The sequence below is a fragment of the Synchiropus splendidus genome, chromosome 10 (genome assembly GCF_027744825.2).
Source record: "Synchiropus splendidus isolate RoL2022-P1 chromosome 10, RoL_Sspl_1.0, whole genome shotgun sequence".
Taxonomy (NCBI): domain Eukaryota; kingdom Metazoa; phylum Chordata; class Actinopteri; order Syngnathiformes; family Callionymidae; genus Synchiropus; species Synchiropus splendidus.
In genome coordinates, this window is record NC_071343.1 from 12,570,752 (window position 1) to 12,816,600 (window position 245,849).

The 245,849-nt window shown below is 42.1% G+C and overlaps 21 protein-coding genes across 41 annotated transcripts; 10 read left to right on the forward strand and 11 right to left on the reverse strand.

The window, feature by feature from the left end:
- Positions 1–17,576: 17,576 nt before the first annotated feature.
- On the reverse strand, positions 17,577–87,691 carry plcl1 (phospholipase C like 1). Its single transcript, XM_053876394.1, has 12 exons — positions 86,884–87,691; positions 36,433–36,507; positions 36,064–36,351; positions 35,549–35,830; positions 34,652–35,043; positions 33,358–34,477; positions 33,112–33,288; positions 27,487–27,849; positions 25,104–25,307; positions 24,391–24,466; positions 23,877–23,986; positions 17,577–22,971 (listed from the first exon to the last, which is right to left on the reverse strand). Exons 1-12 carry the CDS (start codon positions 87,070–87,072, stop codon positions 22,765–22,767), a joined length of 3,483 nt encoding a protein of 1,160 aa, XP_053732369.1. The 5' UTR covers positions 87,073–87,691; the 3' UTR covers positions 17,577–22,764.
- Positions 87,692–95,199: 7,508 nt separating this feature from the next.
- Positions 95,200–112,657, forward strand: rftn2 (raftlin family member 2). Its single transcript, XM_053876704.1, has 9 exons — positions 95,200–95,648; positions 106,930–107,110; positions 108,370–108,478; positions 108,571–108,745; positions 108,817–109,035; positions 109,728–109,834; positions 110,536–110,639; positions 110,709–110,790; positions 111,232–112,657. The coding sequence occupies exons 1-9, from the start codon at positions 95,510–95,512 to the stop codon at positions 111,445–111,447; spliced, it is 1,332 nt and encodes a 443-aa protein (XP_053732679.1). The 5' UTR covers positions 95,200–95,509; the 3' UTR covers positions 111,448–112,657.
- A 63-nt stretch (positions 112,658–112,720) lies between these two features.
- On the reverse strand, positions 112,721–119,866 carry LOC128765715 (MOB-like protein phocein). Of its 3 annotated transcripts, XM_053876708.1 has the most exons (9): positions 119,719–119,866; positions 118,188–118,343; positions 116,180–116,242; positions 114,383–114,483; positions 114,264–114,306; positions 113,941–114,027; positions 113,781–113,860; positions 113,589–113,700; positions 112,721–113,516 (listed from the first exon to the last, which is right to left on the reverse strand). In XM_053876708.1, exons 1-9 carry the CDS (start codon positions 119,719–119,721, stop codon positions 113,382–113,384), a joined length of 780 nt encoding a protein of 259 aa, XP_053732683.1. In that variant the 5' UTR covers positions 119,722–119,866; the 3' UTR covers positions 112,721–113,381. The 3 variants fall into 3 exon arrangements, with proteins under 3 accessions (XP_053732683.1, XP_053732680.1, XP_053732681.1); XM_053876705.1 differs by lacking the exons at positions 118,188–118,343; positions 119,719–119,866 and adding an exon at positions 116,715–116,819; XM_053876706.1 differs by lacking the exons at positions 112,721–113,516; positions 113,589–113,700; positions 113,781–113,860; ... (2 more) ...; positions 114,383–114,483; positions 116,180–116,242 and adding exons at positions 117,536–117,777; positions 117,852–117,941 and having other exon boundaries at positions 119,719–119,849.
- Positions 119,867–120,596: 730 nt separating this feature from the next.
- hspd1 (heat shock 60 protein 1) lies at positions 120,597–125,576 on the forward strand. Its single transcript, XM_053876703.1, has 11 exons — positions 120,597–120,720; positions 122,148–122,323; positions 122,610–122,945; positions 123,008–123,103; positions 123,183–123,276; positions 123,366–123,534; positions 123,612–123,711; positions 123,783–124,028; positions 124,095–124,269; positions 124,465–124,643; positions 124,909–125,576. The coding sequence occupies exons 2-11, from the start codon at positions 122,150–122,152 to the stop codon at positions 125,068–125,070; spliced, it is 1,731 nt and encodes a 576-aa protein (XP_053732678.1). The 5' UTR covers positions 120,597–120,720; positions 122,148–122,149; the 3' UTR covers positions 125,071–125,576.
- A 723-nt stretch (positions 125,577–126,299) lies between these two features.
- Positions 126,300–133,365, reverse strand: coq10b (coenzyme Q10B). The gene is made up of 5 exons (XM_053877838.1): positions 133,267–133,365; positions 130,043–130,198; positions 129,417–129,609; positions 127,935–128,036; positions 126,300–127,863 (listed from the first exon to the last, which is right to left on the reverse strand). Exons 1-5 carry the CDS (start codon positions 133,362–133,364, stop codon positions 127,696–127,698), a joined length of 717 nt encoding a protein of 238 aa, XP_053733813.1. The 5' UTR covers position 133,365; the 3' UTR covers positions 126,300–127,695.
- A 1,539-nt stretch (positions 133,366–134,904) lies between these two features.
- sf3b1 (splicing factor 3b, subunit 1) lies at positions 134,905–144,425 on the forward strand. Of its 5 annotated transcripts, XM_053876918.1 has the most exons (23): positions 134,905–134,986; positions 135,842–136,014; positions 136,146–136,247; positions 136,379–136,493; positions 138,292–138,371; positions 138,449–138,634; positions 138,709–139,171; positions 139,248–139,369; positions 139,449–139,646; positions 139,730–139,831; positions 140,128–140,307; positions 140,377–140,463; positions 140,686–140,956; positions 141,213–141,358; positions 141,590–141,736; positions 141,835–141,960; positions 142,161–142,382; positions 142,458–142,752; positions 142,835–142,955; positions 143,064–143,195; positions 143,272–143,544; positions 143,614–143,830; positions 143,949–144,425. In XM_053876918.1, exons 1-23 carry the CDS (start codon positions 134,959–134,961, stop codon positions 144,105–144,107), a joined length of 3,945 nt encoding a protein of 1,314 aa, XP_053732893.1. In that variant the 5' UTR covers positions 134,905–134,958; the 3' UTR covers positions 144,108–144,425. The 5 variants fall into 5 exon arrangements, 4 of the variants coding, with proteins under 4 accessions (XP_053732893.1, XP_053732896.1, XP_053732895.1 ...); XM_053876920.1 differs by lacking the exons at positions 134,905–134,986; positions 135,842–136,014; positions 136,146–136,247; positions 136,379–136,493 and adding exons at positions 137,432–137,448; positions 137,924–137,974; XM_053876919.1 differs by lacking the exons at positions 134,905–134,986; positions 135,842–136,014; positions 136,146–136,247; positions 136,379–136,493 and adding an exon at positions 137,439–137,974.
- Positions 144,426–146,025: 1,600 nt separating this feature from the next.
- On the forward strand, positions 146,026–165,468 carry ankrd44 (ankyrin repeat domain 44). Of its 3 annotated transcripts, none has more exons than XM_053876922.1 (28): positions 146,026–146,444; positions 151,156–151,239; positions 152,033–152,111; positions 153,041–153,111; positions 153,642–153,842; positions 154,152–154,239; positions 154,454–154,596; positions 154,674–154,886; positions 155,217–155,295; positions 155,953–156,067; positions 156,136–156,218; positions 156,996–157,104; positions 157,297–157,365; positions 158,260–158,400; positions 158,532–158,597; positions 158,798–158,909; positions 159,649–159,720; positions 159,881–160,082; positions 160,204–160,291; positions 160,363–160,480; positions 160,583–160,805; positions 160,889–160,976; positions 161,120–161,203; positions 161,271–161,416; positions 161,488–161,570; positions 161,638–161,720; positions 161,787–161,878; positions 162,360–165,468. In XM_053876922.1, the coding sequence occupies exons 1-28, from the start codon at positions 146,418–146,420 to the stop codon at positions 162,617–162,619; spliced, it is 3,219 nt and encodes a 1,072-aa protein (XP_053732897.1). In that variant the 5' UTR covers positions 146,026–146,417; the 3' UTR covers positions 162,620–165,468. The 3 variants fall into 3 exon arrangements, with proteins under 3 accessions (XP_053732897.1, XP_053732898.1, XP_053732899.1); XM_053876923.1 differs by having other exon boundaries at positions 157,041–157,104; positions 162,360–165,467; XM_053876924.1 differs by having other exon boundaries at positions 162,457–162,643.
- pikfyve (phosphoinositide kinase, FYVE finger containing) lies at positions 164,661–183,871 on the reverse strand. 9 transcript variants are annotated; one of them, XM_053876914.1, is made up of 43 exons: positions 183,721–183,871; positions 181,057–181,256; positions 179,804–179,968; positions 178,254–178,363; positions 178,000–178,171; positions 177,603–177,807; positions 176,804–176,830; positions 176,536–176,622; positions 175,516–175,672; positions 175,244–175,401; positions 175,022–175,133; positions 174,774–174,921; positions 174,480–174,644; positions 173,337–173,399; positions 173,142–173,271; positions 172,674–172,854; positions 172,520–172,594; positions 171,992–172,099; positions 170,883–171,023; positions 170,694–170,820; positions 169,834–170,630; positions 169,382–169,774; positions 169,202–169,302; positions 169,016–169,087; positions 168,789–168,960; positions 168,393–168,571; positions 168,185–168,298; positions 168,019–168,127; positions 167,800–167,954; positions 167,648–167,741; positions 167,531–167,588; positions 167,346–167,471; positions 167,152–167,272; positions 166,982–167,077; positions 166,838–166,915; positions 166,690–166,769; positions 166,564–166,623; positions 166,308–166,484; positions 166,049–166,152; positions 165,853–165,981; positions 165,525–165,786; positions 165,374–165,448; positions 164,661–165,060 (listed from the first exon to the last, which is right to left on the reverse strand). In XM_053876914.1, the coding sequence occupies exons 2-43, from the start codon at positions 181,238–181,240 to the stop codon at positions 164,945–164,947; spliced, it is 6,183 nt and encodes a 2,060-aa protein (XP_053732889.1). In that variant the 5' UTR covers positions 181,241–181,256; positions 183,721–183,871; the 3' UTR covers positions 164,661–164,944. The 9 variants fall into 9 exon arrangements, with proteins under 9 accessions (XP_053732889.1, XP_053732890.1, XP_053732891.1 ...); XM_053876915.1 differs by having other exon boundaries at positions 181,057–181,253; positions 183,721–183,858; XM_053876916.1 differs by lacking the exon at positions 183,721–183,871 and adding an exon at positions 183,220–183,671 and having other exon boundaries at positions 181,057–181,253.
- sgo2 (shugoshin 2) lies at positions 182,706–188,725 on the forward strand. 4 transcript variants are annotated; one of them, XM_053876927.1, is made up of 9 exons: positions 182,706–183,113; positions 184,495–184,579; positions 184,676–184,851; positions 184,925–184,996; positions 185,391–185,461; positions 185,577–185,683; positions 185,751–187,445; positions 187,924–187,993; positions 188,073–188,725. In XM_053876927.1, the coding sequence occupies exons 1-9, from the start codon at positions 183,099–183,101 to the stop codon at positions 188,194–188,196; spliced, it is 2,415 nt and encodes an 804-aa protein (XP_053732902.1). In that variant the 5' UTR covers positions 182,706–183,098; the 3' UTR covers positions 188,197–188,725. The 4 variants fall into 4 exon arrangements, with proteins under 4 accessions (XP_053732902.1, XP_053732903.1, XP_053732904.1 ...); XM_053876928.1 differs by lacking the exon at positions 182,706–183,113 and adding an exon at positions 183,933–184,076; XM_053876929.1 differs by lacking the exon at positions 182,706–183,113 and adding an exon at positions 183,933–184,076 and having other exon boundaries at positions 184,676–184,756.
- LOC128765802 (uncharacterized protein C2orf80-like) lies at positions 188,406–191,179 on the forward strand. The gene is made up of 9 exons (XM_053876930.1): positions 188,406–188,546; positions 189,063–189,125; positions 189,193–189,274; positions 189,415–189,488; positions 189,559–189,643; positions 190,223–190,300; positions 190,371–190,458; positions 190,523–190,614; positions 190,899–191,179. The coding sequence occupies exons 2-9, from the start codon at positions 189,082–189,084 to the stop codon at positions 190,965–190,967; spliced, it is 612 nt and encodes a 203-aa protein (XP_053732905.1). The 5' UTR covers positions 188,406–188,546; positions 189,063–189,081; the 3' UTR covers positions 190,968–191,179.
- Positions 191,180–191,295: 116 nt separating this feature from the next.
- LOC128765803 (gamma-crystallin M2-like) lies at positions 191,296–193,343 on the forward strand. The gene is made up of 3 exons (XM_053876931.1): positions 191,296–191,452; positions 191,580–191,822; positions 192,992–193,343. Exons 1-3 carry the CDS (start codon positions 191,441–191,443, stop codon positions 193,265–193,267), a joined length of 531 nt encoding a protein of 176 aa, XP_053732906.1. The 5' UTR covers positions 191,296–191,440; the 3' UTR covers positions 193,268–193,343.
- A 205-nt stretch (positions 193,344–193,548) lies between these two features.
- Positions 193,549–195,276, forward strand: LOC128765804 (gamma-crystallin B-like). The gene is made up of 3 exons (XM_053876932.1): positions 193,549–193,717; positions 193,795–194,037; positions 194,880–195,276. The coding sequence occupies exons 1-3, from the start codon at positions 193,709–193,711 to the stop codon at positions 195,144–195,146; spliced, it is 519 nt and encodes a 172-aa protein (XP_053732907.1). The 5' UTR covers positions 193,549–193,708; the 3' UTR covers positions 195,147–195,276.
- A 1,153-nt stretch (positions 195,277–196,429) lies between these two features.
- Positions 196,430–198,866, forward strand: zgc:153846 (uncharacterized protein LOC767711 homolog). 2 transcript variants are annotated; one of them, XM_053876716.1, is made up of 4 exons: positions 196,430–196,563; positions 197,632–198,168; positions 198,248–198,499; positions 198,567–198,866. In XM_053876716.1, the coding sequence occupies exons 2-4, from the start codon at positions 198,160–198,162 to the stop codon at positions 198,840–198,842; spliced, it is 537 nt and encodes a 178-aa protein (XP_053732691.1). In that variant the 5' UTR covers positions 196,430–196,563; positions 197,632–198,159; the 3' UTR covers positions 198,843–198,866. The 2 variants fall into 2 exon arrangements, with proteins under 2 accessions (XP_053732691.1, XP_053732692.1); XM_053876717.1 differs by having other exon boundaries at positions 196,487–196,563; positions 198,010–198,168.
- Positions 198,867–200,254: 1,388 nt separating this feature from the next.
- On the reverse strand, positions 200,255–200,954 carry LOC128765847 (gamma-crystallin M3-like). Its single transcript, XM_053877025.1, has 3 exons — positions 200,916–200,954; positions 200,604–200,846; positions 200,255–200,530 (listed from the first exon to the last, which is right to left on the reverse strand). The coding sequence occupies exons 1-3, from the start codon at positions 200,943–200,945 to the stop codon at positions 200,255–200,257; spliced, it is 549 nt and encodes a 182-aa protein (XP_053733000.1). The 5' UTR covers positions 200,946–200,954.
- Positions 200,955–203,606: 2,652 nt separating this feature from the next.
- On the reverse strand, positions 203,607–204,306 carry LOC128766395 (gamma-crystallin M3-like). Its single transcript, XM_053877996.1, has 3 exons — positions 204,268–204,306; positions 203,956–204,198; positions 203,607–203,882 (listed from the first exon to the last, which is right to left on the reverse strand). The coding sequence occupies exons 1-3, from the start codon at positions 204,295–204,297 to the stop codon at positions 203,607–203,609; spliced, it is 549 nt and encodes a 182-aa protein (XP_053733971.1). The 5' UTR covers positions 204,298–204,306.
- A 2,581-nt stretch (positions 204,307–206,887) lies between these two features.
- LOC128766266 (gamma-crystallin M3-like) lies at positions 206,888–208,692 on the reverse strand. The gene is made up of 4 exons (XM_053877788.1): positions 208,654–208,692; positions 207,557–207,610; positions 207,243–207,485; positions 206,888–207,160 (listed from the first exon to the last, which is right to left on the reverse strand). The coding sequence occupies exons 1-4, from the start codon at positions 208,690–208,692 to the stop codon at positions 206,888–206,890; spliced, it is 609 nt and encodes a 202-aa protein (XP_053733763.1).
- A 1,074-nt stretch (positions 208,693–209,766) lies between these two features.
- On the reverse strand, positions 209,767–211,460 carry LOC128766393 (gamma-crystallin M3-like). The gene is made up of 3 exons (XM_053877995.1): positions 211,452–211,460; positions 211,134–211,376; positions 209,767–210,039 (listed from the first exon to the last, which is right to left on the reverse strand). The coding sequence occupies exons 1-3, from the start codon at positions 211,458–211,460 to the stop codon at positions 209,767–209,769; spliced, it is 525 nt and encodes a 174-aa protein (XP_053733970.1).
- Positions 211,461–214,246: 2,786 nt separating this feature from the next.
- LOC128766267 (gamma-crystallin M3-like) lies at positions 214,247–214,952 on the reverse strand. The gene is made up of 3 exons (XM_053877789.1): positions 214,926–214,952; positions 214,596–214,838; positions 214,247–214,525 (listed from the first exon to the last, which is right to left on the reverse strand). Exons 1-3 carry the CDS (start codon positions 214,932–214,934, stop codon positions 214,247–214,249), a joined length of 531 nt encoding a protein of 176 aa, XP_053733764.1. The 5' UTR covers positions 214,935–214,952.
- A 1,747-nt stretch (positions 214,953–216,699) lies between these two features.
- Positions 216,700–217,375, reverse strand: LOC128766392 (gamma-crystallin M3-like). Its single transcript, XM_053877994.1, has 3 exons — positions 217,367–217,375; positions 217,055–217,297; positions 216,700–216,981 (listed from the first exon to the last, which is right to left on the reverse strand). Exons 1-3 carry the CDS (start codon positions 217,373–217,375, stop codon positions 216,700–216,702), a joined length of 534 nt encoding a protein of 177 aa, XP_053733969.1.
- A 3,785-nt stretch (positions 217,376–221,160) lies between these two features.
- Positions 221,161–222,312, reverse strand: LOC128765680 (gamma-crystallin M3-like). The gene is made up of 3 exons (XM_053876632.1): positions 222,219–222,312; positions 221,919–222,158; positions 221,161–221,467 (listed from the first exon to the last, which is right to left on the reverse strand). The coding sequence occupies exons 1-3, from the start codon at positions 222,225–222,227 to the stop codon at positions 221,192–221,194; spliced, it is 525 nt and encodes a 174-aa protein (XP_053732607.1). The 5' UTR covers positions 222,228–222,312; the 3' UTR covers positions 221,161–221,191.
- A 2,543-nt stretch (positions 222,313–224,855) lies between these two features.
- LOC128765797 (gamma-crystallin M2-like) lies at positions 224,856–226,405 on the forward strand. Its single transcript, XM_053876906.1, has 3 exons — positions 224,856–224,927; positions 225,017–225,259; positions 225,793–226,405. The coding sequence occupies exons 1-3, from the start codon at positions 224,919–224,921 to the stop codon at positions 226,066–226,068; spliced, it is 528 nt and encodes a 175-aa protein (XP_053732881.1). The 5' UTR covers positions 224,856–224,918; the 3' UTR covers positions 226,069–226,405.
- Positions 226,406–245,849: the final 19,444 nt, after the last annotated feature.

Consider the following 245,849-nt stretch of genomic DNA (forward strand, 5'->3'; position numbering starts at 1 on the left):
GTCTTCCATGCAAAAGATGCTCCGGTTATTGACATAATAAAGTAACTGATTCTCACGCAACACGTTGACCTGATGTGAACTTGAGGAGCCAAAACTGACGTTTCTTTTGCCCCTTGACTCAATGGTCATCCACTTCTACACCTAGTATACTTCATACTGCGCATAAAACATGTCGCTGAAGATGTTTCCTAGAAAGGCAACTAGTAAGCTTGATGCATCCATGGTGCTTCTCTTACAGCACAGTTTATCTTCATGTTTGCTGGTGGTCCATCATCAGCTGCGACTTGACAGCCATGGGAGTGAAGTAAACAAATGAGACATGATGAACGTTTTTAACCAGGTTTTGCACGAATGCGAGGCAAAGTGTGGCCCAGGGGCCATATGCGGCCCGATGACTGTGTTTTCATGGCCCGTTTGACGCCAGACTAAAACTATAACTAATATATCCTCATTTTTCTTCCTTTTTTTTGTTCTTTCTCTTTTAGTCACCACCACCACTTCAGCAGTAAATATCGCATGTTCTTGTTTTAAGACTACAATTTTCTTCTTTCCATTGGCCATTTTGTGTTTTTCTTGTTCCTCAAAATACATTGAAGGAATACTGAAAATATATTTTGAAATAAATTGCCTTTTTATCTTGAACGTCTGGTCCATAGTACATTTATATTCAAATTAAGTGGATATAAAATTAAACATTTCAAGAGGTTTCATGGCATATTTAAACTTCTTAATATCCTTACTTGTATTTCATCTTCTTAGGTTCATTTTGTCCTTGTTAGTTATGTATGTATTTTGGATATTTGACCGTCATGTTTTGTGGTCATCACTTTTTTTTTTTTTTTTTTTTTTTTTTTTTTTTTTTGATGGTGGTCCCTCACAACAGTTACAGTTTCTAATGTGGCCCTTTAGGAAATTTAATTGCCCACCTCTGCTGCTTCGAAGAAATAAAACATTGGATTCTGCTGTTTTAACTTTGGAAGTGAGATTAAAATCTGACATTAACCCACCAACTTTTTCACAACAGTCTAATTTGTTCCTATCCCAGCTGCCTGGCGCTAGTGACCCTCCAGTGAATGAGGACACCTTCTACACCACCAACACACAACCACGTCTAAGACATTGCAAACATGAAATTGCATCTACAACTTGATACAAACAAACATCACCTGCACTTCACAACAACATACACACAGTAATGTAGACGGCCCAGCACTGATGGGCCTTTCCGGTCTGCAGGGGTCAGTCATGACTACACTGACATGTCACAGAACACAAGGTTCAGTAGAGAGAACTAGATCCACTTTAAACATTTACAGCAAAGCCACTAATATGTTCTCGACATGTCAGTGTTAAAGAAAAAAATGGATGACCGTGCATAATTCCGCTTCATGGAGGGGCCTGACAATTCCTCTATTAATGTGTTTAAATATTTTACTGACATTTATTATTTAGCTCCCCAAATAAACAAGTATCTTGAAATCTGCATGAATGAATGGCATTCATCAGTGCATTAAAGCTAGATTCAAAGAGAATGTATTAATTCAGATTCATTTCAAATGTAGCATCTATCAGAAGATTAAATCTATATCGGTCACATCATTAGCAGTTTGTGCGTGATGGACAGTTTGGGCATTTATTAAAAATGAGAGGGAAATTGTTTTTTTATTTAGTCTTATTAAGACACCTATTTTGGTTAAAAGGAGGATGTTTTATGACTCATAGCTATATCTAGCTCCTCAAACATTTGCAAAACCAGATGAACAAATATTTTTTTTTTTTCATTCCTAAGTTAGTACCGATTTAACTTGACATATCACTTTTGACTTTCACTTCAAATAAAAAAAGACTCAACTCAACAGCTCATGTGACGCAAGCCGATGGAGAACATGTCTACAGATGGGTTCTTTGCCTCTGGAGGAAATCAGGAAGTGTCATTAAACTTGTATTAATGTTCAAACAAAAGCAACAATTAGACACAACATGATCTCGCCATGTCGTTTCTACATAGTTGATCAGATTATAGCTAAAGGTTATGAGGAGATTTGTCTTGACTATGCATTAGTGAAATAGCCCTGGGCTTAACTCGGCGCAGCCACAAAACAACCAAGTGAAGAATGCGACACACAACAAAAATAGTCATTAATTTTACAGGGTCTAAACTAACTCAAAACTGTTTTCCTCCCTTAGCTGCTCTGAAGGTTCTTGTCCCTGGAAAACCCTTGTCTCCAATGAAAAGACTGAATCAGAGCCTCAGTAATCGTGAAAGTACAACAATGAATGTCTGTTGTTAGGGTTGTGTACATGTCTTTGTTTTTAAGGCTGACGTGTGGTGGTTTTGGTGACCACCAGGGGGCTTGCTAGACTCTGGCTAGGCATTGTTTCTAGCTACTCTAGCTACGACTCCGAACAAGTGGACTGACAAATGGGGCTGCAGGATCACACATCTGTGAAACTAGCATCGAGTAAACACCGCTACAAGTACAATGCAGTAGAAATAATGAGACAAAGGATTTATATGTGTATTACTGTGTAGTAGCAGAGGGCTTGTTAAGAGAATAAAATAAGTTACCTTATAGTGAATAATCTTAAATATTGTGTTTTGTCGCTACACTAAAACATGATGATGTGCAAGTCAGTGTAAATATAAAGCCTTGCCGCTGAGGTTTCCCAGAATATTCGAGGAATGCATCTAAAAATGGACCAAATTCACATAAAAGCAAAGGTTAGCAGTGAAAACGATCAAGCGTGGAGATATGAGGTTTACGCAGTCCATCAGTGATTCTGGAGCCCGTGCAGAGTGGTGAGAGTTAACAGCCGGCCAGGACACGCCAGACACCGCTGTGGTCAGCAGCTCTCTGGTGTTGTCCAGTCACAGCCCAGCTGAGCCGCGGCAGGCCAGGGAAGGCCTTCATTTGGCCCGGAGTGAAGGCGCCTTTGTGGGTCACTTCTGGTTCCTACAGCCCGTTCATCATCTGACCGCAGCTGCGAGCCCTACCCTGGCCAGCCTGACCTCAGCCGCAGGACACAGTGACCAGAGCCTGTCAGGCTGAAGCCTGGGAACCAGAACCCTGCTGGTCACTTCATCAACCGACCTAATGGTGCAGACAAGTCATGGTGAGGAAGCAGCAGAGAAGAAAGCTAAATAAATGAGACAGCTGTTGAGACTTGAGGAGACAATGTATTATGTCACAGTTAACCTCAGGGAGAGTAAAATCCCAGTGGGCAGTTTCTAGTCTCCATCATTTGTCCCAGATTGGCGGCATTCATTCCTTACTTCAAGTTTTTTTCTATTACATTTGACTCGCTTTGACATAAACTGAGATGGTCAAACTGGTATAGATGTCAGGTTTTATTGGAGTGCATTGTATTGTACTTTTTTATTTTTGGTTTCTTTACTCTCTGGGGACTTCATTCTTAATAGTGATGATAAAGACATTCATCTTAGATTAGAAGCTCACAGAGGCAGTGACTTCATCACTGTCCTTTTTCACAAGAAAATATCAGGTTGTTGTTGGTTATACGTGACACGTCTAATGTATTTGCTATATTATGCTGTATTTATTTAATTTATTTTCAGTCTTGAACTCACATACAGAACCTTAAATGAGAGCCGACAAGCACCGATGGTAAACCAGGGTGGTGGAAAAACACTTTTTGGCAGAATCATTTAATTTCACCATTTCATCTCTGATTGCTTTATTAGTATTTTAAAGCCATAAAAAATAAAAATAATAAAAAAGCTCTAGGTTTCCATTACATGTTTACAGTTGCGGTCAAAGTTCGGCTGTGAATCTGAAGTATTTGGTTCAATGATTAAGAGATTCAGGACAATAACTTCCACTGTAGAGTCTTTTCTTCAATGTTTTTGTTTGTTGCAACCAGAGTCAGATTTCAGAGTCAAACTCATTTCTGTGGCGTTAGGAATCTGCTTCTGAAGTTCAAACTCACAAATCTGGAGAACACGATGCCGAATTGATTTGGTTTACTGTCGTTTTCCAGTTTAAATCGGGACAAATTGAACAAGATGGAGTCAATTCTGACGGGGCCTATTTAACCCAGCATGGTGATCATGATACCGAGCGCCTCCTCTATTCTTAGCCGGGTAATGACTGGTGCCATCTTACATGTATTCAGTTTCGACTGTCGCCGCCACGCTGACCACCAGATACAGCTTTCATGAAAAACAACAGAAAAATCATAGGCACTCGCTCTCCCACACACATGCACATTCCCAGTGCTGTCCATCAGTCATATTTGTGTCCAGACAGGAAATGTGTATGTGATGGTGTCGAGAGACGCTCCGCAGCACACCCCTAGCTAACGCACAACTGGTGCTGGCTGGAGCCTGACCGACCCTGCCATAGCTGGAGGCCAGCTGGAGAGAGAGGTGTTTAATATGGCTGGTAGGCTCAGAAGCCAGAGTCAAGCCCACGTTTAACCAGGTCTCTACTGCTCCCTGTTGGCAACAAGGAAACCCCAGCACATCCCAGTCGCAGCATCTCCCCGGGCTGTCAGCTTTTTAACTTACTGCTCGTGAACAGTAAACCATTATTCTCATCATGCCAACGCCGAACCTTGACTTCAAAAGACTCCCAAGTCAGTTTACTCGACGGACGGTCAAACTATGTGGTGTTACTATGAGACGACCAAGTCTGTAACCATCCTGCAGCTCAGACAACGACACAACGCTCCAGACACATCCACACAAGCAGCTAAAGTTACAGCCACTGACCGCCGCAACCTGTTATTCAAGCTTCTCTGCTGTAAACAGGCCGCGTCTCTCCGCCTTGGCGCTCTTTCATCTCCCTCGCCTTCTGATTGTTGTGGAGAGGGACTCTTGAGAGAATACCACCCCCCGTATACACACAGACAGGAGGAGGAGTACACAAATATATTTGATGCAATTGTCCCCAACACAAATATAAGCAGAGAACACCAACATGAGCACTACAAAGAGCCAGATGAATTCTAAGAAACTGTTGCTCCTGGTCAAATGAAGTGAGTTTTTTTGGGGGGGGTTCAGTAAAAATGATGTGTTCTAGCGCCTGAGTGGATACCTATCTATACATTTCTTCCTATCTGAAGCGTGTAAATACTTGCTCAGCTTAATTTATGAAAAGGAGGGATGTAACAAAATGAGCACTAAATTTGAAATCTGATGATAAATCGCTTGCTGGCGAAGGTGACGGTGGCTTAGGTTCAGCCAAGGGCTACGCTGAGTGCAGCCAGCACACAGCACAACTGACAACCCAAATAACATTAGGCACAATTCTGGCAGTGAAGATTTAATCACTAAAATAGGGCATTCATCCAGTACTTACCTCCCTTACCTTTGACTTCTTTCTGAAACATTGATCAGAAGAAGGCAAGGCTTGTTTTTTAGGCCTTGAGCTTAAGATGAATTACAACTCTCAGCCTCATTTATCACCGGGTTAAGTTCCAAAACACTCCACCACTTGTGACCTAATCACCATAACATTATTTTATTACTTTTTAGCGTTTTGAAATACCCACTTTACCTTCAGTATGTCCAGGTGTTTCAGCGTCTGCACGACAATAAGCGCCCTTCTCTGGCGCTTTGCTTCAACACCAGAACCCTCAGAAGATGCAGAACATTTACTCAGTCACCAAGGGTTTGAAACTTATTCATGACTTGCACACCACCACCGGTGTCTGAAGGAGGTGGGATAGTGGATCCTGGGGAAGGTGGCTGAATGATGGTGCTTTAAGGACCAGTCAGAAAACTCACCAGTGTGTCACGTGCTTGTCACGTCCTTCACGTATAAAAACCTATCAGTGAACAAACATCGACACATTACAATACACTGACATTCAAGTGACATGCTGAATAACAGGGGAAAGGACCTGAAAGAAATTCCCCCACTTTATAGCATATTGAGTAAAAAGAAAAATTGCAGAGTAACTGTTTCATTTTCATTTGTAAATGATTTTATTTCACTTGACAGTTCTGCCCTGTCCCTCCTACTTGGCAGAAATGGCAACAGGGAAGTAAAGGTTTATAAAATTTGAAATTGGAATCAGCCCCACAAAATTACAATCGGTCCCCATCTGATTACTTTCATGGAACAAATAGTTAAGGCCGGAAAATGTGGCTTGGTTATGTTGCTGCACTGCAGGCCTCAAACTGTGGATGTTTTCAGTAGATCTTATCTCCCCGATCGGTCATTTCTCTCTGACTTGCAATTGTGCGAGGCTAAAAAGGATCTGAAGAAAGGTTTTTAGATATTTATTTCAATGTTATTTTCCTGAATGTAGCGGTAGCACACATGCTGTAGAGAAGTTAGGTTTATGTAGACAGGAAGTTAATGGATTTAAATCAATATTGTCTCAAAAGGTTGTGCGTTGGGTCATGTCAGCAGACACATTTGGCTTCTCAGATGAGCAGCTTGCTCTGTAGATTTCATGATTTTATAAGACATTCAGCTAATATTGTTCAGTTCTTTTAGACTGTATTCATGAAAATGTGCTTGTTTGAAGGAGAAGCTCTTTATTTTCCCAACATTTTGTCCCTATCAGGTTCCAAATCCATGAAGTAAAGGTTTAAAGGGCGAACACGGATCAGCAACTTTGTTGGTCAACTCACTCTTCTATATGTCAACTCAATATCTGTTACACCAGGAAAGGCTGTGCAACCTATGACCCACCAGATAAACCTATTTTCTACTGTTGCACTTTGTCTTTGCTGGCCATAGGGCCAGTTTCTGTGAATATCATTTGAATTCAAATCATATTTGAGTCCATATTTGCATATTTTTCAGCCTAAACACGTCCATAAACTCTGTTTTTGTGTGCGCTCCTTTAAATAATCTCAAATTCCAAATCGCTCAGTCGAAACTAAAACGGTATTTGATGTGAAAGCCACAGTAACAGAGGGGAAGTTTGAGGGAAAACCATGAAAGGGATGGAGAGAAGGGGCTGAAAAGCGTGACAGATAAAACAAGTGAATAAGTGAGAGGGAAAGACGAGTGAAGGATCCCGAGTCGGAGCGAGTCGGCGACATGTGTTATTTATTTCCCCCGTGTAAACACGCGGAGAGGGCAGACATAATCAATAGGAAACTCCAGATTGTAAATAGACGGCTCTAATAGCCTAAACACTGGCCGCTATAGTTACACTCACACACACACACACACACACAGATATCACTGCCACTTAGACTCACACACACACACGTTCAGAGTAGGAGGGCCGAGCAGGAGACGAGGGACGGTTCTGTGGAATGAATAAGAGATGTAAGGGCATAAGGAGTGAAGGAAAATGAAGGGGTCAGGCTGGGCGGAGGCGCTTATTTACCGATGATGAGAAACTAAACACAGCAGTGGAGAGGTGGAAGGCAGAAAAGAGGTGGCACAGAGTGTGGAGATGTGCTTTTAATTCTCAACGCTCCATAATTTATAAAGACGTAGTCAGGACAGAGAAGGATTTTGTTGTCTCCAACCGTCCCAGGAAGAGCAGGAAGGGAGCATATTGCTGAGAGACATGGAGATTCTGGTTTGAGTCTGGTTTATCGCTTTTTAGTGAAAGTATGAGTCAAAATAGCAAATTCCATGCGATAAGAAGGTAAAATTTTACCTCACTCGTAGGTTTAGTTGCCCATGCAGTGTCAGAAGTCATCAGTCTGAGTCTGAGCTGCGACCCTGTGACCCCCATCAGAGATCACAAGTGCAGCACTTAGCGCCCCCCCTTTCTTCCTTCCTCAGCGATCTAAGCAGACAGGCTTCTCTGATTCCAGCGCTGCTGCTAATAAAGAGAGCGGGAGACTAATTCAAGTCAACAGTTGAAGGGGAGTGGGAGGGAGTCCAGCCATCATGTCACTCAAACAGGCATCATACCAATACATTCAACCAGAGTCCTGCAGCATTTTGTTGATGCCACCAAACAGGCTTCAAACTATGAATCAAGAGATTACAGCAGCCCCTTTTATGACCTAAGCATTTGACCTTGAGTTCAACGCACTGATACTGGCTAGTCCAGAAGCCAGTATCAGTGCGTTGTAGACCTTTTCTTGAGCACATGATCTGCTTTTACTGAATGAAACTATTCATTGTTTTATATGTTAAGTTCAATTCAAACAGTATTTTTTTCTTCAATAGAAATTTCAAGGAAAGAAAACTTCAATTTTCCTGATTTATGGGGTGATGGTGAGTCCCAAAGTCAGACCAGGTGAGAGCAGGTGTGCAGGCACTGGTGTGCATCACTGGACGCCAGACACAGTCAAATATTTGTCTGGGAAATACAGGTGTCCGAAGGGCACCCAGCGTAGTTATGAATAAAAACCCAGATCAATTGGCCAGATCCCTGTCAGTACTTTAAAATATAGACATTAGTGCATCCATTATTGCTCAAAAGAGCACCTTAACATTGGGGGAATGTAAAAATGTGCCGTCAGAAAATCCCCGTCGCGGTCCACAACCATTAATTGGTGGTGTTGCACTGTGGGAGTTGTTGTTCATTTCCCTGCCGAGGAATGTCTGCTTCATTAAATTGACTGAGCAGCAACGTTTGAGGACGAAAAAAAAAAAAAAAGATGGGAGTAATAACAGGCCTCGGGGCAAGCTATGTTTAAGAGGCTACCACATCGGCGATCCTGTCCTGCACCGCAGAACTCTCATGACCCTGGCTGCCAGCGGTGGCACTGGCCAGACACAATTAGCGGTCGCAGATACCAAGGTGCGTGTGTGTGTGTGTGTGTGTGTGTGTGTGTGTGTGTGTGTGTGTGGGTGGAAGGATGCTTGCATGCTTGGACACATGGGCGTTCATGCTGTTGTGTGTCAGGGTTTGTGAGCTTGCATGATGAACGAGTGCAGATAGAATGTGCATTGGTGAGGCCCAAAAAAAGCCACATTCCACAGTATCACTTGGAGCGTGTGGACAGTCAGTCTGTCCGACAGTACGCAGCAGGAGCTGTGAATATATCTGCCAAAGTGCAACCAAATGACTCTCTCAACATAAGTGCATCAAAAACGTACTCGGGAAAAGGATCGTGCGGTGTATTCAAGTGTTTTCTGTGAGGAAGACAAAAGACCACACTTTGGTACACAGGTGAAGCACAATAGAGGATATGGAGCTAAGTGTGTGCGACTGCAGTGGCGTCAATTTGTACCTGCTGAAAGCTGCGCAACTACCTGTGCAATTTTGTTTGGCAATTACACCTTTTTTTTCTGTTGTGACTGTAAGTGACAATTGCACTTCTTTTTTTGTAAGAAATATGTGAATGTGTCATTTAAACATGCTTCCCTTTTTTAAATGTTGACAGAGAACAGAGACAGGTATAAATACAGGTATTAATTTAGCTGTACATTGTGTTTTTTTTATATTATTTTTGAGGGTTTGTATGAGACATATTATTTTTTTGTTGTTGTTTTTAACGTTTTTGATGCCGTTGGTTCATTTGTGAACAAAATAACTTGAAACGTTAATATAATAAAAAACAGGGACAAGGGACTTACGATTCAATTTTGGGAGTGATCCAGATCACCGTCTGGATGCAGGGTTTTTTTTTATTAGAATTCTATAACATTGGGAGAGTGTGTTGGGGGGCTGCATGGAGGAGGTTTGCACTCTCTGCTTTTCTAGTTTTTCGTTTTTCTCGTAATATTTAGCGTTCTCAAATTGAATACAATTATGTTTCATTGAACATTATGGCTTAAAACAATGGCGATTGTTGCGGCTTTGCAATACATTTTCAGACACTGAAAACCAAATTATGTGACCAGCTGTAACTATACATGCATAAATAGTAATGCAATAGTAATGGAATAATGAATCATTTTAGTATTAAATTATGAAAAGCAGTTCCTACCAGCAAATAATGTCCTTCCATCGGCTGACTAAGCACAGAGAGAGTAGCGGCTCTGCAAAGAAAGGAGATGCTTCTGTTAGTCCAGGCTTCTGGTAAAGATGCGTCTGTGAGATGTCCAGCTGTCCACCAGACCAAGGACATGAGGCAAAATAAGATCTGGCTCAGGAAAGTTCTAGACTCCTCATTGCTAAAAATGTTCTGAATCTGAAACCATGACTGGTTGAATACAATGATCATTTATTAGAGAAATTCTGAGTTCACATTAATGGCTGCCCTTCATCATACAGCACAAAGGGAGGTGAAACAGACAGACAGTGATGGATTTCCAGTCTTCCTCATACTGCAGGAATTCTAATCATGGCCACACATCTGATCTGTCACTATGTCAGTAAAGGATTGGACACATCGCTAGATATCAACGGTTGACTATGTAATTTCCCCGAGTGCTGATGCAAGTCCTGGTCAAAGTGCGGCCAGGGGGCCATGTGCGGCCCGATGGTGGTGTTTTCATGGCCTGTTTGACGTCAGACTAAAAGTATAACTAATATATCCTAATTCTTCTGCCTTTTTTTGTTCATTCTCTTTTAGACACCACCACCACTTCAGCAGTTAATATAGCATGCTCTCGTTCTAAGACTGAAATTTTCTTCTTTTCATTGGCCATTTTGTGTTTTTCCTCAAAATACATTGAAGGAATACTGAAAATACATTTTTAAATAAAATGCCTTTTTATTTTTAACACCTGGTCCATAGTTTACTTATATTCAAATGAATGAAATGTTTCAAGAGGTTCTGTGGCATATTTAAACTTCTTAATATCCTTACGTGTATTTCATCTTCTTAGGTTCATTTTGTCCTTATCACTTATGTATGTATTTTGGATATTTTTCCATCATGTTTATGGTGGCCCCTCACAGCAGTGACAGTTTCTAATGTGGCCCTTTAGGAACATTAATGGCCCACCTCTGCCGTACAACCTCTCACTCCCTATTTGACGTGGCAGATAAAAAGGTGGACATCTAATTTAAACCTGAGGAGCAACAAAAACTCACGGCAAAAACTCTGCACCAAGCTCAGCTTTAAAGAGATCAGACATTCGATATTAATTCAACGGAGGAAAAGCACTTTCACGGGTACAAATTCTCATTAAAAAAATATGACTTTCATAGTCCTTTGTAATGTGTGATATTTAAATGTCCTACTATAAGTGTTTTGTACTATAGTGCAGCCCTAGAAAAAGTAAGCCCCTCTTGGAGTGACTTTACATACTCTGTAGAGTCTCAATTCCACTACTGTTCTTTGGTTTGAGAAGGTCCCGTAACGTTTCCTGTTGTAAATCACTGCCTATTACGTCAACCGATTTGTCAACAAGGTCGAAAATATTCTCCATTTAATTAAAAAATCGGCGCAGATCGCATCATTTAACTGGTTTTCTTATACGTTTCTGAAATGTTTGTCTCAGGGCTCTGAAGCGTGTCAAGGCTCATGAGAGATTCTGGTTAATCTCACTGTACCTGGACGGGAACAACAGGCTCTCTGAGATTCCACAACACTTGACTTACACACACACACACACACACACACAAGTGTATGGCAGTTCTATTGGGGCTCTTCACATTGTCCAGACGGCCCAGTGTCAAGCGGTGAAATGAATGGCTGTTTATATTAGAAAGCTGGTTTAATGAATTAGACCCACAGCTCCTGCGTGTCGGCACCAGGCAGACCAGACCAAGCTTCACCCACAGATCCAGGTATGGAGGGAAAATACCCTGATTGGGTCCGTCGGGACGGGTCAGTCGAGCAGCCCGACGGCGCCCCTCCAAGGGCTCCCTGCTTATTTACAAAGGGCATCTGGCCAAGGGCGACAACACAGCCATTCCCCCGTCCAGTCGCCCACCTCTCCCATGGTAGCTGAAGCCAGCATGTTTGTATACAAGTGTGGGAGGGGGTCCAGACTGAGGAGGATTACTGAGCAGCTGGCACAAGTTTGAGCAAATATGTATACAACATGAGGTTTGCCACCCGGCCGTGCATATATACAGGGCCCCGACGAGGCCCGACTCTGTTTCTGCTCAGTGAGAGTGAGCGCCCCAGTGGTGGGAGGGGAGGGACGGAGAAGAGAGGCGGACGTCAGGCCGCATCATTATCACAGCTGAATCAGATTGTGTGCCTTAGGACAGACAAGAACGAACAGATGGAAGAGAGGAAATGAAGGAAATTAATGAGGACGCAACAGCAAAGGAGGAAAGAAGAAAAGATGTGGTGAAGAAGAGGAGAGGGCTGAGGAAATGTACAGAAAAGAAAAGATGCATAGGACGGACGAGAGGCCTTTTTCTGCACCGGCTGAATTACTGTAGGCTAAAATAGATACGTGTCTGTATTACAGGTAAGAAAGGTGAGTGTTTAAGGGTCAAGGGGAAAAAAGAAGAAATAGGTTTTAAATAGGTTTCTGACCGGTGAGATAAAAATCTCATGATAATAAAGTGGGGGAAATATTTTTGGCTCTTCTTGGTCAATCTTGAAATTATTCGATCACCAGTAAGAAAGGAAGGGAAAGTAAGAGTACTGCAAAGAAGGGAAAGAGACAGGAGATCTACTTTTCCGATTTCTTGGATTTTAATATTACACCGCAACAGAATGACAGGGCTAGTGAGGAACTGGAAAACCATAAAGGACGGGAAAGAAAAACAGACAAAGGCAAAGTTTATAGTTTTTCCATACTACGGCTCAGATACATGACCTTCACCAACTTTAGGGTGCAGTCCATCTGGATGTTCCTGGGAACTCTCAGAAAAGGCCAACACTTCTGCGCCTAACATCCTCAGCTAATATCTAGTCTCCAGTAAACTATTTTACATCTGTAATATCTTGAGTGACACAGTGACAGATCTTGTTCTCAAGAGTCTTTTTCTTTTTTCTTCACTGAGATCACATGAATGAGGACCACCAGCTACATAAATAAGGACATTTAAGTGAGAGTACGGCGAAGAATCAGGAAGAAAAGTGAAGAAAATAATCGACGTTTCAAAGACACACACGGATCATCCGTTCACCTGCGACTATACACTCAGGAACAAATCCTTGTCTTCCTCCTTTACAAACCAGTAATCATTTTCTAGCTCATCTTGCCTCATTTTCTTTTGTTGTCTTTTCCGTCTCTCCCTCCCGTCCCTGTGTCTAATTTAGCCCACGTCCTGCAGCGCAAAAGACCGTCTCAAATTGCTTTTGTCATGTTGCGCATGAGGCTGAGGATGAGTGTGTGCTTGCAGAGTGTTAAGGCAGTCTGAAGCAGCAGGGTGGTGGCTTGAGATTGCTGAAATCATGGAGTGCTACCTGTTCATTAAACACACAGTGGGAAGCTGCTCACAGCGTTTACCCACCAATTAAAGCAGCACAGGCTATTAACATTAGCGACATTTAAGAGTCAGCGTGAGTGTGTGTGTGTGTGCCACAGAACAATCAAATACAACAGCTTCTTCAGAAAACTAAGAAAATCATTTTCCGAGACGTGAAGTGACTGAGCGATGGTCAAGTCATAAATGGCTTTGATTATAATAGAATGCATGTGAAGATTGAAATTGCTCAGGTACACTGGAGGCGGGACCGGTCCCCAGAAATGAAAATCAAACCAGGGTCGCGTCGTTCCCTACAGAGGCAGAATTTGCTCGCGCTCACACAATAGAGCATGATATGCTGCGGGACATCTCACCATCATCATGCAGAGCCTTTTCCTGACTTAAAAAAAAAAGAGCAACTTGGATTGCTTTCTTTCCACTTCACAAAAGTAAAGTTGTGGTGTTAAAAACAGACGAACATATCAGAGTCAGTGAGCAGACTCAGCTACCTTAGCCGTAACTTGTTGTAACCTTACAACACACACAAACACATACAGTACCACAGCGCAACACATTCTCTCTACAGTCCGACAGTGGCACCTGTGAAGTTTGGGGTTCCTACTTTAACAGAACCTGTACAGTCTATATTTGAGTTCATTTAAGTTTTTTCTACGTGGGAAAGGGGAGTTTAAGGGTGAAGGGAAGGAAATGCAGTGCTATTCTCAAAAGAAACATTTTAAATAGGGTTCTGACAAGTGAGATAAAGACCTCATAATAATAAAGTGGGGGAAATATTTGTGGCTCTTCTTGGTCAATCTTTAAATTATTCAATCACCAGTAAGAAGGGAAAGTGAGAGTACTGCAAAGAAGGGAAAGAGACAGGAGAACTACTTTTCCGATTTCTTGGATTTTAATATTTCACCACAACAGAATGTAGCATTAAAGCAGGTGGTGAGGAACTGGAAAACCACAGAGGAAGGGAAAGAAAAACAGCCCTAGACAAAAGCAAAGCTTATAGTTTTTTCTCTCCACAGTCCTACAGTGACATCTGTGAAGTTTGGGGTGCCTACTTTAACACCATATATTCGATTTCATTTAAGTTTTTTCTGAGTCACAGTCAACTAACACTTGATCAGAGCAGATAAATGGTGATTAAAAACCCACCTTGAAAGTGCGTCTCAAATGGAATGAGGCAAATGCTTCACACTGTAATAAAACAGAAGGTTCATTTAATTGTGGCAGGTTAATGAGACCTTTCAGGGCCAAAAGGAGTTCAAGAAACGCATCTCTTGTGCTTCAACTTCTCCATCAAAGCCCGGATGAGTCAGTGCTATATTTAATATGAGGATGGAGCAGATAATGTGAGAAGTATAATTGTTCCTCAGATGAGGAAGAGACACGCAGCGCCATTGTCTGTCTTCTGGAGTTAGTTAAAAGGTGGATAAATAAGATGCAATTTAGAGACTTTTAAGAGGTGATTTTTTTTTTTCTCCCTCTGCTTTAATCACAGTGAAATTACCTCTGGGTGAGGGCTGTCATTAAAATACAAGAAGCACTTGCTACTTAGAGGCTCAAGGTGGGAATGAAACGTTAATAGCACAGCGCCTCGCTGGCTCTAACAGTTTTGACCGGTCTGGCACTATCCTGCTGTGCACAGAGTCGCATAGACACCGGTAAGAAACTTCGACATCATCATTTGAAGACGGAAGAAATACACATTAGAGAAAATGAGCGCAAGAAATCAGAGCTCTGTGTTGCCACTTTACAGAACACTAGACATCGCACAACTAGTGGAAACAATAACAGAAGATAAAATTCAATTCTCTTCTAAGAAGTGTTCTGTTGAGTCAGTCTGACTCAACTCACGGTCACTAGCACAGCGTTTGCTAATACGCTCAAATATTTGTATAGACATACATATGACACAGAATCTGGTCTGAGAACAGAGACCTTTTTATCAAGGCGTTTCTGGAATACTTGTTCATCATAACTTGTGGTCAGCAGTGGTCAGTGGCTACCCAAATCTGTCCAGAGGCAAGAGCAACAGGCTTGTATGGACTGACCAACAACCTGCCGATCAAGCTGGTTCAACATGAAATGTGAAATAACTGCGGTATAGAACTGGAAACAGACAAGGTGTGGCCATACTGCTGAGACTCCTGAACATAAACAGTTATGGATTTTTAACTGAATTGATACATTGTTTATTTTTGGCATCGCAGCATAGGAAAAAAATCGCAATGATGTTTCATTCATAGATTCAGCATTTCAGGTGAAATACTTTATTTAGGTGCTATTCCTCAAACACATCAATAATGTATTTTGTCCGGATAAGAACAATGCACTCTCATATGGCAAACAAACAGCCATTAAATTATGAGCCAATAACTTCTGAGGCTCAATTCGTCTTGCCTCATTTTGACTGGATAGTCCATCACCATCATGATAAAGCATGAGCGTAACTTGCTTGCTTTGACTCAATATGACCCAATTCAATCCGCCATTTTCTTTCAAAGGTTCCCAGGTTTAGCCCAGGGTTGACATCCCCCCAGGACGTCTCGTCGCCCAGGGCTAGAAGACCCTGCCGGCAGGCACTGAGCACCGTGGCCAGCAACCTCCAGATGTTAGGCTGCATTAGGGCCTGACGGCCTGTCATGTCACCACCTACACTACCACGCAGTTCCATCACCTCCCATCTGCTGCCCAACACCTCCTGGGGGAGACAAGCAAGGGGGGCTGATATAGCTCAACACAGACGGACGTTTTTGACATGGCTTGAGTTGCTTCAGCAGGATTGTTGGTGAATCTAGAAAACTGTCGTGCAGCCATGAAACCGTCATAAAGAGATGAAATACAATGTATTATCCCTTCATTTCTTATTTGTCAACCTACTTTATTCAGTCTACATTCAGTTTTTTCATTATTTGCACACAACTAGTGAGACAAAAAAATAAATAGAACAATTAGGATGATAAATTATTAAACAACTGAGAACTGATACCATGATAATAATCAGTTCCTTCAATTAAAACATATCCGATTGTCACAGAAAGCAACCGCTGGCTGATCTTAAGTGGATAAATTGATATTTGGCTCCACCTGCTGGTCACTATATGTGAGGCGCCTTCATTTGACGTCATCATTCGTCTGAAGCGCCCGAGTGTTATTAAGTAATAATATGGTTTTTTTTTTAGCGTTTTATGAAATAATTATTGGATGTTTCGAAAGAGCGAATGTGGACAATTTAGGGGAATGCAATAATAACCTAATAACAGACTTGTGTTTGCGTTAAAATATGTAAAGAAAGAGGAAAAAGTGGAGGTCACCACTTTTTAAGGAAAACGTGCATAAAAAATGTTTATGTGGTGGTAACCGTGTCGTCTTGAGTGAACCAAACAGACAAAGGTTGAACAATCCAACACAACAACTGTGTCAGTGGAAAGTAGTTCGAGAAAATATATTTTATCCACTTCTGTTCATCTTTGACGTCTAATTTTCAGAAACAGCACTGGCATTTTTACTCCACGGCTCATAATGAGATTTTTTTTAAATATCTATATATCTATATATAGATATATAGATATTCTCTCTTTCTGAAGTCACAAATGACCTTTATGAGGAATAAAAACCACAAACATCAGTTGACAAACCAAAATACATTACATGCAATGGAGAATAGAGGATGAACACTGTTTTAAAAGCCTTCAGTGTGAAAGAATATATATTGTAGAAGTGACAAAGTTACCTGTCTGAAGCCTGTTCTAGTTCAACTTTGCAGTGACGTCCGCCGTGATGACGTCTAAAAGTTCGACAACAACGGCTCAAAAGCGACGCCTTTAAATTTGTACAAGCGTGTTTTCATATTAGCCTGCTAGCATTAGCGCCTTAGCAACTTTTTTTTTTTTCATTTTCCGTTTTAAGAGTTAAAACAATGATGTGGTCATCATTTTGTCAACAATAGCTTGTCGAATGTATGTATTAATTAGAAAGCAAATCTCATAGCAAATGTGTTTTTGACACTGTCACGCTGTTTCTAATGTTTGTTTTATATTATTTTCACTTGAATGATTTACCTTTGACAGTCATCAGGACACGTTTTTCACAATGCATTTTCAAACAATATTAGCTCAATTTCACACCTGATCAAGAATAGAAGTAAATACAACAAGTTAGAAATATTCCAACTAAGATCTATAAATGTGTGTAGTTCATTGATGATCTTTTCTCCACATTGGTATTTGAGAAAGTGTGAAATCTGATGCATAATATGACTGTTTTTGTTGCATTAAGTCACTAGTGTTATGGGCAAGAATAGCACAGCACAAGACCACAATTTTGTATGTTAAATGTGTTCACTTATTTATTTAGCTCACTGAATATTATCAAGAGAGAAAATCCAAACAGAAAGAGGCTTGGTCGGAAAACTTTATTTAGTCTGGGATACATGTTATAACTGATTACTTGTCAGATAGAAAACACAACAGCTTTTCAAAATAAAAGCATGTCCATTTAATAAAACATATTAATTTATTATAGATTTTAAATCACACGTCAATAAATATTTTTGGTCTTCTTTTATTTTTTACAAAAACATACAGAGACAGAAAAGAATAGCACGGGTGACAGAGGCGGCGGTTAGCGGTGGCGGTCAACACGGACACTGAAGATGACCTAAACACGACCCTCACACGGTTCAAAGTGTTATTACCTTGTCCACTTCACAACACAATTGCTCTACTGAGGCTAATAAGTGACCACACCAACACAACAGCAGCGCACGCCAAGAGCACAGACCGACCCAGCTCCAGTTTAAGACACATGGGCGAATCAGACGAGCGTGACGTCTCATCTTTAAAACCAACGATGAACAGACGTGTGTTCACTTGCTGTGTGGATGACTCGCATTGTTTCAAAGCAGAGAGTCAAGTGTCCCTTGAGCAAATGGGTCCTTAGGTACCTAAAATAGCAGCTGTTTAAGAGTCTGGTCGTAACAAAGCGTAAATACAAAGCAGCATCAATGAAATGCAAACTTAACCAATGTCCGGTTTTTTATTGATTTTCACAAAAAAAAAAAATTTGCAGTAAACGTGCTTGTTCAGGTAAAAAACAACTGTGTACTTGAAATACACAAGGACGCCAATTCAATTTTTAACTTTAGTTAAGTAACTATTGAAGTGTTATGGATGGATGTGTGCTGATTTGAGAGACATTGAATGAAGTTCCAAAATCCTAGATTCCCTCGAAGGACGGCGCCTAGGAAAGCCGAGTCCCAGATGTGAACGGCGTGAGCCGACGACTGAGTATGAGCTGACTTCGTACTGAGCATTGACAACGTCTGCATTCAGTTGGACTGCAGTTATTTTTCCTTCACTCCTACGGTCGTCGTACAGTTAATACTAATGCATACTAATGCTGCCATTACTGTCTTTCTGTACAACCCAGAATTTCAGGACCTAAAAAATCAAAGCCACAAACTCCACCACGATTTTAATATTTTAACCACCATCTTTTATATTTGCAATGTTTGTGAGAGTGCTCAGTTATCACGCATCAAAGGCTTGAATCAGGTCAACCGGACTAGTAGTAGTCAAAGAAAACGTTCTGGATAGGAGGCGAAACATTTTCTTTGATTATTACTAGTCCAGTTACTTAGGTTACTAGACCTCTTCACGACAGTTTCGCCGAGTGACCCTTTGATACCCCGCGGACCTGAGTTTGAGACCAGACTGTGCTTTTCCGCCACAACAGTGGTTTTGCTTACATGTACTGTATCTGCACGGCTACTTTAACATGGCTAAACCTGATTACTGAAACTAGGCACCGCTTGCCCCCGAACTTCTCGACCTGGAAACTACTCCGCCGTGTTCCAACATGTAAAGTGAATCCCACTTTTTTTGTATTGTATTCCTCATGTTTGCTGGCATGTCAGGCGGAACAGTGAAAGATAATACAGCGGCTCGTTTTACCGGCGCTCATGCATCATTAACACAGACCTGCAAACTACTTAAATCAGATTTGACTTCTTCATTATTGCAGTTTACTTGTCAACAAAAGGGCCGGTGAGGTTCCCATGTACATTCTAAAAAGGGTCTTGATGACACTTACAACTGTGTGTTTTTGATAGAAAATTAAACAACATAATGTTGTTTTGTACTTTGCATACATGAACTGAGAGACTTCTCCATGGACTTCACGTCACATAACAGGCAGGGTCTTCTGAGTTCAAGTGTTCACATACAATCTCTACAAGTCTCACGTAGAACATCTGAACAGGTCAGAAAAAGAACATGAGCAACCCAAACAACAACACTTTGTACCCAAAAGTATGACATCACAATGGAACACCAATGAGACAGAGCGCTAAGCCGTCCTCCATTGGACCCTATTCATCTGGAAAGCCACCTCACACGCTCCTGTCAACACGAACACTGGCTGCTGGCGACCTACCTGCCCTGTCTAAAATAACTATGCACTGCTTGTAAGATCATAGATTCGGCCATAATATGTTCAAAGGGCAAGTTGCAGTAGCTTATGGTTTAGAAGGGACAGCGATTCCTGTTCAAACCACAGTTTGAACAGTGAACCAGTTGAGATTACGGCACTATGGCATTCTGACAGACATCAGGACCCACACAAGCGAAACACGCAGACGCACAGCACACATGAAGGCCTCAGGTGAGTCAGAGAGTTATTATTAACTCCAAACAGCAGGAGCTGTCAGTGTATTGCTCAGAGATGGTTATGATCCTCCACAGGTTAAAAAGTATGATCTACTTCTGTCTTAAAGTGTCTACAGAGGAGGGCAGCTAAAGTGAATTATTATTAAACCCGCTGTACATTCCTCTACATGCTGATGTTCATATGTCACATTGTAGCAGATGACTAATATAAAAATAGGTCATTGACGTGTACGTAAGCCACCACTGATGAAAACGCACGTGTGAAAACAGGTCAGGACTTTTTATGGAAAAATAAAAGAGGAGGGGGAAACGATGTTAACGTGATGGTAGCAAATCATTCAGAACACCAGCTGCATCATGTGACCTATAAAAAGATGCTCTGACAGGTTCCGCGTCTTATTTTAGTGCCGCCCGACCTCCTCTACCTACACGAAACACCACCAGCTGAGTAAAAGCATTCAGCCGTAACACCAATCTCTCCACAGCCCACATGCCAGCAGGATAAACATTCAGAGTCTTCTAAGAAGGTTTGAGTCGAGTCACTCACGCTGCCAAGTATAAATGAAAGAATTTTGGAGGTGCTGGTGCGTGGGCAAGTGTTGCACACGTCAGATGTTTTTTGGGAAAAGCAAATAGAAAGATCAGCTTCATGGGTCACGATACATTTGACCCTTAAACACTCAAGGTCAAGTTTATTTTCACACATGCATTTGTGGCTCACCGCCATTGAAGGTAGTTTATCTGCCCCCATTCGTCCTGTCCATAACGTGTGAGTTAGACATTTTTATAAATTACATCTCCTATCATCTGTCTTTAAAAAAATAAATATATTCTGCCATTTTTTTTAAACCACCCAACTTTCAGTGATAGCCACTGCATGACATCCAGAGTTAAGGACTCCTTCGTTCAAAAGCTCCTTTGTGGACAGGACTCACTGGCTCAGGTTCATAATACTATGTATTGAATTAATAAAATGCTGGTTTCTTTCATCTCATTTACTCACACAGTTACCCTCTACAGTTTTAAGTCAACACTCTTGCCTGAGCCTTCCCAAATTTACTCAATAAAATAACAATAAAGAAAACACTCTTCTCAGAGTCTCATTGAGTGTCTGGCCAACTAGACTTTTGACCACAGAGAAGGAAGAGGCAAAACCAAATGAAGCTTATGATGGTTAACTCCGTTCAGCTCCACACAGTGACCTCACTTTGAGCTCTAAACTTGTCTTTACAAATAAACAACAACTCAGTGAAGAGGGTTTGTGGTCGGGTGGTGAACAAACCCAGTCTCCTCCCTGGTTCAGGGAGAAAGTCCAGAAGTCTAGATGTGAAATCTGCAATATTATCTTTGCTAAAACAAACAAATCTGCATGTTCACTCAACACTCATCAAGCAGAGATTCAGGATCATTTAAAAGACTCAAATTACGCTGATAAATCATTTTGTTTGTTATTTATACAGTTGCATTGTCCTTAATTTTGAATTAATAATGACATTGTTATTACTAAGGGTGATATTCATTCATAAATATGGCATTACTGTTATTCAGGGAGGTAGATTCATATCAAAGCTTATTCGTAGTTCTTAAACTTTTAAGGGATGAGAAGTATTACTATGAATGTAGTAAAGAACAACTGTGATATGTTGCGCGGTGCACAATAGAAGCACACACAATTTAAGGTCAAGTAAGCGGCAGTCATGAAGCAGCAGAAGCACCGGCTTTACACCACGGTTTAACTGAGCGTGCCATGAAATGATCTCTAAAATCTGCATTCACATTCCACCACACTGAAATTATTGCTACATCGATACGCTCCAGAACACACGACTCCAACAACCCTAGGACGGCATGTCATGAGAGGGGTCATATGATCCACAAATGTACAAGAGTAATCACGCAGTCCCACAGGCCAGGGCTCCAGTTTCTTCCCCCTCACCTCCTGTTTCACAGCGCCATCGGGGATTCTGTCAGTCATTCGACCGCACAGGTCTGTGTAATTACACCTGAGAGGTGACTAAACCTGGATGGAGAAAATACGAAGGCAGATCAGCCTCCACCAAATTTTCACTGTCAGATGCTCACGAACCAAAACAGCCACATTACTTCGGTCAGAGATAGCCAGCGATCTAGGAACTCAAGAAGTCCATCTTTTTTTTTAATTAATGGGACATCCTTGACTCATCTATATTTATTACTATATTTACAGATAACCCTCAAAAGAAAGACTTTCCGACATTTTTGGACTGAGGGAGGACACCAAGTTTACTTTCACCTACAGCTAGATTCGTTCAGCAGTGCGACACTAAAAGACTGTGACCTGGAACCACAAATTTTGTGTCAAGTGCAGGCATGCTCTTTCCCTCTCCAAGTTTAGCGCCACCTTGTATGCAACGTCACTACATCAGAGCGCTGAACGCTAGATGGAAGGGTAAAGTTGAGCATAACTGTCATGGGTGAATCAAGTGTTCATGAAATGGGTGAAGGTTAGTCAAGTGTTTGTTTTGGCAGTGAAGGAAGGACATAGACACACAAGTTACATTCACTTCATGGTAGTTGAAACTCCAGAAATATCAACCGTGTGGCAGCATCTTTGTCACCAATTATTCAGCCTGTTCTGTGAAGGAACCCCACGGAGCTGTCTGGCGTGTTCCCTTGGAAATCAACTCAGGAAAAAGTACCTTCTGAGTACTTCAACAACATTCATGAAAAGTGTTTTTCTGCAGTCTGAGATATAGTGTTCATGTCAGCTAAGGCTTAAACAGATATTCTGTTCTGCTCTGGACTCACTGTGCTGCTGGATAAAGGGAAACTCTGTGCCAGGGAGGAAATCCTCACAGGCTTTTTACACCTCTGTCTCCCTCGTATCTCCTCATCTCCTCTGTAATTACTCTCTGTCCGCTCCCTGTACATTTTTGGCAGCGGGCTGTCAGATGCGCCCGTTGCCGTGCACGCTGCCTCGGCGAGCGGTCAGAGGGTGGGAGGTGTAGTGGAGTTCGGCAGTGGAGAAGGTGGAGGAGGAGGAGTTGGAGGAGGAGGTAGAGCAGGTGAGTCCGCAGGCCTCGCAGGCTAGAGCCAGCTGCCTCAGGGCGTCCAGGGAATCCATCTTGGCCCCTCGTAACAGATCACTCTGACCCTGCAGAGGAAGATTAATCACCAGGTCAAAACATCAGCAGGTCCAGTCAATGCATTTTACAGCTATTTTTAAAATGACTCGTATATGCAGTTTGTTCAGGCCAAGGCACCTGGATAACAGCCAGTGTTCAACATCTACATCTCAAACTGAAGGCTCACGGGAACACATCCCACCTGTGATACGGGCACATAACAATGAACGGTTTGCCAAAGCAATTTGACCGACGCTACACGAGCGAACAGAGAGACAATCAGGTTTAGAGCTGGAAATGGACTGCTACCAGGTCTTTTCCAAAGATTGTTTAAACTAAATACTGATGAGGAGGAGCAGAGAAGAAGACGGGACATGTACCAACCATATGCTAGAGCCACACTGAGACCAATGTGACAAATGACATTGAAAAACCTACACAACAAGCTTATCAAGAAAATATATCTGACACAGAAACTTTTGAGAGAAGAGGAAGCAGAGGACAGGGTGAGATGGAAGAAGATGATCTGCTGTGGCCACCCCTGAAGGGAGAAGCCGAAAGAGAAAGAAGATATCTGACACAGAAACAGCTCGATTTCTCTCCGAGTATAAAGATAAAAAATAACTGAAGGTGAGCAACACATAAGGATTAAAATAAAAACACACACCCTCAAACAGCACCTGCACAACTGAAGGCCTCACCCAACTTTTTAAATGACCTGCAGGGTTCAAAATTAAATCGGACATTTGGACCACACCGGTCCTCCTGTTGCCCCTCCACAGTCAATGTTTCCTGGAATTCAATGACTCTTTGGGTAATCTTTAACAGTCAAAATATTCTAGACTACTTGAGGGCCATAAAAATGTAGGCAAAGGGCCACATGCAGTCCCCAGGCCACACTTTTCCCAGGTGTGATACAGACCAACTCTATTACCTTCAACACGGTGATATTCCACGTGAAAGCTTCCACAGCTTTGTTGAGCTTTCGTCCTTTCAGTCCCTCTTTCTCCGCCAGACGAGAAAGATCTTCATGGAGGTCCATACCTGCACATAATACAAGAATGTCATACACAATGTATATTTTTCTGTCACCAAACATGTGACCAACAGTGTACTGTGTTTAGCTAGATTTTTTTCTAACCTCCTGATGAATCTGGATCGTCAGCTTCCACCAGAATGAAACTTGGTTTAACATCTAACAGACAGGCCTCAGTATAGTGAGATGTATGTGTGTTTTAAGAGACTAGTTGATATACATGACAGAACACTGACACTCTTGACAGCACACAAATCATGACTTCAGCTTGCATAGTTCTCCCACTAACTCCTGCTTTCAACAAGGAAATTGTAAGGGTTTGGGGGACAACCACTGACCATACTGCTTTATTATTTCCTTCCCTCTCATGACAACAGCACACAATGGTTTTCATATTCCTCATTCATCTCACCTTCTCTCTGCACCTGTGCAATTCTCTCCTGAACACCATCCGCGTTTTCGATCAGCTGTTTCTGGGCAGTGATCATCTGCAAACAAGAACTCAAGGTTACATGAAATTATCCAGCAAAAGAAACCATAATTTAACAGAGGATATTTTTTCATCATTTAAGGACAGAGGCATTAGGCATTGTGGAAGTATGAGGCGTGCAGAATATATCAGAGCTCCATGAACTGACGTCGGCTGAGATGTGTGGAGGTGTAAGAGTAGAAACAGGTGGGAGAGCTTGGTCCTGGTCTGATGTGCAAGCAGTTTGAGTGGGAGGTGATGCAGCCGCCAGTGTATGTGAGGAATGGAGTGGGTAACAGCTTCATGTGTGTCACCTCGGAGTGTCGCCAGTTCACACACTATAAAGTGTCATTGTACTGTACGTAGGTGTCCGACTGTAATTTAACTTGTAAACGGAAGAAATGCTTGACATTTATAGATCACGGTTCGTGACCATTTTCCTCAGTCAAAGCAGCACTGGTTAGATTTCTCTTAGTAGAGCTAAATGTGAAAATAGAAGAAAATAGAAAAATAGCATATCCAGACAGGTTTCTCAATATTTGTTTCTTCACCTTCATTTTTTGTACATATGCATGATAACATGCTAGCAGAGATTATTTATTTATTTATTTATTTTTTATTTATTTATTTTTTTGCAAATTCGTGGAGGCACTGACCGTGTCATAGGCAGCGAGCAGCTTCCTGGTCGTGTCTGACAGGGTCATCAGAGGCTCCAGGTAGGGGTATCCGTCTTTCAGCGTCATCATGGCCCCCATGCCGCCTTCAGGGGTCTGCAGTCTGGTGGCCAGGCTCTGGATGCACTGCTTGAGTTTGGCCACTGTGGGGAGCCCACACTGCTCTTTGAAGCTGGCAGCAGTGCCCTGCTCACACACACACACACACACACACACACACACACACACACACACACACACACACACACACAAACACACACACTCAGCTGCAGCAGTTTAAACATCATCAGATATTTTAGTGGATCCACACCAATGACTTCATGAAACCAATTTTGATTGTGGGGGGGATCCGCTAAGCCAGTTAGTTGTGTCTTAGAAAGGAAACCAGGGTCACTTTAGGCACCCTTACTGTCCATCAGCAACTCAACCAACCACTCAACTGAGATGCCATGTATTGTCTCGTACTCGTGCATGGAGATCAGTGTCTCTGTAGTTTGGTTGGGGCTGTATTGTATGTATATATGTACTGTAATAACACTTTATTTAATCTTGAAATTAATTGTGTAGAATGCGTTATAAGGCCGACTTCCTGTGTGAATCCCTTTCAAAATCAAATCAAACCAAAGGAGAAAGATTTCACTAAAGTAGTTCACTCTCTGATGAGTTTGTCCTGGGAGTTCTTTAACACGCATTTATAACCTGCTGCAGGTGTGGCAGAGAAGAACCAGGCCAGAAACCCAAATTCACCACAAGAGAAACAACAGACAATTTCAAATGAGAAACATTGTTGTTCTCAGAACGACTATAAAACCTCTGAAATAAAAACACTGAGCACTCCGCATCTATTCCCTGGCAGACACCCAGTTGCTCTGGACATCTGTGAGAGTGTGTGTGTGAGTGTGTGTGTGATGAATTAGTGTGGCAGATGAGCACACAGCTGGAACAGAAGAGGGTTTATGTTAGAGAGAGACCACAATGAGAGTAACGGTGTAAACGAGCTAATAGCGAGCGACAGTCTGTCTCGTTTGAGGATCGTGTGGCGTTGTGCTAAACAGGAGTTTGGAGTTGTCGGTGCCATTCTACCTTCAAGCAGGAAAGAAGCTTGGTTTGAACAGAGGTGCTCACGATTCCAGGAAGTTTTGTGTCAGTCAAAAGCACGAAATTATGAATTATCATTTAAGAGAAAGTAAAGTTGTTATGTTCGGTTTTCGTGTGCTTTTATTTTGTTATTTCCTGCTTTTCTGTGTGTTTCCTGTTTTCTGTTCAACTTCACAGCAGTGCAGCTGGAACCCATCCGCTAATCAAGCTCCACTGATTTCGACAGCTTGGCTCCAGTCTGCGTGGCCAGATGGTTACTTCGCATCCACCGTAAAGATCCCCTTAAGACTTCGTTCCCTAGCGTTCTTGATACTCTTGATACTCTTCAATTGCGCGTGCCTTTTCTGCCGCCTCCTTGGTTTCTTCCTTGTTTGATTTCTGCCCTCCTTTATCAGCCTTAGTGCTTCATGTGAGAGTTTTTGGTAGCTCACATTTTATTTTCTCTTGTTGGCTTTTCTTCCTTGTGTGTGTGCCTGTATTCCACCACCAAGCATTTTTAGTTGTTGTGAGTCGTGAGTTTATCCAACTGCGTTTTGGTTGTCCCCGTTATTTAGGCTTGACTGTAATTTGCCTATTTTCTGTTTCAGGTTTTTCCCCCGTCCCGGAGTGTTTCCCTCGCTCCTTAGTTTCCTTGTTTGCTGTTTGTGCCCTTCTGTGTTATTTGTGTATTAAACCTGGTGAAATTTAACCTTGTTGTTCCGAGTCCTCTGTAAGCCAGCAAAGATATTTGCGTTTGGGGCTGTTCTCCTGAGCCATCATGACAGAAATAACCAAACGTACCATTATTCTAAATTATTATTCGTAAGGTAAAAAAATAATGATGTTACTGAAAACCTATTGATATCTGTGTTGATAATCACTATTAAAAAAGCCAGCTTTAAATTCTATAAAAAACACATTTGAATATATGCACATAAGTGAAATATCGTGTAAAACAAAATAAAAACATGATCGAGTGCCAAAAGATTATATAGCTCTGAACATGCATCGATACCTGACTAAATTCAGCATAAAACACAAAGTTTCAGAATGTTTTTAAAACTATCAATAAGAATGTGTCAGACAAGCGCAAAAGCAACAGTGTAGGAGTGTTTTTTTTATTTTGTTCTTGTTATTTAAAGAATGTTTTAAAAATAATCCCTCTCCAATCTCCTTTGTCCTCCTCATCCCTCTCTTTCCCTTAGAAATCATTCACAGCTCTATCTTCCGAACCATCCGTCCACCCCTAGACTGACGGTTGATGGTGTCACACAGTCAAGCGTCTCACCTGAGCGTCCTCTCGCAGGTCCATCACCTCCTTCAGTGGTCCACTGGCAGGTTTGAAAGCCTCATCCACCACCTTGATACCGGTCTGCCTCAGGGTCACGTACTCTCGCCCTCGTCGGCCCACCCGTCTCACCGACAGACCCCTGCGGTGGGCTTTGCCGCCGCCTCTTCGGTTAGTGACGGCCACGTGGACGAACAGGCTGGCATGGGGAAGAGGTTCCCCCCCGATGCCCAGCAAGGGAACGTTGCGGTAACCGGGCTGAAGGCACTCGAAGGCAACGCTGTACTGGCCGATGAAGTCATCCCCGATGTAGTCGTCGTCTAGGACTACGAAGCGCAGCAGGGCGAGCTCCGGCATGTTCACCTAAACACAGGACATCAGGAGAATGGCTCAATCATTCAATCTGTTGTTCACGATACCCAACTGCATCAAATGCACCTTTGCAAATTAACAGAGTGACAGACGGCAGTTACATATTGACATCATTTTAGGCTCCTCCTAATAGGGCAACTGGCTCCTGGGCAACATCCCCCAGAAGCACTCGGCACCGTAGCAGGTTTTTGGATAATTTCTGCTATAGTACTTGAAGATCAGGGGAAGAGCGAATTGCTCAGCACAATTTTCTTCCTTGCAATTGAAACTTCAATGTGACTTCAGATATTAAAAGAGCTTGGAGGTGACAATAAACTCTGCTTCCACAATTCACTACTTTCAACAGAACAGCTTTTACACATGTAATATAATATACATATAATTTTTTAATCAGCAGTGTAAATAAAGTAGCATGTAGTTCTGAGAGATCTACAAGACAGAGCTCCAACCCTCCTACCAGACCTCAGATATGACACCATGATTGAGCCTGTAACCTCTTAACAGTTACACACTTCACTCCACTGTCGTGTAAGTCACCTGTGAATGCAGTTTTGCGGCACTTGAATGCATCACTCAATTCCAAACTTAACTTCCAATACTGTACTCTTCTGAGGAAAAGGCAGATCCAATGCATGGTTAAAAAAATGTAATGTAATGTAATAAAAATGTTTTCACATTCAATTAAAAGTTTTTTTTCTTATTGTTGCAAATCACTAATAAAAATTAAAAAAATAATAATAAAATGGAGAAAGACACACAGTACATTGACCAGCTATCAACCACTCCATACCAGTCAGGTCCAAACTGAAGCACTTGAACAAACAACTCTTGAATAAAATTCATACTGACCATAGCCTCAGTCAAAATATGTATCATCAGTTAGTGGCAAATAATGTCAACCAGAGAATGTGTAGAATACAAATCAAATTAAAATACCACAGACTTGAGGGAATAAGAAATGTGGACATTACCTGCTAAATACTATATTTTTCTTAGATAGTTTCACTCGAAATGTATTTTTAAAAGGTCTTTCCTTGTTTCTCAAAAATGATCCTGCACTCGCAAACAGGCCGCATATATACAGACGTACGAGCCCGTGGTTATTACCTGACAAATGATAAAAAAGGTTGAGAAGTTTTCAGAAGGATTCTATTCTAGTCTATGATTCGGTATAACTCACCACCAATTTCCAATCCTCTTGGCTAAATGAGAAGCACATGACAAAGCAGTCTCATTTCAATGCATTAATAATTAGATTACCTGAAAATCCCTCAGGTCATTTCATCTACTGCCAGCTTTAATGGATTTTTCATGGAAAATGTATATATACTGTATATATTAAAATGTACTGAAATGCCACAGTGAGCAGTGTATACATGGGTCTCACAGCAAAACCTAAAACACTAATAATACCACTTCTCTTAAAGGGTTTAATTTCAGGAAAGAACCCTTGTCATCTCACAACAGCAAACACCAGGTGCAAGTTGTTTGTCATGGTGGACACTTGTGGAGAGACTCTCAGGGAAGCTTCCTATTATTATCTTCAAATCAATTGGTAACCATGGCAACATATAAGCATGTCAGTACATGATTGCAGGTCATTTTTGCAGATGGGCAGAGGAAGAAAAAAAAAGTTAAGTCAAAAAATGTCTTTGAAATGACGTGAAGCTTCCACATAAATACTCTAATGGAGTTTGTAGATGATAAATGTGAATGATTTTAATGCAGATGTAAACAGATTTAAGCAACTTGTATTCGGCTTAGTGCATTTTTACAAGGATTCCATGTCAGCTCCAGTTTCATAATTCAGAATTATTATATTCCCCGTCTCCAGAGCAATTATAGTGTTCATTATCGTGCCGATTCCCTCTACAAGGCGCAGGATGTGGAAAATGCAAATATCTAAATCTGCATAAATCGACTTGGCAACTCCCAACAAATTCTGCAGACATGAGCTAGTAAGGACTGAAAGGAGTAGGTGGGTGCTTAATGGCGCCAGAGCTCAGTGTGAAATTGAAAAGTCAGATTTTTGTTTAGTATAGCATTAAGCGTCGCGTTGATACGTTATCTGTAATTGATTTATGCTTATTGAACCAGCCAAAAACGCTTTTTTTTCCTTTTCTAATAAACATCGTAGAAAAGGATGGTATCAGACACTGGCAGGCTTTAGCTGTCAATCAACATTCAGCAGGAAATGTCCATAGTTGGTCGCTAGACATTGAAGGGAAGGTGCAAAACTGATATTGCCACAGCTTTACATGCAGGTGTAAGCTGTGATTGTTGATTGAGCAACATTAACGTCTTGAATATACATATCTCAATATAGATATAAGAATGATATACAGTATTGTTTTTCAACCTCTTTCAAGTCACGGCACCCTTGGTTTGTTGACAAAATCCCGGGGCACAGCACCAAAGGAAGCTCAGCCAAAGCGCACTTGTACTTAAAGTCCTGTAGAAAATCCCTATTTATTTGTGGAAAAACTGTAGCTACCAATTTGCCAATTAATTTGCAGAAACAAATTGCAGAAAATGTATTTGTTTCAAATGTGTCCAGAAAGGCGTGGGCAATATGGTAAAATATATCAGGATTAATTTTTTTATTAACTTGCTCTAAATAACTGTTTCGATTTTATCACTTCGCTTTTTGCATGATTTTATTGTAGTTTAGAGTTTCCAGACAAATCCTTAGCATTCTTTGCCTGAACTTGCTTCATAAAAACAATTCTCTTTCTCTCTTCACATTTTGGAGCGCATTTATTTTGTAGTGCATTTCGGTTTTCGCCAACTTTTAAACCACAAAGCAAACTTTCACAGTCCATGAGTATCGATAAAGTTTTGAAGTGAGACGTCACGTTAGCCATTAGCACTGTTAGCTCTGCGGTGCAGACAGTCTTTGGCGTCGCACGGATCCGACAAGGATCACTTCCTCCATCGTTCTATTGTGAAAGTGTGCGGTCAAAGTCGCATCAGGTTTCTAAACAGCTGGAAGTTGTGCATGTGAGCGGCTTCTTCGCTGTGAGTGTGTGGGAAGAGGAGCGCCGTGCACTCCAGGAGCGCTGCTTTGATTGACAGATCAGTGCATCAACACACTGTAGCTCAACAGTAAAGCGTATAGAAAGACTGTCAGCGATTCCATGTGATCCCCTCACGATGGTTGCACTTCAACACATTCAAATTGTCATGATATAATGTTATCATGTCTCCCACCTCTATCTCCAGACAAATGAGGTGAAATTTTCCCACGGCTCACCTGACAGTCTCTCGCGGCACACCCAGGTTGAAAAATGCTGATATACAGTATTGTTGTTCGCAATATTAATATTTTATAACTCCATCGACCATCAGTACAATAACTATATATCTTTCATCCCTACCACAGACAAGCCTCTGTTTATTAACATTCTCCATTAATTGTAAGAAGTGAATTGTGCACATTTATTCCTCATTTTCCTACAGCACTTCTGTCTGCAGTAACATCATTGTCGCAGTGTAAGTAGGGTTGTCGAAAATATTGATATACCGGATATGATACCAATCTGCAATGGTACTGATGCCATTTCAGATCGGTATCGATACGATTATCGCGCATTAATATGGTTCACATTAATGTTGTTTTGCTAGCTGTTACTAGCCGCAGCTAGCAGCCTTGCTAACATGACTCAAACATGTCTTCTTCTGTTGAAGCTGCAGACAGTAGCACAGACAAAGAAGTCGACCAACAACTAAACCGGAGGAATTGGGGCCAACTCTGCTGCTGCAGTTTGAAAACAACAGAAGACCTCAGGTCTCCACAAGCTTTGAAAGTAAACATTTTGGGTTATTTATTTTACATTTATTTGCAAGTGAAAACATGATCATTTTGAATTTCATTCTTTTGCTTCTTTTTCATTGTCTGCTTAATCATTCTATTTAACCGATTATCTGTGCTTCTGAATGATTCTAATGATAGATGATTGTGAATGAATGTGAATGAATCTACATAATGGATATTTTTCCTCAAAATCGGGTATCGTTAACATGAAATCTCAATATTGTGAGGAAAACACACGGAACGAGCTACAAAAAAAGAGCTCAACCAAAAGGCAAAACGGTCAACAGTGATAGCAGAATCATTCTGCATGAATCAGAAAGCAGGAATGGAGATGTCACCCAGCAAAATAGAAGTCTCATAGGATTGTTGGAGTTCCCGTTTTTGAAAGTTAGCATCTCTCGTACCCTGAGCTGCTTGTTATTCGCGCTTATGAGCCCCAATTAAATAAGCAATCAGCACATCCCGGCTCCTCATCAAAATAATATCTCATGCAGCGACGCATGTGAGGACAGCTGTCAATGTGAACACACTGTGTCTTTGTTCCTTGCGGCCCCATGTGTGCAGAATTGTATGGCCCATTCTAGTCATTTAGGAAGTGTGTGTTTGGAGTGCTCAGGTTTGATTGCACCAGCTGGTACTGTGCCTCACTCAAGCAGCAAGTAGAAGCACGCACGGCAACACACGACAATACGGCCACAATTTGGAGTAATGATAGGTTAGCCAATCCGCTGACCGCTGACGTCATCAATAGATCTCCCGCAGACACGTTATCCTTCCCAATAATTTTCAATAAGAGCTTTTCATTTCGCTCTCCACTCTTGAGGCCCTGGAGATTATAACCATGGAAACTCTGCCGGCTGTGTTCTGAGTCTCCAATCATAAGCCGAGCACTTCACACAGTCAAAAGGTAGCCTGCTTGCGAAAATGCATGAGTCAAGGATGCACCATGACCAGGAGTAACACCACACTGGGCAGAGTGGTATTTGCAAAAATTAAAATTAAAACAGGTTCACGGACAATGTAGACATTTTGCATTTTGCTGCTCATTTCTGAAAGAATTATGTGTGTGGTTTCTTGTTTTTATTAGTAATGGAATCGCAACTGTAGATTAATGTACGTAGTAAAAGTATCATTGGCCACATTCGACTTTGAAAAACAGGTTTGTCCATTGTGGAATGACAGCAGCTCGGCTGAAATTTAGCTTCATACAATAGGCAAATTTTATTTTTGTTGTCTAACAATTAGAAACAAGAGAAAACAATTAAATGAACTGTTCATCAGTGGTGCGACGTGCTTAACTTTCATGTTTACCACAGAGATTGCAAAAACATTTTACGTCATGTCAAAAAGCGACTCCATCCATCAGATTCATGGCTCTCTCTCTCAATAAGGTGAAGTGCATGACTCAGTGCAACGGTGTTCCATTTTACATCTCTTACTTGGAACTCGAAGGTCTCATCAAACAGTGGGTCATCCTGGTTCTGAGCAGCAGTCCGCGTCCGTTGCTCAGCACAATCAGCCGGGACACCGTGAAGTTCAAGAACTACATATGGGTCAATCACCTCTCCCTTCGCTCCCGATCCCTGTGGTTTGGGCAGGTTATGGGCACTGATGACCTACAGACGGACAAACAGCATGAAGAATCTGTGACATTTTTTCCCACTCAAATTGTTGCAACGATTTACCTTAATCCTTAGAGTCTGAGGGGGCACACCGGGGACACAACCCTGGGTGTGGGCACTGAAATACGACACCTCATCCCTCATCACAGCGGGTCGTAGAACATAGCCACAACCCCCATTTTGCGAGAAGCGACCTTTGTGAAGGTCCAACATGGCACCAGGGGTCTGCTGGTTTAAGGCCACAAGCTGGACCCCACCTTTCCAGTATCCTTGCGGGTTTGGGTTGCTTGAGTCCAGACGCACAGAGCTGGGTCGCACCCTTGTCAGGGTGCGCTTTGTGAACATAACAAGGTCCTCTGGGCTTTCACTAGTCAGCCGCCCAGCCTCGCCTTCACCAAGGGAGCAGAGTGTCCAGTAGGGGGACTCTGGAGGGACGGGGGTGCCGGGAGAGGAGGGGCTGCTAGGTGGAGACTGCTGCAAGATCTGCTTCTGACTGGCTCTTTGTGCGTAGAAATTGCGACTTCCAGTACGAGCAATAGCCACTAGGTCTGACAGATCTTTGTGAAGACGGAGCTTTCTGGGCTGAGAAGGGGGCGGCACCACCAAGACCACACCCAACTCCTCTTCACCCGGTATAGTCATTCGCCGCCCAGCCAAAGGTCCCCCACCCCCTATTTCTTCATCCTCCTCTGATACATCCCCGTCAGAATCGTCATGATCAGGAGGAAGCTTCTTCCCCACTAACAGGATTCGTCCCTTCAGCTGTTCAGGTGAGGGAAGTGTCGTGGCCCGTCCACCCAGGCAGACAGGCAGAGATTCTGGAGTATAAAGACGGGAGCCAAGGACTTTCTTCAGGTGCTGTGCCATGGTACGCTGCTGGGCGGGGGAGCACCGCTGGCACAAGTAGATCAAAAGTGGGTACTGAGAGGTCAGGAAAGCATACTTGTTGACCACCTCCAGAGCAGAGCGAATGGTGACGGGAGCATGGTTGTGGTGATGGTGGTGATGGTGGTGGCGGGGAATTTCTGGCCCATAGTCGACCCCCAGGAGAGGCTCTCCCTCAGGGCCATCGGTCACTCCAAGCTCCAGGCACCGGCAGCCAGACTGTAGCGCCTTAATAAGCCCACCAAGGTCAGCCCTTCCATGGACCTGGTCATCCAGGAGGTAGGACCTGTATGAGGTGCTGAAAAATAGAACATTAAATTTAAATATATCCTCAAATAATAGTTTTGAGAATGACTACAACACTGAAGTTATGAAGACTTTTTGGATACTTTAGACTTAACATCATTAATTAAATGACTTTGTTCATTGATTTATTCACATGACTATAAAGGGATATCTGACTGGAACACACCTGATGAAGTAGTGAGACAGAGGCATGTTCATATCTTGACAAACACCCAAATGCTCTGGATCAAGCAGCTGACACTCGGTGGACTGCAGGTAGCGAGCGAATCCATCCAGACCCAACAGTCCTCGCTCTCTCCCCTGCGCCGACGGCTCATAGCGCCTCAGCAGCTCCAAGCAGCCGTCAGTCGTGGCAAGAGACAGACCCTGTTCCGTCTCCAGAAACAGACGAAGGTCTTGAGGGTCCAAACACTCTCGATCTTTAGACAGTTGCACCAACAAGAAGTAGACGTCTGGGCGGGTGCAGAGCTCGCAGTATGCCTCCTGGAACTCCTCGCGAGTCACGTGCGAGGTCAGTTTCTCCTTACTTCGCTGGACCTCCTTGAAACGTAGACGTACCTATGTGCAGTTAAAACGGTCACTTAAATTAGCTTTGAACACTGGATTAATTTCACATATCTATTTTGGGAGGATATTAAAGTGGACCACTGTCTGAAAACTAGATCTATCGCCAATAGCTTGGCTTTCTATGGCATTCTGCTGCAATGACACAATGTTGTATAGTCACGCATGACAGCGTAACATAGGATGCTCTGGTGCAAATCCATGTGTGTTTTGGATTGTAGCTGCAAAATGCAAAAAAACAAGCTGAAATATTTCTTTTTCTCCAGTAATCTATTTTCAGTTTTCACTACTTGTTCTGAGATGAACAAAAGGACGATAATGGTCACAGTACAGCTGATTCATCCTTTGGCAGGAGGTTTAAGCATCGCCACCAAAGAAATAGGAACAGAACAATGGCCATGATTCATATCAAGAACTTAACATACAGTGACAAACCACTCATCAACAGAACAGCTTTTCACATTTCTTCAAGGATCATCTTGTGAACGTTCCACCTCACCTTTGCTTCCTTGATGCCAGGACACAGCTTACAGATGGTAGCTACGGCCACGTCCTCTGAGACAATGCCGTATCCATCTTCATCCACCTTAGCGAATTCAGAGGCAAGCCACTCGGTCCTCATCTTACTGCCCAGGCTTCCGTCAACTGCAGGGCTCTCACCCAGGCCCTGTCCTCCTCCTACCCCGGCCCCACCAATGACAGATGGGTGGGCCAGGAGGTAACGGAGGCCGGTAACCCAAATGTTGGCCACGTCTGCGGACAGCGCAACCAAGTCCAGCGACTGAGGATGGAAAAAATCACTTCATTAACTTCAGATAGTAAATTAAAAGAAGTCAAAAAAATTAAAGTTAAGCATCAGTTTTAAGGCAACTGTAAACACCTCAACCGTTCTCTGAGCAAGTCATCAGAAAGCTCAAAGCCCATTGGAGAGTAAGGGCTCATACAAGTGTCCCTCTCCTTTTAATTGTAAATAGCCAATAGCAAAAAGTTTTTATTTGCTGCGTGTGCACTCACCTGGTAGTCATCTCCATGTATGATGGAGAAAGCAGCCTCTTCAGCGAGTTGTTCTGAAAGAGGTCCGTTATGTATGAAGGTTTCAGTGCTCTTCCCGGTACGGACCTCTCGGATGCTGCTGACGTCTAAACGGGCTCGGTCTCCGTCCTTTTTGGACGGCTCCCAGCGAAGGCAGCTTAAGTCAGGTTCCAGCATGTAGAAGCGACAGTAGACCCTGGAGTTTGGACGGACCTTTTTCAGCTCACATCCACCCTGCATGAATGCCAGGCAGTCTGCTGAACTGCTCACCTGCACACATTTTGTCACTTAGAAAAAAAGCTGTAATGTGAAAAGCAGTCATTAAAAAAAAGTATTGACGCTTTCATCTACCTTTTTCTCTGAGGGCATGCTGCTGAAGGACACTGTCTTCTTTCTGCCTCCGCCAACCTTCTGCACTGAGGGGTCCTGGGAAAAAAGACAGATGGCCCGAAGGTCAAATAACGAATATTCTTTGATGCAAGAAGCTACAAATGAATATACCAAAGCCGAAACACTCAAAGTCCTTGATCATGGTTTGAGCAAAAATGAAGTGTCTGTATTTCAATGCTGCTGACATCTGTGTTTTAGAAGTGCATTTCATTCCCGCACATCATTAAGCAAACATCAATTCAATTAACAAATACTAGGAATTTTAGAGAAACAGAATGAAGAAAAATATCAGCCTCTTTTTACCGCATTTTCTTCCCCCAGACAGATGGACAACTTGGTTGAGGAGAACATCTATTATACCAAAGTCTAATCAAGTTGCATGAAGGAACAGGGATATCAATATCTTTTCGTCCTTCATGTACACCCCATTCTGCCAACATGTAACAAAAAGCCTGTCAAGATGCAAGCTACTGTGAGAAAAGCTGAGTGCCCTCCACCCCATAAGACTCATAAGCTCATCTTAAATGTTGTCACTGTCCTTCACAAGACACAGGTCTTCCACAAACGCACGGAACCTGTGCTACCCACCAACGAACTGGTCCAGTTCTACTGATGTGTGCTGCTCAAGAACGATTCCCTGTGCCTTTACTTTCATACTCCAGGGGATGCAACTGAAACCTTTTCTTTTGTCTCTCACTGAACAGGTGACTTGTCCTCTCAATCCATGTGACAGATAAAAACCATGAACCCTATTGGAGTGTTGCTCTCGGTAAATCTTCAATCCCCTTCATGAATGAACAGATTGCGAGGAACTGTGTGGGTGCTTTTCATATCACTGTTCTAATACCATGAACACTTCAGGGAACATATGTTTGACCTTGATTGAAAAGCATTCCAAATAGTCTTCAAATAAACAGCTCAACTCAGCAGAAGAGCTTCAGAATGAAATTGTTTTTTGCACGTCCTCTTACGCAAGACATGTTTGGATGTCACAGGTTTATTGCTTTTATTTTCTAATTCTATGAGAGTCAAATGAGAGTAGACTTGTTTGAGCTTCAGCACTGGGAACAACAGAATCTCTGCTACTTGGAGCCTGTGTTCTATTTAGGGTTACTTTGAGTCTTTCACAGGGACACCACGCGTCTTTGATGTTATTCGGGGTTGCAATCACAGCAGTGAAGACGGTACCATGCAGGCTGGTTTGAAGTTTCTCACTACTATGAGATGAGGAAAGTCTATAGTTTTACTGCACAAAGCAAAGTGGAACTAAATTCCATACTTGTCAACAAAAGAAACAACTTAAGATATAAGTAGAATTAGGGCTGCACAAGCCTATTTATTGGCGCCGATATGGGCATTTATGACATCATCATGATTTTATTTTTTGTTTTATTTTTTTATTTGATGCGATTTATATTCATAGATGACAAGTTATATCATTACATCACATTGTACAAATGACAAAACAATGAGAACACACGTAGCTAAAACCTCTATTTGGCAGATACCCTAGTCTACACTGTTTAAGAACTGCAAAACCACTCTGAGCAGTCATACACGCTCTAAAATATCTGCTGCAAACACAGACATAAGGGACCCAAAAATGGTGCGGGAGGCATCCACTTCAATCTCCTCTCCTATTCTGTGATGTGCCTTTGACAGCTCCATTATCCAGCTCTGCCACCATAAGTGTAAAATTTTGATCGGAACACGTTGTAACATGAAGCAGTTTCATACAGGTATCCCTGCCTCTTCACATCATACTCTGCACATTAAAAAACACTTAAGGGCCCGGCTCACTCGGTTCTTGACGACAAGTACCAGATTAGTTAAGATTTAAAAGCATATTTAATACCAGGAACTTCTGACCACGATGACTCAGCACTTGAATGACTCATAAGTATTGAACTGCCCACAAACTAAAGACCATTTGCTGCAGTTAGCCTAGAACTGTTTGGATGTAATACAAAAAGAACTGAGCGTGAAAATGTACTGTTCTTTGCAACGTGAAAGAGAAATTTATTACCTCCACCAAGGAGTTGGTTTGACTGTCTGCATTCAAAATAACTTGAAAAGTTATGGATGGATTTGGAGGTAAATTGGAGGAAATATGTGAAATGGGACAAGGAAAAAATGATTCAGTTTTGGAAGTGATCCGTAACACGGCCTGGATCCTGAACTTAAAAAAAAAAAAAAAAGTTCAACATCGTTACTTATTCCAGATTGGCATTTGGATCTAGGATTTTTTTTTTTAGAGATACTATTGCATTGGGAGATGATGTGTTGGGGATGGAGGTCTGCACTCTCTTGTGTTTTCCTAGTTTTCATTCCTGAAACCATTGTTGAAAATAATGGTTGGTGAGGGACTTGTGCCTTACTCTGGCAGACAAATGATAGCAACTGTGGAACAACTAAAGCTAAGATGGAATTACATTCTGCTGACACACAACATAATTTATGAGTGAAATAAAAACCTGTTACAGCTCGCTTCATCTGAGCCAAATTGATTCTACATATCTTGGTGTATCGTGACAACCGATATCTTAGATGAGAAACTTTAGCTGATCAAAACACACCTGGAAACAGAAGTTTTAACGCACATTTGAATGAACTAGAGCAATAATAAGACTAGCACCAATGTCGCCGATAACTCTCCATAGGTGTGAGTGGTTTGTGTGCATGTGCCCAGTGATAGACAGTTGACCAGTCTCCTGACACCATCGTCAGCATCATCATCATCAATAATGAACTGGAGCTGGACTCCCAACCACGGTATCATTTCTTCACTCAACTAACTGTAGTTATTCATTTTTAATTGACGGCTGAAATCACTGTGTGACGAGCAAACACTCCCACACCGATGATGTGTATTTTGACATGCTGCGTCAGCAGCCCGGCTGGAGGAACTTTTGGGCGATAACAACCCACATGTCATGCTGAGTAAGTCGCACAGATGTACGGACGAGCTCCACGAGGTGAATATCATGACTGCACTGTGACATAGTGAGACAAACTGAATCAGTGTGATCCCTCACAGACTTCCTGACTTATATCTGTGCCAAATCACACTGACTGGAGGGAAGCGGAGGAAAGGGAGCACCAAGATCCAAGTGGAGGTTGCAGATGCATCGTACGGCATATTTTTATTTACCCAAAAGAATGAAGTCGTTTTTTTCTCACTAACTTCCTTGCTTTGTTTTGTTAATCTAATAAAGGACCTCTCAAGACACTGACCATTGTCTTAACTGGATGCTTTTGAATGAGAAGTGCTAAAACAAAAAAACATGTTCTTGGATATTGCTTTAATAATGTTGTCTATAATGTCAGAAACATCTGATGTTTGAGAGCCATCTTTGACAGACACAGAAGCTCTAGTGATATCACACATTTGTGGACACTCAATGCCTCCATGTATTCACCTCTTAACTAAATAGAGGAAGAACACCCGTTGTTCTGGTAAATTCAGAAGAATCCAGCAGAAACTGATAAACGGTAAATGGTTTGTAATAAAACGGTAAAATACAGTAATGGATACTTTTCGCAAGTGAGGGTGTTGCTACAGTTTAATATTAAATGTGAATACCAAATTTACATTTGGATATTCTATCAACTTAAAAAAAAAGACTTATTATACTTTGTTATACCTTCATAAATATAATAAATATAATTCCTTAAAAATTATATATATATATAATTCAACCCGTTTTGATATTTGATATTATTTTACCTTCCAACAAGAACATAAAAACTCGAGTTTCATCAAAAGCACACACCACCTGTTGGTTTTTATCCAATTCAAAGTGATTATAAATGCTGTGAATCAACACCAGAGAGTCAGATGTTACAGATTTGGGGTTCTAAGTGAGATGTGCACGAAGGCAGCGAAAGTACGCTCGCTGCAATTTGTTCATTGATTGACAGTTGAAAAACAAGATGGGTCAGGGAGCAATGGGAATTACTTGTGTTTTGAAAAAACACTGGATGTAACTCAGCTTCCAGCTGGACTCCAGGTAAAATGGTTCTCAGTGGTTTTGCTACTCCTGACATGGAATTCCTAAGAAACATATAAGTGCAGAGAAATGAAATGACATAAGTTTGCCATGAATCCTATTCAAAGAAGCCACCATTCCACAAGTAACTGAGAATACAAACTTTATCTCAGCATACATTCAGCTAACATACAGTGACTTCATTCACTTAAATGTAGCAAAAGTCATTTCAGTTGGCTATATTTCTAGTAGCAGCCAGGCTTTGATTTAACACGTAGTAATTGGGAACATTGGTTTCTTGATTCCTCTTGACTCACTCTCAAAATAAACCACAGCCAAACAGACACTTGCAGCAGCAGGTTCAGATGCTGCATCAACCGGTCATATGGATTGGCAGCTGGTCTGCCAGCAATTACCTGGGACAGGCAGTGGTAGTGAAAGCGCTAAAAATAACCACGACACATTCTCTGAACAAACATGCATTGATTTCCAATTCCAATATTCCCACACTTCTAGTAGCGCAGGGATGGATAGAGACAGAAAAAACACGTTTTCCAATAAAGGTTATTTGTCTTTGTTCATGTAACTGCCCCACAAAATGTCTTTTTTATTAAGTTGGTCAGAGCCTGCCGGACAGACGAGCTTAGCAAAAGCAGGTCAGCGGGTATTTAGGTGGACAGCGCATGACGAGGGCAGCCAGAGAGCCATGTGTCCGTCACTCTGGCTCGTGATGCTGTGGGGCATGGACATTTGGGAACATTGATGTTGAAGCTGTTACTAATCCATTATGTGCATGCATGTGTGTCATATGTGTTTCCACTGCCAATTTCTCAGCGTGGAACACATGAATGCATTCTGGAAAAAAATGCTCACGTCTTTGCAAAGCTTTTAATACAAGGCTCTCTCCGGCCTAAAAGGACATATATCAGAAATAATCCAGCATCTGCATTAAGCTCTCCCCGCAGTTTGTTGTGCCTTCTACCCACTCTTCAGCTCAGATTGGACGGTTTGCTACAACATTCATATGAGTTAACAGTAAATCCTGACAGAAAAGGGAATTGAAAAATATACATAGAAAAAAAGCATCGGCAACTGACCATGAAGCTGTAAGGAAACTAGACTGAGGATGAAAGCAACAAGTGGGTCGATAAAGATGAGTGCATGACATAAATGGATGGAGGACAATAGGTCATTGTGTGGATCAGGCCTGGACAGCAGATGGAGAGCGGCTGACTCCTCACTCAGGTATTAGCAGCTTCGCTTCACACAAGAGTGACTAACTACACCTGAGTGTTTTATTGTCACAAGATAAAGGAAGACTGAAGCAGATTTTGAACAGATCTGAACATGAAGACTATGAAACAATCCACATGGACGGAAACGTTTCTCATGTTATATACAGTATGAGTGGGATGATTTATTAACATCGTCACACTTGACACTTGTTATGCAGCATTAATGGATACAGTGAGATGTTAGGGACTTGTATAATGCATTACGCACTTCTTTTGAATAGATACAGTACAAGGACAGATTTACCTCTGACTTTTTCTCTAGTCTCAGTTTGTGTTTACAAGTTTGCTTGCAAAATCTAGTGCTCTCCTCAGATAGTGGGAAGATTTTACTGGCAGCTCAAAATTGGGGTCAACTATTTATTCAACCCTGAATATATGAGTATTGTCTCCTTAAACAAACAAATCATATATTCACATCTTTTAAGAAGTCACAATCAAAACACTCTGAGTGAAGGTGTCTGAAGACACATCAGCATGCAGATCAGCATCCAGAACATTACTGGATTTTATCACTGAATCTCTCTTTCTCCAAGATTTCAAACGGCAAAACAGCCAGACTTGCCATTCTAGATTATGCTAAGCTAATTTTGAACATACCTTTGTACCGCAACATCAGACAGCTCTGGCTCCACATGTGTGTTCAACCTCGACCTGATCTCTAACACTCATAGTCAGTCAGTCTGTGGACTTACTACCATAACTTAGACTGACATGATGGTCACAGAAAACATGAATGTGGATTTTTTACACTCCGCCTTCATCAACAAGCAAATATGTGAAAAATTATCAACCACAAATAAATGCATAAAACTGATATTAAATAGGTTGCCTGCACATCCGAGATTATGTCTCCGGTCTGGCCTGGGAACGCTGGAGGAGGTTTGTGCAGATTGGGAAGTTTGGGCTTCCTTGTTCCGAATGCTGCCTCCGCGACCCGACCCCGGATAAACGGCAGAAGAAGGAAGGAAGGAAAAGTAGAAGAGCCTGCACATCGGTCATTCCCCAGCGTCAGATGAATAAAGTAAATGACACGTGAACTGTATCACTCAGCACTGCTGTTTAATTCATTGGAGTTTTATTTTTGATAGCCTCTGTGATGAACTCGATCCTCAGACAAATGTCATATTCAGTACTAAACCCATGTGACCATTCTGTGTGCAGACCTGGGGTGACATGTTTTATATAAAGCCTGGACCCTTTTCAAGACATGCTTTATGAGGAGCATCCTTTTGTGGCACTGGTGCAGGTGCACTGGTCCAGGAGGCTTGAAGCAGACAGAGTTTTAGATGGTTCTATTTATATGCACTCAGTTTGGCTGATTTAACAATCCACAGCTGACTTTGCTATACCCCTGCATAGCTTTATTGCTTTAATTCAGGCCTGCCCCATCCAGCGAAATAAAACTCAAACAAACTAATGAGAACGAGACGTAAAGCAGAAGGTCTGCTTCAACCACCGAAAACAGATCAGAGCGTTTCCATGGACGGAACAGATTGCTGACCTCGTGGATGCACACCGATATACAAACACACACCTAGTAGTTGGGTAAATCTCCTCTCAATCCATTCCCCTGATCCAGCCAATAATCCCTCAGCATAGTTGCAGTAGATTACCACAATAGATGATGGACTCATTCTAGTCACTTTCCGTTAGAAGACATGCTTTTCACATGTTGTCACGCCTACTACCATCATTGCCATCGAAGAATGGCGCCGATTAATCTGGATTAAGTTTCCTTCACAGGGAACAACAAATTCCATGTGCACCACATTATACAATGTGACGTGATGAAGGAGACCAAGTGAGACTGTACTGAAGGACGAGAATTTCAAGATTAAAAATTGGATATATATAGAAGGTTAATCTGCACAGAACAACCAGATGTTTAAGATTATATGGACACATTCAATTTTAAGTTGATCATTCCGGTGTCAAATATTAAAAAGTGATCAACTAAAAAAGTATTTTTTTTTTTTTTAATATATATTGATTGACAGCCAGACCCCCAGACAATGAGTAGCCCCTCCCCTTAGTGTTGATGCAAGAGTAGTTCAGAGATCATCACAATAGTCAGTGGCTTCCACACCACCAATACATACTGTGTGTTGCTGTAGTTTTAAAAAGTGATGGCAAACCAGACATTTCAAGTTGAATGAACTGTAGCTGTAGCTACCAATCTCTCACTACATTTCCACTCACATTAATGGGCAATTATGTACATTTATTTTGTCAATATAATCGGGTTCTTTTTTGAATATGAAGACATATCAATGATGTCAGAAGCAGTCAAAATAAAATCAATCAACTGCAGTCTCAGCATTGAGAGATGCACTTTTCAAAATATTTGTCAATCCAGAATGCAATTCCGAACACCACCGAAATGCAACCATCTGTTCCATTACGGACACTTTTCATTGAAATCCAGTATTTTGTTTTTGAGTCATATTGCAAACAGATAAACACAAAACCTGGGAGTGAATCTTTGAATGACAATAGATTGAAACACGTGACTGCGACGATCCAGTCAATTCACACGCGTAGCTATGCCAGATGAAGATGGGAAAACCAACCACAGACGATCAATAGTGCTTTCCTTCTTGATCAAAGCTGAAGCCTCCCACTTTATACACGGTTAGTTGATTATTTGCAACAATGACCACCAAAGCCCAGAACCGTATTGACAAACAAGCAGTCGAGGACTTGGGCGAGAAACAAAACCCTAATCAAACACAAGCAAGCCGCTGAGAACGGTTGGAAGACGGCGCAGCTCTTTCGCCCGGAGCCTGTACAATGAGTGTCTGAAGCTCTTTAAGCCTGGTTTGCCTTGTTCTCATGGTAGAATACACACATACACCCCGCACTGATGTGACTTATTGAAATATCAGAAGGACAAACTGTGCCGAGAAACTGAGTCAGTGTCAATGAGCAGGGAGATCAGTGTAGACTGAACATCTGATGTGGGTGCTGTTTGGTACTCGGATGATTAATTGCTATCTGCCAACTGAAGTGTTGGCGTTTGATTGTATTACAGTGAATAATAAAGCTAGTCAAATGTGTCATGATTGTTTCGATATGCTTGTTCCAACCTACACAGCTGTCCTCTGATATCGAGCGTGAAGCCACACATAACTAATTGATTGTAAGTTGAGCACTCTCATGGAACAAATCGAAGATATGTAGACATCAATATGAAGGCTTCAGTCGCTCGTATGAAAACACTTAGGCATGTTACATATTGCATGCGCTTGCATCATTTTTCCACAAGTGGTGGATGGTAGCGTTTATGAATATAATGAGTTCCTTTGTTCTAACCGGTCACAATGCATTTTGACAGGTTATAACCAGAACAGAACAGCAGAAATGTTGTGCTTTATAAATGTCAACACTTCACCTGTGAGAGATGACTGGCCAAAAGATGACAACTTCATTGCATCCACCATCAGAGAGAGGCTGTTCAATTCATTTGTTCATGTGGTTCAGAGCAGAATAAGAAGTGACCGGATGTTGGAGGTAAATCTGGATCTATGACATTAAAAAAGTTCCAGCTGCGGTTTTGGTGTTTCCGTCACAACAGCAGAAGGCATTGCAAGGTTACCGTCGATTTCAATTGATAAGTGAAGAATAGTTTTACAAGGCATCCTGGGTATGATGCCATTTGCCCTTTCTGTACTTTGACCTGGGAAAACAAGGGGGTTATTCGATCAGAGATTACTCTGGTACTGTAAGTAGGTATAATCTAACCTTGTGTTTAGCCCTAACCTAAACCATAACCCAGATGTTGAAATCCGGAGGAAGCCTAAGAAAACAGGAACCTAAACCAACTACCAGCTGGACATGATCGAGTAACCTAAAGATCGCATTTCTCCGACAGCTGTTTTGTTTGTAACACAGGGTTCAATGGCATACAGTAGTTCCAGTCTCAACCACTTCAGAAAATAGACCTTTTCCACCATCCATTGCAGAGGTTTAGCTTTTTGCTGATGATTGCAATTGTTCCACAACAACGATATCAAACATGGCGACACGCACCTGCCCACCTCAAGCTCCCCAAACAAGAGATAAAACCAGACTGCCCATGTTGATATATTTCAAAACCCGGCAAGTCCAGTGAAATATTTATTTTTGTCGGGGATAGTACTTTGCATGCTTTTTTTTTTTTTCTTACATTATCACGCGTCTTCTAAGGGTTCCGGTGTGTACCAAATATGTCCGCTAGTGGAATCTGCCTGTCACGTGTGAAACATATAGAATAGACCACCTAGATACTCTGCCTAAAGGGGAGGGGTCCTCCTGAACTGACGGGCAACTAGCTTAGTGTACAGTGTAGGGGATGAAAATCAGAGAGCGGGGGGGCTACTTTGCTAAAGCGCTGGGGTGAACCCTGGTGCTAGACCTTGTAGACTTTGTAGTAGAAAATGACTATGGATGGATTAAAACAACTCTCGGACAGAAACATAATTAAAAAGAAAAAATGGTTGGATGTACTACTTTTCTAAAATGACAGCTGATGATGACATATTGGAATTATGGAATATTTCAGTGTAAAGGTCAAACCAGCATTTAAAGCAACCATGGCAAACCACCCATCATTATCCATCTCTTGACACTGGAACTATTCCTCACCCGCTTACTGTATACATTAATCAGCGGGGCATGTAATTATGAAGCTGGTGCATGTACACTCATTACACGCAGGATAAAAAACAATCTGGGTGATTAATGTTTCACAAACACTGATGTCTTGCAGAGATGAAAACAAGCAACCTGCACTCTGGCGTGTAACTGGAGTGGCCATGATGCTCTGGTCGCACGCTGAGCAGGTGACTGTGAAGGACAGGGAAGGGGATGAGGTCTTTAAATCAAAGCTCTTCAGATTCCACTCACACAAATGTTGCTAACAAACCTGGCTGCCAGCCGTTGTTCAGTGAAGGCCTATTAGAGCTGTAGATCCTGGTTCTGAAGCATGTGAGTGAAGCGTGTTACTAAGCGTGTGCTATTGTTCTCCAACTATCCAGCAGCCTGCAGCAACACATTCATGTCTATTACCATAACAGCCCATGATGCCCACTCCCTTCTGTAGCACACAGCACATAAATTAATTCTTTTGTGACACCAGAGGACGAACCAAACTATGCCAGTGAGATAAGACTCCGACCTTTCCTTCATGTCTAGACGATTTACTCTGCCTTTTTGTTACCCGACCTTCCCATTTCCTTTTTACTGCTCCTGAACCCCACTCACAGCCGTCCTCGCCACTGACTGTGGGAGACGGGGGACATAGTGAGAGCTTGACAGATGTAAGGTGACGAGAACCTTGAGAGCAGCATGTGGCTGAAAGCATTAAAGACATTATGTCCGTACTATTGCAGACCAAAAGCAAAAATACTCCCTGAAACATAAGGTTAATTCACGAAGCGGGAATTTAAAGTTATGTTGAGTGGAAATGCTTTCACTAAGAAGTGAAACATACAAGGAATTACTCATTCTGGTTCTCTAGTTTCCAAGCAGAGTAGCATGTTGCATCATTCATTTTAATCAGATAAAACCACACACAGGAAATACACTGGTTAAACTGCTCATGACAGATTTTAGCACTTTTTCGGGAACTATTTTCTCTCTGGAAGGCACTCAATTCCCACCACTCTTTGAAGAGCATTGCTATGTTTCCCGCATTTTTTTTCAATTTTTCAATGATAGCTACACCTCAAGCACTCTTTAGTTTAGTAAGAACTTCAAAAGGTAAATTAAAACAAAAAACAGAACAGGAAATTCAACTGTTTGCGCTGTTTAATATTTGCAATTGTGAATAAAGACTGCAGCAAATATGCAAAATATTAATCCTCAGATTTGTCGTACATTGTACATCAATAGAACTCTTTTTCCAGTGGGCCACACACCGTAAAAGGGCACTTATTTACTGAGGGCTTATGTGTTCTAAAACACGTGCAAAACAAACAGAACCATTCATCAAGAGGCAGTATTGTTTTCCACCAAGCGGCCACTTTTTTGTGCAGCACTTTACAAGCCACAGGGCGCAGCTCAAAAGATAACATATAAACTATCATCACTACTTCATTAATCCCTCTTTCTTTCTGTTCGAACTCATTTTCTTACTTACTCTGTTTATCACCTTCACTTTTCACCTTGTGTTTGTAATGTCACAAACCGTATTGCTACTATTCGTTTGGAGTTGTTAAATTGAGTTTGTGTGAGACTTGAGTGACAGCAAGAGAGCATGTCTGAGTGGTCGGATTGTAGGTTTGTGTCAGTGAGGTGACTTTATTTTTTTCAGGCGAGCATCATCAAGATGGGTTGCCCTGGCTATAAAATGCTGTGGGAAAACCTTGGTGTTTCCCCATCTTCAGTAAACTCAGACTTTTAATAAAAGAAACGTTACTTTCAATACTTTATGCTTAGCAGTGTAAAAAGTGTTAAAATAAATATTGAGTTACATCAGGCAAAAGGTGACTCAACAGCACTTTTGTATAACCCCGTTCTCATAAATGTCTTGTTGATCGAATGGAGTTTCTTTTGTTGAAGAAAGACTGTATTCTTGTCGTGAGGACCGCAGACCCTGGGGCCACTCAATCAAATGTATATGACGATGCCATACATATTTCAAAATGAACAGATGATGTAAGCTCAGGAAATATAGATGAACCCAGGGACAGATGTTTTTTTCAGGCTGTCCTACTGCCCGCCCTCTGACATCCGTTTGCCCTCGCAGCCATGACTTTTTCTGCCAGTCTTGTCATCACATTGTTTTTGTCACTGCCCTTTTCCATCGTTCCTTTATTTGCCATTTATCTCCCTCCTTGGGCCCCCTCCCTTTCTCCCTCTTTGAGAATTGGTACTATCAAGCCATGCCCGGAGGGGTTTTTAGGCAGTGACCACAAGGGACCCTTTTCCAAAGCAATGACATTCTTCCAAGTCAAGAGGACACTTGTTATGTAACAGCTTTAAGCTTCTGTGGCGGGTCTCTTGCCTCGGCAGCAACTGCGTGCACACAGACAGTTTATACCCAAAAAAAAAATACACACACGAGAAAGGAGGAGAGAGAGAAAGATGACGGAGGGCAGATTAAGCTGGGAGTGGGATCAAGAGGAAAGAAGGAGACAGACGGAACAAAGAAATGGAGGGAGGATTGAAAGGGAAGGAGATTAAGAAAGGGAAGCAGTGATATATGAGCCAGAAAGGAAAAGAAAGACAGAAAAATTAATAAAGATGGACATGAGCTCGGCGAGAGGAGACTGGAGGAACAATAATTGACCAAATGAAAAAGAAAAGCACGAGGAGCTGGGAGGTCAGGACAACATCATATGAGCACATACACACAAGCAGTTGGCATTAAATAAAAATTTTAAAAGTCCAGATGACATTGGAGTGCTCTGCTCCTGCTCTCACTGCAGGGAGGAAACATGAACACAAAGATGAGGAGACGGCAGAGAGGAAACAGAGCAAGAGGGGGAGGAGGGGGGAGACACTTGGCCGACAGCCCTGTCTGCCTCTGAAAAGGAGATGTTCAGAAAATGGCTCAATGAATCTTTCAGGGAAGTGGGGAAAGACGGAGCAGGAAGAGGTGAAAAAAAATACATTTCAATATTTCAACTAATTGTTAAGATGAATAATGCTGCGTGTGTGTTTGCACTACATACTGTATGTATGGCTGTGCAGAGGTGGGACTCTGGATACAGAGAAGTGATGATGCGCACTCTCACTCACAAGAGATTTACTTATCAGAAATTCCACCAAAAGATGTGTACTGCTGTTTCATCAGTACTACCGATCAAAGGTGGAGCTGACCGCCTCTGCTCATTCAGTTTCTGTTTACACCGTAGTTCACCTCTCACGGCTCAATTACAGTACCGGTTCGATACTGGGCTGGACGCTCCACTCCAGGCTGACTATATATTTTTAAGATATAGCATACCATATCGATGCTGTATCTGAGTGCAGTGATTTGAGTATATTGGTATTTACTTATACTCTTAAGCTAAAACATTTGCTCACTTTCCAATGATCCTAAAATGAATATGTGCCGATAGCATAGTAAAGTTCAGAGCTAAACAACCTCATCAGACCAAACATTCACATCATAAATGAAACTATTTCGGAAATGGAGACCCCATTTTCATGTCAATATATCTGAACAAAAGCTAGAGATTGCTCTGAAACAGCTCAGCAACAAATAACAGTTAAGAAGCCTCATGAATTCACACACAATGAAGCGGTTCTGCACGCGTTCTTGTTTCATAAAATCAGCCATTCCAGAATATTTGGCCCTTAATGCTACAAATATAAAAAAAATCATTCATGATTATTAAGCCAGAATGAACTACTTGGACTGCAGATATTTACAGCATCGCTCTCCTCAGAACGTAACTGCATCGCTGGCTTGTCTCAATAGAATCTAAACATAAGCACTTCAAAACATGTATTTCTCCTAGCAAGTGCCAAAACACTACAGCTTGCGTCTTTACCCTTATATCAATAATCTCCCAAGAGAACCAAACGCAACAGCCAAGCAAAACTGTTGAAGAAACCAGTTATGCAACTATGTCCAAAAACCAGAATACTCAATGTCTAAGAAGCGCAGTCAGACACATACACAACAGTGTGTATGCACAGTGAGCAAGAATTTCATTATGATTTTCATAGCTGCTAAGCAACCACAGGTGAAGGCCACTTGATTAGATAATGGGAATGTAATGGTAGCTTTTATTTCGAACACAAAAGAGGTCAGCAGAGGAACAGAAAGTCACATTAAATACATTGTGTCATTTGGCGTTGGTGGCTATGGGGACGAGTGTGTGTTCTGTGGGTTATTTTCCACTCATTACAAGTCATCTACTGTATGACACTTTCATCATAGGCATAAATGCCCTTTTCTATGCATATACAGTATGTCTGTGTGAGTGTGTGTCTTGAGCCAGATGACTTCAGCTAACATTTTTCCTGATTTACCACTGTACTAGAAATGCCATGATGTATTGACCAAACTTTTACCAATTTGAGTACACCAACAACAACAGATAAGTCAAATGAGTCACTTCCAAAATGCACGCCCCTTCTATCACTCCTTCATACTGCTGAAAGGCTCCTGTCAGACAAACATGAGGTGAGATGTATTTTTTGAGGGCTGAAATTTGCATAAATGGCTGCTAACACTCTCCGGCATGACTCTCCGGCATCACATCCACAAGCCATAAAACAGCCATTGGAAGATGTGAATGCAAATCTCTCATCTAAATTGCAGAGCTGTATTAATAACGACACCAGGTGCGGTGTGCGGTTCGCCAGTACACAAACAGCTCGGGGATTTATGGTCACGTGAAAACCAGTGAGAAATAAACACAAGGTCAAACACCAAGCCAGCTGCCTCCTGCACAGATGCCATTTCAGCTGACGATTTCTGCTGGAAGCTGGAGGAAACTGTCTGAATGGTGACATGGCAACAGCTGAGTTGAGCTGGAGTGCTTACCAGAAAGCAAACTTGAAGGTTGAGAGTCTCAAAATAATTGAAATGAGGCAGATGGTAAAGTTTTGAAGTTACCCGAGTTCATCATCTTTCATCTTTCACAGATGATACGTTTCAAGAAAATCATTAGTAAGTCTGCAATTGTCTGCAATTTGGGGCGCCATTGATGTTGTGAGCATCAAAACCGAAGAGGTTGGACAAACATCACAAACACTGAAGAATAATACTTCTAACTTTTCACACATAAGGATTCACTAAATCTTACCAGTTTTTTTTTATCAGTCAGATACCACGCGCTGTGTTTCTGCTACATGTAAACGATGGTGGCATACTGCCACAGTTTAAATAAGAGCTGCCAAGGGATCAGAAAATTTCTCTCTCATGAAATCATCGAAACACGTAACACATTATGAAGGTGGACGTGAACATGACTATCTTCTATGTCATTGTCACGGACAAATCCTTAAAAATACATCATGATGACTGAAGTCTGTTGCCTGCGGAAGCCAAACATATTGAGGACGACTGGAGATTAAAAAAACGTGTTTTTATTGTCACCAATTCTATATGACAGTGTGTACAATCTATCTTTATTTTGGGATTACATTTTTGAGGTGCTCCAAGCAGAAGAGGCACCACAGATGTTATTATTCCTACGATGATCTTCTGCTATTTTTGTGAAGAAATCTTTTTTGTTTGTCTTTTATTTCAGTTTTACACAATATTTGGGTCAAGGTGACAAGCCGTTTTTAACAAGACTTTTTACGATGTGGCACCGCAGGAAACCCTGCACTCTAATCACGTCACACCACAGGATTTGGTCGGGAAGGGGCAAAAACTCAGTATTTTCTCATGCTTCACTATCTACTATGGTTATAGTGCACATCCCAACAGGAAGTTTGTTTGTTCTGTCAAACCGTTGTGATGAAAACGGCACCATCCATTTCCGATCATAGCACCTCAGTACCCGTCAATTGAGAGCTGGTAGAAGTGCCGAGGGATAAGAGACATCTCACACCATCTGATGAGACTGTCAGGCTCCATGACCTGGCAGCAAACAAGATCAGATGCTGAAGATGAGGATGGCAAAGATCAGCAGAACATCCCAAGGGAGTTTGGCATGTTGGTGTGTGTGTGTATATATATATATATATATATATATATATATATATATATATATATATATATATATATATATATATATATATATATATATGCATCATGCAATATGGCCATGGTTTAAATATATAACATAAATATAAATATTAAATGAAATAGTTTCCATTAAAATGATTTCCCTCCTTATAATGTCTGCATTAAAGATCTCCATATTATTTACTGCCAGTGGTTGAGTGTGAAACATCACACTCCTACTGCAGTTCGCACACCTACATGTTTAACACCTGATGAGATGCAACATATAGCTCTTGGGAAAACACTTTTACACGGGCTACTTTATTTGGTGGCATTTAGTCGTGTTTTAATCTCTTCCTGATGTGGTCCCAGTTAGACTTTTCCTCTTTATTCATCTTCATGATCAACGCCTGAGGCAGCAAATAACCAGAGACATGCCCAAATCTGTCGGCACCGACTCCAAAGTGCAGCATGTTGAGGCTAATGTGAATAAAGAATGTAATCCAAACCAAACAACTCAAGGACACCACCTCAGAATGGAAGGTTTTATGAGCACATGAAGTAACAAGTTGGTTCCCAAAGCGTATCAGGTCCTTCGGTTAGGATTATCGAGGGGATAGAGTTGTCAGTGTGGCTTGTTTATATTTCAAGACTTTGTAAATGGATGCATTCACGAACGATCATGTTCATATGGTGTCATGCAAAGCTATCACAGACAGAAAGTCAGAGGTTCTAATCCAGCCTCAGTTCAGTTCGGTCATGTGTCCTTTCTGTGTTTACTTGTGCAGGGTTCCACCCACAGTCCGAAAACATTTAGGAATAAGAAGCAGTAAGTTAAGCAACAAGGAGAAAGTAATGCAGTACAATCGAGTTGCGAAAAGTCTAACCTATAAGGTAGAATGGAGCTCAACCTGTGAGCCACAATCACTGTTACAATGTGCACTATTGATTTAAGAATGGCTGATTTAGTTATGTCTTTTCAAAATTTTATATAACTGAGTTCTATGTCTGCTGGTTTTGACATTTTGAAGGGGGTTGCGAAAGAGCCCCTGTGGTTTAGAAACTCAAAGCTCTATAAAGGGGCCAAATATCGCACTTGCAGAGGGACCAAATGGCAGGCTGCGGACTACTCCCACTGAATAGTCCACTGTGCTGACAATGATGTTGTAGGTAACTTTTTACGGAATTTTTGACAACACACTTGCTGAAAACCACGAGGTGCAGACCCCCATACCAAAAAAAAAATTATATCATTATGATGACTTGATTTCCAAATTAATCATGACATTAATTGCAGCAGTTTCCTGACTACCGTCTGGAAATATTTGGCCGAAACCATGGTCAAGCCACGCTCAAATGGGACGATGAGGTTTTACAACACAAGCGTTGCCACGTCTGTTGCTATGTTTTGATTTGATCGTCAGAACAATGGTTGTTATGGAAAACACAACATCTCTTTTAATGAGCAGTAAGAAATGCTTGCTAACAATATAGAAACTACTTCTACAAAAACTACTAACTTGCAGTGTCTTGACTGGGTCCTTGAAGCTCCTCATACTACTAGTGCTTTCTGCTAGTTGTTCAATATCACTCCTCAGAGCTAGCAGACACTGGATCATCACCACTGCAGCGACCGTCATGAACGTGCGGTCATACTGGCGTGCAGACACAGGATGTGGGTAGCCATTAAATATATTTGTTGGATGCATTACCTGAGAAATGAACGATGGTTCAGCACTGCATTACACTGATTTATGGTCAGAATTGGTCAAAATTTCACTGTTGATTCAATGTCTTCTTGTTATCTGGTCAGAGAAGTAATACACACACAATTTAAGGACAAAACAACTCAATATCAGGATGTACCTTCTTCTTCATTGTTTACAAGCAGAATACAGAGCCACATACAGGTTTGGCATGCATGCTACATCATTTTCAACTGAATCACTTATGTTGGCATGGAAGTGTACATTGTCACATACATTAGGAGCAGTTCAGTTGTTCCCCTCCCAGCACAGTTCCAGCCAACTTCCAGCAGAGTTCCAGCAGAGTTCCACCCGCTGGAGTGACCCCCCTCTTCTTGAGGGAGTGTCTTTGAATAACGTAAACTCCACCTACTCATTGCGCTATGAGGTGTGAAAATGTGTGTAAATAGGAAGTAACCTACCCAGAAACAGTCTGCCGACTACTGACAATCCGAGGAAGATTGCGGGGCTGCACGAAAACATTGACTCACCTGTAAACAAAGCTACATACCAGCAGTCAAAATGGCTGCCCTCTGTTTTGGAAAAAGATGCAGATGAGTATAAAAAAAAAAAACATTCTCTTGCTCAGAGCGAGTTCAGTTGCCTTTCCATTTTCTCCTTTGAAGCGTGACAGTGTAATTTGTGCTCGACTAGATTTCATTAACAGGGCCAATGCTAATCAAGCAGATTTGAGTTAATCATCTTTTCTGTTAATCTGCACAAATGTAAGCTGCGGGAATCTGCACCTCAAACGAGGTCTGACGTCTGGAGGCTGGATGCATGGCGTGATGATTGATGCACGAAGTGATGGATGGTTTGATGAGGAAAGGGGATGGGCAGGACAATGCTGATGGACAAGCTGAGAGGGTCGAATAGATGCAACCCAGGAGTGAAAGGCGAGAAACATATTGTGATAAATGCTTGCTATTATGGCCTCAAAAGTATTTGGGGCAGAGAAAGGGAGGGACTCAGAGGAGATGGTGGGCAGCAGGTTAGTAGAGCGGGAAGATTACAAGTGGCATGAGATGGCGAAACACACGAGACAAAGATGGTGACACACTAACACACACTCAAGCTTGGCTTGGGGCAAAAGACGCTGCGACAAACTCAGCACAATGTCGGGTCATTTCAGATAACTTCATGTCATGTTTGCCACCGAGACAACCCGACACGTTTGCACAACACTGCAAACCCCGTAGCATCAAGTTTGATTCCTACTGACGGAAGATCTTGCAGGGACAGAGGGTTGGGAATGAAAGGTCAGGGTTCAAGTTGACAACAAATCCATTGCACAAAATAATTTTAAACTGAACCTAAAGATCTTGGATTCATGATAAACCCCAAGTCAAGCAATTTCAGTTGATCAAACTCTCCCTTGGAAAACAGACTCAAAACAAAATCAGGTTCAACCCCACAATCACGTTTCAGAGAGCACATCCAAGTACCGGAATTTTCAGACTATTCCACAGTTTCCGGCATCTAGCGCCGAGTTGCCTGAGGCGAGAAGCTCACCACCCATGGAGAGTTTCCCGAGACAAGGTGCAGCTCTCCAGCCGGGATCAAGTCCCCGGCCAAAACCCGACTCGCTTGTGTTCACATCTCGGACTTTTGAGCCAAAAGAGCTTTGTCTTGAGACAGAAGCCCTAGTGTGAAAGTGCCCGCAGTTGCTACTTTTTGTCTCACGGTTTCGCACAGCTAAAATTGATTTTACATGCTAAAGAGCGTCATACTACCAAAATATGCCTTCAAAACTTCCTTCTTAAATTGAGTTGGTTTAGTTGGCTAATATTCCTGTGCACTCTATAGTCCAGAATTTACGGTAACTACGGGGTGATTCATCTCCCAGTGAAAAGTTATGACAAATGCACCAATCAGCAAATTTATTAGCTTTAACTTTTTACAGAAAACTGCTTACAGCACCTGCAGCAGTTACTTCTCGCGACTGCAACCACCGTGTTGAGTGCTGCTGAGTAAACAGGTAAACAGAACCATTTTCAGCCAGTGATTGTAATTGTACACAGACGATGATGAAGAGGGAAGTAATGCGAATTTGATGCGTTTCTTGATGAGGACTGATTTGACTCGGAAAGTAAAGATTGAGGGAGAAATGTGCATGAAAAGACTTCCCTTAAGAGTCTGCTCATCAGCTTCATCAGGCTGCACAACCTGAGCATGCTGATTGACAAGAGTGTGTTTGTGTGTGTCAGGAGATATAAATAGGCCCGGGAAAGTAAAGAGCAAAGAGAAGCAGCGAAAGACAGAAGTTCTGTCCAGCTGTGAGCGCCGCAACCTGCTCCCAGCATGATGGTGTGTGTTTATGTGTGTAATGCGCTTGTGTTTATGTGAAGGTGTGTCAGGTGTAAAGTGGACAATGGATGCAGGAGGGAGCATGTGGCTTCACTAACAAGCATACGTATGTGCACCGACACTGTATGAAACACCGCTCACTGTTCTTAAAAAAAGATGTTATATAACATAATCTCCTTATGTAACGTATAAAAGTCAAACACTGGCCCACATACACACACAGACGCTAAACATGTCGAACACAAGGTCAGACCCACGTGAAGCAGACTAACACTAACACATCAACACCAGCAGCTAAACAGGAAAACTAAAAATAAACAGTTGCTCTGCTTATAGGCGACACCAATGCGCTTTCTAAACATTGACTTTATCTTTGTTTTGTTTTGGAGCCAATGGAATTCTGACAATAACAACTGGGCAGCACCTCACACAGCGATGAGGCAGCTAAAACTTCATTATTTTTTTGTAAAGAGGGTCTTTTTGTTTTGAAAAGAATATGAAGGAACTCAGACGGGTTACAGTCCTTGTCCGCAGGTCTGGTGGTGACCATGTTTTTCAAGTTCAGAGCAACATGACTTTGTCATGATCTACTATCTATCTATCTTTAGAGTAGTTGGTATCAGTTTATTATCTTTTTATTTACTTTGGTTGCCTAACTAGCAATTTCTAGGTTTAGCAGCTTTTGTTTACTACTACTACTACTACTACTACTACTACTACTACTACTATTACTACTACCACTACTAAACCGTATGCTCTCCGTATCTCTCCAACAACTCTTTTAATAGGAATTCTCCTTTAAGTCTCCTTTTGTTCATCACAACTCTGAAAAAAAGATCATCATCTTTTGACGGTCATTGGTTTTCAAATTCATAATACAATAACTGTCAATTATGTCATCAGTTCCTTCAATCATCGAAGAACACACAAATGCAGTTGACAGCATCAGACTGTTTATGTAGCCCTACATACCAACAAAAAAACATTTGGCACCACAATGACCTCGCATCCCACTCATTAGCGTATGATTACTATTTCCAACACCTCCAACACTAAAATGTTTCCCTACAGATACAGATTTCTAAATGCACTTCAGATGATAAGTCAAAGGCAATGACTACCTCTCTCAGGTGTCATTATCGAACAGCATGAGTCTGTTACTGTGTGTCTCGAAACGATCACATAGGAGTCTCCATGGAGACCACATGCCTCTTCAACTGACAGTTATATATCACTGACCTCCTTTTGGCTTAAGATACTCTACTTATCAGTTTCTGCCTTATAAAGCATTTTAACCCTTCCTTCCTGTTTCTAGTGGGCAACTATAATGTTTTTTAGGGCTGATGCCAACACTGATACCCAACGACTCAGGCTGTCTGATAACCAGTTGCGTATCTGTTGATCAGATCGGGCTGTTTGCAAACCTTCATTGAGACACATGGTTTGCTTTGGGTATTCAGCAACAGTATTTAGTCTTCTCCGGTAATAAGAACCCCAGGTATTAATAAACATTCCAGACCAAACCTAAGTACTCTGTGATGCATAAGCAGAGACGATACCATTATGAACAAATACACAAGCGAAAACTGACCATAAAATGGTTAATATAGGTTAATATACTGTATATATATTGAGGCTGTGGCTATGCATGCACCCACTAGAATTGTATATAAAACCTAGCTTCGGAATGTTGAGAAGGTGATCGTAGACCTACAAAACAAATTGTTTTACTCCAATCCATTCATACTAACTTGCATCCTTTATCAGTCGCAGTTTCTGTCAAAACTTGAAAAAAGGAAATTGAATCCAATGGTCAATCTCGCCGTACGATGGATCGCTCTCACACTCATACTTCACTGTGGGGAAAGCACTGGAACGGTTCATCACTCATGCTATTCTCCAATCCATTGATCTAATGAAGACACCACCCTACCAGAAGGTGACCATACTTTAGCTAGATTGAGATCCTGGGCAACAAATGAGCAGAACCAGAACACCCGGGCAAGACTTATGACACACAGTATGGACCAAATTCTGAATCTAAAAGGTAAAAATATTGGCTCTAGTTCACAGAAGAACCCAATCAATCAATCAATCATAAACGTTCCAACTCCAAGTTATACTTGTAGATAGGGATAAAGACTCCACTCCAGCGACGATCATTATGCAGAAGGTTGAAAGCAGCAGGCTAATATGGCAGATTACCATCACAGAACCAAAAGACGCACAGGAATTTGCATGACATTGATCAAAAGGAAAATACTCAGCCAAGCAGAATGATTTTCAATGAAGGCAGTAATTTGTCTGTATTTAGATGTTAATCTCCCAAAAAAAGACCCATAAAATATACAGAGTAACTGTGAATGGGAATTTCTTTGTATTAGCTTAAGCTAGTGTATGTTGAGTTGTTTATTTGTTGTTTATTTTAACCCAAGCAATGAAGACAATGACATGTATGAATCGTTGAAAAAAATACAATAAAAAATAAGAAAAATAACAGAAATAAGTAAAATAAAAGCAGTTGGGTCGGACAAGAAAAACAGGGCTATGTTATTTTCTTTCTGAATCATATAGAGTTAGATAATGCAATAGAAATGAATCCACGAGATGGAATAAACCAAATGAAATAGCACCATAAGGACTTGCCCGAGGTGCAGAATGTTAAATTCAAATATCAAACACAACCAAGTAAATCTCATTAGGAGTCTCTGGTTCTTCTATCATGGTTCAGAAGCTACCTTGTGTAACTTCCTTCCTCTCTCAGCATCAATCATCTCCTCCCCAGTCGTTTCATCAGCATCTTTATTGTCTTGTTAAGTGTCTCTCTTGGGAGACCCTGGAGCAGCCTTCTCCCTCTGCTCTCTTCAGTCCTCTGTGCTCCAGTTTTACGGGGTTTCTATTCCCACACATGCACTCCTTCTTCACCACCAGCATGTGCATTGGTTCCTGTCATGCCTCTCTCAGCTGGATTTAGGACACGCACCAGGCAGTAATAAGACACACAATGATGTCTGCAGGAGCTGCATGTCTTCATAGACCAAAGTGGCTGCGCGTAACCATGGAAATAAGTACAACTAATATGTTGGATGTCGCGTAGCACTTTCTCAGACGGCAGTGACGCCCCCTTGTTATTAATAGTTTGCCAGCATAAAGGGACACACGTTAAAATTAGCCACCAATACATCAGGCAGCTTTGGGTCCGACTATTCTGGGTTTGTGTGTCACAAGATGAGCATTAAACACTATGGGGTGAATTTTACTCCCATGTTGAATACAAAAATTTAAATGGCCAGCAATAAGAACATTATGAGAATGTTTAGACCTGCTTTGTGTGTTCAGTAGTAACTGCAAGTTCCCACCAGAGGGATCTCTTTCTAGCAACGCAGTAGACACTTTGGCATGTCAACAAAAATGTCTAGAGAGGGAAAAGAAGCATCATCTTGTTTCATTGCGATTCATTATTAATCATAGCAAAATCATCACAACCTCATTGCTGAGCATCCCCTCGTTCTCCTTTTAGGACTCTGACCTGGAAGAGCTTTTGTGTCATAACCTGAAAATGACAAGCATTTTGTGCTGACAGCATCATTCAGCAGTCACTCTCCCTTAGCCTCACTAAACTGTAAACCCTCATCAGCAACGGTGCCGAGAACGTCCTGGTCTAATACCAGCAGGATCAAGTTTGACACAGTGTTTATGATACTCGAATTAAAGTAGATCCGGTCGAAGATAAAAGTTCGGGTGTCAGGGAATGAGACAAGAAGAAGTGGCCAAAAGAAGATGATTACAGCTAAATCACCCAGCTACAGAATAGCCATCTCTCTTAAAGTACAAGCCAACTGCTTGTATATTGTGACAGCTTTACACACTTTAAAATGTCCAAAAATACTTTTCATTTGATCATATATTCATATAGAGACATGCTGTTTTTCTTTTCAAATGTTGTCTTTAAATTTGGATGAGTTTTCCTCTCTCCCTCTAATTAGCAAAAGTTCAGTAATGTCAGTCAGAGATGAATTTCATGGATGAGGTTCAGATTCTTTGATATTTGCTCCCCTCAATTCTTTGATGAAGACAAGCAGGAATCTCGTTCATTGACTTGGCAGGTCAGATCTACTTGTTTTTCTGTTTACCAGGAATGTATTCTATGACACAGCTTCAGTTTACCAGAATAACCATCAGGGTCGGTTTAACAATCTTCAATCCAACAGTGATAGCTGTAGATTTCAATATCAATTCAGTGCTTTATTAAGCTCTTGGCTTTTTTTGACTATATATCTAATGTGCTACAAGTATATTAACCTTCTTGGACTCTCTCATAGTAGGAACAGTCTCTTTATGGTTTCTTTAGTGAGAAAAAGAACATACAGGGAAACCTATTTTAGCTGTTACAGGATATCTCTGTGGAGCTAACTGGCAGTCAGCTGAGGACTTATATGTTCAGTTTTACACCTTAATCTTAGGACATTGTAATGCCACCATTTGTATACATCTTTCTTCCATTATTATTCTTATATACTGTTTCAACATACTGTATATCCCATGTCTTCTGTTTATATGACTGCTGGCGTTTCCAACTCTGCAAGACAATAGGATGTTTTAATAATATAATCTAAACTATAAACATACCTCCTTCTTGTGACGGGTGAAAAACTTGAATACAACACAGTGTTCAGTTGAGTTTCCTGATGGTATCAGAAGTCTATACCAAGGATGCACACCAATGATTTAGTCATCTACCCACCATTCTTGCACTGATATAGACCTTAAGGCGGAATCATGTATGTAACTCACCCCCATCCCAAGTAGTAAATACCAATGGTAAACTAGATAAACTGAATATCTTATGTAAGTTTGTTCACGTCTGTGCTCTGTCCGAGCTTCCTGTGTGACCTGCTGGTGGATCAAGATTTACCTGTTAGGTACCTCTCTCTGACAGGACAGCTAATCAGATGGAAAAGCCTTATATAATATAATTACTTTCCTCATTCCTTCTGTATATCTCATGCGTGAGAAGCATTTTAATACTGAATGGAATAAGTCTGACAATATAGAATGTAAATATTATTATTAAAGAGCTCCTGCTTTGTTTGTTTTATTTTCAAGAGCTCAAAAGGGTGACACAGAAGAAACTAGGGCGAGAGCTTGTGGCTCTAACAGAAACACCTGACCAGCAACTTCAGCCTGTGAAACTGTGTCCAACACATATGAAGGCGCAGGTCATTACAAAATGAAACAAAAAAAAGACAAACAACAGCAATACCGGCTGATTTCATAAGCAAGGTTTGTTTTTGGTGGGAGCAAACTGAAAGACTGGGGAGAGACTATCAGGGCAGCACACACCACTGCACAGCTAATAGTTAAGTAGGACAGTATTGTGAGTCATGCCTTCCCCAATTTCAATTACAATGTGGCCGGAACCCATTCAAGCATTTAAAGGCACTAATCTTCTGGATGTGGATCTCAGGTGCTCAAATGGATTGATTGTGTTGAACCAAATTTCATGCATCACTGACATGCAGATGTTATGAAGCCTTCTAAAAAAAAAAAGAAAAAGCTAATTAATCCTGATTAATCCTGATCGTACATATACATGACACATTCTTTGGCAAAAAATCCAGAAAATATGACAGCAGACATGATGACGCTGCAGGTGATGATGGTGATAAGATGTCACTCAATTAGATAAAACGTCATCCAATTAAATGTGGATACAGCTATGGGCCATTTGAGCCTTGTAATGTTGACCGTCGCTGACAGTGTTGGAGACAATTGAATATTCAATCGAGGTTTTAAGGTCGGGACAGATACACAAAATACCAACTACTGGTAGCATAAAAACCAAAGCAGATATTTTTTTAGTAAAACACCAGCAGCAAGTTTGTATTGTTGCCTGAGTTCCTTTCTTCAGGTTTCCATCCCTCATGAATAGAGTTTTAATTCTGCTTGTAATGCTTCATTACATAGCTAAAACTGAACTGAAACAGATATCGCTTAAGTTAATGTTCCTCTTGTCCCTGATGTCTGCGCCCTAAGGAGGTATGTGGGTCTAAATTTCATCATCCATTATTGCACACCCCTGTAGTAGAGAGGATAGTTTGATGGACGAGGGTTGCAGGAGGAAGACCATCGAGAGAGTGAAACACCACGATAAGATAAAGGACCAGGACTAAAATAGCACAGTGAGACACAGCAGTAGAAGGGGAGGAAGAAGTATATGCGTGTGTGTGTGTGAGTGCGTGTGTGCGTGTGTGTGTGTGTGGAGGCAGCTTGCAGACGAGCTACAGTGACGGGCAGCGGCAGAGATGGAGAGAAGAGCTTTGTGCCCAGGCAGACATTGGGGCAGTACTAAATAAGTCAGCCAGGGCGACAACAGAGTGTGACTGAAATGTTTACGATACGCCAGAATAACAGTGAGACAGACCGGGGAGATAGCAGAAGAGAGCAAGGGGAAGCCCATCTCCCTGACACAGGAATGATAGGGCTCTCTAGAAAGCCTCCTTCACAGAAGCGGAGAGTCAGCACCCGTTAAGCTTGACTCACTTCCAAATTTTCTCATTTCTTTTGAGTTCCAGGGACCATTTTAAGCAGTCACAGCAGATTGAAGCTTATTCATTCAAACTATACGAAAGTGACCTATAAGAGCAGATATAACTCTCTATACTAATGAAAGAGCTCAGTGCTCAATGTGCAACAACAGTTAATAACTCCAATGTCCTTGGTTGCTTCTTTGTACAATTTTGTTTTTATACTTCTGTGATGTCCATTTTGCTGATGCAAACCTGAAACCTTGTGTTACATGTTGACGTTTCTGATCTATGTGTAGAGCTGCACAGCTCAGGACTAGAACATAATTATGTGAGGCTGCAGCTCTAAAAGGGATCAGACAAAATCAATATTCAATGCAAGTAACTACTTAGTAATGACTTGCTTCAAGTGAAAACGTTTTAGGGATCTTCATGGTGATTGAGGCAAGAGCATGGATTGGGTCCAACACTCCATTTATGTTGATACATTTTCAACGTGTCCTTAGCAATAGGTATGAATTCTGGGGAGTGACAGTTGCACCTTAAAACAGCTTCCTATCTGGATAGAAGGTAGGATTTGGAGGTCAAAATCCCTGCATAAAGTGTTGCCCCAATGATAGTGTACTAGTTGGTTGACGATAGTTTAACATGGATCACCCCAGCACTTAAGCAGTGGATGGGATTCTGACCCCCAATACAGAGAGTCCTGCTGTTAATGTAGTGAAGTCTGAATCACAATAACAGCACTACCTCGTCATAAACCGAGGACAACTCCTGTCTTGGGGACCATGGCACCCTCTGTGCTGAGACACATTTCCAGGGAGAAGTCAACATAATCTAATAAGGAAGCATAAGAGCATGTTTATGAGAGAACATGATCTTAGATCAAGTGGACGACCAGACAACTGTGCTCCAGAGATTTCAACCAGTCTGCCAGATTTATTAGATTCGATTGAAGCTCGGTGAGCCTGGTGAAAGACATGGAATAGACTCATAAATGACATGAGGACTTGATAGATTAATGACACATAATACAGACACAGAAGAGCAAGAGGGAACTGTCAAGCAGGAAGTCAAGGTGTAGATATAGCACACAGCGAAACACAGGAAGGCGAAGATTAAAAAAAGCACAGGACAGATTAATCCAGAGAGATGTTCCAAAAGCCTAGGACATGATCCAAACACAGGACAAATGATAAAACTGAATGTCAAACATGAAAGGTTCAGACACAAATGTCATCTGAAATTAATGGCTACGGACCAGACTACAGGGAAGATTAGTCATCGCAATCCAAACGTAAGTGAGGACTGGACGAGATGGATTTGTCCAAAGACAAAGACAGCTTGGTTTAGAGTAAGGACAAAGACATGAAGCACCGTAGCACTGCTTTGCTTCCTTTACCCTAAGTGAAACATCTACATTCAGCTCTTCGACAAGCAGGAAGGTACTTCCAGACAATGTCCGGTCTGCTATATGGACTGGCTTAAAATCCGTCCTGTATGAGGCTTTATTCAAGCCATAACTGCGCAACCGTCATCTAGGTACATTTTCTATTACTTGTTTATCTGTTCTCCACAACGTCCAGATGTTTTTAATTTGTGGCATTTTTTGTCTCATGACTGAGTTATGAGTGGACGGCTGTTGAATAGCATCAGGTTTCAAGTCAGAGTAATAAGGTCTTGCAGTGTGCCCCTGGGCAACACTATATCCGGGTCTTGGCTCGGTCCAACCAGTGAAGATGAATCACTGAGAGAATTTAAGGGCCTCTGATATTTTGATGTCAATGTCTGCAGGAGCGATTGGTGTCGTCGAATGTGCCAGACACAACATGAGATAGAACTGACTTCACACTAACTGTCGCTTAATGCCCTACAAAACAGAGCAGTCACTCAAGAAGAAGTTGTGGCCAGACGTCCATGTGATACAGACCAACTCAGGAAGGCAACATTAAGATTTACAATTCAGATTTCTCTCCCTTCTATTTTTCAGAGTGAGGGCAGCGCCTTTATTAATGTCAAGTGACAGAAAGTGTTAGAGTTGATGTTCTCCTTCCGGCTACAAAGGCCAAATTTTCACCAACATGGTAGTTAATTACTTCAAACTGCTAAATGTGCATCAGCAACACTCGCATCTAATTTGTGGTGACCTTCTAAACTATGCCAGTGTGTTCGTTACCTCAATTAGTTGCTCCCAATCCGTCCTGTTAGAGAGACTTCGCTTGGCCTTACTTTAACATGTCAAAACACTGTCAGTGTGGGAAACTTCTGGAGCCATAAATTGAGCATGTTTTCTCAACTGGTGATGTAATCTGATGTAAAGGCAGAGTGAAAAACACACATTGACTCAGGGAAATGCTTAAGACTCTAACATCCTCTCCTGACATGTTCGTCACAAATTATACTTGTTATTCTAATGCTGAAAGCAGAGCACATTTACATGAGTTTCCCGTATCGTTGGAGTGTACAATGCTGGTGCTTTACATTGACAGACAGACTCGGCATCTCTGCTATGATCTTGAGATCACACTTGAGAAAAGCAATGCCTTTTTCTTCCTTTGTTACCAAATATATTCACGCATCTTCGACCGCTGCCAGGCTTCGCTCCACTTCAGTCACCAGTCCACTGATGCGATGTAGAAAAATGGGCCTGTAATCTCCCCATCTGGTTTTCAATCAACTTAAAGCTTGGTGTTTGTAATCTTTTTGGCAAACCGAAAAGACTGAGGCCAAGTATCCCAGGTGTCCAGTAATCCTGTTAGCTGCAGCAGATTACCACCGTGATACCTCGACAAATCATCAATAAGTTCATGCAGTTGCGGCAAAGGGCTAACAATCACTAATAGGATTTGACAGTGTCAGGGTGCGGCCATGTTTAGCTCTACTGGGAAACACAAGTAGCTGGACAGGTCACTAATATTAGACGGACTAATGACAAATCCTATTTTCAAGAGCCAACTCAATCTGTGACTGTTGGAACGCTTCCTATATTAAATCAAGACGCAACATAGGCTTCATGAAACACTGGCAACTATCACTGCGATAGACATGGTCCAATCCAGTGGTTAGATTTTCAAGACAAGAAGGATAGCACTTAAACAGGATTACGACCAAAACAAATTTGCAGAGAGCACAAGTAAATGAAACAGCGCTGTCTAACTGACTAACACCTGTCGATCATTGACGTGAGGCATGCCCCCAGTCTGACAGCATTATATACAGTTATACCAATATATATATATATATACTGGTGTGGGTTTTCGTGGTGTTGGTGGTCATTTTATGAGTTTGAGTACTCAAGCCTGGTATTGAACTGACACATTTGTCAATTTGAATGAATTTGGTATATTACTGAATCAAATGATGGACTCATACATACATTTAAAAAACAAAATATTGTTTATTTTGCATCAGTTTGACAATAGCATGATAAATCACAATGGTGGCTATAGTCAAGTTTTTATATCACCTTATTTAAACTGAAGCTCTTTTCATGTTTTTAAAATATTTGTATAAGAATTTCAAGTACATTCAGAGTAGTGGAAACCTTGGCTATTGTGTAGCGAAACAAACAAAACAAAAGCAAACACATGCTTTTGTTTGTTAAAGTCCCACCACTATTATAGATACAAGTAACATCCAACTTACGACCTGTTCAACGGACAGCAGATACTTTTTTTTTTTTTTTATTCATTGTCTGGCACCGCAGCACGTAGCAGCCCGGCATCGTGTCCGACAGTTACAGCAGCACAGTATCCCAGCATCTCACTCTCACACAGGGATCTACAGTAGCACCTATAACCCTTGCGTCGGCAATTTTGAATGGCATTCAACTTACGTCCAATATAACTTACGACCGGTTGGCGAGAACCAATCCCGGTCGTAAGTCGGATGTTACTTTTATTTTATTTTATTTTTATTTTAAAAATCAGTACGTGTAACGGGGTAAGTACTCATTGTCGGTGAGTACTCAAATGCAAGTAGTTGTACACTACTTGTTTAGGAAAAAACTTGTGTTGATGCATCGCTACTAATAAGAGTAACAAACACATCAGCACTACCACGTTCATGTTTACAAATTCACAGGTAAAGTGTTGGTGCTAGAGCGATACGACGTGGGAAATGCAGACAAACACTGTTTTGTTCCCTGCATTCCACAAGTTTCCCCCATTAACATTGCGACTGCATTCTGCACAAGGATATTCATTCCATTACAATTAGTACATGATAAATCCTAAATTCAAGGGTAGTTATATTTTATTTTGTATTCAACAATTGTCATTAATTCATATTCAAAGTTTCATTTTGCATTGGTCCATGTTCACACACATTAATGTGGCCAATAATACAGATGTTATCCCTAGCATCATGAAAAAAACAAAACAAAAAAATCCCAGAAATTATTTTGGGCATAATCGTGAGACACCAAACGAATGGCAAAACAGACATAATAAAAGCTATAAAGTTCAGTTTTGGGTGAAGAACTATCGGTGCAGACTAATGAATGTTGAGTATCTCTGTTCATAAAGCAGACCTCTTCTACTGTTGCCCTATGGAGACCTTAAGAAATATAATGTCAGTCTGATTAACCAGAGAATTTGCTGCAAACGCATTATTAGTCATAATGATTTAAAGTTCAAGGTGAAACCAACCTGAGTGGAGGAACAGGAGATAATACAGGCCTAAGTCCTAATGATGCAGCAGAGCCACAAAAAAGCAGAGAAGTGGACAAGCCACATCTATTTTAATAAGCTCTGGTGAAGACTGCACAAAGTTGGACAAGTGTTGTGTTTAGGAGCTGTGTGTTTGTGAGTAGGTGTCTGTTGGTTAGTGTGGCAGTGATGGATGTGTCCCGAGTGTCTTTCCAATCCTCCAGTGAAATCACTGGTTTGCTAAACTGTGTTTACGCCTGATGGTCTGTGTACCAGCCGAGGTTTTTCTGTCTCGCTCCAGACTCATTAACAAACAAGTCAGCTCATCAGCTTCTCCGCCTGTAACTGTTAAAATGTCACATGTGAATTCAAGCAAAGGAAAAAAAATCAGGGAAGAACAGAAGCTCTAAGCAGATCACTGTGGTTACGGATCATCAGTTCGAGCTAGTAACGTTCTTGTCAGAGCGTTATCCACCCAACAGCTTTATCTGCTGTGAAAGAGATGCAGGGGAAAAAAGGAGTGAGATTGAGTCGGTAACCATGGAAACCAAGCAAAGATGTCCTCACGCAGGGTCACAGGTCACACATGAGGCTCAAGAAGTTAGAGGAAGCTGATGCAGTGGGATGCTGACCTCATTGCTCAGGCCCAGGCTAGCATGACAGACTCGGCGACGGAAACCCGGACGTGTTTAATGAGCATGTTTTTATAGCTTATACGTGTCAAGTGCACTCATCGTGTCTGTGAGGACAGTGACCTCACTAATGTTCCCAGGATGAGATGCACAGCAGTGAGCAGACAAGGACTCAGAACAACTCATACTGTGAAAAACCACTACTGTAGTAATCCAGCGTACATTATGGTTTCCAGCTCACTCGTTGAGTGACACTACTATTTGAATGATTTCAAAATCACTCGATCTAGAACCTATTTATCATTGAAGCCCAAAATACCTGCATCATAAGCCAATGACTCAACTTACATGGTTAACGCACAAGCAACAATGTCAATGTTATGGAGCGATGCAACCATGAGGAGAAGAAATGAAGACGATACTAAAAGATACTAATTACAAACAAGGCAACGTCATTGAATATCTAAATGAATTTCTGTCATCGTCGCAGTAAAATTAATTACACCATTTAAAATGTTTTCCCACAAAGCAGTCATCTCATAACGTTGACTTTCAAGAGGTTAATAAAGTTTACGAGCCAATAAAAATAGGATGTTTAAAACAGAAATATAAATAAACTGCGTTCTCTCCGCGACAATGATTTAACCAGGGTGAAGTGTTTCATAAAGAAAATGACAGTCGTAGATTTGCCCCACCATACTATAAGTTTAATAACCCGATAGGTTAAATAAAATACTTATATATTCCTCCTATGGGGACTATTCCATTTAAGGCATGCACATTAATCTCACAAGATCATGGTCCGACCAAATTGTACTTGACCCATTCAGAGAGCAAGTATGGCAGTTGCTTGTCAAGTTTCATGAGTGGGATACTTACAAAAGGATGTAAAAACTTGTGATGACAAAAGGATCCCAGACCCATCATCAGCAAGTGCTTTCGTTGGGACGCTATATTTTCACCTCATAGCATAAGAAACTAGTCATTCTCTTTGACGTACAAACATACATTGTGTTCCAATCCGAGTCAACTTTTCATGTATATCAATTTCAAGAAACGTTGACATACACATTTTTCTGGAAGATGGTGAGGTAACTTGTCAAGTTGTAATTACAATTTTAATTTTCATCTAAAGCTTATGCGGGCCACAAAAAAATGACTTGGTGGGAGTGAGTCAGCCCCCGAACCTTAAGTTTGACAACCACTCACAATTTAGTCAATTTAGTTTAATATTTTTGGGCTATGGGAGGAAACTGGAGTGCCTGGTGAAAACCCAATACAAGCATAGATAGTGTGTCCATTGAGAAAGTGACAAATGTTTACTACATTTGGACTCGATCAAAACGGAGCAGCTCTTAAAATCATTCTGTCATTTGTATGTTCCTCTTACTGACTCATACTGACAGCATGTACTTAAAGATTTGATTCAAGAGCATTGCCACATATTAGCCTTCTATTTTTATCATGTTGATTCATCCCTTCATCCACTGGGCTGGACACATCCCTGAAGAGTTCATCCTGTCTCCAGTAATAAGCAAATGAAAACATCCGTGAGCTTGCTCGATTTCCTCTCCGACTTTTGTGAAAAAACAAAAGCGGATGACGGATGATTATTGTGTTTGACCAGCTTCTCCTCGCTTCTGTTTACACTCTCACAAAAGGAAAAGAAAAAGTCTCAGGGTTTTCAAGGTCGAGAGGGGACAGTCCTTCCATCCAAATTACCGGAGCATCAAGTCAGACATGGCAGTTCCGATGACCTCAAACTCTCTGTCTGAACAATTTTGGATGTAAGCGATGGCTTGAAAATGCTCCGAGTCTGGGTTGCGAAGTGCACCAGCAGGCTTGTCACTCTCACAGTGCCACCTTGCTCCCGTCGTGCTTGTTATCACACCCAGCTCGCTTTATTGACAAAGACTCTGCTTGCGTGCTCAGCTCGTATCCTACGTGATATACAGTCAGCTGCGTGCCATGTGGTGGAGTTTCATAAGCTGCTAAGCTTAGGTTTTCCTGAGAAAGTTTAATATAGAAATAATAAATCATGCAGCATACGCCTGAGCAGAAATGGAGAACCCTTGTTTGGAGAATGACAAGTGGCTGAATAAGCAGGAAAGAGAGAAGGGTTTCAGTTCTGGAGGAGGCTGATGACATCACTCCTCTGTGTATCCTTTAAATATTCACATAGTTGTTATGTATTTTCAAACCAAAGTGAGTAACCACTGAGTCAACATTCAGCCTTCCCAGCATCACGCCACAGAAGAACGTTTACACATGCATGAGTTCATTCAGTACATTTATTTATTCTCATTATGTGTTAGAACAGACGACAGTACGGCGACGAGAAGAGATATCAGTGTTGAGAAGCAATTTTTCCGTCACCTCCTTTACTGGATGGAATAGCAGTATTGTGCTTAAATGCCACCTTCATGGTGTCTGCCTAAAACGATTCTAGAACACACTGATGTCACCGAAGTTGGCACAGGCTTGCATTATAAATTGCTCACTAGCCACCACCGCTGCAGTGATTATTTGCGGTGACAGCATGGTGGATGTGTGTTTGGCTCAAAATAGTGACCGTGTTAATGGTAATGAAGCTTTCACCCAGTGGGACGGTGCGTCACTGATGCGCTCATGACAGGTACTGAGCGACAGGTGGGAAAGGGATGTCAGTGACACTGACATATTAGACTGACTGACTGCCGTTTTTATCTTGTTTTTGGAGATGTGGAAGTCTCAGAACTCATTGGGAGGATGAGTGTGTGTCAGAAGAACATAATAATTTACAGTGATAATTTATATTAAATAGTATTTTGTGATAAATACACTATCACCACCACAAACAATTTTGCAGTCTTACTTAAATCATAGGTGACAAAGTGAGGAACAAGGTCAGATCCAGCACGTTGACTTTGTTAAAGTGGCCCACGTGGGATCAGAGCAAAATTACAATTAGAATTAAATATTATTGTCAATACAGGTTTCCGTTACATGTAAAAGATCATGGCACACCGACCAATGCTTAAATAAGAGCCACCAGACCTTCAGAAAAAGAATCTATTTTTAAAAATTAAATTTCACGTGACCAAATTAAACATTGACATTAACATTGAAACAAGTAACGTGTCACGGAGGTGGACATGATTATGGTGGTTTTCGGCATGTTTATAATGGAAAAACGGACGACTGAAGTCCATTACTCACCGAACTCCGGACATGTAAAGAAACGGACAGCTGCTGAGAGAGAGATTAACCTCGCACGTTTAAAGACTGACATTTTATTGTCACAAATTGAGTAAAACTCCACCGTCTTTTTTTTTAATCAGGACTTTTTTGGTCCCAATAAATAATTTTCTTCTACCCAGTCCCCTCACATTAGTCACAGTATGTAATGGGGCCCCTCAGGACATTGAATTGCCCACCACCAATTAACATCAATATTCTCTTCAGAAAGAGTCTAATTATCATTCTGACACACTGGTGAGTAAATAAAATAAATTCTGAACAACTCTTATTCACCTGTGTTGTGTTTAGTGTGTCATCTGCTTTTATCCAGATATTTCCTGCTCCTAAACAACAACTCAAGTCACTGGGACCAAGTCAAGGATCATGCCATGGGTGGTCAGACTTTACAAGTGCGATTAAACATTTGACTGTCTGCAACTGCAACTTCCACAGTAGGAGCAGTTAGCACATAATTTTGTTGCAAACAATTAAGAACAGTCCAATAGAAAATACAAATACATTTGTCCCTAGCTAGAGTTCCACATGAAACCAGGCCAAGTCAACTTCTCAGACAGAAATATTGGATTAGCCGTCTGATGTGGGAAGATTCACAAGTCCTCAATAGCTTCTCTCGTCGCTCTATTTCTATTTCACCTTTCACTCGTTTCTTTTGTGTTGGCCTGGTTTTATTTGCATCCTCCACATGATGATTCACACCCCATTGTACTGTCCCTGTCCACTCGATTCTCACACTCTCCATCCACCACCATGCATGACATTACCATTGTTCCCTCAGCCTTTGATAACTCATGGCCTGGAGTGACCAGCGCCAATCATAAAAACACACCTCCAGCACACAGAGCCAAAGGTGACTACGTGCAGTCACGTTTTCTATTCTGCCCAACGAGGAACCATTTTTAATTATGATCTCACCATACAATGGATTACATTGCTGCTCAGGGAGTGAATCATTTTGTTTGATAATTGCCGCCACCGTGGGGTAACTTGTTTAGCAAGTAATCAAAGGCTTCTCCTTACAATCATTGAGCCGAGATGAGAAATGATACAAGCCCTCTGTATTCCCAATTCAATTCAATTCACTTTAAAACATTTTGACTCTGTCACGTCCCTTAATGTGTTTGCCGATTCTCGACAAATTGAATTTTATCAATTGGAAGTTTCGTGTTTAATTTCTATTAATTCAGATTCTCAAAGTAGATAGTCAAAACTTTTTAGATTTTACAGACTACTTTATAGTACAATTGGGACTTGATTAAAACATCGGGGAAAAAGAGCTTCAGTGATGACTTTTCTATGTTTCTGAATTTTCTATTTTAAACTTTTATTACAAAAACACCAACAACAGTATTGTCAAGCGTATACCACTGACTGGTTGCTGGATTCACGTAGCTTGCATCAGGCAGGCAACTGTCACTCCACAGTGCCATTTTGCAACAGACAAAATCCTCTATTTTGAGAGCTTTATGCTGAGGGAATTGGCAGCCCTGTGCTAACATGTTAGCGCTCTCTGCTAACCACCATTCAGTATAGCTCTGGAGGATTATAGATACTGGAATAACACCATCTGTGCGATCGATGGTTATCCTGGGCTGTAAAACTGCAGGGAAAGTAGTTGGATATTCACTGAAACACTTCACCCCCCACAATATCACAGTCAGGACATGTTCTGGCATCTTGTTATTGGACATAAACTGCCTTGTATATTCATAAAGGGTGAATAATACCCCTTCATAAATATACAAATAAAACCATGGTCACCACTTACCAGTGGGAAACTGAGATGTACATTTTTGTCATTCATTTTTAAGTTAATAAATCACAATGCGATATAAATCAAATCAGCACCCAAGTATCAGGGAAAATATTGAATTGCATATGAAATGCATATGTTCCCAGCCCCAGAGCATTATTGGTGCACTGAAAAATGTTACCAGTGAAATGAAGTTCTATGTTATTCTTTTAATTCCCAGGCCTAGTTTGTAGCTAATTATCTACTAAAATGTGTTGTCAATCACATTACTTTCAGCGTTTTATTTCTTCAGAAAAGAGTGAGAAGAAAAGCATTCCGCTATCATACCAGACGTGCCTGCTGTGGCCTTGACGTCGCTGCATTTCAGTGTTTACAAAACATCTCTATAATTGCTTCAAAACAATTCATTTGACACCTTATTTTCACTTTTAGGTCTGCACAGACACTTGTCCCAATGTTTTTACCAGTAAACAAACATGCTGTGAATATAAACGTGAAGATCAGAACATCACTGAAATGCAGGCTCTTTGAAAAGTCCTCATGTTTCAAACGTCTTGGTTTAAGGATACTGATCACATCACACTTGACGCTCTGAGTAATCCATGTCTATTAAGTATCTTGTCTCGCGCTTTTAAAGTAAACAACAGCTTTACTCACAGCTCTGTCCATTCAAAAGGAGCTGCAACCTCCCGGGTACACCCACCATCTGCATGTCCACATGCTTCAACGTTTTCCAACCCAGATTTTCCAAAGAGGGAAGTCTTTTTTCAACCTCCGATGATAAACATTTTCCTCCAACATGGCTGACCAGAAAAGGTCAATGATATTGAAAACATATTCCAATTCATCACCAGGTTTATGTTAACATTCTGAAATCAGTCGGACCAGGATTTGTAGCTGCACTTCACTTTGCTTTCTTAGACACAGCAGCTGGATTCATAACACATCATGTAAACACAGAAGAGTTGGATAAATACTGTTTTCGGGAGCCCATATAATACTTTAAATCTGACATATACTTAAAACAGTCAGGATCGTTTCAAACAACACAAGCAGACAAGCACAGTGGTTCACACATTCATTAATCATTTGGCGGTGAGTTTGTTGATTCGCTCTCCGCTCTTGCAGAGAATTATTATCCACATTAAAGAAAGGCTCAGTCCAAAACCATGCCTTGATACTGACTTGTTTGTAGAGTCAACGTCTCATATAGTTGGTAGCAAGCAGCAGTTGGTGAAAATGGTGCTAGATCCATGTGTGGAATACGAAACTTTGCATGCAATTTTAAAAAATGCAAAAATATGGAATAATAAATTCGCCATTAGATTTCTGTTGAATGGGTTTATAGCTCTGCTACATATATTCTGCAACTGAAAATTTAAGTAATCTTCATCGTACAGGATTTGATATACTAAATATACAAACATTAGAGTCTGATCGTGTTTCAGCGAAAGCTCCTAAGTACGTAAATCAAGCGGCGTCTCTCACTCCCTACAGCATCTCAACTTCATCAGCAGCAGCTTTACTCCAAATCTCTAGTGGATGAATGCGATTAAGACCCCCTAAAATACATCTTTCTCAGCCAGACAGCACACCCAGCTGGTGACCCCATAAATACTAGATATGTATTTATATACAGTCCAAATAATCTACACGGAAAAACTTCTTTTTAATCCAATTCTACTGTGAATGTTTGAGAAGCTTGAAAGGATTTTCATTCCAGCATTCGGTTCACAAACTCCTGAGAAAGTGTAGAAGTCAGAATGAATCATTCTGGCCAGGGCTAGACTGCAGAGGGGAGGGGTCTGGGATTAGAGAGTTTGTCATGGGTCCATGTATGTAGTTGCCATGGCAGCAGGTAAATTCAGTGCCAGGGAACATTACTGGTCCCAGTGAAGTCACAGCCTCTGGCAGACATCATGCATTCCAGGAGGAATTTAGAAAGGCACATCAGATGAACTCAGTCATGTTAAGTATGGGAAGCGACAGACGACTAATGGAGCTCAGATTAACAAACACACATATCATAAAGTAGCACAACTGGGAGTACAGACACACTGCGGCGCCTCATGTTAGGAAACACCCATTGGCTACACAATGCAGCTAGTCAGTCAAAGTGGAAACATGTTCAAGTGTGAAACTGATCAGTACATGGAAAATTTGGATTGTGAGGGTTAGGTAAACTAAATGAAAACATTGTTCTAAAATCAGCTCTTGTTCCACCGAGGATATCATGATGGTGAATGTGCAATCAGTTATAATAGCTGTAGGCTAAATGGAGTCAGAGAAGACGCTTGGTCATGTTAGATATAAAGCACTCTTCTGAACTGAACCTGGTCTGACTCAGCAAAAAAAATTAATTCCCTTTTTTTTTCCAACAAGTGGAGGTCCCCGTTGTTTCCTGGTAAGGACAGGGTCACATGATAGCAGTCCTGTCAGTGTAGGGTCAAGAGAAAGAGGCATGATTTGGGAGAAACCACTTCATTTCATCAGTGAACCGTACAGAAAAGTGAGAGGCGGGTAACAACAAGAAAAGAAATCTTCTGCACCACCTCATAGTCATTCTAATGGTGGACTGATGTTGACTAAGACCTTGAGCTTTCCTACTTATTTGCAAGAAACTTGCTGTCATTTAGACAAGTTATTTCCAACGCTCTGGATGTCTGAACTGGAATTCTGGACATCGGTAACTACAACTAACACACGCAAAAGCGATGACTGACATTAACGTTTTGACTTCAAACTGTAAAATAAATCATATCTTCAGCATGTACCCCAGTGTATACACCCCTCAATACGCACTGCTGAGCAGCTCATATCAGCCTGGATGAGTCTGCCCTGTGTTCCTCATCCACTTTTCCCCCTGGTTTCACTTTTTACATGCTTTACGCATTTCCTTCATTGATCTGTGTCCACTCTACTGAGGACGTCTCCTTCCCCGGTTCCACAAATGTCACCTCTGTCTGGTTTTAGCTGCATGTTTGAAGAGCATGATTGTGAGAGAGCGCTTGGACAGCTGCACAACTGAGAGATGTGTTTACATGTGGGAGTGTGAGGGTGAAGGGCTCAAACAGGAAGTGATTTGCAGATATAAACGGCTTGTAGTCTCTCATCTATCCCTGCCCTGGAGTTGGTTTAGATATAAAATCCTCTTGGTGGTGTTTTAACTTCTGACCCGGAATCATTTTTTTCCCACTAGGCCTTAACTATGTGGTCCACATCCAACCTAACTCTTGCAGTGAGATTTCACACTCAACGTGAATAATAAACTAACACGTTTATTTCTAATGTTCAATCTTTACCTCAGCCAAAGAGGTTGTGTTTACATATGTTTTGGTTTGTCTCTCCGTTTGAGCTCTTAATAGCTTGAAAAGTTATGGACGGATTTGGATGAAATTTTCAAAAAATGCAAGATGTGGGAGCGGTAACAAATGATTCAGTTTTGGGGGTGATCCAGCTCACCGTTTTGATCACATGCACATGGAAATAAACCATTACATACTGTACATCTCATTTGACTCAATATGCAATGCTGAAATTGTGAAAGTATAAAAACAAATGTAAATGTGATATCAACTGAAGAATGGCGCTGCCATTGTGTACTTGACATCACTGGCAGTGACATCTCTGCAAGTGCACAAGCAAGACGGCACGGGATGATCCAAACTTGAGAAGTAGAACAATCTTTCATACTTCTTCATAACTTACACCTGTACAACACTCTATCTTAAAGATATGGGATAATATACTTGTGTATATGCTGTGCAGCAGACCACTAAACGACTAACCTACCGTTCAAACCTGCCATAAATACACCTGGGTACAAGTAAGAAGGACCTTTGAACTATATAGTGAAGATCATCCAGATCAAACGCTCTCGTTTGTGTAGTTTGTGGCACTGTACTTCCTAGTGATTGAACACTTAATCACTTGTTTCTTTATGATTTTAATGTTTGGCACGAGACTGGCTCAGCTGAGTTGCGCTTCAAACAGTACGCTGGATTATGATCTAATCATCTATTACGTCGGAGGAGAGGTCACGTCTAATTCATCCCAAGAGACAAAAAGCTGTAAGACACAGAAAAAGCTGGACCAACTTGTTGCGCTTCATTCCATTGTGCACAACAGATGCACGTCTTAGATACAACATCCCTTCCCTTTCCTGAATCATCGCCTATTGCCTATTAAGAGTATTAGAATGGCTCTCGTGCATTAAACTGCTGGACAGAGAGGAGGAGAATATGACAAACAGAACATGATGGTCAGTAAATGTTATAGCAAAAGCTCAACACTTTCCCTAAATAATTGTGACTATTTTCTCAAAAACTTCTGTGGTCCAGAATTCTTGCTTCAAACAGAATTAAAATGTAGAAGAAAAAGCAAACTCAGTAAACTGATGTGTAGCAGATGCTCATTTCGCTATTAAGCTAGCTAGTGTTGTAGCAAATTTTAACCACATGAAAAAGTAAAAATGGGTCAGCTTCCTAAAATACGGACCGGAGCAGAGGCAGCAGCGTTCTCCCAGGGAATTGCTCTTGTACAACATGGTAACGTTTTAATATTCAAAGCCCACCGGGGGAGCATTATCCACAGAAGTGTGAAAATGAGAGGGAATATAAATATGGCTAATCCAAATTGATCCAATGTTGTAAATTCAATACCAAAGAGTCATTTTCTTCTGTTTGTCTGGAGCTGAGTTGGTTGAGAAAAATCGAGGATATGTGATGATTTTCCCCTCCGATCCCACAGCAAATATTTAACATCTATTTTTATGGAGGTGCTCAGGCAGAAGATGCACACACTCACTTACATAATATTATTGTATTCTCTGCACCTGGGCCTGCTTTGAACTTCTCAGACGAGCAATGACCCTCAAGTGAAACAAATGTAATGGAGTGCAACATCACACACCCAAATCATTCATCCAGTTTGTTGCGGTCGACGTGGGATAATCACTATGTGTCTCAGTCTCTTGCACATAATTATTAGAGATTTAAATACGGTGAGGGCGTTATGTTTAGATTGATTGTTGCGGTGTTTAAGACCCAATGTTTTACCAGGAAGCCTAGCTTTTACTACTAATGGGTTTGCGGGGGTGGGATAGCTAGGGTGATAAAAAGCTTGAATTGTGTATAGAGGAAGCATCGAGGGAAAACAGCTCAGTATTTGTGTGTATGCAGGTGTCAGTGAAGCACTCTTTAATAGAGCTAGAGGAAGCTGAGTGCTGGAGCAGCTGGAGACTACAGTGAGGGCCACAAACTGCCTCTTCTTCTTGAGGCAGCTGAGGTCCTTCAACATCTGTTTGAGGATGCTCTATGAGAACCATCCTCTATGATTTGGTGTGTGAGGAGAGCGGATGCCAACAGACTGGACAAGATCATCGGAAATGCCAGTGACATTGTTGGAATACTGCTGGACTCTCTGAAGGTGGTGTCTGAGAGGAGAATGTGGTCCATCTTGGACGTATTTGACCTTCTCCATGAGGCGATGGGCAAACACCTGACCACATTTAGTGTCTGGCTCATCCCTCCATTTTCATAATATACTGCGTACTCAAAGCTTTTTGAAAGTGTAGATGTCGTGTCACGAAAATTGATAGTTATTCAGAATCTATACAGTGGATACAGTACAAAAAAATGATAGCAGCATTATTCTAATACATCAGTGGACGAGACAGGAAGCTATTATTTGTGCGTGTCAGTAAGTGTGATGCCGTCCAGGGTTCAGACTGTCTTTGTCTCCTGACCAGCAACTGTGATGAGCTGTGTTTCCCGGAGAGACGTGGCACCAGGAGCCGGATGATACTGTGCAGACAGTGGGCCCTCAGTGGCTGTAATTACTTTGCATGCACACACTTGTACACACAAACACACGCAGAATCACAGGGGACTGCATTGTCGTTACTCTTGCCCAATTTCTAGGCGTAAACAAATCATTGTGCACTTGTTGGCACAACAGAAGGGGAGCTGAGAATTGCAGAGAAAAAGAACAAAGCGAGAACTTAAATGTTGGTGACAAAAAAACATATTAACACTGTCTGGAAATAAGAGGAAAACAATGGAGTGGGCTTGACAACAGAAAAGATAGACGAGGAAATGTCTGCAGAGCAGATAAGAAGCCCACTCATGTCTAGAAGAGACAAAAATGAAACTAATATCAAACATAAACACGCCTCGTTTTGTCGCCTTCTAATGAAATTTCCGGACTTCTTATTATCAAAGGTTGTGGAGCTGCAATTCGTCCGAAAGAATTATTACTTATGTCCTACTTCTGAATAAAACACACAATGGGAAAGGACTAAGAGGCAAATTGATGCCTTATTTTCACGAAAGCAACCCTGAGCAGTTTGGCATGAGAGCTAAGAAAACATCAATTGTCCCTGAGGACGAAGCGCACCGGCTTTCATTATTGCCATTTCCTGTTCAGTGAAAGTAACATTTTGACATTATGATTAAAATGCCAACTCCGCTGATGGATAGACGGTCCATCAAGCTGGAAATTTATTCATGTTTCTCACAAGACGAATTACAATTTAACAAATTTCCCTATGACATTACTCACTGCTACTGCCAGTTTATTTTCATTAGCTGAGTGACTCACTTTGCTAACACACAAATAGGCTACAATAATCGACCACGCTATTGTTGCTTGATCAGTTAAGTACCTGATTCCTCCCGTTTTAACTGGCCATCAGCTGACGCCACCACGACATCTGACTTGCGGTAAAAGTTCAAACAGAATCCAAGTAATCTGAAAGTGTTTTCTTTCTCTTAATAACCTTAACTTACTTCATCTGATGAGCTAAGCTTTAGTTCTTAGTTCTTATAACTACGTGGGTTTTTTTTTTTAATGAAGCACACTTGAGTCTCTCAACAGCCTTTGACACTCCACTTGACTCCCCCCGATACTGAGGCTGGTCCTGCTGCTGAAGCGCAGGGACTAATTGGTAGTGTCACCCTCAAGCGGTTGAAGGATCGATTTCTTTCTCCACACAGACTCTGGCGTTTGATGCCATGATGCAAGATGAATTGCTCAATTTGATGGAGGTGGTTGTGGTCACCCAGTCTGGTCGGAAAGATAAAGATAACAATAAGATGAACCAAATATTTCACTGCGGTCTTGGAATTTAATCGCACTGCTCAACCTGTTTCACTTTAAATGTCAAGTCAAGACAAGGACAGACTCGGAGGACAAGGAGTAAGACAATTGTATGGACTAGAACAGTAATAGACATTGATAGTGAAATATAATAATAACTAGGAGAGGCCAGAGAAATGACTGTATACATATTTAGGTGAAGAATTGTTGAAGATGAAGATGTGACAAAAGACATACGAGAACTCATGATTTCTACTTAATGATGAGCTCCACTGCCAGTGATTTTGACTAAACAAAAGCTGTGGTGGGAATTTGCCCTTGTTAGGGGAAGGTTGGCAGGAGAGTCGGACTAGCTACACAGTGAACATGTAGGACACCAACCACTTTGGAGGATGAGACCAAGAGTTTGAGACTCTCAAACCATCTATCATATCATTTCAGTAACAAGCGTAATAAATGGCAGGGTTTCCGTCAAGCTTTTTTGAAACATGGATTGCCAATCAAGAAGCGGTACAGAAACAATGAAGCTGTGGGGAAAGTTTTGACATTAGTGACAATAAAAATGTTAGTTTTCAATCATTAGAAGTAAATCTATCTCCAATCTTCAGCCGTCCTCACTGGTTGGTCTCCTCGTCTCCTAGCTAGAATGCACGACTTGAGTTACGTGAACGGATTTCAGTCATTATGATGTTTCTTTCGGGATTTTTTTCGTGGAAAACGGGCAGAAAACCATGATTTTCGTGTCCACCTACACGTGTTTTTCCGTTTGTCTCGACGCTTCCACTTTGTTGCTTTCAAAGTTTGATCATATGAGATCTCATCTTTAGAAAGTGACATGTAGCGGGAATCATGTCCCCCCCCCTACCTAAATGGTGGCAGAAAAGCAGAAAAAATGGGAGTGTGATCCTGAATAAATAGACACCCCAGGACACCCGAACGCCTTGATAGATAAAAGCCAGGACAAGGCACACACAGTGGAAGTGCCTCATTGCACAAACCTGAATGTTGCTCTCTTCAAATATTACCATCTGTCTCAAACCAAGTCACACTGTCCAGCCAGAAGACAAATCTCTTCTATAGTGCTGCTATATTTTACTCCAAAGCTCAAGGAAGGCGGTGTCCATTGATCTAAAGCTTGAGCCCCTGGTTATGCCTTTGACCTCCGTACACCCAGAGTTTGATAAGTATATTGACTGCGTGATAAATGTCTACACAACGATGTCTTCGTTTGATAGCAAACATGAGGTCAAAGCAATTTGGGACTTTTCTACAGAGTTTCTACAGTAACAGCAATTGAAGTAGGAGCTCTCATGTTTGCACGCTTGCCTGCGAATCCCACGCCACGCTCAGGCTTGACTGGCATGTCCACCCTGAGAGCAGTGTTTGCCTTCTGTCTGTTAATGCTGGAAGCTAATCGCTGGAGGTTTGCAGGGGAAATTTGATATAACAGCCTGAGCCTAATGTGTTTAACTGGATAAAGATTAACATCCATTTAGCTCTCTTCATATAGTTGATGAAGCAGGGCTCTGGCACCGGCAGTAGCTCATTTGTTCAACAACTGGGGTCAGGATGGAGATTTGTGAATGAGTGATGACACAGGAACTGCCCCCCAGTTTAAAAAAAACAGAGTTTATTTCAGTACTGACAGCTACTTTGTATAAAATCTGTGGCTTATCCTACTTAACTATCAAGCGCTGATAATTACACATTGGCATTACCATCCATTAGTGTTATTTAACTACAGTCACATGCAAAAATCGAGGTACGGGGCTGGTAAAATAGATGCATATTTAAGAGATACACAGGGAGCAGTATATGGGGAACACGAATAGCTACTACCAATCACTATCACCCAACACAAAGCTTCAGTAACACAATGAAGAAAGTGTCTTTTACTAGTGTCTTTTTTTTTTTGTTCACGCACTGTGATTTCTGATACTGATGGGTACTAAAGAGGCAAAAATATTTCATAAACTTCAGTGGATAACTACCTATTTCTAGCTTTTATTTGTCCGGCAAACATTTAGTGGCAGCGTATCATAGGAGTGAGTGTGTGGAGCAGTTCACCTCCCAACCCTGCCAGACATCGTGAACCCTGGCACACTAAACGTCACATATTTATAATTCATCCACATTACATAACAACACTCTAACAGTCAAGTGACTCACAAACTAGCAAATTATAAATTTAGACACCATCCTTAAACAAAATCAGCGTTTTTTTTTGTTGCATAAAAAGCCTCCTTTCATATTATCCCCAGATCTAATTGGCCTCAGAAGCTTTTTCCAACTCTAAATCTGAAATATTCATAATCTTGTGTTGTGTTGCAGAACAAAGAAGCATTGTCCACTGAAATCCCACAAACTGATTAAATGAATATCATTTCATAAACATCTTCAACCCTGCATTGAATGAATGTTACCATATGCATAGAAATAAATCAAAATAATAATGTATTTTAGAAAAGTGTTTTTTTTTCTCTGGACACAAAAGGAGTGAAAATGACTGTGTGAGCCGAACAAACACAGTGCATGTGCAAGTCTGTAGTTCTAATGTACGTTGGCATGTGTGGGCGTCTCACACACACATCCATGTGAGCAGATGTTATTGTAGTAACACGAAGCCCACCTCGCCCTTTCCCCTTCACTTCAGCTGCACCTCAGTCCATTTACTTTAAAGGAAACTTCAACAACTTTCCACAGATGGACGTCTGTTTACAGGTGCTGAGTTGTGTGAGGTCTCGCAAGCCGCAAAGTGTGATGTCACTGGATGATGTCGGGAGTTTGAAAGAAAATGTTGCACATGATGACTTTGGAACTTGGTATGAAGGGCCCAGCAAAACAATGAAATGCTGACTTCACTTTAACTTTATAGATGTTTCAAGGCTTCTGTCTTTGACCATGTTCTCAGACAATGGAAATCTCAGGGTTTACTTTCCCAGTAAAACATATGACTCAATTGTGCATTACCTATTTCAATTAAACAATTTTACTAATGATGAAAGCATTTAGATACGCATCGATGGTGTGGAAGGAAACTATGCCAAAATACATAAACAAAACCATCTCGACAGATCTCAACAGTAACGCACAGCACAGATGCAAGAATTCAGAATAACATGACTCATCAGTTTTCCTCCTCTTGACATTAACATTGTTTGAAGGATGATCCCTCTAGGTGTGAGTCTGAGTGATGAAATTCTCAGTCTCCTGAAGGATGGACTTGGTTAACTGATTATAGAATGAGTGATGTCTATACAAAATTCAAGCAGATGAATCGTGTGTCGTAATAAAAAGATGGCTTTTGTCACTGTATTTCATTTAACAAATGCAATGCAGAGAAATGCAATAGGTCTTTGTATTGGCAGGAATACGATACATATCCTGATGCTGGAGCACTTTTTCATTTCATTAATAATTACAACATATTTATATTTCGAGTTTCATTAGTACTGAAAGTAGGGATGCTCCGATCAGGGTTTTTGCTGCCGATCACCGATACTGATCACATGGATTGACAATGAATTTGTAATCAAAATGAGACCTTCTGTGTACATGATGTGAAAACATGAATCATTAAATCGTTTAATGATTCGTTTTTTATATACCTTATATAGAGCAATTATTCTGTCAAAAGGATAACTGAAAAACATTTAATTCGTTGTGAGACGTCGCGGTCTGGTGAGTCTCTTGAGACTTTGCTATGTCCGTATATTTACATACTGGCTGCTTGAAGCGGGACTCCGAGACAGAGAGCACTACATTTATGAATGTTTCCACTCCGGATGTTTTCAAACGTTTCAGATTCAGGTGGCTAATGAACGCTGCACCTGACTCCAAAACGCAGACAGATCCGGTCGTTCCTGTTTCCGTCTACGCGTAAACGACACCTGAGAAAGGCTGATAATCTAGCTTGGTGAAATTAATGACAATTTCCTATCATGCTGCAGAGGAACCAGCGGTCTCACTTTCATGAGCCCAGAAAACTCTCTGTGCCCCGTCAAGTGCTGGCACTTTAAATGCCGTGTTTAATTTGAAGGCGCTTCCCCGCGCAGTATTTTCCCGTGCATGTGCTGCAGGATGCAAACTTTACATGACAGACTGAAAGAACCTCCACAGTTGAGTGAGCAGCGAGTGGGGAGGAGCATCACAACTATCGTCAGAGCACTGGCTGTCACGTGATCGGCAATGAGAGGTTGTGATCAACATTCACCAATCACGCTGAAATCGGCCAAACACCATGGGGATCAATCGATTGGAACATCTCTAACTTCAGTTAGTTCAGTAGAGTAATAAATACATATGTTTTCCATGAAATCATGAATAACCAAGATTAATAATCATGGGTAGAATATTTTATAAATTATTATGGTTGATATTTTTGCCATTATAGTGCAGCAATAGCTGACGCCTTAGTTCTCCTTGAGGTACAAATAATTCTCCATCGTGACTGCAGCAAATGCGAGCAGGAAAACAGCTCAACCACTAATGAAGCAAATCGGCCAAGTACACGGCATTTCCACGTGATGGGCAAATGATTTTTGAAACCTGACCACATGAAGTTCTAAATAATCAAAAATAATAACATGGACGGCATTGGTCGATCTTCTGACCCGGTCAGTCAATATTAAAGATTTCATGGCAGGCTCTGGCTGTCACAGCTGACCGTGCCTGTCACTGATATCCAACTTCGGTCATCTGCTTGTTCTTTCATCTACGTCCCTGGCTTGTGTCAAAGGATGCTCTGTTACAGCCGAATACCCCTCCTGATGGGCCTCACCGCATCTGTGCACCAACCTCTCAGGCACTCGTGAAGCTTGATAGTGAATTCTAACACCTCAGGCTTACTCCCGGCACAAACTGACACACAAACCTCAAGTGGTCATGTTAGACATGCAGGTTAATGAAGTCCAAACCTGATCCTACTTCTTCTCTCATCTCTGACCTGCAACATGAGCGCAGGTGAGGGCAGAAAAGGATGTCACATGACGTCAACTAGTCAGTAGGTGAAGGGTCTATCAAGCCCTAATGACCAAGTGGTGACTGAAACAACACCAGCTTAAACCAAACACAGCTTAGATATGGATTTAGTCATGAACACACTCGTAAATAATAAAACAGCAGTCACTTAAGTCAGATTAGACGAAGGCCAACAATTACACATCATCTGCTGTGGTTGAACAGCTACGTGTCTGCAGAAAATATACTTGAGAACCATGCCTCTTATTAATCAATAGATAGTTTCAGCTGCGAGAGGGAATTCCTGGTCAAGATGCTGCTAAGGAAAAACAGTTGTGGTATGAAGAGGAGGATGAAATGAATAGAAATAAAAGCCTAAAACACTAAAAGGATGTGCCTCCGCTCAACATTCTCAAACTATGCTGAACAGTTATTACATAACTCCTATATTATATATATGATATATTAGACAAAAGCCATAACTGTTTTATCACTTTTAGGGTGTAGAGAACAGTTTGGTGAGAAAACCCTTAATATGCAAAACAATGTAATGTAGCTATTAATATTGTGGTGGCACATTGTAGCATTAAAAAAAAAACTTGTCATTAATCCCCACAAAAATGTTCCAGAGGAGCAGCATTGGGGGGGACAACCCCTAAGTACTGTTTCATTGAACATGAAGGAGGAACACTTTCACAACTGCCCGAGAATACTTTCAACACATTCCAGGACGAACAGGTGAATAATAGACACAAGTCATTTATTTCTCCAACTAAATATGAAAGCAACATGTCACAACATCTACCACTCCAGAGGATTCTTGAAATGTCTTCTGGGATTTCCCAACAAGCACATCGGAATAGACGCACATCCAGGACATGGGTGCATAACAGAAGGTGCAATAAAAATAAAGGTAGAAAACAAATGATGCAAATCTGGGCATGCAATACAAATACAAGGAATTAAGAGTCAAAGCTGCTCCTTGATACAAGTTATAAATGGCAGTGGAATAATGGATCTGTGTTTTCTTTTGATCTGAAATTGTCTTCAAACCTACAGTTGCAGTATTCAACACATGCCCTGATGTGTCAGGCCTGTATCATTCAGAAAATGGTACAGTAATTGTTTGGAGGAGAACTGCAAATCCTATCAAGTTTTTAATGGTATGAGGCTCATAGACGGTGCAAGACATCTACCATTTGACTAGACTGACTTGGTCTGGCTGTTTCTAGTGAAGCGAGTCTGTGGACTTCAACCCTAAAATTACTAATTCAATTTCAGTCTGTCTGATGGATTTCATTATTTTTTCTGAAGTCAGCTAAGTTGTGTCACCATAAGACGGCAACTAGTGTCCAGAGTTCTGAGTAAGACAACGACACTTGGCCAGCCAGCATCAAGTGCATTCTTCAGTAAAAATCCATTTAAAGGCCATTCTGCGTTACAGTAATTCTGGCATACGAGAAAACAAATGAAGACGCAATAAGGCTTCTGCAATGACCGACTCAGGCGGATCATTTGACGCCACAGAGTTTACTACCATCGTGGTACGGATGGTCAAGCTATGGACTTGGAACTAAACGCAAACGATGGAAACCAAAGGCACGTTTACCTTAATGATGCTGCTGCGGCGCGGTGCTGCCTTCACGGACTCCAGGAGGATCGTGTCGGCGTCCTGACCGCCACCGGGGAGGATGACACCGCTTCGCCGGCCACGAGAAGCTCGAGGTGGAATGAAGTCTGGAGCCCCGTCGCTGCAGAGTCCGTCTCCATATTCGTCTTTCTCAGACATGTCGAGCATCAGAAATGTTGGTGGTTTTTTTTAAGAAACACGTGAAGGTGAAGTCTCACTAAACAAAAAGTTCCCTGTTTAGGAATTCCATTTAAAGGAAAATGAACTTGGCTGCTGGTCGCATTCCAAAATGTGCTGCGTGGATCAGCTTCGTCGAGCTTGGTCTGAAATGACGTCCACTTTGTATGTCCGATGTCGAAATCTCAAGAAGAAGCAGGTAGAGACTCGACTCGGATGGAAAGTGAGTGCGCTCACCGGAGACGCGCAACAAGTCTCCTCGCTTCGGGTGATTCAAGGCACAGGGGCGACTTTAGACGCTCAGAATTCGCCTCCGAGATGATGCAAATGTAGAAGGGAACTGTTTGATAGTAGTTTGAGCGAAGGAGTCTCGCTGAATCCGCTGTTTCTCCTTCCAGCAGACATCGATGTGAAAGTGCAGGAGAGACTGAAGTTGCTAGGCAGGTGGCGTCAAACTAAACAGCCAGAAAGACACACCTGTCACAGCGGAGAGCATCGCCGAGACACCGAGAAGCTTCCACCATCTCCTTTGACTCCACGGAGCGCGACAGTGAGGACTTTTGGGGAGAATACGGGAGCGAAATTGACAGCCGTACCGCCTCCAGCCCGCCACTCCTCCCTTCATCCCTTCACGCAGCTGCTCCCTCCCACCAGCATGACCGGAAGCTTGACTGACAGGTTTATTAACCAATAAGCACGTCGTTTTAGAGCTCGGGAGTGCAAGAGTGACGCTGATTGGTTGTGAAGCCAAGCCAGTGATCAAGGCAGTCCCCTTCACGTTCTTTGAAAACAACACAGACCAGACAGCGGGGGTTTCATTGCATTTTATATATTTAATAATGTGGGGAACTTTTCGTCATTTCGGAATGGAACTTCTCCACACATAACCCCATTTTAATGCTGAGGGACTTAAGTAGTCATGTCAGCACCAGCCTTTCATCTGTATCTTTCCACTGACGTGTGATGTTTTTTTTTTTTTTTGTTTTTTTTTTTTGTTTTTTTTCTATGCGAACTAAATACCTTAAAATCACACAAAGATCTTTCTAACACATATACAATTGAATTTCAATTCTCTCATGCTGCAGAGTCTCATCAGATCTATCTCCGATCTGGTCAGTCTTTGTACAGTACATGTCAAGGTAAATTATTCTTAGACACAGTCATTATTTAACATTTTATAGTAGAATTGTAGTCAGCAATTATATTTAGCCCATATTTACCCTGCCAGGTCAAAGGTCAGAAGCATTGTTGTCAAAGTTGATAGCAGACTTGATGAAGGACAGATCATTAACTGTGAATAACCTGAGTTGTGTCAAAATTGCAATCCTTTTATTAGACTTATGAACCACCTGAAACTTTTTGTTTTGGACCTAAAGCATAATTATGTTACAAACTTTTTTTTTTTATAATTTCAGTCAAATCCTCTCCCATTATTATTTGGTTTCCTATATGTTTCCATCTCTCCAAAACTTTTTTCATTGTCTTCATCTTCCATTTGAGTTTTGAAATTATAGTGTAATATACATGAAATAATCCTCAAAATAATGGGTATTTACTTGAATTCGGTTGATTCGGGGTTCAAATTAATTGGTATTTTTTAACCTACTGGTGTCCTACCAACATTTGTATTAGAAATTCTTTCTCCTCTAATACATTCCATTTCCCGCTGACCTCACCGGAGGTTGGATGTGGACAGTTAAATATTTTGATGTGGCCTTGGATCCGCACAAAGCTCAGGTCGACCCTGTTCTGTTGGCGCATCAGTTCTACATTTAAAAAAGAATCTCCTCTCTTGTACATCAAGAGAGGCTTTTATGTGCAGACCATGGTGCATCTGCAGGATTTTAATTAAATCATTTTGTTGAATAGTGCAATTCAGCACCCGGGATGGAACACGAATCCAGCTCAACGCGTGAACACAGGAGAGCAGGGTGAAGGCTAACTCGTGCCCAGACTCCCAGATGGGCTTTAAACTTCTCCCTAGTATGTGGAAAATCACTTTGAAGGTAGTTGAGACTTCAGTTCAGACTCCCCCTGAATCCCCCTGTCTTATTTTGAAGGTGTTCCAGAAGGAGCAGATAGGAAGGTTGGATGACTGGACCTTGAGCCATGCAGCTGTGGAATGTGGTCAGTCAGTGAGGCTCATTAGAGTTCACCACTAACACCTCACTGTCAGGTTTCCTAAAACCCAGAGTTCATTCTCAGGATCTATACTTTGGTCTTTGATGACTGAAAAGACAAGATTAGATTAGATTATTGGAGGATTGTTATTTTAGTCTGAGCACATTCTAGTCAATGTTTGTTTCACCATTCTTCTTTCTATTTACTTTTTTGCCTACATTGTTGTTGTTGTTCTCCCTTGCAACGTGACTGAAAACAAATGCATGCATTCTCTCTGTTTTCATTGTCTCTTCAGTTCAGATTTCTTCATTCATAGTAAGAAATGATAACTGCTGCATTCTCAGACTTCGGATTTTAATTTTCCCGACAATTAAAACCAGGATGCAACAAAGGTGTTAGAGAGTGAACAGGCAAAGTATTAATATTCAGCTTGAAAATCTCCCTTTCCTTCATTCATTTATTTACATCCACCCATCAGGTTGGCAGTACATCACTAATTCTCTTGATATTCTGAGTATTTTACTGTAATGTTTCAGCATCGATGTTGCCACCAAAAACAGTTGTTTAGTCAACATCTTATTTGTTGATGATGATTTGAGCTTCTTTTTGAGTTTCTTTTTTTTCCTCTGAAGGTTTAAAAACTTATCACTAATAAACTAAATATGTAGCTTGTTCCTTTAGCTTGGATGAGATGACCTGAGCTTACTAAAAACCCTCTTTATTCCAATGTAAACCATCATAAGAGGCGCTGAATTATTATGAATCATTATTCATTATGTTGAATTTAAAGCCCTCGGTTACATGCCACTTCCTGAAACTGAGGTGTTTCCATTCTCCTCTTTTCAACTTCATTTACTCTAAATATGAGTCCTCTCATAACAATCATTAAGGTCAGATGACAAGATGACTATATTGTTCAGCGTTGAGGTGTGAGATAATCCAGTATGAATATTACAATGAGCTATCCAGCCCTTAAACTAGGTTGAGCAAAAATTCTACAGGTCTCCAGGGTGTGGTGAATCCACAACACAACACACCCTAGTTGCGCCGAATATCACCAAATATGAAATTAGCATTCCGTTGTTCGCAGGAAAGCACCTAACTTGTTCAGATTTTTTTTATGTCACTATGATACAAGCATTGGTTCAAGGTAACGCCCAACAGCATAATGAGAGGTTTTAAAGTTACCCTTAATCTGTAGTTTTATGACGATATTTATGTTTATACTATCACAGAATATTATGTCCAAAACGGTGAGATGGAGTGCGAGTCCAATCCCAAGTGTAGCCCTGCCGAATGTGGAGTATGGATGCTAAACTATCATCATGGTGTGAGAAACCTTGTGGAGGAGCGTGTGTGTGTGCAGGTTTACAGAAGTGTGGTCAGATGATGGGTGCACACTGTTCTCGCCGGCTTTTGTCTGCCTGAAAAGAGAAACAACCCTGAGCAGTCGTTCCTTCTCCCTCTCAGCTTCATATAAACATCCTCAGACACTTTCACTGACTATTTTTTATTCCGAGGACGTTTATTGGGTACTATGGGGCAAAATGAAATGAAAACATTCATCCCCCAGCTGAGTGGATGATTAGTGGAGTCATAATGACTGGAAGAGGTTATTAAATATAAGCTTATTCACACTTTCTCTCACCAGTCCTGAGTGTTCCCTGCAGGTTGAGGCATTTCAGGTCGGTGCAGATAATCACACCTCTACTTTGTATTTATGAATGAAGTGTAAGTGTGTGGGAGGAGGAGCGAGATCAGAATGAGGAGCACCAGCACAAAACCCGACATTGGCGTTGCCAGGTTGTACTTTTTGTAGCTTGTTGCATGTAAAACTTTCGCTCAAACCTTTTTATTTGTTCTCTTGTTTGTCACAAAGGGAAGGTCTGAAACAGGGTTGTCCACCCTTTTGAACGTGGACTGCAAAACCTTTCCTCAGTAACTTTTTTTTTATTTCTAGTATATACGCTTCTTAATCTTTTCAATTCTTCAAACTCCTTAAAGGTTAGGAAATTGTCTCAGAATAAAAATTCTTTCTCACGTAATCAAACCTCTTGCTCTAAACCTCCAGAGTTCTGACTCCTAAATGTTTTCAACTTGTCAGCTCTTCATCCTTGTGAGTTCTTCAAAAGAGGAAGCCTTAATTCCCTTTCTTTTCTAAACTCCTCAAATTCTAAAATCCAAATCTGGATTTATATTCTAAGTCTTAAAGTTCACATCTGCATTTCTTACTGCACATGAAAGTCGTCAGATAATGGTCTTCTTCAAGTCTGTCCAATTTCTTTGGCATTCCCTGATAAAGTCTTGCTGTCAATCAGAAGTTCTCGGTCTTGTTATCCAAGTCTCACTTGTCCATTTTTTAAAAAGGTCTGTAGTCGGTCAAACTTCGCACCACAGTTTTGTCAATGGGGCAAATCTAAATTGAAAAGCAGGATGATTGAATTCAGGCAGAGTGATGTCCGATTCTAGAAAATTGAATTGTTACGTGTCTGCTGGATTATCTTCTGCAGGTCAGAAAGCTCTCTAAAATACTCAATAGCAAACGCATTTAATTATTTTAGGACTTTTTTATAGACCAATTTATTCAGCTATTTGAATTGGAGGTGAATTTCGCCCAAACTAATCGCACAACAACAGTTCGATAGCATGCAGTGGGATTAGTTTTCGCAATATGAAACTAATCTTAACTTTCTGGTTATTTTCAAATATATACACACAGAGATTGGAATGAATTAAATACTTAACTCAACTTTCAACGAATTTGAAGGGTAATGTTTGGCTGAAACCTCATTCCACAATAACTGTAGTGGAGTTAGATCCAAATCCTAAATGCGTGTCTTTTATTAAGAGGGAAACACAGAAAAATGAAAGTGAACGCATTGCGTTTAGATGAACTTATTCCGCTTTTGGCTTGAGGAAAGCAATCTAACACTAGAGGACGCTGTTCACAAGTAAATCCGCAGCCAGTTGTTTCCATTAGACGCTGAATGAAAACACAACGGATCGCCGTCTGAGAGGTAAGTAAATCACTGTCATTTAGGGCAACGACGACAACACAAACAGTCTATATTAGTGGTGTCATGCCGCTACTTCGTCTTCGAAAAAAATCAAATCATATTTTTCTTATTAAAATTCCTGCTTAACAACTAATTACAGTACGTCACTACAACTATATTACTATTACTGCTATTACATTATTACGTTTCCAGTGCCGTCTAAAATTTGCAATAAAGAATTTTGTTGCTACCATTAGAACTTCAAAAAAAATTGTTTAAGATTATTTGACATTTCTTCTTCTACCAACAGTCACAACAACTGCACCTCTTTCCGCAGCAAATGTAAAATTCTAGCTGTCCTTGAGAGAATGATGAGAGAGGAACCAAAATGTGTTGGGTAAATGGCGACTGCCGCTCAACCTTCATCCGTATTTCTTTTGTAATCTAAGAGAAAATTCAGAGCTTGGTAGCTTCGATGAGCGCAGCGCAGCTGTGTGTCGTGACAGCTGTGCGACAGATAAACAGGTATAAATATGGTGAAGGATTTCCAACCCTCTCCTCCTTCAATCATCCCTCCACCTCCTTCAGCCAGCTGCTTCCTTCCTTCCTCATCTTCCTCTCCTGCCACAGACAATCAGACTGAAAAACACAAATAGCACTCAAAACCCATCATTCACTGGACAAATAAAGACGCATTTAATGTCCAGGGGTTAATGTTACCAGTTAGTCTTTCATTAAGTAAAAGCTGAGAATTTTGTTCCAGTTAAACTTTTGTTTTCAGGCGTTGCATTGAAGGGAAATTAGGGGGAAAAAAATCTTCTGATCCGTAGATTCTGATCCGTATTACAAACCCTGGAGCACCCTAGTCATCTCAGAGTTCAGCTAAAAGCTCTCCTGAAGAGCTTTTCTGGCTTCCTGCAGCAGTTTTGCTCCACTAATCAACAGTCAGAGGTCAGAGGTCACTGAAAGTGTTCTGTTTCTGCATCTTGGGTCCAGATGCTGCTGCTGTCTGTTCTTCATTCGCTTTCCTACCGAAATGCTTCACTGGACTTCTCTGGTCCACTGTCAAGATACACTTATATTGTTCTTACTCTCACTTGGGGAAGCATTGATGCAGAGTGTTAATATCAAGAGCAGGATGCAGGAAATTAGGGAAGTAGCTATAGTCAGAAAGAAGATGGAAGAAAGAGGAGAGATATCATGGATAAAAAATGTTATAAGCTTGGAGGCAGGCAGAAAGGATAGAATCAAAGAAGTCAAGAAGGGGAAGAACAGGGGAAAGAAAATAGCCCAAAAGAAATTAAAAGGGAAGAAAGCAGAATAAAGCGCAGAAAAAAGTAATTACAATAATAGGTACGTAGCTTCGTAGGTAAAGATGGAAGCAAAAGGAACGAAGCAGGGAAAATTCATTGTAATCCAAGAGTGTGGTAGAAGGAAGAAAGCAACAAAGAGGAAAGGAAGAAGGGGGGAAGAAGGGACTCAGGAGAAAAGGAAGATCAAGAAGGTAGGATAGTAGGAAATGGAAGGAAAGGAAACAAAGTTTGAAAGGTGGGAAGGAAAGAAAGACGGAAGAAAGGAAGGAAGGAAGGAACAACAGAACTAAGGAAGGATGTATGGATGGAAGGATGAAAGAATGGATGGAAAGAATGAAGAAAGACAGGGCAGTGGAAAAGATAGATGGATGGTTGATGGAAGGCAGGAAGAAAGACAGAAGGATAGAAGGAATGAAGGAGTGAAGGACAATCAAAGGAAGGAAGGAAGAAGGATAGAAGGAATGAAGGGCAATGGAAGGAAGAAAGGAAGGAGGAATGAAGGGAATGAAGAAAGAACAAAGTGAGGCCAGAGGAAGGAAAGGAAAGAAAATGAAAAATAGAGGGCCTTGTGGTGCTCATGTGTGAATCTGTTCGTGTATTTGTGTGAATGTGTGTTGCTATGTTGGACTTCTTGTATCTTATCTCATTTAACATGACCCACGTCTCTGCTCAAGTCAGAATTTGGATGTAACATTCCACAGATTGAAGATGGCGACTCGATGTGATCGTGGTCCTTGTCTGCCAGCCAGTTTTGGCTCCTGGTTATGAACTGATGGGGGCCACATAGCCAGACCACTGTCTGTGTGTTGGTGTAAAAAGTGAATCCTGACACTTGGCTGTTGATTGAATCTCGGGCTGATAATTTCATTAGCGTGGCCCGCAGGAGGCAGATGGCTGATAACTGCTCTCAGATTGCTGAACACCAGCAGCCTTTGTTTGTCTCTGTTCATAATGAGTTCAGATATATAAGATATTGCATTAGAGACATCTAATGAGACTGGTTAGGCTGCAGAAGTTTCACCCTGAGGCAGGAGGCATGTGTCCACGACAACAGTTGTAATGAAGAGCGGAGGTTTTTGGTTTCCACACATATGTCAGAAGTCAGAGTTCACCTGAGGGATTTGCTTCATGTTGCTTTTTAGGACTAGTCCTCAGGGAAAGGCATTTCAGAAAATACGATTACACTGGAGGGGATAATGTACTTCACAATAATAGAGAGCGATTTAGAAAATGAGGCATGAAATAATGTCAGTGTGAATAAAATTTTAAAAACTGAATATTTGTAAATAGACGTCCAGAGGAATCAAAATCGTGATAGTCGGCTTAAAAAAGCAGGATGACACCGTTATTCACAGTCTGGGTGAAGACATTCGCGAAGACAAAAAGACGGAACTTTTTGAAGGACTTTTTGCTTGAATTTGAAAAAAAATAAATCAAAACACAAATTATACACTCAGTGAGTTTGCTGCTATTAGAACATGTAACCCTGGTATTGCTTTGATTGGTCAATACTTATATTTTTCGTTAAACGAAAAAAAAGAAAAGAAAATGTATTATAAACCGTACTACGCTGATCCAATGTTTTTGTTTGTAATTTAACAATCTGTGCTACAAGTGAATGTTCCGTGCTCTTATTTTGAAGGCAGAAAGGAAAGGGTGTGATTTCTGCCACTTGAGTGTCTGAAAGTTTCTCCAGAGAGAGCGCTCCTCCTCTCCACGCTGCCCCGCGGATATCTCACTCTCTCAGTGGACACTTTTTCACCAGCGCGCCGGTCATTACGTCTGTCTCTGCACTGTTAGAATCTTTCGTTGAAAGTGGATTTTTTTAAACTCTGCTGAGATCGCCGCTCGCTTCATTACGAGGATCAAAGAAGGATGGAGCTGCTCCGGTAAAGTTTTCATCCGCCAAGGAGACGCTGTCGGTCGGCGGGAGCGGAGACGCTCCTCCGGTACTCTGACCGTGCTGCTTCGTGAGCTGCTCTCGCCGAACCAGTGGCGATGGGCTGCGGCCTGAGGAAGCTGGAGGACCCGGAGGACAGCAGCCCCGGGAAGATCTACTCCACCCTCAAGAGACCACAAGTGGAGACCAAAACAGAGACGGTCTACGAGTATGTGCTGCTGGATTTCAGTCTGGAGGGTGAGAGTTTTCAAAATGAGTCTATAATGAACTGAACAAAAAGTTTGGATTGAATTGTTAATCGATTGCGTCTGTCACCTTAAGACATTGCACTTGAATAATGTGGTGATGTTAAAGGGAGGGCTGACGACAAAGGGAACTCACACTAGAGTGTTGTTCAAACTCATTTTCACAGCCTTTAGTGCATCATGAATGGCCAGTAAGAGACACGTTTTTAAGTCAAAAGTCTCCCATTCTTTATGAGTAACTTTAAGAAGCTACAGGAGTTGAGGCCCCTCTGGTAAACACTGATCTAACTGTGCCACCTGGTTCTTGCCTCTCATGAAAGATGTATGGAGACACCAAGCCTGAAGAGGTGTTTGTGGTAAACAACAAAATAAATGTGGACACATGCATCCGTGAGAACATGTGTCAATATAGCTGCCACTGTTGGGTCAATATTTTGTGTGCTAGTCACGAAGGAGCTCATCTGTCTCACTTTTGCCCTCCCCTACTTTACATCCAAACTGCTCTGCATCCCTGGTTTGTACATTTTTTATCCATGGAACCAAGGTTTTTACCCGGTTGGACTGTCTTTTTGTGGATGTTTCTGGATTAGCATGCTAGGAAACATACAGATATCACGATAAAATGGCTGTTATCTTCAGTGGTCATGACTGAAATGTGAACATTCATGTTGATTTTATGTTGGCAATATGTCCTGAAAAGTGGGCTCCATAAAATGAACCAGGCCTTGACCTTGACACACATCTGTAACCCATCCATCATGCAACTACTGTCCTTTGCGTGCTGCTAATTTTAGCTGTCTCCGCCCTACCTGCACTCTCCTCTTCACCTCCCTTGATTTCTCATTTTCAGTCCTTTCGACTCCTAGTCATAATTCCACTGAATTGTTCTGTGATCAGGTGGTGTGTTCCATTTGTGCTCGGAACTTGAAATTCCCAGTTATGACACTCAATGTTAGATGTCCCAGTGGGATTGTGGGAGAATTCTCACCGCTCCGAGTACATAATCCAAGATGGCTCCCCAGAACGTAAACAGGAAGTTTTGAATCAGAGAACTATGCCAAAAGAAGTTGTGTTTCCTCTCCGTTCTGTGGGTTTTCAAATGAACATATTTATCAAGACATGGCTTTTGTGGGCAATTTTCGTTTCCAACTTTATTACCTGGAACGCACTGCACTCGGCTGCAGCAAGAAAACTGCCCTCACTGTCATGGAGAGATAAACTGTAATATCAACTGGGGGATCGCTTACAAAGTTGGTTAAGATTTAGTAGTAGAAGTGAAATAAGTATCATTGTTGGTCCATAAAAGTTGTGTAATAAATGCAGTGATGTTGTCAGCCTACAGTTGAATTGCGAATGTGTAACTCCATTATATATCAGTTGGTGTATGACAGTCTCCAATAAGGAGCTAAACAGCGCACTGTAGCTAACATGACTTTGGGATGATTCTTTAGTTCTTTAGAATTTGCGTTTGCGATTACCTTCATGAATCTCGCTGACTCAGGAGGGTTCCGGAGTGTTCAGTCGTGCCCAGTTTAAGAGGCAGCTGACTGTACAATGAGACGACTTGAAAGGTCCAGGCTGGTGCCAGAGTTAGCGTTGCGTTTTGTGACTGGTCGTAATTTCAGCACCCACACTGTTGTCCCTCTAACCAAGCCGTGGGCAGCTGGCGACTAACGTTGTGTACTTGCAGACTGTGCACGAAGATGACGTCTTGAAGTGGTGCAGCTAATGTTGCTTTTTGTTTACTCCAAATTATGTCGCGGTTTTGTGTTAGAAAGTGAAAGCTTCTGTTCACACCGCCGTAAACAAACACATCTGTTTAAATGTTATTTCCTCGTAGTTTAGTTTTATCATTCCCGCGGGCGCCTCATCTCCTCCCCGCGCCCCCGTTAAATTAGCACGTAGCCAGACAGGAAGCCATTAGCAGCTCTTACACCGTCATAAATGTCATCCCCTCGATGTCGCTTTAGATTTCACACCATCCTGCTCGCAGCCGAGCCCGTCTCTGACCCTACGACATCCTTTCCCAGCAACAGTCTTCTCTCTCGCTCAGCCTATCGAGAAATAGGTCAGCGGAGGTTTTTCCCCTGTCGCTATCGCTTCATCAGTGGAAAACCTTCACCTGTTCCGATGAATTAGACCTGTCTCAGAAAGCAAAACCCACCTGCTGGGTTCTAAGTTGCATGTCACGTGTGGTAATACCGCCAAGCCCCCCGGTTGCCATTTTTGAGGATAATCCCTTCATCTGGCCCTCTGACTGTCTGTTGACCTATTTGGAAGGAAATAGTGATTAAGTTCTGAATGGGTCGCCGGCGTGTAAACAGCAGGCGGACACCGTAATGACGCGAACACTGTAATGACTCGGGAAGGAAAGTCCTGCTCTCCAAATTATAGAGGGATGTGAAGTGTGGATTCTGGCTGAACAGCATGCGTCATGACTCCTTACATTACTTCCACTGACTTCTGACTTATTACTGTGTAGATTCTCACCCTGTACATTTATGTTGTTTACTAGCTTCTTTTGAATGAGAGCAGATTTGTTTGTGTTTAATAACATCCTTGTTTTTATAGTCTGTTTTTCCGATACATTTTTTATCATTTTAAACTTGAAAGGCTATTGCTATAATAATAAGAGGATGTGCATGTGATCAGGCTTGCATCTCATTCTGCTACTATGGAATCTTGACCTCTACAATGAAAAAATGGAATATATTAGTGCAAAAAAATAAAAGAAACTGATGATAATTAGAAATTCAAATTGATCTGGGACTGGGAAAAACTGATAATAAAATGAGTAATAGGCATTACAAACAAGGAAAAGCTTTTCTGTCCTAGTATTTAAGAGGAAAAAAAAAATCGAGAGCATCTTTCAACGGATACAACAGCGCATGAACAAGTAAAGACAGACTCTGTGTGTGCAGACGCCTGAAGAGTCAACAATAATGACTGGCTGTTATCAAACAGGCTTTTCATGGAGCCAACGATTGGTTTCATCAGAGCTGGAGTTCTGAAACAGCAAAAGCTCATCACAGTATTGTTCTTGTTCTAGACGTCCAGAGACCCTTCTTAGTTGGAAATGCATTTTATTTAACCATCTCTCCTGTCCTCCTTTCTGGACCTTCTGGGCATCATAATAATAATGATTATGATATGTTTTATAAAAGAAAAAGGTCAAGTTGGGTTTGGTTCATGTGCCACTGAATCGGGTCTGTGTTTGTTTTTTCTGTTTTAAATCTCTAGATATCGACACAGTAATTTGAAATGTGCATGTCAAGCACGCTCACCTTGAATCTCAGACACTGTGGAGTTTACCTTGGGACTGTGTAACCAAATAAAGTGGAATAGGCTGGAGCTATTTAAGTGTGACCCATTCTGAGTCAGATAATGTTTTGAAATCTCTCTCTAAAGGCATGTTGCTTTTTTTGTGTTGGCTCTGCATCCGGACCATTAGCTGCATGTTTTGTGCACACAAACACGTGTTGCCCACTTCGAACATTCCATTCCCAACAAGCACCTGGCCCGCAGATCCTTCTCTTTCAGAACTTGTCAGACCATCAGTAATGGTTTTGTTCAGGCAAGTCTCACCTCACTTCGCTCTTTTCTGCTGCTGATCCTCAGTGGACTCCAGGCCCGGCAGTCAGTGTTCGATCTAGATTTCTGTGGCAGCTCGGAAGGCTGTTGTGCGTTGCCTGGCCTCCGTGTCCAGCTTCCTCTCCGTCAGTCAAGTGAAATGGGGCCAAGTTAACTAGGAGCTCGGCCGGTATTGGGAACAGTGCTGAGAGACATGGCGGGGGGGAGGAAAGCTCCATTTTCATAATTGCAAGAGATGGATGCATGTTAGGAATTTGACAGCTATGCCACACATGTCCTATAAACCTTGTTCAAGAAGACTGGAGATCAGATAACCTCTTCAGGAATGACATTTTTCCTGACCACCGTTGTTCTCTTTGCTGCTGAGCTGAGGGCGTTCGGAAACATCAGTTTTCAACCAAGTACCATGATGCTTAAAAATCTTCAGTCTTATCAAGTTACACTCATACGTGCCCCTCCATGAGAACATTAGACGGACCTGGTGTGGAGTTCAAAAGGTCTTAAAGTGGATGACATATCTTTGGTCTTTGATGGCAAGATTTTTTTTAGCCATATATGAATATTGTGGTTTTTGGTTACAGCCTGATAATAATTTAAAGGTCACAGAATAAGCTTGTACTGTAATTCATTATGGTCCGGTTGGTGGTGCTTTGAAAGGTTGGGGTACTGTAGACCTGGATTGGGTTTCTGCTGGACATATTGGTGGAGGGGAGGAGTCTGAAAAGAGTTCTCAGGCGAAGTCATGACCCTTGGTAGGCTTTGATGTTCATATTTGTTGGAAGAAATATTTATCTGATTAGAGTGATTTTAACTCAAACTTTCAGTGGGTTTCAGCTCACGACATTCAGGTTTTTTGCTTCGTAGGATGATGCTGTTTTTCTTCTTGTCGCACAAACATGGGTGGAAGAACAAGCGATATCCTTGGCATTGCAATGGTAACGCTTTGCATCCCAAATTCTGCCTGTTTTTTAGGTGTATATTTTTATGTAATACATTTCTACCTACTTTTCAAGGCTCTTGGTTTTTCAGTGGGCAACCCTTTTGGTGGTTTGTGAGGAGGGACCCAAATAACACAGTGAAAAAGTTGTGTGGGCTGAATCTGTGACTTTTGGTTATGTTCAGCGAAGTTATTGTGGAAGACAGGAGGAAGGAACAGCCTGTCTTTTTGGGTCCATTCTCTAAAAGTAGGGCTTCTAATTTTCTCGCAAAAGTCACCTGGAGGCATCAAAGTAGCGTGGTACATCTGAAGTTTACGCTGGTACAGGTCACCAGGTCCAGTCATTGTCAAGCTAAACTGTAAGATGCAGACATAGTTGAGCCAAAACCATGTTATCCAGAAGAGAAATTCAAATTTCTCTGGTCTGACTGGTACACAAAAGTCCAGTCCTTGCTGACTAAGACAGTAATATGATTTACTGCGCTGTCATGTAATGTAAGGTTCAGAATTGTTTGGATGTCAAGTTGAAGTTTTGTTCGGTAGATGGATATTTGATGGTTCAAAGATTGAGATGTCCCTGAAGGTTGTGCTTTTTATGAGGCGTCAAAGAGGCCTTTGTGTGAGTGGTTGTCTGTTTTGTGCATTGTTTTTGTTGGTGTAAGTTGACAGGCACCACTGTGGGTGTGAAGTGTCTGATGCTGGGCCGAGTAGCAAAGGTCCAAGTGTGGGTTGGTGGCCTGTTATTAAAGTAAATAAAACCAGACACTCACTTGGCATCTTCAACTAGCACTGTAATAAATCTGTGTAACATGCGACCCGGGGTTCACGACACATCTCTGCTTCACTTCTCACTGTGTGAATTGGACACTCAAACCTATGTGTCTATTGTGATATATATCTAGCTACAATCCCACTGCTGGCCCCCTAGAAATATTGCTCAGTCATAAAAGCAGCCATCATCCATTCATAAAGAGAGCTTGTGTCTCCACTTGTCTTCGCCAAAGAGGACACAGCAGAAGCGGTCAAAGGCTTATGATGTCGCGACCTCGCAGACATATTGGACGTGCTTTGATGGGTTTTATGCTCTTTATCTAATGACTGCCCGGACTAGATTCTGAACAGTTTGTAGCACAATAGGTTATCCAGAGATCAAAACATGACATGCCTGAATGAAAGGATGGATTGGCGGTCACAAAGGAACTGCGGGCTGAAGTGATGGATTAACCTGAGCTGACCTGATCTCGTATCCGTGGTATAGATTGGGATGAACTGAAGCTCCAGGAAAATCCATTTGAACATTTTTTTTTTGTTTTCTTTTTGAAAGGATCTCTGCCAGTACTTTATATCATTTCTGCAGATGAACGCAATGTCCTGTAATCGGTTTAATCTGAGAATCTAATGGCCCTGGCTGGATTATTACAGATTAAAGTTGGTATTTTGATTATTAAATCCGAAAGGTGATTCGAAGGGCAAAATGACGTGTTCGAGACCTGGCAGCTCAATCGATGAAGATGTGTTGACAGGGAGGGATTGTCTGTGGTCCTCCTGAACCCTGAACAGCAGCCCACACGCTGAGGAGCTGGTGTTCCATACGCGTCGATAAATCTGTCAGAGTGGTTGTCTGTCTATACAGTATGAGCTCTGGAATTGACGCCGCGTCCAAAGCCTTTGCTTTGTGCTGCTGGGATAGGCTTCAAGTTAAGGTTATTTTTATGGACGATTATGGATGAATTTATGGTCATACAGTTTTACAACAGAGAAGCATATCAATCCTGGTGTATAATAGTGTAAAAATGTAAGTGTAATTTCAAATTATATTCATATAATTTATGTTAATGGAATTATATTATTCTGATTTATTTATTTTTTTAATAAACTGCGTTATCTCACTTTATGTCTCCTCTGCAGTTCCTTTTGTTCTTGTCACACATGACACGTCCTGTCTTTGTATTTAATGCTCAACTGGCTGGGAGGGAATAATGATCCCTACATGAAAGGTGCAGGGGATCTGTAGTCGGACAGCTACCACAGGCTTCACTCCCCTTTCCTGTGCCAGTCCTTCCTTTGTAGACATCATTTTCTCTGTGGTGGGAGATTAAACACTTTCAAGTAGGTTTTGGAGTTTTAGCTCATTTAACTTGGGAAACTGTATCCTGTCTGCTGATAAGACGGATCCCTCAGTGAAGTTATGTGAGCTGATTTTGTTTACAATCTTGGTTGTTGGTGCTGTAAGATGAGGGATTGTGTAGCGCCCCTGTATGTCCTGCGAGGAGCTCTTGGAAATACTTTTCATTTTGAACCTGGTGGACTTTTGGTTGGACTTTTTTCTTTTTTTTTTTTTTTTTTGACGTTTGACGTTTTTGATCATTCACTGATGGATTCATTTTAATTTTCTCCCTTAGTCTGTTGGCTAGGCCACTGAACTGCATCACACATTTTGGCAATTTAGTCAGTCAATGTTTTTCTGTTAAAGCAATAAAACCATTCTATGCTGTCGATTTGTTTTCTCATGGAAGGTTTGCAAACACATAGATATATTTTCTTTTCTAAGCCACCAGACACTGATATCGGTATCGGCCCTAAAATCGGTTGACCCCTAATATAGATATAATTTTGATATATTGCTTGGCTTATTTCAGAGCATTGTATTTTGTTAAAATTTTAGAAATACTGCTTTTATTTTGTGAAAAAAACACCAGTGGAAATCCAACTAGTGAGTCTGGGATTTTCTTTCTTGCTTGCTGATGAACAGCGAGTTGCCTTTGACTACTCATTATCACTGAAAGGCAATCAATAGTGGGTTTTTTCCCAGTTTCCAGGCACTTTTTTCTCACCTTCTTCACTCCTTTCATTCACACGTGGGCTCATAAACATCTTGCAACTCTTGTTTTGCTCCGAAACCTCCGCCTCCTTCACTCAATCTCAGCCCTCCCTCTCTGGACTCTCGTCCCCTCCTCATCCTTTACTTCTTCCTCCCTTTTCACCCCTTTTTGCTTCTTCATCTCCTCCTCCTCCTCACTTTTCTCTCCCACACCCCAGTAAACAGAAGCCTCAGTGTGCTGCTTGACAGGGCGAGCGGCGGCAGGGTGAGGAAGGGGGTGTGCAGACTGAATGAAGCAAAGGCTCCAACAAAAGAGTCGCTTAGCAGAGTGTGTGAGTGTGTGTTGCCCTCCAGGGACCCATTAGCCGCAGTTTTGTTGCCTGTTTTTTTTTCTGTGGCCCTCCAAACTGATATGTTTAACTGGCCTTGTTGTAAAAGAAAATCTTATTTTTCCACAAACCAACTGCTGCTTTGGTCATGAACCTTCCTTTCATTTCATGTCCCGCAGCTTGAACATGTGATCCCGTGTTAAATTGAAGTCAGCATCAAGTGCTGTTGGTGTTCAGACCCACAGGAATGCCTGTAAACTGCAGTTGTGTTTGCTCGCCACACCAGGGCTCCTCAGGTTTTGGTCCCCGCCGGCCTCCTAGATTGCTTTGGGGGGGCTCGTTTTCATGAGGGCCAGAGGAATGCTGTGACACAAACATTCCCTGGCCATCTCATTCCCAATTTATGAGACTCTGAGTGAACTTGCATGTGTCCTGGCCCCTCGTTGTGGCTACAGGAAGTACGGGGTGGGTCAGTGGGATTTCCAGACGACTTCATTAGGAAAACAGGTTCACATGCAAACTGGGTGTTATGTAAACTGTGACCAGGTTTTTGTCTGAATTTGTGAAGCTTCCAGAGAAATAGTTTTTCCGTCAAACTTTCTCAGTGACTTTACATTGTTACTCATGTCTGCTGCAAAGATCTGGAAGGCTTTGTAAATGTGCTGATTCTGGCTATAACATTATGACCATTTACTTGGGTGTTCAGAGACTGCTGTGGTCCCTATCAGAAACATTTGAGACCCGTGTGAGAATGGTGACTACCATCCATAGGTGGCTGCGTTGGGGCCGATTGCTCAGGTTGATACCTGGCTGAAATTGCTGAGATTCACCAAGGTCTGAACGTGCCGTTTGGAGCATACTGAGAAACGTCTGCTCATCTACCAGTTGCTGCTCTTTGTTGTGACCACCTGCCCCAAACTCCAGAGAGCTGTGACTCCATGGTTGGAGCTCCACATCCTTACAGCCACTGGCCGAGTTAAGTAGAGACTTTCTGTCTGGGGTGACCTGAGTTCGAGTCGCCCCCTGCTGTGCAGCCTCTCACCTCTACACCTCAGACGAGGTCCCTTTTTTCCTCCTCAGCTGGCAGCCCTCTGCGCAAAATACTTTGTGACCTACGACGAAGCACGTCTCAAGGAAGTTGTCTTCATCTTATTTTTGTCAATTCTTAGTACTACGAGTTATCGCCTTAGCTATGAATGGATGACGGACCTCCGCCACGGCCCTTAACAGAATGTGGCGTTTCACAGCCAAAATGAAAGATGAAAGGGTCTTGTCGTATTTGTTTTACAAGGAAATAGCGGAAACAAGCTGCGTAATACGGCGCGTCTTGACTGGTCCACGCTGCTCTCACAACACGTTGAACACAGTGAGAGAGATTACTGACGATCGAGAAGGTTTTAATCAGTGAAGTTCAGATCCAGACGTCGGAAATGATCAATGAATAGTCTGGTGATCTTCAGTAACTTGGGAAAAATCAGCATCTTTCCTCTTCGCTGTTATCATGCAGACAGCTGCGCTGCAGTGAGACCACAGCAGTGAAAACAGTTACTGTAGAGCGCAACATTATTCATTTAGGCAAGTCTGTCTGTCGATAAAATCAGATGTTTTTCAGCCTGATAAAGGCGAAAACACGTGACTTATCAAACATCCGCAAACACCGCGAGTCCCGGACCGCTGCGCGGTGCTCCCGTTCCAGAGCACAATTTTCCTGCAGCTCCCAGCTGCACACCTCAGTGTTGTGGGAGCTTGAGAAGTTGTTTTTGAACGATGTTGTGCGCCCAGACAGCGATCAGACCCTTTACTGTTTGTGTGGAGTCACACAGTACATGTAGTTTCCGGCATCTAGAACCGAGTCACCTGAGGCGAGAAGCTCGCCCTCCGTGGAGACTTTCCCGAGACAAAGTGCAGTTCTTCACCCGGGATAAGGTCCGCGGCCAAAACTCGCTTATGCTCACATCTTGGACTTCTGAGCCGAAATAGCTTTGTCTCGAGACAGAACCAGCAGTGTGAAAGATTGTTTCTTTTGGGATGTTTCCATGACAAACTTGCAGAAAACTGTTGTGTTCATCGCCACCTCCATGATGTGTTATGTTGTCAGTTTGTTTCGATGTCTTTACTCTGTTTTAATTTGTTTGATCAGGTGAGATTCCATTTCCTGATCATCTTTCTGATGGCGTGGCGGTGCACCATGCTTGTTTACATGTAGCCTGAAATGTGAGATGTCACATCTGCCAGATGCAACTTTTAGAGCAACTATGGTGTCTTCATCTTAAGGTAGCAAGGCTCCTCTTCCTCGCCACTTCATTAAGTTCATTAAGTTGCCTACCTGAGTGTGAAAGGGCCGTTTGCACATACTCTGCATTTGAGCCCCTTTGCAGAACTGTAATACTCAACCAATCTCTCAGGCTCTTCCTCCACGTCTCTGTGTTGAAGAGTCAAATGAAACCAGATTCACCAAACTCCTTATCTGCTTCTGCCAGTTTGTATTTGCCTTTTCACTTTAAAGCTGCTTTGAACACAAGTGTCCGGATAAACAAGGTCCCGCCCAGCACTTCACTTCAGCTCCCACACTTCAAATCATCATCTGTTTTCACCACATCAGCATCACCAGCCGCGGCTGCTTGGAGAAGACTGTTTTTGAGAGTAGAAATAGATATATATGAACTTTTATGAAAGAGTGTGGTGATGTGGTGTTTTCTCGCCGCATGCCTGCTGGAGCAGCTATTTTTGTGACAGACTCTACGTCAACCGCCAGACCAGGGTTTTTCTAAGGCACAGCTGGAAGCAGGAAAACAGAGGGCAGTTTTGGTTTCCAGACAAGCAGCATCCTGGACATTTATAGTGGAAGCGTAAATGTTTGGGACATTTCCCTTTAACAGAAGGGTTTGTTGTGATTCATGGGGAACATTTATGGATGTCCGTGAGAAAAGGTTCCTTATGTTACTATATATAGAGTCGCCATGAGTGGGTGACGTTCTGCAGCTGATCTGCTGAGAGGAAGAGTTGGATCTGTAGAGCCCTGTGATGTTTTCCCCTGCAGCTCTTAATAGCACTGCACATGTGTGTTTGTGGGTGACTTGTTAGACACAGTGAAGGTGTCTTTGTTCAGGGTATCTCTACTGATCATGACACCCTCACAAAAGTAGGTTTTTTAGAAACCTCAAAACACGACTAGTGAACCAAAGAAAATAAAATCATCATATTGGCAGGTATCTTGCGATAAGTACATTACAGTACTGTAAGTTCAGCAATATATTGTTATCATAGCCATCATTTTCAGGGTGAAAAAAATGATAATGTAGTACAATATCGTGTGCAAAACAAATTTATTGTTGTGGTCACAGTCCAGTTAAATTCACATGACTCCACTTAAAACATCAAGACAATATCACACAATCAAATATTGTGAAATTTCAGCATAAATATCGGTACAATATCGTGCAATCAAGTATTGTTATATTTGAGCGTATCAATTTTTTCTTTAAGCTCTTTTGGCTCATGGATCTTCCTGAGCACATCCTCTTGTGTTTTACTGCTTACTGCCACTAGCAGTCAAAACAAACTCTGAAGTATAAGCATCTCCCCCTCCGCACAGGAAGTCGTCCTACGGTCCAGTATGTGGCGTCGCTGTCCGAGCTACCGCAGGCTCTGCAGCCGTACTACACGCAAGGCTACGTCCTGGCAGCCATCCACCCCATCATCCTGTCTGTGGGACGAAACCGCTCGCTTCCCTTCAGCCTCCTGTACAGAGCCATTCTGGCGCGGCCTCGACCCAGGTAACTTTCTCTTCCCACTCGAGACTTGCAAAATATGTAGAGAATGCAGCAGCAGAAGGCCACTGAATGAATTTTCTGAAGAAGTCTCACTAAATGTTCAATTCAAGTACCTTGTCTGTGGAGTTCCATTTTGAACTTGACTTTTTTTAACTGTTTGCTTGGCTTTAGTTATAGTCTTTCAAAGGATTTCTCCAATTTTTATCTCAATGTAACGTCCTGGTCAACCCTATGACTATATAAAGGGCCTTTGATTTAGACATTCTTTCAGTTATTAAGTATGTATTTTTCCAATAATATTTATTTTAGTTCAAAATGTCCTAAACAAATTGCATTTTTTTCAGCTCTCATCATCTTTAACGTTATGAACACTTTTTTAAAACATTGGTGCCTTCAAAGTAAAAGTGCTTTTGAATGTTTTGTTCCTGACGTCAGTGAAGCTCATGAATGAACTTTTGCGACCAGCTGCTGCTTTGTAAAACGATAAATGATGAATGAAGGTGAATGAATCTTTTACCATCTGTAGTAGAGCGGGGCTCAGAGGAGGAAGAGGGGGATCGCGTGTAGACAGTGTTTTGGTTTGACTCGTAATGTTTAATGAAGATGCGATGGTTTCTATTGGCTGTCAATGCACTCTGCAACAGAAGTCCCGTGCCGGCCAATCAGAGCACAGTATTGCTGCTCCGGGGTTTGCAGGGTCAGGGTAGTGTTACTATGAGAAGGCGGCATGTCACTACTGCAGCTGTGTTGTACACATTTTTGGGATTCTCAGTCCATCGAGCTCTTGAGGGGGGGGCAGATCAGATTCAGCACAGACTTCCCCCAGGGAGAGTCAATAGGGGTCAGAGGTCAATGTGAACATTGGGAGGAGGAGCGTTGAACTGTGGGGAAGTGTCATTGAATTTACCACGAAGAGCAATGAAGACAGTTGAGGAGGAAGATTAAACATACTTTGATAGAGAAATAAAGGTTGAAATGCATCTGAAGAGGGTGAGCCTCACTTGAACTGTTGCTGGCTTGGAGGCTTAAGTGTCTCTCTAAAATGTTGTTTACATTCTGTAATAGCCTCCTCAGTCTCCTGCTGACTGTATGAAATATTCATATGTTGTCGTCTGCAGCCCCGTGGCAGTCACCTCTGAGCCCCAGCTGCTCCGGTCTGCAGGTTTAGCTGCCAGTCACCTCAAAGCCTGGACTGCTCAGAGCTCAGCAGATGTCCTGTGTCATTAGGTTCTGGAGTCATGCTTGTGTGATGTGTGTTTCAGTAAACAGACGGCGTCCATGTGTCACAGTGTGCCGGCGCTGAGGGTGGAGGAGTGGCCATTGCCTGGAGAGTCGCTGACAGGAGACACTGTCCGGGCGCTCATCGACAGGGTCAGCAAGATTTTGTGTATAACATGTTATATTGATATTTTTAATATAATCTGCCTGTAGATGTCCCACTATCCTGGCTCCTGTTTCTCCAGGTCAACAGCAGCGCCCGCGGCGGGGTCCGCTTCGTCAGCTCCGTCCTACAGCAGGTGAGCAGGATCAGCAACGGCAGGGTCCACAGCCCCAAAAGAGGCTACCGCTCACCGCCGCGCACCCCTCCACGCACGCCCCCTGGAGACCGAGAGCTGGAGGAGAACACCTACAGTCCAGGTGAAACCTGAATGAACTCTTTTACAGTAGGTTTAAATATCTGCAGCTCACATGGTCCTCGCTCCTTTCAGACCTCCGCTTGCTGGTCTTCTTCCACTCCTGGGCTCCTGGCTGTGCCCCCCTCGGCTCCTTGGCATGCCAGTATCACCAGGGGGCGCTGTCCATGCGCGTCTCCAGGAAGGGTCAGGTGGTCAGCGCCCTAGAGGCTGACTGGCTGGAGCTGACTGCGGCGTACTACCGAAAAGGCTGGTCGCTGGTGGACTCCTTCGTCTACTGGGACACTCCCAAGGGTGAGTGTGTGGGGTCCTCTTGTGACATCAGAGATGACCTTTGAACATATCAAACTGAAAACCGTTTTTCTCCAGTAAATCCTTTTCTGGAAAAAGACGTTTTTTGGCTGCTGAGTAAATCCCTTCCTGTTGTGTCTGAAGGGGTGGGCAGTGTCTCTGACCCTAACAAGGACTGCTCCCCTTCCTGTGCAGGATCATCTGTTGACTTGATGAAATACTGCACACACACACACACACACACACACACACACACACACACAGAGGTTTGTCTTCCTATCTTAGTGAAGACCATCATACATTGACGTGCATTGACATAACCCTTTCCCCAGCCTCTCTCCCTAAATATAACCATCTAAAACAAATGGCTAACCTCAACCAGGACTCTGAACCAAACTTAAACCTAATTTTGAAGACCCAGTTATTTTGAAGTTTTCACCCTCAAATTGAGGTTTGGACTGAGGTTGAAGACATAAGGTCCCCATGAGGATAGTGTTTTGTCAAGAATTGGTCCCCACGACTCAGTATAAACAAGCCCCCCCCCCCGCACACACAGGAAGAGGAATCACCTATTTTTAATAACTAGGTCGCTCGTGTCACATGCTCCTGAATTGCTTCCGTTATCACTCAGAATCACATTTGTCTACTGGTTGTGGTCGACTATGACTCCTCGTGGTCTGGTGTGTAACTTTTAGGCGAGCCGGTGCCCAGAGCTCTGGAGGGACTGTTTGTGTACGAGGAGCAGAGCAGCTCTCCTCCTGCCAACGACACCATCGTAGTGGAGCAGTGGACGGTCATCGAGGTCAGTGGGGGCAACTGTGAAGGTCAGGGGGAGAGACACGTGACCTTATTTTGACCAGATGCAAACAGTCTGGGATGGATGTGGTTCCCTTCAAACCAACCCTTCCAGTCAAGTGAACTCACTTCAACAACATATGTAATAAGTTGGATTATTTCATTCCACCTTCTAATGCAACATCTCTTTTTTTGTTTGTTTTATTTATGGATTTTATTATGGAATTTCTCATATATTTTACCATTTTATTAAAAATGTAGCTAACCATGCCAAGTGTTATATTTCTATTTTATTATCTTATAGATTTGTCTTTCACATGAAGTCATATGATTTCTCCTAATGTGATATATATATATATATATATATATATATATATATATATATATATATATATATATATATATATATATATATATATATATATACAAAACAAAAATACTTTGCAAAAACAACAAAAACAAAGTATTAAATGTAGAAATCACTGCCTTAAAGGAAGGTTTGCACCGGAATCCTCCAAAATTTCAAAGTTTTGCATCTTTGACTCATGGTTGTAAACCACATCCGCTTGTGTTAAACAGCAGGAGTACACACCACACTTTAATATGCGTGAGTCAATGCTGGTTTCAAGTTTACTGGCAGAGTGACTCACGAACAACTCTGACTCAAACTGTTTCATGCTAATCTCCCGATTAATGTGTCGCATTCAGGGCTCCAACGTGAAGACGGACTACGGTCCTCTGCTGCACACTCTGGCTGAGTTTGGTTGGCTCCTCACCTGTGTGCTGCCCACTCCCATCATCCGCCACGACAGGTGCCATCATCTTGTCAGAGTCTTTCCCACCAACCTGAACTGACGGTGGTGACTGTGTGTATGTGACAGTGATGGAAACTTGGCGACAAAGCAGGTGGTGTTTCTCCAGAGGCCGGTAAAGAACCCAGGTGCAGCTCCGCAGAGGAACCCGGTGAGATCATTCTGTCCTACATGACTTGAATTTGAAAATCCAAATTCAGAGCTGTCTTTTGTGGGTTTGACTGCACAGATATTTGGAAAATAATAATAATTATTAGTGGTAGTATTTTAAATGTTGCACCTTCTTCTTTCAACTTTTCCCATCCGAGAGTCCAACCACGATCTTCATTGGTTGACTTCCTTCTTTCCCAGCGCCAGACATCTCCATTGCTAGTCTCTTCAGTCAGTCAAACAAGGAAGTTTAATCTGATCGTCGTAGAAAATACCAGAAATCAAATTTCCGCTGGGGAAGAAGAAATTCATATGGTGCATAGCGCCCTCTCCTGGCCAAATGTAACCCTGTCGTGCCTTAGTATTATGCCATTCAAAGCGTATTGGAGCTGCTCGCAAGACGTGAAATGTTAATCTCATCTCAACCTGTGTGTTTGTCCAGTCCATTTCCGTGCACAGCGACGTGTCCAGTCGCTCGGTCAGCCGCTCGGTCAGTCGCTCCCTCAGCAGCCCGCTCCCAGTGGAGGATCCTTCCTTGGCCGCCGGTGGCATCGGCGGGTTCCCGGTGTTTGGTGGCGGGTTCCCCAGCGCCATGTCCCATTTGGAGGAGGGGGGGTTCGAGCAGGAAGAGGGAAAGGCTGAGGTCACTTGTATGTGAACTCGAATTGTGATCCCCCCCCCCCCCCCATAAAAAAAAACTCCACCAGTTGCCACGGTGACCACAGCCCCTCTTTCTTTTGAGATTATTGAGCACTTTCTTTTTGAAGCCATGACTGAATAATTTTTGTCCTTGTTCTAGAACGTGACCAAAACAGTATTCAGGTCCAAAATTGATTCCACTTGATTTAAAAAAAAAAAAAAGTTTCCAAAATTTTAATAGCTTCAATTTTGGAGAACTCACTTCACTAAATGCCAAAATACAATATAAAAATTCTGGGGTTAAAATGATGTAAAATATTTGTTTCAAAATGTGAGGTTAAAATACCTTACCTAACGCAAGCTCACGTATGTTGTATGACAGCGGTGCGGTTCTTAAGTATCACACTTGTTCTCGAGACACTGGTGAAACTAAAATGTGGGTTTTAATTTATATCCGTTCCTTCACCTCATTTTGAGACCTGCTGGACCTTCCTCCTCACTGACCCTGAACAGTCACCGAGCCAGATCTGAGCTGAAGACTTTAGACTCTGATAGTCACGACCAGATGCTGAGAGCAAACAGTATCATGTGGACTTGAAGTGGTTTTATCTCCAATGGTACAGACGCTGAAACAAAACTGGACCATGTTTCGTGTGAAAAACGATTGCAGTATTTTCAAAATGCAGAATGAAAAACCTTCATGTAACTAGCTCAGCAATTGTAAATACTGGTGTTTTCATGCCTCTTTTTTAATGGTGGTTTAAGTCCATAAATGTTTTATCTAATGTTACAGCGCCACCTATAGATCAGCGTTAACATGCCAGTCTTTTTGCCTCTGACATTTTGTATCATATTAAATGTATTTCCTGTCACTGTGTCTTCTCATGTTTACTCTTGCCACTTTCACTGACTGAGGACTGTTCCTCACCCTGGTCCTGGGTTTTTTTTTTTTGTTCTTTAGATGCACCAGAAAAACGTCAACACTTCATCCAGCTCTACTCCTAGTCTCAGGCAGATGACAAAGCTGCTTCAATATCTCTCATTTTCTCTTTTCAAACACACAAAACCAACATGAATAATAGGTCTTTTTTATTAACAGACATCATGAAAATGTCGACAGTAACAAAATTTTTTAGTCCATTAAAAAAAAAAGTGGGCAGGATTAATAGGCTCCTCCCACAAAATAACTTAATGACAGTAAAGGAAGTGAGGTTGTGCTCTGAGGAGTCAATGTGGATATTCCATCTTTCCTAACCGATGATCCATCAATGGTTTCATGTTTGGGGGATGAGATTTGTGAAAAATGGAATATCCGGCACATTAGACAGCGATATAAGAATGGAGTGGGTGGGGTGGGGGTGGAGGGGATTAAGAGAAAGAATATCAGACTCCTAGTACATGTATGAAGCTAGAGGTTAATCCTTGTTTACTACCGCACAAGTCACACCTATGCCGCGTTTGAGTAGCGATGCTAAGTCAGCGGGCTCGAGCTGAACCGCTTGATCAGACACCCCCTTCCAGAAGAATAGGCAACACAAGCAAAGAGAGAACAGAAGCAACATAAGTGAGTCGGGAGAGAGAGAGAGAGAGGGGAGGTGAGGTGGGGGGTATTTACAGAGCCGGTGCCGTCCGTGTGCCTTTGTCAACAATATAGGTCACATGATACGCAGGTTTTTTAGCAAATCCAGCTGCTTAACAGAGAGAAAAGGATCCCTAGAGGAGTAGTGTGTGTGAGAGTCAGGGGTCCGAGTGGACTCTGGGAGGATGGAAACAGGACACGGCTGGTCCGTGGAGACAGACACAGGATGGACATGGACAGTGTCACCAGACAGGAGCCCTAATACACTCAACCTTAGTGTGTGGATGCGTGTGTGGATGTGTGTTCACATCTGTCTCCTCCCTCAGGCAGCAGCAGCGTCGTCGTCGTTGTTGTTGTCTCCCGGTGTCTTGGTCTCAGGCCTCGCTCTCCCCGGCTGAAGAGGTGTTCTGCACCTCCTCCTCCAGTATGGGCACGATCAGGTTGTCCTTAGACATCAGGTTGTACTTCATCACGAAGCGTGTGAAGCGGTGACACAGGAAAGTCTCGTTCTGTCAAACAGGAACAATGGCTTCGAATCATTTGCAAACTTGACTCAACTCTCATTTCATCTTGAGCATCACCTCATATTTATCAAATATCTGGCGATGATGGAAATAGGCATGAGAGAATATCCTATAGATGCGGCGGCACACGGATCCCAGTTTGGCCACGGACGACTCCTTGATGCTCACCCTGAGATCGACAAGAAAAGAGGGGCGTTGGACTGAAAGGTCCATATTCAGAATCCAGTTTGATTTCGGATGCAGCTTTACCTGCTTGGGAAGTATTTGTTGCTATTAAGAAGGCAGGCAGCTCCGTCCAGCGTGTGCCTGGTGTAGTCGATGGCAGGGCACTGATGGAGAGAAGAGCTCACGTGAGCACGGGAGGGGGTGTGTGTGTGTTCAACAAAGTGGGGAGTGAGACATCGCTCACCTCTTTGGGAGTCTTGTGGGCAGCACATAGAAAGATCCACTGCTCGGTGGCAGTCATCTGGGTGCAGGTGTCTGGATGGCACTCGCTCTGAAGGACACCACACACACCAGTTCAGCAACGATTCAAGGACAAGTACCACTGTCTCATTCACTTGCTCACTCTCATAACGTAACACGTATTTTGCATCATGAGACAGATCAAATAAAAAAAGATGTGCGCTTCTATGTAATCCTGAATAACAGGCATGGTGACAATTCAAACTGTTACCATTTGAGCAACTCTAATATTCGTACACAGGCTTGACGGAAGTGTGAGAAACTAACCTGCAGTTTGACTGCTAGTCCATTGAGCTCCAGGCAGAATTGCCTGTGGGTCAAACAGGTGTTTTAGAAGAGAGTAGAGAAAATGCTTTAAAGGTACCGTCAGCTTCTTCCCCACTCACCGGAGGTGCTCGTACTTCCACACACCCTCATCCTGCCCCTCTGGAGGCTCAAGTATTTTGTCGATATTGGAGCAATCTGATCGAATGTTCTGCTGAATATACTGGAAAAAAGAAAAATTGATAAAAGGCCATTCTCTTCCAAAACTATGACACAAAGAAAACTAAATGTACTACAAGTTTAATCTTGTATTTAAGTGCTTGGAAAAAAAACATGCACTTATGCAGTACAACATCTTAATATAATATAATACACAAAATATTAGGGAGACAAAAATGAAGCTGATTCAATACAATCTGAAAATTATCTTCGATACTGTATTTAACCTTGTAAATACTCAATTGAAGCTTTCTTCTCATCTAATGAAAAAAGCTATTCACTTGAAAACAGAAAAATGTAAGTAAATCGCTGTAAACACCGATGACGTAAATGGTGAACACGTCCATAGTGTTCACCATAGTGTCCAAATGCTATTTTTAAACTTTTAATTTCAATGGCTGGAAATGCGGTTTGAAGAGTTTGTTCAATCTACAAATTGTTTGATTGATTTTCCCAATGAAGGAAATGTAACTTGACCCACTATAATGGTACCATCACTACCACTATAGCTCCATCACTTTACTGTTGATCTCTTGACTCTTTTTCTAACTGACAGCATGTAACTAAACCACATCAATCCAATAGAGATCGCCAAGACATGTGACCAACTGGGCGGCAACATCATCATCACAATGCAATGAATTATGGGTATGTTTGGCCAAGATAGTGTTCAGTCGTCCATAAAAGATACTGCATTAAAATAAAAAATCCAGTGGGCTAAAGGAAACAATGTGGGACCTAAATCTCGATGCAAAGAATAGGTATGAGGAAATGGCCAGGATCCTTGAGAGCATTGCGACTGGACTGGTGATGAAAATCTGCTGCCCACCTTTCAGCAGCCATAGATGAACAGATATACAATACTAAGTCTGATTCCCTCCACATACATGCAGTCACACCACACCTAGCATCGTAGTGTTTACAGATGGATGGGTCCAGGATCTGGAGGTTGTAAAAGTGAAGCATTAAACTGTTGTCAGTTCCAAGTTATTCTAATGTTTTTAGCACCACACTCACCACTCTGTCATCAGTCTTGCTTAGAGTAAGAATTCAACAAACAAGACAAGACGTATCACGTATAGGTTTAATGGTAAATTGTAGAAATTTTGTCTTGTTTTGCACTAAATTCTTGCAAAACATGGTTGTCGAAGCTACCGGTACTTGAGGCTTTTGGATGGTGTCTGACTATGTGTGTGTTTTCCACATAGGAAAACGAAAAAAAAGTTTTATGCCACGTCGATCATGAGAACAACTATTATACTGGACAACACAGCAGGTTGACGGCATCTAGCGCACAAGCAGTCTTTTCCTACACGCAGTCGCAGCTGGTACCTTCTGTTTGGCCACGGATTCCCACAATACTTTGCGTTCACTACTGTGAATATGTCATGGTGACGACACTGTGGCAATCTCAATACTCAACAGGTGAAACTACTATGTTCAACTTCAAGAATCCCATCTGCGCGACACAACACAGGAAATAATAACAACCTATTTTGGTATGATACCCCCAAGTCCAGACATCTAGACCAATTCATACGGACCAATACAGTTATTCATTCAAGGCATTGACAGCTTAGTTTCAGCTGCTCAAATATGTATAGGAAAAGGTATTAGAATATATTTACCGCAGTTGTTGCGCGAGGTCGCGGGTTATTTTAAACGATCTCCTGACAGATACGTGTAGTAAACAAACCCACCTGTTGGACCGCCAGGGTGCTGTCCATCTCCTCGAATGATTCATCCGGCCAGTTGTAGAAATCCTGCACACAAGAACAGAGTCAGCCCAGTCACAGGCGAGCCGCTCCCCATCGAGTGTTACCACCACAGGATGACTGTCAAAATACGCTCAATAAAACTGAGAGGTTTCAACAGAGTTGCGTTTGTTGCTCTTACAATTGGCCGGGCTGGAGCTAGTCCGCTACCGTTAAGACCACTTCCTGTGGTGGTAGGACGCCCCTTAAAACCGAATATGCCAAAGTGTCTTGCAATAAAGAAACGTATCTTACTCATGTCAGAGTTCTGTGCTTCAACTGACTGAACTATGACGGCGATCTTAGCAGGGTAAAGTTAGCAACGGCGACAGTTAGCTCGCAGCTAACTCGGGCCTTCCTGTCAGCGACCTTGCTCTGATTCGCGCGGTATAAACTATGTGTTTCCAGCGAAATGTTGTTTTGTCGCCGCGGGTGTTTGTTAGGTTGAGTATTGGGCGAGTCCCGGAGGTTGAGAACCCACCTTCGCCTTGGTTCCAGGCCGATTCCTCCTGAGCACTGCAGTACCCTCCGCCATGACCATCTCAACAGAATACCCGGATGTTCGTCAGCACCCGTCATGTAGTGGAGGACTGCTGACTTTTACCGTGGTAAGAGGAGACGGATCTTTAGATTTAGCTTCAGAACTCTACACTTGCCCGAACAATCCCGCGTTTTAGGTCAGGGCGCTGCAACACGAGACAAACTGAATTCCATCCATCATTGTTGTGAGGACCATCTCCTTTCATATGACAGATTTTATTCAACAATAACAATATGACAGAGAATACGTGGCTCTACCTCATAATAACAATGAGTTCTACCTTGTTAGTGATCAGTTTCTTGTGTTACTGAACATTATTTAGTTGCAGTGTGAAGGAGAAATGGCCTTCTTTATTTGAATGCAACTTATACATATACGTATATAGCAATAACTATATAATGGATAACTCATTTCAATATAATTGTTTACAATACAACAAGTATGTTTGACATGCTTTAAAATGTTTTCATTTTTATTAACTTTAATATTGTGTAATACGGTGTTGGTATACGGTTGTGTTTCATCCGTTATATGCACTTGCACAAGCCACTTTCCGGTTGATTTCCACATCTTCCTCTGGGTGGCAGCAAAGGACCAATTCTTAGTCATAGTAGACCGACACTTTACATAACAAAAAATGGAGGCAACGTATTCAAAAATAAGCCAATGGTGTTCACTTATTTCGGGTCCTTTATTAATATACCTTAGTACTTATGTATCCTTCATTGTTCCATGTACAAATGCAAAGAATTGAACTGTATGGTTATGAGTTTAAAGAATACATCTGAGTCGTTTCTCATGAGATAAGGCAAATAGCTCATCTTTATTATAACAAAAGGTGATTAGAATTATTTACAGTTGCAATGACGTAGAAAAAAAAAACAGACATGTATGAGGCAACTAAATTTCTCTGGTAACGATGACGATGGGATTTCAACATCGAACAGCCGCCTCATTCCACGTATTTTCCGAGAATATCTCCGTCACGAAACAGGAAGTAGTCCTAAAAAAGCATGAATAAATAAATGAAATGTGACAAAAATTATCTTAGATATTTTTATCAAGCTACAATGGTACCTTGTCATCCAGAACCACCTTGGTTCCACCATATTCTGGCAGCAGGACCTTCTCTCCAACCTTCACGCTGAGTGGTAGAACGTTCCCTTTCTGAAAACAATAAACGCTCTTCAATTCCTGATGAGTGATGATCTTTCAGTATATTAGATATTGAATTTATTTGGATTAAGCCCCAAAAATTCGAGTAAAACGAAGTTCATCTCTGATGGAAAAATTGTAACATTTTATCATTTAAGCATTATTCTTTGACAATAGAAAAGAAAACTTCAGGATCAGTTGTGACATATTTCAGTGTTTGTCTCCTTGAATGTGACGCTTGGGTTTAGCTGTCCTCACCTGGTTGACGGCTCCTGGACCTACAGCCACAACCGTCGCCTGCAGCACTTTTCCCTGAGACTTCTCGGGAAGCATGATGCCTCCTTTCGTCACGGTTTCAGCAGTGAGGCGCTCCACCAACACCCGGTCAAACAATGGAAGGAATCTTCTGAAGGCCTGTTGGTCGGAGAGAGAAATATTAGCGAAATACTAGTCTCTACATATCCTCTGACCTATTCATTGAGAATGAGTGGGAAAAAAGTCATGACATATAGATCAACACAACTGCGGTTTTACAAAGTATTTCAACAATTACTTTAAAGTAGATTAAGACGTTCCAAACTCACTCTCTAAACTTTTAAAGCAGCATTTTGTAAGTCACTTTCATTAAGTGAAGGGATCACAAGATCGTCGGTTTGATTCCAGCAGATGCACAAGTGACCTTGGTTGAAGGTTGACAGGGAGGGGGGCGGGGGAGGGAAAAGTTGAAGGACGGGTTACCCAAATGAATGGGGGTGGATTTTTGACCAAGAGACGGTGAAGGACAAGGCAGTCCTCACATCTCTGATAAAACAAGTTAAGAGTCGATGCCTAAAGTTTCAGGATTCTCCTGGTCGAACACAAGCTTAAACAGGAAGAGCAGACAGGGCTAGAAATCTCCCCCAGAACACCTGAGCTAGAACTAGATAAGGCTGTACGCGTTTGTCCAGAAGGTTCTCTGGGTTGCACAACCAGTAACTTATGATTAACTTACTTCACTAACCAAACCATGACTCAGCAAAAACACCCGCTCATTTTTAAACATTGAATACATGTATTCACCACTTCAAGCTTCGGATGCGTGACTTACTGTTGTTTGCATTTTATCAGCAAGTCACAAGGTCTGATGAGTCTCACACAGACTTTGATAACATACTATTAAATTACTGCAATGTCTTTTTTTTCCCCGAAGTTAAGTAAATACCTTTTCTCACGTCCGCACGTTTTACATATGGTCAGACACTAACACAGTTGAGTGTTCTCTCAGAATATAGATGAGCGGAAATACATTTTTAGGAGTATAATATACGATGAAAAATGACAATCTATGTTTTTAAATAAAAAAAAATGTGTGTGTTAGATTGCCAGATGTTGAGTTTACTGATCGTTGAATGTTTTTAATATGCTAGTACTATGCATTGTACATTGCAGGTATAGCTTTGCAAGTTCATATCTACAATTCATTTGCAGAAAGAAACTAGATCGTAAACCTGAATCGCAGGCCAGCCACTCAACGCAGGCGAGAGGAATGTCATTCCGTCATACGGTAAAACCAATGGTAATTTAAGACTTGATAAAAAAGCGACACCGAGTCCTTCATCGTCCCCCGTGGAGGCAAGAGAGCCCCGTCTCCCCATCAGCGTGACCTTGTGCTTCACAGACAGCGGCTAACACAGCAAGCTAACAGATGGAAGCTAGCCCTGCAAGAGCTGCAGAGGGATGTACGAAAACGACAGGTAGCGTGCCACATTCGGGCACCCAGTTCACGATCTTACCTCAGATAAAGTCTTACCATTTTATCGTCTTGGGTTGTGAGAGGACAGACCGGCACCCCGACTTCTTCCTGCTGCCTCTGACTAACTGAAGGGGAATCACTCCACGTGAGGAAACCTCCAGAAGCTCTGCGCACATGCGCAGTACGACCCTTCACCGGGAGGCTTCTGCAAAAAACGCGATAAGAAAACAATCAGTCATTATTTAATTGATATTCATTGATGACAACAATATCAATGTTGCTTTTTAAACAAATTTAGCTCAAACTGTAGCAGATTTACGGCAATTTAATGATTGCAACGTTGCACAATATCAACTTTGACCTTCATTTTTTCCTCCAATGGAGGTGGAGAAAATTCTGGAACGACACGCCCGGAAACATGTATACTGAAAATGAGTTACCTTGTCTAACGTATTTTAACGGCGAGGGAACATGAAAGGAGAAATAAAATATAAAATGTTAAATTAATATTAACACTTTACTTACTTAAATTATTTGAAGGGCAACATGCAAAAGAACCAGCTGGTTTTTGGTAAATATTTTAAACTTTTAATCGAGGATTTCTTATTCACTTCAATTAATAAATTCACTAGTAATACCTCTTGTTTTACAACAAATAATTCCTCGGTTTTACCCGAATGTGAAAAATGATAAAAGAGTAATCATGTACTCAAATATTCCAAGGCTGCGACGCCAAAGAATCCCAATCTAGTCAAAGGTCGCGAATATGATTGCTAATATTTCCTCATTTTAACTACTTAGAATCTTGGGTGTTAAATTAGGTAAATATCTAATCCGGAATAATTAAAAAAAAGTCAAAATAATAAGCGCATAATGACAATTATTTAACGGTCCTGATGAAACGGTTACGGATCTATTCAGAGTCCGGGGCTGGCCGGTAAGGTACCCGGATGTGAAAGGCCATGTGCACAACTCCCGTCTGTCCTCCTCCTTCACTCGTTATATCACCCGTCTGCCAGACGCGCGCCGTGTAGCACCCACAAGCCTCTATCCTTACAAGTAAGTACAGACTTTTTTCAAGTTCTTAACGTTAGTCTTAACGTTTGTCTGTATGCGTTTTGCGACTGTACAGGCGGAACACCGTCGTCATGGTTTGTGAGGTATCTCGGTTGCTCAGCGTTTTTTCTGATGGCTTCCATTTGCTCTCGCAAACATGTTTCACTTCCACCCTGCAAGGACAACTCTCTCAGCTGCTTTAACACTATTGAAATCCCTCGGACGGTGTGCGAAGATCGCAGACAAATGTTAAGAGTAAACCGGTTTCACGCCAATGCACTGCACTTCTCTCTGAAATGACGTCTCAGCCGTCGCCTGCTGCCTATAAAAGTCTCGGCTGTGAAGCCAATGTCCTCCATGGTACCGTTTCGGACAGGAACTGGTGTGAGTCGTCAGTCCGGGGATGCACTGGCACTTCCGCACATGCTTCTTCTGTGTGACCTTGTGACGTACGACCTGAAGGGGACACGTGGGTCACAGAAATTGGGGGGTACATTCCTGTCTCCATTTAATCACTTAAGTAAATCATCCGCGACTAAATCGAACGCAGAGCAGTCGATAAAACACGAGCAGTCGTTCGATTCATCCCCATTGTTATAGATTTAAAGCGTGATCATTGGTATTGTGTCATCGATCATGTTTAGTCGAAGTTGGGCCCGGGAAAAACTTAGCCAGTCTCTCCTTTTCGAACATAAAAAAAAACCCATAGCCATTTATAAAAGTAAAACCTTGAAGACGTTTTACGTCATTTAAATGAACTCGTGATTTGCGATTTCTCAACTTTTCACAGTTTTTGTTAACGTGCGTTTAGCAACTCTGGGAATGAAACATTATGGAATTAGAACGCAACTATAACCTAACGCGCTACTAATGATTCATTCATGTAGTCATTCATTCATTCATGTGCAGATATATTACCTTGCCACTAGGGGGAGACTATAGCCGTCACTGACTCAATCATTTACATGACCTTTTCACTCGTTTCAGAAAGTACTTCAAGAGAAATAATTAGTACTATTTCATTCACACAAGTAATGTGCTCAATGTCAGGTAACTCTCATGATAACTAAGACTTGCACCATTTGAGCTGATATGTATATAGACTTAGAGTTAGACTTTCTTTATTGTCATTGCACAAAAACGTATCACTGTATTATGGCAGCGAAATGTCTCCATCCTCCATTCTCCAGTTCCCAAAAGCTACATGTCCAAAATAAATAAATATCATATATATATATATATATATATATATATATATATATATATATATATATACATACACACATACACACACATATGTATGTCATTGGTTAAATCGGTTGATCAGGGAAAAATGCAAAAATAATGATCATTGTTGAGTTGAATGTGCAACTTTCTACAGTGTAGTGAAATGTCTTAATCAAATATTATATGCCGTTTGTTTTCTGCAGGTATGTTTCGTCTACCAACCGTCATGAAGCAGGTGAGGCCTGTTTGCAGGGCCTTGGCTCCTCACCTCACTCGGGGCTACGCCAAGGACGTGAAGTTTGGGGCTGATGCTCGTGCCCTCATGCTGCAAGGAGTGGACCTGCTTGCTGACACTGTTGCTGTCACAATGGGACCTAAGGTAATATTGAAATCATGAAACTAGAAACTACACAATACCTCATTGTACCTTTCAGTAAAAGTAGTCATTAGCACTAAAATTTAGTCGTGGAAGTAGAGGTATTGTATCTGTTACTCACTGAAAGTATTTGCTGAAACTGTATTTTACTATGTCTACTTTGTGTGCCTGACAGTAGTTAGAGGAATACAGGTCTTAATTGATAATTTGGGAGCACAATTACAGCAAAAAGTGTTGCAAGAAAAGAACTTTATACGCTTTTACTGAGCTCTCCTCTTTCCTCTTCCAGGGTCGGACAGTCATCATTGAGCAGAGCTGGGGCAGCCCAAAGGTGACTAAAGATGGCGTCACGGTGGCCAAGAGCATTGACCTGAAGGACAAGTACAAGAACATCGGTGCCAAGCTGGTGCAGGACGTGGCCAACAACACCAACGAGGAGGCCGGAGACGGCACCACCACTGCCACAGTTCTGGCGCGTGCCATTGCCAAAGAAGGTTTCGACACCATCAGCAAAGGCGCCAACCCGGTGGAGATCCGCAGAGGTGTGATGATGGCCGTGGAGACGGTCATCAGCGAGCTGAAGAGACTCTCCAAGCCAGTGACGACTCCTGAGGAGATTGCTCAGGTAGATGTCCCAAATGGGAATCATTAGAAAATGAAAATTCATTGGGTGGCGTTGGTTTCTAGGTTGCAACCATCTCAGCGAACGGAGACACAGAAATTGGAAACATCATTTCTAATGCCATGAAGAAAGTTGGGCGCAAAGGAGTCATCACCGTTAAGGTTCGATCAACTCATTTATTACATGTGTATGTCAACGTCTTGTCCTGAGAGGGTCAATTGCAACTTTTTGAATCTGTAGGACGGAAAGACCTTGCACGACGAGCTTGAGATCATTGAGGGAATGAAGTTTGACCGTGGTTACATCTCCCCCTACTTCATCAACACTGCCAAAGGTATGGGCAGCCACTAGCTGATGCATCGCTGAACTAGCTCTTCAAGTTGGTGTCATTCCTGAATCTTATCGAAAAATGTCATCTCCTAGGACAAAAGTGTGAGTTCCAGGATGCCTACCTGCTGCTGAGTGAGAAGAAGATCTCCAGTGTCCAGAGCATCGTTCCAGCCTTGGAGATTGCCAACCAGCACAGGAAGCCACTGGTCATCGTGGCGGAGGATGTGGACGGAGAGGCGCTGAGCACCCTGGTCCTTAACAGGTTTGACTCAACTGATGAATAAGCATTTTGTTGCTGATGAGTCTTCATTTTTTTTTTTTTTTTTTTTTTAATTCTAGGCTGAAGGTCGGTCTGCAGGTGGTGGCTGTCAAAGCCCCGGGATTTGGAGACAATAGGAAGAATCAGCTGAAAGACATGGCCATTGCCACTGGGGGCACTGTGAGTCTACTTTTGAACAGCCCACAAGTCAGGATCTCTACCAGTCAGGTTAACTGTTGGTTTTATTTCAGGTGTTTGGTGACGAGGCCCTGGGACTGGCTCTGGAGGACATCCAGGCTCATGACTTTGGTAAAGTTGGGGAAGTGCAGATCACCAAGGATGACACCCTGCTGCTCAAAGGAGCTGGAAACCCTGCCGAAGTGGAGAAGCGTGCGGCAGAGATCGCTGAGCAGCTGGAGAGCACCACCAGCGACTATGAGAAGGAGAAGTTCAATGAGCGACTGGCCAAGCTGTCCGATGGTGTGGCCGTGCTCAAGGTGCGTTTGCATGCGGAATCCACCTAAAAACATTTGAAAAACTAACTTGATACTGAATGGGGTCAGATCGGAGGAACCAGCGACGTGGAGGTGAACGAGAAGAAGGATCGAGTGACTGACGCTCTCAATGCCACTCGCGCTGCAGTTGAGGAGGGCATTGTTCCTGGAGGAGGCTGCGCTCTGCTGCGCTGCATCCCGTCTCTGGAGGGAATCAAAACTGCCAACGCCGACCAGAAAATCGGTGAGGAAATAAGAAGCACCTAACAGTTGCCTTGGAATTCTTCATTTAGTCTCATTTAGCCAAAATGAGAAATGCAAAAAAAAAAACATTGTCAACTCAGATCTCACTGGATTAGTTTGAACAAAATTGATAATTGAATGCAAAATGTAAGTGTTTGGCCTTAAATTTGACCTCTCAATTCCTTGCTGTGTTCAGGAGTGGACATCATCAAACGCGCCCTGCGCATCCCAGCCATGACCATTGCCAAGAACGCTGGTGTTGAGGGCTCTCTAGTCGTGGAGAAGATCCTCCAGGGCCCAGCTGAGGTCGGGTACGATGCGATGCTCGGGGAGTACGTCAACATGGTGGAGAAGGGCATCATTGACCCCACCAAGGTAAGGCGGAACTGGATGGACATGTTGAAGTGTAATGAAACTAGAAATCCTTGATGTATTGAAGTAGTCTTCTTTCTTATGAGCTCCATTTAATAATCCAAACTTTGGTTTATCAAACACTATTTCATGGTCTTGACAGGTTGTAAACATGACATCGGCTAAATGTGCACTCTGTGTCAAGTGTTATTTCAGTGGTTGACATTGACAGTGGTCTTGTAAATGAGAGGAGTTCACGTCCTAAAGAAACCTCCGACTCCCCCTACAGGTGGTGAGGACAGCGCTCCTGGACGCAGCTGGTGTGGCCTCCCTGCTCTCCACAGCTGAGGCCGTGGTGACAGAGATTCCCAAGGAGGAGAAGGAGATGCCAGGAGGCGGCATGGGAGGCATGGGTGGAATGGGAGGCATGGGCGGTGGCATGGGCTTCTAAGTCGTTCCTCCTGACTCTTTCCGAAAGACTTAAAGGGCAGAATGGTGCAGCGGAAAGCTTCTGCACCCATTCCACCGAATCTGTCCTCACCGACTTGACCAAGTTTGCGATTGCTGCCGCAAAAATGGTTAACGCCCACAACTACAAACAGTTCCGCCTGAAGGAGGCCGACTATTCTCTCGTTCATACAGTCCGAGAGCCCGCAGTGTCCAGTAATGGAACCAGAGCCCCCTGTCACAGTCGCCATCATCTTCATCCATGAGAAATGCTGGACGTTTTATTTCTCCATCTGTTGCTCTCTAACATCGTCTGAAACTGCTCTCACTCTAGTGCGCCGTTGACAAAGGTTTGAATGAAGAGTGGAATGTGTTGTCCTCAATGTTTGTCTTTTGTTAATTTTTTTGGTTTTTTTTATATATATATAATGTGAAAGTTTTCTCCTGCTGATCTGAAGTGGGTTAGAACTTGTCAGTTGATTTAATTAAAAGAATTTTGTCATAAAAGCATCATGTCTGTGGAGTGCCCTTCTTTCGTTGAGTGACTGAGGAGAAAGAAAAAGGCAAGCGGACACGAGTGCCTGAGGAACATCACAGAAGGCCTGACATTTCTGTTACACTGTTCATATTGTTAAACAGACTTGTATTAAGTTTATTGTAAATGGCCTTAATAATGAGTCTGTTTCAATGTAACTAAAAAGACTCATTTCCTCTTCTAAATATAATAACCAAATGTGTTGTTCGTCGTATAAAATAAAATGTTTTTTTTCTTCTTTTAAATAAGTTTTTCTCCAGTTTTGTGTCATTTCTTTCTTGACCAAGGACTTCTAGCAGTTGCTGACTGTCAGATGAGCTTGTTTCGCGGACACAGTCAAAAATAAATACAGCTGAGCTACATTGTAATTGGTAACAAATAATTCTTACACATTTCTCCATCAAAAGCTGCAGTGAACCGAATAAACTAAATTCATTAGCAGGTTGCTTTCTGCTCTGACATATTGGAATTTGTCCTTGGTATCAATGAAATATAGACTACTTCAATTTGTTCGTATAAATATCATCCAGTCCTGCTATATATTTTGCAAGGTGCGCGCTCGTGAGTGTGTATAGACACGGCAGCTCCTCTTCTTACCAGTAGCAGCAGGCTATTCTTGCCCCTCACATGATGACACTATATCTGTCCTGGCCGGGGCCTTGAACCCCTGTCTGCAGTATTAATAAGACAAGGAGCCATTTTTGTAGAAAAGAAAATACTTTATAAACCATGCAGTCAGTTTTAAAACACACCTTTGTTTACACAAACCCCGACGCCCATTTAAACAAACAAAGTTCACCCATGTCTTAAAAAGCAGTGTACATATGCTGATGTGATATTTACACTGGCTCTCAAGCTAATAAATATGTTAATGATAAATACGTCGCTGGGGGACAAGAGGCACGATGTAAGTGGTGCTGAATTGTGACGCTGGTTGACAGAGCAGGTCAAGGTGGATGACCTGGACACAGCTGGACCCGACTTTTGCACTTCTTACATAGCTGCGTTAAAAATAACACCGAGATATTGCACACTTAAAAAACGTCCAGCATCGAAGAGGATTGTGTAACATAAAGATGAACCCCTTACTGAGAACACGGTAAATGAAGGTGTGGATTTCTGAAAGACAACACAACACTGAAATGAAAGTTTGTCGACAGGGTGTCTAACATGCTTCTGCCCTTTCATGCAAAACAAGGAGAACAATGATATTGGCACAGCTGGTTCATTTGACCTGAATAATTTTGCCAAAGATATTCCAGGTTTGACCCGGTACAGCTCACCTTCCCAGCAACTCCTTCCTTCAAAGACTTAAATTTATCATCTATATTTTGTCAAAACTGAGTAACAATATGATCCCAAATTGAACCAAGCGGTGTTGAGTTCAATGTAGTTCTCGTGTCACATGACAATAAACACCAGCTCTTCACACCCCCTGCTTATTTTTACCCACATGCCACCACTGCTCCCAAGAACGTTATTATATTTGACATCTCATTTTGTTTTTCCATCGCCACAATGACCTTAATATTTGAACATATAACAAAATGATGAGTCGAAAACGGCGTTAAATATACAGTAACTTAAGTTTAAAGTTTAAAACAGGCAGAATCTCAGATTAGCTCTCCTCATGAGGCTCACTTCCTACTGTCAGATTAATACTGCTTTGATTCCTGCCAACACTCTCCCATGCTGCTGTAAATAGATTGATCCTCTGACACGTGACCTTCATCGTGAAAGGTAAGTTCGGTGTGAGCCGAAGGTTTGCACGGCGAAAATTCAAATTTCTTTAGGAAACAAACTAGTGTAATGGATGTGGAGTAAATCATGGTTCTACTGTTAAAAAGGGAATAGTTGGCTCTGTATGTGCAGGTGATGGCTGCTAGGCTAATATTGTGCAAGAGTTTCTGCCTAAACAGACGCACAAACACGAACCAGCATGGTGACTTTTTTTGGTTAATCTTTGTGTAATGGAAAAGACTGTCTCTAGCACCTGTTTCTTAACCAGGGAGTTGATAGGTGTTAGAACTTGGTCGGTGAGAAAGGCACGGCTGGTTTTGGTTAGTCTCTCGGCGTGTGTGCAGTGGTGGGATGTTACGTGTGGTGGACCTCGTGGAACATGAGCTCACGAGGAATGGGCGTCTCGGCTCCGTGTATCTTCGACGCCCGGCGCTCAAAAGCAGAAACCATCTGTTTGACCACCTCGTCGAAGAAGACGTGAGATAGCTGGGAGTGGATGAGGGAACGAAACTCGAAGGAGATCTGTGTAAAGAGAGGGGTTTTGTTCACAAGTGAGACGAAGGTGGCGCCGCTGCGATGGCTCTTTTACTTACAGCGAAGTCCACGGTGCAGGTACGAGGGTAACCTGGCAGCCCGGGGCTAAAACGCCACACTGTTTCCAAGTGGTTGAAGATTTTACCATCAGAACAGGAAGCCTGAGACACAAAAATAACAATTTTTACTGCAGTATTTGCTGCATCTGAGTCCTGGGTTAGTCCCAACTGCCGCTTATTTGTTCCATTATGAAACCGATCATGTCAATAGGCAAGACCAAAATAGTATCTTGTTCAGACACAATGTCAGCGCAACTTCCTCGCATGCGAGAGAGCAGCAGCACATTTCCTTTTCTCGCTAATGCAAGAAAAAATGTTTCATTCTACTACCTACAGATATTCAGGCTATTTCATTCCCTGCCGAGAGCCATATTTTAATATTTTGGTTCAAAAATGACTGGTATTTTAGCTGAGTTAGAAGTAAAATGAGACTTATTTTAGTGTAGTTCCCGTTATTCTTCCCACAATCTAGAAATGTTGTTTGCTTTGGCAGCATAGCAACAAGACATGAAATACATCCACAAAAAACACACACAAATAGACTAAAAATGTGTTGGGTGTCAAATGTAGGGCACTAAAATAATGGTAATTCAAGAAATGACAGTGTCTCTATGTGCAAGATGTATTTTTTTTTTATTTAGTCTCTTTTTTTCTCTCTGTCATTTTTTTTCTCCTGCGTTGTAGGTGCCAAGCCTAATGAAGAGATGAGGTACAAGGAGACTAAAACAATAAAATCGTCGAAATAACCTTGAGCTTTATAACTTCACTTTTCAACAGTGCATACTATTTCTCTTCATGTGGAACGAGGTGATCTTTTAAAGGCTGTGTATAGGCAGTATATATATGAATGTAGTCGTGTGAAATGTGCTGTCATAAATTAAATAGTCTCTGTTCCATAAATGAAGTTAGGATGCTTCTCGTGGCTTGTTAAAGGAAACAAAAAAGGAAACAATCTTTTTTTGGTTTTATTTTGTTTATTTTTTATTTTGTTTTATGTCACAGAGACAAACTTGATGCATTTCATGTTTGTAAGTTTATGGTAACTCACTCTCAGTAATGAAATAAATAAATAAATAAAATTGAATCTTTTTAAATAGTTTTGACTTTGACCAGTCACTTTTGAGAAATTTTTGTTTACTATATATTGCAATGGAATAATGGACACCACTGTGTTAGAATGTGTATGGCATCGTGAAGGTGTTGCCGATACACGGCCTGAGGAGGATGTCAGTGATGGACTGCTAAACCAGGACCTTGAATATTGCCCTTAAATCTACCGCTCTGAAGCAGCCTCTGCATAACAACAGTAGTCTAGGAGAAATAAAAGAAATAAAGCAACATGATTCCTCACATTTGCAAGCAGTTCTGTAAGTAAGTAGCTGTAAGTAAATGACTGTTTGGTCATAAATAAAATCGGTTAATGCAAATGAATGCAGCAACTTTAGGAAGCCAACAGAACTTGAATATCTTGTCACTGCCTACCTTGACCAGGTGGGGGCGCACCGTGGTTACAAGAGAAGTGTAGTTCTCCACCACTGGCGGAAAGCCCACAGTCAGCTTGGCCTTGCAGAAGCCAGCTCGCTTGAACACCACGTCCGACTTCTTACACCAGGGGACAAAGAGGCGATAGTTTTCCACTCCAGCCACCACTTCATAGATCTCCTGCATGGAATACCTGTTGAGTTCAGGAGAGAACAAGCGTGAGGACGTCAGACGTCAGATGGAAGCCACATGCCAGGAACCAAATGTGGGTCACCAGCTGTGACATAACAGCAGAGAATTCTTGGCTCAGGCACAAAGTGGGTCGGCGAACGAGAACGCTGGAACAAGGGGCACATCAAGGTGAAGCAAGGCAAGTTAAGACGTGAGCAGGGTGATTAAAGGAACTAAATAAAGCGTCGTTCTCATCGATGCCTGAGCGGGGAAGAGAGCGTCTTACACAACACTTATATAACTGTGTCAGCTGAACTAGCTGCTGGGTTTATACCAACGGATTTAGTGACTGTGGAGCAGGCTTTGCACTTATTACCACTTTGTTGTCAGAGTGAAAGTATGACATGCTGAGAATAGCACAATGGATGACGTGAAAGCAGGCTCGAGGTACACACCCGATGACACGTCTCTCTGAGTATTCCTTTCTTTTGGAGAATGAATCAGCCAGGTTGAAGAAGCTGCGCGCCGGCAGGACCATTCCACGGGCGGGCATCGCGGCGCCCAGCAGCGACGGCGCCCGCGTCATCAGGATCCCGCATGACGACAGGTATCTGATCCCAGACAAGTGCAAGAGCAGAAAAGTGTGTTGTTGAGCTGCTTTCACCTTGACCCAAATCCATAACAGCCAGACATGTTATTGTTATGTTATGATCTAACTATTATTTAACATTATCATGAAACAAACCAGTGGGCAGCCACGCCACTGAAACAGGAGCCTCTCCATGGAAAACCCTTGCAACACTTGCCAAGTATTTGCCTTTCAAAATCCAGCACGTCACACAGCCAGGGGTCAGTGACACTAATATGGACCCAGGAAACTTACACGGCCTGCTGGCGCAACAGCAGCACCCACTGCCTTGACAAAAATACAGTATAGACCACAGAGCGTGTTTAGCACTCCTATCTAATATTGTGTCAATTTATCTGAATGGAATTGGACACTACTTACCACAAGAAGCCCCTTTTTTCAATTTGAATGAATTTGGTATATTACTGAATAAAATGATGGATCCATACATACATTTAAACAACAAAATATTGTTTATTCTGCATCAGTTTGACAATAGCACAATAAACCACGATGGTGTCTATATTCAAGTCTTCATATCACCTTATTTAAACTAAAGCTCTTTTAATATCTTACAAATATTTGTATAAGAATTTCTATTTTATAAGAATTTCAAGTCCATTCAGAGTAGTGGAAACCCTGGCCATTGTGTAGTGAAAAACCTCCCTGAACAAAAGCAAACAGAAGCTTTTGTTTGCTTTTGTTCAGGGATTCCTCCATGTTTGTTGTTGTTGTTCTCATCCTAGCTGCCACCTGTCTTGTGCATCGGTGTGATCAGTGGACCAGGAACTCCTACACTTACAAAGGTTCCCTGTTGTCTGGAGAGCAAACTGTTCAATTAAATTAAATTAATGTTTTTAGTAATAATTGTAATAATTTTGTAATTAATTAATCATAATTAACTCATTAAAGTTCCACTACTAGAAACTACACTTGACTCCTGACCTCTGCTCTCTTCTGGTGATATAATAGTTTATGAAATTCTGATGTTATATTCACTGACAGTGACACAGGAGCTCACCATATCCAACTGTTGAGCTACAGGAAGTAGCAACCGGCATGTGCCACCTTATTGTTACGCTGTACTGATTCAACCTGACAACTCATTTCATTTCATCATTCACTCTGAATAGCTTCATGTTTGTCATGTTCTTCAAGTATATCTGTATGTTCCTAATACTACTTTCTATTTTGCGGTTTCAAATGAAATATAGGCGACAAGACTTGTTCTACTTCAAGACTCAGATGGACATCATAGGTCTCTCTGTACACAATCACCAGGCTGCAATACATTGTTTCTCAGTGCAAAACTGCTATGAAAGCAGTGTTTGAGGAAGAGCATGTCGCAGATCTCATCTCTCGCACATTTCCATAGTTGTCGTCAAACAGGTCTTTGATATCAAGTGAGCAAGTGGTGATGAGAAAAGTGAACAAATAAACCAAAACTGGCAATATTGTCTAGTCTTTAGTTAGTCCACGTTTCTGAAATGTAAACAGTAATAACAGTATAACGATTCACAGTGAGCCGTGGAACCCCTATTATCTTTCAGGAGACTACCTAACTGCACTTCTCATCATTTTCAACTTCATATTTTACTTCTCAACAAAATGGTTTTGCAGTCGGCAGATGTCACTGACCTTTGACACTGACTAGCTCCATTGAAGGATGCTGTAGATTTAACTGTGTTGAAAGTCAAAGCGCTGAAATTGTTCAGTCTTGCTAATGCTATCGTGTTCCAAAATGTCCTTGGCAGAGCAGAACAGCTTTCTAGGCACATGCGTGACCATCCAGGCCCTTGTGATGCCACTCAGCATAATGTGACAGGAACACCATTGCCATGAACTTCAAGCTAGATGGGCTGTTCTCTGCTTCTCGTGGCCTGCTTTGGCTCTCCAGTGTGTTCCCTCACAGAAACCTGAATCTGAAATTCGAGGCACCTGACACACTTGCACTTCTCTTTTGACAGGCAGGTCAGAAGCAGTGCTCCTACCGAGCCCTGGAAATGTAAATATATCAGTAATAAAAAATAACTTTGGAAGAAGAGAACAGACGTTGAAATGATACTTAATGGGAATAATATCCATCTTATACATGTTGCACACACACATAGAAAGTCAAGATGATGATGATCAGCAGAGAAAAACCAACTGGCTATTACATAGTTATTATGATAAAATTATGTTGGTCATAGCAGGTGCCCCCATGTGATTTGTATTTAAGAGGCCTTAACAGAGTTATTAAAAAAATAGATTTATTGATCTGGTCCTACAGGTGGGTGTAATTCTAATGTGTTTAGCAACAACAGTTCCTATGAAGAATTCAGTTTAGTTTGCTTTTTACCAGCTCTGATCGGCTGCTGGAATGTTGTAAATCACCCTTTGTGAAAGAAATTGAAATTTTCCTTATCTGTGCTATCCATGTTACTGGTGTTAATATCATGACAAACAAGCAACAAAGACGTATTACAAATTGTATTATTAACACAGTAGGTTCACAATAAAGATCCACTCATGCATGGCACTACTATCTTTATATTGACTTACTCTTATTAATACAGTTTAATTGAATAATATGCAGCAAGTTATATATTATCTCTGTAGTTTAAACATAGGGGTAGCAATACATTCTACAACGAGTAGCAAGAGCAAGTTCAATGTTTTGAAGGGAAGTCATTTGAAGTTGGACAAGCGAGTCCAGCTACAAATGACATGAGCACTGTTTTTATGTATATTAAGTTGTAAATATATGTCTTCATAACTAAACAAATATGTTTCGGTGGTCGATCTCCCCATTGAGTAGAGGTATTTATTATTAACTGTTCAACTGTATCAACTTTTTTTCGAAAAGAACCACTGTCAAATCAAACTACAAACAAAATGTTATTCACTTTAAAGGATCGCGACCGAAATGTCTCACTTTTTGCCAGAGTGACATCGAAGCAAAGTAAACTGTTAAGTGTTTCAAACCGCAAGCGCGTCGGAAACAACTCTCCCCTGGAAATTGCTGCCTTACAGACCATTTAGAATAGTCGGGACGGTTTTCACTCTCACCTGACGTTGTTTTTGGGATGGATTTCTCGACTTGCACCGCTCGGAAGTCTGCTGAAGCACTCGGCGACTCTCCGCAGGCTCCGACTCCCTCTCGCCATCTTCGCTTCTGCGGCGGCCTCCGTCACACCAAACGCTTAAGGACTCGGAGACAGGTCCCGCCTCTCTCAAATAGCCTTCTGTGATTGGACATGTGCTGCACATTAGCTATAACTTCATTGGCTATTGCCAGTGTTGTTTATGAATGGGCGTAAACGCAGACATGTCACGAGATGTTTGGCTCAGATTTCGCGGTGGCTACCTTCCACCTTAACTACGAGGTAATGCACCAAGTCTTCCCTGAATATGTTGACCGGAGAACCTTGACACAGAACCCAACAATGCAATTATTATCATGCCATTTATATGTATCGTTATCAATTACAAATGCGGAATAAAAGCTAATAGGAAAACTTACTATCTCCGGAATCATGTCCTCCTTCAAGATATTACACAAAAAATAAATAAAAATACACAGACAGACAGACACATAGACAGACAGACAGACAGACAGACAGACAGACAGACAGACAGACAGACAGACAGACAGATAGATAGATAGATAGATAGATAGATAGACACACAGGCAGACGGACAGACAGACAGACACATAGATAGACAGACAGATAGATAGATAGATAGGTAGACAGACAGGCAGACAGACAGACACATAGACAGATAGACAGATAGATAGCTAGATAGATAGATAGATAGGTAGACAGATAGAGAGATAGACAGACAGATAGATAGACAGACAGACAGACAGACAGACAGACAGACAGACAGACAGACAGACAGATAGATAGATAGATAGATAGATAGATAGATAGATAGATAGATAGATAGATAGATAGACAGACAGGCAGACGGACAGACAGACAGACACATAGATAGACAGATAGATAGATAGATAGGTAGACAGACAGGCAGACAGACAGACACATAGACAGATAGACAGATAGATAGCTAGATAGATAGATAGATAGGTAGACAGATAGAGAGATAGACAGACAGATAGATAGATAGACAGACAGACAGACAGATAGGTAGACAGACAGACAGATAGATAGACAGACAGACAGACATTCTGTAAACTTCACTTCATGGTGTAAACATTCATGTTGTAGACTTGAATGTTGGTGAAGAATGTTGAATGTTGACATTGGTGAAGGATCATGTGCTGTTTGGTGGATGGTGTCCATCCAAAGATGGAAACAAAATAAAGATAGCAGAGATCAGAATCAGCTTTATTGCCAAGGTCAGTGAGGATCCCACCAACCAACCAGTGCAATAATGAACAAAACATAATAATAAGAAATAATAAACAAAATAAATAAATAAACAATAAATGAATAAAAACAACAATAAACAACAACAGAAGTAAATAAACCACAGACAAGGGTTGTTCACGAATTCATCAGTGTGACATACTGGATATTGAACAAAAACAAACTGTAGAATATGAGAGAATTAAGTAAAAAAAAAAAGTAAACGTTCACAAATATGCAGCTTAACAGAAAAAACAGCCCAGAATTCTACGTCAGGCTGACTCTATGAACATTTTAAATAAAGTTGTTTTTTTGTTTTTTTTAATCATTCCAGCCGGATATTTGGAGTGACGCACTTCTGGTTTCAGTCCCGAGCAGCAGCAGCAAAATGGCGAACATGGCCAAAACACACGAAGGTAACGAAATACTAATATACAATATTTTCGCATTTCTTCTGATAAATCTCGCACCAGGCGGTGTAATAGTTTACATTGCTGAATATGTGGTGTTCAGATGGTGTTTTGCTGATGACTGTTTTATACATTTCAACGTGAATGCAGTGAGGCCTTGATGCGACACGACTACGCACGATTTAGATAATGGCGCTGGTGGCTAACGGATTAGCTACGATTGAGCAGCGTATACCACGCTTCGAAGAGGTCTTCGAATCAAATACAGTTTTGCCCGACTGTTTCACGAGTGCCTTTGCAACGAGTAACCTCTCCACTATTCGATCTGACTGCATGGCACCATTTTCGATTACAAAGGGTTCGCGCGGCATGTTTCGCGGTACAACCGTTGAAGACTTTGCATCATCTCAATACCTCGAAATGTGTTTCAGTATCTTGAGTATCCCCTTGACGTTTCGTTAAATTTGGCATCGCTCAATTATTGTTTCCCATAGCGCTTATAATTTCAGGCAATACAACTTATTACACAAACCGAACACTACTCGTTTGCGTTGTCTCTTCTTTGTTCGCAGTTTCCAAAACATTAGAATACGAATAGACCGCTTTCAATGTAGAACTTTAGTTATAAAAATGTGACTCAAAACTTGCTTGTCTGAAAAAGTTCGTCTTTGTGTTGTAAATCAGTAAACTTGGCACTGGAAAAATGGTATAAACGTTTAATATACGCTTGTATGACTCTGACACACAATATTGTTGAGGCACAATGGCAGATTTTTCCTTTTTTGTATCTGTATGTTTCCTCAGGCATTAAACGAGTGACTTTTCTTTCATTTTAACGTGCTGTTGTGTCTTCCCTACAAGATATTGAGGCCCAGATCCTGGAGATCCAGGGGAAGAAGGCCAACCTCATTGAGGAAGGAGATCAGGGTGTTGGACTGGACTCCACCGGCATTTATGACCAGGAAATCTATGGAGGCAGTGATAATCGTTTTGTTGGTTATGTGACGTCGATCGCTGCGAATGAACAAGAAGATGTAAGTACATGAATTTGTGATGCGATTAACAGTTTGAGAGAATGTAGTGTTTCCTGTTCATCTGTTGCAGTTGAGCTTTGGAGTTTTGGTTGATAGGAAGTTCTGATGTGACTTGTTTTTCGGTGTTTCAGGATGATGAAGAGGATGCAGCATCAAGTTTATTGGGTCAAAAGAAGCCTGGATATCATGCGCCGGTGGCCATAATTAACTCTATTCCACAGTCGGATGACACCGTAAGTGTTGCTTTTTAATTCTGGTGGTGTTCCTCGACAAGGACAAAAATTTAGGCAGATATGTTTTGCTCCATTATCCATCTTGATCATGGCGTATATTCCATTTAACACATTCTTTCAATTTCTTGCAGTACGACCCATTCGCGGAGCATCGTCCACAAAAGATTGCAGATCGTGAAGATGAATACAAACACAGACGGATGCAGATGATCATCTCACCTGAGCGTCTAGACCCCTTTGCAGATGGTAAATTTAGCAATTTTTTTTAAACTTTTGATTTTTTTTTATCCCATTTTTGCCTTCCCTTATTGTTTATTTTGAGACGTGATTATCAGTGTTTTGTTCAACCCTTCGACCACAATGCAGTAGCTTGCTTCCCAGACATGATACCTTTCCTGTGGTCAATCCTTGGTGGTTCAAGGTTGTATTGTTGTTTTCTTCGAAGAACTGTGCTTGTTTCACCTCAGCTGTCCGGTAGCTTTGTAAGGTTTTTAAAAAAAAGTTACCTCTTAAAATGATTTTCTAGTGCTTTGAAGCAAGGACCAACAATAGGATTACCATATTTTATTGGGAGAGGTTGTTGGGTGTTATTTGCAAAATGTATATCACCTAACAAACGTGGGTTGCCAAGGGGTTGTGTTTTTGTGTCGAAGGGTTAACAACCCCATGAGATGGTCAACAATTTGAATTTGATATCATGTGGATGTCCCCAGAAGCATTGTTAATGTGTAGACAGGTCTACAGTGCATGAAAGAGCAGGAACGGAAACTTGGTCTCCCAGCATTGACATGAAACAAAGTTATTCTTTCTCCAAATTTAGTGCTGTGCTCGTCTGTTTGGGCTACACGTGAATGATGGTTACAGTGCGGTTCATATTTATCAAGTGGCCTTTTTTCCCATCTAGTTTTACTGCTAGTTCAAATGGAACTTTCTTTTCGACATCAAGTCCTAAATACACAACGTTCCATGGAACAAAGGCTTGTGAAAAAGCCTGCATGTAGAGAGAGATCGTTGTACAAAGTTTTTGTGTAAATATATTTTTATTTTACACTCTCTCTGTAAAATAGAAATATGTTATCAAGAAATTTGTGTACCAAAATACAACAGGCCCTTACTAACTGTCCTTAATTTCTCTCCTACAGCAGTACTGCTTTGCCAGTCCTGTACTGCACTCTGTTAAGGGTGCAGCAACTCATCCTGTGTAGGTTATGGGGAACACAGAAGTGAGCAGTTGGTCAGGATTCAGTTACTTGATGGTAGAAAGGGGATGGGATCCTCTGCAGCTGAAAGTGGCAAAAGCCAAAAGTATGCATTTCACTATGTCCGAATCCATTAAGCATTTTAGGTGCCTGGGTTTTGTGATCTTGGAGTTGGAAGTGGAGTTTTTTTTTTTTTATTGAGGGAGTAGAAGGGTTAGTCCGCTGTATAGGTCTTAAATGACCTGACCGTAATGGTCACTTTTGGATGGCCATAATGATCCAGTTTTGCTTCTAATTTAACCTCAAATTTAGAAGTGTATGGGTTTTGGTTAGGTTTTTTTTTTTCCTCTTTAGTTTTCCTTTTCCCAAATTTTGGGGAGGGTTCCATAAGAAATGCAACACAGGTGGTATATTGTTGTGTGTGTGAGTTCAAACCCTTTTCCAAAGTGTTACTAATGGTAAAGAGAAATTTTCTAGGCTTCTTTTCTGCCGGTTGAAGACTGCAGAAGGACCCTTGGCACTGAAAGTGTACGTATTCTGAAGAGCGCAGACCAGGACCCCTGCATCAGCGATGGCAATAACTTGTGTATCCACTTAAAGAAAACACAACAACCTCAGCGCTTCCATGTATCTGCTTGTTTTTCTTTAAGATGCTATGTCTATGTAAGAGGCAAATGACTTTCAATGTAATTTATCATCATATTGTTTAAGTCAGTTGTATAGACTTGTATGTAAAAAAAAAAAAAAAAAAATCTCAGTGTTAGCACTGTGTTTGTGTAAAGAGTTGGTCCCCAGAGTGTGCACTCATGAGTTTCTTTTGTTTTTGTTGGTGCTCTTTCGCACAGGGGGCAAAACACCGGATCCAAAGTTGCAGGTCAGGTCTTACGTCGACGTCATGAGGGAGCAGAACTTGTCCAAAGAGGAGGTACGGGCTGCTAAAGTTTGTTATAAGTTATTCTTTTATATAGGTTATTCATAACCTGTTCTTTTGGGTTGTTTTAGAGAGAGATTCGGCTGCAGATGGTTGAGAAGGCCAAAGCAGGGGAGCTGAAAGCTGTCAACGGGTCTGCTGCCAGCCAAGCCGCTGCAAAACGCAAACGACGCTGGGACCAGACAGCCGACCAAACTCCTTCAAATGCCACACCTAAAAAATTGTCCAGCTGGGACCAGGCCGACTCCAATGCTGAGGTGAAACATCCAGTCTTTGTCCTGACGAAAGAGAGAAATTGAACTAAGAGTTTTGCGTTTTGCTTGTCTTGCAGACTCCAGGTCACACTCCTGCGCACACGCCTTCAAACAGTAGATGGGAGGAAACCCCTGGCAGACCCAAAGGCAGTGAAACCCCTGGGGCTACGCCTAGCACCAGAATGTGGGACCCTACTCCCAGCCACACACCAGCTGGTGCTGCCACACCTGGGAGGGACACGCCAGGTCATGCAACCCCAGGTCATGGTGGTGCTCCAGGAAGTGTCCGCAAGAACCGTTGGGATGAGACGCCAAAGACAGAGAGGGAGACACCTGGTCATGGCAGTGGCTGGGCTGAGACGCCTCGTACTGACAGAGGAGATGAGTCAGTGGGTGAGACGCCAACCCCAGGAGCCAGTAAAAGAAAGTCTCGATGGGATGAGACCCCTGCGAGTCAGATGGGCTCCTCAACACCGCTACTCACTCCTGGCAAAACTCCCATCGGAACCCCAGCAATGAATCTGTCGACTCCAGCAACTGGTAAAGGCATTTGAAATTACATTCTTCTTCAGTAAATGCAAGCAATGTAACTTTATATCACTTTAATCTTTTTCAGGTCATCTGGTCAACATGACTCCAGAGCAGTTGCAAGCATGGAGGTGGGAAAGGGAAATCGATGAGAGGAATCGCCCTCTCACAGATGAGGAGCTGGATGCCATGTTTCCAGAAGGATACAAGGTTGGTGTCTGATTTCCACACAAATTTGACTGTTCTCATTTGACTTGACTGTGCTCACAATTTTTTCATATGTTCGTAGGTACTTCCTCCTCCAGCAGGCTACATGCCAATTCGCACACCAGCCCGCAAACTGTCAGCAACCCCGACTCCCATCGGAGGCATGACAGGTTTCCACATGCAAGTGGAGGACCGCACCACAAAACAAATGAATGACCAGCCTTCAGGAAACCTGCCCTTCTTAAAACCTGATGACATCCAGTATTTTGACAAGCTTCTGGTGAGAACATGATGTGCAGTAAATCAAACACATTTTGCTTGCTGTGGTAGACCTCTGAATTAATGTTTTTTGGGTCATTTCAGGTGGAAGTTGATGAATCTACTCTGAGTCCTGAGGAACAGAAGGAGCGAAAGATCATGAAGCTGCTCCTCAAAATTAAAAATGGAACACCACCCATGAGGAAGGTTAGTCATTTTTTAAAAGACAAGTTGTATTCTATCTTTTTTTTAAATTATCAACCTGCAGTTTGATTTTGAGTGCAAGATTCACACCCAGCACTAAGCCCCTCCCATGGCTACAGTGTGAATACTTACTTGCTAAAGAATTTCCCTCTTAAGGATCTGCACCTCTCAGTGTTGGTCAAAGTGTTGACCATCTTTCTTCACTGGGAGGAGCTGACAAATGTTTAGATGTGGAATTTTCCCTGGTTAAAATTTGATTCCTTTGTGACCAAATCTGTTTTTTTTTTCCTTTTTCTCAGGCTGCTTTGAGACAGATCACTGATAAAGCCCGTGAGTTTGGAGCTGGACCCCTCTTCAACCAAATCTTGCCGCTGCTCATGTCTCCCACCTTGGAGGACCAAGAGCGCCACTTGCTGGTCAAAGTCATTGACCGCATTCTCTACAAGCTGGATGATCTGGTCAGACCTTACGTGCACAAGGTAAGAGGAGGGAAACTGTCTGACGATTACTTTGTTTTTGTTTACCTAACACATCTTGTATTCACTCAGATCCTGGTGGTGATTGAGCCACTGCTGATTGATGAAGATTACTACGCCAGAGTGGAAGGCAGAGAGATCATATCCAACTTGGCAAAGGTTAGACTCTTGATGTTTCCTGCAAACTATTCTCGCCTGTTCGACCAGTCTGTGGTCAGATCAGGGCTAGAAGTTTGCTAGATGAATACCAACATGAGAGCTAGCAGGCATGAGAACTTGCTCCCATGCCTGTTCTCACCCTGCACCCGTTGGTTACACATTGTACAAGGTCATCTAAAGCATTGCCTAACATTCCTCTCTTGTCTTTCTCCACTTCAATAGGCTGCAGGTTTGGCGACTATGATCTCCACAATGCGACCTGATATTGACAACATGGATGAGTACGTCAGAAACACCACAGCTAGGGCCTTCGCTGTGGTGGCTTCTGCCCTCGGCATTCCCTCTCTGCTGCCCTTCCTCAAAGCCGTGTGCAAAAGCAAGAAGTCCTGGCAGGCCCGGCACACAGGAATCAAAATTGTGCAGCAGATCGCCATCCTCATGGGCTGTGCCATTTTACCCCATCTCCGCAGCTTGGTTGAGATCATTGAACACGGTCAGTCTTGGTGTATTCCCCTGTGAATTAGATTGCATATCCTTTGTTAGTCCCACGAGGAGAGAATTGTCATGTTGACATGTCACAGCACCAACAGAAAAGGCATTTAAGTCCACAAAGCAATAGTATACTTGATCAAATGATCAAACAACATACACTGAGTGTTGCATATCCCTAGTTATTATTTAGAGAAAATGTTAATTATGAGTATAAACAAGTGCTTAAGTACGCTATTGATGTTTTTATTTTTCACCAGGTCTGGTTGATGAACAACAGAAAGTGAGGACCATCAGTGCTCTGGCTATCGCTGCTCTTGCTGAAGCTGCCACTCCTTATGGTATCGAATCCTTTGACTCCGTCCTCAAGCCCCTCTGGAAGGGTATCAGGCAACACAGAGGAAAGGTAGGAGTTCTATCTTGGTTCAGTGTTTTTTGCAAGATCAACACCCAGCACTGTGTCTGATTGTGACAACAGTGTGAATTCTTGCTTGCGAAAGTGTCTCTCCAGTGGAGGTGATCCTGTCAGCGGTGGTTGAGAAAACAGGCCAACAATACTCCTGGCAGCATCAAACATCACTCTGAGGTCTTTATATCATTGTAGCTGATGTATCTTTTCTTTTTTTTTTCCCCTCAGGGTTTGGCTGCCTTCCTTAAAGCTATCGGCTACCTGATCCCTCTGATGGATGCCGAGTATGCCAACTACTACACCAGGGAGGTGATGTTGATCCTTATCAGAGAGTTCCAGTCCCCTGATGAAGAAATGAAGAAGATTGTGCTCAAGGTAAGATGTCATTCTACCCCTACTAGTTGCAGTAGGAGTTCACAGCTCACATCTTAACTTGGGTGTCCCAAATTCATATATACCCCTTCTCCTTCTAGGTGGTGAAGCAGTGCTGCGGTACTGATGGTGTGGAAGCAAACTACATTAAGACGGAGATCCTGCCTCCCTTCTTTAAGCACTTTTGGCAGCACAGGATGGCGCTGGACAGACGTAACTACAGACAGGTGAGTTCATGTCCCAACTCATAACTAGATAGAGGGCATGGAAAGTTGCACACTCGGGAACAATCTGAACAATTCCAGCAATGGTGTAGCACTATTAAACGCAATCTGAAATAACAAAGGCTGTTACTGCAGTGGAAATGGAACATCAAGTTTGAAGAGCTCCTTTATTTCAATACCCATTTGTGATCTTTTTTTAACAGCTGGTGGACACCACAGTGGAGCTGGCCAACAAGGTTGGAGCCGCAGAAATTATTTCCCGCATCGTAGATGACCTGAAAGATGAAGCTGAGCAGTACAGGAAGATGGTGATGGAAACGATTGAGAAAATCATGGGCAACTTGGGCGCAGCAGACATTGACCACAAACTTGAGGAGCAGTTGATCGACGGCATCCTTTATGCCTTCCAGGAGCAGACGACAGAGGTGAGGACCGTCCGCACATGAAGAGTCAGCAGCAATCGCCTGATCTTATAACAACCTGGGTTGTTTTGTTCCCAGGACTCTGTGATGCTGAATGGTTTCGGTACGGTCGTAAACGCCCTCGGGAAGCGTGTGAAGCCATACCTGCCGCAGATCTGCGGTACTGTGCTGTGGCGTATGAACAACAAGTCTGCTAAGGTTCGTCAGCAGGCTGCAGATCTGATCTCCCGCACTGCTGTGGTGATGAAGACCTGCCAGGAGGAAAAACTGATGGGTCACTTGGGTGTAGTGCTGTACGAGTACCTGGGAGAGGAGTACCCAGAAGTGCTGGGTAGCATTTTGGGAGCGCTGAAGGCCATCGTTAATGTCATCGGTAGGTGACCCTTATTTTTGTTGGTCATGTCTTATTGGAATGTTTTTCTGCAGCTGATGCAAATCTGAACGTCTTTCTGCAGGTATGCTTAAGATGACGCCTCCGATCAAAGACCTGCTTCCTCGATTGACCCCCATCCTGAAGAACAGACATGAGAAAGTGCAGGAAAATTGTATCGACCTGGTTGGCAGAATTGCTGACAGGTGAGTGATCACAGGTCCCAAGCCTCTTCATTCTGCTACCACAGCTAAAATATGATTGCAGTTACAACTTCTGACAGCAGTTTGACAACCTTTTTGTGTGTTGTTCAGAGGTGCAGAATATGTGTCAGCCAGGGAGTGGATGAGAATTTGTTTTGAGCTGCTGGAGTTGCTCAAAGCTCACAAAAAGGCCATCCGTCGAGCCACTGTCAACACATTCGGTTACATCGCCAAGGCTATTGGGTGAGTGGATGGTTCCATATCTAAACAGAAACTTCTCCGTTCTTGTTTTCTGATGTGTATTTTACTCCACCAACAGACCTCATGATGTCTTGGCCACTCTGCTGAATAACCTGAAGGTCCAAGAGCGTCAGAACAGAGTCTGCACAACTGTCGCTATCGCCATCGTGGCTGAGACCTGTTCACCGTTCACAGTCCTCCCCGCCCTCATGAATGAGTACAGAGTCCCAGAGCTCAATGTGCAGAATGGCGTGCTCAAGTCCTTGTCCTTCCTGTTTGAATATATTGGAGAGATGGGCAAAGACTACATCTACGCAGTCACACCTCTGCTGGAGGACGCGCTCATGGACAGGTGAGGCAACATGAATTCTGGTGCACATTCACCGTCCAGTTTGTTAACGCTGCTCTTGTCCTTGTGCAGAGACCTGGTCCACAGACAGACAGCGAGTGCAGTGGTCCAGCATATGTCACTGGGCGTCTATGGCTTTGGATGCGAAGACTCGCTCAACCATCTCCTGAACTACGTATGGCCCAACGTGTTTGAGACGTCCCCACACGTCATCCAGGCTGTCATGGGGGCTCTGGAGGGTCTGAGGGTCGCCATCGGGCCCTGTCGAATGCTTCAGTACTGCCTACAGGTAAAACCGAACAGTCCAGCTGCTTCATTTTTTTAAAGATAAACCAGTGCTGCTCCTGAAGAAGTGGACCAACTCAGTATCATGGTAATCCAAGTGTTCCATTTATATCCTTTTCCAGGGATTGTTCCATCCAGCCAGAAAAGTCAGAGACGTCTACTGGAAGATCTATAACTCCATCTACATCGGCTCCCAGGACGCCCTCATCGCGCACTACCCGCAGGTCTACAACGATGAGAAGAACATGTATGTCCGCTACGAGCTGGAGTACGTACTGTAAATGTGCTCTGAGGTTTTCTTCATCTAGTCCAGAACCATTTTAGCCAGCAGATTCAATTTTTGTATTGTCATTAAGAGGTGAATTCATCCTGTCCTTAATCGAGAACTCAACAAATAAGCAAAGTGACAGAAACTGTGCATTCTATATGTATTTTATTTTTCTTTTTTACGTTGTTTGGAGGCTGGAAGGAGCAAGGCCGGAAATTGTGGAGATGTTTTAAGGATTTGTAATTGTGTCCTTGTGATCTGAAACGCTTCAATCTCATTTCCCACCTTCTGATTAGACTTTTATTTAACCAAAATAAAATGTTTGTGTATACGCACGTCTTGGATTTTTTTTTTTTTTTGTAATGTCACTCATTTACTTCAGTTTCTTTTCATACGGATCTACTCATGAAAAGTGAGATTCACAAGTAAAGCTTTTTTAAAAACCTGATTTGTGTAACACTGAACAACCACCTTGTGAGCTATAAATACCATAATATTTACTAAGCCTGTGGGATTTTGGTTTTTGGTCTTCAACAAATCCAACGGGTCAATGACGCCTGATCACTGCATGCGCAGGGGGCTGAGCGGCCGCACCAGTGGCCTCATTCCAGGGACATAAACTCATCGTGCGCATCATGTGGGTGACTTGCCTCCCTGCAGGCAACACCATGACGCAGATTACTTTTCTACTCATTGATTTGCATCAGAAGATGTATGCAATTTATTGAATTTAACGATTTGGTCAGTTGGGTTTCAATCATAGAACAATAGATTTAATGGATGTAGGAGGTTTATCACTTTGGCCTACTCTGAAATCAGTAGGTCATTGTTTTTATAGACGCTATTGCCTTATTCCCACAAGGGTCATATTTTCAACTGTTGGTTTGTTTGCATGCGTCATCACTGAAATGATTGAGGACCGATTCTGATAAAATGTTCCATAATTTCCATATTTTATTCTACTACAACTGGTTATATGATCGACACCAGTTACAATGGAAATTCTGTCTTTTAAACGCGACATACAATTGAACCGCTGAAAGAAAAAAAGCCTTTTTGTGTGTCAATGGAGATCAAATGTGGCTCATCTTAGGTTTTCTGATTCAGCCACTGCAGCTGGCAGTGTGTGTCGACATTTGGGTTTAATGTCACCTGCTGTCCAATTGCACACATTGGAAAAAATCCTTATGAAAACATATGTTATATGTTGCTACAATATGTTAACATATTAATAACAATGACAAAATATTGTTTCACTGAAAAGCTTGGGTAATGTATGAACTTCCGGTATGGCCCTGAAACTTGGCTCATGTCACCTTTATTTTTATGAATGAATTCACTTAATTTCCATTCATATTATTTGAATAATTTAAAGTAAAAAGTAGATAGATAGCAAAGAAATATTTTGTCAGCCAAAAAAATTATTTTCACTTTTGCGTTGAAAGATAAAACATTAAATACATTAAATAAAGTCACCCCTCTACTCTAGTTGAGAGGTCATGTGACCAACATGAGCACTCTTTCACACATGCACGGGTGCTTAAACGCCAAAGAAAACCTCCCCCACTCTTGTATTCCACTCACTGACTTGAGCTCAGCGCAGCCGGGCCCATGTGCTGTGACCCACATTCACCCTGCAGATGAAGACTGGATGTGGGTTTGCTCATCTGTGGAGGAAGGCCTCAACTGTGTGACCAAGCCTGAGATGCCATGTCTCCGAGAGACTATGTGTGTACATATATGGAGTCAGGTGAGTCCCAAGTTGTTGGTGGTTTTATACCTCTCGGGGTACTCCGGTCTCCTCTCACTGCCAGTAATACACCCACAATTCTAACTGACGTATTGTAGTATTAAAGACTGACGTACCACCAGGAGGCCCCGGGTTGACCAGCAGGGGGAGTGGGCGAGCGGCTCCTCGTTGATGCTGAGGGTTCGGACTTGTGCACCAGAGGAGGAGAGACACCGACTTCCTGTGCGATTCTGGTTCAGCTGACTTCAGTCTGGCTGCCTTTCGGGGAGCTTTGTGGCTCTGCACGCCGGAGGGGAGCTCTCCTCTGCCGCTGGTCCGGAGAGTCGCTCTTTTTCTCCGCCGCAGATGTGGATTGTTTACACCGGCGGCTCCAGCCTTTCCTGCTCGGTAGCGTCGGTGACGCCGGGCTGCTGCTGCTGCTGCTGCTGGCCCTGCTCCTGCTCGCCCCGGCCTCCGCCGTCCGCCGCCCGTCGGTCCGCTGCAACAGTCGCCTGAGGCAGCGCAGGGGAGGCGCAGGCTGAAGCATTGCCCCGGAGCTGGTGCACCGTCGGCGGGTACGAGGCTGAACCAGGGATGGCTGTGCTCAAACTGGCCGAGCAGGTAAAGCTGCTAGCTCCTGCTAGCTTAGCTATCACACATCACTTTACTGCATCTCCGTGCACAGTTCTGGTGGCACCCCAGGCTTCTTTGACCGCGGTAGGAATTACCGCTGTATATCACAGCCGCCTTTAGCGCCTGTTTTTCTTTAAAAGTCAAAGTTCTCCTTACGTAGACTAATTCTTCATGCATTCTTTATTTGTATCTCACCCGGACAAGTCCCAACAAACCTGTCATCTGAGCGAGAAAAGGCATTTCGTTACTAATGTCGGCGTTTATTTTGCTGTTTGCAGTTTTCGCTTTCAGACACGTTCAGTGGCCGGAGAGGATGTTATTTAGGGTGTAAAGGCTCTGCTTGCAGCCCCCAGAGCTCCTCATCCTCTCTGTAAAGTTGTAAATGAGGTAGTATGCAAAAAAAAAAAGCTAGTCTACCTGGTAAAAAAAAGTCATGGCTCAGAGACCACAAGAAGAATAGCTGTGTGTTGGACTGGTGACCGGTGCAGTTTGACCCAGTCACCTGCCTGACGTTGCTTCAGCTTCTGGTGAGAGAATGAGTGACCTCAAAACTGAATGCAATTTCCCTGTCATAACAAAGCAGGGTGGCTTATTAAACTATAACAATGAATCTAAGCGATATTATCTCTCTTTGGCTTGTGTTTTACTGGTGGCATGTTTCTGAACTGAGAGAGCGTCTTCACCCCGATGATATCTGGTGGGAGAAGAGGGCCAGTGTGTTTGTAAGTAACTCAAGACTGCGGGACTTCCTGTTATTTTCGGTCTACGTGCTGATTCTACGTGATAACTGAATGCTGCGTCTCAGTAGACATGTTGGTGTGCGGCGACTCGCTCTGTCGTCGACTCCGCATCATGTGCTGATCTCATGATAAACTGCTTTTCATAACCTCATCAGTATGTTTGTGTGCATCTCTGTGGGAGCATCACCAACAACCAAAACAAATCACTGGAGACTGTCTGTCAGCAACATAAACCAAAACTAACGCTGCCGGGACGTGGCTAAAAACAAGCAGAAAATATCACGGAAGTGTAGAAGATGAGTTCTGCTTTTTCATTTTTCAGTACAGTGGGGTTTTGTGTTTCTCTTGATCATTTATTTGCTTCATTATATGTTGATTTTGATGTATATCGTTCAGTTGTTTTGTGCTGTGATTACTTGGCATTTATTGTTCTATACAATGATTTGTTATCATATATTTAAGTCAGTCTTACAATGGATAGAGTGTGACGCCCAAAGCGCTGAGTGTATATATAAATAGTCTCTGTTTGTGCTGAACACAAGGGAGACGCGGTGAATGGTGTGTCTCAGTGTGCACCTCTTGTTTCCCCTGAGTGTTTAAGACGTGTTTCTTTTCAGCACATGACTTGGTGACCGTCTGAAGGACCATGTTTTCACACGGTTGTGTGACATGCGCAAGTTGATCAGGAGTGAGGTGAAGCAGATGCGTCGGATGCTTCTCCTTTACGGCGTGAGGCAGGATGACCTGTGTATGCCTTGGGATGTTTACTTATCGCAGGTCAGCCTGTGACTGGATATAGCTCGTGCATGGAAGGCAAACAAAGTTATCTGATGGTAGTGAGGAAGTGATAAATCCGGGATATTACAATAAGAAAGTCCACAGTTTATAAAGGCAAGGTTCAGCAGGCATTTTTGAGTGGGGATTGAACTGAAGACATATGGTCACACCAGCTATACACTTGGTGCCATGTTTTCTCGAGTATAGTATAATTTTTCCGCTACTTATGAAACATTTTATCCATACATATTGCATTCGAAAATCCTGGTTTGTCAGGGTAATTCAATTTTTTTTAGTTCTTTGCGCTAATTATTTCATTTTATATATATTTACTGTTTTTTTCCACCATGTTTTTCCAAGTAATATTTATTGACAAACTGGAAAAAGACAAATGACATTGAAATGTACACACATATCTATGTATTAATTATTATGAAATCCTGTACTACCTAAATCAGTGGTTATTAATGTCCTGAAAAGGATAATAAACTAAAAGGGATTATATTAAAATGTTTCTTTTCCTGTCATAAAAAAAGCGGGGTGGCTAATGAAAATTCTAATTTCATCATGTGAATCCAATGTCTGCATAATTTCAATATATTTTTGTTATTTAGTGAACACATTTCAGTAGACATGAAAAAAAAAGTTTTTATACAACCAATATTATGGCAAAATTATTTCTATATACTCTTTTTATATATTATATAAAGAGTGGTATAAAATGATGATGTGTAAAAGAAAAAAAAAAGTTCTCTTTACTCTCACAGCCAGAGGGGCACCGTTGTACTTGAGGTCATGTCCTTGACCTCTTTTGAAAAAAGGTGCAAATAACCACCTAAATATAGTTCAGTCCAGTTTGAGCTCCAATTATTCGATGACCATTCTATTATCCCACATTTTCGTACAGTCTAGACTCACACCCAGCTGCAACATGGATCCCTATTCCGACTGGTGGTGTTGTGGCACCACCCTTTCAGGGCGCCTGCAGCTGTGCCAGTGCTAATACCAAGCTTGGAATTTGGTCCGACCCTCAGGGAACAAGGATTTTCACTGTTTTGCGAAATAATTACTCGAACTGATGCAGCCCTCTTCCTCGCATGTCCAGTAATAAAAGTCCAAATACGCCTGGATGCCAAGTGAGTTTTCCTCTTTGTGGTTGGTGAACATTTGGAACTCACAACTGCTCTGATTCATCTGTGCTTCTATTTTTGTTCAATTTTACATCATTTTCAGTTGCCCTCTAAAATCTCTGTGGTTATCGATGGAAAGACTGCTCGTCCGTGTTGAAAGTGCAAGCTTGCAGGAGTGTGTGTGTGTGTGTGTGTGTGTGAGGAGCATCGATAATTAAGACAAAGCAAAAGTGACCATATGTCTTCTTGTGGCTTCTTCTGCATTAAAGGGACAGCGCTCTTTTCTGCCTGCTGCTCTCTGGTTTCTCTTCTACAGCATTTACACCTTTAATCGAAATGAAATCCTCCGACTGAGACAGTTATTCTGAGCAGCGTTACTGTTTTCCAGGTTGTATTAACTTATACCTGAGTGCCGATGATGTTCATTCGTACTATTTAAGTACAGAACACCTGAAAAAGCAATTCCAGGAAACACGTCTTAGCAAGTGTTCTTAGTCGTATAGCAACGCACAGATAATAATAGGTTGCGGATGCTTTTGGTTCAAATATTACCAAGCAAGTAGTGTGTGTGTGTGTGTGTGTGTGTGTGTGTGTGTGTGTGTGTGTGTGTGTGTGTGTGTGTGTGTGTGTGTGTGTGTGTGTGTGTGTGTGTGTGTGTGTGTGTGTGTGTGTGTGTGTGTGTGTGTGTGTGTGTGTGTGTGTGTGTGTGTGTGTGTGTGTGTGTGTGTGTGTGTGTGTGTGTGTGTGTGTGTGTGTGTGTGTGTGTGTGTGTGTGTGTGTGTGTGTGTGTGTGTGTGTGTTAGCAAAAACAAAATATGTCAAGCTTCTTTAAATGAACTGATGCTGTGGTCTGGTTTGAAAGCAGCATCTGCTGCATGATCTAATAATCTCATCTAACCACATTTAATTACATGTTTATACCAATCATCTACTATTCAGTCAAGATTGTTTGAACATATTTCAAAACGTTTTGTGCTGAATATGATCTGAGTCATAGATGTAATCAGACTGAGCCAAACAGGTGATTCCTGTTTTTCCTTTTTGTAAAATAGAAAGCTCTGACTTCATTCATCAACAATTGTTTCAGATGGTACCTGATTTTGAGAAAAATGTCATGAGAATCATCATTTCCTCCTCTGTCACATTGTAGAATGTACCTGGTGAAAGTTGGATCGTGCGTGTACATGCAAAAACCTCTCGCTTTCTTCCTGCTATGGACTTGTTAGAAGAGCACCTTCTTCGTGTGGCCAAACCTTATTTGGTTGTGAAGGAGACTGAAATGTGATGAGGAAGTGACAGTGGCATGTGAATCAAATACAGAAGTGAAACACTATTGCGGCAGTTTCCTCTCGGTTTCTGAGAATGTGATGCTGCACAACAGGAAGTGAGGAAGGAGGTCGAAGAGATACACAGGAAGTACCAGACGCCTCATTTGTGTGATTTAACTCATCATCATACGGCTGAGTGAGTGTGCTTCAGTAAACCCGAATAATGCCCTCGAAATAATCACTCGTGACACTTGTTTTGACATCGAGAGAGTGGTTTTGTTGGAGTTGATTTAATGATCCAAAAGTAGGTGGGGGACCGCTGAACTGATGAGCCTAGAGGATATAGGAGCCGGGATATTCAAGCAAAGATGAAAAATAGATTCATGTACCTGGCATGGCACATGTGCGTCAGGAGAGGTCTCTGGTAGAGAATTTGAGACTGCAGGTTGTGCCAGCAAACACAAAGCCCCCATGATACTGAAGCTCCTGACTGGAAACACACACAGTTTGTGTTGAGCCAGCATTTACGCAAGATTTGTGATGCAGGTTTAGTTCTCACACGACCTTCACTCAACGACCTCCATGTAACGTCAATGTAAAGGCGTTTATGTGTCTCCTCAACATAACTGAACGTTGTGTTTACTGCCTCAACTTTCTTGTCCACTTGCCTGTTGCTTTTGTAAACAAAGAAGTTAGAGGTCGAGCAGCTGCTGAGATTCCACCGTGGGAAGGATCCCACTTCCTGACTATTAATCCTGACTGTCCTGTGATCTTGTCTCCACAGCCGCCGCTCATCCAGGCGATCTTCAGCGGAGACCCTGAGGAGATCCGCATGCTCATCTACAAGTCTGAAGACATCAATGCCCTGGTGAGGACTCCGTCCTGCTTGTAGGCACTCATGCTGGCAGGCCAGTGACCCATGCAAAACTCAGATGTTTAACATGAATATTTGGTATTTCAGGTATAGATCATTATTTTTAATCCTCTATCACTTCCTGTTTTTGCTCACAACCATGGATGATCCCAGAGAAGCAAGAGTTCAGCTCCTGTTTATTTACTTCGGCGCATATGCCCGACACATGTTTCTGCCTCGAGCGCTGACGCGTGCGTGGACGGCTGTACATCATCATCCATTTTTGTCTGCACTGTTGCCCCTCATGAACTCATGCGGCTGTCAGAGCGAGTGGAAAGTACGGCTCTGAAGTCCGCATTCACTGGGTCGAACAATCTACGTGTTGACTGACGGCTCCGTCACGGTTTCATTTCTCAAAGGGGCTGTGGCAATGCAGCATCCGACATATGCCCTAATTTTCAGTGAATGTGTGGAATGACAATTGACAATGACAAGTCAACCTCACCCACTCTCAGGCTCGGTCGGTAGGAGCGTTTGTGTTCACCAGGAAACCTGACACGGTTTTTGTCTCCCTTTTGAATGTGAATCAACCAGTAAATCAAGGGCCTTGCATTTTTGCTCTGCTCTTTTTTTATTTTGTCCTTGGAACATACTGATGTGTGATCCACACTACTTAAAGACCCCTCTCTGATCTGCCTGCAGATCCACTCACTCATGAACTCAACTCTAGAACTCCTCTCCCATTAATGAACTGCAGAACAGTGGCACCATAATGTGACAAAAATAACCCCTGTCTTTTGCTTTTCAGGATTCAGAGAAGCGCACACCTCTCCATGCTGCTTCGTTCCTGGGAGATGCTGAGATCACAGAGCTCCTCATCCTCTCCGGTGAATAACTTTCCCATCTCACACAGCAGTTTGCAATATTTTCTGAGAAACACTGGAGATTAGACTATTGTGAGCATAGGACGTGAATATAGGAAAAAAATGAAAATCACCTGATTGCTAAAGCAAGCACAATATATGTAGAATATTTTGAATGAATTTTAATATATATATTTTTGGGGGCTTGAGTTCAAATGTTGTTGATTCAAAGCACTCTTAGCTGAGACTGTGACTTGATAGATTACAGATTAATATTCTAAAAAAACTGAATTGGAAATACTTCACCTGGTATGTTTGTGAAAATATATACATTTAATGTATAAATCCATGATAGTATTATACGTCCAATCAGGGGCCATTAAAGGGGACCTACTTTGGCCCCGCAGCTTCATAAGGTCCAGGACTGATCTGTAACTACTATCAGCTTTGCTTGTTATCCAGCTAACACACCTAATACTAGGCATGCTACCATCAGGATTTTTGCTGCCGATACCGATCACCGATACTCATCACCGATACCCATCACATGGATTGACAATGAATATGACCTTCTGTGTTCATGATGTGAAAAAATGAACTTTAAATCATTTTAATTCAGGCACATTTTAATATACCTCTTCAAGGTGGCAAAAAATAGAAAAACCTTCCTGAATGCAGCAATTATTCGGTCAAAAGGACAACTGAAAAACATTTAATTTGATGTGAGGTGTCGCAGGTGAATCTCTAGAGACTGTGCTGTGTCCTTGAAATAGTTACATACTGTAGCAGGACTCCGAGACAGACAGCACTGCATTTATGAAAGTTTCCACTCCAGATGTTTTCAAAAGGCCGATCATGATCGGTGACCTATTGATCGGAGCATCCCTTCCTAATATCCCTACCTAATACTGATCAGTTAAATACTTTTAGTAGAATTTGTTTTTTTTCTGCAGGAGCTCGGGTCAACGCCAAAGACAACATGTGGCTCACTCCTCTTCATCGCGCCGTGGCATCTCGGAGTGAGGTGGGCACTCAAAAACCCTTTATTGTCACTCTTGGTTTTTATTTTTTGACATTTTTGTCAACATTGCAACTTCCTATCCAGCTGAGCCGGCGGAGTCAGTCTGAGCTAGGATCCACAATGACATGGCGTCAGATAATATTGGTCAGAGCAAGCAGTCAGGAGTCAACAGGTGGAACTTAACCGAACAAACAAATGTATTTATCCGTGGATGTGTGTTTCGTTCCTCTTTTGCAACTGAAACCCACATTGAAGTATGTACACTCAGTAGTTCCTTCTTCAACAGTGTGTACTTCTGATAATGAGCTAAATATACAGAGACCAAAATGTTGGACCATGAAGCAGATGCCTAGTATTCATTTGTTCATGATAACATGCTTCAAAAGATTTGAAATATTCAAATACCAACAAATACAGAACAGTCTCAACAAGCTCTCAAATATTTTAGTTTTGACCTTAAAATATTTGACATCCGTCTCTGTCACTTCCTGTTACTGTGTATTGACTCTCCTCACTCAAATGTCTTCGTGCAGGAGGCCGTCCGAGTCCTGATCCGCCACTCGGCTGATGTGAACGCGCGGGACAAGAACTGGCAGACGCCGCTTCATGTGGCTGCCGCCAACAACGCACTGCGCTGCGCTGAAGTCATCATCCCGCTGTTGAGTAGCGTCAACGTTTCAGACCGAGGCGGCCGGACGGCGCTGCACCACGCTGCCCTCAATGGACACACCGAGGTACTAGACGCATGCTTGATCTGTAGGTTTAAATACCAACCACAGCTGAAGCTGCGGTCGTAACACTCGCGCTATATTTAATCCTTGGCCTGTTAGCTTGAAAGTGGTGGGCGATTGCAGCTGTATCACCCGCTTGTGGAGGTTTATTCTGTCAATTCACAAATCTAAAATTATCGCTGAGAGGCAGCTGTCTCTCCTGAGTGTTTATGCAACAACAGATGTATGTCAATGTGGTTTAAAAACACTTGCCGGCCTGCTCTTTTATCACGCATCTGCATTCCCACTATTGTTGTTTTTCCTGTGTTTCAGATGGTAAAGCTACTGCTCACCAAAGGAGCCAACATCAACGCCTTCGACAAGAAAGATGGACGGGCGCTGCACTGGGCTGCCTTTATGGGTAAGATGGCTGAAGCAGTTATGACTTTTACTTCAACATTTGGTGGGTGGCTGAAGTCTTCTGTGAACCACTACCTGTCAAAACCGAATCACTGGGAACTTTAATGAAGCTGTGGGACCGGAACAGTGTGTCAGAGACTTCACAATCAAGTCATGTTCTCTCTTGTCATCTTTCAAGCTGTAATTATTACCTCTGCTGCCCATGTGACTACCAGGTCACCTGGATGTCGTGTGCCTACTGGTGAGTCAGGGGGCGGAGATTGGCTGCAAGGACAAACGGGGGTACACGCCTCTTCACACTGCTGCCTCCAGTGGGCAGATTGCCGTGGTCAAACACCTGCTGAACCTGGCTGTGGAGGTGAAGACCCGGCTCTGTCACTCGTGCGATCTCCCATGAAATGAATGATCTTCACGCTTTCCCCTGCGTCTTTTCAGATCGATGAGTCCAACGCGTTTGGTAACACTGCTCTTCATGTAGCTTGCTTCAACGGTCAAGACGCCGTGGTCAGTGAACTCATTGATTACGGCGCCAACGTCAGCCAGCCGAACAATAAGGGCTTTACTCCGCTGCATTTTGCTGCTGCTTCTACACACGGAGCTCTGTGTCTGGAGTTCCTGGTCAACAACGGGGCTGATGTCAACGTGCAGGTGGGTTTGTGTCACACTGCTAGCTATATATGTAGTGTGTCATTTCCTGAATGTTCATGCAAGCAGCTTACTTCTGCTTTTGCTAAAGATGAAGCTCAACAAGTTCGTGACAAACATGAGCATTTGATTCGATGGATGCGGATATTATTCCGATTTCAGAATGTTCCTGGACAGAAGGCCACATACATGACTGTAAAAATGAAAAGAAACCAGCATATAACGTCATGATTTAGTGAGACAGACGGCGATGTATATGCTACCACATATGGAACACAAAAAAAGCAGCAGAAACGGCAGTACGTCTTTATCTAAATGAAGCCTTCGTTTCAGAGCCGAGATGGGAAGAGCCCTCTTCACATGACGGCTGTTCACGGTCGCTTCACAAGGTCCCAAACTCTGATCCAAAATGGTGAGTTCTTTTCCTGAACACTACCAGGGTTGGGTTTGTCTGCACTTTCAAATATGTTGGATATAACTTTGTACTATTATATAACAGCTCCAGTTTCAAAGATTTCAACTTTTCTGTAAATGATATGGTGAGTTGGTGTGGTGGATGAGCTCTATACAAGACTCAAAACTCTCTCACATTCTTTCCAAATGAATTTCCAATTAAGAGTCTGTCAATTTGTTTTGAAATTTTGAGACTCAGGAAACAACAATATTTTAGCTAGATTTCACTGTTACATCATCTACTTCCCTCTTCTGTGTGCATATTTTGAAATGTTGTTGTCCAAATAAATTCTTGACCATCAACGTATTTTTGACAGAAATGCATCCTTTCGCAGATCAAACTGCAACTTAATGTGTCAAGCTCCTTAAAATGATTTAATGCGTGGTTTTTCCTCATCTCGAGGGAAGTTATCTCTATATTTCAGGTTTTTGAAGGCCAGCATTTCTGTGACCTTAGATGGTATGACAGGTCCACTTAAAAATAGCTTTGGAATTCTGTTATCAAAAATCTGGCTGAAACCAGGAAATAATAAGAACAAACAAGACTGATGGAAACACTGAAAATAATTCAAACTTATTGTCTGATTTTTAAAAAAAACTCTCTGCATGGTCTCAGGTGGAGAGATTGACAGTGTGGACAAAGACGGAAACACTCCCCTCCACGTCGCCGCTCGCTACGGCCATGAACTTCTCATCAACACGCTCATCACCAGCGGAGCTGACTGCACAAGGTGGGGATCCTTTTGACCATTTGTTTCAGTTCACCACCATGTTCAAAGTTTTTCTTGTTGCCCTGTAGGAGAGGAGTCCACGGGATGTTCCCCCTGCACCTGGCTGCCTTGAACGCTCATTCTGACTGCTGCCGGAAGCTCCTGTCCTCAGGTAGGAGAGAGGTGACGCTGCGTATGGCAGTCTTTAACTAATGCAATGCTTACACACACATTTTGTTTGTCCACTCTCGGTGTGTCGATCCGAGCAGACACACAGCTACACAAAGAGTGGCTGTTTTGAAAATATTTAATGTGTGTTGATGCTAATTTTGAACTAGTTTTAGTACGTAACAACAATAAACTCAGCTGGAAATCAGGAGACGCCTGAAGTGGGCGAGTGAATGAGTGCTGAACATGTGCTTGCTCAGGATCCTCCAGTGTAGGAGCTGGAGGTGAATTCTTCACACAAGCTCAAGTATTCAGCGGCAGCCAAATTCAAGTCACAATGCTGTAGCTGAAACAGAGCCTCGCTCAGTTAATCTCTCACTGATGGGACTGTTAGTCAGTAAATGGTTTCCAACCTAGGGGCCCATTGTCTGATCATTGCATCAGTTTTCCTGCTGCAGTACTCTCTAGTGTTTTGTTGAAAAAGTAGGTTCATGACTGTTTGACTATAACAACAGAGAGGACAGTGATCTGAACTAGTGGTAGTGATAATATAACTACAGTTCAACTGACACTGAACTAGCACCTCACAAGTGTCTCCTTCAACTTAATCCGTCTGTAGCAGCTTGTGAATGTATTTGTGTCTACACGACTCTCCTGTTGCCCCCTCACCTGTCGCACTAACACTTGTCTTTCTCTCCACCTCCCCCTCCTCTCTCTCTGTCTCCTCGTCTGGCTTGTTGTCGTCTGGCCTCCCACCGTCTCACTGCGCTGCCCTCCTCAGGTCGGAGGTTTAGCATTATGTGTAACGACTCGGTCCTGTCTGCAGGCTTCCAGATCGACACTCCGGACAGTCTGGGGAGGACGTGTCTGCACGCTGCTGCTGCAGGAGGGTGAGACGGAATACAGAGTTGACCATTACAATAATAGCAACAACCACGTGTTAGAGTGTTAGGGACAGAAAAATACTAGACAGCTGAATTATAAAGTGGAGTGATGCTACACAACTTAGCATGGTGTCATTTTAACTAGGAGCCTGGAAGACAGAAGTGGTATTTGAGTGTTTATTTTCTTTTTGTCACCAGTAATGTCGAGTGTGTGAAGCTGCTGCTGAGTAGTGGTGGGGACCACAACCGGAGGGATAACTGTGGCAGGTACTTTGAACCAGTATGACTGAATTATTGGGAATTAATTGTATTAAAATGGCATCTGTTTATAAACTAACATAAAAAGTTCTGACCCTATTTCAGAAAAGGTTACTTATGGTACCGTAACTCTACTGCCACCTGGTGTCCCATTGAACTCACTGAAAATAAGTGTTAAATGATATTTCAAATGCCAATGAATCTGTCTAAAAACAGGAAGTTTAAAATGTTTTTGTGAGTTCAATATCTATGGGAACTGGAAATGATTTGCTGTTCATTCAAGATTTAAAATATGTATGTGAGCTCCCTTCCCACCTGCATATAAAACACTAGTCAACAGGGAGGATGTGTGGCTGTGATTCGCAGCATGATTTTATTCCGTTTATGATTGAGGGCCCCGTCACTTCAGTCCATTTCAGTCTGGATGTTTGCGTTTTCTGTGAATTTTCAACACAAAATATTAAACAAAGTTTAAGGTTGTCATACATGTGCCATTTTATTTAAAGGTCTTAAATTCAGATGTGCCAGAAATGCTGAGTCATGAGCACAATTGTGTCATGACTCCCTGCATGTTGTTTGTATTTGTGATCAGTTATTAGCTGACGGGTATCTGAGGTGTGACCAGGCCACTCATGATGATGCTTCTTAGTCAGTGGAATTCTACATTGTCTAAAAAGCATTGTGAGCAAGATCATCCTGTTTAGATGATTCATCTTCTTTGCTGTTGAAATAATTCTTAGACCCAGCAACCTTCATTGACTGTCCGTCTCGGTGGATGGTTAGCATGTTGAGCTGAGATGCTTGTGCCAGATGCTACACTATTAACTGTTATCTGTAGCGGTACAGTGCTGTATACATGTCTATGGCCTGTTACTGTTTTATTTAACTCTGTTTTCCTGCCAGGACTCCGCTCCACTACGCAGCGGCCAGTCGTCATTACCAGTGTCTGGAGACCTTGGTAGCTTGTGGAACTGCCATTAACGCCACTGACCAGTGGGGGCGCTCTGCTTTGCATTATGCTGCTGCATCGGACCTGGACAGAAGGTGGGATTGACTGAACTTTACATGGCAACAAGGAGTTATTCTTGAGTATCGCCATCGTACACCAGCTCATCAGCTCTAGCACATGATTTTCAACAGGTTTATCCTCACTCTTCTTCTGTCGTCCTGCTCAGGCGTCGCGTCGCGCTGGAACCTGACAGTGAAGGCGTTCAGGCGGAAAGGGAGAAAGAGGCGGCGCTGTGAGTCCAATTTCACTCACACATTCCATATATCATTATATGCACGAACCCACTAGAACCCAGTGTTTTGGGTTGCAGATATGGATTCCAATTTTCAAAATACAATCTGTCTTGACGTCACTCAGCGTCCGCCACGGTTTGCTGATGTGTTATGTTTGTCTAAGAAGTCTTGTCAATGAACATACCTGTTGTTTCTTCAGCTGTTTGGAGTTCTTGCTACAGAGTGGAGCGACGGCTTCATTGAAGGACAAGCAGGGCTACAGTCCCGTCCACTATGCTGCTGCTTACGGACACAGACACTGTCTAGAACTGGTCAGTGGTCACACACACGACACTGCCACTCAAGGCTTGAAGTGCATATTCATTGGTTTATCTACTGTGTTTAAGTATCCCAACCGTAGGGCTGGACCATGTGGGAGAAAAACCCTGCTCCGGCTTTATTTAAACATTTGAAATTATTTGAAAGTATTTAACAAACCATACTGCCATACCGCCACATTGAACAAAGATACCTAAATACATGTAAAAAGAAGTACATCGTGACAATATTAGAACAGTATCCTTTCAACAGAAATATTGCAGTGGGCTCATAACGCAAGGGAAATAAGAAATATTACAACGTAAGGACACGGTTCCACAAGGCGCAGGCACTGACATAATGTCGGAGCAGGTTAGGTTGGTGGCTAATGCTACAAACAGAGCAATAGTCGCCAAAAACACCTACATATAAACAGCCTCACATATTACTTGAAATAATGTACTCGATTTAATTGTCAGATACTCTACAAGAGCTCGCTCCTGCGGCAGTATGATACACACCAGCATGTTTTCATGTCTTCGCCCCTCATCGGTCGGTCATAACACGGTGACCTCTGGTGGTCAGTGAGGACAAGTGTATCCAAGTAGCCAGCAAGTCCGTGTTTAACAGAGGAGCAGGGTTATGGCCGATTATTGAGATCAGCCTGAAAATATATAATATAATCGTCCAGCCCTACCTGACTACGACAACCAAGAGCCGGATTTATAACCCTGTTTGTTTGTCACCCTTCAGCTGCTGGATAGAGACGACAGTCACCAGGGCGACCCAGAATCCCCAAATGCCAGGAGCCCGCTACACCTGGCAGTAAGTCACATGAGTCACTCTGAGCATAAAGCCTGGATTGTTGGTGTTATATTTAGAAATCTACAACTTGAGCGCTATAAATAATGAAGCATCATTGTTCCTTGGAATCAAGAAGTGGGTCAAAGATTCGCTTGCTGAAGAGACGAGTGTCTGTTTCCAGGCGTACCACGGTCACGCTCAGGCACTGGAGGTGCTGCTGCAGGGGGAGAGGGAGGTGGACCAGAGGGACGAGGCCGGCCGGACCCCGCTGGCCCTCGCGGCCCTCCGTGGTCACAGCGACTGTGTTCACACTCTCCTCAGCCAGGGGGCGTCGCCACGCACCACAGACCACCAGTATAGCCGAACCCCAGTTCACCTCGCAGGTGCTGCCTCTGTCTCAACATGTTTCCTGCTTAGCACATAAAGTTTGAGCTTTGTTTGAGTTTGGTTTCAGTAAGAAATGTCTTTGTTGATCGCCATGTTAAACTATTTGTCTCCATCCAGTTATGAACGGTCACACGACTTGCGTGCGCCTCCTGCTGGACGACACAGATAGTGCGGACTTGGTGGACATGGCTGACTCCCGCGGACAGTGAGTTGTTGTTGTTGACAGTTGTGGTGTTCTATATATTCCACAATTTTTCCATTTTTCTGGGCCTCCAGGACTCCGTTGATGTTGGCGGTGGCTGGAGGTCACGTTGACGGCGTGTCGCTGCTGCTGGAGAGGGAGGCAGACGTCAACGTTGCCGACCAACACGGGATGACGGCGCTGCACCTCGGGGTGCGTTGAAGCTTCACTTTTTAAGTCAATAATGAATCATAGCCGCAGCATTTATTCCTTCACCTGCATCACAAATGACCACATGTGTGGGGTGTGTTGCAGCTGCTGTGCGGTCAAGAAGAGTGCATCCAGTGTCTGCTGGAGCAGGAGGCTTCCGTGCTGCTAGGTGACGCTCGTGGTCGCACAGCCATCCACCTGGCGGCGGCACGGGGCCACGCCTCCTGGCTGAGCGAGCTGCTGAGCATCGCCTGCTCGGAGCCGGCCTCCCTGCCCCCCCTCAAAGACCACCATGGCTACACACCGCTGCACTGGGCCTGCTACTACGGTCAGTCACAAACGCCAACGTGGTGACGGTAAAGTGTGAGTCAGCTTAAATAGCCTTCGCCCATTTTGAATGTGTGTATCCAGGGCATGAGGGGTGTGTGGAGGTGCTGCTGGAACAAAAAGGTTGTCGCTGCATTGATGGAAACCCCTTCACCCCGCTCCACTGTGCTGTGTGAGTTAAGATGACCACGAACACACTCCACAAGATCAATACTGAAGTAGACTATCAGTGACCGTAAACAAACAATAGCGCCGTAAAAACAGTCAAACACTGCCACAAAAAAAAACCAATATAACAAAGGCCGTATCCTGCAGGGTGAACGACCACGAGCCGTGTGCGTCTCTCCTCCTGGAGGCGATGGGTTCTGACATCACTGGCTGCAGAGACGCCAAAGAACGGTCAGTTCCACCTCCTCTGGACCGCTGTGCTGCTGTGCTAACGCTGGTGTCTGGCTCCGCCCCGCAGGACTCCGCTTCACGCCGCCGCCTTCGCTGGCCATGTGGACTGTGTTCAGCTGCTGCTCTCCCATGATGCATCTGTGGACTCCGTCGACCATTCGGGGAGGACCGCATTGATGATGGCGGCGGAGAAAGGACGAGTTGGAGCCCTCGGTACTGACCCTGTGGTTGTCTGTTAGCCACTGAATAAAGTGCTTTAAATGATTTTTATATTTTCGGGGCAGAGCTGCTTCTGACCAGCGGCAGCCAAAACCTCAGTCTGGCTGACAAGGACGGAAACACTGCCCTCCACTTGGCCTGTAAAAATGTGAGTCCCACGTGACAGGGACCGTGAAGTTTTGTCTTGTTTTCTTTCATGCGTTTCCTCCTGACAGGGGAAGGAAGAGTGTGTCTTGTTGATGTTGGAGAAGCTGCCGGGTCCGGAGCACGTTGATGCCACAAACGCAGCGCTGCAAACGTGAGTGGATTCATACCGCGCCGCACCAGTACCATCGAGGTGCCTGAGCCGAACCTCTCCCCTCAGACCTCTTCACCTGGCGGCTCGTAGCGGACTCAAGCAGGCGGTCCAGGAGCTGCTGTCCCGAGGAGCCAACATCCAGACGGTGGACGAGAACGGTACGGCCGCCGGAAGCCCTGCAGCATGGAGTCCACCTGACTGCAGCTTTGTTTCGTAACCCCCCTCCCTCCCTTCAAAACCAGTGTCTGTAGGCGACACAGCCAGTAAAAGGTCACCGCTTTAGCTCAGAAAGGAACCTGAGCGCTTAAAGAGTATTTGTAGTGAAGGGACGATGAGGCGAACCTTTCTGACGGCGGCAGATGTCGATGTGAAGAGTTAGCTATAACCGGTGTAGAACCATCAAGAGAGTTGGATTTTGTTCTGTTGTGCAGCTGCTTTGTTTGTTCGCGTTTGCTCTATGTCGCCCCCCCGTGTCCGAGTTTTATGACTGCGTCTGCTGGCTGGACTCTAATGGTTGGCTGCTTCATCCCTCCTTTGTCTTCCGCTTTGCCTTCCCTGCTTCGTCCTTGTCTCGCCACTCCCCTACCCCCCCGTCTGTCTCTCTTCCTCCCTCCTCCTTCTCTCTCTCTCTCCCCCCAGGTCTGACCCCTGCTCTGGCTTGTGCTCCTAGCAGAGAGGTGGCCGACTGTCTGGCTCTCATTCTGGCTACCATGATGCCTTTCTGCTCCCCTTGCAGCTCTGGAGCGCCCTCTCCAGGTTCCCTCCTGAGGCAGCTTCCACACAAGGTGGGTAAAAGCCCGGCCGCTGGTCCTCGGGGGCCCCGCAGCCCCAGGAACCCCTCAGGGCCCTCCAGCGAGGGAACCACAGAGAACGACTCGGAGGACTCGGAAACCTTCTGACGCCTGCAAACAAACTCTGCTCTGCCAAGTTTGCGCCTCACTCCGGAGAACTCAGAGCAGAGACGGGAATATTCCAGGAAGCATTCAGGAATACCGGGCAGGAGCCTTGTACAGATCTCCGCGCTGGAAATCCACCTCACTTCTTTTTCCACCAACACTGAATGGAGCCGCTGCACTGCCCGGAATGACCTGCGCACCGTCCTCCGGCAGGAGGCACCGGGTCCGGGTCACCGATGGTTTGCATGTTTGTGTCGACCTCACTTCCTCCACGGGTGCTTGAATCCAAAACAACCTCGGTACTTTGTCTGTGCTGCCGCTCGTCTGTGAGACGAGGATCCTCTCAGAACAAAAAGCCATTTTTAACTCTTTGTACAGACGCGTTCTTTAACCCTTTTTGCCCCTTAAAATTCTCCATGTGTCGGACCAAAAACTCGCGTGAACCTCGGTCTTCTGCTGGTTCCAATAGCAGCCTGAAACGTGATGCCTCGCGCTCGCACTGTTCTCACTCCATTAGTCCGGTACTGAACCAGCAGTCTGTTCCAGATGGGTTCAGGTCACAGAACCACCAAGCCAAGTTAACTTAGGGGTACCACAGGGGTCGATCCTTGGACTGTTTACTTTCCACACCATTCTGACTCTCAGCTACCAACCTATGAATCGACTCACTGCCTTAATGATGAAGGTGGGATTAGTTTGAGCACCAACAACGACCTCAAAAGTTCAATATTCTACCCGTCAAAGTCAAAACCTGGAAGACGGGTCGGTATTAAAATCCAGTGGCTCAAACAAAGCACAAAGATTTCACCGTTTAAAGAGACCGCTGCCATGGTGACGAAAACAGGGTTCAGAATCTGCCACACGGTGCGTCAGGGTTCGTCCTCGTCTGGAAGGTTGCGAATCCAAACCAGATTAGGATTTAAATTGCCGCAGTGCTGACACAGGATGGTCGAAGTCCAGCAGCACAAGGTGCCCACCAGCCCCAGACCCGCTTTGACCTCGCTGTGTCTGAAAGCTATGTGCCATTGTCTAAAATGTGTCCAGTGCCTTGATGTTTTTTTTTTCTCATATTTCGTTTGGCGTCATCAAAGAGGCCGAACCCGCATTTCGACGTTAAATAAGATACAGTTTAAATAAAAGTTCTGAATGCGTTTGCATCCTGTGCTGGTGGCCACTGGACAGCGAGCCCCGATGAAGGTGGCGATCATTTCCCCGTCTGGATTATATGGGACTTGCTGCATCCAACTCGGTGCTTCAAGCGTTAAGATGGTCAACGCACATATCTGCTCCAGATAGACACCATTTTTGGGGTTTGAATGAACTTATCTATAATTATCTTCCATGATTCGATGGCTTTGTTACTTCACCTCCAACTTCTGTTATATTTGTTGTATCAGTTGTCCTAACAACACCAAAACCAACTCGACTGTAAACGTTCATTTCCCCTTCTACACACACACACAGCTGTTCCAACTCTCGGTATTAAGTTGCAAGGCGTTTATCCTACAAGCTCGTAATATTCCGGGGAACTTCTCACGACTTTTTGGTTTAGATTTTTTTATTTTTATTTAATGTGTTGACTCCAGGTGTGTGTGTGTGCGCGTGTGTTTGGGAGCAAGGATGTCACATTTGGTACTGATATGAAACTCCTTTTGTATATAACGTTGACTTTGTACGGAAGACAACAGTCGCGATGGCAGTGAACGAACTATGTGTATAATAATGAATTTATTTTAAATTAAAAGCTGCGAACTGCCTGATGATGATGATGATGATGAGCACAGTCTGCCAGTATTATTGACAAACGTCACTGGACCTGACAATCGCCCCAGTGCGTCTGATGAGGTTTCTCACGCCAGTTCCTGATGCAGTACGACCCGCAGAGGGCGCTCTGTCAACTCCATCTTTGTTTGATACCAACTGTACCATGATTAAAAATAACATTTCAACGTGTTTTGTTGCTCTTTTCTGGCCATTATCCCACTTCTTCCTGAGGATAAACCTGTCGCTGTGGGCATCAAACGTCAAGTCAGCGTGGACGAAACCAACCTCCAGGACGATCAGTGTCAATAATCTTTTAATAATTACATAATTTCTGTACATTAACAAACTCTAAAGTCACAATTTACTTTCTGAAAGTGGCGGACTCGTGTCACGGTAACAAAACTGGAGTGGATACTTTGGCTCTATGGATTAAAAAACATCTCAAGTGATTAAAAGTGTCGGAGGAATGGCGCGATCAATAAAATATTTACATGGTCCAGTGTGCTTGTTGTATGGAAATGTTTTGGGACTCCGAAAGTTTGTTGTTGTGTTGCGGCACTGGGATCAGCAGTTCATTCCCAGGCCGGTCCAGTGGTCCGGAACCATCAGGAAGTACTTGTCCATGGCCTCGCAGAAGCGAGTGCGGTACAGGTCGGGGGAGACTACCGTGGGCATCTTACCTGGGAACGGGTCAGAGAGGAAGAAGAACAAGTTAGTCAGTCTAACAGAAGGGCCTTTAGAAGGTGATGGACATTTAACATGGAGGGGAAAAATGTGGCGTCTCTTGAGATGAATTTTAAACAGTGGATTTGTTGTTAAGAGGAACAGTGAATCTGACTACGACTACTGTTTATATCTGAAGGAAAAAAGTGAATTGTAAAAGTGAAAAATGTAAACAACTAACTAGCTTACAGATTGAAACAGACATTGTTACACCTAAGTTTTACGTTATTATAAGCGCAGCCTTTAGAAGACGCTCTGAAGTCACCTCACCTTGACCCCCCAGGATTCCAGTGTATTTCACCACCATCTCGATTTTCTTGTCCCAAGTGAACGTCCGGATGTAATCTGCGAACCAACAGCCAGTCAACATTGGGAATCCATTATTAGCGACGGTCCACCTCAGGTTGTCTTGTCTCCTCACCGATGATCCCGACCACCAGCTGGTCGGTGGCGTCGTCTCGTCCCACCAGCAGGGAGTAATCGATGATGAAATGGCTGGACAGGAAGTAGGCGTCGCTGTGAATGGCGGCGCGCAGCACCGACTTGCAGTGCGAGCGGATGTAAAGAGGGTTGTCATGGATCAGCTTCAGGAGGTTCTCGTCCAGCAGAACCACCTCGCAGCTCTCCTTCCCCGTGTCGGTCTTCACATTCCGATTCCTCAAAGAGCCTTTCAGGTCGAACACCTTCACCGGAGATGAAAACCCGCCGTCACAGATGGACTCTCAAACACCTCGTGAAGCCGTCATCACCTGAGCCATCTTCCTCCCGTAAAACAGGTTCTCCATCACCAGCAGGTCCAGCTTCTTCTCCGTGTTGTTCTGCGAGTTCTTGTAGCCGATGCGGTAAACACCCAGAATCTTGGCCAGCGCCGTCGGCCTCTGAGGAAGAGCAGAGGGATGCTCAGGATTGAGACTTGGAAGAGATTCTCCAGAAATAAGGATTTACTTTCTGCTGCACGGCTCCAGTGATGTAGGTGAAGTAGTGCGGCGCGAAGTCCAGGAAGGACTGGACTTCCAGTCGAGGCATCTGCTTCAGGATGAACCGGTCATCTTCAAACACAAGACAAGATTTTGGTCTGCTTATCTTCCCAAACCTTACCTCTATAACTAGTGTTACACATCTTCTGAGTGCAATGTGCTCACTCAGGCAGCAGGTGGCAGCAGCGTTTGGGACCACACTACCATCATAGTGACTCAAGACTGACCTTCTGTGGCGTAGAAAACAGCTCCAGACTTCCCTCCTCTGGCCTGCCAGTTGACACAGTGGGAGAGCGAGCGGATGAAGTCCTCCTCCGAGCTCTCCATGATCTCCTCACGCATCTTGTGGAACTCCTCGGCATAGTAGATCCGGCAGTAGAACTTGGCGTTGGCGTCGGAGAACTCTGCAGCGGCGACAGAAACACACAACACCAGCCCGTGCCGCCTGCTCATCGCTTCACGGTCGCTCAGCTGGGGACTCACGCAGCTCGATGTGAGGGTTCTGGGTGACCTTCTTCTGCTTGTCCGCCAGGTCTGCATCCTCTGCGGAGGAAAGAGGGACATGAAAGAGAGCGGCAGGTCAGAGCCGCCGCGCGACCGCAGACGTACTGAGCGGATCCGTGTCCATGCTGGAGCGGCTCGGCTGGGATGAAGCCGACTCGCTCGGTCTGGCCGGGCTGCTCCTGGCGCTGCAAGGGAGGAAGACAGAACTGACAAGGCAAGTTCGACGTCACATCTCTAGAAGATCTGTCCGTACCTGACGCCGGGAGACTCCTCCACCGCCACGTTCGAGTCCTTCGACAGTTCCTCCAGCGCCGTCTTGTACTCCTTACAACTGGAAGTGACTGAGAGTGAATCAAGAGTGTCGTGAGCAGAAGAAGCCACGAGGTCTGGTGGTCACCTGAGAGCAAAGGCGATGATGGAGCTGGGCTCCTTCTCACATACGGCAATGGGCACACGCTCGTGCTCCTGCATCAGGTAGTGTTTGTCGGGATCACTGCACACACACACACAGACACGTCAGAGACGGTGACCTCGTGAGTGGTCACACCACTGGGCAGCAGAACCTACAAGGGGAAGGGGATGGGGTTGAAGCTGTTCCCCGGCAGGAAGTTGGCGAGGATGGCCTTCATGGTGGACTTCTCCTTCACCTGGCTGTCAGTGGAGCCCAGCAAGTGTCCGTCAAAAACATCTGTGACATGTCAAGGCATAACATAACATAACAGGCGCCACCTTGCGACTCAAACCAGAGAGCGCAGGCTCACCCTCCGGGAGGCTGACGGAGTCCTGCTCTGTGAAGGAAGGGCAGGGCGTCATGGGTTCGGCTCCCAGCTCCCCAGGCGACGGCAGCAGGGAGGATGTGGACGGGATGGTGTTCAGGTAGCGATCCTCTGTCGGAGGGACTAACACGTGAGTAAGCCTGATCAGCTTCACTTGAACCTCAGCTCACCTTTGTCACCATTCTGGACCACGGGCGAGGAGTTCCGGGGCGAAGAGTCCAGGGCGTTCTGCCGTCACAGAAGTGTGTCAGACCTTTGGAGCAGAGCTCAGGAACGTGGGCGCTCACCTTGCTCTCGTCGTTGGTCTGCCGGTGTCGGCCCGGGCTGGGTGGCACTGACAGCCGCTTCCGGCCCTTCTCCTGCTGGAACAGCTCCTGCAGCCTGACAGACAGGAAGCCAACATCACACCCTGCTTCAGCCCAGCGGTTGCACTCCAAACCTGTTGTTCCACGACTGCAGCATCTCACACAGGCTCTGCTTCTTCATCACCAGTGACTCCAGCACTGTCTGGAGCTGCTGCGGCGAGTCTAGAACACAGGACTGCAGTCGCGCCTGCAGCTTCTCGATCCAGCTGCGCAGCTCTGCCTCCTCCATCTGCACAAAGTCGCAACATCAGCAACAAGCAGAGCAGCCGTGACCTTGGCGGGATCAAACCTACATCTTTCTGAGCAAACAGGTCCTCCATCTTCTCCTCTCGCGTCTTACTGAAGGTGTCAGTCTTCAGGGAAGTCAGACGGTCGTCTATAGCCACGTACACCTGAGACACTCTGACAGAGAGCAGTCAGCAAACGGCCACGTCTGAACCTAGAATCATCAACCTTTACTTTTGAGAGAAGTCCTTGAGGTCCTGTTGCAGGTTGCTCTTGCTGGGCCCCAAATTCCTGATGAAGATCTTTGGTCGAGGAAGGCAAATCTCCAACAGTCGCACGGAAATATAACTGCGGACAGAACATAGATCCATGAACTCCAGTCTCAAAACACCAGTGTGTTTCTCTATTCTTCTCTGCACCACCCACACCAAACACAACTGACCTGAACGACGCCACCATCTGGTTGTAGGAGAAATACTGGTGGTAATCTTGGTGAATGGAGTGACCGCAAGGCTCGGCGTTGGCTCTCCTGGTGTACTGGTGACCATAGAAACGCAGCTCCAGGTACTTGGCAAAGGACATGGCCCACGAGTCGTTCGAGAGAGGAACCACCGGAGTGACCTGAAAATACAATGAAGAGATTATTCAGACACGACAAGGCTAAAATGATTATTTAATCTTTTTTATTTAACATTTTTTATTTTACATTTTGCTAAAAATAATAAAATAGAAAACCTGATAAGCAGAGAGAACTAAATAACATGAATGCACCCCTTCAGAGGTGGGGCTTTTTCTCTGGAGGTCACTATGATGCCAACAAGACACAGAGACCGCTGACCTGTTTGCAGATGCGGCACCAGGAGTAGTTGAGGATGGTGTGCTGGTAACCGGGGACAGGAGAGTCCAGCTCCTTCAGCACGATCTGCACGCAACCGTTGCCGTGCACAAAGCGGCGGATGTGATGAACCATGGGGGTCTCACAGAAGATGCTGGGGCACTGGTAGGAAGGACTGAAGACAGGAGTCGTAAACATGTTCTTCTCACATTTATGTCGTCGTTTCTCACCGAAAACAGTATCTCTCCAAGAAGACGCCAAGAGAGAGGTCGTTCTTGCCGTAAAACTCCATGGTGACGATCCTTATGAAGGAAGAGAAAATGAAAGTCGTGTTCAGCACAGATGCTGTGAATTCTGTCCTGCACAGTCTAGAAAGAAAACACAGATCTTTTAAAAAAGAAGCCAAGGCAGCTTACCAAGGGCTGACGCAGGGGTTTGGGGAGTTGCTGGACTGAGCGGACGAACTGCTGAACAGAACACACAGTCTCTGATGGTTCACCGGGTTGAGGCAGTCCAGCTGTGGAGGGAGACAAAAAGAGACGCAGAGATGCAGAGAGCTTGTTTTGTGACCGAGGGCATCTGTCTCTTCTGCTCACCTTTGGCGCCCAGCTGATGTCATTCTGTTTGTTCGGCTTCTCCTCTTCACTGTCGGCCTTCACTGGCTGCTTCTGCTCTTCAGCCCTGCCGTGCCCGTTGGTCAGATTCTGTGAGGCGTTGAACGGGTCGCTCGCTTCTCGTTGCCTAATCCGGCCGCCCTTGGCTCTGTACTCGGCGAGCATCTTGGCCAGATCCTGGTTGTTACTCAGCTGATCCACGATGCGAGTGCTGGTCAGGCTGTGACAGGGGAGGACGTCAATGGGCTTTTGTTTCACGCCGCCGTTTATCTGCTGGCCAATCAGGGAGGAAGGAGGGGAGTCTTTGAGGAGGAGGCGCTTTCTGCGCCCGTCCAGCTCCTTGTAGTCTTTGTCCAACAGCAGAGAGAGGTAAACCTGCCAAAAGATGGGTCAATGAGTAAGTGCAACGAGAAGTAGAAAACTATAGCTGGTACCTGCTCAGGAAAGTAATCCCGGCTGGGGCAGTGCATGCCAACTGGAGTCAGAAGAAATGGTTCCTTGAAGGTAATAAACGGCGAGATACAGAGGATGATATCCTTCAGTTCCTGCTTGAAAACAGCGGCGATGGACTTGAGGCGGTCATCAGAAGAAGCCACCTGCTCGGCCACAAACAGTCCCGTGTCATCCTGCAGAGGGTCACGGAACAATCTGGGTGTTGGCATCGATGAAGCGTCCTCATCCTCCAGGGACTCTTCCCGGACTTCCTCTTTCTCAGAATTCGAATGCAGGTCCTCCTCCATGAGGAAGGGTGGGGAGACGAGGAGCGAGGGGTCCGGAAAGCTGGAGAACGGCGATGAGGTTAAAGACTCTCCGGCTTCCTCTGACTGCACAGAAGAGGATTTAGGCTTCGGCTTGTCCTTTTCTTCAGGTAGGAACAGAGACTCGTGAGAGAAGCCTTCGCCTTCAGGCGGGGCCACCACGGTAGAGACATCAGTATCAGCCTCCGCAGTCGTGTCATCTGTGAGTGTGTCTCTCTCCTCTTCGGTGTCCTCAACGGCTGAGGTGCTCTCCAGCAGGCAGGGCAGGGAGGTGGACTGGGTCAAACTGGGCGGCATGGCAAACTCATCCATGAGGAAGGAGATTTCAAGCTGTGAGTGGTAGGCCACGCACAACATCAGCATCAGGATCTCCTTCACTCTGGCCAGCTCGTATTCCGCGGCGCCCCGCAGCTTGATCGAACATCCCAGGTGAGGAGCACAGCCCTCGAAGAACATCAGAGTCTTCACATTGTCTGGAATGAGAAAGGAATGATCACGTTTGTGTCTTAAAAATGATGCCTATGAAAGTCGCTTACTATTGGCTAAAGTGAACGGCTGCATATAGAACTTGTGGCAGGTCCCAAGGCGAGGTTTGGTCAGGAGTTGGTCCATGGACATCACCAGGTCACCCTGGGTCATTCGGCTCACCCGCTCCAGAACTTGCTACACAATGACACACGTTTTAGAAGACGCATAAAATGGTGAAACGATTTCTTCATACGGACAGGTTTGACGTTGATGACGAGAGTGATGCCGTGTTCCAGCAGCATGTCCTGAGCGATCCGAGACACCGTCTTCTCCACCAGCACCAGGTTGGGCCGAACATCCACGATGCGCTGGACGTAGTTTTTAAGAAACTCCCGCTCCTGCAACAATGATGACTCACTTCAGGCCTAGTGGATGTAGAGTTGTCACCTAAGTCAGTGATTCTCGAGCATAGGGCCGGGGCCCATGGTTGGACCGAAAGCGCCACCACCAGAGCGCCCCGAGAAGTTTTTTGTTTTACATCTCTGGGCCGCGAGACACTCGGTTTTAATACACTTGCCACGTATGGTGGCAGTAGTGAGTCACTGAATTGACTTGACAGCTGCAAATTTGTGATAGTTACCAACCATGGAGAAGTTCTGGAAAATGATAACGTGATGTCGGCCCAACAGTTAAAACTGTTCACCTGTTGGATCATCTTTTTAAAAAAGTAGAGCGATACTTTCATTTACACTTGACTTATCTTATTTTAGAGTTTATTTATGTAAGAGGAAAGATTTATGATATTTAGATGTCGTTTTATTATATTCATTTTATTCAGAATTTCATTCATAATGTACAGTTCTTCAGATTTTGTCAACAGAACATGACTTGCACCTGGTTCTGCTGCTGGTTGGACAAATATCTTGTGCTGATCAAATGGTTTCATGCCACGGTACAAGGTTTTGGTTTGTTTACATGTATGTATGGTCATTGAACACAAATGAAATCAGTCATTCTCAAATCAGAAATCACAGTGACAAGATCAAAAAAGGTTAAGAACCCCTGACCTAAGTGACATTTTAACTCTTCAGAATACATTTGAAATGACATCTGAGCAGTTAGGTGAAACAATAAAAATTGCAACTACCTGGCATATAACAGTATTAATAAAATGATCTAAAATAACTTCCTGAAATCTGAAAAAACAAGAATTGAATTACTTTAATTTAAAGGCAATGCAACTAGAAAGGTTCTAAAGATGCAAATTGAACTACACATTAAGTAATTCATTCAAAAACTTCCCGTCTCCAACATGCATTAAGTGTCTGTCGAGGCTGAGCCGCAGTTGCAGCGCTCACTGACTGACCTGGAGCACGATGGGGTCGATGCAGGTGAACTTGGTCTCCTCTCGGTAAAGATACTCTATGGAACATTTCAGCAACAGAATCTTGGGGTTCTTGATATAGGCATTCATCTGGTGACAAAAAAAACACAGAAGGCTCTGTTATGTTGACCACACAAGGATGTTAACATTATGACCACCATGAATGGTTTGCTTTGTTGCACAGAAAAGCTCATGTTGGTGTCTGTCTGGGTTACTGGTTACTTTACCACTCTCATTGATTCGTGTGAGGAGAAACCGTGAGGCTGTGGCTCACTGATACACATGGCAGAGACTTATCAGCTGCTCTTTTTCTAGCTCCTACCAATATAAAATGGTGACAGAGACACACGTCACTGCTGTGTTGGTCCACAGCTGGAACTTCACTCACGGGTCTCATATAACACACTGTGATATCAGAACCGATCTAGACTTCTTATTGTCTTGATGTCAAGGTGAATGTGTCTATAACACAAAATGGAGACATTGAACTGACCACAAACAATCACATACCTTTTTGTGGGCGATGTTCTTTGTGCAAACAAATCCATTAACCACACCGGAGTCGAACTTGCGACCGCCCGGAATCTAAACCACAAACAGAGCTGTTAGTTGCTTGATGAAAGTGAAGACAGCGATTCATTTATCATTGCTTGGATGCGCACACCTTCTTCACATGAACCAGCTGGCGTATGTCCATGTCGTCGTCACAGTTTCGGACATCAGGCCGCACTGTCTGGACCACCTGGCAGACCACGGGGACAATGATGTCCCTCCAGGAGAGAGACAGAGACTCACTGTACAGCAGCTGCTGCAGGAGCGCCATCATGTGGCTGTGGTTGGCAGAGCTGAACAAACATTTTCAAGTTAAACAACAGAACAGAACAGACAACAATAAAAACATTGATTTAAAAAAAAAAAACAGTTAGCACTAACTGACATGATCATATCATAGTGTGGTGCATTTAGTCTGCCTTTATTCAGGCAAGAAGTTTGAGTTTTGTAATTTTGTTATCAAGACATTCATCCACATAAACATATATCCAGTGTAATGCATGTTTTTTGAATAAAATAACATCCATTTTACTTAGTTAAAGAAAAACAACATTAACAACAACAAATAGCAACCACACACAGGAGCCTCTCCATGGCCTTCTTCTCTCCGTTCTCCTCTCGGAGCTGGTCCAGAGAGCTGTGGTGCCACCCCAGTGGAGTGAAGAGCAGCTCCTTAGCCTTCTCCTCCACACGGCGGTTGAACAGAGATTCTGCAGGTGCACCGAATCAACGTTTGGTCATGTGTGCGGCCAGTTTCAAACCATCGACGTCCTACCTTTGATGAAGGCATCGCTGATGACAATGTTCTGTCCCCCGTCCTCAGACACCAGGATTTCAGCTGAGCAAGAATGGGCACAAGAGGAAAGGCTTACATACAATATTTACAAAAAAATAATCACAATTAAATTAGAATAATTAATTCTGACAAATTCTCAATACTCACATTTATATTCAGGGTTTCTAAAAAGATAAGGTTGTGTTAATCCCGGGGCCAAATGGAGCCGCTAAAACGTTTTCATGAGGCTCAATTGAGTTGTAAAAATGTGGAACTGATTCAAATTAAAATGCAAAAAAACATTATCACCTTCAGCACATGTCAATATCATGCTAACAATGATGACAAAGTTTAAGCTTCACTGTAAGCTGTTCTCTAGCAAGTGGCAATTACAATTCATCTGAAAACCATCTCCCCTGTTATGATGCAGAGTCAGTAGCAGACACAGAGATGCTTCTTGTGAAAACAGTATTCAATAAAAATACATTTAGTTTGGCCTGTCACTTCATGTATTGGCTCCTGATCTGAATGAGTTTGACACCCCAAGTCAACATTTATGACGTGATTGAAGTGTCAGACCCCGATTCACTTTTTTCTTTCACGTGTAGTGCTGCTTTTGTCAAGTGAATTTCCTCATAACAGGCTCAATAAAGTCTTAACAGATCTTTCACCAAGCTTCACCTTTACTCTCACAAATTCTCAAGTTTATGTTGCTTCAAATTCAGACTCAGACAACCACTAGTATTCTAATGTTAATATGATTATCTGGTGGCAGAAACTTTTGTCTTGAAGACACAGAAACCTTGAGACTAACTGGAGTCCCTAAATATGCTGCATGCTTATGTGTAGGACCTGACCTCTGTGGCCCCTCTCTCCTCATCCTACGTATGTAGCTGAGAAAGGCTCCACAATAACAGCGTGCAATGTCCTATGAAACAACATTGCCAGCAAATAGTATTTAACTTGTGATTCATCGTAGTTGAACACAGCTATTTTCACGCAGTACTTTGAATCAACAACAGCAGTAGTCATTATCAATAGGTTACGTTTCTGCTAAATATTGACATGAATGTTTGAAAAGACATTAAGAGGCAAAACAGGTTCAGCACAGGCGAGAGTTAAAAAGTGAGAGTAAAAAAACACCTTTCTGTTCTGAAGAAGCAGGCACGTGTGGGTATTTGGATTGTTTCTTGATGTGGAAATTGACATTGTTTTGCTCCATGTTGAGGTTGATGGAGGCCGCTGAGTCACTGTCCATCACTGACTGGAAACTGCTGACGGATGTCCTCTTACTGGGGCTGGCAGAGTCTGCACACACAGACAGTCAATGAGCGGCACCCGCTGGAACCCTCCAAAAAGTTGGTCAGCACAGTGCAAAGTATAGCAGTCGGTGAGCGAATAAAGATTTTCGAGAACAGCCAAGCATGTGATACGTACTCAGCATTGTGTAATTGGTTTCATCGGCCAGCTGCTCTGTGTCGCTGTCATCAAATTTGATGTCCTTGAACCAGGACGGCTCAGAATGGCCCTCCAGCGAGTTTAGGCTGTCGCTGTCTGGAGACGGCGTTTCTGAGAACTCTGTACTCTGAAGAGCAAACACAGACGTCACCTCGAATCAGCTGAAGGACCTTGTTGCGGGACATGTGCTTGGAATCGCAAAGATCAAAAAGACACATAGTATTTACCTGCAAAGGCCGATAGAGAGCATATTCATCTCTGAATAGTTGGTCATGATGAGTGACACAGTCCAGCCAGCGGCCGTCCACTAAAGCTTGACCAATGGCAATGGCCTGGGCCCTGCGACGCACAGGAAGATATTCACTCATATAGAGGAGAAACTAAAACAGCAATCAGAAATGTTTCTATAATGTCTTCTGCTCGTGTCGGCAGTAAATATAGGACGGTACCTTGTGGACATGGTGCCATTCCTAAGCAGCCAGTTCACTAGTTCTTTCCCCACAATGCAGTTGGGGTACGTCCTCAGCCAGTATCTGTGGTCCTGAAACTCCATCCCTGTGCTGTTGTGGCATATCTTCTTCCACAAGTCCTTCAACTGAGATGAGTCCTGCAAGAAGTGACCGCAGGTGATTTAAAATCAATGTCAGTGGGAAAAAAAAATCCAACCAGAAAGCGTGTTTTAAAGCTGCTAACGTTCAAGTGGCGCAGCGGAATAACTGACCAGGATACTCTTCCGTTCCTCCTCGCTGTGGTCCAGCTTGCCTCCACTCTTGGTCCCCGACATGGCTCGACTTGTTGGCGGACTAACTGAGCTGTTGTAGGAAGGCACCATGGAGGCTCCGGCCCGATCAAGGGAAAGATTAGTTACGCTGGCAGACCTGTTGCAGACAGAAATATCACACCATATATATTGCAAATTCATTCACAAGATCATCACTACATTTAGACACTAAAGTTATATATTGGACTTGAAGAGATTCATTTTGATGAATAGTCAACCCAGATATTTTTTTCTTCACAAGGAGTCTGAATCAGCCGACTGATTCAATAGGCACCACATTGTACAATGTAATGTCACCCAATCCAAGCATTTTATGCAGCACTCATCTCTGGATCTCTCTCTGACTCAACATAAATTAGATCTTTTTTTTTAGTTACATATTAAAGTGAGTAATTATGTCAATTTATTAATTATGAAATGTATTCATTATGAATCCAGTAACTGCATTAGCTTTTGTAAGTGAGTCTAGATTGAGTATCAATACATATAGCATTTAGGGAAAAGCCTAAATCTTATTCAACCATGAGATCCATGCGCTAAAATAGTTGAGATTTTAGAAAATAAGACCAACCAGAAATTTAATCTTTCATCTTTCCACTCTTTTGGGGAAAATACCACATGATTGATCAAATTAAATCTATTAGAGTGGCATATAATTCATCACATCATGCTGCACTTGTCCTCAGCCTGATCAAATGTAACATCCTCTTCGCTATCACAAGAGCTTCAGAACGGAACATCCATGACAGAAATATCCAGGTAATATTGGACGCTCTTCATCTAATTCAGGTTCATCTTTCACAATATGAAGGAAAAAAAAATCATATAATTCATTGGCCTAAACTGGTGGATGACAAAATATAAACATTCGTGTGCTGAGACAAAACACTATAGCTTGTGTGTCCTCCGTGTGTTAGCTCTATGGTCAGTCCTTACTTTATACTTCACAGCCTCACATACCTCTTCCGAGCTGGAGACTTCCCAATGTCTTCTTTGAGTGTCGACAACCTGGAAAGTCCACTGTTCTGAGGCTCCTGGTGAATCATACTGGCAAAGAAACCACAAAAAACTCCTCAATATCCAACTCATCAACAACCCTCAATGACTACATTAGAATTAAATGAAAATTGGAGCATGCAGAAAGTTTTATTTTCCTTATGAAGGCGCGTTAGTCTTAGAAAGTTGTGGGGGGAAAAATGAATGATAATAAACCAACAGCAAGACTCACGTTTTTCTCATCCCAATAGGAGTTTTTCTATGCCAGGAGAGAGGACAGATATACTTTGAGGCAGGTTGGCAGAGAAAATGAGCAAGAGAGCATGCAGAATAAAAGGAGATCTCACTTAAAGCACAGCTAAATGAATGTTTTGCAATCTCTTTCATAAGATGTGCTCAAGCATTCATTTCATTAACCACCTTCCAGGCCATGGTTGATCAAGCAAATGCTAAATCCCGGTGATCTGACTTCAGTCCTTTACGGAAGCAGCCCCAAATCACTTCTATTATTCACATTTATTAACTTTCACACTACCAGAGAACTGATAAGTGGTTTATATCACATCAAATAGCTGTCACAAGCAAGTTACATCCTGTGCAGAGTCCAATTTCATATGTATAAATAAGTTGCCGCCATGATTAAATTTAGTGTCAACCATGCACATGGAGAGAGGACAAAGCATGCAAGCACACAAGCACAGAATCATTTTGAAGCTTCATCCAATGCATTTATTTGGAAGAGAAGCCCTTAAAACACGCACACACACACGCAGGCAGGCAGTGATTCTTTTGTCACCTCATCGTCACTTATATATGAGAGGTCAACCCATAACAGACTGAAGGGAAACCCAATAAAGGCTTTTGCATTAACGCAACACATGTCAGTAAATAAGTCACTTTGACATAAATCTAGCGGTAATTCATTGAATTTAAACAGTAACTCAGAGAAGATGATCAATCAAACATGCAAGGATACATGAATTGTATCATGCAGTCAAGTCATAATCGAAGTCCTGAGCTCTGCTCTGTACCTCTGCCAGGCCAGGTCTTCCTCTAGGAAGATGTTGCGACTAGCTTTACGCCCTCCCACTGGCGTCCGAGGTTCGCTGGGCTCCAACACCGACACAGAGCAGGAGTCCGACAACACGCTCAGGTCCTCACCGATGGAGCCGGACTCAGCTGAGTGAGCGTAGCTGAGGGCAATTTTGCGGCAGTATGTACACGCCCGGAGGTCTCCTGCATTCACAGGACATAGCGTGACATTGTGAGGCAAGGTTAGGCCCATAAATATAACATCATATCCTTTGATTTAAAATGGCTACAGTTAAAAAAGTGGAAAGTGTTGCATGTATGTATGACAGATCTGAGAGAATAAAACAGTGAAAAACAGCGCGGTGTGATCAGTGAAACTTTATTCCTGCGTGTTACCTGTGTAGCCCATAAACTTCCCAGGGATTTCCTGGTTGCAACAGCGGCTGCAGAAGATCTGGCCACACAGTCTGCAGTGGTGCCGCCGACGGAAGGTGGTGAACTTCTCGTGGCAGTCGTAGCACTCTTTACACTGGCTGTCTGGCATCCAGTACTGCTTGAGATCGCTGTCCTATACCAGAGAAATCAAACCCACATAAAAATTGGATTGAGCATGGAATACATTAACACCCAAGAGAACACAAAAATATTACCTGGCTTTTCCCCTCCATTATCTCTTTTAACCTCTTCAGAACAGTGCGAAGCTGCACAGCAGTTCGAGGGTCGTGGTTGCTCAGTGGCGTGTCTGACTTGCGGCTGCCATCTGCAAACAGACCATCATGACACACACAAAAATGTTTACTAGGTAACATATTGTCAAAGATGAATGCAGAATAAATGCAAAAAATACCACATACTCAGGTTAGTATTTAAACTTACCCTGAATTTAACTGGCAATTATTAGTGTTGTGTGGGGAAACAACCCAACCAAAAAAGGCAATCACACTCGCCCGCATGCCTCAAGAAATCAAAGCAAAACTGTCACGGTATTTAAAGTAAACACAAGCGTTTGCAGCAAACCACGCTGATGTCTCACCTGGCCAATCCACTGTAATCAGAGAAGACATAAGAGCCGACATTACAGCTTTTTAGGGAACAAGCAAACATTCATCCTTTCAGTGTTAAAAACAACAGTAAAAAAAAAAAGTAACCCCACAAAAAATACTCATCCTGTTTCGACTTCTTTACATTTACAGGAGGAGTCAACAAATTTGAATTTATGAAAGATATTTTCGACAATAACCGTGATAAACAGTCACAGAAATAAAACATAAAAATTGAATCTCCTATGATAATTATGTAACACCAGAACCAATATATATGCAAATGGAGGAAACAAAAAGCGGGTCATGCAGGAGAAAATCCAGAGTAATCACTTCCATATACTCTGCTGACATGTTGGAAGGACGTCGCGTCAGAGATGCGGACAACATATTGGAATGATTTAGATTACATTAAACATTAAACCTCGTATTGTGCCAACAAAAAGACAAATATTTACAAATATTTGATGCCAGCTAAAATACAATTACACACAAGTGGTTGAAAGCCAAACCACCAACAAGGCAGATAGAAATGACTTGACCTACACAGTCGTAACTTCCCAAATTATTTGGAAATACAGTGTTTAAACAAGTTGTACAGTTCAGGGCTTTGATTTTCCACAATCAGTTTGAATATTTATTTATTTTTTATTCGTACTCTGCTTATTACATTGTATCAATCTATAACTGTGAGCCACTGATATACTGTTTGCTATGTTTTGTCCATCTATAAATGCATCACAAACCCATCTTTCTGAGAAGATTGGACCTTGTGTTTTAATAATACAATTATACTGTGAAAGATAATAAGTCTAAAAGTAAGACGTGAAAGTTCAGACAAAAACACTGGAGTCATCCACAACGCACTATCCATTGTCTTATCAGTGGCTGTTGATTAACTAGCTCGGACACAGACAGCTTAAAATTCAATCAACCACGATTAAACTGTCAGGAAAATGAAGCCTGCTGATTTGATTTTCTCCCAATAAATTTGATAGTTGTCAGAGATTTTCACTTAGGCTATTCAAAGATGTGCAAAATTACAGCTGTGCAGAAGGGTAGACCTTTGAGGAGGTAAAAAAAACATCACTGATTTTTAAGTTGCATGACATAAAATTGACATTAAAAAAGTGCAGTTCAGTGTTTGAGTGCGTCTTTACCTGATGCCGAGGATGTGCGCCGAAGTTGATCGGAATGTTGCTTTCTCTGTCTTGCGCCGTAGAGTGAGGGGGAAGGACTGGTGGACCAGCTTCTCCTCTCTGACTGAGGAGAAGGGGATGGCACGTCTGGCTTTTCTGGAACAGTTGATGGGGGACGTCCCTCCTCTGGATTAGAGTGGAGGAAAAAAAAAAAAAAAAAAAAAAAAAAAAAAAAAAAACGTTCAAAAATAGGTCCCATCTTTCTTGCAAACAAGGTATTTAAGGCGTCATACTATTTTAAATAAACTATAAATCACACAGTTTCTGCATGCCAAAAATAACTATAAATAGGAATAATCGTATTTTGACTCAGATCTGATGCTCTCTATCCAGCTGGACTAGAGAGTTTCATACACACATCATTATAACTGACTTTCTGACAGACAGGTGGGGAAAACAGAACGGGGTTAAGGTTCCTCACTGCACCTTTTTCATCCCTCAGATCAAGTTGAATGTGAGATTGAAATAACTGTTAATTCATTCATGACAGAGCTCATCAGGTAACACTCCATCCTTTGATTCCAAACCTCGATATAATCTGGTTCATGTGAAATGACTGTATTTCCCTTTTCTGATCAGACATGTCTTTTAAACTGCACCAGTCAATACCAAACCTCAGTGGTCATTGATTTTGGAGTTTCGGAAAAACGATTTAGCCAGTTAAAAGCAATGGAAGCAAGGTTTACACACTTAAGCTTTACTTGTATGACAGACATGAAGAAATGAGGCCAAAGAACAAAAACAACTTCTTTGGTCAAACTGAAAAAAAACTTCAAGAACTTCAAGAGGAAATTGCTTCACTGATATTAGGGTGTTTGGTTTGGTCATGTGATTGAAAGGAAAAGCATGGTCACATGACCAAGGATGACTATTAAAGTTGTTAAAGTTAAATAAAAATTAAAGTTGAAATATAATGAAAATCTTATGATATACTTCAGTATTTGCTCCCCATGTTGGTTATAGTAAAAACGTAAAACAGATTTGACATATTCGTAGAATTGATAACCAACAAAAAATGCTTTTGATTAGAACTAGAAAATCTAATAAATGGACATTTTTGTTTCACTAACTTCATCTTCACTATCACCAGATAGTGCAACTTGCATTTGAGTTTGTTTTGGAAACGTCATCATGAGACACGAGTGCCGCTCCTGGCATGAATTGAAAATGTAAAATAAGTATGATAGAAACACACTGCGTCAAGTCAGACCGACCTTTGTTGTTGAAGCGAAACAGGTTGACAAAAGAACTGTACGCTGAGCGGAGGGGGGGGTCATCCTGCTCAGGGGTGAGTGGTTTGAAGTGGGTCAGATGGGATGGGCTCGCAGGTGATGTAGTAGGTGGCTCGACGTTCCATTCTGTCGAAGAGGAAGATGAGGACTTGTCGTCGGCTGCCATATCACTCTTCCTCCTTCTTGACAAAAACAAGGGATTGAAAAAAATGTCACTGTCTCTTCATTCATTCTTCATTAGCCGTGTTTCCAACGACAGCTTTTCAACAAACTACCAAGATGGCAGATAAATGGTGAAAACACACTGAACAATGTTGTCTGAACTGAATCCTTCCTCAGCAACACAATAACCATCGCAACAAGTACTGAATTGTCATAGTGTTGTTGACACGTCCTGTGCACAAGTTTGCTTTGTCAATGTTTAATCGCATTATCAAGACACTCAATTTAAACAAACTTGCATTTTACATGTAAGAAACTGTTTGTATTGTGTTACGTGATGGCAGGGTGGTGAGAAACGTCTGCTGTTTGTTTTAGTCTCAATTATCTGCTTGGGATCTACAGAGACGCCCCTTGTGTTGTCGGACCAACATGCCACTATAACACTTAAAATGTTAATTAAAGTATTACCATACAGTTTTCATGGCTTCAGACAAGACACTAAACTTTGTGGCACCTCTTCTCACTCTCATTCTGAGGACTTCGCACTCGTGCTTCCACAGATCTTCTGACCATTGAACATAGGCAAAACTTAGAGCTGCAGTTCAAGAGATTGTAGTCTTCAACTTGGCCAGATATGATCTCAGAATTTCATTGATTTTGTACAGTATGAATCTTTTTATTTAAACATACAACCTGATTACCAAATCATGCAACTGAAGTAATCCCAAAGAAAAAAAAATCAATAACATAAAATAGACTAACACAAGACACTCAATTTAAAAAGTTCTGAGAGCAACATAAACAATAGAGAGGGGAAGCATCTAAGGAAGCATGACTCCCCCTATTGGTTTTTATGGAGGATAATAAGAGCACTTAATATAACAACCTTTTACCAAGAACCCTGGAACTAATGAGAGCACTTCTTTTAACATTAACTGAAGAGGGTAAGTTCAATATTATGGCTCAACAACTGATCAGCTGCTGTTTTATGGGTGAGAGAGGTATTCAAACTTGAGCACGCAATAAACCATATCAAGAGACACATTTCCTGAACACGATGGTGAAATATTAGGACACTCACGAAAGTGAAAGATGACACCTTGCTGTCCCCCTCAATATCTTTCTCACAAATTTCAATTTCACATCACGTATTCACCACAACAACCCGAAGGTACGACTTATTACTTCTTATTAAATCCCTTTAACAGCTGTTATTTATCGAGTCGAACAGACCGACTCCTGTTACGTCAATCGATGAGTCATTTAAAAACAAAACATCTACATCTCAAAGGCAAGTGAATATGTACATAAAATTATGGGCATGATCATCAAATTGACCGGATTGTAGGGCAAATTCTCCAGAACACATGAGATGAATGGATCGTGTGATCTCCTAGTTAAAGTCGGCTGATCGCATAAAGTCACATGAACAACGTCAAGTTGACCTTTAATTGACATTACGTCGCTAATCTACCAGTCTCTACAAATACATTGGCACATCTGGAACTTACTCTTCAAGTTGAGCTTCGCGAGTTATTTCCAATCGCAAATAGCAGAAGTAGCAGCATTGAAGTCTCCCACCAGTCATGTGATCACAACAGGCCGCTGCTTCCGGCCTATTTGACAGCTGAGCATCGGCCGCTAATCGACAAGTAAAAGTCCTTTTAAATTAAGTAGAACAACGTCTAGAGAGTAAAGTAGGGAAGTTTAAATCCCGGTTCTGGCTAAACTATACTGTAGTCATGAAGGCACCAATAACTTGTAAATGAATTGTCAGCACCTTAGTTCATTATCAACATTTAAAAGCAATAAAAACAACTTCCCCGACAACATTTGCCCAACAGCCGCAAATGTGAAACCGTATGGAGACGCAGAAGGTAAGCAAGACATGCTAACTAGCGGGTTAGCCGTAGCAACCTTGATATGTGGACATCGTTTCGAAATGGCATCTATTAATGCGAAGATTTATAAATACCCATTTACTCAGGAATGCGACATCGCTGTTGGGAGCTTTGCGACGTTCCAGAAAACCGCTGAACACTTCAAGAGAAGTATCCAAACAGAGTCGCCTTTGATAAACAGAGCAGCGAGTCGATCACGGGCAAGACCTGACTAGCGGAGCAGAGAAATCGATCAAACCTGAGGCGTTCTGTCATCCGAATGAACATATTGGCGAAATAAAAAAAGGCATATTAGTTGATGGAGAACGCACGGTTATCATATTTGTGGAAAATCATGAACGCATAGTGGGCGTTTACACTACATGACAAACCTGTACAACCTGTATTGTTTACTTTAACCAGGTAAATAAATAACTTGGCATAGCTACTCAACTACATTAGCTATTACTACAAAACTTCGTCCACAGCTAAAGAACATCAAAAGCATGAAGATTCATTTTAACACGACTGTCCCTTGCATCGTATTTGGATTATGTTATATTAAAAATAGATTCAAATAAAATAATTTAAAAGGTTCACTGACCACCCAGCACTCTATCAATGCAGTAAAACAACAGCGGTCTGAGCCAAAAAAACATTTTCTTCCGAGATTTTTTGCAAAAAAAAAGTGTACAATTGGCTTGCAATTGTGCATTATTTTAAGATAAAAAGAAGAAAATGTTTTCAAGGCGCTCGCAGATGACGTCAGTGGGCTGAAACGCATGCGCTGTAGCCCTCCGTCGCTGATTGGACGAGGGGTGCCCACGAGGGCGCCCTGCGATGCACTCGCCTCGATTTGAAATGTGAAGCGGTTTTATACCAGCAGTCCTCGTAGCTTTGCAGTGTTTATGAGACGTTTTTCAAGCAGGTTGGACGCGCCTGGGGCAATTTTTATTTAAAGTAAGTGAAATCGTAAGCCTTCCGACCGAGTGCCCTGCACACAATTGCCTTCATGACAACCAAAGGACGAGGAAGGAAGATCGGAGCTCGCGATTTTAGCACGTCAACACCTATATAATGCTTCCATGCGACCATCGTTATTGTGTTCAGTAGGTTACAAAAGTTTGGGACGCTGCTATTTGCAGTTTTTATGCACAAATTTGCTTAAAACATGAATATGTAACGCCCACTCTTATAGTTGACATTCTTAAATCCACGGTTACCGAGCAATAATAATGGTAACTTGATATCTGTCGTTTGATCATTTTTACAACTGCAAAGTTCTTCGTTATGACTTAAAACCACTCAAAATCTCGTATATACCTGTATACAGAGTGAACACAAATGCTCAACATGATTGTATCTGATGTTCTTTCAGGTTGTCATCATGTTTCCTCCAACACCCTCAAATACGATGAAACAGACCAAAACTGCGGCTGCAAAAATCAAAAATAAAATCCTCAGTAAGTCATTCTTTTTTTGGTCTGAAATGATCCAATTCCATACTTTTTAATGCAAGAAAAAATGACATTTGAAACCAATGTTTCCTTTTCCACCAGACACATCCTCATTCTTCAAAATCTCCCTCAAGAGCAACAATAAGGCCCTTGCTGTTGCTTTAGGAACCCAGAAAGAAAGAAGTAGGCAACAGGAGAGGGAGATAGTTTCACTGCAGAAAAAAGTGAAAGCTCTGTGCTTTGAGCTGGCAGTGAAAAATCACAGAGAAAGGAAACTGGTGAGTGATTTTTCTGTCTTGAGTATCACTGACGTCGGTGATGTTTTTTTGTTTTTGTTTTTTCTTTTTAAAGATCCAAGCCTTAAAGAATCTACAAAGCAGCACTACTGATCACATGAATCAGTTAGTTCAAATATTATCCGAGGTAAGAATGCATTTCTTCTTCCAAAAGGAAACGATATTGATCAACTTGCAGTCTTCTTCACCTGATTCTGACGGAAAACTGGTGTGTGTTGGCTGTCTCTGTGTGCCCTATGGTGAACTGTCCAGGGTGTCATTCTTCTGTACTTATCGTGAGAGTTATGGCGGATGGAAGGAACTTCTTTTCATGTCATTAGTACACGGATGACAGACAGATCCAGTTTGTTTGTGGTCTAAGTGAGATCAATTCACAATTGTGTGTAGTATTTAATTATAAAAAATATGTGCAGTTGACTTCAGCATCACTTCCCTCTTCCAAAGTTCTGGTGCTCGGAATAAGTATGAAGTTTGTTCCTGATTTAGGTTTCATGTTTCATGTTGTTTTTCATCATCTTCAGAACTGCTCCGATCTTTGTGAAGTTGAAGTACAACCTAGTGACATCAATAAGCAAAACCCTCCACTGAAAAGGTACAACATATGCCATCCATGTTCCACTAGAGCTGCAGTTAATAAATTCATTGTTCTCAACAAATATATTAAAATCATTTTCAGTTATTCCATAATTATTACTCCTTTTTTACAGAAGTCTTGCCTGTCCGATTCCTGCCTTTGCTTTGAGTACAGACTTACAGGAAAGACCTAATGTTGCTGTAAACGTCAATGTCCAAGATAAACCTCAAGTTATCTCTGGTAAGTCAGTGGTTTGCTTTCTATTACTGTGTTTGATGTTAATTGTTGTGTCTTTTTTTCCTCATAGATGAAAGGAGAGTTTCACAGCATGACCCAAAATCTGCCTCACAACCATCCAACAGGCTGATAGAAGAAATTGCAAGACTGTCCTCGGTTTTCTCACAGAACAGCAGCCCTTCACAGCCAGCTCCAGAAAATGCAGCTGCTGTATTTGAGCTTATCAGTGATCATTCTATGGTGTGCTCCTCAGAAGTGGCATTGAAGGACACTGAACAAAAATCACATGTGGAGGACCAAACCGTGACGCTGAATTCGTCAATGGACATCTGTGATGGCAATGCTTCTGAAATTATTCCTGTTTCTAAACTCAAAGCAAAAAGACATTCAGAAAAGCCAAAACCCAGAAAAAACAAGAAACAAGCTAGCACTGAAGGAGAAAGAGACTCTGGAAAAGCTGTTTTGACAGAGCTGAATGCGCCAGCTGTTGAAAGGAAGGAGAAAGGCATGCATGCGCAAGATGGATCCAGAGACCCATTGCCCAAAAAAGGTCAAGATGTGATGAGCTCTCGGATTCCTACGTTGAGTAAAAAGACACACAAAAATATGAAGTCAGTGACACAGCCTGTTGTCGATGACTACGTCGAGGATCTACAGAATCACACGCCTAATGTTGATGAACATTTTCATTTACAAGCAGAGATCGAGAACATGGGAGCCAAAGTCACATGCCGGCGGTCCCGCTCGAAAAGCCGACAAATGTCCAATACTGTGAGAATGCCACTCGCTACAGCGGCGCCATTGTGTTTCATTGATGACGCAATGGAACGGAAAGAATCCTCAAAAGAACAAGACCTTTTCGATGTATTCCCATTCTGTGCAGATTTGGATCCAGAAGATTTGGGTCATTCTGTAGACTATAGGCAGAGAAAACCGCTGATGACCACCAACATTGAAGCAACCCACAAACCGAAGTGCAGAGGCACATTTGTTGTATCGGTGTCAAGAGAAAGCACAGAGTACGAGAGGAATTCTACACTATTTGATCACCGATCTGAAGCCAGGTCTGACTGTGAGTCTCACGAAGAAAGTGATCCGACTCCACTGGCAGATGTCATCAATAGGCCGCTAAGCTGCGGGAAGCGCTCTAGAGAAAACATATGGGAGTTGGACGTCCTTCAAAAGGAGGCAGAGGATGATGGAAGTCAAAGTGCAGCAAACCCAGACTTTCAAAAAACTAAAAAGCCTCGGCGAGAGGCCACCGGTCGGACCAGCAAGAACAAGGCTGACAAGAATGAACTGTCCAAAGACATGAAGAAGAGTTGTAAAGGTGGCCCAAAAAAAAGTCTGCCTGTGACTGCCCCGTGTTCTACTCAAGACTTGTCACTTGATGAAAGTGCACCTAGTTACAAATGTGTCGATGACTCACACCACAGTGATATTTTTGAGAGCAGTCCAAAAACCGCGAAAAGAAAAGGGAAAAAATCGAAGGGTTCAAAACACGCTCAAGTGAGGAATCCTAGGGAGACTTTTGTGGTAGAGCGGAGGAAGACTCATATGGTGATAGACACCAGTATATTCACTGATGAAGAGGACTCCACCAGTGAAACACCAGCTTGCCAAAGCCCTGTGGGCCTGCTGATGGAGGAGATGCCACCGTGGTCGGCCATGAATGACACCGACATTTCCCTCTGTACGCCCAGGGTGACCTCATATGGCACAGGACAAATGGAGACTCCACTGACCTCAGCAGAGCCTACTCCAGGTATAGTGACAAACTTAATATTGATACTTATTATCTACAGTCTGCCTCCTACAACCTTCTTCCCTCCAACGCCATTTCCCTTTACTAAAGCAGCAAAAGTTTAGCTGAGGGAAGTTTGTTCCAGTTGTAGAGAATGAGCAGAAATGTTTTGTAAAAGGGTCCCGAATGCAGTCAAGTCCTTACAGATTTATCTCTAAGAATACACTACTTCTTGTACTTCTTTTGCTTGGTTCCACATCGACCCATCGACATGTTATTTGATATTAACTCTTCTGTTTTATCTCTCAAAATCTGTCATTTTAAAGAACTATTTCCTGACCAGTTCCTTCACACAACTATAGTATATGTATTGCTTAAGTGATGCAAGCATTTTTGGAATTTGTCTGTCTTGAAAAATGTGTTCAACACAGCAAACTTGAAGAGAATACGTCTTATGAGTTATTTTTGGGTTGACTGTTGAATACTTTTGCAACTACAGATCGCGAGAATCCAGGGAGAACCAGGAGAACCAAGTGCGTTGTCAGTTACAAGGAGCCGACCCTCAATAGGTGAGCACTTCTTCCATGGTACTGAATATTTTCCCGACTTAAGAACCACTTGGGGTCTTATCATTACTTTTCCTTGCAGCAAAATGAGACGTGGGGATAAGTTCACCGACTCCAAGTTCCTCAGCTCTCCAGTCTTTAAGGAGAAGAAGAAAAAGAAGCCAAAGAAGACGCCAAATTTGGCCATACCTCCATTATCTGACTAATATTGTGCTACTGTCTTTGTAGTTTTCTTTTTTTGCCCCGAATAAATGCAACCTTAAAATTTTTATCCAACTTTGAACACATTTTCGTTGTTTCTGTTATTTGTGATGGTAATTGCAGGTAGCCCATTTAGGTCGTCTCCGTCCTGCTTTTTCCTTTAGGCCCCGCCATTGTTTCAGATTGGCCAGTTTAAATTATTCAGCTGTTCATATGAGAAGTCTGTTCTGTCTGACGGTAGCAGGGTTGTATTCCATCTGTGGAGAGCGGTTGTAGGTCACTGAAAACCCTACTTTTGCTTAAATCGCCTTTTCACCATGTGACCTTTTCTTTTGGACTCTCAGACAATTGTTAGGTGAGTTGAATTTACTGTCATCCTTGTGTTTTTGTCTTTTAAATGAAAGCAGTTGTACAGCAATTTTATTTTGTGTAAATGACTTAAAGGGCGTGCGCATTTTTTGTTTGGTCTTGATAAGTCTTCTTGTAAAATTTTGACATCACAAAATGTAAGTCTTGTATTAAAAAATGTATAAACCTGGGGAACTAAGACATTTGTCTTCTCAGACTAGAACAATGCACATTACAGACTTTCAATGAATGCGAATAGTAGAAAAATACTTCTGTTAATCCACTGTTAATGGTTTTCATAGACATTGAAAATGAATCATGGTGAATTATCTTGTCACCAATTTTCACTTCTGAAAATAAAGTTATATCCTATCATGTTTTAGGACAGTTAAAAAACATTGTGTTGTAGTAGCTGAAAATTGGTGGCATGATGAACATATTAAAATATAGAAGTCAGAATGCAGGATGGTCATGTCATAATGGGATACAAGATTAAACTTTATTTTGTGGTTGCATTTTTAAGGACTAAAGTTGGATACTGAATGATGGCGTCAAAGCAGCTGAAAAGAAATGTTGAAGTTCTGATGTAAGTAGATCCAAAGAAGAGTCGAGGAACTGAGAGAAAACATAAAATGCTCATATTCTTCTTCCAGTGGAAATTACGTGGGACGGAAGCTCAGAGAGAATAATTTTGATCCCAAAGGGAAGGTGGACTCGTCGATGCTGGATGATCTGGTAGACATTCATTCAAGTACTTGGTATCGTAATGAAAGCACACAGCGGTGCTGACATTCAGTGATGCATCTAAGTGAAGCATTGATTCCTTGAAATGGTTATTTCATGCGCCCTAACCCTTTCTTGTCTGTCTGCTCTAGGCTCACTATGATCTTGCAGTAAGTGTTGCTCTATGGTGGTTGGACAAAGATGTACAAGACCACAGAGGCATCACGTGAGCAGCAACATTTACAACAACAACAACAAAAGGCAACCTCTGATGACACGTCACTGTTTTTCACTAGTTGGGATCTTACAGGAAGTGACCTCTCCCCAGATCGTTCAGAACGGGAAGCAATGATCTTGTCATCGTTTGCTGGAATCTTGATGGTAATGCATTTGTGAATCTAATTCTGAACCTGGAACCTGTGTGATTAATTCTCAATGTTTATCACTTTGAGAAAGTTGGGATAATTCCTGCTTATATCTGACTGGCTCATCACTATACACATGCCTGCTGGAAAGCATGGAGGTGATTCATTCAAAATTGAAAGCGCTCTGAAGCACCATGGCAACCACAGCATCCTGCCGAGACATGCTTGCGTTGGACCATCATTTATTTTTCAACAAGACAGTGACCCCCCAAAGGCACCTGCCTTGGGAGTCAGTTGAGATGATTTTCCTGTTTTACTTCATAGCTGCATAGGTATTCCTTCTCACTTGTGAGGGAATACCATTCGATGAGAATATGTGTCCAAACGTTTGGCCGGTACACTAGTGTACAATGGGGAGAACCTGATCTGGTGTGCAAATCAGCTGGAGACAGCGGGAAAAGATGTTTCTAGGAGGTTTTTGCCTAGTAACAATAGTCATTGTTAAAAAAAAAAAGACCAGCTGAGTTGCTGTAGCAGCTTGTACAGCTATTTATCTTTATTTATTTGTAGCTAATAATTTATTTTCCCTCTTCAGAACAGCATACCAGTGGAGGAAATCTTAAACCTCTATCGTCACAAGCCTTCTGCTACCTTCTCCACCCATGGATCAAAGGTACAACTCACTGATATGGCTTTGTTGTAATTTCTTGGATGACATAAACTATGTCATTTTTTTTTTTCAGGGTTCAATCGTATGTCCCTTCACTCTCTCCTATCATCCGTTCGCCATGCTCAGTTCGTACAAGGCTGTGCACCACTCCAAGACACACAGTACGTCAAGTTCTTCCATACATTGTGAGCATTTTTTTTTTAAACAAATATATTTTTTATGCAGACCAAAAGCTAAAACGTTGGCTCACTGGTAGGACCAACATGGCACGAGTTCAAGCACCGACTTCTTCCTCCTCCACTCAGTCCTTTGTCTCTGTAAGTTATCAGAAATTCAACTGAAACATTTAGATGATGTTTTTTCTAGTAGATTTTGGAAATGACTTAATATTACATTACATTGTTATATTTGTATGGCTGTTGTAAGAGGATAAAACAATATAGCTTTTCATGTCAATACAAACAATAACATAAATAACATAAATCTATTTTCCCGATTTAAAATGATGAAATGATCTTTGTATTTTGCAAGTCAAGCCGTTAAAGCGCTCTGCCTCCCCCTGGTGGATAATGACAGTACCGCTGTAACCTTTTCCTTCCAGGACAGCTGTGGCACTCCTGAGGAACGAGATGAGCATTATGAGGGGTCACAAGAGTCTCTGCGGGACTGAGGATCCGCTCATGTGATTTTCATACACGGAAAATATCTGAACCTCATCTCTCATTAAAACGCAGACAATTTAAAGCCGCTCTCCTGTCGCAGTTTCATGCAAACGTTGAATTTCAGGTCCCACAAAGGGTAAACGGGTCAGTAGGTTTTGTGATGACTTCAAAGTTTCTGCATCCAAACTTTAATCCACTTGATGAGGGATTAGTGGATAAAACGAGCATATCAAAAAGAGGGTACAGGGGGTCAGTAATTTGCCAGCTGGGACTTTTGCCGTGATGATTCAGGGAATTTTACTCTATGCCCAGGATCAAGACTTTTGGCAGCCATGCCCGGCGTGGTAAATCCCTACTCATTGAAAAAACAGCTCGATTGGGGTCTGCCAAGTTGTTATTGAGGTTTATATAGCGGCTCGGTGCTCCTCGTTTGTGACACCACCATTTTCCCTCGTAGACCAGCTCCAGCATTGCTTGCAAGATGAGTTACAAGGTAAGAGCCTCCCGATGGGTTCTCCACGTTTGCTCTCCTTAGGGGGGCAAATTTGAGCATTTTTTTATCGCACTTATGACTGAATTGCTGAGGTCTTTATTGGACTTTATTGTTTGTTTGCCTCCAGATCTTCTTTTATGAGGACAGAAACTTCCAGGGCCGCTCTTATGAGTGCAGCAGCGACTGCCCCGACATGCATCCTCACTTCAGCCGCTGCAACTCTGTCAAAGTAGAGAGCGGCTGCTGGGTCCTGTACGAGAAGCCCAACTATGGAGGCTACCAGTACATCCTGACCCGCGGAGAGTATCCCGACTACCAGCGCTGGATGGGCTACAACGACACCATCAGATCCTGCAGGGCCTACTCCTACGTAAGTAGACTTCCATTGCAACACCACGGCTTATAGTTTGATCTGAATATTGCACGCATGATTTTCCCCAAAACATTTGATCAGTTTATTGTGATTCTGTGGTGTCTGAAAGATGTTGATGAATGCAATAAGTCACCTTTTTTTTAAATTTCAAATCAGCACCACTGCAAAATAATTTGAGCAACACAATACAAGTCTATATAAGTTTCTTCAAACTTGGTTGGATTTATATTTTATCAATAGTAGCAGTGATAAAATATAAAAATGCCAAACTATATAATATATAATAAAGTGCTCTATGACTAAATCTAAATATGAAAAACCACATCTAAATAAATCTAAATATGAAAAACCAAACCACACATAGAAAATATAATCCTCATTGGAACTATTGAGCAGCTATATTAAAATTATGAATATATGCTGCTTCTTGATCATATAACAAAACTAATAAATAATAAAAACAGTTACTAAGTAGAATCATTTAAAGCTGCGGTTGCACCAGTGATAGCACCATGGGATCAGAATATAACCAGCGAACCGAGCGGAGACAAAATATGTCCACACAAAAGTAATTGCTTTAATTCCTCAACTCACAATCATTATAGTTTTTAGTAGAATTTGTCCGGCACCAAAGCCGGTCGGTCGGTGCTAAAGCAACTGAGGTCTCGTATTTATTCCCGGTTTGTACATGTTCAGAGCATGAGCTACGGTCGCAGAGGCGAAATCGTATGAAATATATATTTCATTTTTTTCATTCAAATTTCTGGCTACATAGGACATAGCTTAAATAGAAAGGAGCAATTTGTCTTTCATCCCACTTTATTTTGGTCAGATGTGATTGTTTTTAACACATTTTTTTAAGTTTCATTTGTCATGGAAATGGATGAAGGTCCCCTTTATGTTTTTCAATGTTATGTTTGAAGGATTGCTGTTAACTGATAAATGAAAAATAATCTGGACATGCGTTCAAACATTTTGAGTCAGGTGGCCTTACTAAAAAAGGGATTTGTTCAGAGTGGCAAAAGCAGATCAAACAATAGAATAAAATAACAAGTGGCACAACTTAATATTCAGTAAAGTAAGACTATACAAACACACAATAAATAAAGATGAGAACATTTTTTGCTTGAATGCACTTTTTATCACGCTCGACTGTGCTCCCCCAGACCAGTGACGGCCCGTACCGCGTCCGCATCTACGAGCGTCCCAACTTCCAGGGTCAGATGATGGAGTTCAGCGATGACTGCGAGTCAGTCCAGGATCACTTCCGCAGCCGTGACGTCTACTCCTGCAACGTCCTGGACGGCTACTGGGCTTTCTACGAGCACCCCAACTACCGTGGCCGCCAGTACTTCATGAGACCCGGGGAGTACCGCAAGTTCAGTGACTGGGGCGCCTCCTGCGCCACCGTGGGGTCCTTCCGTAGAGTCACCGATTTTTAGACCTGGATCTCACCAGATTTGACCTCAGTGTTGAAATTGACGAATAATAATAAAGTACTTCTGGCATCATAAAATACTCTGTGGAGTGGAGTCTTTCATTCTAACAGTTCATGCAATGCTGAAATGATTTTAGGATGTAAAACCTATTGACATGTTCAATAGATGCCGAGTACAATGATCAGGTTTGCACAACACAGAACTGAGCTCTCCATTCATGGTGAAAGAACAAAAAAGCTGCAGGAATCATGGTTCTAGTGCAGACTGTGCTCTTGCTGGAAGCTCTTTCGTTGTCTGCTGACCTAAAGGTCACAACGTTACAGGTGTGTCAGAGCTCCTGTTCATAACAGGCCTCATTAGAATGGAAAAACACCACGGTGTTGCATATATAAGTCTTCAGTCGACGGGCTGAGGATAACTGAGAGAACCTCATCGACCGCAAACATGGGCAAGGTTAGTGCGTAGCTCCTCACTCTGACGTCCTCATGTGAACCCCAATGAGCACATTGTTTCCATTCTTTTCTCACCAGATTGTCTTCTACGAGGAGAAGAACTTTGGAGGTCGTCACCATGAGTGCATGAGCGACTGCTCCGACCTACAATCCTTGTTCGACCGCTGTCGCTCCATCAGGGTGGAGAACGGCATGTTCATGATCTACGACCGTCCAGGATACGCTGGGACCCCCTTCTTCATGAGGAGGGGCGAGTACTCTGACATCATGGGCATGAGCGGCATGAAGGACTGCGTCAGGTCCTGTCGCATGATCCCGATGGTGAGTTCATCATATTTAATACCCAAAATCAGCTACAAGAAAAAAGGCAGCTTACTGTAAATTGTTTCTTGTTGTCAGTAGTAGGCAACATCAAAGTCCTTTTTTAATATTATAATGGCACAACAAGTAGTCCCCATTTTAAAATGCTATTCTTAAACATATTTATTTATTAATGTAAGAGATAAAAATCCTATAATTTAACACAAAAATAATGAAATACTGTGTACACACTTTATGATAAATATTTAGTATAAGACAACTGTTTTAATGGTGAGTCTGTAGAATAGTGAGATTTTAAGTGAAAGAACTGCGGCTCAAATTAACTCAGAATATCGTTGAGATGTTGGTTCAAGAAGTCTCAGTGATGAGGCAACAAGACAAAATACTTCTCTGAATACTTGATATGTGAAGTGAGCCTGGTCCCGTACTAAGTAAGAATATAAGATACCAACTTAGTAAAGCGAATATAACAGTATTAACTCAAAATAATCAGATCTGACAATACTACTGACTGTACTGTAATAGTAAACAGTAATATAGTTGGGTGTGAAGTGAAACTATTGCGAAACAGTGAAGGACCAAGCAAGAATAAAAGGTGAAATTTCACACAAACTAAACTAGATAAAAGAAAGCAGTGGTGTTTTTGTTTATTACAATTGATAGCGTTCATTTTGAAAATAAAAATCGTGGATTTTTTATATAATGTTTGGTTGAAATAGGTCAAGTCAATATGCACTAACATTCTATTAAAGACTAAAGATAGTGTAAATATTTAATACACTTTCCTGCCATGTTGGGCACCATACCGATTGATGTCACGTGACCCCTCTGACCTCCCACAGCACAGGGGAAACTTCAGGATCCGACTGTACGAGAACCAGGACATGAGAGGTGAGATGAAGGAGCTGACGGAGGACTGCCCAAACCTGACGGATCGTATCCACCACACCAACTCCTGTGAAGTGGTGGACGGACACTGGCTGATGTTCGAGCAGCCCAACTACAGAGGGCGTCAGTTCTATCTGAGACCGGGCCAGTACCGCAGCTACAGCGAGTGGAACGGCAGCACCCCGAGGGTGGGCTCCATCCGACGCCTCATGGATCTCTAAAGACGCACGGATGGTTCTCGTCAAATGTCTGCTCTTTGCCGTGTTTCACACATTGAATAAAATGGCGACGGGGCTCAAGTGTATTCCGTTTTGTTCTTGCTCTCTGCATCTGGACGGCTTGTTCCCAAGCGAGGGGTTGAGGTCGTGGTCCATGATCTTCACAATCATCAGAGGTTTGAATAAAGTCTTACAAGCACTGATCAAGACAAGACTGGGGCGTTATCTGTTGTAGAGACTTAATAAAAGGTAACAATGAGGAGAAACACCCGGGCTTCCTTGTGGATCTCTGTGTCTAACAATCTCACAGATGTCACAACTATCACAAGTGGATGTGTTGCTGGAGTCAGTTTTGGGTACAACATTGCCACACTAAAAACAAACAACCAAAACACCGACTGAAGTGCACCGATGTGCTGAGAACCCAACAATAAACAATAAGTAAACCGTAGTTATATTGGTGGCTGTAATTAGAACCATTGTGTCTTGTTTTAAAAGTGTTCTGTAAAAAAAAAAAAGAAAAATATTTTAAAGCTAAAATTGCTAGTACCAATGAATTGTGGAGCACCTTGATCTTGATATTTGGGCAGATGGCAAAAAGAAGTACTTTTTAGTTAGCCAAGATGCTTCTGAAAGAGATTTGAATGAAGTGTTCCAAAAATGAGTGATGTTTTGCAATTCTGTCATTCAGAATCAATAAATTGATCATTCCATTTTGTTGCAACTGTTACACATGTGCATGTCCGTTCTTTAGAACAGATAAGGTTTTTTAAAAATACGTTTTTGTATATATTATAGCTGCATCAGGATGTAGAGGACGCGTTAACGTTTTTAAATTGCGCATAGTTTGTCATCAAAAGAGCAATTTGAATAGGTTTTGTCATTGAATAGAATGCGCTTATTGTTCAGAGCAATAGCATCAAATTCTTTTTTTTAATGCCTTTTCTTTTGTATGCAGAGATTAAATGTTGAATTTATAAGTGGTTAATCACAATTTGATTAATTCCCCTATCATAATTGTCAAAATACTTAAGAATTTCAGTTTTGTATCTGTCTTCATTTGTACAAACACAAAATTATGCTGAAGAATTTCTCCTCTCCTCTTGAATTCCAAACAATAGCGGCCTTCGTGATGACCTCTACTCGCTTATATTGATGAGGTGGAAATTCAGAAATAGCGTAATTGTCCTTTTAATCATGCGCTTAGTTTGAAATGAAATATTAATAATTAAATACTGTATGACTGCGTTGAGTTCTGACTTTGGTGAATATTGAGGGCGTGAGGGTGGACCGCCTGAAGGGGGCGCTGCGAGCTGTCCTGACAGACTGTTCGCCAAATGGTGATCGATTGTGCCGCTGCTCTGTCTCATACAAAGACGAGGACACACACAACCATAGCAGATACGAATATGTGCCGCAAGTGAGTAAACAATGCTCCTATCCTTCAAACATGCTATTGTTCTGGGTGTCAAAACTTCTACTGAGGAAAATGACAACTCGTGAAGTAAAAAAAATATACACAAGATGGTGACATTATCTATCTATCTATCTATCTATCTATCTATCTATCTATCTATCTATCTATCTATCTATCTATCTATCTATCTATCTGTCTGTCTGTCTGTCTGTCTGTCTGTCTGTCTGTCCATCTGTCTGTCTGTATGTCTGTCTATCTATCTGTCTGTCTGCCAGTCTGTCTGTCTGTCTATCTATCTTTCTGTCTGTCTGTCTGTCTGTCTGTCTGTCTATCTGTCTGCCTGTCTGTCTGCCAGTCTGTCTGTCTGTCTATCTATCTATCTGTCTGTCTGTCTGTCTATCTATCTATCTATCTGTCTGTCTGTCTGTCTGTCTGTCTGTCTGCCTATCTATCTATCTATCTGTCTGTCTGTCTGTCTGCCTGTTTATCTATCTATCTATCTATCTATATGATCAAACAACCTTCAACTTATATTAGCCTTATCATCGTTTCTCTCGGAGATCAAAGTTTGTTTTTTGTTTTAAAAATCCCACATAAATGAACCTCATTCACCAGTCAATACCACATAATGTGCCTAAGTGTTTAAGCAACACTGGTTTTCTCCTTGGAGCACATATTTTATTTCCCATCTTGCACTGATCTTCCTCTTGCCTCACTTATTCTCTCCTGAGAAATCTGATATTATTAGAAAATGGCCTGTAAAAATTGTTTCAGTGTGAAGCAGCATCTGACCCATTGATGTCCGCTGTCAGGTATCTCGGGGTATTGTGTTGTGTTTAAACACATGCAAACCATTCATATAGTAAGCTCTTGAGGGCCACATAAATATGTGGTGGGCTGAATTTGGCCCCCAGACCTTGAGTTTGAGGCCCTGGTGCGCGGTTGTTTCCCGAGGCAGCACAAAAATTCAAAATGTTTCCTTCTCCAAAATGATTAAACCGTTCACTCTGTGGATTGTGAGTTCATTTTTAAAATAATCAAACTTGTTTTTCTTCTCTTTTTACTCTTCAGAGAATTCATAAATGTGAAAAAGTCATTTTTTCAAAGGAGCAAATATCGTCATTTTAAAATTATTTTGTCATATCTCACTTATGTCTCAGTTTTTATGTGACCTTGTGTAAATTAATTTTGAGGTTGTTCTGATGCCGTCTGAAATCTGCGTTGCACTTCACTGTACATATCACGAAACATATTCACATGAGTTCTGGGTCCCTCTGTTGGAGGTGTGGTCTGTCATTTCTGCGCAGCGGCGATGTTCAAACCATATATGGAGAACCTTCTGACCAATGAATGCCGCACACACAAAGCTTATGCTTAATACACACAATGCAGATGGCCGCTGCCAGAAATGTATGGATGGAGGATCACTGTCACACATTGGTTGTTCAGATCAGCAAAAGTCACACTGCGAATTCATCACCTTTGAACATTTGAATAACAACAAGACATGGCCCCGGGGGGCTCTATAAAAAGCCGGGGGAGCCGTGGAGTAAGCAGAGCAAGTCGAACCATCCTCTGAAAACAACCAAAACCGCCACCATGGGCAAGGTAATTGGATTTTCTTTTTACATGCGTCCATGTTTCGGTAAGATGAATCCAAATTTCAGTGGAAACTTCTCCTTTTCAGATCATTCTGTTCGAGGAGAAGAACCTGCAGGGGCGCTCCACTGAGCTCACTAGCGACTGCACGGACATCTCCTCTATCCTGAGCAGAGTCCAGTCAGTCAGGGTGGAGAGCGGCTGCTTCATGGTCTATGAGCGCACCAACTTCCTGGGTATGCAGGTGTTCCTGAGGAGGGGCGAGTACCCTGACATCCAGCGCCTCCTGAGCATGGGAATCACACTCGACAACATCAGATCCTTGCGACTGATCCCCACTGTAAGATAGCTGAGTTCATGGCGACCGCCTGGTCACCGTATTTACATGACCACCTTTCTCCCCACAGCACAGGGGACCCTTCAGGATGAGGATCTATGAGAGGGAGAACCTTAGCGGCCAGATGAACGAGTTGGTTGAGGATTGCGAGTCCATCCTGGATCGCTTCCGCATGTCCGACTGCCAGTCTGTTCAAGTGCTGGAGGGTAACTGGCTGCTGTTCGAGCAGCCCCAGTTCAGAGGCAGGATGATTCTGGTCAGGCCCGGCGAGCACAAGAGCGTGTCCAGCATGGGCCTGAGCAGCATGAGGATCATGAGCATGAGGCGCATCACTGACATGTGCTAGATTTCTGTATTTGACTGAAGTGAATAAAACTGACGTGTAAATGACACACTTCCCTGTCTGCTCTTGGTTTTTGGAGTTCATCATCCTGGACAGTTCCTCATGGGGCTCTCAGGAGGGGACACACTGGACAGCTCCCCAGACTCACAGCACTATATTATTGTCGACATCAGAACGAAAATTTAATGACCTTCATAATATGAGTTTTGGATCCCAACTATTAAACTGAAATTACTCTCCATTGACACATAAAAACTGCTTTACTTTGCATGTTTTGTTGTATTTAAATCCACTCACTGACACATGCACACCGACCAAGCAGTGACGCCTTTAGCTAATGCAGTATGAATTTGATATATGCAGTAAAATGAACCTTAAAGTAACCACCAAAGCACTGTTAGAGTAGAAAAGCAGATGCCCAAAGTTACAATCCCAAACATCTTTTGTCTGTGTAGTTGAATAAGTTTTTCCCAATTTGTTTCATAAACAGTTAAATGCCAATGTCCTCTATGGGACAGCAGGTGGCAGTAGCGTTCTTGAACATGCGTGCACAACCCAGTAGAAAGTAGAGCATGTGTGGAATCAGTGACAAAATGTTATCACGTTATCTTTGTCCCGGTACAAAATCAAAATTAATACACTGAAATCTAACCTAATCTAATCATAACCTTTCAATGCGTCCCACCAAATTGATGTATCTGGTTGGAGCAGGAAAAGATTGTGGTCACCATTGTGCTTCAATCTTCAGTATTCAAACGTCGGAAGACTTGGGGGTCATGTGATGTCTCATTGATGCTTGATGTATCCTATTATAAACAAAAATTGAACATATTCTTCTCTGGGTTGTTGGTCTGATTGTACAGCTTCACTTACTTCAGCAAAGAATCTCAATGCCGTAGGTTGATCAGCGCCTCTTTGTCTGTTGTTCTCATCTGGAAATACATTGAGATGATGTAATATTTTTTAAGTTTTTCAGTTTACGTGATGTCTGTAGTTGTTACTTTTTATCTTTGTCATGAAAAAAATGGTGTGACTGACTCCAACTTGGATGGTCAGGATGACTCTGAGCAGCAAACCCCATGTTGTTACATTTTTTACAGTGTTTAATGTTGACACCAAAAAAAAAAACAGTAGAGTTGTGTGAACCTTTCTAGGTTCTCAAACTTGCAGATTATCTATTACTGTATTTTAATTCAGCTTCTTTTTAATGCCACTGAATATAGTTGGAAAATAAATTATGGAAAAAGAACTTGTTTTGCCTACTCCTTGTTTTACTGAATTCAAACTAATATTTGGGCACATGGAGCCATTGCGGGTTACAGTAGAAATACATCAATGGTCACTCCAAAGTAAAGAAATGCAGAGGTCATAGGTAGCTTTTGAATGCCATGCTCTTTATTTCAAATCATAATTGTCTAACAGATGTCGGTGATGCGCCTCAAGCTCATGATCCTGATGCTTCCCAGGCCCATCTCCCTGAAGGTCCTCTGCTCGCCGGGCTTCACGTAGATGACCCTGCCTCTGTGATGAGGCTGCTCGAACAGCAGCCAGTGACCCTCCATCACCTGGCAGGACAGGATCTCGGACATGCGCAGACGCTCCTGGATGTTCTCAACATCATCCATCAGCTCGTTCATCTGTCCGGTCAGGTTCTCCTTCTCAAAGACCTTGATCCTGAACTGACCTCTGTGCTGTAGTGAGAGTTAGAGAATGGTTACAAATCTAAAGCCCACAAAGCTGAGCTGAGATTCACTTGCCACTCACCACAGGGATCAGACGGATGGACTTGATGCCACTGCTCATTCCAACCAGGCTCAGGTTCTCGATGGACTCGCCTCTCCTCAGCAGCTGCTGGGTTCCCATGAAGTTGGGGCGCTCGTAGATCATGAAGCAGCCGCTCTCCACCCTCACAGACTGGACCCTGCTCAGGTAAGTGGAGATGTCGGAGATGTCATTGCTGGTCTCGTGGGTACGACCCTGGAGGTTCTTCTCCTCATGCAGGACGATCTGAGGTGGAGAGAGAAAAGAGTGTTAGTGTTTTCAAGAGCAGGAGCAGGATGAGTTTTCAGCTTCCACCTTGGCCATGTTGATGTCAGAAGTGGTCATGGTGGGAGTCGATGAGCTGTTGCTGTTGCTTCTGCTCTTGCTGCACTGCTGTCCTGCTGGATTTAACCCTTGCTTTTATACCTGACCAGAATGTACAGAGCCAGTGGGCCCCCATTGTACAAAACCCTGAGCCAGCAATATGGTATAGACCAGAGTAGGAAACCGCTGCGCCCAGAGGAAACCTCTGTCAGCAGTAGGGGACCACAGGCAATCTGTGCTGAAATAATCCATCTTTAATTTGCGCTGGATTTCAATGAAGAAGCTTCTCACTGTAATGCGGCAGCAACAACCTTCCGGTCGCCTCATGAATGATCTCATTTAAATCACATGAATCCACCTACTTATTATTAACTTTGCAGTCTGAAAGTACAATCTACTCATGACGGTAGTACTAATGTTTAGTTGACATTATCAAATATAAGAATGACACTCAGTCTGAAAGCAGATTTCAAGAATGTGAATTTTAATGATGACATTTTAGATATGAAGTATGAATCCCGACAATATGTGGGGCGGGGGATGACAATGGGGGCACCTGGCTCTGTACATTCTGGTCTCGTAACTGTACAGACCAGCCCATTGTGGTGACAGCTGGGTGACAGGACCCCATTATGCGCTTTGTCAAGCTGAATCGAATGATCCCTCGCAGAGCCACACAGTGATCTTAAAAGGAAGAATTATTTTTGATGCTATGAATGAATACATGAAAAACAAACTATTATTTCGAACACATTTCTGTACTGGTCAAATGTTAATTGACTTTTTTTTCCTTCTCATATTTCTTAAATCAAGACACATTTATTAATACCTGACAAGGAAGTAAGACTGAAATCAATTTGTTTGTATTTTGAGACATTTATTAAATGCTTGTGAACACTTTACATTTACAGGTCATGGATCGGGCTCATCGTGAGAAACACCCAACTGGTTGGCTGGGCCACTCCCTGGTCGACTCAATAGAAGAAATGTTTGAAGACCTCAAGTGGTGACTACATTTTGATGATTGTTAGATTGAGCAACTTTACTTGAGGAAACTATAATAAGTAGCGTGTACTATGGAATTGTATGTCAAGTTTATATATATATATATATATATATATATATATATATAACATCTGCTAGCTAACATTGTAAAGCTAATGTTAGCTTACTTTTATCTGTGCGACACAAGCTAAATTAGCATGTCTGCGGAATATAAAACTACTTCATATTGTCCATAAACAACCATGTTGTGTAGTACAAATGCAGAACAAAAACTACATGTTCACATCCATTCGACTTTAATACACTTGTATTTTAATCCAAGCCAATCCGTACTCCGCTGAAGGAGCGAAGCTGATGTAGTAGGCTCTGCTACTATCTGGATGTACTGTATCTTCATGGGAATTTTTCACAGAATTGTATCCTTACTTCCATTATATCTGTCCCATGTCATCAAGTTCAAACATGGGAACGTAGCTAGTTGAGCTATTTCTTTTTGTTAATAATGACTGTCAACAATGAGGTAGAATGTTGGGTGTAGTGTGTATTACATTAAGATTGTGCATTTCCCTCTGAGCTTTTGTTTGGAAAGCTCTAGACAGGGATTGACTCTAGTGACCTGCGACCCTGTCTAGCAGGGTCAAGTGGTCAACATTGAAAGCAAGAGACGGGGAGTTAACAGGTGTTTTACCTGGGGATTTTCTTAAGGATTTGTCAAAGTTGTTTTCTTTTTTTTTATAAATTCAATATTTCTGCTTGTACTTGCCCCAATGGTTGTTGCAAACGTAGCATGATTTGCTCTGACGTTTCTGAAGATATTTTAACATTGATATCAGTCCCCGTATATAGAACTTGTGTTTGTATGTATTTGAATCCTCAAGGAACCAGACAGGGATGAAAACTGCTCTTCCGCTGTTGTGAACTGAAGAGTTATACATTTATATATATATAGCAATAGTAAATAATAGTGACAAATGCTGTTCAGTTAAGTAATGATTACAGGTCTAATATTCAATGTTGCTGATCATTTGGTGTGGTTCAAATGAATCATTGATGTTATGTATATTTTAATATGAAATTCAAACAGTATATTAAATCCAGTTGGAGTTTTGCACATACACCTGCATGGTTAAAGAATTATCCAGGGAAGGTGCATCCTATGAATGAAAAATAAATAAAGGAATAACTAAAAAACAAAAAAAAGTAAATTTTTATATAACAGTCATTTATCATCTCAGCCTTTCCCAAATAATTTGAGGCAAAGTCACATGAGACTCATTGTTCCTGCCCTGGACTTGTCATCTCATTCACCATTTCATGTTAGAAAAGTTCTTCTTATTTTTTAATGTTGAAATGTCATCTCCGGAAAGGTTATTGTGGTACGTGTAACTGGGAACTTTGGCCATGAAAGCCTTGAGGTCCTGTTGGAACCTTTGCCTTCAATACTGTCTAAACAGTTATAGATATTTTCGGACGTAAGCTTTATCACTGTTTAGGAGTTTTTTTTATATATGTATTTTGAATAGCCAAGTTTTTTTTATGGTCACATTTGGTCTTTTTTTATACTGGATACAGTACAGTCATTCAGTTGTATACACTTGTGAAACACTCCAAGTAAAGAAATGCAGGGGTCACAGGTAGCTTTTGAATGCCATGCTCTTTATTTCAAATCATAATTGTCTAACAGATGTCGGTGATGCGCCTCAAGCTCATGATCCTGATGCTTCCCAGGCCCATCTCCCTGAAGGTCCTCTGCTCGCCGGGCTTCACATAGATGACCCTGCCTCTGTGATGAGGCTGCTCGAACAGCAGCCAGTGACCCTCCATCACCTGGCAGGACAGGATCTCGGACATGCGCAGACGATCCTGGATGTTCTCAACATCATCCATGAGCTCGTTCATCTGTCCGGTCAGGTTCTCCTTCTCAAAGACCTTGATCCTGAACTGACCTCTGTGCTGTAATGAGAGTTATAGAATGGTTACAAATCTAAAGCCCACTAAGCTGAGCTGAGATTCACTTGCCACTCACCACAGGGATCAGACGGATGGACTTGATGCCACTGCTCATTCCAACCAGACTCAGGTTCTCGATGGACTCGCCTCTCCTCAGCAGCTGCTGGGTTCCCATGAAGTTGGGTCGCTCGTAGATCATGAAGCAGCCGCTCTCCACCCTCACGGACTGGACCCTGCTCAGGTAAGTGGAGATGTCGGAGATGTCATTGCTGGTCTCGTGGGTACGACCCTGGAGGTTCTTCTCCTCATGCAGGACGATCTGAGGTGGAGAGAGAAAAGAGTGTTAGTGTTTTCAAGAGCAGGAGCAGGATGAGTTTTCAGCTCCCACCTTGGCCATGTTGATGTCAGAAGTGGTCATGGTGGGAGTCGATGAGCTGTTGCTGTTGCTTCTGCTCTTGCTGCACTGCTGTCCTGCTGGATTTAACCCTTGCTTTTATACCTGACCAGAATGTACAGAGCCAGTGGGCCCCCATTGTACAAAACCCTGAGCCAGCAATATGGTATAGACCACTGCTGAGGCCTGTGCTGTACTCTGTCACATGACTGGGCCCTCGAAGACTTTGGAATTTTTTTTTTTGGGCCTTTTTTTTTCTTTTTAACACAAAGGCTTTAAATAAACAATGCAGTGGTTGACAAAAGAATCTCCTGTATGAAAGGAAACAGTAAACGAAACTGTAAATATCAGCAGTTATAGCTGCTGGTATTCATTGACAAAACGTTCCGCTCATTGCTTTGTTACCAAATTATTAACCACAAATACCAAATTGAATAACCACAAAAGAATAAAAAAGATACAGACAACATTAAATAATCAGGGATCAAGGATCCAGGCCAAATTTATTTTTTAAATTATTTGCTACAGACCACTGTTTAAGCATTTTCAGTCTTCATTGGGAGAACACAACTTCTACTTTTATATTGTAAATTATTACATGATCATTGATATGCAGTGTTTTCATTACAAATATAAGGTGCTTGATAATCGTAGTAGTCATTAATATAACAATGAGAATCATAATCACAAGATCCAACTAAAACCATTAAGACTGTATTCAACAGCAATAGCATTTATATGGAGCGAGATAAGCCGGATTTAGCGTCTAAAAACATTTGTCTGAATACATTTATATTCTTCAAAATTAGAAAAAAATGTCACAGCTAAATTGCTGAAGCAATACATTAAATTAATTCCCAAATGTTATTACATAAAGTAGTTGTAATATGACTGTATACTGAAGTTTATTTCTGGGCCATGACCCTTTTTTTTCTTTCACCTACTGTATCTGTTTCATATGAGCATGAGCGACGTGACTGTCTGCCCTCTGATGGACTTGTGACCTGCCCAGGGTGTCACCCGTCACTAACACAATGAGGCTGGTTTAGGCTTTTGTGACCCATGACCCCGTCTAGACGGCAAGAGTTTGGCCATGAATCATGACATGGATTTTTCCTGATTATGAAATATGTGCACTCACTAGTTCACCATGGGCACAGCACTTTCACATCCACTGGCTGCACGTTTGAATGCATGACACCGTGTGTTTCTTGTTTTGAGCTCACAAACTCAGCTAAATAGCTGAACCTAATATGTACTAGCTGTTTTTTTGTGCTTCCACTATTGTGGATATTTGGGATACTATATCACATGTATAATCTGTGGCAGCTGGAATTAGTGTACTGGGAAAAAAAACCTTTTATTTCCAATTATACTATTTTTTGTGTGTGAATAAATTATTTTTTACTGTAACTGATGAATCAAAATGAACATATTAAAGTCCCAGCCACACTTGAAGACATAAGTATAATCAGCAAATCATTGTTTTGTCAAAATATTATGATGTGTTATTTTTAAATAGTACCACTTCTAATGATGTATTTTCATGAATAATTACACACAACAAAACAAGTACTTATTCCTACTCAACACTGGTTAATAATCATAATAATATCAGGCCTCAGTTTCCTCAACAGTAACAAGCTCTTCACGTATGTGGACTGCTGCATACATACATACATCTGCTTAGTCCTGTTATCCAGAGCCTATCCTAGTGGTCAGTGGGCAATACAACCAGTTTCATCTACAAAGGCTTTTTGAACTACTATGGGTAGAAGGAGGGAATTTCCGTTGTAAATAGAGTAAAAATGAGGAACCGACTAGCAAGAGATGGAAAGTCAACGGGAGAAACTCAACAAACTAGCTGATATATATTAAATTATAAAAAGAGCTGCATTTAAGTTACAACAATAACAATTTGAAATGATCCAAATATAATTAATATCATGACTGAACCTTAAGGTTTATGATTTTAAGGTAGTTCAAAATGACCACATTTTTATTATAAAAATGGAGCTGTGTTTGATGGGTGTTATTATAAATTTGAATTTAAGAGATGATTTAATACTTGTGCGTTGGGTAAAGAACATGCTCATATCAGGGAGCGACAAAAGTCATGTGTTCGTTAGTCATATTCCATGGTTTTCCAAATGTTATTCATGACTTGTGCTGCCTCCTGTTTGTGTAGTTGGAACACTGTGACACTACCACCACCTGCTGTCCGATTGATCTTATTGCAGTCAATGAAATTTCAAATGCGAGTTTTAACGAACAAAGTAAAGGCAGTGCCATTAATATTGGGTTAAGAAATCCCATTGTGGCCGATTCTCTGAGGGCCTGTCTGGTAGTTTGTACTGAGCCAGGAAGAAAGTAGAGACTGAGAGTCAGCCATTTTGAAAATACCTTAATTCATACAGAAGGACTTTGTTTCTTGTTGACCTATTTTATTTATGAGAATGGACAGACATTCTACTTGGACTAAGATCTTACCACCATATTATAGTGTTCCCCATGCTTTTTTAAATAACACTATATGTGTGTTGATCAGTAGAAATGAGACACGTGCATGTCATGTTTTGAATTGTTTATTTCAGAAATTATGTTCACAGGGGATCTAGTTGTCCAGGATGCGTCTCAGACTCTGGACCCTGGAGAGGGTGGCACCCATCTCCCTCAGGCTGCGGTACTCTCCGGGCTTCAGGTACACCATCTTGCCTCTGAAGTGGGGCTGCTCGAACAGCAGCCAGTGACCCTCCATGACGTTGCAGGACATGGACTCAGGCATGGAGAACCGCTCCATGATGTTATCACAGTCATCCATCAGCTCGTTCATCTGACCACTGAGGTTCTCCCTCTCGTAGATCCTAATCCTGAACCTTCCCCTCTGCTGTGGGGTCAAGAAGCCATTAATAACATGACAAAAAAGAGCATCACCTGGTAGGTAAGAAACTACATGCCTGGACATTCACCGCAGGGATGATACGGCAAGACCTGATGTTGTCTCTCATTCCCATCATGCTCATGTTCTCAGCGTTCTCGCCCCTCCTCAGGAAGTACTGGTTGCCCATGAAGTTGGGTCGGTCATAGATGACCACACAGCCGCTCTCCACCCGGCAGGACTGGCACCTGCTCAGGTAGGAGGTCATCTCAGCACAGTCATTCATGCACTCATAGGAGCGGCCCTGGAAGTTCCTGTCCTCGTAGAAGATGATCTAGCAGGAAAAAAAACCCATCCGTAAACATGATGTCCAAACACATCTGTAGATTTGTGGCCTTTCTGTACCTTGCCCCTCATGTTCATGCTGCTGTTGCTCAGGCTGGAGGTCCTGCAATGTTCCTACCTGGTTTAACCCTTTGCTTTTATACCTGAGCACAGAGGGGGCACGTCACCAACAAAGCCCTGACTCGACAGCTGACTTGAAAGCATGTAAACGTTTGGTCATGCCCAGGGACTGGGGACCTCACTTTTTAGAAAAGGAATTTTCTTTCATTGCTGAGAATATTCCACAGTGCTGCTTGTTTGTCAATAGGTTTGCACACGTGACAGTTACATATGCTGATTTTTTGGCGTGTTTAAGGTCTCGTTTATCGAGTAAAATATACCAATGTTACTAGCTGTGGATCCAAAGAAGGAATAAACTGGCATGTTATGGTGGGTCAGTAAAATGCTACATGGGTAGAGATGAGTTACATGTCACAAAAATTACAATCCCGAGCTCACAAAGACAAAAAAGGAAGAGGTCAAGGTGAAAGGTCGAAAAATAATATATATAATACTATACTACATATATATAGATACTATATATGTAGTTAAAATAGGAAAAAACATTTACTCTTTTTGAGTCTAAATTGAGAGATGAGAGATGTGAGTCAACTCTTTTGTGAGACTCAACTATCCAGTTATCTATAGAATGTGGTCCACTTGATGCGTCCTTTGTGACACTTCACAACTATAATGCTTTGCTCGATGAACAACTCAATAATAACTATCCCTGATCCAGTTCAAGAAAACTAAAATGATGAGGTAAACATTTAGCAGTGTAGTTACATCTTTGCCTTTTTTACTTTTACTTTTTTTTGGTATCGATCTCTGCTTTACATTTTGAAAAAAAAATACTTTACTGTGTCGGGTCGTTGATCAGATCAAGATTTTGAAATTTGTGAATGATTAAAACAGATGTCAATATACATTTTGTTGTTTAGTATATTCTAATCAATACAGAAAATGACCTTGAGTTGGAATGCATACATGCATACTGTACATGTCCCTTCTCAAAGGGACGGTTCAGTGTCAGTTCTCTTCACACACAGCTGCAGCCAACCATCCCATGATGCGTCTCTATGACGACTGTTCTCCAGATTGTCACCACAGTGTCTAACCTGTTCTTCTGTTATGTTGAGTACCAGAGATGCGTCCATCATCAGACGACTGCCTCATTCAGTTACATTTGAAAATGTATCTATCTAATTTTGTTTTTGATGCAAAGAAATGTCAGCGAAATATGTGGGACCTCAGAAGTTCAACACATGGTGTTCAAGGTTTGTTTTATTGATTCCATAGGAATTATTTTAGTCATATCAGTGAAATTTCAGCTTTTGTGTTATTTTTTTCTAATGGTTTTTACGTGGCATTTAATACTTTTAGTCATGTTTCCATAAAATTCAAATCTTTTGATTGATTTCAATATTTCTGAATAAGTGCTTTAAAAACACTCATTCCAAAGATGATTATATACCGGAAACACATTGGGGTAGTGGGTGGTTCTGCAACATCACAACCGTGAGGTTCATGATCTGGTTCTGGCTTTAGGGGAACCTCTTGTGAGGTCCTGTATTGTCTCTTGGGTGGAAGCCGCCTGGACCTGCTAGTTTCTCAGCATGGTCCAGAAATATACTGAGGTTATTTGGGTGGGCGTGTGAATGCTTGTGTGCTGGACTGTATCTTACTGCAGTATAGACAATACCATCATTTCCTTTCCTCCGTAAAAGCTTACAGAACACGTCATTCAAAGAGAATGATTTAATAACTGAAGTTGTTGGATCACATCAAACATTGCTGGTGAGGTCAACCACTCAATGGAACATTTGGTAAAATAAATATTAAAGAATAGGTTTGTTTTAATATTATATTATATAAAGGTAAATACAAGCTTCTCTGTAAAAATATAGTCGAGACAAAAATTAATTAGTATAGAAAAATTTAAAAATTCACAGATAAAATAGGATAAAACCAAAAAGCTTCAACATCCAAAACACATCATAAAAATGTATTTTGAACAATAAATGTCAACTCAAACCAACAAAAAATTAAATTAAACTTTCCATTTCAGCCATTTGTTCCATTCGAAACAGCAACAAAAACAACCATAAATGGAATCTGTTGTCTGAAGACTAAATTATAAACAAAGCAGCCATTGATATTCTAGTGTTAAGAGACAGAAGACAGAGAGTAAGTTGAAAGATCAGCTTTTATTGTTTTTTGTTGCCATGTCCTCAGTTATCCATGAGGCGCCTGACACTCATCACTCTCATGACTCCCATGCCCACGTCTCTCAGGCTCCTGTACTCGCCGGGTCTCACATACACCATGCGGCCCCTGTAGTGGGGCTGCTCGTTCAGCACCCAGTGGCCCTCCAGGACCTGGCAGGACTGGCAGTCGCTCATGTTGTAGCGATCCATGATGTTGTCGCAGTCGTCTGTGAGCTCGTGCATCTGGCCTCCAAAGTTCTCCCTGTCATAGAGCCTCATCCTGTACTGGTTTCTGTGCTGTGGAGAACCAAGTGAAACCAAGTAAAGACCAGCAATATAGTGATCCGGGTTCATGAAGTATTAACATCTCTGGCCGCTGTATGAATATTGAATACTCACATTAAACACTCAATTCCAACCATTTAATGTGATTTTTTAATCAGTTTCAAACCCAAGGCTGGGGGGGCAAATCCAGCCCACCAAGTCATTTTAGGTGGTCTGCACGAGCATAGACTTAGACTTAACCTAGACTTTATTGATCCCTTTGGGATGACTCCCTCCAGGAAATTTACAGAATAAACTTAAATGCATCACACAGAGAATAAAAAAATAAAAATAAAATAATCATACTAATAACCTAAAAATAAAATTGAAAATACAATAAAATAAAAAAGTTACAGCTAAACTAGATTAAAATAGGTTATTGCACCATAGAAACGGGTATTGCACATTGAACAAGTGTCCATTACTATGTAGTGTAGCGTACCCTACTACTTCTTCCCCCAAGTGAGGAGTTGTAGAGTACAATAGTTAGAAAGTTAAAACTGTAAACTAATTTAAAGTCCCCTAGATTCCAGATCCAACCAGGGCACCAGAATCAGAAGGAGTTGTTAAACATCTAATAATTGTTTTAAATGCAGACTCATATGGAGGAGAAGACTGTTCAGTAAATAGATATTTAGTCTGACTTGAATGACTTGGCTGACTGTAAAAATGTATGAGATCGTCACTTGGGAACAACAGAAAAAAAATTTAAATGATACTTTTGATCCTAAAATGTTTGTATTTTCTAAAATATTTTAATAAAAATATATATAAAATAAAAATATATTAAAGTAATATAATGTTGTTTTAATGAATGGAAAACCACATACCTTCTCTTCATTTGGAGCTCAACAATCCCAATGTAAATTCCCTTTACCTATATAAATAAATGTGAAATCTAAAGAAAATGTAAATGTCCAAATAGACTTCTCTACACTCTAAAGGGATTTATTTAACTTCCCAATGATTCATTTATCAGTCAAGCTATTTTACTGTGACTATTCACAGGTTGTTTTCTTGCATAAATTTAGCAAATAACGTAAAAGAAAAGCCTAAGCAAATCTCACCATGGGGATGATGCGACACGACCTGATGCAGTCTCTCATTCCCATCATGCTCATGTAGTCAGAGTAGTCGCCTCTCCTCAACAGATACTGGTTCCCCATGAAGTTCGGGCGATCGTACACGACGACACTGCCGCTCTCCACCCGGCAAGACTGGCACCTGCTCAGGTATGAGGACGTGTCAGAGCAGTCGTTGCTGGTCTCATAGGAACGACCCTGGAAGTTTCTGTCCTCGTAGAAGATGATCTGAGCAGAATGAGGTCACATCAGTTAAACCTATTCTAGAATTCATTAAAAAAAAAAACAGTCCGATGAGCTCACCCTGCCCATGATGTCAGCCGCTGCTTGTTGCTCGGGGAACTGTTTCGGTGTTAGACTTGTGACGATGCTTTTTTAACTGCTACTTTTATACCTGTACAAATCCACCCAAAAAAACCTGCCTGCCATTGTTTAAACCCCTGAGCTTGCATCAGGCCACACAGGCCTTTTGACCGCTGAGGGTCATCGGTCACACACATTCGTGACAGGTGACCTGAGAAGACTTAAGAACAGATTATCTCAGAGAAAAATCCAAAAATGAGCGCTTTCTTTGACAACACAAGATCATTGACAAAGGTTTTGTTTTTCACTCCAACGCCCCCGATTGGCCGTCAATGATTAGCCTTTTGTTGGGTGACAACAGCTTGACGCACTCGTACATTCGCGGAGACAAAAAGATGGTTTTCCCTGCTGTTTGTTGAGCCATTCATGTGTGAATACTAGGATCAACACTGAGACTTTGAGTGATGATCATGATATGTTCATGTCAAAAGCATTGGGTCACATCATATGTGTGACAGTCAAACTGCAACAGAGAGGAAGAAATGGCCTCAAACTGCAACAGAGAGGCTTCACCTGGATGGTAAAACCTTATCAACTAAAGGAGAAGTATTGATGATTGTTTCCAGTTTTGAAAGAAAATCAAATTTAAGGGACAAAATTTGCTGTTTATGATTTGATTTGTCTCACTAAATGGAGGATGACTGCTCCAGAACAGCAGGTGGCGCTGTGGTTCAGCAAGCGCAACAATTATATATATAATAGTTGTCTAAGTCATTGATTCTTAACCATAGGGCTGGGGCCTATGGTGGGGCTGCGAGTGCCCCCTTTGGGTCATACACCTTTACACCTCAGTTTTAATACATTTAATACATTAGCCACGTATGATGGCAGTGGTGTATCACTGAATTGACTTGACCTCTTTGAAGTTTAAATAATATATATTGTTTCTATTTTATGATATTTAGACATGGTTTTATTATATTTATATTATTGAGAATTTTATTCAGTTTTTCCAATTTTGTCAACAGTTTGCATCAAGTGTGCTTTTTTTTCTTTTTTTTTTTCTTTGATGAATATGACTTGCACCTGGTTCTGCTACTGGTTGGACCTTCCTCTGACAAATATCTTTGCTGATGATCACATGGTTAAATGTCATTTCACATGGCTTTGGTTTGTTTACGTGTAAGTAGATTAAATATGGTTGTTGATCACAATATGAAGAGTAATGAATCAGTTCTACTGAATGGACCCCGGGCCCATGTGGGAAAGGTGGCCCCGAGATCAAATCGTCTGACACAAGTTTCAAAGACCTAATGTGTTTCTGAAAATAGAAAAAGAAATCTAATTCTCAATTTAGAGCTCACTTGATGATTTTATCAACAGTAGCAACCTAGGGCAAAAAAAAATCACACATTTTTTGAGTTAAGAATACGGGGGTATAGTTTATGTGAAAAAAAAGTAGATAAATAAAACACTAGTGATGTACGGGCAGCATCAACAAAATACATGGGTTTTTTTTCAAGCACTTTGGAGGAGTGTAATGGAAAGACTAAGGTCGGAAAGTAAGAGCACCAGCCATCAAACTAAGTGGAAAGGCTCATAGATTGGTGGAAAACTGAGATGTTTTTTGAGCATTTTGTTTTGTTTCTTGAATGTTAGACTTCCTGTGCGCTAAGCTTGGGTTGTTTCCCAAAAGGTATAGTCACAGAAGAATTAGAAGAATACTGTGTGGTGTGCCCCGATAATCTAAATGCAATACACCTCACACATCGAGATTCTGTCCCACCGCCGATCTAGAATGAAGTCCGTCAAACCAGAAATCTCTCATGATAAAACGTTGCAGCGACTACCAAACTCAACACGTGGCAGGCTAGTGGAAGGGATGCCGGTGGTCCTGGGGATTTATTTTGAGGGAAAAAAATATGAACTGACAGGCATGCACGCAACTGCTGCTCTTGATGCAAAAGTTGAAGTTGCACTTGATTATTGAACTTTGATCTTTTTTGGACATCAATGATCGTCGATTATTGGGTAGAGTTCACGCTCAACAATATACACCTATAACAAGATAAGTGGGTGTTTCCCATCTTTATTTGGGACGGGACAACATTGGGACATACATCTCATGTCAAACAATGTTGACATGAGCTGTCCAGAGCAAATACCTAAGATCTGTGTGATGACCATGTGAGAAAGAGGAGCAATTGAAATGAAAACAGTTTGAAGGTCATATATATGCTAAAATATCTTCCCAGCGAAAATGCTAACCGCCGGTTCCTATCTTGCATTTTTGACAAAGATTCCACAGGGCCTACAAAGGACATCTATCCATGAGAAACGAACAAAATCCCATTTCGTTTTCTTTGCTTTCCCCCGGCTCCTCCTTCATTTCCTAATTGTGCAAGGGAGGCTGCTCTGTTGTCAGCTGTCCAGATCAAATGTGCTCCTGGATTTGTGTTTCTTTTCAATGAGGACATCAGTACCATGTTAGATCATACATTCTTCAACTGCACAGCACCCTCTACTGACACCAGTTGGTGCCTCATCCTTTTAGCTTATGGTGATATTTAAATCACGCACCAGACCAGCAACCTTTTCCAGCTTATTGTATTATACTGAACCCATCCAACTAAAATGAATGAAACACATTTGTGTTTGCCATTTCTATCCAACACATGCTGTCATACAGTAATGAGTTGAATTTGTAATTTCTGGCTCTTTGTGCTCGTCCTGCTTTAAATGAAAGAAGGGAAATAGCAGTGTTTAGGACAAATCATTTATTTAGGTGAAAAAATTTACATGCACATGTCAGTGATACGCCTCATGCTCATGATCTTCATGCTGTTCATTCCCATCTCCCTGATGCTTCTGTGCTCCCCGGGCTTCACGTAGATCATCCTGCCTCTGAAGTGGGGCTGCTCGAACAGCAGCCAGTGACCCTCCAGCACCTGGCAGGACTGGCAGTCACTCATACGGAGCTGCTCCTGGATGTTCTCCACATCATCCATCAGCTCGTTCATCTGTCCGCTGAGGTTCTCCCTCTCGTAGATCCTCATCCGGAACTGTCCTCTGTGCTGTTGAATTGAGTGGAAGATTTTAGTGCCAGCGCTGGCGCGGTGGGATAAGTCACCGGGTCGGACCTACCATGGGGATCAGACGGCAGGACTTCACGCCGCTGCTCATTCCGATCAGACTGGTGATGTCAGAGACCTCACCCCTGGTCAGCAGATGCTGGTTCCCCATGAAATTGGAGCGCTCGTAGATCATGAAGCAACCGCTCTCCACCCTGCAGGACATGCACCTGCTCAGGTTGGAGGTCAGCTCAGGGCAGTCGCTCATGCACTCGACAGAACGACCCATGAGGTTTCTCTCCTCGAAAAGAATGATCTGGAAAAAAAGGGAAAATTGACACAATTAATAAATATCAGTTTAAAATCCAATTGCAATTTTCAATTGAAAACTAATGTTTTCAACCTTGCCCATGTTGGTGGTGGAGGTGTTGGTGATCTATCAGAGAGCTCTGAGTGAACTGATGCCCTTTCTGCCTGAACATGGAACATTTATACCTGGACTGGGACAAAGACTGAGTGCCCCACCATTGTTCAAAGTCCTGACCCAGCACCCGAATTTAAAAGCCTTTACAGTTTTGAGTTGCTAACCCATATTCAAACAGGACCACAAAGACTTTTCTTTCTACCAGACCAGGCCAGACCCTTTAATGAAACCTCCACCGATTTTTCGATTACAACACTGGCAGCTCATTACTGGAATATTGTGTACACATTTTTGATGCAGTAGTTTGCAGTTTTCAGGAAACGTTAAAAGTTGTCCATACAAAATGTACAACAATAATAGTGTGCTTTTCATGTATTTACTTTGTTCATCAGTTAGTCATTGTCTTGTCTGCCGAGCCAATGCCAGAGCAAGGAGTCCCAGACTTCCTGATCCTCAGACTCCTCCTCCAGGTGTTCCCCGGGAATACATAGGGTTTCCCAGACCAACCAAGAGATACCTTGTCTGCCCCGGGGACTCCTCTCTGTGCCGGTGTACCAGGGAGGAAACCTCAACTGGCTTCTCTCACTGTGGTTGAACCACAGTTCTACTATGAGTCTGTCATGGCTCTAATTTTAAAACACATTTTTAAAATGTGTTACCTTCTTATTTATTTATTTGTTTATCACTTAACTTAGTTGGCTTACAGAGGCATGCACATTTTTGCATGTCTGTCTGTGTGTGACTCTTGTTCTTTCTCATGGGTACCTTACACTATCTATATACTGCATGTGGGTGTGTGTTGTGCTGGTAAAATCACTCAAAGAAATTGGAAATATCGGTTTAAAACAGATGACTGTTTGCTGAGTTTTATGTTTCTTTACAAGCATTCTAAAAGATAATACATGATGCATATCATGCAATAAAATTTGAACACAAGTTTAGCCATTTAAACCTGAGCTTTATTGGAGCGCAACATATTGACAAGTCATTTCTAGGGTCATGTTTCAGGTAGACGCAGGGCTTGTTCACATCAGTGACTGCCTGTTCATTCATTTTCAAACACTGGTCTATTGGGTGGTTTTTGTGGTGAGCGCTTCACCACTGACTGAGGTATTCTGCTACCAGGTCAGAGGGTAGATGTAATCTCTTCACATGCCTCACTTCAGCCTGCTCCTGGCTTCATGTTGAAGGTTCATGGTCAAAGCCGGGGATGGAATCCTGTAATAATCTTGCCTTCTAGCGTGAGAATTTACACTGTGATGTATTCAAGAGCTGTGTACTTCCTGGTTTTTTCATCTTTTTAATTCTGAAAAAAATGTTTTTATTTTATAATCCACTTACCATGTTAAAGTTATTGCCCGTTGTCTAGTGATGATTTGAGTTTTGATCCTTTGATTCTGAGAACTGTATCAGTTTAAAGTCGCCAATGGTGATGCCAGTGTCTGGTTGGGATGTGGATATTGACCAGTAGATCACAAGCAGCTCAGGTAGCTCTCTGAGTAACAGGTGTTTTTTCCCATCACCTTGGGATGGGATGGTGGGTTGTTACTTTAGGTTTCATAAGGAGTGATCGTCAAAAAGTAACCGGCAAGAAATGGTATGTCACCTCAGACCCGATTTGAACTTTTCAAAATCACACAAGAAGAACTAGACTGAAGGATTATCAATGTTTCTGTTTATTTCTATGGTAAATTAAAGCAAGCAATTTCAACCAAATAGACGTTGATCTCGTTTTGAGAGTCCTCTGCAGGTTTTAGGTGCAAGACTCAGTGATTCTCTTCAGGCTCATCAAACTCATACTTGAGGTTGCTCCCATTTCCCGCACGCTTCTGTACTCGCCGGGCTTCACGTAGACCATCCGGCCTCTGAACTGGGGCTGCTCGAACAGCAGCCAGTGACCCTCCAACACTTGGCAGGACTGGCAGTCGGACATGAGGAGCTGCTCCTCGATGTCCTCGATGTCGTCGGTCAGCTCGTTCATCTGACCTCCCAGGTTCTCTCTCTCAAAGATCTTGATTCTAAACTGACCACGATGCTGTGGATGAAGACGAGCAAGATGAACAAGACCAGCACAAGCCAACAAGACCAAGCAAAATTGACAGGGCTACCAGTGGGATCTGACGGCAAGACCTAATGCAGTCTCTCATTCCGATAATGCTCATGTTGTCAATGTTCTCGCCTCTTCTCAGGAGACACTGGTTTCCGATGAAATTGGGACGGTCGTAGACGATGAAGCAGCCGCTCTCCACCCTGCAGGACTGGCAACGGCTAAGATGGGTGGACAGCTCTGGACAGTCACTGCTCGTCTCATAGAAACGACCCTGACAGTTCCTGTCCTCATAGAGGATGATCTACATCGACAAACATGAACATGAATCCGGTAAGACGAGAGCTCAACAAAACCGATCTTTGGGACCTACCCTGCCCATGATTGTTTGTCCAACAGCTCGGGATATTAGTGTTTGCCTCCTGCCGGGGCTAACCGTTTTATACCTGCTGAATGTGAATGAAAGTACGTATGGCAATTGTGAAAAGCCCTTACCTAGCAACATGCCATGAAAGCATCCTCAACAGTCAGAGCTGCAATATATACAACTCTGTTGAAAATGTCCGTACTGTATAGATACTGTATTGTTGTCTGTCCATAAAGAAGTCAATGGGAAGCTTTCGGGCTGTTCTCCCACCATGTAGGGGATCTGCCTTTATCCTTTGAAATCACAAGCAGCACAACAAATCCAGCTCCTGTTTTTAGTCAAATGTTATTCAGTCAAAGGTTATTTAAGTGAAGATCTCAGTGATAAAAGTCAGGAAACGGTTTAATTCCTATTTTTGCACCCTAATATTCTTTCTTCTCGTGTGGTAGCACACAAATGTTTAGTGTGGTGTGAACAGTGAGTCAGCTTGCTGTGAGGCTGCAGGGAACCACAACGCGCTGTGCCGTCATGCTTTCAATGAAATTCATTCAGGATCAGGTGTTTCCACAGCAAGTCAGCCTCCTGCTCCTTCACCAATCTCGATCTTCCTCTCTAGCCACAACCATCCTCTTCGTGTCCTTGTTTACCGCATCCATGAACTTCATTGGTTTTCTTTGTCTTCGCCTTTGTCAATAGCTGGCAACTTGCAGGTCATAGGTGAAACTGAAGGAAATTCAGTGAAGATTTGAGCGATTTGTTTTTGTGGAAGTGGAGAGAATTCATGCTCACGAAGGACAGCAGCCCTATTTAGTTTTTGTCCTGGAAACGATGCCTTGCAGTTTCAGATGATAATAGGTTGGGCGCCGAGGGATCAAAACACTGAATTGTGATAAATAATAATCATAATAATCTGTCATAAAATAATTATTATATTGGGGGTGCCCCATTCCATTGGTCACCGATCATGATCGGTCGATATCTATCATTGCAGATCACAAAACACAACAAACAACAGCCGATACTCTGATGAAGCCTCACTGTTTGTGATGCGTCCGCTACAAGCTGCTCACTCAGTGGCAGCATGTCTGCTTTGGAGGTTCTTTCAATCTCTCATGTAAACTTTACGTCCTGCAGCACATGCATGGGAAAATACTGTGCAAGGAAGCGCGTTAAAATCAAATACGTCATTGAAGTGTGACATTTTGAACACTAAGCAAATTGCCCAAAAATACGTGGAGACGGAAATGACAAAATCCATCCGCTTTTTAGTCGGGCGCAGCGTTTGTTAGCCGCATGAATCTGAAACACAAATGCAGTTCTCTCTGTCTCAGAGTACCGCTACGAGCGGCCACTATGTAAATATTTCACAGACATGTTTTTCAGTTGTCCTTTTGACATAATAGTTGCTGCATTATGCAAAGTTTTTTTTCTCTATTTTTTGCCTCCTTGAAGAGGTATATTAAAACAGATCTAAAGTAAAATGATTTAATGGTTAGTTTTTGTCACGTCATGTCCACAGGAGGTCTCATTTTGAGTACAATTTCATGGTCTATCCATGTGATTGGTACCGGTGATCTGCTGGTGATCGGCACTATGGTTGATCGGTATCATTGATCACCAGCATAAATCCTGATCGGGGCATCCCTAATTTATAAAGCACTTTTTGGATCGCTGTTTTGACAGGCAAAACAGAACCAATGCCACTTGCTCAAACACGACGGTGGACAGTTGGGCCTTGATAGGTTATATTAGAGGTTATATTACATAAATTCATGCCTATAAAAGTGTGTATTTAGCAGGGATTTAAAGGTGTATTGTCTATATACAGTAAATATTTATTATATTTCCATTTACAATGGGTTTACTAGTTATAGAAATAGAGGAAAAACATCCATAGTATGTTTCTTGTTTTGAGCTTGTAGCTATGCACCCCAGTCTATACATCCTGCTTTGTAATGTTGGCAAGATGGTTCGGCAAAGCAATGCACTGAGCCAGATTTCAAGTTCACGTTGCATCCCGCTGTTTTGATGTTTCAGTATTGTCTTTTGCTGCTTGTTTTCAACAAACTTTCAGGCCTCATGATGCATGAATAGCAGGCATCTCCTCAAAACTGCCGTGGCTGCTGCAGCGATGGCATTGGTTGCTTGGAAAACCAGGCACGGTTTTCCTCGTGTATTGCGCTGAATTCCAATTTACTTAGAAATTGACACATATTTGGCTTTTTGATTCAACATTACCAACTTTGCACATCATTGCATACTGCTAATTTATGCATAGTTCCAGAACTGAGTAAGGGACCCTTTAAAAAAAGGCAATTGTTGGTGCTACTGCTCTTGAGATAAAAAAAAAACAAAACAACTCTCATGCATCATCAGGTAATGGTTTTGAACAATATAGTTTGTGGCATCCATGGGTTTGGTGCTTACCTGATATATACAGACCGAGATGAATTGGTGTCTCGTCTGCTGGTGAGCGCCTGTCTGTTTATATGGCCCATGTGATGGATTGGCAGCTTTCCAGGTTGTTCACCACCTTTCACAACATATTTGGTGATTGAATGCAGTGGTCCCCAAACTGCATGCTGGGGATCAGTACCGGTCAGTGGATCAATGGGTACTGGGCCGCACAAGAAATATTTATTACCGTTTTGTGCATTATCTGAGTCTGAAGGAGCTTTTATTTTGAAAAACGACTGGATTCTCTCAGTTAAGCCTTGGCCACTTGACAGCCAAAATTTAACCCACATGCTTGCAAAATGAATAGGATACAGCCGTTTCTTTGCAAAGGGGAAAGGCTCAGTGAAGAGACAGAAGAGCCTACAACTTCCAAGAAGACGAAAGTTTTTAATAAACAATAGTCAATAGTACAATAGTACTTGAAATATAAATTTAGCGCAACCATCTACTGCCTCTCTGCAGAGGAACAAATTCAGGGCTCCCATTGATTTAACCATATGATGACTTAAAATTGTCACGTGTTTTATTTTGTGGTTTAAACGTTACCATAGCGACCAGAGTCAGACAGCATGAGGGCACTGGTCAAGAGGAGGAGAGTTTGTGAGTCTTAGTGGGCACACAAACATGTACAGGCCTAATCTGACGGTTCAAAGTGGCAACTTCACACCCCCCGGGCCACGTTCCAATTGTTGGGCGTTGACCGGTCTGCGTGATAAAAAGGTTGGGGACCACTGATCTAATGCCCCTGTGAATCCTGGCATCCTAGAATCAGCTGAAGAAAATATGAATAAGCAAGTATTGTTGTTAAGAAGTAAGTATTTATCACACGATTTCTTAAAGTGTTAAAGGGCCGAGGTGGTGCAAGTTTTGCTCTAATCCAACTAGCACACACAGCTTCACCGATCAGGTGTCTGAAGACTGTATTCAGTGGATTGTCAGTCTGGTGCTGCTTGTTTCAGCTGGCACCTGATTGGTTAAACTGTGTGTGCTTGATGGGTTGGAACAAAAACCTGCACCTGTTTCTGGAACAGTCAGGACTCCCCTGAATTAAAGCCTGTTGCCCTGTTTTCAGGAGCACACAGGTCCTGTTAAGTCTGTTTTAGTGGTCACATAAACTACCATCCATTTTCAAATGTTTCTCTTTCACCGCTTAATTTTGTTCATCCTACATTTGTCCCTGTTTACTACCAGACATCTGACTCTGATTCCTCTGCCCATGGAAATGACTTGCCTTGGAATTAAGTCTTAAGCATTTCAGTTCTTACTTTAAACCTCCACAAGGTCTCGAATGGATGTGTCGATTAGTAAGATTAGACACCACTTGAAATCAAATACTTGTTTATTTCATTTGCTCATACAGCATTCCGCTCCGTCTTAGCAGGAATCCGTGATTCGCTTGAAGGAGTTGAACCTCACACCGCTGTACCCTAGGCTCCTCATGCTCCTGTATTCACCGGGGTAAAGGTAGAACATCCGGCCTCTGTAGTGCGCCTGCTCGTACATCAGCCAGTAGCCTTCCACCACCTGGTAGGACTGCCAGTCTGACAGGCGGAAGCGATCCATGAAGTTGTCGCAGTCATCCACCAACTCAAAATTCTGGCCTTGAAAGTTCTCCCTCTCGTAGATCCTCATCCTGTACGCGCCCCTGTACTGAGGGGGAAACACACAGGAATGTTATGCCGCAAAATGCTTAATTCCCACAAGGACAGTAAACAGCCAGACACCACTTTGGTGTATCAAGAGTTATTGCCAAATCTTTGGTCACTGCCATACGAGTGACATCCTGAGTGAGCATTTAGGTAAACTCATAACTTCAAAACACCTTAGAAAAATCATGTCTTTAAGGTCAGAAAATAATCCATTCATTTGCTTTTTTTATCACGATGATTTATGTAAGGGAAGATTTAGGTTTCTTGGCGGTTCTTCTGGTTAGAAAGTGGGTCAGACTCTACACCTATGTACACACTGATCAAGCTCAGACAAGCTAATTCCGCTGTTATAAATTCCAATTCTGTCGGTGTGCATCCTGTGTGAGATCTGCTTTATTGATTTGGAAGATAGCCATCACAACAATGCTATAGCGTGTGGCGAAGGTGGTTACCTGGGGAACTACGCGGCAGGATTGGATGGAGTCGCTCAGGCCAAAATTGGAGTAGTCGGCATACTCGCCCCTCCTCAGGAAATACTGGTTCCCCATGTAGTTGGGACGGTCGTAGATGACAAACCAACCATTGTCCACCCGGCAGGACTGGCACCTGCTCAGGTAGGAGAACAACTCTGGACAGTCATTCATGCACTCATAGGAGCGCCCCTGGAAGTTCCTGTCCTCGTAGAAGATGATCTGTTGAAATAGAGAACTGTGTTTATGGTTATTTTATGGGTGGTTGTCAGTGCGCCCTACCTTGCCCATGTTTGATGATCCGTCTTTGTGGGAATCTGACCAACAACCTGCGGCTGCCAGACAGCTTTTATACTTTATACACGCTGAAACGGGTTTTGTTATTCAAATGCAGTGGAAGCTGATGAATAAGCAGCTCTGCGATCTCATTTTAATTAGATTTGTAGCATCATGATCCAGAACAATGCCAGCGAAATAGATAGAAGTCACGTGGCTGATGGGAAGCTGGATGCTTCTTTTTATCAGCGCACAGATGAGTGTGATGGAAAGGCTGAGTCAGTGCGGGGTTATTAATGTGCACAACTATTGCGATGGAAGTGATTTATATATTCATGGCTTCAAGAAGGACCAGATATATGGCTGCAAAATATCATCATGCACCAGAGAAAATAGTTTTCTACAGTTTCACTTCTGCACCTCCTGAGATTCTGGGGTGACCTCCCGATTTAAATGGGCAGTTTTGTGGAAGCATTTAAATTCAACATAGCTGACACCTGCACACCGATTTCACCATAGGTTTAAGACCATTTTTCCATCATTACACTTGGTTGACATCATAAAAATAGTAGTTTTCAGTCCCCTTCACGACTGAAATATCGCATTTTGATACATTAGTACATCATTAATGTACTAAAAAAGTTGTTCTTTAAAAGTCTTACAGGAACTGAATTTCAACGGCCAAATTTTGTGCATTTGTTAAAGGAAATGTAAATATATTATAAGAAATAGTACGTTTTCAGTCTTCTTCACTGCTGAAATATCACATTGTTGGTACATTAGTACATCATTAATGTACTAAATAAGTTCTTCTTTAAAAGTCTTACAAGAAATAAATTTCAAATCTAAATATATTATCAGAAAAACGGCCTAAATGTCATTGTTTTCTCTTTTGGTTTTGGATAAAATTGTGTAAAATAAAAAGATAAATAACCTCCCCCAAACAAAACAAAACTAGCAACATGTTTTTTTCTTATTTTTCTCACACACAAACAACAACCTTTCATATGTTATTGTTATAAAAGAAGCCCCATCCCCATTTGGCTGCTAATATTTCTCACCGGCCGCTGAGATTGGTAGCGGACGCCACCATCTGGAATGGAGTGTGCACACTTGAAATCTGGCTCGGTGCATTGCTTTGCCAAACCACCTTGCCAACATTACAAAGCAGGAAGTACAGCCTCTTGGAAAAAAACATACTCTTTACATGAAAGTTTCATTTTGTCCTGTTTACATTATTTTTTTATTTACTCGTCTCATTTGTTAAGATATCATCATGTTTGACATCTTAGACCGTGTCGTCATCCAAAAAAATAAATAAATAAACAAATACATCCATCTCATATGGCAACAAACAATACTCTACCACGACAACTATTCGGTCAGGAAGTTGTGAGGTAAGTCAAATGACAGTTGTAGCACTTTAAAAACAAACATCTGTGGTTCATTCTGATTTTTATGAGATACCAAAGATTTCATGTTTGGTGTTAAGAAATTTCAGAGTTACAGTAGCATAGCACTCTATAATATCGCTATAATAAATGTACATTTCTCTCTGACACTTGCCAGAGTATACCCAGTATGAAATAATAATTTACAAGGCTAGCTAAGTGTAAAAGTCAATTCAAATTCCCTAGAGTGGGATCCGTTACGTAGAAGTAAACAAGCTCTTCAGTATTAATATCAGAGAAGAGATGCCAAACCGTTGGCGGGTGGGTGTTCGAATCATGCCAATAAGGCTGTAAGCCTGCTCCCCTCCCCAAAAGATCTAGAGCTCCATAAGAAATGGGTGAAGAAACTTATAAGAGCAAGGGACAAGTGGCATCCACCAGCACCTTTCAACTATCACTGCCAGCAGAACATTGCGGTTTGAATGAAATAATTCCTTCATTGAAATTAACCTGCACTTCTTCCTTAAAAACTGTTGACAAACGGCTCAAATCTTCAATGTATTACTCTATACTTCCTCTGCCTCCGTGCACTCTGCTGTTTACAGAGTCGGTGCCTCCAGTTATGTCTCAAGATAGCGGCAGTGTTTGTGCCAGTTATAACAACCGAGCTTCGCAGTCATCTGCATCACAGTATATGGAAACGAAATTTTATAGATTTGTTTTTGTATACAGAGAATAACAACGCACTAATTCTTCATTGTAATTATGTCTTGGTTGACTTGGTGTCGGTGACCCTTTAAATTTGTAAGCCTTAGGTGTGCATGGCTTGTTCTTTAAGAAGTGAAGATCAGGAACACATTATTGCTCTGTTTTCACCAATAATTTGGACTGGGGAGGAAGAAGCAGGCTTAGAAATACATACTTTTATTGGCCTTCAGATGATAGTTCCCTCAGGTCAGCACTGGCTTCTTCTCGCAACAGCTACTGTTGACTCAAGTTTTTTCAGTAAATTGACTCCAAAATAAAGTGTAAATAAGTATTATTCCTGCCGAACCTGCTGATGCAGAGGGAACAATGAGACACGGTTCACAAACACACCGTTGCCTTTATGAACAATGTGTGTGTTTCACATTTGATTCCTGGTGAATTCTTTGATATGGAGCCATCACTTTTAGACAAAGGGAAATCAAACTCGACCATTTTGCTGATATGCTAATTGAGACGATAATAGTTCTCCCTCGTCTGCACATTCCCCATTTCGATATAAACCACATCACAGCTGCAGCAGGCTGGGAGGAGAGCGATATCAGGAAAAATGGGGAAGGTAAGATGCAATGTGGTGCTTGCAAAAGCCTTTCAAGATCTCCATGCCGCTTTTCTGACTTGTACAACTGGATTTTTTTTCCGTGTCAGATTGTGTTCTTTGAAGACGTGAATTTCCAGGGCCGCAGCTATGAGTGCAGCGGCGACTGCCTCGACCTGCGCTCTTACTTCAGCCGCTGCAACTCCCTCAAGGTGGACAGTGGGAGCTGGGTTCTGTACGAGCACCCAAACTACACCGGCTACCAGTACGTGCTGAGCCCCGGAGAGTACTCCGACCACCACAAGTGGATGGGATTCAACGACAGCATCAAGTCCTGTCGCTTCATCAAGAATGTAAGACTTTTCTGAATGACTAGTTGTAACAGCAATTTAGCCGCTTTGGACCTAAACAGAAATATGTACATGTATATATGTATGTATTTCAGTTCATTTGATGTAGGAATTTTTTTTTTTTTTCAATGCACTTTTTCTATCACTTTAGAAATGAATTTGAGCGTATCATCTTTAAGATGGAGGCACAAAATAATAAGTTTATACAAAACTGGAATGATCTTAAATGGCACCTAGAAAGCATCAACCCGTCTGTGGTTGGAGTTTGGGGTTAACTTGCGAGCCGGAAGGTTTCCAACTGGCACTGAAAAGACCTCTGAGCCCACTGACCTGGCACTGCTTAACCAAATACCACCAGACAAAAAGGAGATATAACAGGCTCACGGTTTGGCATCAGCCTTCCTTTTGGTGAGGAATACCAGGAAAGCAGCCAAAAGCCAATTAAAGAGATATGAGGCTGGTGGAAATTCAGATGAATATACAGTTTAAATGCAACGTTGTTCAGTCTCAATCTCTTTTTTAATGTGTATTTAAAGGTGTATGGAAAGTCCTGGAAGATCCGCTTCTACGACAAGCAAGATTTCGGGGGTCAAGCTGCAGAGTATGGGGAGGATTGCCCTTCTGTCTATGAGGCCCTGAAGTTTCGAGAGTTCTACTCCTGCCAGGTGATGGATGGTGCTTGGGTTCTGTACGCGCAGCCCAACTACCGCGGATACCAGTACTTCCTGGAACGTGGCGAGTACCACAAGTATACAGACTGGGGCGCTGCCTCCCCGGCCGTGGGATCCTTCCGCATGATCAAAAATTTCTAGACTGGCACAACTGTAGACTGCTTACAAATTTAAAACGTAGATTTCATTGGCTGGCATTTGCTACTTTTGCTTAGTCATTTATGGGACGGAGCTCAAAGCGAGGGAGAATTTCTGCATGGCTGCTGCAATGTGGGTGCAATATCGAACCGGGGGATGATTTAGAATATTAGAAAAAAATTTAGTATGGAGAAGAAAATTGTTCCGTAGCCACAGTTGTGGATTGGGGAAAAATGACTTTTAATCTCAGAAATTGCTAAAATGTTTGAGCTCTTCAAAGTTTGACTTTTATTCGCAGCACATGGCGCAATTTGCAAAACCATTAAAAGAAGTTTCCTGCTATCTGCCTTGTGTCTTTTATTTTCACGACCACACAGTCATAGTCAACATCTTTAAAGATACTTTGATGACAGAGCATGGCCTCATATGAATTGTGTGGATAGATATGTGTGTGTATATATATATATATATGCCTGTACCAGCATGTCAATATACTAAGAAATGAACATTGTCATCCCTGATTATTTTTATAGTTAATATAGGTCAGGTATGATGCCAGGCTAACTCCTAGCATGATCGTCAGTAATAATAGTCCTAACATAACTCGGTGCACAGGCGGCCCACACCATGCATTTCAAACACCCGATGGCTTGTCGGTCGCCAACAGTGATAAACCCTGGACCCTCTACTGGAATCGGACTCCCTCATTTTGAAGTCCATCGCTGCTCTGTTATGACCACAGATGATCCATCGACAGTTCAGCGATGCTGTGAGCACTCATGTATTCAGGGACTAAATCACTAAATCATTTTGGAAATATGCTCTGAGTAAACATGACTGAAATGTCAAGCAGATATTTGGACATTTATGTCGCTCGCTGAACCTGAGTTGTGCGATGCTATTGCTTCTTTTTCTCTTATTGATGGCTCTTTCATGCAGCTTATTTCATGTTTGAATTGTTGTGCCACTTGTGAGCGTCTGGTGTGAACTGTTGGGGGAGTTGCAGAAATCATACTGTATCCACAGCGTGTGGGTGTGTCCCTACTGTTTCTTTGATGTGAGAACGTTCACTAACAAAAATATACACTGCATATTTAGTTTGGATCAGATTAACATGAATGAATCGCTGTGTCCATCGGACATTAAATATGATAATATTGACTGTTAATATAGTAACAGCAAAGTAGGGCTGGTTGGGGGGTGTGCACACTGTCTCCACTGAAATGATCAAACTATGATGAATAAGCAACATGTCGCCGATATGTAATTGTCAATTTGAAAGAAGCAAAAATAAGTAGGTCACGGTCCCTTTAAACTTATTTCCTGTCTGTCTGTACAGTAGATAGATGCATTTATAGTAATTGCCATCAAAAAGATTGTGCATGCTTGTAGCAGCTTGTACATCAAGTGTAAGTGAACAAAAAAACAACAATTTTTCAGGGCCAAATACTGAATGTGGGGGTGTCACATGCAAACCTGTATACTTGCACTCTACTGCTGTGCATTATGCCACTTGCTGAGATCCTGTATCTACGCGTGGTTCTTGTGGTTCTTATTGTTTTTGCAGATCAAATTTGCAACTGCCAAAATGCATCACCACTGTTTCCATATTCTAAATAGATCAATAGAGCAAATTAAATCAACCATGAAAGGCACTACGAAAAGGCAAAAACTAAACAAAATGTGAGGAGAGAAAACGGACCAGGGGGACAGAAGATATAAATATCCATCTATCCATAAAGACTCCTCTCCTTACAAACCCCCCTTGACCTTACCAGGGTCAACCCAGAGACACGAACCATCCTGTCCTGAGTCTGGCAGGAGTCAAGGCGGTTGCCATGACTCTGCTTTATTATTTATTATTAGGCTTTATAAATTATTAGTGATTACATTTTTTTTTGGTGTGTCACAGATCGAGAATAATCTTCTGCTGCTTGTCCTGACATGTTGGAATGTGTCAGCACAACAGCCGTCTGTCCACATCAGTGCATCAGTGTGTTTGGAAAAATATAGATCCCAAATAAATACTTCAATAAGATGCTACTTTTTCTCATTTCAAATCTGTCCAACACCATTGCACATGCTGAAGTGTTGAAAGCTGTTACATAGTGATGATGCTTCACATCCTAACTCTCTAGGACTTCCGGTACTTTCAGGTGCATAAAAAAGTGTTTCATTGCTTTTGGCTTGATGCTGTGAATGTTGGAGTGATAATTGTGAGACAAATCCAGTAGCAAACTGTTTTGAATCATGAAAAGGTTGGCGCCGTTTGTGGTGTTTAGCTCAACCGAAGAGTCCCGGGTCATCCTGTGTCGACTCCACAACCCACAGCAGGTTGTGTTTGTGTGGAGGCCTTGAAAGGACATGGACAGTTTCACTGGGAGCTTGTAAATGTGTTTATGTGTGTCGCTGCTGCCTTCCTGTGTACACCCTTAGGAAAACACCCTTATATTTATGCACGTCACATTACATTTTATAGATGTTAGAGGTTGATATTTTCCTTTGGCAGTGTGTTGCTATGAAAGTGTGACGTGGAAAGCAAGCATTATTTGATGAACAACATGAGTGAGGATAATTGAAGCACATTGTTAAAATAAAAGTAAAAGCAATATATGTGTCACTTAATTTGTAAACACAGAAAACTGAACCAGTTTAATACACATGTATTTAAGTCCTATCAATGCTATATAATTGTCTTTTTATATTGTGAATATAAGTAAAAAAAGATATATATAAAAAAATATAATAATATATAATAACTCCATAATTTCATCAAAATACAATATTTAATGCAGCAAAAAAAATGAAATACCAAATAATTTTATCACATTACATTGCAAAAAACAGGAAATAATCGAATTGTAATCGAATTGAATGTAATAATTGAATTTTGAGGGTGCACAAAAAGCTATACAGATATATAAGATGAATATTTTTCTTCATTGAAGTAAGAGTGTTTCATGTGAATTGAAGTGTATACGAATGGTGTCTGATCACTGTCACATGTCTCTGACCCTGATCCTTGCGTGGATTGTCACTGCCGCCCTGCTGCATGTATTCCACAGAGCACCAGTTCAGACAGTGAGGGTTAGGGGTCACAGAGCTCAGCTAAACCTGGGACAATGAGGTGCAGTTTGCTGATGACTCAGTGGGATTTGTCATTAAAAGCCTGGAGCATGCCAGCTGCCGTTACTGCTGATGCTCAGCTAGCTGCAAAAACACCATAACCCCCGAAACACAATGGCAGTCCAGCCAGCATGTTCGCCCTGCTCAGGTTATTCACCACAAAGCCTCTGTCTTTTTCTTTTTTTTTCTGTTGATTTAATGGGTGACGGACTGTTCTAGTTTGAGCCTCATCTGAACAGTTGTGCTCTCCCTAGTGGTGTGAATCTCAAGCGGCACCCAACAGAATATGTCATATGTCAAATAATGCTTTAGACTGGGGAACGCATATTAACTATTAATGTACTTGTTTATTTACGGTTAATGCTTGGTAATTTTGCTGTTGTTCAGAGTGAACCTTCGGTGACTATTCTAATCTAGTCTTAACAAGACAATAAGCAATACTTTACAGTGAATAATTACTGGATAATATGTTAAGAATACACGTCTGACTAAGCAGTTTATTATGGATAATAAATGTCACCCAATTTAAAGTGTGACCCAAATAATTTATCCGCAATGGAATGAAAGAACACAACGTTCCTTGAACATGGTACAAAAGCACAGTCTGAATAAAAACAGAAAACCTGTCACAGTAATCACAACTCTCCAGACAGAAATCAAAACAAGTAGATTGGGGGTAACTATTCAGGTGTACTAAAACCTGCATGATGGAAATATGACCCACACACACATAAGACTTTACACAGTGACCAAAACCAAAAGCTAAAAACCAACAGCAGAAAACAAAGCAGTTAAAGTCGTACCATAAAAAAGCACAAGATCCCAACAGAAAAAAAACAGTATTCAAAAAAGAAATCACAATTCTTTGCATATACAACAGAACACACTAAACATACAACATGTTATGTAAATAAATCAGAAAAGCAACCAAATCAAGGGTCACAAACTCAAAACAAAAAAAGGATAAGTAGATCACAATACCTCATGTGGAAAAGAAGACAAGTAAAGCGGAAACACAACATCTAAAGCACAAAAAACACAAAGCCCAAAGCAGAAAACCACTTTAGACACTGAGGCCAAATGAATAAACGTGACCCTCAAAAGAATGACAACACCTAAAACCACTAAGAAACAACAACACCGAAATACAAACCACAATATTCAAAGTAACTACCACAACCCTCCACAAAAACACACAGCACATTATGTCAAAAGGATCAGTCAAAAACACAAGACCAAAGGCAGAAAACACAAGATTAGTGGGAAAACATAAATAGACCACAGCACCAAAATAATAACTGAAAACATATTGTAAAAAGCAACCCTCCAAGCACAAACACAACACCAAAAGCACAAAACAAAACATCCAAAGAAGAGTCTTCCAAAGGACAGTAACCAAGGACACACAGTAACCAAGGAAACAAAACCTTCGTGACAACAGCATCAAAGCACCAGCCCGTCGATCACAAAAGTCACTACCGAAAAAACAAACCCATGACACCGAAAACACAACACCTAAAGCAGATAAGACTATCGGAAGCGGACACAGCACAACATAGAAAGCCTGGTATAGAAAACAACTGTAGCAAAAAAACACACTTGGACTGAAACATGAGGAGATGAGCTGTGGCTCACAGGTAAATAGTGAACTGTCTTAGGAAGTTAATCTACTGACAACAAGTAGGTCAGATTTCACTGTGAGAGGCGGCGAGCAGCTGCAAGAGCAGAGATAACGCAGATGTGTGTTGATAACTACACTGAGGAAGCTCATCAGTCAAGTCAACTGGAAGGAAAGCAAAGTCCTGCGATGATGTGAAAGATTATGCAGTGTAGTAACACGTATAAATCTGACATTACTGACTGCTATTGAGTCATTCCTTGTCCTCCAGTCGATCTGTATTCCACCTCAGATGTGCAGACATGAAGGGCTCTGACTTCCCTTGTTGGTCACTTGGATGTCCAGCTGGCTAAGAAATTTGTAAACAGCAAAACAATAGGGATCACTCCTATTTTTTATTGAATTAATGTATAACGTAAAATAAAATGGATGTTTTTGTTGGCAAATTATGCTTTGCTTATTTATTTTACACTCACTTGTGCACCAAAGAAATCATATTTAGTTATTGCTGATTTCATTCTACTTCAAGTAGAGCCATGTGCAGCGATGCTGCTTTCTCCGCACTGTGTTCTCGGGGCACAGTACTTATCACACTCACACTTGCACTGTTGTTCACACCCCTCCTGTTGCACATAAGGACCTGCTGAGAGTTTATTTCACCCCTTGGAGAAGTCATACAAGCAAATTTTGTTACAAATAAATCAATAAGTCACATTCAAAGTCATTTAATTTCAGTTTATTTATTTTTTTAATCACTATATTTCCTAAAGTAATGTGGAAATGTTGACACATATCCACCGCTAGATGTCAGCCTCGCGTATGCATTTTTGAGAGCGGTCGAAGTAGATTTTAGCAGCGTTTTTCTGCCTTATTTAAAAAATAATAATTAGGATAGATGGAGAGATTAATTGTGGAAACTAATGAATGAACAAAAAAAGCTAAATCAATCGTGCATAAACAAAATTACTGAAAGATACAACTGATCAGCAGATGTGATTTTGTTTTAGGATTTACTAGTTCTGCGTATTCTCTTCTTGGCCAAACCGTCGTGTTGCAGACCTTTGTTCTCGACGTAGAAGCCCAATTTGAACTATAGCTGAGACGAAGCGAGATTGCCATGGGAACCATGCTCCTGCTATTTACCTCTAATCCATTCTGGATCCGACTGCATGAGCTCGAGATGTCCAGCTGCACGTCAAGTCAGTGATGTTGTGTTTTGAACCTTACGAAAGACGCTTCGCATAGAGTTGAACACCTCAGTATTCGTTTTATATATATATATATATATATATATATATATATATATATATATATATATATATATATATATATATATATATATATATATATATATATAATTATTATTATTATTATTATTCGTGAACGGTGTTGCTTTTAAAAGGAAGAGCAAGCATCAAACTTTGTTTATATGGCACATTGCAAACAACAGTAGAATTCACCAGAGATTAAAACATCAACTCACATGCTGGGACGCATGCACATGCACACGATTGAATGAATGGATAAAGTGAGGAGCAAAAGAGAGCGAAAACATGAGGAAAATGGGGTCAAAACAATGGTATCAAAATGAGCACACAAAATGAGATGCAGAAAATATCTGTCAAATAGCTAATTCTGTTTGGATTGGGAAGCTATATATCCCATGTAACCATGCCGGTCATAATGTTATGGCTCATCAGGTTTGACTTTTGAACAGTTCCTGCACCCAAATGATCTGATTATTTCACGTGTATGACTTAGCACTTGTCGTCGCGCTTTAATTAACCCATTTTCTATTGGCACCACGTTTTCGGTCCTCGCGGGTTGTTCTTCAAACACACTCTTCCTACCACAATGACTTCCTCTCGGCTCTCCAGCACGTGTCGACATCCTCAGTCACATGGAATTGTTGACGCGTTGCAGCTTTGAGGTCGTCCGCATCGTTGACGTCGTCTTCCTGATGCATGTGAATGAAACCCCCTCCTCCCTGAGAGCCGAGATCGATGGAAAGCCGTTCACATGGATGAGTGTTTATCAATGAAAAGCTCATATTTGGGAGATGTTCCATCATCCGGGTGAATTTAGAGTCCCGTGGAAGTCGCGGTGGAAAAGTGCATGTCTATAAAAAGAACCATTGTGCTCGCACCATTTTAATTTTTGCTCTAAATAATGTAAAAGTGCTCTAATTTCTTGAGGCCTTCGTTGAGAAAAAAAACACAGATGGCTTTAATAACACGGCAGCTTGATGATACAAGCTGCCAAACCAAACACTGGTTTATGATGGTGCATGGGAGGGGGCCACAGTGCTCCTGAGCCATGTATGCACACACACACACACACCAAGGGGCCCGAGCTGGCGCTGCCTGTCGCTGACTCTCCGAGTATTTACAGTGGCGTATGAGGGGGGATCCTGGGAGGCAGCTATTTTTAGCTCTGGTTTCATCATTCCTCGCTCTCCTCTCTGCGTGCAGCTGCTGCCTTGTGCTGCATTCTAATGAAGAGACGATGGCAGTAAAACACCTTCTGCTCTCGCGCAGAAAACCCATCTATGCTCGGCTGAAGGAGAAAAACACTGGCCAGACAAATTGCTTTTCGAATTTAAACCTTCTGGCGTTTGACCGGCGCTTGTGTCTGTCACTCTGCGGTGGGGAGGAAGTGAAATATAAATGTGTGAGGGGTTTTAAGGGGGACATGAAACATCTCTTCTCCTAGCTCCCACAGAAGAAATGCACACAGAGCTGAAATCAGCTCTTTCTTCTCTTTAAAAAAATCGCAAGAATGGAAGCTTAAATTAGGTTTGTTTTTTTGAAGCTATTGCAGAGAGAACCCGCCACACTTGATCTCATCACACCAGTTGTTTTCATCCCTAGAGGTGGAACATATTGGATTATGGCTGGTTAACTCTTCAGGTTGCATCGATGGCTGTAGAGCAGAAGGTCATGGGTTTGAACTCCCTCAAGCATTTGCTTAAGTAAAACTCATGGCACCAGCTTAGACCTGATCAAGATGGGCAACTGAATGTTAAGATTCATGCGGCTTAGTCGTGCTACTTCACAGGATACGGAGAGTCACGTCTCATCCATTGGCGAATAATGGACTACATTACCAAGAAAAATTTCTTCTTCTTTCGGCTTCTCCCTTCAGGGGTCACCACAGCGGATCATCTTCCTCCATCTCACCCTGTCCTCTGCTTCCTCTTCTCTCAAACCTACAAACCTCATGTCCTCCTCCATCAATCTCCTCTTTGGCCTTCCTCTCCACCTTCTGCCTGGCAGTTCCAACCTCAACATCTTCCTACCAATGTACTGGCTCTCTCTCCTCTGTACATGTCCAAACCATCTCCATCTAGCCTCTCTGACTTTGTCTCCTAAACACCTGACCACATGTGCTGTCCCTCTGATCTACTGCTTCCTGATCCTATCCATCCAGCTCACTCCCAGAGAGAAGCTCAGCATCTTCATCTCTGCTACCTCCAGCTCTGTCTCCTGTCTTTGTCTTTATCTCTACATCCTGTAACTTCACCTGTCCACTTGGCTCCCTCTCATTCACACACATGTATTCTGTCTTACTGCAGCTAACCTTCATTCCTCTCTTTTTTGAGGCAAACCTCCACCTCTCCAGCTTGCCTTCCACTTGCTCCCTGCTCTCACCGCAGATCACAATATCATCTGCAAACATTATCATCCAAGGGGTTCTTGTCTAACCTCATCTGTCAACCTGTCCATCACCATGGCAAACAAGTTTGGGCTCAGAGCTGAGCCTTCGTGCAGTCCCACATCCACCTTGAACTCCTCTGTTACATCTGCAGCACACCTCACCACTGTCTTACATCTGGCATTCATGTCCCGCACCACTCCAACATACTTCTCAGCCAGACTTCCTCATACAGTACCACAACTCTTCTCTTGGCACTCAATGTGATAGAATATTACAAACTCTGGGGAGAAGAATTGCAAAGCAACCAAAGCGCTTCACACTATGTCACCCATTCACACACTGATGGTAGTAGGTCGCAACGCAGCCGTACTGTCAGGAGCAAACCAGGGTTAAGTGTCTTGCTCAAGGACACAGCAACACAAGCACGTCAGGAGCAGGGATCGTGCCGACCACCTCTCAGTCGCAGGCTGGCCACGGTACCATCTGAGCTGTGTTGCCCCAATCTGCAATGCAAGAGATATTCATGTTAATCCAATGAGATTTGCTCAATTTCTAGTGTGTTGCACCACCAATATAAAACATTGCTCAGCTCAATGGAATTTGATTATTAAAGATATAGTGCGAACTGAGGTGTATAATTATAGAGACAACATTCTCTCAGCAAGAAGGTTCCGGATTTCAATCCAGCTCAGGCCCTTTCTAGGTGGAGTTTACATATTCTCCACCACATTCCGGTTTCCTCCCAATGCCCAAAGACATACTCACTAAGTTAAATGGACAATCTGTGTGTGTGTGTGCATTTTATCATCATCTTTATTTTGTCGTCTTCTAATCTAATCTAAGATCTGACTTATTTTCCCTCTGCAACTGACCATCTCACTGTATTATTAATACAAAAATATAGTATATAGTAATGTATATATAATATGTGAGACCATATTTATGTGTTGACTCCATGTCGTGAATAGAAGTCACGTGTTGCATGTAAAGCTAAATATGTCATGGAAACCAATCACACCATATCGTAGCAGAAGTCGTTTCCCAAAGCGCGATCTATTGATAGACTTGTGGAAAACTCACAAATCTCAGATGAACTAGTTTGTTTTCCTTACTTCAACCTCTCATTTCGGGCTCCTCTAGTTCCCTCGTGATTTTTACATAACAGCGTGCCTCTCCTAAACGTCACCAGATTTCTATTACATGGTAGTTACTGGGGCTATTCCAGGAAACATAAACAGAGTTTTTGTGCGGCGCAGTTTGTTTAAAGAGCCCAGTTGCGTCACAGTGATTGAGATTCCAGTGAGAACTGCTTTGTTTTCAATGGAGGGAGCACCAGAGAAATGGCAGACCCTCCTCAAAACAAGAGGAATGTCTTTGAAAGTTTTTCCTTCTTGTGGAAGGGAATTTTTTTTTTTTTTTTTTTAAGCGAGCCATTAACCAAAGCTGGTTCACGGCTTCTTGTGATATAAACACACTTGGATTTCTGTTTTATTGCCTCTGTTGAGGTTGTTCTTCCTTTGCTTTGTAACAAAGCTGTGTCTAATGGATTAAAAAAAAAAAAAGTGTGAGTCAGTGCTAAAAAATAGTCTCACCATTCCGGTATGTTACTATGTTTGCAACATTTATGTTGTAAGCAAAAAAAAAAAAAAAATGCTGTAATAATTCTGTTAAATAAACAAATTTAGATTTAATTTCAGCAGATTTAATTTAGCAGATTTCTACACGTAGATTTGAGAAACTACTTATTTAAAGATATGGATGTAAAATCTAAGATAAAAACTGGTTTATCTGTACTCATTCAGATGACTTGAATTTTTTTTTGATCTTGCTTTTAAAATGATTTCATCTATAATTGGTTTTCAGTTAATTCATTTTCATTCATTTGTTCATCCTATGGGCTTTAATTGTCTTTATTAGTTGCATATTTTCATAAATGTAATTTCTTATTTAAGTAATTTAATAGATGTAAACAGCCAAAGAACTTCAGACCCGTTTTTTATTTAATTTAATTTTGGCAAACTTTAAATTTGGCAAACTGAACTCAACTTGGCGGATGATAGATTTGGATATTCAGTGTTAACCTTGTTCACCTCAGTGCAACAGAGAATTGTACAAAATATCTTTATTGCAAGTTTCTTCTATTCCTCTCTCTGCATAAGATGAACGTGGGTTGTTTTCCCTGTAGGTCACGTCAGGACAGAGTAGAAGCAAACTTCTTTCTTTCCCTGTGCTTCCCATGTGTATCTGCTGCTGTCTTCCGTGATGGATTGATTTGCTGGCTGTAGTGATGAGCTTGCTTAAGGCAGATGACTCAGTACCTCACAAAAGGTCTGTGTGTGTAGATGTATTTATATTCTTATATTGACCAGTCTTTGACAAACCACCTTCTTGTGAAAACATTTTGCTTTTAGAGATCACAACGTGTGTGTGTGTGTGTGTATGGTCAATGAAGGAGGAGTGTTGGAGTTGCTTTCATTTGCAAGACAAACAAAAGGTTAATTGCGGAGCCATTTGCCTCTTGTACGCAGAGGGAATATGAAACACATTATGTTTTCAGGGCCTGCTCGAGCAAGCGTGATACATCAAGGTCTTCCTCAAATGAAACTGCAGAAGTAAATCCTGACTCTGAAACATCTGTTAATTCATTTTCAGTCATAATTTCGATAGTCCAACTATTACTTTCTGTATTATTTTTAAGCTATTTTCACGTATTTTGGAGCAGACTCTAAAGCCAAGCAAACATCGAAACAAACAAACAACCCCATTGATACGATTAGCATTGGACCCGATACAGTGCTGAGAAACTCAAGAGCGGCTCCAGCAGGAAGCAGTCATTTATCCTCTTGTAGTTCCACTTCCAGGCAGCGGATTGGCAGCAGAAATGCTGCATTTTAATTTAAAACTGCTGAGACACAGAAATCCTGCTGGAGCACTCTGCAGTCAATGACAAGTCTTCCAAATGTTAGAGTGTCTGTTCAGGAACACCAATAACAGAAACTCAAATATATGGCTCTGCCGGGAGCAGATCCAAAATCCATGTCCTCAGAGTGGGTTTCAATCTGCTTTTATTGATTGAACACGGAAAAGTTAGTGAATTATTCATGACTGTTTGAAAAGAAGGCGGTAAACAAGAAAAAGTGAGACAAGAAATGGCTTTTAGCTCCGCAACAGAGTGTATGGATCTTGATGCTTTTATACTCTCGTGTGTTGGTTTTCAGATGTCAATTTATTGTTTGCATGAAATGTGCTGTTTAGTTTAAAGGGTATTTTAGTTTTGATATCTGACTATAGCTTTTGAACTTGGACCATTTCGAGCTATGCTTCGGGGCCATTGCAACAGGTATCTACAGGGGTGGGTCCCATGGGACTCGTGACTAATCCACCATAAATCTGACTGCTGGTCTTTAATATCATACAACATATACAGGTATTATGGATTGTTAAAAAAACAGAGAGGTAATATAATGTACTGCAATGCATGCCTTTACTTAGCCACGATAATTATTGGAACTATTGATATTGTTATATATCATCACGTACAGCACCATAGAGTGGCACAGGAAGAAAGAAGTAGCCATTGGAGCTAAGACGGAACTAGAATGATTGTAGAGCTTCTACTTGGGTTGGGAGTAAAATGCCAGGTGAAGCCTGAGTAGGACTAGAAAACTAACAGTTATTTTAAAAAAAGAAGATTAGAATGCTGCAACTCCTCATCGGACAGCGCAAGAATAAAATCTTTCATTTTCTGTCTCAGATGGAGCATTTAGAAGTCGGCTGAAATTCAAGCCTCATTCTTACCGTTTTACTGAAATGGCTTTGTCAGTGTAACTTGATTTTCCAAAGTGCAGCCACACTTCTCAAACAGCACTTGCTCCCTCGCACAACAAGCCACTTAGAGTTCGCTCACATTACATTTTTGTCCTTCGTCTCGATTTCACTTAAACCTAATAGAGCGTTGTCTTCAAACACTTCCTGTTTTGATCCCTGTCTTTTTAACATTTTAATGTTGCAGATGGTTGTCTGGCTGATCTATCAATGAATAAATGCTTGTTAAAGAGGAAAATATTTAGATGGGATCCTGCTCTTGAAATGGAATAAACATTCAAATGACCTGTAACTCAGATCTTTTATCGACTAAGATGAGGAGCACGTCAAATAAATGGATTTTGTGTCATTCTTTTTCCACTTTTCATGCAGAAGGTGTTTCAAAAGGATTGAAGAAAGACAACAAATCGACAGCTTCCCTCCACCCAGTCCATGTGCAGCAACATTCAGTGCATTAACATACGCCCAAGTGTCCCTTTGCTCTCCTGTGTTGATCTTGAACAGCTCAAACAACAGCCATAGTAAATGTGGGTTTCAGATTTCCTACTTGCCAAATTGTGATCCTGCTTCTAGTCTGGGTTCAAATTTGCCCTCCGATTATTAAAACTGTTTTAAAGAACTGAACACTAGGGGGTTCCCTCTGGTGTGCATCCAAATGTCTGTTCATTTGCCTCAGCCGTGATAACTGGACGGATGTCAGGACCACATGGGGTGACAATCATCCCTCACGCAACTGGATATCAAATGGACTTGGTTTTCAAAGGATCTGGTGTATATTTGGAATGATAAAAAAAGAAATCATTTGCACCTGCTACATGTATCTGTCATAAATGACAAGTCCAGTATATAGGACAATAGCGTGTGCTTTGTTTTAGAGTTCATTTCAACACTTGAGCTCTCCATTCTGTAATAGACTGTCAGTCCTGCACTCCAGTGCTTGATCCTGACATCAGGATCAGGAGAGCAGCAGCATCAGGCTACTTACACCCTGGCTGCTGGAGGGATTCCACAACCATCGCCGGAAATGAATGATCACGCAAAGTACCGACTAATCGGATGAGCATTCGGCAAGGAAATCACTAATTTACTAATTGCTTGCACAGACCTCTGTTTTCCGGCTCAGAACAACAGGAAACTTTATTAACTAATGGAGGTTTCGTAGCTGTATCTTGTGGGAACAAGAGTCTTTTAGGTTGAGGACGCTGGTTTTGAACTTCTAAGATCATTGAAATAGCCAACATTTGAAAAGCCATTCACAACTCTGTAACAGATTTGAATGAAACCTAAGCATGACATCCCTAATATAGACATTTAGTTTCTAAGTATTGTTCATCATTAATTCATTAATAATAGTTTTAAGTGGGAAACAGGGTCTTTCGGGTCTCACATTAAACAATGAACAATTAAACAATTGGGATAAAAGAGGGCAGCAATGAGTTATGGTAACAATTAACATTGCGTTAACTTGGTGTTTTGCACATTGTCAAATGCATTTATTCTAATTAAAGATCGTTTTAAATGAAAAAAATAACGACATTTTTATTTCTCAGTGGATTTTCTTTTTACACTGTTAAATGGAAATTATTACTGCACTACATTTATTATTTATTTTTAGCTCAACTAGTATTTCAGGAACGTAGTTCGTTTCGATCGTTTTTTCTAAAAGGGTCCCTGAACTACACACCTGAATGGACGGTGACGTGAAGCAGCTTGTTGCGAACGTGGCTTAAATGGATTCAGTGGAAACTTTTCGGATACTTACTTTTTTTTTCTGAGAAGTCCGCCGTTCGTCGGTGCCATATAACTGAAGATAAGTGTTTCAACTTGTTCATGCAACTGCTAATGAGAAACTGTTGCAAGTCGTGCTTAGCCGACTGTTAGCCATTTAGCATTTTTCAATACGAATTCGATTGTACGTGTCCAACTTATTATCAAGCTGTTGAGAAAGCTATTGAGAAAAGTTCATTTCACTACCGTCTTGTCGCGAATTATATAGCTTTGGTGATTAATATTCAGCAATATTTGAGCTGTTTTGCCTAATATGACAAAATGATTTCGACCATTCGAAACACCTGTTGAACAAGTGGTAAGATTCCGTCTCGCGCTGCCTTCAATTTCATAAAATAGAACAGTAAATATATTATTCCCGGTACATCTACGGTACGAGTACGTTTTTTGTTGGATTATCTAAAAACTTCCAAGTTCCTATCAAATGGAGGCACACAGCGTGTAGAATACTCGCATCTAATTGGATGTATTGAAATATTCAGTGGTCGAAGATGAGTTGTGCATATTGATAAAATGAACATATTAACATTTCTGGCTGCTGACCTACTGACTTAGCATTGTAATAGATATTTCTAATTAGCCGATGTGGTGTATAAGGAATCTTTCTCTTGTCATGTTGACCTATGTACATTACACTGGGGATGATCGCGTGGCAGAATGTAAAATGACTGATTTGAATGTCAAATTCTTGTGAACATAAAGGTCTTCGTGACATTTCCCTTTTGGAGCTCTGACCTCTGTCATCCCGCTGCCTGTCCATTTCTACATTGTCTGCTAATGTCACGGGTGAAGGGATGAATTTGCATCTACTCATCTCAAGTTAAAGTCATAATAATCACTCCATTAAAATGATTTCTTTCAGCCTAAATCTGAAATAAGTACTACCAGTTAAGCAGCTGTGAATGCACCTGAAATACTCTCCCCTAAATCAGTTGGCACACAAACACTTTCTGCGTGTACAGGTTTTGTTTTAGCAATATTGTACAAATATGCTGAGAGAAGCTATTACATGTTTGGCAGTGTAATGCATTTGAATATTTCAAATCCAATTTATACATTTTATGTATTATTAAAGATGAAATAATTGAAGTATGCTGATGAATAATTCAGTGACTGCAGTGGGGCTGAGGTCAGCAGGGCAGGGCGACACATCTGTAACTGGAACAGTTGCTCAACCTTCATCCGTCATGCTGTAGATGTTGATGTATTGCAGGCTATTTCATTTTCGAGCCATAACATATCTTGATTGTCCAAGTATAAAGGCTTTTATTGGGCGGTTTATATGTTCAACTTACCCAAGTGGTATTCATAATGAATCCTAATCATACGGGGGAAATGAACTGATTACAAAAATGGGCTGAAACCCAGATTGGTATAACCAAAATGTTAAATGGAACAAAGACACTTGCATGTCACTTCCAGGTTTTTCCATCCTAGCTGTCTTTCAAAAACGAAAATTGCATAGTGGACCTTGACAAGTGAGAACTGATCCGATGTGACTTGGGGTTAGCAATCTCTTTATTTTTTTGCCTGCAAAATCCAGGTTTTATAAAGAATTTTTACCCTGTCACTTGTTTAACAGAGTCTGAAATCACGAAACGTCTACAAAATAGAAATTTGATGTTTCTCATCGTCAACCCTGTGTAAAACTAATCGGTTGCTCAATCCTTGCTCCAGATTGAAGAAATGTATATTAGTTATTTCAAAAACATGTATAAATGAATGGAAGGAAATGAAAATCATGTACTATTAGAAACTCCCTTAAGATTGGCTCCAGACCCAAGTGTACATGAAATACTGGGAATTAGTGGTTGAAAAAAAAATACAAATGACATTTTGTGTCACCTTAGCCTGCTTTGTCTGAGGGTGCATGCGCAGTTCCTAAACTGTAATAAAAATAGAACCTAGTACATCATCTTCTTTTACCATCCAACAACTCATCTCATTCATCTTTAAAATGGAGTTACAAATTAGCATACCAATCTGAGCTGCTTATTTCTACACGGCATCTCATCTTCTGCCCAATATATTATGCATTACATTTCACAATAGACTCAAATGCGTTTTTTTCAATGTGCTCTGCAGATTTATCAGTGAGTCATCCTGTCTTTGTCCTACTTTGTAAGAGCTTGTTATAAGGAATCTTTTTTTCCTGCTAGACTGGTTTCCTTTTATTTTGGTTTCATTCACGTTTCATGTTGCCAGCTTAATATTCCTCTCAAACACGTGAGTGTTTAGTTGCATCCCCCAGTGTTTTTCTTGGTTGAGGCAGCTAGTCTCATTAATAGTCAGTACGTAAAAAGTGAAGTGGGGCTATGACATCAGAAGGGGATTTAGCGGGTAAGATCAAAGCGATCCTTCATATTAGTATCCTTCACCTCCTCCGCTCTTTCGCTGTTCTACCCACACGAGTCGACCGTCTGGGGGGATTTAAAGAGACTGTGTGCTGCAGATTTAGATGAATGGCGCACATTAAAAACACAACATTGCTTTACCTGTGGGTGCATAAATCTCTATTATTCTTGCCTTTTACACGTAATACGCAGTGTGTTTTTATTTCCAATGCTCTCATTAGTAGTTACATTTTCTTTCTTCCTTTTGAATTATGTTTGTGTTTTATGCCTCTTGTTTTCTTGCAGCTTATTCCTATGTGTTCGAGTCATGAGCGAAACAGCAATTTGGAACATAACGAAAAAAAACAATATATTGGAATGTGCTTTGCAAACGTGGGCATTTAGAGGTCTGAAAGTGGTTTGTTCCTGAGGTTAAAATAAATGCTATACCCTAGGCTAATACATCATTATTGAGACCAGCAATGCAACAAATATTGATTTCCAGGAAATGCTGCAAAAATGATATAGGGTTATTGGAAAATAGTAGGCTGGCTGACGTATTAATGTTTGCATGTATTATAGCAAGCATACCATTTACCACAAATATAGAATGTGAAACAGGATAAACGATAATGATCGCACATTCATCTTTGGTGTGATATGCTGGCAAAAGGACATGAACTGCTCAGTCCTACTAGCAGAACTGGCTGGTGAAGAAGGCTGGCTTGGACTTTGTATGCATGCTTGACAGTGTGGTGGTCGAGGTGATGGAGAAGAGCACCGGGGTCATAATTCAAAGGATCATGAACAATCCCTCGGACTGTCGCGATGATGAACTGTGAGAGATGGAGAGCACCTTCTCTCGGACACCAGCAAAAAAGCTCCATCATACCAATATCTGGACAAGGTTTGAATTCACTGTTGGACACCTGGGAACATGCTTTATTGATGATGGAGTTACTTTGCAATGAAGAGTCTGTGGATTCAAACGTTATGTGCCATTCACGTACTACCTTTTCTGAATGACTTTTTTCCTTCAGTGATTATGATACTCCGAGTTGAATTTCCTCGATAGAGGATCAATAAAAATCTTATCTTAGAATGACCGGTCCTTGATTAAAACATGGTAAATGAGCACCTGATTCATATCAAAACACCCCAGAAGATCACATCTTACTCTTTAGAAAAGCGTTATTATTGCCCAGGTGACAGAAAGTCATAAATCCACATGTAATTGCCCTCGCAAATGTCACGTTCTACCTTAGGTGAGGTCAATCAATACATTGATTTTCAGTCATTCAGTCTTTTTTCTTTTACTCTAAGCATCAAGCTCCAGCTGACGATAAACAGCTGTGGAAAATTCCGTTCCACTGCAGGCTGACAGTGGTTGTTAATTATTTAATAATATACAACTATATATATATATATATATATACACACACACACTCACACAATTGTATCAATAATGTTTCTTTTCTCAAGATAATGTTGATGTCATAGTCTTAGCAGTGTTTTAATATGATATTGGAAATCTTTTTCACTCAGAAATAACAGATATTTCAATATTGACTGAGGAATCTTGGTTGAAGGATGGTTTAGTGAAAAGCTCCTTCTTTCCTTCTTCTCCTCCCTAGAGAGACCTGGCTGCTCGATATTCCAAATATGGCTCAGTTTATTGGCTGCCTGTGATGCATCGGCTTTGAGTGCATACATTACAGCTTCTCCAGCGCAAGTACGTCAGAAATGTTTCTTAGATCCTCATGAATGTCATTTATGCCGTCTACAAATGTGGTCCATGATTTAAGATACTTTCATTTTATTGCTGCACAATTTCACACTGTGATTTACCTAGGCTCTGGGCCAGAGGTTTCTTCTGTTTCCAAATATAACCTTTAATGTTGATTTTATGTCTAGTGTCAGAATTGTGAGGGCGCTTCCTGTTAAAAACGTCTGTGGTAGTTTCATGTATGAAGCACAAGTAGAAATGATTTTTTTTTTTTTTTTTAAAAGAACATGTTGATTAGAATATTGCTCTGAAGTTTTATAATATGCTATCTTTCAATTCACTCAATTATCACTTCATTGTTTTCTCTTCAGTAAGTGTAAAATTGTAATAGCATTATTTTTATTATATAGATTTTTTTTAGGTTTATTATTAATTAAAAAAAAATTGTGTTCCAAGAACAGTTATGTAGTGTTGGGGATTTTATTATGTATTACAACAATTCTGAAATGGAGTCATGAAGGACATTTTTGCAGATATTTTTTTGTCGTTTTATAACACTGAATGGAACAAACGTTTTCTGGGCTCTCTTATGGGCCACTCAGGTCCTCTGTTTCCCATTTCCTGTTATGAGGTTGCTATATTGATTTATATTATCCATGTGTCAGATGGTGTTTCTGAGAAGAATATTTATGCTGTACACAATGCTGTTAATGCACAATGGCGAGTTGAAATGAAGGAAATCAACCACTTTATTTTCATGTGAAGGATGCAAAAACTGATGTATAAAAACACTGGAAGAATGAATCAAACACAACTTTCACATGTTACAGCCTGAATCATTTCTCTTCAGTCTCACACCTCAAGTGTTATTTGTCAAGCCGAATTAATCTATAAGAATGGACTTAATGACATTCATAACATGAACACGACCTTTATTCATTATGGAAGGTGAAGAATTTGGATTAGCTGGTTATTGCCATTTAAGTTGCAGTACATGATAAAGGCGGTGAGCATACTGGAGGGTTACACGTAGACAGACATGGACACTCCAACGTTGGGACACTATAAGATTAGGTCATTTGCCGTCTATTGTGTTTTTGGACTGCGGCGAAGGAATCAGATTAAAGCATCTATATATTATTAGAACAATGTGCTCTCTGTGCAGTTGCAAACTGTCTGTTCTTGATCACATTATCCATGTTAAGAGTCTTAAAATTAAACCTCCCAATCCTGTTCTTTGAGTCCTGTGGAACAGGTGCAAAGGCCGCAGCGGTCATCCTCTCTCCACTTGACTTGCACCCTGAGGATGCAGATTTAACAGTCTGTGCTGTTGGAACTATACAAGCACCAGTGAGCAGATCCTGTGCAATATGTTCCTTCCTGAGGGATGAGAGGTGAGAGAGCCCCTGTGAAGTGCTGGTGTCGCACCCCATTTAAGGCAACATTCATGCTCAATGGTCAATTACCTAAATCCTGACAAGCTAGATTAGTTTATGTTCACCTTTTCAAACCCTCAAATATGTCAACTGAAGGATGATTGAGTAAGAGTCCTGTTGTGTAAAACCTTTTCTCTAGGGCGTTAAATAGACCTGGTTTGTTGATCAAAATGAGGAGCTAGTATTTTTGCTTCACGCATTCATTTAGATGCAACAATTTCTGGAATTCCTTTGTGTATTTGCTTCTGTACTTCTATAATTCTTTTGTGTATTTG

Bases quoted from the DNA above. Each gene is read 5' to 3' on its own strand.
- plcl1 (XM_053876394.1), bottom strand. From the start codon at position 87,072: ATGCTCGACATGTCTGAGAAAGACGAATATGGAGACGGACTCTGCAGC. The intron at 35,044-35,548 runs GTGAGGTGGAAC...AACTGCACATAG, and splicing joins CTGGCATCAAGGAAGCAAAG to GTACGTCTACGTTTCAAGGA. The intron at 23,987-24,390 runs GTGAGATGAATG...TATTATGTGCAG, and splicing joins TGCACAGGTGCAGAGAGAAG to GTATGGACCTCCATGAAGAT.
- rftn2 (XM_053876704.1), top strand. From the start codon at position 95,510: ATGGGCTGCGGCCTGAGGAAGCTGGAGGACCCGGAGGACAGCAGCCCC. The intron at 95,649-106,929 runs GTGAGAGTTTTC...CCCTCCGCACAG, and splicing joins GCTGGATTTCAGTCTGGAGG to GAAGTCGTCCTACGGTCCAG. The intron at 109,036-109,727 runs GTGAGTGTGTGG...TGTAACTTTTAG, and splicing joins CTACTGGGACACTCCCAAGG to GCGAGCCGGTGCCCAGAGCT.
- LOC128765715 (XM_053876708.1), bottom strand. The intron at 116,243-118,187 runs GTGAGGACAGCT...TCTTGTGTGCAG, and splicing joins GTCCAGGAGCCGTCAACCAG to GATTTCTACAACTGGCCGGA. The intron at 114,307-114,382 runs GTGAGTGGGGAA...TTTGACCCACAG, and splicing joins TGGAAGTACGAGCACCTCCG to GCAATTCTGCCTGGAGCTCA.
- hspd1 (XM_053876703.1), top strand. From the start codon at position 122,150: ATGTTTCGTCTACCAACCGTCATGAAGCAGGTGAGGCCTGTTTGCAGG. The intron at 123,712-123,782 runs GTGAGTCTACTT...GTTTTATTTCAG, and splicing joins CCATTGCCACTGGGGGCACT to GTGTTTGGTGACGAGGCCCT. The intron at 124,029-124,094 runs GTGCGTTTGCAT...GAATGGGGTCAG, and splicing joins ATGGTGTGGCCGTGCTCAAG to ATCGGAGGAACCAGCGACGT.
- coq10b (XM_053877838.1), bottom strand. From the start codon at position 133,364: ATGGCGAGAGGGAGTCGGAGCCTGCGGAGAGTCGCCGAGTGCTTCAGC. The intron at 130,199-133,266 runs GTGAGAGTGAAA...GTCTGGGATCAG, and splicing joins CATCCCAAAAACAACGTCAG to ATACCTGTCGTCATGCGGGA. The intron at 127,864-127,934 runs GTAAGTAAAAGA...CTCTTTACACAG, and splicing joins CCTGCACCGTGGACTTCGCT to ATCTCCTTCGAGTTTCGTTC.
- sf3b1 (XM_053876918.1), top strand. From the start codon at position 134,959: ATGGCGAACATGGCCAAAACACACGAAG. The intron at 134,987-135,841 runs GTAACGAAATAC...CTTCCCTACAAG, and splicing joins CATGGCCAAAACACACGAAG to ATATTGAGGCCCAGATCCTG. The intron at 143,196-143,271 runs GTGAGTGGATGG...CTCCACCAACAG, and splicing joins TACATCGCCAAGGCTATTGG to ACCTCATGATGTCTTGGCCA.
- ankrd44 (XM_053876922.1), top strand. From the start codon at position 146,418: ATGGCTGTGCTCAAACTGGCCGAGCAG. The intron at 153,112-153,641 runs GTGGGCACTCAA...GTCTTCGTGCAG, and splicing joins CCGTGGCATCTCGGAGTGAG to GAGGCCGTCCGAGTCCTGAT. The intron at 158,401-158,531 runs GTGGGATTGACT...CGTCCTGCTCAG, and splicing joins GCATCGGACCTGGACAGAAG to GCGTCGCGTCGCGCTGGAAC.
- pikfyve (XM_053876908.1), bottom strand. From the start codon at position 182,824: ATGACTGGTGGGAGACTTCAATGCTGCTACTTCTGCTATTTGCGATTG. The intron at 173,400-174,479 runs GTGTTTTTTTAC...ATTCTTGCTCAG, and splicing joins TGCTTCTTCAGAACAGAAAG to CTGAAATCCTGGTGTCTGAG. The intron at 168,961-169,015 runs GTGAGAAACGAC...TCCTGTCTTCAG, and splicing joins TTGGAGAGATACTGTTTTCG to TCCTTCCTACCAGTGCCCCA.
- sgo2 (XM_053876925.1), top strand. From the start codon at position 184,202: ATGCGACCATCGTTATTGTGTTCA. The intron at 184,226-184,494 runs GTAGGTTACAAA...ATGTTCTTTCAG, and splicing joins GACCATCGTTATTGTGTTCA to GTTGTCATCATGTTTCCTCC. The intron at 184,852-184,924 runs GTGAGTGATTTT...TTCTTTTTAAAG, and splicing joins ATCACAGAGAAAGGAAACTG to ATCCAAGCCTTAAAGAATCT.
- LOC128765802 (XM_053876930.1), top strand. From the start codon at position 189,082: ATGATGGCGTCAAAGCAGCTGAAAAGAAATGTTGAAGTTCTGAT. The intron at 189,126-189,192 runs GTAAGTAGATCC...TTCTTCTTCCAG, and splicing joins AGAAATGTTGAAGTTCTGAT to TGGAAATTACGTGGGACGGA. The intron at 190,459-190,522 runs GTACGTCAAGTT...TTTTTTATGCAG, and splicing joins GCACCACTCCAAGACACACA to ACCAAAAGCTAAAACGTTGG.
- LOC128765803 (XM_053876931.1), top strand. The intron at 191,823-192,991 runs GTAAGTAGACTT...GTGCTCCCCCAG, and splicing joins CCTGCAGGGCCTACTCCTAC to ACCAGTGACGGCCCGTACCG.
- LOC128765804 (XM_053876932.1), top strand. The intron at 194,038-194,879 runs GTGAGTTCATCA...GACCTCCCACAG, and splicing joins CCTGTCGCATGATCCCGATG to CACAGGGGAAACTTCAGGAT.
- zgc:153846 (XM_053876716.1), top strand. The intron at 198,500-198,566 runs GTAAGATAGCTG...TTCTCCCCACAG, and splicing joins CCTTGCGACTGATCCCCACT to CACAGGGGACCCTTCAGGAT.
- LOC128765847 (XM_053877025.1), bottom strand. From the start codon at position 200,945: ATGACCACTTCTGACATCAACATGGCCAAG. The intron at 200,847-200,915 runs GTGGAAGCTGAA...TCTCCACCTCAG, and splicing joins CTGACATCAACATGGCCAAG to ATCGTCCTGCATGAGGAGAA. The intron at 200,531-200,603 runs GTGAGTGGCAAG...CTCTCACTACAG, and splicing joins CCATCCGTCTGATCCCTGTG to CACAGAGGTCAGTTCAGGAT.
- LOC128766395 (XM_053877996.1), bottom strand. From the start codon at position 204,297: ATGACCACTTCTGACATCAACATGGCCAAG. The intron at 204,199-204,267 runs GTGGGAGCTGAA...TCTCCACCTCAG, and splicing joins CTGACATCAACATGGCCAAG to ATCGTCCTGCATGAGGAGAA. The intron at 203,883-203,955 runs GTGAGTGGCAAG...CTCTCATTACAG, and splicing joins CCATCCGTCTGATCCCTGTG to CACAGAGGTCAGTTCAGGAT.
- LOC128766266 (XM_053877788.1), bottom strand. From the start codon at position 208,692: ATGGACGCATCTCTGGTACTCAACATAACAGAAGAACAG. The intron at 207,611-208,653 runs GTTAGACACTGT...TAAACCAGGTAG, and splicing joins TCAACATAACAGAAGAACAG to GAACATTGCAGGACCTCCAG. The intron at 207,161-207,242 runs GTGAATGTCCAG...TTGACCCCACAG, and splicing joins CTTGCCGTATCATCCCTGCG to CAGAGGGGAAGGTTCAGGAT.
- LOC128766393 (XM_053877995.1), bottom strand. The intron at 210,040-211,133 runs GTGAGATTTGCT...GGTTCTCCACAG, and splicing joins CGTGTCGCATCATCCCCATG to CACAGAAACCAGTACAGGAT.
- LOC128766267 (XM_053877789.1), bottom strand. The intron at 214,526-214,595 runs GTAGGTCCGACC...TCAATTCAACAG, and splicing joins CCTGCCGTCTGATCCCCATG to CACAGAGGACAGTTCCGGAT.
- LOC128766392 (XM_053877994.1), bottom strand. The intron at 216,982-217,054 runs GTAGCCCTGTCA...CTTCATCCACAG, and splicing joins CTTGCCGTCAGATCCCACTG to CATCGTGGTCAGTTTAGAAT.
- LOC128765680 (XM_053876632.1), bottom strand. The intron at 221,468-221,918 runs GTAACCACCTTC...TTTCCCCCTCAG, and splicing joins CCTGCCGCGTAGTTCCCCAG to TACAGGGGCGCGTACAGGAT.
- LOC128765797 (XM_053876906.1), top strand. The intron at 225,260-225,792 runs GTAAGACTTTTC...GTGTATTTAAAG, and splicing joins CCTGTCGCTTCATCAAGAAT to GTGTATGGAAAGTCCTGGAA.